Below are 288,358 nucleotides of genomic sequence, written 5' to 3'. Positions count from 1 at the left end.
TTCACTATTATTCTACAATGTAGAAAATAGCCAAAATAAAGAAAAACCCTTGAAAGAGTAGGTGTGTCCAAACTTTCAATCACAGTTTTGACGGTACAAAACTGAACTTCTCACTCCTCATGAGTCCTATCAGAAGCGCATGGGCATCAACCACACAATTACTGACCACACAACTACTGACCTCAACTACCGACCAAACCTACTAACCACAACTACTGACTTCAACTACTAAACACAACTACTGACCACAACCACACAAGTACTGACCACAACTAATGACCACAATTACTGACCACAACCACACACCTACTGACCAAAACTACTCACCACAACTACTGACCACAACCACTAAACTACTTACCACAACTACTGAACCACACAATTACTGAACCACACCCACACAATTACTGACCACAACTACTGACATAACCTACTGACTACAACCACTCAACTACTGACCAAAACTACTGAACCACACAACTACTGAATCACTCAACTACTGATCATAACCACACAACTACTGACCACAACTACTGACCACACAACTACTGAACACACAAATACTGAACACAACTCCTGACCACAACTACTGACCACAACCACACAACTACTGTCCACAACTACTGACCACAACCACACAACTACTGACCACAACCACACAACTACTGACCACTGCTGACCACAACTACTTAACACAACTACTTACCTTAACTTACCACAACTACTGACCAAAACTACTGACCACACAACTACTGACCACAACCACACAACTACTGACCACAACTACTGACCACTCTCGATGATATGAAAGTATATTTTCCAACAACATAATGTGTGAGCAGCATTAGCTGAAGTTGGATGATAAATGGCATCATTAGGTTAATATGAATTAAAGCAAGCACCACAAGTTTACTTGTAAAGTTACCATCTAGTTATTATTATTATTAGGAACGCAACCTCTCTTTCACTGTTTCAGCTAGAAACACTGTTCAAACTTTAAAACGTGTAGACTGGTCTGGATGGAGTTGCTTGGGTATATATATTTTATACTTCTTAAACTATTCAACTTTTGTCTTCCTTTTTGTTCTCCATCTACTTTCATAGCATTTCCTCAACATTCTAAAAGCCCTATTGTGACGTCATCACTTCCAACACTCCATTCACTGTAAATGCAACAGTGCAAACTTTTGACACAAATCGAGTACTTCGACCATTTTGCCAGCACCTGGCTAACCCCTGATCAACACCGATGCTGTCAACCAATGACAGGATCTTGGAACTCCTCACAGCTCTGGTTCCTTCATCAGCACTGTGGGCCAGTTCAGAGCTATGGGCCGCCCACTCCTGCATTGGCACTGCTTCTCAGCCGTCACGGCTTGACCCTTAAGATTATAGGCCATAATCCTCTACTGCCGATGATGTTACACTCTGAGAGTGTGGAGCCTACGTGAGTTCTGGCAGTAATTGCTAATATGATCATGATTGTGTCAGCCCTATGGTCCAGTAACTATATTGCTTCTGTTCTGCATCAGTATATAACACTGTTAGCTCAGGTGGTTGGCTAACACCAGGCGGTGCATCTGTTTTGCAGGTGGTTGGCTGGGCTCATAGGTAGAATATTCTCATGTACCAAGATGAAAGCTCAGCAAGGCCACCCAGCAGTGCATCTATATTGCAGATGGTTGCTGTTGTCACGAATTCAGCCGAGGCTGCTCCTCCTCCTTGCTCGGGCAGGCTTCGGCGTTCGTCGTCACCGGAGTAGTAGCTGCCACCGATCTATGTTTCTGTGTTCTACTTGTTTTGTCTTTATTGCACACACCTGGTTCCAATTATGATAATTTGTTTCCCTATTTTACCCTCTGGTTCCCTCATGGTGTTGTGCGTGATTGTTCGTTGTTTTGTTGTCCCTGCGTGGAAGATATGTTTATTTACTTGTGATAAGTAAAGTACGTCGTTGACTAAGTTCTGTGTCCTGCGCCTTACTCCGTCCTACCGCTACACACTGACGCATGACAGCTGTGTTCATAGTTAGAATATCCTCATGATCCAAGATGACAGCTAATCTTGCCTAACGCCAAACCATGCATTGTTATCTTTTCTAATAAATGGTTAAACGTACACATGCTGTGTTTTCTTTCTGAAATTAAGCATAGCCAGTTAAGAAGGGAAACCCAAGTGTGATTGCATCAGCTGATATCCAACCAATTGGATTCACACTTTAATTACATGCGGTCTATTTAGTTGAGCAGTTCTACACATGCTTCCTCAATGCTGGATGTCACGCACTCGCATGCGCTGGTTTCTCTTTCTGCCGTGCTTCTGTAACTAGCTGTTACACTCTCTATGCTTGCTGTTTCTGATATCCCACCATCACCCCAGCCTCCACCTTTATGGGTTCTGTGTTCCTTCCTTCGGGGGATTTGATATAGCATATCGTGCTCACTGCCTGTAGCTATATTATCATCTTCGTATGACTCTTCGCTCTGGCAGTGAGCTACCCTGAAGGAGCAGAGCACTAACGCCAAACCATTCATTGTTATCTTTTCTAATAAATAGTTAAACGTACACGTGGTGTTTTCTTTCAGAACTTCCATTACCACAAAAATAGCATATTTTACAGTGGCACTGTGTCTGTGGATCATTGGCTACGAAGGAGGCATGCATCAACGTGGGAAAATGTTCTAACCCTGATTATCAAATCAAATTGTATATGTCACATGCGCCGAATACAACAGGTGTAGACCTTACCGTGAAATGTTTACTTACAAGCCCTTAACCAACAACAGTTAAGAAAATAGAGTTAAGAAAATATTTACCAAAAAATATATAGTTAAAAAAATAAGAAAGTTACACAATAAAATAACACTAATGAGGCTATATACATGGAGTACCGGTACCGCGTCAATGTGCGTGGGTACAGGTTAGTCGAGGTAATTTGTACATGTAGGTAGGGGTAAAGTGACTGTGCATAGATAATAAACAGTGAGTAGCAGCAGTGTAAAAACAGGCGGTGAGCAACCGGTCAGGATGCTCTCAATGGTGCAGCTGTATAACTTTTTGAGGATCTGGGGACCCATGCCAAATCTTTCAGTCTCCTGAGGGAGAAAAGGAGTTGTCGTGCCCTCTTCACGACATTCTTGGTCTGTTTGGATCATGATAGTTTGTTGGTGATGTGGACAACAAGGAACTTGAAACTCTAGACCCGCTTCACTACAGCCCCGTTGATGTGAATGGGGGCGTGTTCGGCCCTCCTTTTCCTGTAGTCCATGATCATCTTCTTTGTCTTGATCACGTTGAGGGAGAGTATCCTGGCCCAACACTGCCAGGTCTCTGACCTCCTCCCTATAGGCTGTCTCATTGTTGTTGGTGATAAGGCCTACCACCGTTGTGTCGTCAGCAAACTTAATGATGGTGTTGGAGTCGTGCTTGGCCACACAGTCGTGGGTGAACAGGGAGTACAGGAGGGGACTAAGCACGCATCACTGAGGGGCCCCAGTGTTGAGGATCAGCGTGGCAGATGTGTTGTTGCCTACCCTTACCACCTGGGGGCGGCCCGTCAGGAAGTCCAGGATCCAGTTGCAGAGGGAGGTGTTTAGTCCCAGGATCCTTAGCTTAGTGATGAGCTTTATGGGCACTATGGTGTTGAACGCTGAGCTGTAGTCAATGAATAGCATTCTCACATAGGTGTTCCTTTTGTCCAGGTGGGAAAGGGCAGTGTGGAGTGCGATTGAGATTGCGTCATCTGTGGATCTGTTGGGGCGGTATGCGAATTGGAGTGGGTCTAGGGTTTCTGGGATGTTGGTGTGAGCCATGACCAGCCATTCAAAGCACTTCATGGCTACCGACGTGAGTGCTACAGGGCGGTAGTCATTTAGGCAGGTTACCTTCACTTTCTTGGGCACAGGGACTATGGTGGTCTGCTTGAAACATGTAGGTATTACAGACTCGGTCAGGGAGCGGTTGAAAATGTCAGTGAAGACACTTGCCAGTTGTTCTGCGCATGCTCTGAGTACACGTCCTGGTAATACATCGGGCCCCACGGCCTTGTGAATGTTGACCTATTTAAAGGTTTTGCTCACATAAGCTCCGGAAAGCGTGATCACAAAGTCGTCTGGAAGTCGTGCTCTCATGCATGCTTCAGTGTGCTTGCCTCGAAGCGAGCATAAAAGGCATTTAGCTCGTCTGGTAGGCTCGCGTCACTGGGGCAGCTTGCGGCTGAGTTTCCCTTTGTACAATTGGCCCAGCGTCGTCCAGGGTAGGGGAGGGAATGGCCGGCAGGGATGTAGCTCGGTTGGTAGAGCATGGCGTTTGCAACGCCATGGTTGTGGGTTCGATTCCCACGGGGTCCATTATGAAAAAAAAAGAAAAAAAAAGTATGCACTCACTAACTGTAAGTCGCTCTGGATAAGAGCGTCCGCTAAATGACTTAAATGTAAATGTTGTCCCTAATAGTTTGCAAGCCCTGCCACAACTGACGAGCATCAGAGCCGGTGTAGTAGGATTCAATCTTAGTCCTGTATTGACGCTTTGCCTGTTTGATTATAAGGCCATTTTACTGGTTCCCTCAAACTGTAACCAATCACTTGGCTTGGCAGTGGGTTGTACGGTCAACTGTTGCAGTTTGTACATAGAATCTACTGTAAAAAATATATATATATTGTGTCACTGTAAATTACTGTATAATCAACAGTAACATACTGTATGAACTTAATACAGTAGATTACCGTAATTTACATTGAATTGTGGAAAAAATACAATGGCCGGGAAATATTTGATGTATTTTGAACATTACCATAAAAAATGCTAAATTACTGTCTTTTTGAATATTCCAAATAGAATGCTACACAAGAAGCACAACGGCAACACATTCAAAGCACATCATATGAAGCAAGAGGATTATTATATTTTCTTCTTAGTTAATTGGTACCTGTTTTGATATTTTATATGCATTGCTTTGTTTGTGGCCTTGCTGTTTTAGAATTTAAAAAAAAGACTATCAGAAAGGCACAACATACAAAAAAATAATTTTCCATTGCTAAAATAAACCAAGAACAAACTAATAGGAGCTACATGTAAAACGTAGGTCCCTTGTGGAAATTAGGCGAACTGCAACATCACTTAGACTGAGTTCAAACTACTCTCTCCCACCCCTGCCCCAACCCTTACAATAGTTTACAATACCAATAATGGTACCGTCAATAAATAAACAGCATTTGTACAGTAAAACTGTTTTGTTTACGGTAACTTACTGGCAGCCAGTTACTGTAAAACAACGGTAGTCATCACTGATCATATTTCCAAGCATGCTCTACTGCAGGTTAATTGTTTAGAATTGTTTTTAATATCTGTGTTTTTGCATGTACTGCACATTGATTGATTGACTAATCTTATGCTTCACAAAGATACATTACATACATGTTTCTAAACTAATCCAATCAGTTAGATTTTTTTGTACCTGTTACTGAAATGGTTGTTCCAGTTTAAAAGGCTTAGGTCACGTGTCAAACTCATTCCACCGAGGGCCGAGTGTCTGCGGGTTTTCGCTCCACCCTTGTACTTGATTGATGAATTAAGGTCACTAATTAGTAAGGAACTTAATTGGAAGGAAAAACCTGCAGACACTCGGTCCTCCGTGGACTGAGTTTGACACTCCTGGCTTAGGTTGTCACCTTACAATGTTCCTAACTCTGACAGTTATTCTCAATGCAGGTTGCGTGTGAATTATTTCCAACTGTTGGATATCCTAACTTTGGCTGGATTCCAATAGGAATTACACATCACTTTGCAAGCCAGCATAATGTGACTTACAGGTAGGGCGGAACAATTCTGGTAACTTTCCCAAAAAGTGAATAGTTATGCACGCTCAATTTTTCTGTTTTTTTGTCTTATTTCTTGTTTGTTTCACAATAAAAAATATTTTGCATCTTCAAAGGGGTAGGCATGTTGTGTAAATCAAATGATACAAACCCCCAAAAAACCCATTTGAATTCCAGGTTGTAAGGCAACAAAATAGGAAAAATGCCAAGGGGGGTGAATACTTTCGCAGGCCATGGGTGATAGCTCTACAATTCATTTGAAAGGCAAGGCCATCTGGGGAATATGCAAAGAAGGCTTTGCAGTAAGAGTATGGTACTGTAAAATGACTACTGTAGCATTATTGGTACTGTAAATAAATTACAGTAACAGTATTGGATACCGTAAAATACGGCACGGTCACATACTGTTCCTTTTTTTACAGTAACTTACAGGTAACTGGGTGATAGTGTCTGTAAAAACAACATGATTTTTTCTACAGTGTACCATATAGAATTAATTATATATGCGATAGTCAGAAATACAGTATGTGTGTGAATTCAGCCATATATGCATACTTTATAGTTTTTACATTGCTGAATGTGTCTGTGTATGGGCATGCATGTACATTCCAGTACAGTATGGGCTTGTCTGATGATCATGTCACCCCCAGTCTCACTTCCACTCGCTCTCCCAGCCAGTCATCAAAAACGGCATTCATAAAGAAAAACTGATAAAGAAGCAGTCTATTCTCCAGCGCACTAACTCTCTAACAGCCCCGGTTTGTTCACACCACTGTAACAGCTCCACTCCTCCAGACTCCCAGGCTGGGCCCCAGGAGAGCAGGGAGGTGTCTGGCCTGATAACCCCACTCCATCATCCCAGACTGGGGCAACAGGAGAGCACAGTGAAGGCCCATATGGAAAGAACCTCAACACAGCATAAGGGTCACCTCTCTCTGAGTGAGGGAGAGGAGGGCTGGGGGTATGTGTGTGAGAGAGAGAGAGAGAGCGAGACAGAGACAGACACACAGAGAAAGAGAGAGTGCGAGGGAGAGAGAGAGATGTAGTGAGAGAGAATGAATGATAGGGGTTGAGGAGGAGGGAGGTGGCGTAATCTGTTTAGTCTGAGAATGTTTGACAGTCACTCTCTCTTCCCCTAGCTCCACCACGTGAAACCAGCGGTCCTGTGGTGCCAAGGCGTTATCGGGCCTACAGGGGCCTGCAGGGGCCTGTCCTGCTGGGTCTGTGTGTGTCTATGATCATGGGGTTATCAAAGACGACCAGTACTGCATACCTTTATGCTGGGCTGAGGTCAGCGAAGAGAGCAAGGGTACAGTATATACTGTACCTCACATGGTTAGATTAGAAAAGGTGCTTCTTAGGAAAGAATGTGGTCATTTTTATAATATAATAATATAATATACGCCATTTAGCAGTTTGTTTTTCAGTTAGATACAATGCAGGTACAATACTACAGTAATTGTCAAATGTTTTGTCATTATCCTTGTGGTCATTTAACTTTATTTTTTGATTCATGTTGGAAAGGGTCTTTACATAATTGCTTTTTATGCGCAAAAAAGAAATGGAATGATCATTACTGTATAACAATGCTGAAATCCCAGCACAAAAATACCCCCTCCCTCCCCAGCACCCCCATCCCTCTAATAGCCCAGCACCCTGACCCCGAGGCCACATCTCATGCCTTGGACTATATTTATATAGCTAGTTACTTCAGCCTTCATATCAGCCTTCACCTACCAAATCAACCACCACACAGACCCAGGAATACCTGTAATGAGAAGCAGCCATGTGCTCGCACAGCTGCACTGACCGCCATAGACTAAGCTTTACAACCCTTGACAACAATAGCCAGCTACACCACCTAATAGCTAACAATTCGATGGTGTGGGTGGAGGCATTTCAAGCTAAGGAATTAAGTTGTAGCATGTGAAGAATAAATAAGTATGATGTGACATCATCTATCTATAATCTACACTAATATGAATCTTTATTATTAAATGCTTACTGAGGTAAACCCTTGGTAACACAATGTGTTGCTGTCTTATTTATAGCAACCCAAGAGCAACTCTTCAAGCTGAGACTAGTAAACCATTGTAGTGAAATGTGCTTGTCTTGCACAGTGCAACGTTTACACAAGGAGTTGAGCAAGGCTCCTGAAAAATGAAAGGTCTCTTGAAATGATCCGTCTGCTTTAGGAGCTAATTGATGTCACAATTTGTTTGATGATGTGGCTCTAAACCTAGCCTTATAGAGGCTTGGACCTATAAGGAGGAACTGTCCCATTCTGTGTGTATATTACTAAAACCTCTATTGCACAAGAGAGACTTTTGACAACTGTGTACATAGTGAGTGAATGTGTGTATGTGTGTACCTGCATGTGAGTGTTTATTACGTGTGTGGTTGAGTGAGTGTGTGTGTGTTTGTGTGTGTGTGTACAGTGCACAGAGATATGAAAAGACTGAGGTCTGTCCATCAGTTGTGTAGTGGGGGCTATGCGCAGTTGCCTTATACCCTTTTTTCAGTGGCCATTGTGTATACTCAATTCTTAATCCTCACTGATGTGTATCAAAGTACTATAGTGAAGGTATACGCCGTATCAATTATGTAGTACAATAGGGAAATCATGCACAAGGTAGCCTACACAATCACAAAGCACATTAAGTATATTTACATGCGTGCTGCACACATAGCTAGTTACAGCAGAATATCAGGCAGCAAGAGCGCACCATTGAATGTCATCGGTAGCCAGGAAAGGCATTTCAACTTATGATATCTACCCGTACATTTTAACTAAGGTAACAATGGGTATGCAAACCAGGTATGGAAAAAGTTTGGTCTGAGGTCTTGGTTGAATCTTTGCGATGCGCAATTCAGTCATCATTCTATATTTTTTTACAATTTAAAATACATAAAGAAGCCACACCAGGCAACCAATACATGTACCAAAATTGGAGAGGTTTACGTACACAAAAAATCTGACTTGTTTCCATTGTGGTCCTCTATTGGTAGGCAAGTGGCTGAAAGGAAAAAGAAAGTGACAAGGGCACTCTGTGCCATACATTCAATCATACACAATGTGCACGTATTTAGATATATACAAAAACAAGCTAATATACACATCTAACAAATCACTCCAGTGGCTGTACACTTGGCTAGGAGGCTATCTCATCATTAACCAAACAGTGCAGGAGTGTTTGAACCTAAGACTGGCAGAAACTGTTTTTATCTCAGCCGGGAGTTTGTTTCACTCTACCACTGCCGTATATAAAAACGTGTTCTGGCCAGTACCGCTCCTGAATCGACATGGCACAAAATCTGTGGAACTGCCTCTCGTGGCATAGGAATGAGTGTCTCTAACAGTAGTAAAATAGTTATTTAAATACTGGAGGACTGTACCATACCCGATATTATGGGCCAATCCCAACTTCAGCTGAATGACCCTTTCATCAACAGATAGCCACTGTAGTTCACTGAGCTGAGAAGGGCCAATATGAACCCAAAGGCTAAGATTCAGAATGGCCCTTGACATTTTATTCTGAGCTGTCTGTAGCTTGTTCTTGATGAACTACTCTACCAGGTAGTGCATGCATAGTCAAAGTGATGCTGCACTAACGCTGCTTTCAAGGTCCCTTTATCTAGAAATGTGGCTTTTCTGGACAGACATTTTACTTTCTGGTTGACCTTGGCAATTACTTTCTGCCCCATGCTCTCCCCTGTCAGGAACCTGTCTAGTTCACAGCCTAAGTATTTAACACAGTTCTTGGCTGTAACTGCTGTGTCACCAACCGTGACTATAAAGCCTGGTGATCTACCTAGCCTAATCTTAGAGGCAAATGAAGAGACGGCTTGTTGTCTGACAGCCAGTTACTGATACTCGGTAGTTCTGCACGAAGTTGGCTCTCAACCATACTCTTGTCTTTGTGAGAGACCAAAAGAGCTGAAACGTCTGCAAATCAAAAAAGTTGATGGGAAAAAGCTGATTTCATATCATTGATATACACTGAGTGTAAAAAAACAGAATGAACATCTAGGGCCGTTGCAGTGACTGTATTACCGCCATACCGGCAGTCATGAGTCATGACCGCAGTAAAACTCTACGTGACCGTTGAGTCACGGTAATCTCCTCTTATGCTCTCTGGACATGCGTTGGTAGTACCCAACTCGCTAATGACCATCAGGTCCTCAGTGCTCTATTGTCCCTCTAATCACCGACATCAATGCAAATGCACTTATCATCAATAAAATCTCCCAATTTCTTCCCAAACTGACATTACTTTCTTTGGTTTTGAGCCATTTGCTGTGTGTATTGGGATTGTTTCTGTGTTCTTCGAATTTGTCATGGAAGTAGGACCTCTTTGCTCACTAAGCATCTCTTAATTTCTTGAAAATAATACAATCAGACTGATCTGTAGACTTCCTAAATTCTAGAAAAACTTGACTTCTCTTGTTGATAGAATCCAAAATGTCATTAACCATCCATGGTTCAGACCTCTGCTTAACTCTTAACAGTTTTCATGGGTGCAACAAAGTCAACAACGTTTAAAAACATCCCTTTAAAAAGTTTCCAGGTATGCAAGATGAAGATGAATGTGTAATATCAACGTGATGTCCATAGCCGAAATGTTTGTAACTTATCTGGTCAAGTGCATAAAAACTAGGCACATTTTCTTCATTACCCTCTACTTGAAATTGTTGTGTAGAGGGAATCACGCGTGACTGAAACAAAGTTGTTACAAGTGAAAATGCATACAGAGCGCCCAGTACACCTGTCCCGCCCGCCGCCATCTTGACACCTTCAGTAGAGACACACACACACACCGCACTGTTTGAATGAACATTTTGAAAGGCTTTCCCAACAGAACCTTCCAAATTAAATGTTAACCGCAAAGTAGGCCTTTGTATCAAATTGTATCAAAGGGCATTTGTTTAGAAAACTCTGCCACCACATGTAGCCTTCACTGTAGGCCTTGATTGTACAGAACAGAAACACCGCTAGCCAAACGGTCTCTTGCTAGGTGCGCAATTGAATTAAAGGGCAGTTACACAACCCCAAAAAATATGTATTTAAAAAATAAAAATCCAGACCTCAAAAATGGTCTCCTGATGTGATGTAAGCATTGTTGTGGATTTACGATAGGAAAACTAATAAAAAACTATAAGAAAACATTGTTTTTCACATATGGCGCCTTCCCTTTTTCGGGCCATTTGGGAATTTGGTAATATTCGAGTATATCCACTTCTCCAGGCACCAGTACACTACTGCTGTCCATTGACCAGCTGTTTGCAGATGGATAATGCATCGCATGCACTGGCATCTCTTCCTATCCATGTGGTGGGCTACAGAAAAGTCTCAATTCAAGATGACGAGCGGGAACGGATTCAATGCGATTTTAGATTAAACAAGTCTTTTTTTTTCTCAGACTAAATGTGCTTCCCATTGCAAATACACAGCCTATTAATCAAAGGTAAAGTAAATAGGACATGAAAGGGGCACTGCAATGGTCTCCATGTATCCTGGTATAAGGCTCAGTCAGTCTGTGAGTGAGAGAAAGACGATAGTAGGGAGAAACACACACAAAGATGCATGCATGAATGCCCACATGAAAAAAGACTATACTTTGGTATAAATAGTATAGTATTCACTTTAGTGTTTTTCCAGACTTTACTGTAGTATATGTAGTATTTACAGTTAGCTATAGTATAATTACTGTAGTAAAATTAAACTGTTCTGGATACAGCCCTTAGCCGTGGTATATTGGCCATAAACCACAAACCCCTGAGGTGCCTTATTGCTATTATAAACCGGTTACCAACATAATTAGAGCAGTAAAAATAAATGTTTTGTCAAACCCGTGGTATACCACGGCTATCAGCCAATCAGCATTCAGGGTCCTAACCACCCAGTTTATAATGTAGTATTTACTGTAGTGTTTTTGCAGACTGTAGTATACTGTAGTATTTAGTATAATGTTTTATTATCTTTTACATAGAAGTGTAGGCTTTCTCCTTGAGGAAACCTACTGGAGAAATACAAAAATAAATGTTTTTCCATAACCTGTAGGTAGATAGAACTGGGGTTTGAACGGATAGTTCAGAGAATCTGCTATTTTCTGAAAACACAATTTATGATGTATACTTGGCATGTAGGTTTCCAACTTATGGGTGGCACAAATTGGGATATGGGGGAGGGGAATGGGTAGGGTACATGCAAATTAAATACTGTAGTATTTACTGTAATTCAAAATAAAAAATTGCAGACTGTAGTGTTTTTGCGGACATTAATGAAGTATTTACTACAGTGTGTTTTTTGCGGATAATACTGTATTATTTACTAAAGTATTCTACAGTGTACTACAACATTCTATCGTAACTACTACACATGATCGAGGGATACAGTGTGTAGTATATTATTCTACATTATACTACAGTTTACTAAACAATTCTATATTAAGTACTGTAGTATTCTATAGTATTTTATCATGTGCGTGGGCACACACATCTACTCTCTCTCTCTCACACACACACACACACACACACACACACACACACACACAGCCATGCTCAGACAAAGACCCTCTGGAGCCTTGGTCATGACCACATCCCATGGACTCACTGCTAGAAAGGCCTGCCGCCCTTCTTCCTTATCAGTGGGGAGACTGGTGGTGGCTAATGCTTTCTATGACTTTGAAATCCCCATTGTGTCAGAGCACCTCTGACATGGTTAGATTGATGTGTTTTTATACAAAGCAAAAAAGTGTTGTTTTAGCTCCTGCTCCACACGTCAGTGTGGTGTGTGTATTTGAAACCCACCCCAGTAAGAGAGTGAGTGATCAGCTCTGAGGAATGCATAAATATTTGATATTCTCAAGCCAGGCCACACCAAAACCAAGGCAGAGCAAAAATAAATAAAAGCAAAGTCTAAATACAGAAAATATATACAGTACCAGTCAAGTTTGGACACACCTACTCATTCAAGGGTTTTCCTTTATTGTTACATTGTAGAATAATAGTGAAGACATCAAAACTATGAAATAACACACATGGAATCATGGAGTAACCAAAAAAGTGTTAAACAAATCAAAATCTACCATTCCTGTGGCGGTCCTCATGAAAGCTAGTTTCATCATAGAGCTTGATGGTTTTTGCGACTGCACTTGAAGAAACTTTCAATGTTCTTGAAATATTCCGTATTGACTGACCTTCATGTCTTAAAGTAATGATGGACTATCGTTTCTCTTTGCTTATTTGAGCTGTTCTTGCCATAATATGGACTTGGTCTTTTACCAAATAGGGCTATCTTCTGTATCCCCCCTACCTTGTCACACATTAAGAAGGAAAGACATTCCACAAATTAACTTTTAACAAGGCACACCTGTTAATTGAAACGCATTCCAGGTGACTACCTCATGAAGCTGGTTGAGAGAATGCCAAGAGTGTGCAAATCTGTCATCAAAGCAAGGGGTGGCTATTTGAAGAATCTCACATATAAAATATATTTTAATTTGTTTAACACTTTTTTGGTTACTGCATGATTCCATATGTGCCATTTCATAGTTTTGATGTCTTTACTATTATTCTACAATGTAGAACATTGTAAAAATAAAGAAAAACCCTTGAATGATGGAATCTGTACCCTTACTGATATCATGGACAGTAATGGTTTGAGAACATTCCAAGATTTGAAAGATACATACACACTACCAGGAAACTCATGTTTTCTATGTTTACAACTTACAGTGCATTCGGAAAGTATTCAGACCCCTTCACTTTTTCCACATTTTGTTACGTTACAGCCTTATTCTAAAATGTATCAAATTATTTTCCCCCCTCATCAATCTACACACAATACCCCATAACTTTTCCCCCAAATGTATTTAAAATAAAAAATGGAAATATCACATTTACATAAGTATTCAGACCCTTTACTCAGTACTTTGTTGAAGCACCTTTGGCAGCGATTAATGCCTCATGTCTTCTTGGGTATGACGCTTCAAGCTTGGCACACCTGTATTTGGGGAGTTTATCCCATTCTTCTCCGCAGATCCTCTCAAGCTCTGCCAGGTTGGAAGGGGAGCGTCGCTGCACAGCTATTTTCAGGTATCTCCAGAGATGTTCGATTGGGTTCAAGTCCGGGCTTTGGCTGGGCCACTCAAGGACATTCAAAGACTTGTCCTGAAGCCACTACTGTGTTGTCTTTGCTGTGTGCTTAGGGTTGTTTTCCTTCGCCCCAGTCTGAGGTCCAGAGTGCTCTGGAGCAGGTGTTCATCAATGATCTCTCTGTACTTTGCACCGTTCATCTTTCCCTCGATCCTGACTAGTCTACCAGTCTCTGCCGCTGAAAAACATTCCCACAGCATTATGCTGCCCCCACCATTCTTCACCATAGGGATGGTGCCAGGTTTCCTCCAGATGTGATGCTTGGCATTCAGGCAAAATAGTTCAATCTTGGTTTCATCAGAACAGAGAATCTTGTTTATCATGGTCTTAGAGTCCTTTAGGTGCCTTTTGGCAAAGTTCAAGCGGGCTGTCATGTGCCTTTTACTGAGGAGTGGCTTCCGTCTGGCCACTCTACCATAAAGGCCTGTTTGGTGGAGTGGTACAGAGATGGTTCTCATTCTGGAAGGTTCTCCCATCTCACAGAGGAACTCTGGAGCTCTGACAGAGTGACCAAGGCCCTTCTCCCCCGATTGCTCAGTTTGGCCAGGCGACCAGATATAAGAAGAGTCTTGGTGGTTCCAAACTTCTTCCATTTAAGAATGATGGAGGCCGGGCCTGAGTGGCGCAGTGCTAGCTGTGGCACTAGAGATCCTGGTTCGAGTCCAGGCTCTGTCACAGCCAGCCACGACCGGGAGACCAATGGGGCTGCGCACAATTTGCCCAGCATCGTCCAGGGTAGGGGAGGGTTTGGCCGGCAGGGATGTTCTTGTCCCATCGCGCACTAGCGACTCCTGTGGCAGGCCGGGCGCAGTGCACGCTGACTCGGTCAGCAGGTGTACAGTGTTTCCTCCGACACATTGGTGCGGCTGGCTTCCCGGTTAAGCGGGCACTGTGTCAAGCAGCAGTGCGGCTCGGTTGGGTTGTGTTTCGGAGGACGCACGATGCAAGACTCTCGACCTTCGCCTCTCCTGTGTCCGTACAGGAGTTGCAGCGATGAGACAAGACTGTAACTACCAATTGGATACCATGAAAAAGGGGTAAAATACCAACAACAAAAAAAGAATGATGGAGGACACTGTGTTCTTGGGGACCTTCAATGCTGCAGAATTGTTTTGGTACCCTTCCCCACATCTGTGCCTCGACACAATCCTGTCTCGGAGCTCTACAGACAATTCCTTCGACCTCATGGCTTGGTTTTTGCTCTGACATGCACTGTCAACTGTGGGACCTTATATCGCAGGTGTGTGCCTTTCCAAATCATGTCCATTCAATTGAATTTACCACAGGTGGACTCCAATCAAGTTGTAGAAACATCTCAAGGATGATCAATGGAAACAAGATGCACCTGAGCTCAATTTCGAGTCTCATAGCAAAGGGTCTGAATACTTATGTAAATAAGGTATTTCTGTTTAAAAAAGGGGTCTGAATACGAATGCACTGTATATTTAACTTTGATTACAGTATATTTCACCGCTTGACTTAAAGGCCAAATCCACGTAAAAAATATTTGTTAGTATTGTTTTCATTAGTCTACTGTTAAAGCGGCAATATGTAACTTTTTGGGCGACCTGACCAAATTGACATAGAAAATGTATGTTATAGATCTGTCATTCTCATTGAAAGCAAGTCTAAGAAGCTGTAGATCTGTTCTATGTGCGTTATTTCCCGGTTTTAAGTTTAGTTTTTGTACACCAGCTTCAAACAGCTGAAAATACAATATTTTTGGTTCTGGAAAATATATTTCATAGCTGTTTCGATGGTACAATGTTTTTCTAAACTATACATTTACATTTACATTTTAGTCATTTAGCAGACGCTCTTATCCAGTGCATGCATGTTTATTTTTTTTCATACTTACTTGTTTTGTCACATAAACTGAAATTAGGCAAACCATTCGAATTTTATCAACCAGGAAATAGCAGAGCGATTTCTGCTTAGTGCATCTTTAATACAGTCCGAACATGTTTTCAAGATATTGGACTTTCAAGAAGCAAAGTGTCACTTGCCACATCATCGTGATGATGCAAAATACATAATATGATGCAAAATGCTTCATCGTGATGATGTGGCAAGTGACACTTTGCAAAATACGTTCAAAGAGCTGAAGCAAGTCACAAAAATGTTCTTCATGGATAATTACCATCTAGTTTTAAATTGACAGTTTAGTGTGAACAGTTGAAGCATTGTTTAACTATGAACATTTTAGGAACTCACCCATGAATGCCCCCACTTTGTATATCATTGCCAAATGTACATGTGAGTGTGTGCATTGCTAATGTTGCGTGTGTGTCAACATGTATATGTCTATGTGTGTATGAGGGCGGGGCGTCAATTTTTTTTGTCATTTGTCAATGACTGTGTCTTTGTCTACATGTCTCAATGTCTTTCATGCGGTCTGTCTGTCTGTCTAGCTTGTGAATCGGTGGTCTGTAGATGCTTCTAATCAGACCTTGCTTTGGCTGAAGACTGCATTACGTTTAGGCTCTCTCCCTTTCTCTGCCTCTCCATCAAAAACATTCCCACTCTTTCTCCTTCACCTGTTGCACTAAGGAGCAAGTGATGACTAGCTCCCCATAGTGGTGGGGACTCCATACCACGTAAAAGTGTGAAAGCCATACATAGAATTCTCTCTGTATATATTTCTCTCTGTATATCCTACTGTTTTCTACTGTCCCACAGCATTCTACTACTGCAGTGCGATGTTTGCGCAGTACAGTTTGTTTGAATCCCGGCCATAGTCACATGTTCATTATGTCTCTCCCATAGGGGTTTGTTTCATGATTAACAACTCATGGTATGATTGTGGTAACGTACAGGAACTCAAGACCTTTTGTTTTCCCCATCTGAAATACCTCACCACCAAATACCGACCGCATTACCTCTAGAGATAATTTTATTCGGTCATCGTCACTGCCGTGTATATTCCCCCCCCCCCAAGCCGACACCGCGACGGCTCTCAAGGAGCTACACTGGACTATGTGCAAACTGGAAACCGCATATCCTGAGACCACATTTATTGTAGCTGGGGCCTTTAATAAAGAAAATCTGAGGAAACCGCTACCGAAATTCTATAAACACATCTCCTGTGCTACATGTGCAACACAGAACCTGGAACATTGCTACGCTCCCTTCCGGGATGACTACAAGGCCCTCCCTGCCCTCCCTTCAGCAAATCAGATCACACCTTCATTCTGCTCCTCCCCACCTATAGGCAGAAACTTAAACAGGAAGCTCCCGTGGTAAGGACTGTTCAACGTTGGTCTGACCAATCGGAATCTATGTTTCAAGATTGTTTTGATCACTCAGACTGGGAAATGTTCTGAGTCACCTCTGAGAATAGTATCGATGTATACACTGACTCGGTGACGTGGTTAATCGGGAAGTGCATAGAGGATGATATTCCCACTGTGACAATTAGCGCGAACCACCGCATTTAACCATGGCAAGATGACTGGAAACATTGACATGTACAAACAGACCAGCTACGACCTCCGTAAGGCAATAAAAGAGGCAAAACGACAGTACAGGGACAAAGTGGAGTCTCAATTCAATGGTTCAGACATGAGATGTATGTGGCAGGGACTCCAGACAATCACGGATTATAAAGGGAAAGTCAGCCGGGACACCGACGCCTCACTCCCGGACGAGCTAAACACCTTATTCGTCCGCTTCGAGGAAAACAACATAGAGTCACCAAAGCGGCCCGATGCTTACAAGGACCGTGTGCTCTTGTTCTTCGTGGCCGATGTAAGACATTTAAGCATATTAACCTCATGGAAGGCTGCCGGCACAGACGGCATTCCTAGCTGCGTCCTCAGAGCATGTGCAGAGCAGCTGGCTGGAGTGTTAATGGACATATTCAATCTCTCCATATCCCAGTCTGTTGTCCCCACTTGCTTCAAGATGTCCACCATTGTTCCTGTACCCAATAAATTGAAGGTGGACTGAACTAAATGACTATCTCCCCGTAGCACTCACTTCTGTCACCATAAAGTCCTTTGAGAGGCTAGTTAATGACCATTTCACCTCAACCTTACCCGACACCCTAGACCCACTACAATTCGCATATCCCCCCAATAGATCCATGGACAACGCAATCACCATTGCACTGCACACTGCCCTATCCCACCTTGACAAGAGAAATACCTACAGTGCTTTCAGAAAGTATTCATACCCCTTGACTTATTCCACATTTTGTTGTGTTACAGCCTGAATTCAAAATGGATTAAATATATTTTTTCTCTCACCCATCTACCCTATAATTACAAAGTGAAAACAAGTTTTTTTGAAGTTTTAGCAAATTTATTGAAAATGCAAAACAGAAATAATATATTTACATAAGTATTCACACTCCTAAGTCAATACTTTGTAGAAGCACCTTTGGCAGCGATTAAAGCTTTGAGTCGTCTTGGGTATGTCTGTATCAGCTTTGCACATTTGGATTTTGAGATTTTCTCCCATTCTTCATTACAGATTTTCTCATGCTCTTCTAAGTAAGATGGAGAGCGGCGGTGAACAGCAATCTTAAAGTCTTTCCACAGATTTTCAATGGGATTCAAGTCTGGGCTTTGGCTGGGCCACTCAAGGACTTTCACATCCATGTTCTGAAGCCATTTCAGCATTGCTTTGGCTGTATGCTTGGGGTCATTGTCCTGTTGGAACGTAAATCTTTGCTTGCACTCTGAAGCAGGTTCTCATCAAGGATTTGCCTGTATTTGGCTCCATTCATTGTTCCCTCTATCCTTACCAGTTTCTCAGTCCTTGCTGCTGAAGAGCATCCCCATAGCATGATTCTGCCACCAGAATGTTTTATTTTTATTGCTAGGTATTACTGCACTGTTGGAGCTGGAAACACAATAATTTCGCTACACCTGCGATAATATCTGCAAATCTGTGTACGCGACCAATACAATTAAATTTGATTGTTGTTATCTGGCTGTATAGTATGTATGTATGTATGTATGTATGTACAGTATGTACGTCTGACCGTTACTATCTCTCTCTCCCTATCTCTTGCTCCACCTCCCCTTCCTTCCCTTTTTTCCCAGATGAGCTAGAATAAGTGACAGTTGGAGTGACAGGCTCATTAAGGGTTCATTACATGGATGTCTGGAGAAGAGGGGGGGGATGAGGGGAAGAGATAGAGAGGAGAGGTGGGGAGAGGCCCAGATTGGTGCTCATGGAGCTGAGTGACCCCGCTGGGATGAACCCTGGGGGCCCTCAACACACTGGCTCACTGTTGCCCCGAGGGGAGCACACCTGGGCAAGGTGAGGATTGGGGGCACTAGGTTCAAGTTCACCCAGAGTGGGTGGATTCCATGCATTCAGCCCAGGAGCCAACCCCCAGGGGCCCCACCTCACACTCATCACTGGCCCTGTCTCCACATAAACACACATACAGTATGTGAACGTACGCACACACACATGCACACACAGGCACATATGCACACACACACACACACACACACACACACAACACACACATCCCTTGACGATACAGTGTTTGTGATTTGTCATTTTTATGTTGCTGAACTGTCAATCCAACAATGTGGCCTGGATTCATTTGGGGCGGCTAAATTACTTTTGACCATAACAATTTAATGGAATTTGAGAGGCTGTGCCCAGTATGTGAGTAAAATATAAATGTATCATCCAGAACTGAGATGATTCAGATGTTCAAGAACCATTAAGTACTTAAATTAAGTGGGTAAATTGAGACCAGGTTGCTTTTGTCAAAGTTGTTTTCATTTTCTTAAAATGTCTGTGAGTGTGTGTGTTTGTTTGTGTGCAAGACAAAGAGAGAAACAGAAAGATAAAAAATATATAGAGGAAACATGTTTATGCCTCATTTTATGTAACTCTCCTCTCCTCGGAATCTAAGACCAGTAGTGGGATGTTCACTTTGCTGGGACTGTATTATTTCAGAGCATTTTTATTGGAGAAAGACTATTGTAAGTCATAGAATCATAACTGTACTATGTAACTATTTGATAGCATTTATATTGGAAAACATGTCAAGTAAGTTATAGAAACCTAACTGTACAATTTAAGTATTTGATAGCATTTGTAAGAATATTCTAAGATAAATATACACAACGCAGAGGACTAGTGGTCAAGAGGACTAGTGGTCAATAGAGGACTAGAGGTCAAGAGGGAATTAACGATCAATGGAAATAGTTGTTTTGATTCATAGCTACATGGCAAGTTTTCATTGGTCCAAATGGTCTATACATTGAGCCTGAAACAGGATACTTGGGGGTTTGGCCAGTAGCCCAATTTTATTGTAAGGAATTCTAATTGGTCAGCCACATGCTAGGCTTGAGGCTATAAACTACATCTGTCTCTTTGTTCAGTGGAGAAACATTGAGAACAGGGAAGAATGAACATACTTTCCAGCATAACAACTATGATTTGTTCTCTTTGAATAAATATATTTTTCTCCCCCTGATTTGCTTTGGGGTCTGTGTTATTGAAGAATAACATCAACTGCTAACACATTTTTATTGGAAAAAAGGCAATATAAGTTATCACAGAAACCTAACTGTAGACCAACAATGAGTTGGAGTTTTGTGTCAAAACAGAGGGAAGTTTCTATAGCTGGTTTCAGCACCTGCCCTAAGCTCCAACATGATATCATTAATAAGCATCAATCTGGAATGATTATGCAAAAATATTGCCTTTAAGGAACATGAAGGGGGGGGGGGATTAGCATCACACTATGGATGCCTGGAGAAAGGACTCACGGACATGATCCCTAAGTGAACACATTATATTCACTAGGGGATAGATTAGTGTCTCACTATGGATGCCTGGAGAAAGGCTTTACGGACATGATTTATAAGTGAATAAATTGCATTCAATGGGGGGTGATTAGTGTCACTCTATGGATGCCTAGAGAAATGCATCGCGAAGACGATGTCTCAACAATCAGTCTGTGACACTTTAGCAGAAGGTTATATTGATCATGTGGCATGATGCATAAGGCAATACATTGCATTCTAGGCAAAAAAGTTGGTGATAAATCTGGGGAAAGACAGACTGAAAGAGATGTCTATCAGTTTGTATAGCTGTTCTCTCTCTCTCTCGCTATCTCTCTCTCTCTCTCTCCCACCACCTTCTTTCACCCCCTCTACACTTCCCCCCTCTCTCTCCCTCCCTCTCTCTCCCTCCCTCCTCCTTCTCTCTCTCTCTCTCCCCTTGTGCGTCTCTCCCACGCCCTCCTTCACCCTTTCCCCTCTCTCCCCCTCCCTCACTCTCCCCCTTCTCGCACTCTCCTTCCTCCCCCCTCCATTCTCTATCCCTGATTCTTTCCCTCCCTCCCCCTCCTGTCATCTCTCTCTCTCCTTACTCTTTCTCCCTCCTGTCTCCCACCTCTGCAGATAGGATATTGAACCATAAGTCAATACATTGCATTCAAGATGTTGGTGATAAATCTGCAATCAGTAAATTGGTGAAAGACAGGCAGACAGACAGACAGGCAAGCAGGCAGACTAACCTCAACCCTAACCCTAACCCTAGCATCATGTCCACATCCCGGCTCAACCCTAACATTAGCGTAGGGTAAGGGTTAATGTTGGCTTTAGGGTTGAGCCGGGATGTGGACAAGAAGTTAGGGTTAGTGTTATGCCTAGGGTTGAGCCAAGATGTGCCGATGAAGCGTGGGTTAGGGTAATCTCGTTCCCACACACTTCCGCTTAAATGTGCAAAGTGTCTTGTGGACCAATGTGTCAAACTGGGCCTTCGTTAGCAAATAGAAAGACCAGGAGACTTCCCAACACATAGGCATTGGATTAATTGGCTTAATCTCCCAACCAATAATCTCCCATACCTTCCCCCTAACCCTCCCCGTACGTGTCTTCCATACGTGTCTTGCTTCCATTTGGAGCCATGCCTCACAGTCGTGTGATTCGATAAAATGTAATGATGACAAATACTTTACTCAGTAAGGTCATCCCATATAATTATATTGTCACTCCCACTAAGGCCAACAGAAGCATTAATATTCCAGGCTTATATGTACTGTACACAATAGCCTGGGGATGAAGTTTGGGTTAAGGTGGAGCCGGGAGTGGACATGGGGTTAGGGTTAGGGTTAGGGTTAGGGTTGAGGCTAGGGTTAGGGTTAGGGTTGAGTCTTCGGTGAGGTTTGCGCCAGAATGTGGGCATGAAGCTAGAGTTAAGGTTAGGGTCTCCCCCCAGTGTTTTGTTGGAGACCACCTAAAGCGAGACCGATTCAAGACCAAGACCGGAGGGGGGGTGAGACCGAGTCAAGACCGAGACCGGGAGGGAGACGAAGAGTCTGAGACCAAGTCAAGACTGAGACCAGAACAATGTGAGTCCAATTCAAGACCATGATTGTAATTTTGGCAAATCGCAGCCATAGTAAGAGTTCAAAGTGTCCAGTATTTGGATTTAGACATTCAGAATGGTGAAGAAATACTTGCAGCGGCTGCAGCTGGTGTTATCGAAGAGGATGTTGTTGCTAATTTATTAGCTTGTCCCTTTTCAAGAATAACTTTCAACAAGAAGTTAAGTTTCAAATGATCATCATCTGGTGAGTGTAACTGTGCTTTTTATTGCCACTCGCATGCTGTTAGCCATCTCTTTGTAAATCACTTGTGTGTGAAACATTGTTGCATTTAAACTTCAGATCACCGGTTACTTTGTGTGGTGAATGTGAAATGTTTTTGCAATGGGAAGTAATAGTTGTACATTTCAATTCGTAAATGCTTAGCCTAATGGTTGTGTTTTTGTATTCTTATGATTGGGACCTACTGGCTTATTTTGTCAGAGTGAATGAACTGCTGTCTTTTCATCTGCCCTATGCAATGGTGTAGTGGTGCTAAATACTGTTACAATTTCCCCGTCTCCCCTTACTAACAGTGAGCGTGCAACTTTCCAACAATTTCCCCCACTCTTCCCTACCAGCGAGTCAAGGAAATTGAGGATATTTTTCTATGAATGTAAAGGACAGTAATGTTACGAGTAAAGTAGGATTCCTAGGTTCCAATAGGCGATAAGATATTAATGTTTCAAGAAAGGAGTGTATATATTTGGCCTGGTTACGAGGTTTTATGCGCTGACTGAATGGAAGCTGATAATTATGAGTTTATTCCGCTGGTCTCGGCTCGTCTAGGGAAGAAATTACGAGTCCTCACTGTCTGAGACCAAGTCAAGGCTGAGTAAAAATGTATCCGACACAGAGACAACACCGAAACACTCAATATGTGGTCGCGAGACTGGACTCGAGACAGTACTACAGCACTGCTCACCCCACTACATCGCAAAAAGGTAGGCTTAACTTGGAGCCTGACCTAGAGTTAATGTGCTTTTGAGTAAAATCGGCAGAACTGTTGAGGCTAGAAACACAATTCACATATTCACATATTGGATCTTTCAGCAATGAATGCAAACCTACACCTGACCATGTGAAATGTACTCTTCACAGTGAAAACTTGGTCCAACAGACAACAAGGCCTTTCTTCCATAGAACAGCATTACCTACAGCCATTACATAACTCTGTGGACTCAATTGAGCTAGCTAACCGTCCTTCTACAAAACCCATCGTGACCTTATAGGAATGCCCTGTGTTGAGGTTCAGCTTCCTGTGGCAATAGGACGTGTCTTAATTCATCCTCAACATGGTCCTTCAATCTTTCCTTGCAGTTTCACAAAAACAGTGCCTTCCATCCTCTGTAGAATTCTTAACGAGTGTCCCCAAGAGACTGTACGTTGAATTTCAGCTCGCTGCGATTACAGGAAGTGACTTAATTGGGGGTCATAGGGGTGGTTTTGAAGGTTTGATATTTGTGACCGGGCGACCGTCATGACCCGGCATATTAAATTTGATGTCAATCGGCCTAAAAGCATTTTTGACCTCCATTGGACACAATGGTCTTTCAGTTCAAGAAACTAAGAGCCTTGTTAGAATTAATTCTGAAGAGGATATTGGTCAATTTTGGGGGGAATGACTTGAAACTTAAAACTGTCTGTCTGTTTACCCATTGCAGTTTTAAATAATATGCCATTTAGCAGACGCTTTTATCCAAAGCAACTTACGGTCATGTGTGCATACATTTTTACGTACGGGTGGTCCCGGGGATCAAACCCACTACCCTGGCATTACAAGCGCCATGCTCTACCAATTGAGCTACAGAGGACCAATTTTTAACACCAACTTTTCTGGCTTGAATGCAATGTATATCGATGTAGGCACCATTTCCAGGTGTCAGAAATTGCATATACATTTGCAACACTTGGGGTCAATTCAACACAACCCATGAATTGAAATTCTAATTTGAATTGGCCACATCCCACAGGAAGCAGAATTTGAATTGAATTTGAATTGAGGCAAGACTAATTTAATTCAAACCAATTCAATGAAATTCAACTGAGACATGAAACAGTACCAATGAAAAATTTGGACACACTTACTCATTCTAGGGATTTTCTTTAATTTTACTATTTTCTACATTGTAGAGTAATAGTGAAGACATCAAAACTATGAAATAACACATATGGAATCATGTAGTAACCAAAAAGGTGTTAAACAAATCAAGATATATTTTATATTTGAGATTCTTCAAATAGCCACCCTTTGCCTTTATGACAGCTTTGAACACTCTTGGCATTCTCTCAACCAGCTTCATGAGGTAGTCACCTGGAATGATTTCAATTAACAGGTGTGCCTTCTTAAAAGTTAATTTGTGGAATTTCTTTCCTTCTTAATGCGTTTGAGCCAATCAGTTGTGTTGTGACAAGATAGGGGGTTATACAGAAGATAGCCCTATTTGGTAAAAGACCAAGTCCATATTATGGCAAGAACAGCTCAAATAAGCAAAGAGAGATGACAGCCCATCTTTACTTTAAGACATGAAGGTCAGTCTATACGGAAAACTTCAAGAATTTTGAAAGTTTCTTCAAATGCAGTCGCAAAAACCATCAAGCACTATGATGAAACTGGCTCTCATGAGGACCGCCACAATAATGGAAGACCCAGAGTTACCTCTGCTGCAGAGGATATGTTCATTAGAGTTACCAGCCTCAGAAATTGCAGCCCAAATAAATGCTTCACAGAGTTCAAGTAACAGACACATCTCAACATCAACTGTTCAGAGGAGACTGTGTGAATCAGGCCTTCATGGTCAAATTGCTGCAAAGAAACCAGTACTAAATGACACCAATAAGAAGAGGAGACCTGCTTGGGCCAAGAAACACAAGCAATGGACATTAGACCGGTGGAAATGTGTCCTTTGGTCTGGAGTCCAAATTGGAGATTTTTGGTTCCAACCGCCGTGTTTTTTTGAGACGTGGTGTGGGTGAACGGATGATCTCTGCATGTGTATTTACCACCGTAAAGCATGGTGGAGGAGGTGTTGTGGTGTGGGGGTGCTTTGTTGGTGACACTGTCTGTGATTTATTAACCACATGGCTACCACAGCATTCTGCAGCGATACGCCATCCCATCTGGTTTGGGCTTAGTGGGACTATCGTTTTGTTTTTCAACAAGACAATGACCCAACACACCTCCAGGGTTTGTAAGGGCTATTTTACCAAGAGTGATGGAGTGCTGCATCAGATGACCTGGCCTCCACCATCCCTCGACCTCAACCCAAATTGAGATGGTTTGGGATGAGTCGGACAGCATAGTGAAGGAAAAGCAGCCAACAAGTAATCAGCATATGTTGGAACTCCTTCAAGACTGTTGGAAAAGCATTCCAGGTGAAGCTGGTTGAGAGAAGGCCAAGAGTGTGCAAAGCTGTCATCAAGGCAAAGGGTGGCTAATTGAAGAATCTGAAATATAAAATATGTTTTGATTTGTTTAACACTTTTTTTGTTACTACATGATTCCATATGTGTTATTTCATAGTTTTGATGTCTTCACTATTATTCTACAATGTGAAAAATAGTAAAAAATAAAGAAAAACCCTTGAATGAGTAGGTGTGTCCAAACGTTTGACTGGTAGTGTAATTCTCAAACATTTTCCCAAAAGCATCTGCTACTTATGCAAAGAATACAGATAACATTTAAAATATGTGACATGCCAGCCAAACGAGGGCGGACAAAGCTAGTTCCTACTTCACAGTAGGGCCGTAAAAAATGTAAAGAATGTTTTTGTTACAGAAATGTCTTCTTGAACACGTGAACGTTCACATGCCTTAAAATCTTTCAAGGGCATTTTCTCATAAGTGGGAAAACAAGTTGATCAACTTTTAAAGCAGCATAACTTTCCCATGCTTCCTCCAATCCCAGTGAATGAAATACCATTTTGGAGCTCTAAATCCGAACTTTTGTCTGTAAGAACAAGCATTTTGGATGTTTTGACATCAGCCCCCATTTGGGAAGGGATATCACATATAAGCTTGATTATAATTAAAAGATGTCAAACTGTATTATGTTTGTATTTTTGCCATGATATGTTAAGCTGCTACCTTCCATTCTGGAGTGTTTGATCTAATGCATTCTGAGAAATATATTTTTTCCCTAATATTTAATAACATGTAAGTGAATTTTTTATTATTACAGGCAACCTACAAAACGATCTTAGAATATTTCCAAACTTTTTTTAAAACATATTATTGGTAACCATACATGATGTAAAAATTAACCATACATGATGTCAAAATGTATGGAATAAATGATCCATCTGAATTTCAATGAATTTCATATAATTGAATTATACTCATTTAATTAATTCAAATTCTGTTTCCTGTGGGGTGTGGCCAATTCAAATTAAATTAAAGAATTGAATTGGATTTAAAAACTAATTTGCAATTCAATTCAGAATTGGGAATTAATGCTGCTGCAATCGTGCTCTGTGAAATGCATTGAGTGTGTGTGTGTGTGTGTGTTATGCTTTAAACTTTCTAGAAGATTTGTTTTCTATCCCCAAAGAAATGTAAGCTCCTTGAGGGCCGGGAATCCTTCCTGGCTCTGACCCCTAGATAACCTTTTAACTTCAAATCCTTGACCTCCAACCTCTTGACCGCAGCCATCACCAGTTATTTCCCAGTGATCATAAGACCATATTGGTCCTGCTTTAAATGCAGCTTAGAAAAGGCTTCATAAAGCCTACAAAAACATTACATAAAAGTGTTACAAATCCTCTATAACCATATGTCATGCTTTATAAAGGGTTCATAAATGTGGCATAACTGTGTGACATAACCACCAATGTAAAATGTGACATAACCCACTATGTCAAATACAACAAACCTGTGCTTTATAAAGGGTGGCATAAGCACTGCTTAATAAAGGCCTGCTCTTCTCTGTGTCACGGAGGCTCTCCGCACTGCTAAAGCTAACTCTCTCTCCTCTGCTCTCATCCTTCTAGACCTATCTGCTGCCTTTGATACTGTGAACCATCAGATCCTCCTCTCCACCCTCTCCGAGTTGGGAATCTTCGGCGCGGCTCACCAGGTGGCGTGGCTCCTACCAGGTGGCGTGGCGTGAATCAGTCTCCGCACCACGTGCTCTCACCACTGGTGTCCCCCAGGGCTCAGATCTAGGCCCTCTCCTATTCACTCTATACACCAAGTCACTTGGCTCTGTCATATCCTCACATGGTCTTTCCTATCATTGCTACGCAGACGACACACAATTAATCTTCTCCTTTCCCCCTTGTGATAACCAGGTGGCGAATTGCAACTCTGCATGTCTGGCAGACATATCAGTGTGGATTACGGATCACCACCTCAAGCTGAACCTCGGCAAGACGGAGCTGCTCTTCCTCCCGGGGAAGGACTGCCCTCTCCACGATCTTGCCATCACGGTTGACAACTCCTTTGTGTCCTCCTCCCAGAGTGCAAAGAACCTTGGCGTGACCCTGGACAACACCCTGTCGTTCTCCGCTAACATCAAAGCGGTGACCCGATCCTGTAGGTTCATGCTCTACAACATTCGCAGAGTACGACCCTATCTTACACAGGAAGCGGCACAGGTCCTAATCCAGGCACTTGTCATCTCCCGTCTGGATTACTGCAACTCGCTGTTGGCTGGGCTCCCTGCCTGTGCCATTAAACCCCTACAACTCATCCAGAACGCTGCAGCCCGTCTGGTGTTCAACATTCCCAAGTTCATTCACGTCACCCCGCTCGTCCGCACATTCCACTGGCTTCCAGTTGAAGCCCGCATCTGCTACAAGACCATGGTGCTTGCCTACAGAGCTGTGAGGGGAACGGCACGTCCGTACCTTCAGGCTCTGATCAGTCCCTACACCCAAACGAGGGCATTGCGTTCATCCACCTCTGGCCTGCTGGCCACCCTACCTCTGCGGAAGCACAGTTCCCACTCAGCCCAGTCAAAACTGTTCGCTGCTCTGGCACCCCAATGGTGGAACAAGCTCCGTCACGATGCCAGGACAGCGGAATCAGTCACCACCTTCTGGAGACACTTGAAACCCCACCTCTTTAAGGAATACCTGGGATAGGATAAAAGTAATCCTTCTACCCTCCCCCTATCCCCCCCCCCCCCCCCCCCCCCCAAAAAAAAAAAAAAAGTGGTTGTAAAGTGGTTATACATAAGGTGAATGCACCAATTTGTAAGTCGCTCTGGATAAGAGTGTCTGCTAAATGACGAAAATGTAATGTAAATGTAAATGTTATAAATCATAATAAATTGAGGCTTCAAAAAGCATTTATTACCCTATCATGCATCTTGGTAGAGCATTGCAACGCTAGGATAGTGGGTTCGATTGCCGGGACCACCCATACATAAAAATGTATTCACGCATGACTGTAAGTCACTTTGGATAAAACTGTCTGCTAAATTTGATGTATTAAATTACTCTAAAACATTTCTAAGATAGCCCAACTTGGGTGCATAGTCAATATTGGACTTGACCTCAACTTTCCCCAAAATACTGTGGTGCAGGATGACACACACTCTAAAGTGCACAGCAAAACACTTTGGTGAGGCCTTTTAAAATCAGTCCAAATTTTGTTAATTTTTTCTCAGATTTTTTTCTCTCCAGGTTTTGGATTTCCCCGATTTTGTCAGGTTTTCCCCTGTTTTTTTCTCACTTTTTTAATAGAAAAACAACAACATTTGCTTGTCAGTGTTCACAACAATTCTTAAACCGCATCAGAAGATGAATTTTGAGGTCTGTGAAAAATCTAAGAAACTTAAATTGTTGAGTGTAGTTGCCCTTTAATTAAGTGCAGATGCCCTGCACTGTTGTTTGGTTAGAGGGATTTCTGTAGTGCAGTATTCACACGTGATAATTATGTATTCCATATACAGTGATTCGCATTGTGGCCACTAATGGAATGGGTGGAGTAAAAGGCCAGTAACACTCCATATTATTCAGAGCCCCATGAAATGACATCATATATACTGTACATTCTACAGACCCTACTGAGTACTCCCTACAATACTTTTACTGTGGCACCCAGAATAGTTTTTGCTCTATAAGCCAATATGTATTCCATATAAAGTGATTCGCATTGTGGGCATTTATATGTTTTAAAACCCAAATGTAATGCAAATACCACTTAAATATGAACAAATATGAATCATTGTTAATGTTTAGACAATTATTTTCCTATATCATTAATAAATACAGGTTGTTGACACTTTTTACTATTACGTGGGGGACTTTGTTTTGAAAATTTGAAAAGTTCAGGTGACCCGGAAGTACTTTTTTAGTGTTGCTGACAAGACAATGTTCATGTGATGAGTTTGCAAATCAATTGCCCAATTGTGGTGCCTCCGGACAGCAAAAAATTAAGTAAGTACACCTTTATTTATTGTAATTTTAATTAGTTTGTAGTACTTAAGTGTTGACTTAGATTACATAGTATAGCTACCTCAGTCGTTATTTCAAATAATTTAGCTGGCTTCACAGCAATTGCTTTCTAGCCGAAATTTAGCTAGCTAGCAGGCTCAGCTAAATAGAAATCCCCTTAGATACATCCACGTCTCGTAGTCAGTCATGAGATTTGTAAATAAAAGGGGAATATAATAATACGAATCGAATGGAGTTTACCATCTCCCCATTTAGAGTTTCTGGCGCAGCACAGAAATGCCCTTATCCAGATGGTGTGACAAAGGTATTTCCTAACAGACCTGATAACTTTCTTTGTTGTTACTTTTAAGGTTGGAACCAACATGCAGTACCTCTAGCAGGCAGAGAGCAAAGAACCATTCCTCTGCCAGTTCAGGGACAAGATACACTATTCACAGTCATGTGTAATGTTCATTGTAATTGCATTGCTGGACTTTATGAAACGTATTTGTATTGTTTAAAACAAATTACAAATAAAAGGAAATGTATGGTTTAAACATGTCTAATTTTTGTTTGTTTTAGCTGTTAGTGATAATTCCCTAAGTGTTAATACATTTGTGTTTATTTCATTTAGCCTTTATGTATCTGTCATGAATGACCAAAGGTGTCTGACTTTAAATTAAGTACAGTGTCATGCGATATAGAGTCTTTATGGATGTGTTATGAATGACCGAAGGTGTCTCACTTCAAACAGGACACTACATATTACAGAACACTACATAAAGTGTCAATAAATAGGTTATTAACGTTCTGCTGATTTATGAAGTTACTCATGATCCATAGGTTACTGTAGGGTGTGAGAGGTATTTAGAATGGGTTGATGGAGCTTGTGTATGTGTCAGAGCCAAGATGATTTGAAGTAGTCCAACCTGAGACGACAGCACCAGGTATTCCTCTTCTGTTCCCCTGCTGGAGACAAGGGCTTGATTACAACCTGTTTCAATGGTGCCAACCTTTTGTGGCTGATCTTTCAGCGGGGGAGTAGATGAATGTGTCGTGATGGGCCCAACAGTACACGGTATGGCTGATTTTTTGTTTGTGTACTGAGGAACATGTATCTTTCTTCCAGAAGAAAGCCACTTTCAATTTCTTTAGGTTGGGGGCTTTCATCAATGTAAGTGTTTCTTAGTATAACGTTGTCCCCAGGCTATTGCACACACAGCACATATAAGCCTGGCATGTCAACCATTCAAAGTTGGCCTTAGTGGGAGTGAGTCACTCCGAGTGACCATAGAACTCTATAGGAGTGACCTTACTGTGTAAAGTATTTCTCATCGTCACTAGTTAAAACAGTAAAAAAGTAGTAATTATGGCTAAACCCTGCCCATTTCCACAATTTATCTTCTTCAAATTGTATCTTAAACCTAACCCTAACTAATGAAGGCCAAGTTTGATGCTTTGGTCCACCAGACCTTCCGCACATTTGGGAGGAAGTGTCTGGGAACGAGATTAGGTGTAATGTGACTAACATGACTTCACTTCAGAGCATATTCCAATCGTTCGACCCAACATGTCACCCTTTATAAAGCACATGTTTATATCATATTCGACATAGTGGGTTATGTCACATTTGAAATAGGTGCTTATGTTACACAGTTATGCCACATTTATGAACCCTTTATAAAACATGACATACGGTTATAGATGCTTTGTAACACATTTATGTAGTGCTTATGAAGGAATTATGAAGGCTTTATGAAGCCTTTATAAGCTGAACGTAATTTAAAGCGGGAACAAACTGGGTCTTGGGATATTTGCCTATTGGCCGACACTGGGGAAGTGATTATGTCTACAGTAAATGTGGAGTTGGACTTGGCTCAGGGAGAATGACTTTACATACTACAGGAAAAAGGAAACATGAACATGGGTGCACCATTTCTTTACCTCCGCCTAGAAGCCCCTCTCAGTCTTCACAACTGCTACTTCTCATATCAGAGTGAATACCTGAACAGCCTCCCTACGTGTGTTTTGCTTTATCCCTTTCTCTTCCTCTCTTTTTTCTTTCCTCTTTTCCATTTTTCTGCTGCAGTCCTCCAGCTCCTTCTCAGATGTGACCTTTGAACTCTGGTGGTACGAGTGGCAGGTACTTTCCTCGCTCTCTAAAGCCACACCCAAAGGGAGTGTTACCAATGAACTTTGGTTATGGATCACCTCTTGACTATCACCCAGAATGGAGAAAGATTGATCTTCTGTTTTTTGGGAGGGATGGTAAGAGTCTACAGTGCCTTCAGAACGTATTCAGATCCCTTGACTTTTCAACAAGTTACAGCATAACTCTAAAATTGATTCAATTGTTTTTTTCCCCTCATCAATCTACACACAATACCCCATAATGACAAAGCAAAAACAGGTTTTTAGGCCCTTTACTCAGTACTTTGTTGAAGCACCTTTGGCAGAGATTACAGCCTCGAGTCTTCTTGGGTATGACGACACTCAAGGACATTCAGAGACTTGTCCTGAAGCCACTCCTGTGTTGCCTTGGCTGTGTGCTTAGGGTCGTTGTCCTGTTGGAAGGTGAACCTTCGCCCCAGTCTGCGGTCCTGAGCGCTCTGGAGCAGGTTTTCATCAAAGATCTCTCTGTACTTTGCTCCGTTCATCTTTGCCTCGATCTTGACTAGTCTCCCGGTCCCTGCCGCTGAAAAACATCTCCACACCATGATGCTGCCACCACCATGCTTCACTGTAGGGATGGTGACAGGTTTCCACCAGACGTGACGCTTGGCATTCAGGCCAAAGATTTCAATCTTGGTTTCATCAGACCAGAGCATGTTGTTTCTCATGGTCTGAGAGTCTTTAGGTGCGTTTTGGCAAATTTAAAGCGGGCTGTCATGTGCCCTTTACTGAGGAGTGGCTTCCATCTGGCCACTCTACCATAAATGCCTGATTGGTGGAGTGCTGCAGAGATGGTTGTACTTCTGGAAGGTTCTCCCATCTCCACAGAGGAACTCTAGAATTCTGTCAGAGTGACCATCGGGTTCTTGGTCACCTCCCTGACCAAGGCCCTTCTCCCTTGACTGCTCAGTTTGCCCGGGCGGCCAGCTCTAGGAGGAGTCTTGGTTGTTCCAAACTTCTTCCATTTAAGAATGATGGAGGCCACTGTGCTCTGCAGACGTTTTTTGGCAAACTTCCCCAGATCTGTGCCTCGACACAATCCTGTCTCGGAGCTCTATGGCCAATTCCTTTGACCTCATGGCTTGGTTTTTGCTCTGACATGCACTGTCAACAGTGGGACCTTATATAGGCAGGTGTGTGCCTTTCCAAATCATGTCCAATAAATTGAATTTACCACAGGTGGACTCCAATCACGTTTTAGAAACATCCCAAGGATGACCAATGGAAACAGGATGTACCTGAGCTCAATTTCAAGTGTCATAGCAAAGCGTCTGAATACTTATGTAAATAAGGTATTTCTGTTTTATATAATAGTAGTGCTTACCACAACAGAAACTTCTGGGGTTTCTGCACTGCCATGCCAAACCACAGAACTTACACAACCCAGATGACAACATTACATGAGGGGAGGAAGCGCGAGAGAGACAACAAAGGGAGAGAGAGAGAGGAAAAGAGTGGGGTACAGTACAAGGCCCAAAAGACTTGGCTCGGTTGTATGATACTTTAGATGTACAGTATGCATTTCAATGACTTTGGTGTACGTTGTCTGACTTGCAATCTAAGATAAAAGCAGCATAACTGATTACAGAGGGTTTACTGTAGGCCTATATCATTCCTGATATGTGATCGGCCCTGTTATTAGTAATACCTGCTTTATTTATGCTTTATTGATGAGCTGCTTTTACATCATCTGTTTGTCTGTCTGAAGAAGCCCCGTTTGTACCCGTTTTTTAAAATGCGTCCTTTGTCATGATCTTGTTCACATTCTGATTTTGCCCACATGTTTAGATAGGTGTTAGTGCTGAGCAATTAACCAATATTTCGGTTATTTTTCATTTTTTAAACAACTAATTGACCTCTGTGCACATTGCACAGTTTCTCTAGCGAGAAATCAGATCCAGCCTGAACTGTGCGATGTAGTAGGGAGTTGTAGTTTCCGACAGGCCAATATTTTACATACACTATATATGCACAAAAGTATGGTTTGGGCTAGGCACCTTAGTTCCAGTGAAGGGAAATGTTAATGCTGCAGCATACAATTACATTCTAGACGATTCTGTGCTTCCAGCTTTGTGGCAACAGTTTGGGGAAGGCCCATTCCTGTTTCAGCATGACAATGCCCCCGTGCACAAAGCAATGTCCATACAGAAATGGTTTGTCGAGATTGGTGTGGAAGAACTTGACTGGCCTGCACAGAGCCATGACCTTAACCCAATCGAACACCTTTGGGATGAATTGGAATGCCGACTGCGAGCCAGGCCTAAACGCCCAACATCAGTGCCCATCAGTGCAAGTCCCCGCATCAATGTTCCAACATCTAGTGGAAAGCCTTCCCAGAAGAGTGTAGGCTGTTATAGCAAAGGGGGGACCAACTCCATATTAATGCCCATGATTTTGGAATGAGAAGTTCGACAAGCCGGTGTCCACATACTTCTGGTCATGTAGTGTTGTGCATAAATGTGGGAATTAACTACAATGACCATAATCCATTGCAAATCTACTTGTCCAGCCTGTGTTTCTTTTACGCCTGCTAAGGAAGAGACAAGAATGCACGATCGTGAGGGGATAGAGAGCAGCTGCTTTGCAATGTATCTCTACCTTAAAATACATTATTTACATTTTTGTCATTTAGCAGACACTCTTATCCAGAGCAACTTACAGGTGAAATTAGGGTTAAGTGCCTTGCTCAAGGGCACATCGACAGATTTTTCACCTAGTCGGCTCGGGGATTAGAACCAGCGACCTTTCAGTAACTGGCACAACGCTCTTAACCACTAAGCTACCTGCCGCCTGATCAAAGTGATTGACAGTTGCTATTCAGCAGTCATAAAAGTATGCCTTATTTACATTTTAGCAGACACTCTTATCCAGAGCGACTTACAGTAAGTGAGTGCATACATTTTCATACTGGCCCCCCGTGGGAAACGAACCCACAACCCTGGCGTTGCAAGAGCCATGCTCTACCAACTGAGCTACAGGGGACCATTTACTTTGAAGAACTTCAAAATAGTGATTTTGTCACCCAGCATAAGCAGCAGCTCTATAGGGATGAGATGATGACTGGTAATGAAATAATAAAGTCATAAAATAAAACAAATGTAATATACACAACAACTTAAATATTTTAGTAAAGTAAAGTAATGTGAATAAATAATGGTTAGCAGTAACGGGCAGTCACTACCCTCATGGGACTTTTATTAATTGTTTTATTCTGTATTGCTACAGCATTCAACTCAAATCATCGAAACCGAAATCAGTGATAATTTCTTTATAATCAAACCGATACGACCTCAAAAAGCACTAATCGTTCAGCACTAATAGGTTTTGATTGACCATTGCATGTTATATTTACTTTTTCCCTGTTCTCTTTTCTCCGTCAACCCTCCATATTCCCTAATGAAAATGTGCACACCAGCGGAAAACACCATTCCCTAAATAGTCACCAAATGGCGCGGCGATCCGCTCGCTCGTTATCTTGCAGGATGAAGGGATTAAATAGTAGCATTCCTAATGCACGATTTTTCAGATGAGCTTTAAGAAATTCTGAAAAATTGTTAACAGTGACACTGGAATCACAGAAAAATATTAATTATGACCAAAGGTGTTGATGTGATTAAAACTAATCTTCTAGTTTTTATTTTCTCAGTCAAAATGTATGTTTGCTAGCTCAGGATTGGTATTAACATGGGAAAATGGCAAATGCTAACATCTTTGTTGAAGGAGTGGTATTAAAGATATATAAGCTAATAAAATAAATATTTGTCACATGCACCAAATACAACAGGTGTACACTTTTCCGTGAAATGCTTACTTTCGAGCACTTTCCCAACAATGCAGAATTAAAGAGTAAGAAAATTAGTCCTGAATGAATCATGAATAATGATGAGTGAGATGGTTACAGACCCCCAAGACATGCTAACCTCTCAACAAAACAATAACAGGGTAGGTTCGCATTTTTTGGGGGGGTATGATATTTTGTTTTCGCTCTAACTAACAGGATTTAGCTTATCAACCAGCTAATTATTAGAATCAGGTGCACTAGATTAGGGTTGGAGCAAAAACCTTCAAGACGGTAGCTCTCTAGGAACAGGGACATTGCAACATGCTGCTGGACAAGGGGACATGCAGGGGGGCTTTGCTCTGGGTCTTTCTGACCTCCCTGGAACTATCAGGCTGGCTGGGGGGCAGGAGGGGGCTGGGGCAAGGGATGTGAAGAAGCAAGGGGCGCCTCCTTTTCAACTCTCCCCACATCTAGAATCCAAGCCAACAAATTTAAGTTAATTCATTAAATCAACTACAAGGCAGACCTGGTGAGTTTAAACACGAATAAGCTAGCTAGCTATTATGCTCATCAAGGCATATTTGAAATAGGAAGTCAACTCAGCTGATTACAGCTAACGTTAACATAGCTAAGACAACTAGCTAGGATTCTTACAAGCTGAATGTCTCTCTGGTTGATAACGGTGGCCAGCTCAGTCAAAGCAATGTATAGCTAGTTAGCTAAGTCAAAAATAGCTAAATAACTGGTTAGGTACAACTTTAGCAAGACTACAGTTGTTAATGGTGTACGTGTTACGCTAACCGATACACCACCATCTTTGCCGAAGGTCTCAAGGCTGTGTAGCTAGCTGGCCAGCTAACTTGGACATCAAAACTACGAAATAACACATATGGAATCATGTAGTAACCAAAAAAGTGTTAAACAAATCAAAATATATTTTATATTTGAGATTCTTCAAAGTAGCCACATTTTGCCTTGATGACAGCTATGCACACTCTTGACATTCTCTCAACCAGCTTCATGAGGTAGTCACCTGGAATGCGTTCCCAACAGTCTTGAAGGAGTTCCCACATATGCTGAGCACTTGTTGGCTGCTTTTCCTTCACTCTGCGATCCAACTCATCCCAAACTATCTCAATTGGGTTGAGGTCGGGTGATTGTGGAGGCCAGGTCATCTGATGCAGCACTCCATCACTCTCCTTATTGGTCAAATAGCTCTTACACAGCCTGGAGGTGTGTTTTGGGTCATTGTCCTGTTGACAAGAGCAAACCAGATGGGATGGTGTATCGCTGCAGAATGGTGTGGTAGACATGATGTTTAAGTGTGCCTTGAATTCTAAATAAATCACAGACAGTGTCACCAGCAAAGCATCACACCTCCTCCTCCATGCTTCACGGTGGGAACCACACATGCGGAGCTCATCAGTTCACCTACTCTGTGTCTCACAAAGACACGGCGGTTGGAACCAAAAATCTCAAATGTGGACTCATCAGACCAAAGGACAGATTTGCACCGGTCTAATGTCCATTGCTTGTGTTTCTTGGCCCAAGCAAGTCTCTTCTTATTATTGATGTCCTTTAGTAGTGGTTTCTTTGCAGCAATTTAGCAAATAGGGCTATCTTCTGTATACCAACCCTACCTTGTCACAACACAACTGATTGGCTCAAATACATTAAGATGGAAAGAAATTCCACAAATTAACTTTCTACAATGTAGAATTTTTTTTTTTAAAATAAAGAAAACCCCTGGAATGAGTAGGTGTGTCCAAACTTTTGTTAACGACCATTGAACAGATTCCCAGATGTGTGTCTTACGTGAAAATAATGGAAATACTTGAGTAAATGAGGGATACAAAGTATATTGAAAGTAGGTGCTTCCACACAGGTGTGGTTCCTGAGTTAATCTTTTTGTTTTCTCATGATTTGGTTGTGTCTAATTGTGTTGCTGTCCTGGAGCTCTGTGGGGTCTGTTTGTGTTAGTGAACAGAGCCCCAGGACCAGCTTGCTTAGGGGACTCTTCTCCAGGTTCATCTCTCTGTAGGTGATGGCTTTGTTATGGAAGGTTTGGGAATCGCTTCCTTTTAGGTGGTTGTAAAATTGAACGGCTCTTTTCTGGAGATGGTATCGGCCTAATTCTGCTCTGCATGCATTATTTGGTGTTTTACGTTGTACACTGAGGATATTTTGGTGTCTCAATTTGGTGTTTGTCCCATTTTGTGAATTCTTGGTTGGTGAGCGGACCCCCGACCTCACAGCCATAAAGGGCAATGGGTTCTATAACTGATTCAAGTATTTTTTGCCAGATCCTAATTGGTATGTCAAATGTTATGTTCCTTCCTTTTATTTTCCTTTCTTCTTGCCATTTACAGCTTTGTGGAAGTTACCTGTGGCGCTGATGTTTAGGCCGATGTATGTATAGATGGAATTTGTATTTGTGGTCCTGGCAACTGGACCTTGTTTGGAACACCATTATTTTTGTCTTACTGAGATTTACTGTCAGGGGCCAGGTCTGACAGAATCTGTGCAGAAGATCTAGGTGCTGCTGTAGGCCCTCCTTGGTTGGGGAGGGTCTCTCTCTTTCTCTCTCTCTCTCTCTCTCTCTCTCTCTCTCTCTCTCTCTCTCTCTCTCTCTCTCTCTCTCTCTCTCTCTCTCTCTCTCCTCTCTCTCGATTTCTATTTGCCATATATTTTTCAACTGTGCTGTAATGTTTCACAGAAGTTCTGAACCTATATACATTTTACGGACACAGTATATTTTAAAATGAGTTATTTATTTTTTATTTATTTTTTGTCCCACCCTTCAGCTCCCCTCAAACCCTCCCACTATCTCTGAACACTATCCAGTTTTGATTTCTATTTGCCATATATTTTCAACTGTGCTGTGATGTTTCACAAAAGTTCTGAACCTTTTTATTCTCATAGTTTCTACAGATAGTAAATTAAAGATAAACATTTTTGCTAAGATTATTATATTATTGATTGATTGACTATGCCTTTTCAGATCACCCAGCAGTGCTATTTGCAGAGTTAACTCCAGGTAAATATTACAATTCTTCAGTCATTCCCAGCAGTGCTATTTGCAGAATTAACTCCAGGTAAATGTTGCAATTCTTCAGCCATTCCTGAACCTGCGAACAAAAACCGTACCAAAACAAACGATCTAATGATTCTGTCTCTTCGCAGCAACATCTGCAGAGCTGGGATGGTTGTATCCCCCATATACAGTGGGGAGAACAAGTATTTGATACACTGCCGATTTTGCAGGTTTTCCTACTTACAAAGCAAATAGAGGTCTGTAATTTTTATCATAGGTACCAGTTCGGATTTAAGTATAGCTTTTGTATGACTTAGTGAGAGGTCTAATACTTTACTATTTAATCATTTCTGCCCTCTGAATTCATATTTTATAAATAGTATAAGTAGTCAAGATGACTAGCTTGATTGAGCCTCCACCATGGATATCTCACTAGGTCAGGATATTTAAGCCTCCATATATCCACTAGTTCCAATATATCCATGATATTCGTGATTTCCTTAAGTACATGAGGGTGATAGTTTGTAATGTGATTTCCTTTATGATCCATTGAGGTATTTAAAACCATATTATAATCTCCCACCATAATAATAGAGTCTTGTATGTAGGCTTGATCAATTATTATATATATTTTCAAAAAAGCATGGATCATCAAGCATTGATCATCAATATTTGTCCTTTTCCCACACAACATCTAAAATTGATGAATGAGTCTCCTGTAAACAATATTATATTCCTTCTCTTTTAGCCAGGTAAAAACGGATAAACTTTTCTTATTATCTGCTAAGCCATTACAATTATAACTGGCTATACTTATTTCACCATTTACCATAATGAGATACAAGTTTAAATTCTATTTATCATAATATATGTTTGTAAACTAACCATTAAAAAGTACCATGATAATTGAGTGTCCATATAGATATGCCATGATTGCACTGGTGCTGAGTTGGGTTGTCATCCCAGTGACTGGCAGACCACCCCTGTCCACCTGGATCGTAGGGCCTTTGAGAGATTGGGACCCATCCTTTAAAAAGACCACACAGTGCCACCTACAGAACAGAAGCAGATTAACAGCCAAAAGCATTTCCAAAGCCCTCACATCGATTGTATTGTATAATGTTATTTTAAAATATAATTTATATAAAAAAATCTTGCATATCTTAATTTATTTCCACAATTAACGAATAATATGTGTAATAATGTAGGCACTTCATATCAAGGATTGTTACCTATAAACAGGACTTGCATTGTTTTTTCAAACAATTATTATTTTGGGAAACAATTATTGTGATTCATCCTATACTCCCCCTAACATCATTACCTCTTAACAACAGATGTGGGATACATACACACGCTCTCCCCACCCTTCCCCCACAAGCAACCACAAGTTCAGATGTTCAACAGTTGTTCCATCCCCGAGCCCAACTCCAGAGAAGACTTGATGTGCAAATGCATATACAGTTGTAGTAACATTATCCCCACAAGCTGGCTACTAGATGACCAATAGAACAGTTGGTCCTAATTTGGAATTAATCTAAAACAATTATAGATAACTTACTAGCTAGTTGGCTTGGTAAGATATGTTTGTATTAACTGGCTTCTGCGTTTGGAGACGCTTTCTCTCCGTTGGGACAGACGCGAACTGGCTAAATCGATTCAGTAGCTAGCTTTACACTTAACTAGCTAACAGTAGCTACTAAGGGTAAGTTTAGAACCTACATTTATTTTTACATACTGGTAACCAGAGTCGTTCAAAAGGAATTCAAGACATGGGTGACTAGTTAACGTTAGCTTGGCTCTCTCTGTGTGTTTCATATCGTGGGAGGAGCGGTTGGTTCGTTGACAGAGAGCAATGGCTAGCTAATATGCTAACTATTCTAGCTAGCTAACTAACTGGCTGAATAAGTTGACGACGTACTCACTCAAACTGTCAAAACTAACCGCAAAGCTTTACACAACGTTAGACACGGACACAAATGATCTGTTTAGCGTGTTAACACACTATTGGTAGTTTGTTGTAACCAAGTATTGGTGCTAAACTGTGTGTTATTGGAAGCTAGCATGCTAGTTAACTATGGCGTCATAGGATACGGTGCCCTGGGCGGTTTTCACGGAAGAATACTGTACCAAGTTAGCTAGCTGAATAAACTAATTTAGAGTCTATTCCTAGAAGACATTGAACCGCTGTAGTTTACAACAATTAGAATTTCTAAAGTGCGAAGGTCTCCGGCAGCCTCTGGAACTGCCGTTCTGCGGCCAACAAGGCAGAGTTAATCTCAGCCTATGCTACCCTCCAGTCCCTCGACTTCTTGGCGCTGACGGAAACATGGATTACCACAGAAAACACTGTTACTCCTACTGCTCTTTCCTCATCTGATCATGTGTTCTCGCATACCCCGAGAGCATCTGATCAGCGCGGTGGTGGCACAGGAATCGTCATCTCTCCCAAGTGGACATTCTCTCTTTTCCCCCTGACCTATCTGTCTATCTCCTCATTTGAATTCCATGCTGTCACAGTCACTAGCCCATTCAAGCTTAACATCCTTAGCATGTATCACCCTCCAGGTTCCCTTGGAGAGTTCATCAATGAGCTTGATGCCTTGATAAGTTCCTTTCCTGAGGATGGCTCACCCCTCACAGTTCTGGGTGACTTTAACCTCCCTATGTCTGCCTTTGACTCATTTCTCTCTGCCTCCTTCTCTCCACTCCTTTCCTCTTTTGACCTCACCCTCTCACCGTCCCCCCCCCCCCCCTACTCACAAGGCAGGCAATACGCTTGACCTCATCTTTACTAGATGCTGTTCTTCTACTAATCTCACTGCAACTCCCCTCCAAGTCTCCGACCACTACTTTGTATCATTTTCTCTCTCGCTCTCCTCCAACACTACTCACTCTGCCCCTACTCAGATGGTAATGTGCCGTCGCAACCTTCGCTCTCTCTCTCTCCAGCTAGACTCCTTGCGGATCTGTCATCTTTTCACTCCCTCCTCTCTACATTCTCTTCCTCTGTTTCTGCTGCTAAAGCCACTTTCTACCACTCTACATTTCAAGCCTCTGCCTCTAATCCTAGGAAGCTCTTTTCCACCTTCTTCTCCCTGCTGAAGCCTACTCCTCCTCCTCCTCCCTCCTCCCTCTCTGTGGATGACTTCATCAACCATTTTGAAAAGAAAGTTGACGACATCCGATCCTCATTTATTAAGTCAAATGACACCACTGGTCCTGCTCACACTGCCCTACCCTATGCTTTGACTTCTTTCTCCCCTCTCTCTCCAGATAAAATCTTGCGACTTGTGACGGCCGGCCACCCAACAACCTGCCCGCTTGACCCTATCCCCTCCTCTCTTCTCCAGACACTCTCCTCTGCTCTTATCCTTCTAGACCTATCTGCTGCCTTTGATACTGTGAACCATCAGATCCTCCTCTCCACCCTCTCTGAGTTGGGCATCTCCGACGCTGCTCACTCTTGGATTGCGTCCTACCTGACAGGTCGCTCCTACCAGGTGGCGTGGCGAAAATCTGTCTCCGCACCATGTGCTCTCACCACTGGTATCCCCCAGGGCTCAGTTCTAGGCCCTCTCCTATTCTCTCTATACACCAAGTCACTTGGCTCTGTCATATCCTCACATGGTCTCTCCTATTATTGCTACACAGACGACACACAATTAATTTTCTCCTTTCCCCCTTCTGATAACCAGGTGGCGAATCGCATTTCTGCATGTCTGGCAGACATATCAGTGTGGATGTCGGATCACCACCTCAAGCTGAACTTCGGCAAGACGGAGCTGCTCTTCCTCCCGGGGAAGGACTGCCCACTCCATGATCTCGCCATCACGGTTGACAACTCCGTTGTGTCCTCCTCCCAGAGTGCAAAGAACCTTGGCGTGACCCTGGACCACACCCTGTCATTCTCCGCTAACATCAAAGCGGTGACCCAATCCTGCAGGTTCATGCTCTACAACATTCGCAGAGTACGACCCTACCTTACACAGAAAGCTGCACAGGTCCTAATCCAGGCACTTGTCATCTCCCGTCTGGATTATTGCAACTCGCTGTTGGCTGGGCTCCCTGCCTGTGCCATTAAACCCCTACAACTTATCCAGAACGCTGCAGCCCGTCTGGTGTTCAACCTTCCCAAGTTCTCTCATGTCACCCCGCTCCTCCGCACACTCCACTGGCTTCCAGTCGAAGCTCGCATCTACTACAAAACCATGGTGCTTGCCTACAGAGCTGTGAGGGGTAATCCTTCTACTCCCCCCCCTCTTCCACCCCCCCAAATAATAAATAAATGGGGTGGTTGTCCCACTGGCTATCATAAGTTGAATGCACCAATTTGTAAGTCGCTCTGGATAAGAGCGTCTGCTAAATGACGTAAATGTAAAACGTAAATGTAGCTGTTTTAGAAGGCATGCAAAATTGAGCAAGAATATGGAGATTTGATTAACCAATGTCAAGTCCTAGCTGATGGAGCTCAGATACACCACTTTCCCCTGAAACACACACGCTGGTCCCCCGTTGTGACCATTTTCCCAAGCATCTCTGAGCAGTCAGACCTTTTGATAATTTTGTGGCGCCAGGGCCACAATAATTTGCCCCCTCTCTGATTGTCCGAGTGTGACCCCCTCCCCATGGGTTACTGCAGCCAGTGTTGCCAGCACTGCCACTACCTGGATGGTGGTCTCCACCGGAATTCCCACTGGCTAGGTACAAGGTCGTTAATGTTCTCATTAGCAGTATTGAGAAATTCCTTGTAAATTATGCTCACCCACCCGGGGGCTTTGGCTTTGTTAGGCTAACCCTGCCAGGCAGGCTCAGACCCTTTAGTGAATCTCTGACCACTTTCATCTTTCTGTCTTGGCTGCGTATAGGCTACTTACAGACTTCTCCTTAGTGTGTGGGTAGCTCAGGGGGTTGTCTAGGGTATAGGAGTGGGGACCGTTCCATCATGATAGGACAATAAATAAATAAACTATATTTGTAATTTATAAAAAAAATGTATATCCCATATCTGCACAAAATTGAAAACTCTCTCTGTCACAACTCCTGCTCGCAGACACACATGGGCTCTGGCATTTGCAACCATTTTCCTTTTTAACTCACCACACTTTTTCAATCACAAAACACACACCCCATCTTCCATCACAACCACACTCCCCCCACATATACACCTGCACATACCCACATATTGTGCCTTCAATGTCCTCTGTTTGCTGTGTTTTTATCTCCACCATGTTGATTCCTACCTAATGTTGGGCTTTTGAGTACTTTTATGTTCCAGTTCCTTATATTTAAAGATGTATTATTTCAATAATTGTCCTTTCTTCTAATGCTGTCTTTTATCTATTTATAAATACTATACATCTAATGTAGAATACTAATTATTTTACAACATTATAGTGTATTTGTAGTTTATTTCTTTATCAATTGTTGTATTTGATTGTTTTCCTGTTATTTATTACATTTATTAATGTGTTTTATTATTACAATCCCTACCATGGATAGTATTGGGTGTCCCATTTTCCCACTCCTCTATGGGAACTTGGTATTATTTAGAATACCATGGAGTAGTCTTAGTGTCTCGGAACAGTTGGTTATCAATGTACAGTCTATCGACTACGAGACCTACACGTTTCCCTTTTAGTCTATTAACTTTGAAAAGTGGGTACAGAGCTTTGCGTCGTTCTGCAATTTCCTTCGGGAACTGATCATTCATGCCTATTTTCGTGCCAGCGAATCTTTTGCCCAGCCTTTTAACCATTATTTTATCCTTAAAGAATGCAAATTTGGCAACGATTGGGTGCTCGTATTGCTGTCCTCTCTGTCCGAAATCATGTACACGTTCAAGTTTGATTTTGTTGACAGTATCGCCTGGGATCTGTAGCACTTTAACCAAGAAATCTTTCACCACTCTCTGGATCTTCACCCACATTCTCTTTAATACCGGTAAGTACCCGTTTTTTTGCATAGATCTAATCTATATTTCAGGTAAGGCTTCTCTCAGAAACATCTTCTCTTTTTAAGTTCTTTAACGTCTGTTTCAATAGTATTGACTGTACCTTTTAGCTTGTTTGTTTCTTTCTCCATTGCCGTGGCTTTTTTGTCACTCATCTCAAGGCTCGCCTTCAACTCCTTTATGTCTTTACTGACTAGTATGCCCAATTGATAATTTATCTACTTTAGCAAGTCGGTTTCTACACTTACCGTTCCAGGTGGTGAAAAGCATAAATTGTCTGTGTAAGTCGAGGAGACTCGTTTTCTTTTGGAAATTGGTTCTCCATACTTACTCTCCGACATGTTTTGGTGTTGACTGTGTTGGTAATATTGGTCGATACATTTCTCTAGCCTTATAATTGATTTTGTGTTGTTATCCAGATTGAAGGTTATTGCCGATGAGTATACAAGTATGTGGAGTGAAGTGCTAATATTTAGTCAGATTTACAGATATTTAATATTACGTTTTTATCTTGAGGCATTCTGCTCCGCTGTCTTCAGTCCGCCATTGTCCCTCCCTACACTCTGTCCTAGGAAGGAATTAGCTGTTGTATCTGAAACGGTCTCATGTGCATGGAGTTTCCACTGAGCCATTGGGCCCGCCCTGCAACCTCATTGGATAACTCTGGGCAGGCCTGGGCCAGCCTTCTTCTTTCACTGTGCAACCTCATTGGACCTGATCATGTGATTGTGCCTTCTCTGAGGGAAAACATTTCATGCACTTAGCTCTCTCTCTCTCTCTCTCTCTCTCTCTCTCTCTCTCTCTCTCTCTCTCTCTCTCTCTCTCTCTCTCTCTCTCTCTCTCTCTCTCTCTCTCTCTCTCTCTCACTCTCTCACTCACTCATTCACTCACTCACTCACTCAGTCACTCAAGCCAGCCATAGAGGAAGGTTGCTCCAGCCATAATTGTACTAAAAATGTAGCTAGGATGCTATTGAATATTGATTAGAAAAATTTTTATATAGCAGATGATTTTCCGAGATGGCCTCAAGGAAAAGAGGCACTGTTGCCTCATCCAGTGTTGGACATCCATAAAAGTAATCTTCGGATTAGAAACCATGTTAATATTTTCTTCAGTGAGAAGCCTATTTTGAGTGTTTGTGTAAAGAGGACCGGATCTGTGTTAGCTAGGCTAGCCAACAGTAGGGGTGAACAACTCCAGGATTTTTGGAGTCGACTCCGCACACGTACACGGCTGTGCACATGTACACAAAAAACATATGTATTCACCCCCTTTGCTATGAAGCCCCTAAATAAGATCTGGTGCAACCAATTACCTTCAGGAGTCACATAATTAGTTAAATAAAGTATATATGCACCTGTTCTGAAAGGCCCCAGAGTCTGCAACACCACTAAGCAAGGGGCACCACCAAGCAAGCGGCACCATGAAGACCAAGGAGCTCTCCAAACAGGTCAGGGACAAAGTTGTGGAGAAGTACAGATCAGGGTTGGTTTATAAAAAAATATCAGAAACTTTGAACATCCCACGGAGCACCATTGAATGCATTATTAAAAAATTGAAAGAATATGGCACCACAACAAACCTGCCAAGAGAAGGCTGCCCACCAAAACTCACGGACCAGGCAAGGAGGGCATTAATCAGAGAGGCAACAAAGAGACCAAAGATAACCTTGAAGGAGCTGCAAAGCTCCACAGCAGAGATTGAAGTATCTGTCCAAAGGACCACTTTAAGCCATACACTCCACAGAGCTGGGCTTTATGGAAGAGTGGCCAGAAAAAAAGACATTGCTTAAAGAAAGAAATGTGGGAGACTCCCCAAACATATGGAAGGTACTCTGGTCAGATGAGACTAAAATTGAGCTTTTTGGCCATCAAGGAAAACGCTATGTCTGGTGCAAACCCAACCCGAGAACACCATCCCCACAGTGAAGCATGGTGGTGGCAGCATCATGCTGTGGGGATGTTTTTCATCTGCAGGGACTGGGAAACTGGTCAGAATTGAAGAAACGATGGATGGCGCTAAATACAGGGAAATTCTTGAGGGAAACCTCTTTCAGTCTTCCAGAGATTTGAGACTGGGACGGAGGTTCACCTTCCAGCAGGACAATGACCCTAAGCATACTGCTAAAGCAACACTCTAGTGGTTTAAGGGGAAACATTGAAATGTCTTGGAATGGCCTAGTCAAAGCCCAAACCTCAATCCAATTGAGAATCTGTGGTATGACTTAAAGATTGCTGTACACCAGCGGAACCCATCCAACTTGAAGGAGCTGGAGCAGTTTTGTCTTGAAGAATGGGCAAAAATCCCAGTGGCTAGATGTGCCAAGCTTATAGAAACATACCACAAGAGACTTGGAGCTGTAATTACTGCAAAAGGTGGCTCTACAAAGTATTGACATTGGGGGGGGGGGGGGGGGGGGGGAGTTATGCACGCTCAAGTTTTCTGTTTTTTTGTCTTATTTCTTGTTTGTTTCACAATAAAAAATATTTTGCATCTTCAAAGTGGTAGGCATGTCGTGTAAATCAAATTATACAAACCCCCAGAAAATCCATTTTAATTCCAGGTTGTAAGGCAACAAAATTGGAAAAATGCCAAGGGGTTTGAATACTTTCGCAAGCCACTGTAGATATTCCATTTAAAAATCTGCAGTTTCCAGCTACAATAGCCATTTACTACATTAACAATGTCTACACTGTATTTCTGATCAATTTGGTGTTATTTTAATGGACAAAAACAAGGACATTTCCAAACTTTTGAACGGTAGTGTTTGTGAAAATATATACTGTCAAACATATAGTTCTGTGTTATGGAGGTGTATGATTGTGGCCTACTTCACATAAGACGTAGTCTACTTATGTTAGTTACTTGAGGAGTTTCTCATATAAGAATCCTTTTGCTTCATAGAGACCCTTTTGAAAGTTCCTTACGTGGCACATTTACAGTGCCTTCAGAAAGTATTCACTTCCCTTGACTTTTTCCACATTTTGTTGTGTTACAGCCTGCATTTAAAATTGATTAAATTGAGATTTTGTGTCATTGGCCTACAGACAATATCCCATAATGTCAAAGTGGAATTATGTTTTTAAAACATTTAAAAACATTTATTAAAAATGAAAAGCTGAATTGTCTTGAGTCAATAAGTATTCAACCCCTTTGTTATGGCAAGCCTAAATAAGTTCAGTAGTAAAAATGTGCATAAAAAGTCACATAATACGTTGCATGGACTCTGTGTGCAATAACAGTGTTTAACATGATTTTTGACAACTACCTCATCTCCGTACCCCACACATACAATTATCTGTAAGGTCCCTCAGTCGAGCAGTGAATTTCTAACACATATTTAACCACAAAGACCAGGGAGGTTTTCCAATGCCTCGGAAAAAAAGGGCGCCTATTGGTAGATGGGTAAAAAAAAAAAGCAGACAATGAATATCCCTTTGAGTAATTACACTTTGGATTGTGTAAGATTATTTAATGGTTTCTTGGCAATGAAATGAAAAATACAGATGATCTACTTTTTTTCTCCCTTTGATCATGGTGAAGTTATTAATTACACTTTGGATGGTGTAAGATTATTTAATGGTTTCTTGGTTGTTGTTTTTTTTTATACAGATTATGTACATTAAATAATTAATTACACTTTGGATGGTGAAAATGTTGGCACAATCAAAATGTGGGCGAGATCAGGACACAGGATGCATGTTAGATCCATGTATAAACGGGGCTATATACTGTCCCAGCCAGTCTATAGTGACTGACATGCTAGAAGAACAAGGTATGAAAAAATAAAAATTATGCACTCAGTAACTGTAAGTCGCTCTGGATAAGAGCGTCTGCTAAATGACTAAAATGTAAAATGTCAGAAACACCAAATGCTACAAACCTACTGTGAACCATCTCCTAGGTATGATGTACCAGAGGCTAACACACATCCATATTATAAGACAAAACTACTGCTGCAAGAAAGAAAAGAGCTGCTATCTTGACCAGGTCTCTCACAAAATAGATTTGATCTCAATGAGATTAACCTTGTAATAAATAGAGGTTAAATGAAAATAAAAAGAAGGGGAGGCCCTCTCCCTGGTCCTGCAGCCTATGTGTCCAGTCATTCCTCTGTCTCTGGCTAGTGTCACTGGCTAGTGTTCTGGTTTTCCAGGATTCTCCAGGAATGCTCCATGTTCCCGGGCCTGTCAGGGAATGACTCTCAACAGCACCGGGGGAGATGAGGTGGAGTGTGACACACAAAACAAGTGAGATTAATGCTCTTCCACTTCATCAACACCTCTCTGATTTATATCGCACCTAATCTCCATCGCCTGGAGAGACACTGTGCTCACTGACATTTTATGAGATGGGAAGACTATCATTTCGAAACTCCTTTGTTAAAAAGCTTTATGAGATTTAATATTTTCTTGGATCAATTAAATAAATAAAAGAAGTAATGTCCGTAACTATGTAATGCTCCCGAGTGATTCATTCAAGACGCACAAACAGACAACATTTCGATCCCACTGCACAGGATCTTCATCAGGTCAACTTAAGACAGTGTACACCTGTTTAAATAAACTCATGAAAAGTACCATATCCACAGAAAATTGTCTTCGACAGAGAGATCGCAAGCAAATTAGTCTGCACCATTCATGTGATTTTTTTTTTTACAGAAAAACTCTCACTTTCACTCTTTCTCCCTATTAGGTGGGTATGGGATCAGGAAATAGGCATTGAAGGTTGAGAAGGGGAGAGTACTCTCAGCTGATGTTAGAAACTGTCATTGAGCAAAATTCTACACTGTCCTCATAGCATAACCCTTTTTGGTTCCAGGTAGAACTCTTCTGGTTTTCATGTAGAACCCTCTGTAGAAAGGGTTCTACATGGAACCCAAAAGGGTTTTACCTGGGGAAAAAATGGTTCTACCTGGAACCAAAAGGGGTTCTTGAAAGGGTTCTCCTGTGGGGACAGCCGAATAACACTTTTTGGTTCTAGTAGCAACTTTTTTTGTAAGAGTGTAGCAATGACTAGATGAATTAGGCTTTTTGAGAAATTGAAAATAAGTGAAAGTTTCAGATGGAGTGTGTGTGTTTAGGTAACCCATGACGGGGTCGTGTTCAGGTTTGTGTCAGCGTTTCCAGCGGCGGTGGTAATGGCGGGGGGTGCTTCGTCACCACAAAGATGGTGAGGCCCTGGCCAGGGCGGCTGACGTGCTGCGCAGTGAACCCTCAGAGGGAAACACAATGGAGGTATATGTGTGTGTGTGTGTGTCTGCATGTGTGCCATGCATTCACATGTGTGAGCTTGCGTGCATGTCTGTATATGTGTGTGTGGTGAATCCTAAGCCAGGGGTGCCCCCCTCTATGCTACCCCCGGGGCTTGGTAACAGTGTGAACAGCAGGTCAGGGCCAGCCTCTGCTTTTTCTCACCCATACTGGCTGTGCTAGGCCTGGCTTTGGCTCTGGCTCCACACAGAGCCCAACGCTCTGCCTTTTCTCACCCACACTGTGGCAAACAGGGTCAGGCTGCCTCACCTCTGAGAAACTGACTCACAGAGAATGGGTATTGGTGGTGTAGGCAGTGCACAGGATTCTTATAAAACTATGACAACATACTGTAAGAAAATATTTTGTCAATATCTGTTTTCTAAGTGGCACTGCAGTCATAGCGACACTTTCCATATTGACTATCATCATATCACAGGTATGTATTGTAATACAGTATCTATCAACATTGCACTTTTAAAAAAGAGTTGACGTCATATTGTGACTTGTCCAGCAATACCACCCCCCTCCCTCCCCAACACACACACACACACACACACACACACACACACACACATCCAACCAGCCATGTCTGGGAATGAGCACACTGCACAGTGGTCTTGTGATTATTGTTGAATTCTTAACTCCCCTGATGGCCTCCCTGCCTGAACAGCACAGGAACCAGAGAAGCCGTACAGTGGCCCGCTGCTGCCAGGCAAGAACCGCTCACTCCAAGAGGGAGCAAACTCCAAATTGGCCCAAATGGGTGCAATCAGAACCAATAAGTGATAAGAGCTGGATTGTTCCCCAGATCGGATAGCGATAGCATTCTGCATGGGGCGACCAGGAGAAAGATTGCACTATTGACCAAACAGAGCAGGTGTGCAAACGCTCTTAATCGCTCTCCTTTACCCAGGTGTATGTACTTCTCATGACATGAACCTACGGCCCACTCCACTTCACGGCTGGCGTCACCTCGCCCTGAGCAAACACGCCTGGATGGCTGGATGGATGTACTCTTTATGCTTCATTATGCTTTTATATACCTGAGGAAGTAATCTGTCTGTCTGTGGTCAGCTCATTTCTTGCCGGTTGGTTGGAGTGTATCTGTAGGGGACTGCAATCTTGGATATGGAAATTCAAAAACAAGTGGCGGGCGGGGCTGTCGTTTTGCTGAAATCCCAGAATGTAGCTTTAATGAATGCTTTAACCTTTTGAGATGTAGGAACACATGGGTGTGATCATTATACAGTGGTCCCTGTAGCATACGCTCAAACCGGTGTGATTAGCTAGAACACTTAATTGGAACGTCTAGTTACGATTGTCGCAACAGTCAGCGTTTGCGCTGGCCACACTGTTATTTTCACAGAAACATTTTGCATAAACACGTTATGTCCTCAATGTGAGCAGTTTATTTTTGGATGCAATGTTCAGACATTCACAGAAGTAGCAACAGCATAACACAATTGTCATCCAAATCTGAAAATGTAGGCTACATTAGTCTTGGCGCTAACTGAGTAACAAGTGAGCTAACACAAGCGGCCATATTTAGCCAGCTCTCAGCTGATAGAATATGAATTAGCTAATAGAAATTACTATTTACAATACATCACATCACGAGTGTGCTCACTAGTGATCGAAATAATTGAGTAAAATACTTTCGAAAGGTGGAAAGCAATCAGACGGTAGGTAGTTTGTGAGTGCTGCCATGTTCGTTTTTTTGCGTCAACCAAAGATAAGAAGAGGTGACAAGATGACTTGGGGCTGTTTGCAGTATACATGTTGAAGACAAAGGGGGTGTGTCATCTACCCTCATTCACATCCCATCATACACTTCCGGAAGTTTACTCGAAAGACGAGTGAACCGTCCCATCACCTCATTTTAATATAACATCTTTGGTCTGACAGACATTTACGTGACACCCAGAATGCATTGAATGCTGTCAACAAACATGGCTCCACACATAGCCGGCAAATAGCTCAGCATTAGCTCATCATAATCAGTACAACCTTAAAAAAAGTTTTTTACACACATCATATGTATCTATTACAATCTATGCAAGAATTGGAATGCATAATTTGTCACCAGTACTTGAAAACGTGAATAAAAGAGTAAATAAAGAAATGATTACACATCTCCTTCACATAGAGTTAATCAGGCTGTTGATTGTGACCTGTGGAATGTTGGCCCACTCTTCTTCAATGGCTGTGCGAAGTTACTGGATATTGGTGAGAACTGGAACACGCTGTCGTACGCGTCGATCCAGAGCATCCCAAACATACTCAATGGGTGACATGTCTGGTGAGTATGCAGGCCATGGAAGAACTGGGACATTTTCAGCTTCCAGGAATTGTGTACAGATCCTTATGACATGGGGCCGTGCATTGTCATGCTGAAACATGAGATGATGGCGGCAGATGAATGGCACAATAATGGGCCTCAGGATCTCATCACGGTATCTCTGTGCATTCAAATTGCCATCGATAAAATGTAAGTGTTAGTTGTCCGTAGCTTATGCCTGCCATTAGTATAACCCCACCGCCACCATGGGGCACTCTGTTCACAACTTTGACATCAGCAAACCACTCGCCCACACGATGCTGTACACGTGGTCTGCGGTTGTGAGGCCGGATGGACGTACTGAAACATTATATGATTTTTGTGCATATGGAAAATGTCTGGTATCTTTTGTTTCAGCTCATTAAACATGGTACCAGCACTTTATGTGTTGTGTTTATATTTTTGTTCAGTGTATTTTAAATAACTTGTAGGAAATACACCGATTTCTGCATAGTGCATCTTTAAATTCATTATACTTTTAGTATACTATAAATATACTATCATCAATCTTCAATAAACGTGTTAAAAGTGTACTTTAAATTAATAGTTTTTCAGTCCTTAAGTACACTATATGTTCACAATCATTAAACTTAAACACACATTAAAACTGTACTTCAATTTCAAACGCCTTACTTGTAATTTAGCATATTCATTCAAAATAGACTTGGAGTTGTTTTTAAATTGAAGCGATGATTTTTTGGTTAATGAGTAGACGTACCATTTTAGTATATTTCTAATTGATGAGAAATATACATAAAATGTACTTAAGGTGTATTCAAAGTTAATTTATTTTGTTCTTTATCTAATATAATTAGAATATACTTACAGTACAAGTCAACATTTTGGACACACCTACTCATTCCAGGGTTTTCCTTTATTTGTACTATTTTCTACATTGTAGAAAAGTCCTGAAGACATCAAAACTATGAAATAACACATATGGGATCATGTATTAACCAAAAAAGTGTTAAACAAATCTTAATATATTTTATTTTTCAGATTCTTCAAAGTAACCACCCTTTGCCTTGATGAAAGCTTTGCACACTCTTGGCATTCTCTCAACCAGCTTCATGAGGTAGTCACCTAGAATGCATTCAATTAACAGGTGTGCCTTGTTAAAAGTTAATTTGTGGAATTTATTTCCTTCTTAATGCATTTGAGCCAATCAGTTGTGTTGTGACAAGGTAGGGGTGGTATACAGAAGATAGCCCTATTTGGTAAAAGACCAGCTCAAATAAGCAAAGAGAAACGACAGTCCATCATTACTTTAAGACATGAAGGTCAGTCAATCCGGAAAATGTCAAGAACTTTGAGTTTCTTCAAGTGCAGTCGCAAAAACCATCAAGCGCTATGATGAAACTGGCTCTCATGAGGACCGCCAAAGGAAAGGAAGACCCAGAGTTACCTCTGCTGCAGAGGATGAGTTCATTAGAGTTCACAGAAACATCTCAACATCAACTGTTCAGAGGACACTGCGTGAATCAGGCCTTCATGGTCGAATTGCTGCAAAGAAACCACTACTAAAGGACACCAATAATAAGAAGAGACTTGCTTGGGCCAAGAAACATGAGCAATGGACATTAGACCAGTGGAAATCTGTCCTTTGGTCTGATGAGTCCAAATGTGAGATTTTTGGGTCCAACCGCCTTGTCTTTGTGAGACGCAGAGTAGGTGAACGGATAATCTCTGCATGTGTGGTTCCCACCGTGAAACATGGTGGAGGAGGTGTGATGGTGCTTTGCTGGTGACACTGTCAGTGATTTATTTAGAATTCAAGGCACATTTAACCAGCATGTCTGCCACAGCATTCTGCAGCGATACACCATCCCATCTGTTTTGCGCTTAATGGGACTATCATTTGTTTTTCAATAGGACAATGACCCAACACACCTCCAGGCTGTAGTATTTCGTAGTTTTGATGTCTTCACTACTATTATACAATGTAGAAAATAGTACAAATAAATAAAAACCCTTGACTGAGTAGGTGTGTCCATAGTTTTGACTGGTACTGTATGTACAAATAAAGTGTCCCAATTTAGATAATTTTGAATGTATTTAATATACTTAAATGCTAATATACAAATAAAATTGACATTAAATGCATGAAATGTATCTAAAATTGTTCCAATTATAAATATATTATAAATATGTTAATGAAGTATGATTTAAGTATATTTACAATTATTATTTTTTCCGCTTGGGTTATATGTGCTGTGTGTGCAATAGCCTGGGGACGACTTTACACCAATAAACACTTACCTTGATGAAAGCCGCCAACCTAAATGAATTGAAAGTAGCTTTCTTCTGGAACGATGTTCCTCAGTACACAAACACCAACAAAAATGAGCCATAAACGCGTTTCTGGGCCCAGTCAGGTCTTTGACACATTCACCCACTCCCCCGCTGAAAGATCAGCCACAAAATGTTGGCACCATTTGAACAGATTGTAACCAAGCCCTGGTCTCCAGCATTGGAACAGAAGAGGAATACCTGGTGCGGTAGTCTCAGGTTGGACTACTCCAAATCATCTCGGTTCTGACACACACACACACACACACACACACACACACACACACACACACACACACACACACACACACACAAACAAACAAAAGCTTTGCAGGTCCATCAACCCATTTAAATACCTCTCACACCCTACAGTAACTTGTGGATCATGAGAGAACCTTCATAAATCAGCAGAACGTTAAAAACCTGTTTATTGACACTTTATGTAGTGTCCTGTAATACTTAGTTTGAAGTGAGACACCTTCGGTCATTCATAACACATCCATAAAGACTCTATATCGCATGACGCTGTACTTAATTTAAAGTCAGACACCTTTGGTCATTCATAACACGTACATAAAGACTTAATGATGAAAACACAAATCTATTAACAATTAGGAAATTATCACTAACAGCTAAAACAAATAACCATTAAAGACATGTTTAAACCATACATTTCCTTTTATTTGTACATTTTTAAAACAATACAAGTACATGAATTTTTTGAAAGTCTAGCAATGCAATTACATTGAACATTACATAGGGCTGTGAATAGTGTAACTTGTCCCTGAGCTGACGGACGAATGGTTCTTTGCTTCTCTTCCTGCTGGAGGTACTGCATGTTTGTTCCAACCTTAAAGTAACAAAGTTAGCAGGTCTGTTAGGAAATGCCTTTGTCACACCATCTGGATAAGGGCATTACTGTGCTGCGCCAGAAACTCTAAATGGGAAGATATGAAACTCCATTCAATTCATATTATTATATTCCTCTTTCATTTACAAATCTCATGATGTGACTATGAGAAATTACTGTATCTAGGGGGATTTTTACTGAGCTGAGCCTGCTAGCTAGCTACATTTCAGCTAGCTAGCAATTGCTGTGAAGTCACTGAAATTATTTGAAATAATCATTGCGGCAGCTACAGTATGTACTCTAACTCAACACTTAACTACTACAAACTAATTTAAATTACAATAAATAAAGGTTAACTTACTTGTTTTTCGCTGTCCAGTGGCAGCACAAGTGGGGCATTTGATTTGCGAACTCTTCACATGATCAGCGTCTCGTCAGCAGCACAAAAAATTTACTTCCAGGTCACGGAATTTCTGAAATGTTCAAAATAAAATTCCCCCAAGTAATAGTAGAAAGGTGTCAATAACCATTCATGCAGGGACGGCCTGTTCAATAGGGCGATATGGGCGACGCACTGCCAAACGGGAAAAGGAAGGGATTTTTTTTCTAATCAATTATATCACGGCAACAGTAGTTATCAGTGTTCACGTCTGATCTGCCAGCCACTAAATGTCAAATCAGGCTAAAGTCGTGCTTCAAATGGCCCCTCCCGTTTTTGGGGCGATTTCAGTCAGGTTGAAAATCGCCCAGAAGTCTCTCATAGCCTGTCATGTAAAATCTATTTTTTTCAAATTTCAAAGCTTTCAATACATTCTCTATGGGTGTCTGTGGGCTTGCACTTACGCGCTTTCGTCATACGTGACGTAACCATGAACGTAACTAAGACAATAGCGGCTAGCAGCGTCTCTGTTGCGACCTGCAGTGTGGCGTTATTTTATGTTTTTAATTTGTAGACTTAGTTTACAAACATTCTGCCAACCATGGATTTCCTGTGGTGGATTTTGGACTGATCTTGTTGATCGTGTACATACCCGCTACGAACGGACTAAATAATGAAAACGCTGCTGGCAGCGGAATCCAATACAGCTGGGAGACTTGGCTGGATGACAGAGTCCCGGACAGAGAAGTGGAGCCGGCCGGCTTCACCCTGGTCAGAGCGGACCGCGATCCTGGTAAGAGAGCGACTCTGTACCCCGACATTGAACTGCTTTCTGTGTCATTGCGACCTTACTATCTGCCCCGTGAGTTCCCCCAATTGTTTGTTACCGTTGTGTACTGTTGATAATCACAAGTTTACTGGAGAACTGAGACCAAGTAGAGACTTTGGACAGGGTGGATATGGTATAATAAAGGCAGTTTATTCAGAGGTAAAGATATCTGGAATCGCGTGCACGGACTCGTTCGTCAAACTCTTAGGGAGAAGAGAGCCCCGAAAACATTGTGTGCAGACATTTTATACAATAAATGATGTAGGTTGAATCTAGTAGTTCTGATCTTCTGATTGGTCCTGATGAGTTGGGCGAGGTCCCCTCCACTGTTGCATTGGCTCTGAGTCGGGTTCTCTGTCTTCAAATGTTCAGCCTAAAGAGAGGGGATTTTTGTGTGTGTGTGTGTGTGTGTTTAACAGTGATGATGTGTGTGTGTGTGTGTGTTATCAGTGATGATGTGTGTGTGTGTGTGTGTGTGTGTGTGTGTGTCCTCAGAGCAAGAACTCGTGAGTTGGAAGAACTGAGAGACCTATGGCGTGGGTGTTGTCCTTGGCCACCTGCTGACAAGGCTGACAAGATAGGACTCTTTTGTCCATTGTTATAGGATAGGAACAGCATTGATTGAAAACAAACGCCCAACACAAAATGGGTCATGCACAAGATTTTAGTCAGACCAAGCTATAACATTATATATTTACTACGACAGTACATTCAACCAAAAGCTAATATAACAAAGGCATCAGAGATTATTTATAATCTGTCACAGAAACTGGAATCCATCTCCCCAGATCAGTCAATAAATGCTTCTGGTATTGACTTATATGCTGCCCCTGTCTTCATGTTGTTGCTGGACATATCTTTTTTAAAATGTGTGTAGGTCACCTAAATCATCAGAAAAATTGCCCCTCCTGAGAATTTTTTCAGGAGCCGCCACTGCATTCATGATATATGAAAAATAATTGTCTAAACATTAACAATTATCCATATTTGTTCATATTTAAGCGACATTTGGATTAAATGTAGGTTTTAAAACATGTTCCACGGTCAAATAAACGCCTCCAATGCGAATCACTCTATATGGAATACATATTGGCTTAGAGCAAGAACTATTCTGGATGCCGCAGTAAAAGTATTGTAGGGAATACTCAGTATTGAATGTATATATGGTGTCATTTCATGGGGCTCTGGCCTTTTCACCGATTCCATTGGTGGCCGAATCACATCACATGTGCGCTTACTGCACTACAGAAAACCAGCAAACCAGGGCAATTAATGTTTCTTAGATTTTCCCAGACCTCAAAAGTTATCCCCTGATGTGGTTTTTAAAGCATTGTTGTGAACACAGAAAATCCCATTTTGTTGTTTCCTATGAAGAAAGTGATTTAAAAAAATGGGAGAAATAATAAACCAAGAAAACGGAATTTGGGAAAAAACAGAAATAGGCTAAATATAAAAACTGATTTTAAAAGGCCCTACCAACGTTTTTTGATGTGCATAACTGCACTTTAGAGTGTGTGTCATCCTGCAAGACAGCAATTTGGGGGAAGTTGAGGTCAGATCCAATATTGACTATGCACCCAAGAGGGAAAGCGGTTGGGCCATCCTAGAAATGTTTTAGTGAAATATAATATAATATATCAAATTGAGCAGATACATTTATCCAAAGCGACTTACAGTCATGCGTGAATACATTTTTACGTATGGGTGGTCCAGGGAATCGAACCCAATATCCTGGCGTTGCAGTGATCTACCAAGATGCATGACAGCGTTATAAATGCTTTGTGAAGCTTCAATTTAATATGCTTTATAAGGCCTTTATCAAGCGGTGCTTATGCCACCCTGTATAAAGCAAAGGTTTATGTCATATTTGTCATAGTGGGTTATGTCACATTTGACATTTGTGGTTATGTCACACAGTTATGCCACATTTATGAACCCTTTATAAAGCATGACATACGGTTATAGATGATTTGTAACACATCTATGTAGTGTCATTCAAAGCGTGACCAAAACAGGTTTGAAAATAATTTGAAATTGACAAGTTGAAACATAGCCTTGGTTTGAGGGTAACTGTCCTGTTGTGTAACAATAACATTTTGGAACACTAGCTAGGTTTCCATCCAATTTGCGACAGATTTTCATGAGAATATTATAAAATCTGCATAAAGAAAATATGTGCAGTTTCCCACCAGTGGTGTGTTTCCACCAAATGGACTTGTTGCAGATAAAAGTGAGTGCGTGATGACGTAATGCACACAAAATGTACTTTTTTCACCTACATTTTCATGTACCAAATAAAAATCTAAAGTTAAATGTTTCCATCACATTTTCAACTCTGCTGATAGTTTTGTCACAAAAACTGTTGCGTTAAATAGCAAATGTGCCTACTCTGGTCTTGGCACGTGCTCTAGCCAACAGCTCGCAGATATTGTGCAAATAGGCTAGTCTACATTATTAAATTACTATGGATAAGACTGACAATGTTTTTATTTGTCAAGCATCGATCATGTCACCAGAATAAGACCCTCGATATTTATTGGAAAGGAGCATCAAGATCACCTTGCACGTCCACCACCCTGTGAAGTTCATCATAACTTATTTAATCTGTATCCTAATAAACTGCATGGTTTCCCGGGTCACAGTGGGAGGACCACACACCATATCATTGTGTGACTCCAAGTTTAATTCGATATGATGGTTATTATATAAATATTTGCGCATAAAGGCGTTTCCACCACAGTTTCTAGCACAATGAATTTTACAGACACAAAAATATCCCACCATGTCAAATGAACAAATTATCTGTCGGCATTTATAGAATTGTACCGAAACTACCTGCTTCCATCACAGCTGTCATGATTATTTTTTTTTTTTATCCGGTATGACTTTCCAACTGTGGATGGAAACGTGGTTATTGAGTGCATTCTGATATCTCGCGCATAAAAAAACGACATAGTAGTGCAATGTAGGCTAGCATTGCTCCATTGATTTGAGTGATATGAGGCTGGTGGTGTATGGAGGTAGTTTGTTGTTGGTGAGATAATGGGGTGCATGTACTGTTCCCTACTAATAGGGAGATTGTTTGGTTAAATCACAATATGGCGGATGGCTAACTGCCTTGCCTTCCCCCAGAGACTGTGCTGGATATTAATTGCACACCCCCTGCCCCATATCTGATACAATTATTTATATTTCACAAACAATATATACTGTAAATGTTTGGCTCCAGATGGCCCTCTTTGTTTTGATAAAGAGTGTATATAAATATGCCTATAACCCTCTTGGCAAGCAGCCACTCTAAGAAATACTTTCCAGAAGGCAGAGGACCAATAGAAGAATGTTAACAAATTCACATTTAGCATTGTAAACAGGAAGAATAAGGAAAATAAAAAGCAGAATGATCTAAAAACAGCATGAGCAGAGAAAGAAAGTACTGCGTACATTCATTATTTTCGCTCTTTGTATAATTTTCCCTTTTGACTTCTTTGTTCTACCACTTCATGTATGTTCAATACATCTACAGCTTGTGTACCTACTGATGTAAATGGTGAATTAATCATTCATTTGGAGATTGCGTTTCTACAGAGAACAGAGTGACTACTATAAAAGTGTGGGAAAAGCATGAACGGAGGAAAACTGTAGAAACAGACTGTAAAATAGAGGAGTATTTGTGTGTGCGTCCGTGCGTGCATGTGTGTGTGTCCTTACACCTTGTATTTAAGTCCACAATCCACATTAGAGTGAGTGAGGAAGTGTAAATTTTTTCAAGCTTTTCGATAACAGAGAGAAATTAAGAGAAGAGGGGGGGATAATATCCACATCCTGTTCCCGAGCTCTGCACACTGTTTCCAAACTCTTTCTGAAGTGAGGGGTGCACTGAAGACCTGGGTTCAAATACTATTTGAAATAATTGCCAATACTTTAGCTGGGCTTGATTGATCTTGCCTGGCACAATGAAATCAATAGAATAGTCACAAAACTGCAAACCCTGCCCATCTAGCACCACAGCCAGGCTAAAGCAAACGCTAAAAGTATTTGAAAGATATCTAATAGTATTTGAACCCAGGTCTGGTGCACTGTGCTGGGCTAGGGGATAATGAGGGAGGGGATCAGTATTGGGGGGTGAAGGCATTCTGGGATAAGCCACAGCTAATGACCAGTAAATCAGACCTCAGTCTTTGATCTGCCAGGGCCGTTTGCTGTATCGAAGAGCCGCCTAATCTTCTTAGGGATACGCTTAACATTCCTATAGTCCACATTTGGGGACCCGAAGAAAGAAAGAAAATATATCTTGCTTTCAGGGTCTAATATAAAACAGTTTCCAGTTTTGAGGCCACGGTGGTGGAGCCTGATCACCAGCAACAATGAGACAGCTTACAGGGAGAAACCTGGTAATGTGGTGCCAGGTCAACAACCTCTGGGTCATTCTACAGATTCGGTGACATTTCAGTATTGTCAGTGTCCCAAGATGTACTAGTGTTATAACTTGTCAGAACATTTATCAAACTACACTTAAATTACAACATTTCAAAGTTTTACATGTTTTTAATATGGAGTAGAGAATATGATTTTAAACAGAGTTGAATTTCAATACTTATATGTTTGCTTTTCTTAGGAGTATTAAGAATTTCGCCTGTCCCTATTGACCATCATGCAAATGGCGTGACTCATTTTGAGTACACAGTGTTAAATAATAATGCTTTTTTTTTTGTTAAATTAATTGTATATGCCCCCTTATTATGCATAATCCATTTTCTCAGCATAAGACATTTTATTTTCTGAGAAATTCAGGCTTTTACCCCTGTCCTTGTATTTCTTTCAACCCCGTAACGCAACAATACCCCCACTCACAATTAAATAATGGTTTGATCCTGTGGACATCATTTATGAGGAAGTGACATCATACAAGTCTTCAGAGAAGCCTGGTGTGACAAGTGGTAAGCTGCTCTCTCACTTTTTATAAATATTTCATGTTTTTTAAGCACATATGGGCTTTGTCAATCTCAGGTATTCAACTCTGTTGGGGGGAGGGAATTCATAGTTAAGATTTTACCAATAATTGTTTTTATAGCTATGAAGTATAACAATGTATTTTGTTGAATAAGGCCATGTGGCACACTGCTAGCTGCTAGCATCCCGAATTAGCAACAGATTAGCACAAAATCTTCAACCCTGTCACATTCAACCCCATCACATTTTTCAATGTTACGGGGTTGAATGGCTGTTACAGGGTTGAATAGCTGTTAAATCTTAGCAAGATTTAATGTATATTGCTTAATACTAATCATATTTTCTTGTTGAATGTTTGTTGTTTACGGTTTTACAGTATCAACTAAAAGTACGAGGAATTTTTGAAAATAATAACTTAAAAAAAGTGACAATTAATTTGTTCTCTCTCCTATATACATTGACATATTTAGGAGTATTATCTGCAAGTTCATGTTCATTTTACTACATAGTGATTAAAAGGATACAATATTTAGTCTTGAAGAGTAAGCAGGTCATTGACTTGACCTTGACCTACAATTTCAGATTCAACAATGGAAAAAACAGCAGCAGAAAGGAAACACACATAGAGAGGAAGGTGAGGGACATCCGCGCGCCGGTGGTCAGGTAATTCTCCTGGACATGGGAAGGGAGCACCAGATGGTGTTGGTGCAACCCTAAAAAGAACCGCAGACAGGCTGATAAGTCAAGGATGTGACATCCCAAATGCTCATACTCTGTACAGGGTCTTAGAGGAGAACAACACTGCCATCAAGCTTTACTTCATTGAAGACGAGGCCATCGAGAAAGCCGTCCAAGGTATGCCAGCCAATTTGCCAGTAGTTCCATCCACAATGCGGATCCACCAAGTTGTTTGTGTGGCTGCAAGGCAACTGTATGTGCACAGTCCACAACAAGAAACTGGAATGCCAGTGTTTCAATACACAACATTTCACATTTACCCCTAAAGTTACATCAGTCGTGTCACAGAGGGAGGTTGATTGGGCAAATCCAGACATATGCGGGAAATGGTGCGTGGCCAAATATGATGACGATTTCTATCCCGGAATAATTCTAGCCACAGATGAATCCCATGTGCAGGTCAAATGCATGTGCTGTGCTGGACCAAATAGGTACTTCTGGCCACTTCTTGATGATATCCTGTGGTATCCATTTGAGGACATCTTGGAACACATTGAACCCCCTAAACCGGTGACTTCTAGGCACATGGAAATACAGAAGGAAGTGTGGGCTAGGCTCTCTCAGTAAAAATGGTGAACAAACTGTAGGCTTACCTATAGGTTATTAATGTTAAGATGTTTGCTTAATGTTCAAACAACACAGACATTCCTGCCATTACTCTGGATATTTCTATGAAATCAATGAAAATGTTGTAACTGTTGTTAGTTTATTAATGTGTTTTACTCTGTCTAGCTTTCATCTAGATTCTTTAGATTTTAAAAGCTATGTTGACAGTAGGTTTAAAAATGTTAAAAATGTTTAAAAAATGGCAACATGTTAGTGATCTCAAAAGATAAAACATATGACACGTGATGCTTTTCACTCAACCCTGTTACATGATTTTCAACCCTGTTGCGGTGCATTCATCCCTGTTACGAGATTATTTTTTTACATTTTTGTATTAAATACACAAAATATAACATCAATAGTGTTTTTATTGTGTGTATTAAATCATGGTAAATAAGGCTATTTCAATTTTGTCAGGAATTACGCAGCATTCTTGCACATTTCTTGCGAAAATGTGGAGTTAGATTAGACATTTCTTCATCGTAAACTGGAAAGGATGGTGCTGGTCAGTTTTTCTTGATTTTCTCTTTAATTACAATATGCCATTATTTACAAGGGACATCTAAACTGTGAGATTATGCCAGAAGCTGATCTCAAGCTTATTGGAAAAATGAATAGTTGAATAACAAAATGACTGTGACGGGGTTGAATTAAATTGGGACTTGTTTGAGAAAATAATACAGAATAATAACTTAATACTCTACATTGAGATGGGAAAAGGTATTTTCTATCAAGTACACACATTACTTTGTCACATCAAATAAAAAAAAGCTTAAGATTTTAATGTTCATTGTTTCATCCTCCTCAATCACAAAAGGCACCGAATCTGTAGAATGACCCCTCTACCTCAACGTCAGTAAAACCAAAGAGGTGATCGTGGACTACAGGAAGCAGAGGAGGGAGCACGTCACCATCCACATCATCAGGGCTGCAGTGGAGAGGGTCAAGAACTTCAAGTTCCTTGATGTACACATCAGAGAGGACTTAACATGGACCCATCACACCGGCACTGTCGTGAAGAGGGTGCAGCAGTGCCTCTTCTCCCTCAGGGGGCTGAAGAGATTTGGCATGGCCCCTCCGATCCTCAGGAACTTCCACAGATGCACTATTGAGAGCATTCTGTCTTGCTACATCACCGCCTGGTACGGCAACTGCACCGCCCTCGACCGTAAGGCTCTACAGAGAGTGGTGCGGATGGCCTAGTACATCACCGGAGGCGAGTGCCTGAGGAAGGGACGGAAAATTGTCAAAGACTTCAGTCACCCCAGCCATGGACTGTTCTGCCCATTACGGTCTGGCAAAGGGGTACCTGAGCATCAGGTCTCGGACCAACAGGCACCGAGAGATTCTACCTCCATGCAATAAGACTGATGAACAGCTAATCAATCACCCATGGACTATTTGCACTGACTATTCCTACACACACTCATATGACTCTGTCCACACACCACACACACACACTGTTGCACCCTCCCCACACAAACGCACACAAGCACACTCACACCCTGAAGCTCACACACTAACACATTACATGCACTCACACACTACACACACACACACACACATATACACACAACCACACATATACACACACACACAATTGCCATACAATTGAAAAATGGATTGTGTATGTGTGCCATTCAGAGGGTGAATGGGCAAGACAAAAGATTGAAGTGCCTTTTGAACGGGTTATGGTAGTAGGTGCCAGGCACACAGGTTTGTGTCAACAACTGCAACGCTGCTGGGTTTTTCACACTCAACAGTTTCCTGTGTGTATCAAGAATTGTCCACCACCCAAAGGATATCCAGCCAATAAAGCACCTCGGGGGTTTGCGATGCGTCGTGCCTAAGAATAGCCCTTAGCCGTGGTATATTGGCCATTTACCACACCCCCTCGTGCCTTATTGCTTAAATAGCTTATCTCAACTGTCACCAGTACCCCTGACATTGATATTGGTACTATACCTTGTGTATATTCTCGTGTGTATTTCTTCTATTCTCACTTATTTCTTGTGTGTATTTATTTTATATGATTTAGTATTAGCGCATTGTTGAGGAGTTTGCAAGTAAGCATTTCACTGTACTGTTTACACCTGCTGTATCCTGTGCACATTACAAACAAACTTTGATTTGATTTCAGTCAGTGTGACAGTGTCTTGTTTTTGGTTTTGAGAGAGGGTGTTAGAGTGTTTTGGATGGTAGATTCTGACAGTGGTTTTGGTTTGTGACACAAAAGGCTGTCTTCTTTTGGCACTGTCTGGGATCCAAAGGCTTGAATATGTTTGCGTGTGTTTGGAGGATGAGGAAGTGTTTTTCAGCAAACTACTTGCAATTTTGCAATCAATTACAACCTTGTTGGAGGGTGTGAGAAGTTCATCCATTTACAAATATCAGTTTGAGACTGTTTCAGTTTATTGTAAGAGACCTGATTAAATGCATCAAAAGGACAGCAATTCTTCCTCTTTTACATCAATTTATTTTCTCTCATTCTTCAGTCAACAGGAGATTTCCCCCCTAAAATGACAGATTATTGGCCCCTGAAATGACAGATTAATGCTGTGCAGTGGTCTCAGCATATTTATAGATGTGATATTTCCAATTAGCCGTACTGGGCCTCAGAGCTCTATGACATTAAGGACTATTCTCAGGAGTGTTTTGAGAAAGGAGGGCTGGAAATTACCATGTCAATGCCAGCCTGGTGCCTCTGCGCCAGTCCAGTGAGAGGAGAACCAAAAGGGCAGGAGATAAAAGGATGGGAAATGTGGACCATTCCTTCTCTTTCTGGATGAAAAATGTATGCACTCACTAACTGTAAGTCGCTCTGGATAAGAGCGTCTGTTAAATTACTAAAATGTAAAATGTAAAATGGATGGACTTCCACTGCGTCTGCAACTACTTCTTCAATTGTGTGACTTTTAGGGTGCAGAATTTCTCCTTACTCCCTGTCTCTTGCTCTCTCATTACACTTTCTCTTGCACTACACATTCCCTCTCACTTTTTATTTCTTTCTTTCTTTCTACCCCCCCCCCCCCCTCTCTCTCTCTATCTCTGTCTCTCTCTCTCCAGCTCCCTTTCTCTCTTACACTTCATTTTCTCTCTATACAGTCAGATTATGCCAATTAGCTCATGCTTCCAATTGGTGTTATGGTTATGTCTTGCTACTCCGGTATACTAAGATGGATCAGGAATCAGAGAAAATAGACAGTAACACCCCAGCCAGCCACTCAGGCAGGAGTCAGTCAGGGGGCTCTGCAGCCACATCCGCTGCAGATGGAGGAGGCCCCAGGTCTTAGGGAGCCGTAGCCAGCCAAGGCATGCGTGCCTGCGGGGGCTTAGGCCTGCCTCCATTCCCCGGCTGCGCAAAAGCCCTCTCCCCTCCCAGGCACAAAGAGAGGAAAGAACCCCCACCCTCTTCTCCCCACTATGGGAGCCCCTCATGGAAATCAACCAAGACCCCAACCCTTCTTTAGCCTTTTTGGCCTCTTGTCTTTTTTCCTCCTTTTTACCTCTCCTCTGTCTCTCCGCTCTCTTCTCTTCTCTTCTCTTCTCTTCTCTTCTCTTCTCTTCTCTTCTCTTCTCTTCTCTTCTCTTCTCTTCTCTTCTCTTCTCTTCTCTTCTCTTCTCTTCTCTTCTCTTCTCTTCTCTTCTCTTCTCTTCTCTTCTCTTCTCTTCTCTTCTCTTCTCTTCTCTTTCTCTTTCTCTTTCTCTTTCTCTCTCTCTCTCTCTTCTCTTCTCTTCTCTTCTCTTCTCTTCTCTTCTCTTCTCTTCTCTTTCTCTTTCTCTCTCTCTCTCTCTCTCTTCTCTCTTCTCTTCTCTTCTCTTCTCTTCTCTTCTCTTCTCTCTCTCTCTCTCTCTCTCTCTCTCTCTCTCTCTCTCTCTCTCTCTCTCTCTCTCTCTCTCTCTCTCTCTCTCTCTCTCTCTCTCTCTCACCCTTCCTTTCTCTTTTCCCTCACTCTACATCTTGTTCCTTTGTGTGAGGCTTGTTTGCAGTGGTAGTGTACACAGTGTGGCATATACAATATCAGCTGGAACTCAGAGTTAGGACTGTGCTGTGTTGGCCCAGACCAAGCCAAATTGGGGCCCCAGATAAGGGGAGCCTTCAAGGCAGCTGCGAGGGCCTGAGAGCACAAACATTATGCCACTGAGTAAACGCACCCTGGGGCCCTACTGGAGAGCAACCATTGTTATTGCTGCTCTCACTAAGCGGGGTCACAGCACTGCACTGATAGGGAACGTAGCTCATATGACCAGCTTATCGCTGGGATCCAAGCCCGGAACCTCACGGCAACGAACAGCCTATTCTTGGAATTAGGAGCATGTTAGTGCAAGCTTTGTTATTTCTTTCCTCTTTTTCCTTTTTTCGGGTTAACACAGAGCTATTTGGATGTGTGTCGCTCATATGAAACTTAAGGGCACTTTAGGTTATAGTCACTGCGAGACAGATGATATCAGGGAATATGTTTGTTTAGTTGCGGTACACAAGATCAATCATTTATTTTGAATGTTTGCTTGCCACACTCATTTTAAATTAAAAAGGAAATACTGCCTTTTTTCAAATCAGCCTTAATCTAAGAGATACATTGGTTAACTTGCACCAGTGTGGGAAAGTTTAATGTCTCTGTTCAGAACTGATACAGATGCCCTTGAACCCACCTACAACAACAAAGACAGTTTTTCCCCCTCGGACATCATTGCATGCGCAATAGAACAGCAGAATATGTAACGCAACTTTTTTTTAACATGATGCTGGATGCTCCTCTCCTCAGTTTCATCAACAAAACTAAAAACAATAACAAAGGCCCTGGGGTGAACAGTGGCGCTGTTTCCCCCTTTACGGATTTCAGCTTTAAGTATAGGTGTACTTCCTGAGCTTTTATAGTATAAGTATTTCTTATACTAAAAGCTCAAGAATTTATATGTAACTTTTATTTAGTGAAATTATTAATCTGGACCATTTAAAAAAAGGATGTACATAAAAATATGCCCCTCGTGTAATTTGTTATTTTTTTCATAGGAGCACTAGAGTCACTCCAGTGATTATGTTAATGTAAACTCTAGTGTTATTTTTGGGAAGTGTGTTTCCATCACCTAGAGTCACTCTTAGGACATGGAAAGAGAAGAGTCAACAACCTCTGCATAATCAAAACAATTGTTTGTAAGAAGGTGTTAACCGTGGAGAGTTTTTCCGAGTCAAGTGATGCGGTCTGGAAAAACTCAAGGCAGTATTCATCATTACTGTTTTTTGCTCCTTAGAAATAGAAGAAGTCATTCTATTCTAATTCTATTTATATGAATTGTACCTCTTAGCACCACCTAGTGACAGAGCCCATTGGCTGTTCCTTCTGTCTGTAGTGCTGTATCTATGTGGCTCTGTTTGTCTCCCTGGTGTTTTCTCATTTGGGCAAAAGTCCGTCCTCCGTCCTCTCTCCTCCGTCCTCTGTCCTCTGTGACCTGTAAACCGATAAGTGGTCGAAGAGTGTGTCAATTCGTTAGTAGGCAAACGGAAGAGTGTCCTCAACCTCCTCGATAGCCACCTTTCATTAAGGACACTCGTGGTGTCCATCGCGGACACAGGAGGTGAGCAAAACTAATTGATAAAAGGCCCTGTTTCCAGTACTCAACTCAGCTCCACACACACACAAACACACACACATACATACACACACACACACACACACACTCAACTCATGGGGTAGTGGAGGTGAAGAATAATTAGAGGAAGGGGATGGCGGGATGAAGTGAGTTATAGACAGGAAATGGACAAGTCGTTTAAGAGATGTCTAAACTAAACACTGTCAACGTCCGTGTTCCTGGGGTTTTACTGAGCGGAATCCCTCTGTCACTGTGTGTCATGGAGCCTGTCTCTGATGTGACATTAGAGGCTCTGGCTCTTGTCTCTGGGTGAGTCCCAAATGGTTCCCTACTCTCTACATAGTGCGCTACTTTTGACCAGAGCCCTATGGTCCCTGGTCAAAAGCAGTGGTGTAAAGTACTTAAGTAAAAATACTTTAAAGTACTTAAGTAGTTTTTTTGTGTATCTATACTTTACTTTGCTATTTATATTTTTGACAACTTTTATTTTTACTTCACTACATTTCTAAAAATATATATGTACTTTTTACTACATACATTTTCCCTGGCACCCAAAAGTACTCGTTACATTTTAGTGCTTAGCAGGACAGGAAAATGGTCAAATTCACGCACTTATCAAGAGAACATCCCTGATCATCCCTACTGCCTCTGATCTGGCAGACTCACTGAACACAAATGCTTAGTTTTTTAAATTATGTCTGAGTGCTGGAGTGTGCCCCTAGCTATCGATAAATAAAAGAACAAGAAAATCGTGCTGTCTGGTTTGCTTAATACAAGGATTTGAAATAATTTATACTTTAACTTTTGATACTAAAATATATTTTAACAATTACATTTACTTTTGATACTTACTCTATGTATATTTAAAACCAAATACTTTTAGACTTTTACTCAAGTAGTATTTTACCGGGTGACTCTTTTACTTGAGTCATTTTCCATTAAGGTATCTTTACTTTTACTCAAGTATGACAATTGGGTACTTTTTCCGCCACTGGTCAAAAGTAGTGCACTATATAGGGAGTAGGGTGCCATTTGGTACGCAGCCTTGGGTTCTCTGGTCCTGGCATTGGCTCTGGACCATCTCCATGCAGCCCACTGTCAGGGGGGAAGTGGTGTGGACACAGGGTGGAAGACCTCAGTTACTGTGCATGTGGGCGTGCATGTACATGTGCACACACCAGGGCTGTGCCCAGACCTTATAGTAAGGTTGAGTTTTTTAGATGTACAACCAGGGACGGCCTGTTCAATAGGGCGATATGGGCGACGCACTGCCAAACGGGAAAAGGAAGGGATTTTTTTTCTAATCAATTATATCACGGCAACAGTAGTTATCAGTGTTCACGTCTGATCTGCCAGCCACTAAATGTCAAATCAGGCTAAAGTCGTGCTTCAAATGGCCCCGCCCGTTTTTGGGGCGATTTCAGTCAAGTTGAAAATCGCCCAGAAGTCTCTCATAGCCTGTCATGTAAAATCTATTTTTTTCAAATTTCAAAGCTTTCAATACATTCTCTATGGGTGTCTGTGGGCTTGCACTTACGCGCTTTCGTCATACGTGACGTAACCATGAACGTAACTAAGACAATAGCGGCTAGCAGCGTCTCTGTTGCGACCTGCAGTGTGGCGTTATTTTATGTTTTTAATTTGTAGACTTAGTTTACAAACATTCTGCCAACCATGGATTTCCAGTGGTTGGTTTTGGACTGATCTTGTTGATCGTGTACATACCCGCTACGAACGGACTAAATAATGAAAACGCTGCTGGCAGCGGAATCCCAATACAGCTGGGAGACTTGGCTGGATGACAGAGTCCCGGACAGAGAAGTGGAGCCGGCCGGCTTCACCCTGGTCAGAGCGGACCGCGATCCTGGTAAGAGAGCGACTCTGTACCCCGACATTGAACTGCTTTCTGTGTCATTGCGACCTTACTATCTGCCCCGTGAGTTCCCCCAATTGTTTGTTACCGTTGTGTACTGTTGATAATCACAAGTTTACTGGAGAACTGAGACCAAGTAGAGACTTTGGACAGGGTGGATATGGTATAATAAAGGCAGTTTATTCAGAGGTAAAGATATCTGGAATCGCGTGCACGGACTCGTTCGTCAAACTCTTAGGGAGAAGAGAGCCCCGAAAACATTGTGTGCAGACATTTTATACAATAAATGATGTAGGTTGAATCTAGTAGTTCTGATCTTCTGATTGGTCCTGATGAGTTGGGCGAGGTCCCCTCCACTGTTGCATTGGCTCTGAGTCGGGTTCTCTGTCTTCAAATGTTCAGCCTAAAGAGAGGGGATTTTTGTGTGTGTGTGTGTGTGTGTTTAACAGTGATGATGTGTGTGTGTGTGTGTGTTATCAGTGATGATGTGTGTGTGTGTGTGTGTGTGTGTGTGTGTGTGTGTCCTCAGAGCAAGAACTCGTGAGTTGGAAGAACTGAGAGACCTATGGCGTGGGTGTTGTCCTTGGCCACCTGCTGACAAGGCTGACAAGATAGGACTCTTTTGTCCATTGTTATAGGATAGGAACAGCATTGATTGAAAACAAACGCCCAACACAAAATGGGTCATGCACAAGATTTTAGTCAGACCAAGCTATAACATTATATATTTACTACGACAGTACATTCAACCAAAAGCTAATATAACAAAGGCATCAGAGATTATTTATAATCTGTCACAGAAACTGGAATCCATCTCCCCAGATCAGTCAATAAATGCTTCTGGTATTGACTTATATGCTGCCCCTGTCTTCATGTTGTTGCTGGACATATCTTTTTTAAAATGTGTGTAGGTCACCTAAATCATCAGAAAAATTGCCCCTCCTGAGAATTTTTTCAGGAGCCGCCACTGTGTACAACTATGGTAGCTGAGAGTCCATCTAAATAAATAAACAAATAATTAAATCAATCAATCAATCATGTGAAATCGTGTGATTAATGTCTTTGTGAGGAGGGAGGGAGCGTCACGGTCAGTCACAGCCAGGTGAAAGCCTCAGGTGTCTTGGTCAGGGACAGGGTCAGACTCAGAGCAATGATGACTGTGGTCAACAGCGCAACTGGTCTATCTCTGTTGCCGGTAGCTAGCCAGCTACTCCTTGACCACCACCAACATGCAGCATTAGGAAGGATTACCTACACATACTGACCAGTTCATGTTATAGAGAGAAGCATGCGACATGACAGACCAATCCGAACTCATTTCTCTGGATGTCCAGCCCACTCATTATCTCAGCCAATCATGGCTAGAGGGAAAGTTGCTGTCTTTTTCTGTAGCTACATTTACATTTTAGTCATTTAGCAGACGCTCTTATCCAGAGCGACTTACAGGAGCAATTAGGGTTAAGTGCCTTGCTCAAGGGCACATTTACGTCATTTAGCAGACGCTCTTATCCAGAGCGACTACAAATTGGTGCATTCACCCTATAGCCAGTGGGATAACCACTTTACAATAGCTAAACCAACTAGGCTCATAATTTAACAATTGTATTCCTATTTACAGATGGCATATACGTTTGTTATTAAGGCACATGAAAGTTGTGAGTTTAAGGGCTAAAATGTTCCTTAAAGTGACAGTTTAGGATTTAATTCATGAGTCTCAGTTATGGCCAGCAGACCTGTGTTCAAATTCTATTTGAAATATTTCAACTACTTTTCCTGCCTAAGGAGCCAGATGTGTGGAGTTAGCAGTTTTGAGACTATGCTATTGGTTCAATTAAGACAGACAAGCATAATCAAGCATAGACAAAGTATTTTAATTTTAAAAATAATTTGGTCTGATGGGCCACTTTACCTTTCCTGTCCTCACAACTCCCCCTCTTAATTCCTCCTCTGAAAACACAACCTATTTTCTTTCTGTTTTGGAGGAATCTGAAAAATCCTAGCCACCTGATCCCTGTGAATGGATTCTCATAAAGAAGGAGATAGTGACGATAATTTGCAGTGAAAGGTTTTCCCAAGCTGTCTTGTCTGGGTACAGCAGATTAACTAACTCTGACTCCGGCTCCGGGCACGCACTGCGTCCTCCAATACAGACCTGGGTTCAAATACTATTTGAAATAATTTCAAATGGTTTACCTGTGCTTTATTTAGCTTGCCTGGCTTAGTAGATCAATGGAATAGTACCACAACTGCTCTCTTCACCCACCCTGCAAGGTGTTGCCCTGGCACACCTTCCCTACTGCTTGAGGTGAATCGGTGCAGTGTTTGTGTGCCTGAGGGGGGTGACATCCCTGCACAGGCTCTAGCGGTGCCACCCCGAGCACCAGCGCACAGAAGCTTAGTGACTGACAGCTTTTTAAGCCACAGGGCCTGGAGCTGGACCAGGTGTGTTAATCGTGAATCACCCCGTGGCTTATTCTGTACCTGCTTTCTCTGGATTTAAGAGCTGTCTTTCAAGTCAACAAACTGATAATAGATCAAAACATTGTTTCATTTGCACTGAATACGATTAGTCCACGTAAATCCTCTCTTCCAAAACACAGATTATTTCTCGGCTCCATATGTGAGTAGCCGAGAAGCTTGGGCCCTGAGGCTACGGTAGATCAAGGCCCCTGACTTGGCATGACTTCCTGTCAACAGCAGCATTAGGAAATGGATGGAAGCAAAGTGGTATGAATCGACTACTACAGACCGAGGCAGGCATCTGTTTAGCCGCCACAGCTGAGTGTGTTTTGGCATTTGTCGGGAGCACTGAAAAACATTCTGCATGATGCATATTCACATACCCTCTGTCACATGCGCTCATGTTAGACTCTGTGGCGCTGTGGAGCCATGTACTAGTCATTGAGATATTTCTTATGGCATTGTTTCATTTGGCGCTGCAAGTTCAGTTAGTCAGATGTGAGTCTTTTTGATGCCCTTGGGTTCACATCATGTTTACTCTTGCCAAACTTTTTTATCAACCTGCTCAACAGAACTCTGTGACCCCACCTTGTTCCTTCATGCCTTGTTTTGAACAGACCTGTCAAACTAATCCAGGTAACCTGGGGTAACAGCTGTGGCGGCGTGCGAACAGAAGGTCAAAGGTCGCACCTCAATTAAGGGTTTGATTAAGCAATTTAGTGCTTAGCCGGGAAGAGAAGTACCCGATGAGGCTGGGACGCAATCATCCAGAAAACAAACTGAATAAATCAAAGCTACGTACACTACTTTACCAAAAGTATGTGAACACCTACTAGTCGAATATCTCATTCCAAAATCATGGACATTAATATGGAGTTGGCCCCCCCTTTTCTGCTATAACAGCCTCCAATCTTCTGGGAAGGCTTTCTACTAGATGTTGGAACATTGCTGCGGGGACTTGTTTCCATTCAGCCACAAGAGCATTAGTGAGGTCGGGCACTGATGTTAGGCAATTAGGCCTGGCTCGTAGTCAGCATTCCAATTCATCCTAAAGGTGTTCAATGGGGTTGAGGTCAGGGCTCTGTGCAGGCCAGTCAAGTTCTTCCACACCGATCTCGACAAACCATTTCTGTATGGACCTCGCTTTGTGCACGGGAAACAGGAAAGTTTGGCCTTCCCCAAACTGTTGCCACAAAGTTGGAAACACAGAATTGTCTAGAATGTCATTGTATGCTGTAGCGGGCCTAGCACGAACCATGAAAAACAACCCCAGACCATTATTCCTCCTCCACCAAACTTTACAGTTGGCACTATGTATTGGGGCTGGTAGCGTTCTCTTGGCATCCACCAAACCCAGATTCGTCCGTCGGACTGCCAGATGGCTCACTCCAGAGAACGCGTTTCCACTGCTCCAGAGTCCAATGGCGGCGAGATTTAAATCACTCCAGCCGACGCTTCATTTCATGAAGCTCCCGATTAACAGTTATTATGCCAACGTTGCTTCCAGAGGCAATTTGGAACTCGGTAGTGAGTGTTGCAACCGAGGACAGACAATTTTTACGCTCTACACGCTTCAGCATTTGGCGGTCCCGTTCTGTGAGCTTGTTTGGCCTACCACTTCGCGGCTAAGCCATTGTTGCCCCTAGACGTTTCCACTTCACAATAATAGCACTTACAGTTGATCGGGTCAGCTCTAGCAGGGCAGAAATCTGACGAACTGACTCGTTGGAAAGGTGGCATCCTATGACGGTGCCACATTGAAAGTCACTGAGCTCTTCAGTGTGGGCCATTCTACTGCCAATGTTTGTCTCTGGAGATTGCATGGCTGTGTGCTCGATTTTTTTTACACCTGTCAGCAACATGTGTGGCTGAAATAGTCGAAACCACTTATTTGAAGGGGTGTCCACATACTTTTGTCCATGTAATGTACCTTAATAGAAAATGACTCAAGTTAAAGTGCAAGTCACCCAGTAAAATTGTAAAACCAAAAGTCTAAAAGCATTTGGTTTTAAATATACTTAAATATCAAAAGTAAAAGTACAAATCATTTCAAATCCTTATACAGTTGAAGTCTGCATTAGCCAAATACATTTAAATTCAGTTTTTCACAATTCCTGACATTTAATCCAAGTAAAAATTCCCTGTCAAAGGTTAGTTAGGATCACCACTTTATTTTAAGAATGTGAAATGTCAGAATAATAGTAGAGAAAATTATTTATTTCCGCTTTTATTTCTTTCATCACATTCCCAGTGGGTCAGAAGTTTACATACACTCAATTAGTATTTGGTAGCATTGCCTTTAAATTGTTTGATTGGGTCAAACGTTACAGGTAGCCGGTTTTGGAGCAGTGGCTTCTTCTCGAGTGGCGCAGTGCTAGCTGTGCCACTAGAGATCCTGGTTCGAATCCAGGCTCTGTCGTAGCCGGCCGCCACTGGGAGACCCATGGGGCGGCGCACAATTGGCCCAGCGTCGTCCAGGGTAGGGGAGGGAATAGCCGGCAGGGATGTAGCTCAGTTGGTAGAGCATGGCGTTTGCAACGCCAGGGTTGTGGGTTCGATTCCCACGGGGGCCGGTATGAAAAAATAAAATAATAATAATAATAATAATGTATGCACTCACTAACTGTAAGTCGCTCTGGATAAGAGCGTCTGCTAAATGACAAAAATGTTTCCACATTTCATATGTGTGAGTTATAAGGCCAGCATTTCAGAAACTTCACTGTAGAAAAGGTGATATGTTGATATGCTTCAGTTTGCTGTCTTGTGACTGGTTTCACACATCTCCAGTGATCGTAAGGTAAAATAGATATAAAACAATTGTAATTCATATTTACAATCCCCTTATCCAAACAGCTTACTCATTTACCTACAGTGAGGGAAAAAACGTATTTGATCCCCTGCTGATTTTGTACGTTTGCCCACTGACAAAGACATGATCAGTCTATAATTTTAATGGTATGTTTATTTGAACAGTGAGAGATAGAATAACAACAAAAAAATCCAGAAAAACGCATATCAAAAATTTTATAAATTGATTTGCATTTTAATGAGGGAAATAAGGATATGACCCCTCTGCAAAACATGACTTAGTACTTGGTGGCAAAACCCTTGTTGGCAATCACAGAGGTAAAACGTTTCTTGTAGTTGGCCACCAGGTTTGCACACATCTCAGGAGGGATTTTGTCCCACTCCTCTTTGCAGATCTTCTCCAAGTCATTAAGGTCTGCAGGATTTCAGTCCTTCACGGCGTAGTGTGTTACCAATTGTTTTCTTGGTGACTATGGTCCCAACTGCCTTGAGAACATTGACAAGATCCTCCCGTGTAGTTCTGGGCTGATTCCTCACCGTTCTCATGATCATTGCAACTCCACGAGGTGAGATCTTGCATGGAGCCCCAGGCCGAGGGAGATTGACAGTTATTTTGTGTTTCTTCCATTTGCGAATAATCGCACCAACTGTTGTCACCTTCTCACCAAGCTGCTTGGCGATGGTCTTGTAGCCCATTCCAGCCTTGTGTAGGTCTACAATCTTGTCCCTGACATCCTTGGAGAGCTCTTTGGTCTTGGCCATGGTGGAGAGTTTGGAATCTGATTGATTGATTGCTTCTGTGGACAGGTGTCTTTTTATACAGGTAACAAACTGAGATTAGGAGCACTCCCTTTAAGAGTGTGCTCCTAATCTCAGCTCGTTACCTGTATAAAAGACACCTGGGAGCCAGAAATCTTTCTGATTGAGAGGGGGTCAAATACTTATTTCCCTCATTAAAATGCAAATCAATTTATAACATTGTTGACATGCGTTTTTCTGGATTTTTTTGTTCTTATTCTGTCTCTCACTGTTCAAATAAACCTACCATTAAAATTATAGTCTGATCATTTCTTTGTCAGTGGGCAAACGTACAAAATCAGCAGGGGATCAAATACTTTTTTCCCTCACTGTAGGTCTTATCAATAGCTCTTATCAATTTCTAAATTACAGTGCATGAAGAATGGTGTTATTTCTATCAAAATAAATTAAGTAAATGTTGTTCCACTTGGAAGTGACAGGTTGCTCAACCTTATTCATCAGGTGGTGGAATTATGAGGGAATTAATTAAGTCAAGGTCAGACACACCTTCATTTATTTTATCTCTACCCAAAACAAATAGCAGGTGAATAGCAGGCTATTCTCAGGCTTAAGTTCATGGTCAGAGAAAAAGGCATAGAAAAAGGGAATTACGTTCCATTTACACTCGCTTAACTAGGGTCATAATCGGCACCTATTTAAACAAACAAGCTAAAATAAACCGTTAGAAATGTGCATACAAAAGTTGTTTTTTCATGTTGAAATGTTGCCTAACTCTAGGGACATAGGGGGCTTTGGCTGTACAATACATTTTCCATAGGCAGAGTTTCTAGTAAGAGTTATGAATCTGTCACCATCTCAAATACAGTTCATTTTGGGTTTGACAAGGGAAAAAAAAGTTTGACATTTACACATAATACATGCAGCTAAAATATTTCCACTAGAAATTCAAATCTGCAACCTTGGGTATAACATGTTTTTCATGTAATTATGTTATTATGAAGATGCAACTTTTTTTGGTAAGAATGTGTAGTAGCATGTTTACAACTGCTTAAGCCATTCCTTACATTTCAAACCATAATGAAAGTCAATCAAGTACTTAGTTGAGTACCCCCCCTCTCTTTTTTATTCACGCTGCGCTGAAATGTGTCTGGGAATGCTCACATTCTATCACCAACTACCCCTCAGCAGCAATATTATTGTGCTAAACAAAAATAGTCGGGTCCATCCTGAACAAACCACAGTTTTACTACTAACCTGAGGATCAGTTCAGAGTGTGCTCCTCTGCCTTCTCTGTCAGCAGACTGTGTCTACCGGCCACAGGTAAGCTACACAAGTGCCTTGCAAAAGTATTAATCCCCCTTGGTATTTTTCCTATTTTGTTGCATTACAACCTGTAATTGAAATGGATTTTTATTTGGATTTAATGTAATGGACATACACAAAATATTCCAAATTGGTGAAGTGAAATGAAAAAAATTACTTGTTTCAAAGAATTCAAAAAAATATATATAACGGAAAAGTGGTGCGTGCATACAGTGGGGAAAACAGTATTTGATCCCCTGCTGATTTTGTACGTTTGCCCACTGACAAAGAAATGATCAATCTATAATTTTAATGGTAGTTTTATTTGAACAGTGAGAGACAGAATAACAACAAAGAAATCCAGAAAAATGCATGTCAAAAATGTTATAAATTGATTTGCATTTTAATGAGGGAAATAAGTATTTGACCCCCTCTCAATCAGAAGGATTTCTGGCTCACAGGTGTCTTTTATACAGGTAACGAGCTGAGATTAGGAGCACACTCTTAAAGGGATCTCAGTTTGTTACCTGTATAAAAGACACCTGTCCACAGAAGCAATCAATCAATCAGATTCCAAACTCTCCACCATGGCCAAGACCAAAGAGCTCTCCAAGGATGTCAGGGACAAGATTGTAGACCTACACAAGGCTGGAATGGGCTACAAGACCATCGCCAAGCAGCTTGGTGAGAAGCTTCGCAAATTTGCGATTATTCGCAAATGGAAGAAACACAAAATAACTGTCAATCTCCCTCGGCCTGGGGCTCCATGCAAGATCTCACCTCGTGGAGTTGCAATGATCATGAGAACGGTGAGGAATCAGCCCAGAACCACATGGGAGGATTTTGTCAATGATCTCAAGGCAGCTGGGACCATAGTCACCAAGAAAACAATTGGTAACACACTACGCCGTGAAGGACTGAAATCCTGCAGCGCCCGCAATGTCCCCCTGCTCAAGAAAGCACATATACAGGCCCGTCTGAAGTTTGCCAATGAACATCTGAATGATTCAGAGGAGAACTGGGTGAAAGTGTTGTGGTCAGATGAGACCAAAATCGAGCTCTTTGGCATCAACTCAACTCGCCGTGTTTGGAGGAGGAGGAATGCTGCCTATGTAGTCCCCTGTAGCTCAGTTGGTAGAGCATGGCGCTTGCAATGCCAGGGTTGTGGGTTCGTTTCCCATGGTGGGGCCAGTATGAAAATGTATGCACTCACTGTCTGTAAGTCGCTCTGGATAAGAGTGTCTGCTAAAATGACTAAAATGTATGACCCCAAGAACACCATCAAACATGGAGGTGGAAACATTATGCTTTGGGGGTGTTTTTCTGCTAAGAGGACAGGACAACTTCACTGCATCAAAGGGACGATGGACGGGGCCATGTACCGTCAAATCTTGGGTGAGAACCTCCTTCCCTCAGCCAGGGCATTGAAAATGGGTTGTGATGGGTATTCCAGCATGACAATGACCCAAAACACACGGCCAAGGCAACAAAGGAGTGGCTCAAGAAGAAACACATTAACGTCCTTTTTTCCCTCACTGTATGTCTTCACCCCCTTTGCTATGAAGCCCCTAAATAAGATCTGGTGCAACCAATTACCTCCAGAAGTCACATGAAGCGACACCATGAAGACCAAAGAGCTCTCCAAACAGGTCAGGGACAAAGTTGTGGAGAAGTACAGATCAGGGTTGGGTTATGAAAAAATATTAGAATCTTTGAACATCCCACAGAGCACCATTAAATCCATTATTAAAAAATGGAAAGAATATGCACCACAACAAACCTGGGGTTTGAGTATTCCCAGCAATCATCCAGGATTGACTTCCCCATGTGAGTGGAGGCGTGTCCTTTTAGTGCTGGCCTGTAAGAAATAGAGAGTTTTTGTCGTCGTATTCTCAAGGGCATCCCATCCATTTCCACTTGTAGGGATGGGGGATGATTTAAATGCGCCACAGTTTAATCTTAGGGCGGCGGCTTGGATAATGTCCAACTTTTGTAATAGATCTAGAATCGGCTTCCTATTTCGCAAACAAAGCCTCCTTCACTCATGCTGCCAAACATGCCCTCGTAAAACCGCTGAGCCGTAGGGCATACATCCATAATAAAATTTAGATCCGATGAGAGCGAAATATACATTCATAAGTGATGATCGGGATGCCTCCCATGAGTACCCGGTTAGACATCTCATTGCATTTAGAGCTTTTATGACGATAGTATTATTTCTTCTAGATAAGACCAGTTGCAATTATGAGAAATAACCTTTATTATGCTGAAACGTTAGCATAGGCTATTCGGCAAGCTTTGCTTCCTCTCATGCACAGGTTGACATTATGACCGGTTTGTTTGAGATTATCAACTTTTATTTTCTCCTCAGTTTGAGGCATTGGGAGAAATTAGTGCCATTGAGCAATATAGATGGTGTTGTCATTAGTTTACGTACATTGCAGAGAATTTTGAGTTCTCTAAGGCTCTACAGACAGAAAAAACTATCAGACCTCCTTGACATAGCGTTATTCCTTCTTGATCAACTGGGCCGACATGTGAAGCTTCATGGATACAAAATAATGGATATGTGGTGACCCAAAACAGTCAGGCGTTTACTTTATATTCTAGACCCCATGGAGTGCCCATTTGGGCGGAAGTCTCTGGGAAAGAGATTAGTTAGCTAGCTAACGTTACCCTCACGACCAAGAAGACATAGAGGAACAGCTTAGGTAAGTGCCCTTTAAGTCTTGTAATTTCACATTTGGAAGGTGCATTGAAACAATTAGCTCAATATATTGTCAATGAGTGCTGATTTCATCAAAAGTGCATTACAGTGGCTTGGAAATACAATGACATTGCAAAAGGAGGCAAATAATTGTCATCATTTTGATGTCGCCAGATTGACTTTAGATGCAGTATAACGTAAACTAGCTAAGATTGTGGGGAGACCACTGGATTATAGCTAGCTAACAGTTAACGTTAGCATTGTTAGCTAGCTATTTTTGACAAACTTTGCTAGCTAATGACTACATTGCCATCCATTTAACGACATGATAATGATGACAAAGTTGTTTCCTACTGAACATTTTCCTACTTTAGCAATGTCATATTTCCAGGTCACTATAGTGTTATTCAGACGAAACAGTCGTTAACCCTACATCTATCATGACTTTTGGGCACCACTATGGCACCGCCAGCAGAGGGCGGCTTGAGAATGTATGACACTACCCAGTGACAGACGTGCAACCTATGAATAGCAACATTTGTTTTGCATTTGTCTATTTTGACCATCTCTCAGACTGTGTGTGTGTCTGCCTGCCAGACTTTTTGGCTGTCTGTCTGTCTTGGAGTTCCAGATGTGGCTGGAGGAGTGGTGGTGGCAACTGGAAGGAACAACAGTTTGAATTGAGGTGTGTTCCGCCTCCTCATCAATTCACAAAGAAGTAGCCCATTTCACTGTCATTGACAATTTATGTTTGAGGCTTTACTGAGCCAGACAAACTTCTCCAAGCACTTCCCCAGTGTATGCAGACATTTGCGCAGTCTTGCACAAACTTTTCCCCCCTGGCACATTTTCTGGCTGGCGCTCGCATTGTCTTCATTGCTGTTTTCCTTACAAATAATAACTTTGGACATGTGTGCGTTCCTATCAAAGTAAGTGCCTTATTTTCTGTATATCGTGTTGTCGTTTCTACTGTAGCATACTCTATGTATGTATGTATGTATGTATGCATGTATGTATGGAGCATAATGTATTTACAGTTTTATTCACGTTTTCAAGTACTGGTGACAAATAATGTATTCCGATTATTGCATAGATTGCAATGGATAATGTGTATAAAATACTTTTTTGAAGGTTGTACTGATAATGATTACCTAATGCTAAGCTATTTGCCAGCTATGTGTGGCGCCATGTTTGTTTACATTAAACTTCCGGAAATGAATGAAGGGAAGTGAATGATGGTAGATGACGGACCCCCTTCTACATGCATACAGCAAACAGGCCAAACTCATCTTGTCTCTTCTTATCTTTGGTTGATGTGAAGAAAAAAAACATGGCGGCACTCACAAACTATCCATCGTCGCATTACTTTCGATTTTTTGAAAATGTTTTACTCAATTATTTCAATCAATGGTGAGCTCACCTGTGATATGATGAATTGTAAATAGTAATTGCCATTAGCTCATTCATATTATGGTTTCTGTCGCGGCGTGTGTTACATCAATCTTTCCTCAGTTAGCGCTAGGACTAATGTACCCTACATTTTCCGGTTTGGATGATTGTGTTATGCTGTCCCTACTTCTGTGAATGTCTGAATATTGCATCCAAAAATAAACTAGTCACATTCAGGACATAACATTGTAAGGACTGTGTTTGTGCAAAATGTTTCTGTGAAAAAACTGTGTGGCCAGCTGAAACGCTGACTGTTGCATCAATCGAAACTGGACATTCTAAATTAGCTTTCTAATCACACCGGTTTGAGCGTACGCTGCTGGGACCACTGTAGAATGATCTCTTGGGAGGTAATACGGTCGGCATTTGATTGTGAGGTATTCTAGGTCGGGTGAACAAAAGGACTTGAGTTTCTGTATCTTATCACAATCACACCATATCCCGAGAGAGCCATGTTTCCGTGATAACAGAGTATGTTACAATCCCTGTCTCTCTGGAAGGAGATTATCGCCCTGAGCTCGTCTACTTTATTATCCAGAGACGGAAGTAATATTCTCGGAAGCGGTGGATGGTGTGCGCGCCTCCTGAGTTGGACTAGAAGTCCACTCCGGATACCTCTTCTCCGCCGGCGGTGTTTTTGATCAATCTCTGGAATCAGTTAAATTGCCCTGGGAGGTACGAACAAAGGATCCAATTCGGGAAAGTCGTATTCCTGTTTGTAATGCTGGTAAGTTACCGCCACTCTGATATCCCAAAATTATTTCCGGCTGTATGTAATAACAAAACAAAAATTCTGGGCTAATAATGTAAGAAATAACACACAAAAAAAAAAATAATACTGCAAAGTTGCTTAGGAGCTAGAAGCAGAGCTGCTATATCTGTCGGCGTCATCTTACTTTGTGATGATACTGAAGATTATACCATAGATTATACCAGATTATACCATAGGCTTCTGCGTCTTAGAAGCCTAATACAGCAAGTAATACTAAGTATTACTTATTGTGTTTGACCTCTGAGACGCAGAGGCCTACAGGCTGCCCTGTAGATAATCATAGTGGATGATCCATGCAAACAGGCTGTTCTGCATCTTCTGGTGACCTACTGCATCTTCTGGTGAACTATTGAAAACAGTACAACAATGATATAGCAAATTAAGATGTGTGATGTATGCCTTTTGTTTTGATGACAAAACAAAGTAGCCAACACACCTGTGGAAGTTTGTCACTTTTTGGGTCCAACTCCAGTTCCAACTGACAGGTTGAATACCATGTGGCTTTTTTTGTTAAAGGGGTAAGGGGGTGGGCTCTATACTTTCTATCAGCCAATCAGGGCTGTATGTAAATATATTACAATTTGTATCCCCATGCCCACTCAGTTGGACTGAGCATTTCAGTGGCCCAAGGAGGCTAAGGGAAATCAATTTATTAGACATAAAGTGATGATTTAAAAAATACAATTAAAAAGACTGCATGGGGGCTTTAAGGTTCAGAGAAAGAGAGTTAGATCAACTTTATTATTTTTGAAATGTTAGAGAAATTTGGGCCCCTCCGGATACTCCGGAGTTGATCAAGCTGACATTTGGCGTCAGAAACTGATCTCAGATCTGTTTGGACTGGAGACACTTATGTTCACCTCATCATGTTTTCACAGCGCGCTCACAAACCTGCCTGACCTGAACTGACCTGTTAACCACACGCTAAGTCTATCTGAACTAGCTTATTACTCTCCAACTCTGTAACCTTGGACAACTCCTGCATGCTGATAATTGAACATTATATACGTCAGCAACCACTGCTAGTGATTTCACTAGCTGTGGTTGCTGACGTATATAATGTTCAATTATCAGCATACATAGACACACATGCTTTGTTTAACGCTAGCGGTAGATCATTAGTAAAAATAGAGAACAGTAAAGGGCCAAGACAGCTGACATGCGGAATACCACACTTTACATGTTTTACATTAGAGAAGCTTCCATTCAAGAAAACCCTCTGTTCTATTGGGTAAATAGCTCTCAACCCATGATATGGCAGAGGATGTAAACCCATAACACATACGTTTTTCCAAGAAACATATGGTCAATAATATCAAAGGATACACTGAAGTCTAACAATACAGCCCCCACAATCTTCTTATTATCAATTTCTTTCAGCCAATCATCAGTCATTTGTGTCAGTGCAGTACATGTGGAGTGCCCTTCTCTATAAGCATGCTGAAAGAGGAGCAGAGCAGGAGGAAAGAGAATAATTACTGAATAGCAGAGGGAGAAAATAGATAGCTACAGCAGAGAGGGGGAAACCGAGAGAAGGGAAAGAAAAGGAAGGGTGAAAAGAGGGGAAGAAAAGAGAGGGGGAAGGAGAAGGAGGGAGAGGAAGCTCAGGGGAGCATGCATTGGTCACAAAGTAGCTCTAACCCCAGCAGTGACCAGCATAGGGAGAGACTTCTCAACACACACACACACACACACACACACACACAGCCAGCACAGGGGAGACTTCTCAACAGCAGGTGACTAATGGGGACAGTTGGGTCAGCCAGGTGAGACTGATGAAACGTTACACTGTAGACATGTCATTTGCCCATCTCCTATTCTCTCTGAGGGTCTCTCACAGGCTTTGTTGCAATGACTGTATATATGAATGGACAAAGCCATCGATCACGTGACACCATCCATTACTATGGAACAATTCTACAAACAATTCCTGCAGTTCTGCGGTCGGCCTTGAACTTCGTGGCTTCAATGAGAGGGGGCAGTCGTTCTCCCCTGGTTTGTCCCTTTCTGTGTGTGTGTGTGTGTGTGTGTGTGTGTGTGTGTGTGTGTGTGTGTGTGTGTGTGTGTGTGTGTGTGGGTGTTTGTGTGTGTGTTTTAGTAGTAGTAGAAGTAGTAGTATTAGTGCTTTGGAACCTGCCCTGGTTCCACAGTCGTGTGCTGCTGTCATCACACCGTCATAAAGGAGATGCCTGCTGTCCTTCAGTGACGCTAGCCGTCTCAGAGAGAGTCAAACTTAACGTTGATACATTTGGAAACTACCCTCAAAGTAATCATAATACTTTGCTCACGAACCACCGTCCGTTTGGGTAAGAAGTCATGAATGTATTTACGTGTAGATGTCTTTGTTCGTCGTCTCTCCGTTGAAACCAATCAATCCTTCTATGGGGAAGGGGTCGGCTGGTGTCCCGTTTCGGTGTAAGGCTCTGCTTGTCCACCAGAGGTCACAATGTCCTTCTTAGTTGTCCTGGCTTGTAGTGGAGTGTTTTCAGAGCAGATACTCAGCAGTGTGGTTAATCAGAGTTTGAGCCACTTTACCTGCACAGCTGCAGACTGGTAATGTTCAGGTCTAGTCTGGTGAGTTGATCTTCTTCACCCCAGGCTGAGGTTCAAAGTTCAAACTATTTCAAACATGTGGACTACCGTCTTCACGCTTTCTGGTCTAATGTACATTTTGTTACCAAGGCTTTTTATGCACTCTGGTAAAAGGGGCGTTCCTACTTGCTGGCACGGTCTATGAGCTCACTGTGCATAGCTTATATGAAAACCTATGATGTCGTTAGAAAACTAAAATCACATTCCTATCTTAACAAAAATACTCTAGTAATTCTCCATATTATATACACAACATATTGGATTGGATGTAAACTTGACAGATAAAGTGTGTATACTTTCCAAATTATAATATTTTCGTTTTTTTAGTGACATCACAAAATAATAAACAATATGACATGATTAGTCTTTAGATCCCCATTGACCATTCCAAACATTCGGATGTTAGGAATACTGTTCCAGTGTTTACTTTTTGGACGTTATAGTTTTGGTGGCAAAAGTCTTCTGGGGGACAAATAACATTCCTTTCACCATACTAGAGGGACAGAGATAGATTCGCCTCCTCTCTAATTTATGGCAGAGTGTTAAGGTGTCAAGACCGGCACAGCCCCTCCCCCTCTCCCCTCTTCTGTGGGTAAGAGGGTCTGGTTGTTGTCAGCCATTTGCCAAGCTGATCTGAGGCCTTTGATCCTCACCCAGGAGAGTCATGACATAAGCTAACGACACTGCAACATCCTCAGTGTGTTTTGACATGGTGTATTATTTAATAAAGCACGGTAAGGCATTCTGCGGCGTATCAATATTTCAATTATACACAATGATAAACGTACGTCTGCCCTAGTCACAGCAGGGGCTCTAACCTATAGCTTGAATAAGATATTGCCAAGCTGATATGCTCCCGGGTCTGGTGTCAGTAACATATGAAACGTGTTGCATGTCCATGTTTCCATCCAACCATTTTTATTCAAGTAATGTAACTGTCAGATAAAAAACTCAAGACAGGCCTGATGGAAACAAGAAATTGTCGGTAAAACTTTCCTAAATGTCAACAAAACAAAATATGTTTGCAAGAGGTGGATAATTTTTGCGAAAATGGCAGTGAAAACACTTTTTTTGCGCAGTTGTTGATAGAATAACCGTACTGTTGAAATAAATAGCAGAAACAAAATGCTATGTTGTGTGGTCCTCCCACTAGGATATGGAAAAGCATGCAGTTTATTAGGCTACAGATGAAACAAGTTATGATGAACTTCAAAGGGTAGTGAGATTGCACGGATGAGCTTGATGCAATTTGTATGGGGGTAACATGACGATTGGTGCTTGGCTGCCAATTGACAAATTAAAAAAATCTCACTTTTATCCATAATCTCATCATGCACTGTATTTGCGAGTCGTTGGCTAGAGTGCATATGCCAAGACCAGAGTGGGCCAATTTGCTGTTTATCACAATACTTTTTGTGGCAAAACCATCAACAGAGTTAAAAATAGGATGGACACCAAATATATTATAATCGGTGAATGAAAGGTAATATGAAAAAGTGTTTTTTATGTACACTACCTCATCACAAGCCAGTTTGATGAAAACACACTCTGCCAGTATAATGCGCTTATCTTTTTGTGCAAATAATAAAATATTCGATAGAAAATCTTTTGACAAATGGATGGAAACCTAGCTATTGGGAAAGAGAGAGTATGTGTTCTCTTTCTGTGAACTGGCTGGTTAAGCGTCAAATAAAATGTAATCGTCAAATGCTTCGTAAACAACAGTTTCCGAAGCATGTGGAGTCTTGTTACCATCATACCTAGACACTGGCAGGCCCTGCAGCCCTTCTCTCTCTCCTTCTCTATCCTCTCCACTTCTCTCTCTCTTGCCTCTCTAAAAGACGCTCCGGGACATAATTATACATAATAAATAATACAGTGTTGAAAACGCTTCAGTCAAGTAGTTATTCTTAGCAGCGTGCCATAACTTGTCAAAGCTACTGTGCCATCTCAGGAGTTAATGTGCAGGAGCTACTGTTGAGTGCTAATCTCCTCTGTCTGCCTTCCAACAAGCCAGAACAGCTCTGGAAGGTGCAGGTTCATTGCGGGAGGGGGGCATGGGGTATGAAAGGTATGAGGTAATGTGAGACAGGAAATCAATGAAATGGCATCAAAGTTACACAACTTATCTCAGCTATTACAAAATGTACTGTACTGGTTTACACAACATACTTATGTCATAAACTGTAAGAAGATGAAATAGAAAAGCAGTACCTGTGCCGTACATGCTGTTCAAATGTTGCTATTATTACAATTAGTCAACCACCTTTGTGTTTGACAGCAATTTGGTAGTCAGTAGATAAAATAAAATTTACACTAAACAGACAGAAACATATTACAGCATGGTGATTTTTGACCATTGCTGATCAATCACAAAATCTTTAAAAACAATATGAATATTTACCTTAGATTTCACCTGCCATTGTTTGACTTGAGTTATACTGTATATAAATCTTCTCCGGTCCTAACTCATAACTCAATCATAACTCGTGGCTGATGTTTCAGGTGACGGGAACTGTAGCTCCACTTGGGCGAGCTCCCACTGACACCTTCCTCCACAACTCCCTCCCCACTCCACCCACACATCGCTCCCCTTCCCTACTCCTTCTACACCTCCCTCCACTCACATCAACCTGCCAGTAGTCCATAATGGCACCCACTGTCTCTCTTGTCTGTTATTATCATCAGTGTGGTGATATGCCTTTGAGCGGTTTGCGGATGAGAGAGGAATATACAGTACCAGTCAAAAGTTTGGACACACCTACTCATTCCAGGGTTTTTCTTTATTTTTACTATTTTCTACATTGTAGAATAATAGTGAAGACATCAAAACGATGAAATAACACATATGGAATCATGTAGTAACCAATAAAGTGTTAAATAAGTCAAAATATATTTGATATTTGATATTCTTCAAAGTAGCCATCCTTTGGCTTGATGACAGCTTTGCACACTCTTGGCATTCTCTCAACCAGCTTCATGAGGTAGTCACCTGGAATGCATTTCAATTAACAGGTGTGCCTTGTTAAAAGTTAATTTGTGGAATTTCTTTCCTTCTTAATGCATTTGAGTCAATCAGTTGTGTTGTGACAAGGTAGGGGTGGTATACAGAAGATAGCTCTATTTGGTAAAAGACCAAGTCCATATTATGGTAAGAACAGCTCAAATAAGCAAAGAGAAACGACAGTCCATCATTACTTTAAGACATGAAGGTCAGTCAATCCGGAAAATGTCAAGAACTTTAAAAGTTTATTCAACTGCAGTCGCAAAAGCCATCAAGCACTATGATGAAACTGGCTCTCATGAGGAGCACCACAGGAATGGAAGACCCAGAGTTACATCTGCTTCAGAGGATAAGTTCATTAGAGTTAACTGCACCTCAGATTGCAGCCCAAATAAATGCTTCACAGAGTTCAAGTAACAGACACATCTCAACATCAACTGTTCAGAGGAGACTGCGTGAATCATGCCTTCATGGTCGAATTGCTGCAAAGAAACCACTACTAAAGGACACCAATAAGAGGAGACTTGCTTGGCCAAGAAATACGAGCAATGGACATTAGACTGGTGGAAATCTGTCCTTTGGTCTGATGAGTTCAAATTTGAGATTTTTGGATCCAACTGCCGTGTCTTTGTGAGACTCACAGCAGGTGAACGGATGATCTCCGCATGTGTGGTTCCCACCGTGAAGCATGGAGAAGGAGGTGTGATGGTGTGGGGGTGCTTTGCTGGTGACACTGTCAGTGATTTATTTAGAATTCAAGGCACACTTAACCAGCATGGCTACCACAACATTCTGCAGTGATATGCCATCGCATCTGGTTTGCGCTTAGTGGGAATATCATTTGTTTTTCAACAGGACAATGACCCAACCCACCTCCAGGCTGTGTAAGGGCTATTTGACCAAGAAGGAGAGTGATGGAGTGCTGCATCAGATGACCTGGCCTCCTCAATCACCCGACCTCAACCCAATTGAGATGGTTTGGGATGAGTTGGACCGCAGAATGAAGGAAAAGCAGCCAACAAGTGCTCAGCATATGTGGGAACATCAAGACTGTTGGAAAAGCATTCCAGGTGAAGCTGGTTGAGAGAATGCCAAGAGTGTGCATAGCTGTCATCAAGGCAAAGGGTGGCTATTTTGAAGAATCTCAAATATACAATATATTTGGATTTGATTAACACTTTTTGGGTTACTACATGATTTCATAGTTGTGATGTCTTCACTGTTATTCTACAATGTAGAAAATAGTAAAAATAAAGAAAAACCCTTGAATGAGTATGTGTGTCCAAACTTTTGACTGCTACTGTACATATACATGCACATACCTGTCATCACTGTCATCACATAAAGTTACATGAGCATGTACAGGGCAGTAACCAGGGTTTGAGTTTAGTGAGGTCCGGAAGTGGCTGGGGGGTAGGTACTCTGTTGTTTATGATATTGTTGTCATGGAGGACTGATTGGGCTCATTGCTTCGAGTTGACAAAGAAATCCTGCTCTCGTTGAATGGCATGCTTTGAGCACTACCGAAAAGTGCTATTTGTATGTGAAAAATCTATGCCATGTGCTACATTTGCTATAGGCCGTTTGTTAGCATTTTTTTTTGGTGACACTTTGATATCTAGATCATTCGCAGCTGTTTAAGTCTATCAAAAGTCTGCGAGTTTGAGCATGTGTCCAATAGGCCTATGGACATTTTTGGGGAATCAATTAGATTGAGCAATAAAAGCCCCACTCATGGTCTTCTAAAATGAAAAATGAAACTCATTTTTGACAGTATGGGCTGGAGCACAATTCCCTGGAAGAGTTTCGAAGGGAGGATTTTTCACTACCTGTCCACTGGTCGCAAAAACAATGATTGATAGGCATCTTACATTTCTTTGATTCAACCATTGTATTTTATATGTGTAAAATACACATACAGCACATGAGAGTATTCAGACCCCTTGTCTTTTTCCACATTTTGTTATGGTACAGCCTTATTCTAAAAATGGATTAAATGAAACATTTTCCTCATCAATCTACACACAACAATCCATAATGACTAAGCGAAAAGGAGTGGCTTCGGGACAAGTCTCTGAATGTTAATGAGTGGCCCAGCCAGAGCAGGGACTTGAACCCGATCTAACATCTCTGGAGAGACCTGAAAATAGCTGTGCAGCGACGCGCCCCATCCAACCTGACAGTGCTTGAAACTCCCCAAATACAGTTCTGCCAAGCTTGTAGCGTCATACCCAAGAAGACTCGAGGCTGTAATCGCTGCCAAAGTTGCTTCAACAAAGTACTGACTAAAGGGTCTGGATACTTATGTAAATGTGATATTTAATTATTATTCTTTATATAAAGTATAATTATTATTTTTTTTACTGCTTTTGCTTTGTTATTATTGGGTATTGTGTGTAGATTGATGAGGGGAAAAAACGATTTAATCAATTTTAGAATAAGGCTGTAACGTAACAAAATGTGGAAAAAGTCAAGGGGTCTGAATACTTTCCGAATGCACTGTATACATTTATAGAATACACATATACAGCCATCCACAACAACCACAATCCGTAAAGTGCAAATAGCTAAATGAGAGTGCAGCAGTGTGATATCCGGATCGTCCATAGGCTACACCACTGCTGTCGTCCTTACCTCCAAATGTTTATTCAAGTTGGATAATCTTTGGATGCCGACAGCAGTCGCACCATTGGAAGACATATATTAGACCAGTGGAGGCTGGTGGGAGGAGCTATAGGAGGACGGGCTCATGGCTGGAATGGAATTAATGGAACGGAGTCCAACGTGGTTTCCATATCTTTGATACCGTTCCATTTATTACATTCCAGCCATTACAATAAGCCCGTCCTCCTATAGCTCCACCCACCAGCCTCCACTGGCTTAGTAGCCTCAGTCTATTCCTGTTTTTTTTTTGTTTTTTTTGTTTTTTTTGTTTTTTTTAGCAGACGCTTTTATCCAGAGCAACTTACAGGAGCAATTAGGGTTAAGTGCCTTGCTCAAGGGCACATCGACAGATTTTTCACCTAGTCGGCTCTGGGATTAGAACCAGCGACCTTTCGGTTACTGGCACAACGCTCTTAACCACTAAGCTACCTGCCGCTCTTGACCTGCATTTGGTGTGTCATCATAGTGGTCTCTGACTTGTGGTCAGACTCACTCAGGCGGAACAAACTTAAAGGGATACTTTGGGATTTTGACAATGAGGCCCTTTATCTACTTCCACAGAGTCAGATGAACTTGTGGATACCATTTTTATGTCTCTATGCCCAGTGTAAAGTAAGAGGTAGTTTCGCGAGCCAATACTAACTAGCATTAGCGCAATGACTGGAAGTCTATGGGTATCTGCTAGCATGACCTCGGTATCCTCATAGTTAAGGACCTGAGTGTGTACTGTACGGTATTGTAGGCCTATGTGTTAAATGTGTCCAATGGTCATCCACATCGATATGCTCTATGATGTCTGTGTCAGAGCCCTGCCTGCAGCCGTATGTGCTAATGTTCCGCTGGCTCTGATCATTGGCCAGTTTGGCTTCCAGGATACATGTTCAAGTGTTGTAAGACAAGACAATACAATACAGCTGGGGCCAACTGTTTAGCAACACAGACCACCATTTATCATCTCGAAAACTATCTTGGTTTTTCATTTCGAGTTTCTCTCTCTCTCTCGCTTCTCTTTTCTCTTTTCTCTCTCTCTCTCTCTCGCTCTCTCTCTCTCTCTTTCTCTCTCTCTCTCCCCCACTCTCTGTCTCTCTCACTCTTTTTGGAGGGTCACAGAGGGATAAATCCTAAAATCTTTGAGATGCATATGTGTAAGAGAACTCTCCCATTGAGACCCATGCATGCGAGGTTCACACACATTTCCCAAGTTTTGGATTTGACCCAGAGAGAGAGAGAGCATTGGGGAATATCATCCATGCTTATAAATAATGCTGTTATCAAATCATTTCATTGGCGGAGTTACCCTGACAGACCCCTTAGGCATAAATCACAGCTTGAATATGTGAGAAAGGATGCATGTGTTTTGTGTGATCAATAAAATGTAATGGCCAGTATGAGGCTTTGAGCATACCTGGGTTGAAATACTATTCCAAAAAAAATTATAATGCTTTTAGCGTTTGCTTTAGTCTGCCTGGAGTGCCAGATAGGCTGGGTTTGCACTTTTGCGACTATTCTATTTGTTCTATTACATCAGGCAAGCTCAATCAAGCCCAGATAAAGTACTTGAAATTATTTCAAATAGTTTTTGAACCCAGGTCTTGTTTTGAGTATAGGCCTCTCCCCTTCATTCACTAAAGTTCCTGATGCAACGCTTGTTATCAAATGAGACACTTCCGCACAGAGCTAACTGAAAACAGTTGTTAGTGCTGGTCTGGGGAAGACACGGAAAGCTGAATTATGAGGAAGACAACAAAAACATGGCTGTATGAATTCAGGGTATTTTCAGGAGACTGAGAAGGCAGGCAGGGAAGTGAAGTAAACAAAGCTTCACTCCAATCAGGCTATTGTTAATTTAACTTAACCATATCCCCTACAAAGATGCAGAAGATCTGGTTTCTGTGTGCTTACCTTGACCTTTCCTTGTTCCCCTGACCTCTCAACTCCTTCAAATCTTTTAACCCCTCTCTGCCCAACAAGCCTGTTGTTCTCCTCTGCTCCAGTTGGCTCCCACACTAGGGCACAGACACAGCTCTCTGAAATCCAGGTGGGTGTCACACGTTGGTGGATGAGGTGAGTTTCCCCCTTACTATGTAAAGTGATTTTAACTCTGGAAAATCGCTATATAAATCCAATCTATTAATACGAACACGTTACATGTTAATCTCTTTCTTTCTTTCTTTGTCTTTGTTTCTTTCTTTCTTGAGTCATCTTTGTTATTGTGCTTTACTATTCCCAGAGGAAACCGGGGCAACCGTGGGACAATGCTGGGACAACCAGCACCGCACTGAGGAACACTAAAAAGGAATACACAGTGGGGCACAGTGTCAACACCATGATACACACAATCAGCCCCTCGCTAACCCAGGGAAGCCACGCCAACACATCACAGCACCACCATCACACTGGTGACGAAGCTTTACCCCACATCCAACCACAACAGGAACTGAGTTACACTTCTTGTGCTGAATTAATCGCTAATTAAAGAACAATAAAAAAACTGGTAATCTACAGGTGGCACTGGCTGGAGAGCAGGTATTAGCGTTTTAGACTAAATAAAATAAATGTGTGTGTGATTTCACGGCATGAAATAATGGGGCAGGAAAACTAGGAATCGAAATGAAAACACAAAAATGGATTAAGTAAAAAATATATACAATTCAGGGAGCCATAGAGGGACTAGCAGTCAACAAAGTTGGGCATGACTGAATTACTAAAACACACTAGGGAAGGTGACACACACACAGCCTTCTGCTCCTTTGCCCCTAGCCTATGGAATGTTCTCCCTGACCATCTGAGAGGCGCTCCATCAATCGGAACTTTTCAAACGGACCTTAAAACATATTTCTACAGACTGTCTTTCTTATAGTCTTAATCTGGAAAGTCCCTTTAGGACTTATTCTTGCTATTTTCTGCCTTGATTCTAAATGTGATGTTTATATTGTATTGTCTGGAGGAAACCTGGCACCTCCCTACGGTGAAGCATTGTGGTGGCAGCATCATGCTGTGGGAATGTTTTTCAGCGGCAGGGACTGGGAGACTAGTCAGGATCTAGGGAAAGATGAACGGAGCAAGGAACAGAGAGGTCCTTGATGAAAACCTGCTCAGGACCTCAGACTGGGTGAAGGTTCACCTTCCAACAGTACAACGACCCTAAGCACACAGTCCCTGCCGCTGAAAAACATTCCCACAGCATGATGCTGCCACCACCATGCTTCACCGTAGGGAGGTGCCAGGTTTCCTCCAGACGTGACGCTTGGCATTCAGGCCAAAGAGTTCCATCTTGGGTTCATCAGACCAGAGAATTTTGTTTCAACGCAGGAGTGTCTTTCGGGACAAGTCTCTGAATGTCCTTGAGAGGCACAGCCAGAGCCCGGACTTGAACCTGATCGAACATCTCTGGAGAGACCTGAAAATAGCTGTGCAGTGACGCTCCCCATCCAACCTGACAGCGCTTGAGAGGATCTGCAGAGAAGAATGGGAGAAACTCCCCAAATACAGGTGTGCCAAGCTTGTAGTGTCATACCCAGGAAGACTCAAGGCTGTAGTCGCTGCCAAAGGTGCTTCAACAAAGTACTGAGTAAAGGGTCTGAATACTTATGTAAATGTGATATTTCAGTTTTTTGTTTTTAATACATTTGCAAAAAATTCTAAAAGCGTGTTTTTGCTTTGTCATTATGGGGTATTGTGTGGAAAAGGTGAAGGGGTCTGAATACTTTCCGAATGCACTGTATGACTTAAACTTGTGCTTTATAAAGGGTTGCATACACACTGCTTAATAAAGGCCTTATAAATATTAAATTGATGCTTCACAAACCATTTTTAATAACCCTGTCATGCATCATGGTAGAGCATTGCAATGCCAGGATATTGGGTTTGATTCCCGGGACCACCCATACGTAAAAATGTATTCACGCCCAACCTCTTTCCCTCTTGGGTTCATAGTCAATATTGGATCTGACCTCAACTTCCCCCAAAATGCTGTGCAATGCAAAAAAACAGTGTTAGGGCCTTTTAAAATCAATATATATTTTTACTTCAGTTTTTTTCCCCAAAAAATTTTTTCTTGGTTTTGTTTTTCCAGGTATTTTCTGGTTTACCCCAGTTTTTTTAAACACTTTTTTAATAGAAAAAAAAACACAAAAATGCTTAGCTACATCAGGGGATGACTTTTGAGGTCTGGGATGTGTTTATTTTTTATTTTACCTTTATTTAACTAGGCAAGTCAGTTAAGAACAAATTCTTATTTACAATGACAGCCTACACCGGCCAAACCCGGACGACGCTGGGCCAATTGTGCGCCGCCCTATGGGACTCCCAATCACGGCTGGTTTTGATACAGCCTGGAATCGAACCAGGGGGTCTGTAGTGACACCTCAAGCACTGAGATGCAGTACGACTGGGGTTTATATATAAATGCCTGGAGCATTTCAATTTTGGAAAATCTCTTATAAAATGGGTTGAAATCATGTATAGTAACCCTAGGTGTAAAATAGTAAATAATGGCTATTTCTCTGAATGTTTTAAACTGTCAAGAGGAGTGAAACAAGGTTGTCCACTATCGGCATATCTATGTATTATGGCAATCGAAATGTTAGCTATTAAAATCAGATCCAACAATAATATCAAGGGATTAGAAACCCAGGGCTTAAAAATAAAGGTGTCATTGTATGCTGATGATTCATGTTTTCTTTTAAATCCACACCTTTAATCCCTCCACAGCCTCATAGAGGATCTAGATACATTTTCTAATCTCTCTGGATTGAACCAAATTATAATAAATGTACTATATTATGTATTGGATCATAAAAAAATAAAAAATTTACATTACCATGTAGTTTACCAATAACATGGTCTGATGGTGATGTGGATATACTCAGAATACATATCGCAAATGAAATAAATGATCTCACTCCAATCCATTTTAATAGAAAGTTAGAAAAAATAGATAAGATCTTGCTACCATGGAAAGGTAAAATACCTGTCAATTTGTGGAAAAATCATCCTGATTAACTCTTTAGTATTATCCCAGTTTACCTATTTGCTTATGGTCTTGCCTACGCCTAGTGAACAGTTTTTTAAATTCTATGAGAAAAAAATATTCCATTTTATTTTGAACGCAAGCCAGACAAAATTAAACGGGCCTATTTATATAATGAATATAAATTCGGAGGACAGAAATTATTAAATATTAAAGCATTAGACCTATCACTAAAAGCTTCAGTCATACAAAAGTTATACTTAAATCCGAACTGGTTCTCTCGCAAATTAGTAAGATTGTCTCACCCAATGTTCAAGAATGGCCTTTTCCCCTTTATTCAGATTACAACCTCCCACTATCAGTTATTTGAAAAGGAAATAATCTCCCAAATATCACTATTTCTAAAACAAGCCATGGAAAGTTGGTTGCAATTTCAATTTAATCCTCCAGAAACGACAGAACAAATAATGCAACAAATATTGTGGTTAAACTCAAATATACTAATTGATTAAAACCATTATATTTCGAATAATAAAAAAAAAAGGTATAATCTTTGTAAATGATATCATAGGTGGGACTGGTGGAGTTATGTCACACATGCAGTTAACAAAAACATATATGGAATTGTCTGCTCTACCCAAAATTACAACCAAATTATTGCAGCATTACCACAAAAATGGAAGAGGAAAGTGGAAGTGAGAAAAGGTAAGGAACTTGTCTGTTGGCCCTGCATTAAAGCACATAATAAGTTAAAGAAAATTGTGATAAATAAAAAAGTATACCAGTTTCATTTCAGGACCAAAGCAAAGTAGTTGGGAAGAGGTTTTTGACATACCGATTCCATGGAATAGTGTTTATTAACTGATACGCAAACCGACGCCAGATTCAAAACTTTGACATTTTCAATTTAAATGAGTATACAAAATTCTTGCTACCAATAGAATGTTATTTATATGGGGGATACAATCTTCCCAGCTCTGCAGATTTTGCTGCAAAGAGACAGAATCATTAGATCATTTGTTTTGGTACTGTCCATTTGTAGTTTGTTTCTGGTCACAGGTCCAGGAATGGCTGAAGGATTGCAATATTTACCTGGAGCTAACCCTGCAGATAGCACTACTGGGTGATGTGAAAAGTCATAGTCAATTGATCAATAATATAATAATACTTTTAGCAATAATGTTTATTTTCAATTTACAATCTGTAGAAACAATGAGAATAGAAGGGTTCAGAACTTTTGTGAAACATCACAGTACAGTTGAAAAATATATGGCAAATAGAAATCCAAAATGGATGGTGTTAAGAGATAGATGGGAGGTGTTGAATGGAGCTGAAGGATGGGACTAATAACAACTAACAACAACTAATAACAACAAGATAACTCATGTAAAGCATACTGTGTCCATAATAAGTACAGTGGGGAGAACAAGTATTTGATACACTGCCGATTTTGCAGGTTTTCCTACTTACAAAGCATGTAGAGGTCTGTAATTTTTATCATAGGTACACTTCAACTGTGAGAGACGGAATCTAAAACAAACATAAGTATTTGATCACCTACCAACCAGTAAGAATTCCGGCTCTCACAGACCTGTTAGTTTTTCTTTAAGAAGCCCTCCTGTTCTCCACTCATTACCTGTATTAACTGCACCTGTTTGAACTCGTTACCTGTATAAAAAACACCTGTCCACACATTCAATCAAACAGACTCCAACCTCTCCACAATGGCCAAGACCAGAGAGCTGAGTAAGGACATCAGGGATAAAATTGTAGACCTGCACAAGGCTGGGATGGGCTACAGGACAATAGGCAAGCAGCTTGGTGAGAAGGCAACAACTGTTGGCTCAATTATTAGAAAATGGAAGAAGTTCAAGATGACGGTCAATCACCCTCAGTCTTGGGCTCCATGCAAGATCTCACCTCGTGGGGCATCAATGATCATGAGGAAGGTGAGGGATCAGCCCAGAACTACACGGCAGGACCTGGTCAATGACCTGAAGAGAGCTGGGACCACAGTCTCAAAGTAAACCATTAGTAACACACTACGCCGTCATGGATTAAAATCCTGCAGCGCATGCAAGGTCCCCCTGCTCAAGCCAGCGCATGTCCAGGCCCATCTGAAGTTTTCCAATGACCATCTGGATGATCCAGAGGAGGAATGGGAGAAGGTCATGTGGTCTGATGAGACAAAAATAGAGCTTTTTGGTCTAAACTCTACTCGTCGTGTTTGGAGGAAGAAGAAGGATGAGTACAACCCCAAGAACACCATCCCAACTGTGAAGCAGGGAGGTGGAAACATCATTCTTTGGGGATGCTTTTCTGCAAAGGGGACAGGACGACTGCACCGTATTGAGGGGCTGATGGATGGGGCCATGTATCGCAAGATCTTGGCCAACAACCTCCTTCCCTCAGTAAGAGCATTGAAGATGGGTCGTGGCTGGGTCTTCCAGCATGACAACGACCCAAAACACACAGCCAGGGAAACTAAGGAGTGGCTCCGTAAGAAGCATCTCAAGGTCCTGGAGTGGCCTAGCCAGTCTCCAGACCTGAACCCAATAGAAAATCTTTGGAGGGAGCTGAAAGTCCGTATTGCCCAGCGACAGCCCCGAAACCTGAAGGACCTGGAGAAGGTCTGTATGGAGGAGTGGGCCAAAATCCCTGCTGCAGTGTGTGCAAACCTGGTCAAGACCTACAGGAAACGTATGATCTCTGTAATTGCAAACAAAGGTTTCTGTTCCAAATATTAAGTTCTGCTTTTCTGATGTATCAAATACTTATGTCATGCAATAAAATGCAAATTAATTACTTACAAATCATACAATGTGATTTTCTGGATTTTTGTTTTAGATTTCGTCTCTCACAGTTGAAGTGTACCTATGATAAAAAATTACAGACCTCTACATGCTTTGTAAGTAGGAAAACCTGCAAAATCGGCAGTGTATCAAATACTTGTTCTCCCCACTGTATATATATATATGTATGTGTATGTATGTGCATATGTATGTATATATATATGTGTGTGTGTGTGTGTGTGTGTGTGTGTGTATATATATATATGCGAGAAGAAAAACATATGGGGGATTGGAAGTGATGCAGACAATTACATTGATGGAAGTTACAATCTATCTGCAGTATTAAAGCTGATCTATCCCCTGAAAAAAAAAAAAGAACCTGCATAAGCACACGGCCATCGGAATCTTTTCAAAGTGATTATTGTGCAATCGTGGGCGTAAGGGACACAAAAATCCCTACATTTCTCCCCAGGCTAACTGCCAGTCTTTTAGGGCACTGAGAAAACAAATGTTCCATGCTGACGAGAAAATGCAAATCAAGCTTTTATTATGAATAACCCGATCAAATTTTGGAAAACCATTCAATCTATGCATTCAAACATGAGCTCGTCTGCCATATCACTGGAATTCATAGGATAAAGTGGAATTGCTAAATGTATTTTCTCTGACAGAACCCAGTGTGTGGGACAGGTGGGCATGAAATCAGAGCTTCGACAGCTTATGAAAGGAGTCCCTCAAGGGTCCTGACCCTTGATATTGGTGAAAATGTTAACTCTACAAAACTCCACCTGTGTGCTAATGACACAATTATCTACTCCTGTGCTTCTGAAATTTAGAAGGCTTTTCAGGATTTGCAACTGGCTTTTGAGGACATTCAGAAACTGAAGAGTTTCATTCCAAAATACTGTATATCCATTTTCAGATATGTTGGTAAATTTGCTTTTATGGTTAAATGAATTTAAGAAGCCTTCTAAAGGCCATTTTCCAGAGATTGGTGTGTTTTTTTCACTATATATCTGCAGCCATACACATTAACAACCATTGTTTAATATAGATAACAACACAAAACAGCCTAGTGGAGACCAATATCTATGACATACAAATGTCTAGTGTATGCTACAAATGAACTACAAATTGAGTTCAATCGGGGCCTGGGATGGTTTACCTTCAGCACACACATATACAGTGCATTCAAAAAGTGTTCAGACCCCTTGACTTTTTCCAGAGTTTGTTACATTACAGCCTTATTCTAAAATTTATTAAATAGCTTTTTTCCATCATCAATCTACACACAATACCCCACAATGTCAAAGCAAAAACACGTTTTTTGAAATGTTTACAAATGAATTCAAAAAAATATATAATGAAATATCACATTTACATAAGTGTTCAGACCCTTTACTCAGTACTTTGTTGAAGCACCTTTGGCAGAGATTGAGTCTTCTTCGGTATGATGCTACAAGCTTGGCACACCTGTATTTGGGGAGTTTCTCCCATTCTTCTCTGCAGATCCTCTCAAGCTTTGTCACGTTGGATGGGGAGTGTCACTGCACAGCTATTTTCAGGTCTCTCCAGAGATGTTCGATCAGGTTCAAGTCCGGGCTCTGGCTGGGCCACTCAAGGACATTCAGAGAATTGTCCCGAAGCCACTCCTGCATTGTCTTGGCTGTGTGCTTAGGGTTGTAGTCCTGTTGGAAGGTGAACCGTCACCCCAGTCTGAGGTCCTGAGCGCTCTGGAGCAGGTCTTCATCAAGGATCTCTCTGTACACTGCTCCGTTCATCTTTCCCTCAATCCTGACTAGTCTCCCAGTCCCTGCCGCTGAAAAACATCCCCACAGCATGATGCTGCCACCACCATGCTTCACCGTAGGGATGGTACTTGGTTTCTTTCAGATGTGACGCTTGGCATTCAGGCCAAAAGGTTCAATCTTGGTTTTATCATACCAGAGAATCTTGTTTCTCATGGTCTGAGAGTCCTTTCGGTGCCTTTTGGAAAACTCCAATCGGGCTGTCATGTGCCTTTTACTGAGGAGTGACTTCCGTCTGGCCACTCTACAATAAAGACCTGATTGGTGGAGTGCTGCAGAGATGGTTGTCCTTCTGGAAGGTTCTCCCATCTCCACAGAGGAACTCTGTCAGAGGGAAGGTTGTGTTCTTGGTCACCTCCCTGACCAAGGCCCTTCTCCCCCGATTGCTCAGTTTGGCCGGGCGGCCATCTCTATGAAGGGTCTTGGTGGTTCCAAACTTCTTCCATTTAAGTATGATGGAGGCCACTGTGTTCTTGGGGACCTTCAATGTTGCAGAAATGTTTTGTTACCCTTCTCCAGATCTGTGCCTCGACACAATCCTTTCTCACGCTCTATGGACAATGGCTTGGTTTTTGCTCTGACATGCACTTCTTCTTCTTCTTTTTCTTCTTCTTTGGTATAATGGCGTTCACAACAATTATATGTGCATTCCATCACCTACTGCACAGTTGGATAATAAGGATCCAAAAAGGAAGAAATGCGGGGGGGGGGGGGGATAACAAAAAAATCCACACAAACTATCAGTAACAAAATGTTAATTAAACTAAATCAGCCTGCTTTTCTGTTTTAATTACATTTTACATTTTAGTAATTTAGCAGAGATAGATGGGAGGGGTTATCTGGAGAGGACCTGCCTTACAACAGGCCTACAAGCCCTCAGTCCAGCCTCTCTCAGCCTATTGCGGACAGTCTGAGCACTAATGGAGGGATTGTGCGTTGCTGGTGTAACTCAGGCAGTTGTTGTTGCCATCCTGTACCTGTCCCGAAGGTGTGATGTTCGGATGTACCGATCCTGTGCAGATGATGTTACACGTGGTCTGCCACTGCGAGGACGATCAGCTGTCCGTCCTGTCTCCCTGTAGCGCTGTCTTAGGCGTCTCACAGTACGGACATTGCAATTTATTGCCCTGGCCACGTCTGCAGTCCTCATGCCTCCTTGCAGCATGCCTAAGACACATTCACGCAGATGAGCAGGGACCCTGGACATCTTTCTTTTGGTGTTTTTCAGAGTCAGTAGAAAGGCCTCTTTAGTGTCCTAAGTTTTCATAACTGTGACCTTAATTGCCTACCGTCTGTAAGCTGTTAGTGTCTTAATGACCGTTCCACAGATGCATGTTCATTAATTGTTTATGGTTCATTGAAAAAGCATGGGAAACAGTGTTTAAACCCTTTACAATGAAGATCTGGGAAGTTATTAGGATTTTAAAGAATTATCTTTGAAAGACAGGGTCCGTAAAAAGGGACGTTTCTTTTTTTGCTGAGTTTATATACGTTTTACGGACACAGTATATTTTACAATAGTTACCTTTTGTTTGTTTTTAGTCCCATCCTTTAGCTACCCTCAACCCCTCCCATCTATCTCTGTAGACCATACAGTTGATTTCTGTTTGCCATATATTTTTCAACTGTGCTGTGATGTTCCACAAAAGTTTTGAACCTTTATCTTCTCACAGTTTCTACAGATTGTATATTAAAGATAAACACTTTTGCTAAGAGTATTAATATATTATTGATCGACTGACTATGACTTTTCAAATCACCCAGCAGTGCTATTGCAGAGTTAGCTCCAGGTAAATGTTGCAATTCTTCAGCCATTCCTGAACCTGTGACCTAAAACAAGCTACATATGGACAGTACCAAAACAAATTATCTAATGATTATGTCTCTTTGCAGCAAAATCTGCAGCGCTGGGACAGTTGTATCCACCATATATTTAACATTATATTGGTTGCAAAAAATAAATATAATGATTTTAATTTAAAAACTATACGTTTTGAATCCGGTGTTGTTTTGTGTATCAGTTCATAAACCATGTGCCATGGAATCGGTACATCGAAAATTTCTTCCCAAATATTTTGCAATCCAAATGGCACAGCTGTACATTTTTTGGTCCTTACAGTACATGTCAAAAGCGCACCAAAACTGAGAACCTCAACTCTGAGAACTCCTTTTCAAATACACAAACAAAATGGCCAACTTTAAAAGTGGAATAAAAAAAATCCTTATTATATATTTTCTCTGCTCACATCTCAGCAATTGAAACCCATGCACATCCGGTTTGAGCACCACAATACATTTCCCAATAAACCACTAATAAGCCATTGGTTAACAAACATCATGATTTACCCTTTATTTAAACGTTGGTTGTTATGTAATTAATCCATGACAACCTTTTGATAATCCTTTTGATAAATGTACCAGAAAATATGTCCTCATTCACACAGTCCAAAATGGCTAATGCTAATGTATTGACATTTTGGCTACGCATAAATCGATTTCTGGGGAAATGCGCAAATATTCTGCGCAGCACCTATGTACATTCGGTTTCTACAGTCTTTGACCTTTCTGTAAGTCACTCTGGATAACAGCGTCTACTAAATGACTAAAATGTAAATGTAAAAATGTACAGTATCTGTACAGCCCCTTTAATGTGACATGAACCCAGGCTATCTGTATTCCCCTTGCCTGACTTTTGTTCTGTATTTGTTGAGTGTCTGTTTGAGTAAAACTGGAAGAAATGGGCTGTGGGCCTGTGTTAAGAACTGCTACCAATAAATATATTTGATTGGTTTTTGGAGAATGGATTTGCCTGACCTGTGCATTGACACCTCTCCACTAGATGGAGTGATGAACTTGTTGTTGCTTATATAGGTTGATGTGTTCAAGGGGTCACAGAGTGCCAAGCCTCCTCACTGCTGATGGGTCAGTTCAGTGGAGCGAGATCCTTATCTCTGCTTCTGGACTGATGGCTGTTGGAGAGGGGAAAGGGTTGTTGAGTGAGCTGGGGCCTTTTATGCCCTGCCTCTGGGAGCCTGTCAGCTTGTGAAATTATGAGAGAGAGAGGGCCAAGCTGTAAGATATTTTGTGAATAGCACTTTAAACAAACAGTGCCTTGCAAAAGTATTCATCCCCCTTGGCATTTTTCCTATTTTGTTGCATTCCAACCTGTAATTTAAATGGATTTTTATTTGGATTTAATGTAATGGACATACACAAAATAGTCCAAATTGGTGAAGTGAAATTAAAAAAATAACTTGTTTCAAATAATTCTAAAAAATAAATAACGGAAAAGTGGTGCGTGCGTATGTATTCACCCCCTTTGCTATTAAGCCTCTAAATAAGATCTGTTGCAATCAATTACCTTCAGAAGTCACATAATTAGTTAAATAAAGTCCACCTGTGTGCAATCTAAGTGTCACATGATCTGTCACATGATCTCTGTATATATACACCTGTTCTGAAAGGCCCCAGAGTCTGCAACACCACTAAGCAAGGGGCACCACCAAGCAAGCGGCACCACGAAGAACAAGGAGCTCTCCAAACAGGTCAGGGACAAAGTTGTGGAGAAGTACAGATCAGAGTTGGGTTATAAAAAAATATCCAAAACTTTGAACATCCCACAGAGCACCATTAAATCCATTATTAAAAAATGGAAAGAATATGGCACCACAACAAACCTGCCAAGAGAGGGCTGCCCACCAAAACTCACGGACCAGGCAAGGAGGGCATTAATCAGAGAGGCAACAAAGAGACCAAAGATAACCCTGAAGGAGCTGCAAAGCTCCACAGCGGAGATTGGAGTATCTGTCCATAGGACCACTTTAAGCCGTACACTCCACAGAGCTGGGCTTTACGGAAGAGTGGCCAGAAAAAAGCCCTTGCTTAAATAAAAATATAAGCAAACACGTTTGGTGTTCACCAAAAGACATGTGGGAGACTCCCCAAACATATGGAAGAAGGTACTCTGGTCAGATGAGACTAAAATTGAGCTTTTTGGCCATCAAGGAAAACAGTATGTCTGGCGCAAACCCAACACCTCTCATCACCCCGAGAACACCATCCCCACAGTGAAGCGTGGTGGTGGCAGCATCATGCTGTGGGCATGTTTTTCATCGGCAGGGACTGGGAAACAGGTCAGAATTGAAGGAATGATGGATGGCGCTAAATACAGGGAAATTCTTGAGGGAAACCTGTTTCAGTCTTCCAAAGATTTGAGACTGGGATGGAGGTTCACCTTCCAGCAGGACAATGACCCTAAGCATACTGCTAAAGCAACACTTGAGTGGTTTAAGGGGAAACATTTAAATGTCTTGGAATGGCCTAGTCAAAGCCCAGACCTCAATCCAATTGAGAATCTGTGGTATGACTTAAAGATTGCTGTACATCAGCGGAACCCATCCAACTTGAAGGAACTGGAGCAGTTTTGCCTTGAAGAATGGGCAAAAATCCCAGTGGCTAGATGTGCCAAGTTTATAGAGACATACCCTAAGAGACTTGCAGCTGTAATTGCTGCAAAAGGTGGCTCTACAAAGTATTGACATTGGGGGTGGGGGGGGGGGGATGGGTGAATAGTTATGCAAGTTTTCTGGTTTTTTGTCTTATTTCTTGTTTGTTTCACAATAAGAAATATTTTGCATTTTCAAAGTGTTAGGCATGTTGTGTAAATCAAATTATACAAACCCCCCAAAAATCCATTTTAATTCCAGGTTGTAAGGCAGTATGTTCAACCGGCCTCACATGCGCAGACCGCGTGGATCCACGCCAGCCAAGGACCTCCACATCCGGCTTCTTCACCTGCAGGATCGTCTGAGACCAGCCACCCGGACAGCTGATGACACTGAGGAGTATTTATGTCTGTAATAAAGCCCTTTTGTGGGGAAAAACCCCTTCTGATTGGCTGGGCCTGGCTCCCCAGTGGGTGGGCCTATGCCCTCCCAGGCCCACCCATGGCTTCGCCTCTGCCAAGTCATGTGAAATCCATAGATTAGGGCCTAATGAATCGTGGCATTGAACGCTTTAGCAGGAATCTGGTTCTTCACAACTGGCTACATGATTATTGCAGCTCAATGGCTGTAACTTTTGTTGACAATTTGAATACGTTTTGGAAACAAAACACGTTTTATAAGGAGGATGGGATCCACCCAAATCATTTGGGTTCCTGGATCCTTTCACAGCATTTTAAGGCTGCGTTGAGACAATGACTTAGCAATGACCCAAGCCCAGCTCAGCTAATCCCTGCCATTTTTACGCTTCAGCAAATGTACATTACACCAGGGGCGTCGGTAGACACAATATAAGTAACCTAATTTATGTCCCTCTAACTGCCCTGAATGCCTCTGCTGATCCTACAGCTATTGTATGCAGTAATCATGTGCCTATGAAACATATTTATACTGTTAGCACTGAGCTGGTGTGCACGAGGAGGAAGGCCACTGTGTGCAGCTCACCCTGCACTAACATAAAGAACATGAGCACATCTACTGCTGCTAAGCTTCCCAGTAAAGCAATAAAAACAAGTAAGCATCCCAGAAGAAAAGTGCTCAAAATAGCCCACGGTAACATATGTAGTTTACGAAACAAGGTTCATAAAATCAATAATTTGCTAGTAACAGATTACATTCATATTCTGACTATCTCTGAAACTCACTTAGATAATACCTTTGATGATACAGTGGTAGCAATACAAGGTTATAACATTTACATCCAGAACCACATTCCTGTGAAGATTAGAGAGGATCTCATGTTAAATACTGGTGAAGTAATATGGCTACAGGTTAATCTGCCTCACTGTCACGCCCTGGCCTATAGAACTCTAGCTAGTTTGGTCAGGGTGTGAATATATTCTAGGTTTTGTATTTCTATGTTTGGCTGGGTGTGGTTCCCAATCAGAGGCAGCTGTCGCTCATTGTCTCTGATTGGGGATCATACTTAGGCAGACAGTTTTCCTGCCTGCGTTGTGGGATTTTGTTATGTTCATGTTTAGGCTTGTGTGTTAGCCTTTGGACCGTCACGGTTAAGTTTGTTGTTTTGGTTACTGTTTCGTGTGTTTGTTAGTTAATAAACATGTTCGCCGTTCACGCTGCACCTTGGTCCATCCCATTCCTTAACGTACGTGACACTCACCTAAAGCCCATTCTGGTGGGAAGCTGCTATAGACCACCAAGTGTTAACAGTCAGTATCTGGATAACGTGTGAAATGCTTGATAATGTATGTGATATCAATAGAGAGGTAAATATTGACTGGCTTTCATCAGGCTGCCCACTCAAGAGAAAGCTTCAAACTGTAACCAGTGCCTGCAACCTGGTTCAGGTTATCAGTCAACCTACCAGGGTAGTTACAAACAGTACAGGAATTAAATCATCAACATGTGTTGATCATATCTTTACTAATGCTGCAGAGATTTGTTTGAAAGCAGTATCCAAATCCATTGGGCGTAATGATCTGTAAGTCGCTTTGGATAAAAGTGTCTGCTAAATGGCATATTATTATTATTATTATCACAATATAGTAGCCATATCTAGGAAAACCAAAGTTCCAAAGGCTGGGCCTAATATTGTGTAAAAGAGGTCATACAATACGTTTTGTAATGATTCCTATGTTTATTTCATGTAAAGCATATGTTGGTCCGTAGTGTGTAATGAGGAGCAAACAGACACTGCACTTCACACATTTATGAAATTGCTTATTCCAGTTACTAATAAGCATGCACCCATTAAGAAAATGACTGTAAAAATGGTTAATCCCTGTGGATTGATGAGTAATTGAAAAATGGTATGGTTGAGAGGGATGAGGCAAAAGGAATGGCAAATAAGTCTGGCTGCACAACCGATTGGCAAACAAATTGCAAATAGAGAAATTATGTGACTAAACTGAATAAAAAGAAGAAGAAACTACACTATGAAACAAGATAAATGACATAAAGAATGATGGTAAAAAGCTTTGGAGCACCTTAAATGAAATTTTGGGGAAAAAGGCAAACTCAGCTCCATCATTCATTGAATCAGATGGCTCATTCATCACAAAACCAACTGATATTGCCAACTACTTTAATGATTTTCTCATTGGCAAGATTAGCAAACTTAGGCATGACATGCAAGCAACAATTGCTGACACTACACATCCAAGTATATCTGACCAAATTATGAAAGACAAGCATTGTAATTTTGAATTCTGTAAAGTGAGTGTGGAAGAGGTGAACATATTATTGTTGTCTATCAACATTGACAAGCCACCGGGGTCTGACAACTTAGATGGAAATTTACTGAGGATAATAACGAACGACATTGCCACTCCTATTTGCCATATTTTCAATTTAAGCCTACTAGAATGTGTGTGCCCACAGGCTTGGAGGGAAGCAAAAGTCATTCCATAACCTAAAAATAGTAAAGCCCCCTTTACTGGCTCAAATAGCCGACCAATTAGCCTGTTACCAACCCTTAGTAAACTTCTGGAAAAAATTGTGTTTGACCAGATACAATGCTATTTTACAGTAAACAAATTGACAACAAACTTTCAGCATGCTTATAGAGTAGGACATTCAACAAGCACAGCACTTACACTAATGACTGATGATTGGCTGAGAGAAATTGATGATAAAAATATTGTGTGGGCTGTTTTGTTAGACTTCAGTGCGGCTGTTGACATTATCGATCACAGTCTGCTGCTGGAAAAACGTATGTGTTATGGCTTTACTCCACCTGCTATATTGTGGATACAGAGTTACCTGTCTAATAGAACACAGAGGGTGTTCTTTAATGGAAGCCTCTCCAACATAATCCAGGTAGAATCAGGAATTCACTTGAGTAAAGCCAGAGTGTCTATGTATGCGGCTGACTCAACACTATACATGTCAGCTACTACAGCGACTGAAATGACTGCAACACTTAACAAAGAGTTGCAGTTAGTTTCAGAGTGGATGGCAAGGAATAAATTAGTCCTTAATATCTCTAAAACTAAAAGCATTGTATTTGGGACAAATCATTCACTAAACCCTAAACCTCAACTAAATCTTGTAATAAATAATGTGGAAATTGAGCAAGTTGAGGTGACTAAACTGCTTGGAGAAACCCTGGATTGTAAACTGTCATGGTCAAAACATATTGATACAACGGTAGCTAAGATGGGGAGAAGTATGTCCATAATAAAGCGCTGCTCTACCTTCTTAACAGCACTATCAACAAGGCAGGTCCTACAGGCCCTAGTTTTGTCACACCTGGACTACTGTTCAGTTGTGTGGTCAGGTGCCACAAAAAAGGACAATTGGCTCAGAACAGGGCAGCACGGCTGGACATTGGATGTACACAGAGAGCTAATATTAATAATATGCATGTCGATCTCTCCTGGCTCAAAGTGGAGGAGAAATTGACTTCATCACTGCTTGTGTTTATGAGAGGTGTTGACATGTTGGGTTCACCGAACAGTTGGGTCTGTTTGAGCTACTGGCACACAGCTCGGTCAACCATGCATACCCCACAAGACATGCCACCAGAGGTCTCTTCACAGTCCCCAAGTCCAGAACAGACTATGGGAGGCGCACAGTACTACATAGAGCCGTGACTACATTGAACTCTATTCCACATCAAGTAACTGATGCAAGTAGTAAAATTAGATTTTTAAAAACAGATAAAAAACACCTTATGGAACAGCGGGGACTGTGAAGCAACACAAACATAGGCACAGACACATGCATACACACACACGATAACATACGCACTATACACACACGTACACATGGATTTTTGTACTGTAGATATGTGGTAGTGGTGGAGTAGGGGCCTGAGGGCACACAGTGTGTTGTGAAATCTGTTAATGTATTGTAATGTTTTTAAAATTGTATGAACTGCGTTAATTTTGCTGGAACCCAGGAAGAGTAGCTGCTGCCTTGGCAGCAGCTAATGGGGATCCATAATAGATACAAATACAAACTCAGTAAAATCGTTGAAATTGTTGCATGTTGCTTTTATATTTTTGTTCAGTATACTAAATAATATCTGTGTGAAATTTGTTTTGGACCATTATAATGCACCTGTCTAGAAAAAGCGTCAGGGGAAAAAATACATGTCATCTTTGCACTTAAATAGTGAATGGAGGACGCTTTTCCCGTGGTTCATTTTCATGCCAGCCAGGTAGGCTATACTCCTGTTGTAAAGAGAAGCAATGTGCTTAATGTTAGGAAAGTTGAGAAATAAATATACATTGGCTTGCGAAAGTATTCACCCCCATTGGCATTTTTCCTATTTTGTTGCCTTACAACCTGGAATTAAAATTTCACCCCCATTGGCATTTTTGGGTGCTTTGTATCATTTGATTTACACAACATGCCTACCACTTTGAAGATGCAAAATATATTTTTTTTGTGAAACGAACTAGAAATAATACAAGAAAACAGAAAACTTGAGAATGCATAACTATTCACCCCCCCAAAGTCAATACTTTGTAGAGCCACCTTTTGCAGCAATTACAGCTGCAAGTATATTGGGGTATGTCTCTATAAGCTTGGCACATCTAGCCACTGGGATTTTTGCCCATTCTTCAAGGCAAAACTGCTCCAGCTCCTTCAAGTTGGATGGGTTCCGCTGGTGTACAGCAATCTTTAAGCCATACCACAGATTCTCAATTGGATTGAGGTCTGGGCTTTGACTAGGCCATTCCAAGACATTTAAATGTTTCCCCTTAAACCACTCAAGTGTTGCTTTAGCAGTATGCTTAGCGTCATTGTCCTGCTGGAAGTTGAACCTCCGTCCCAGTCTCAAATCTTTGGAAGACTGAAAAAGGTTTCCGTCAAGAATTTCCATGTATTTAGTGCCATCCATCATTCCTTCAATTCTGACCTGTTTCCCAGTCCCTGCCGATGAAAAACATCCCCACAGCATGATGCTGCCACCACCATGCTTCACTGTGGGGATGGTGTTCTCGGGGGGTGATGAGAGGTGTTGGGTTTGCGCCAGACATTGCGTTTTCCTTGATGGCCAAAAAGCTACATTTTAGTCTCATCTGACCAGAGTACCTTCTTCTATATGTTTGGGGAGTCTACCACATGCCTTTTGGCGAACACCAAACGTGTTTGCTTATTATTTTCTGGCCACTCTTCCATAAAGCCCAGCTCTGTGGAGTGTACGGCTTAAAGTGGTCCTATGGACAGATACTCCAATCTCCGCTGTGGAGCTTTGCAGCTCCTTCAGGGTTATCTTTGGTCTCTTTGTTGCCTCTCTGATTAATGCCCTCTTTGCCTGGTCCGTGTGTTTTGGTGGGCGGCCCTTTCTTGTGGTGCCATATTCTTTCCATTTTTTTATAATGGATTTAATGGTGCTCCGTGGAATGTTCAAAGTTTTGGATATTTTTTTATAACTCAACCCTGATCTGTACTTCTCCACAACTATGTCCCTGACCTGTTTGGACAGCTCCTTGGTCTTCATGGTGCCCCTTGCTTAGTGGTGTTGCAGACTCTGGGGCCTTTCAGAACAGGTGTATATATACTGAGATCATGTGACAGATCATGTGACACTTAGATTGCACACAGGTGGACTTTATTTAACTGATTATGTGACTTCTGAAGGTAATTGGTTGCACCAGATCTTATTTAGGGGCTTCATAGCAAAGGGGGTGAATACATACACACACATCACTTTTCCGTTATTTATTTTTTAGAATTATTTGAAACAAGTTATTTTTTTCATTTCACTTCACCAATTTGGACTATTTTGTGTATGTCCATTACATGAAATCTAAATAAAAATCAATTTAAATTACAGGTTGTAATGCAACAAAATAGTTTAAAACGCCAAGGGGGATGAATACTTTTGCAAGGCACTGTACTCAGCTATTGAGATGAGAAGGGTCCCTCCGCTGCCATGCAGGTAGGCGGGTCCGTATTTCTAAAAATCTCCCAAAAGCAATTCTCCATCCCAGTATTGATAACCGTGAAGGGGGTTACAAAGTATGTAGAGGGCTTGATAGATTCGGGAGCAGCAGGTAGTTTTATCGATCACCAGCTAGCCTGTCACCCCTCCCTTAAGGATTAACACCCTGGACGGGCAGCCTTTGGGCACGGGCTTCATTACGCACCTGACACAGAGCGTTACCCTCCAGATTGGAGTCTTCCACACCGAAACCATTCAACTCATGGAACTCTCATCCCCCAAACAGCCACTCATCTTCGGACACCCCTGGCTTTGTCGTCACCACCCTGCCATCTCGTGGCGACAAGGTGAACTACTGTCCTGGTCTTCTACCTGCTTCACCAATTGTCTGAGCCTACCCTGCAGAGCCACCACCATTGAGGACTCTGCCTCTGCAGTGCCATCCACCATACCATCTGAATACACCAAGTACAGCATTGTCTTCAGCAAAATCAAGGGCTCCACTCTGCCACCACATCGCCCAGGGGACTGTGCTATTGACTTACTCCCTGGACTGTCCCCACCGAAGGGCCGTATTTACCCCCTATCTATCCCGGAAAATGAGGCAATGGAGAACTACATTGATGAAGCACTCGAAAACGGTTTCATTCATCCTTCTTCTTCCCTGGCTGCGTCCAGCTTCTTCTTCGTTGGAAAAAAGGACGCTGGACTTCGTCCATGTATTGATTACTGTTTCCTGAATGACATTACGGTCAAGAACCGTTTCCCTCTTCCTCTGATCCCAGCGACCCTTGAACAAGTGGGCCACGCCAACATCTATACAAAACTCGACCTGCGGAGTGCTTATAACCTTAACCGTATACGTGAAGGTGACGAATGGAAGACGGCCTTTATCACCGCACGAGGGCACTACGAATACCTGGTCATGCCCTACGGCCTTACTAATGCCCCCGCCGTCTTCCAATCCTTTATGAACAAGGTTTTCCAGGATATGATCAACCGCTTTCTCATCGTCTACATTGATGACATCCTGATTTATTTGCACTCCCTGAAGGAACACATACAGCATGTACAAAGGGTTCTTCAACGGCTCCTTGACCATAACCTTTATGTGAAGACTGAAAAGAGCACCTTCCATGTAACCTCAGTAAACTTCCTCAGTTTCGTACTGACACCTGGAGGGGTCAGCATGGATGAGAACAAAGTCACCGCCGTCAGTAACTGGCCCAAACCCACCACCGTTAAGGAACTCCAACGTTTCATTGGGTTCTCCAACTTCTATCACCGGCTCATTCGGAACTTCAGTTCTACTGCCGCTGCCCTCACTTCCCTTACCAGCCAAAAGACCCGGACCCTTCAATGGACTGATACCGCACTGACTGCTTTCAACACCTTGAAACGTCTCTTCACCTCAGCTCCTGTCCTTCGCCAACCTGATCCGACCCTTCCTTTCACCCTGGATGTGGATGCCTCCGAAGTAGGAGTAGGAGCCATACTCTCTCAGCGGGTGGGAACACCTCCAAAATCACATCCTTGTGCCTTCTTCTCCAATAAGTTATCCCCCGCTGAGAGGAATTACGATGTGGGGAACAGAGAACTCCTCGCCATCAAGCTGAACCTCGAGGAGTGGCGCCACTGGTTGGAGGGCTCACAACATCCCTTTCTCGTTCTAACAGATCATCGTAATCTGGAATATATCAGAGGGGCAAGAGGTTAAACTCCAGACAAGCCCGCTGGGCTCGCTTCTTCACACGATTCCATTTTCATGTTACTTACATCCTTGGAAAGAAAAACGTAAAAGCATATGCTCTCTCCCGCCAGTTTGACCTTCCGACCAGTAACTCAGACATTACACCCATTTTTCCTTACTCTTGCATTATGGGACCGGTACAGTGGGTACTAACCTCAGACCCCGCTCCTCCTGAGACACCAGCTGGGAAGAGTTATGTACCAGCAGCTGTTAGACCCCAACTGATGCAATGGTGTCACACGTCCTTGGGGTCAGGACATCCGTGCATTACACAAACCACCGAACTTCTAGCCAGAAGTTCTGGTGGTCCTCACTAGCATCCGACATCAGGGATTACGTACTCTCCTGTCCAGTCTGCGCCCAAACCAAAAGCTCTCGTCATCTCCCTTCCGGTAAGCTTCAACCTTTGCCAATCCCTCATAGACCCTGTTCCCACATAGCTGTTGACTTCATTACAGACCTTCCTGAATCCTCTGGTAACACCACCATCCTTGTCATAGTAGACCGTTTTTCAAAGATGTGTCGTCTGGTTCCTCTACCTCATTTACCTAACGCCATGGAATTGGCTGAATATATGTTCCAACAGGTGTTCCGTCTGTATGGGATTCCGGAGGACATCGTCTCTGACGTGGGCCCCAGTTTGTCTCCTGGGTGTGGCATGCCTTCTGTGACCGACTGGGGGTCGCCCTCAGCCTCTCCTCCAGGTACCATCCCCAGACCAACAGGCAGACGGAACGCCTGAACCAAGAAATAGGGAAGTACCTCCGCCAACAATGTTCTGCCTCTCCACACGACTGGAGTCGGTAAATGGCCTGGGCCGAATACACTCAGAACTCACTCATGCATTCATCCCTCCGCCTTACTCTGTTTCAGTGTGTCCTTGGTTACCAACCCCCCATGTTTCCCTGGGAGGCGGAGCCTGGTACTGTCCCAGCTGTCGACGACTGGTTTCGGCATAGTGAGCGAGTATGGGAGACCGCTCACCGGCATCTGCAGGAAGCCTCTAATACCCAGAAACGCTTTGCCGACAGACGCCGCTGACCGACGCCACTCGTACAGCGTGTGTGGCTCTCTACCTGAGACATCCGGCTCCGCCTCCCCTGCAAAAAGTTCTGTCCTCGCTTCATTGGTCCCTTCGCATCAACCCTGTCACGTACCGCCTCCAGTTACCCCGTCAGTATAAGATCTCCTCGTCCTTCCATGTGTCTCGGTTTAAATCGGTCACCTACAGTCCTCTTCATCCTCCAGTCTCAACCCGCAGTGCGCCCCCACCGTTGGACGTCGGAGGGGAACCTGCCTACGCCATTCAGGCCATCCTTGATTCCAAACGCCTGAGAGGTTGCTTCCACTATCTAGTGGATTGGGAAGGTTATGGGCCTGAAGACCAGTCCTGGGTCCCCGACCAGGACATCCTCAACCCAGAGATGATTCAGGCATTCCACCGTAACCGTCCGGGGGGGTAGCTGTTCTTGTACGTAGCTCTGTTTCTTTGTGTTCTTGAACGTAGCCCTGTCTTTCATTTTTGTTCATTTATTTAACCTGTGTTAGTTACTCACCTGGTCTCATCAGCTCCTTATTTAGTTCAGTTCTTTCTGTTTGTGTCTTGTGAGGTATTGTTCATTTTGACTCTACTAAGCCTTTTCCTAGCTCGTTTGTTAGAACCTGTTTTAGCCTTCAGTCCTAGTTTTGTTTCACCTGCCTGTTTGCCTACCTGTGTATGACCATTGCCTGCCTGTGACCACGATTCCTGCCTTCTGCGAAAGCGTAATAAACACCTGCCGCACTATGTGCGTGAATCTACACCTTTTTCTCCCTAAGTATTCATTACACTTACAAGCAAAAACTAAAGCAGGAAGCACCAGTGACTCGGTTAATAAGAAAGTAGTCAGATGACGCAGATGCTAAGCTACAGGACTGTTTTGCTAGCACAGACTGGAATATGTTCCGGGATTCTTCCGATGGCATTGAGGAGTAGACCACATCAGTCACTGGCTTCATCAAAAAGTGCATCGATGACGTTGTCCCCACAGTGACCGTACATACTTACCCCAACCAGAAGCCATGGATTACAGGCAACTTCCGCACTGAGCTAAAGGGTAGAGCTGCCGCTTTCAAGGAGCGGGCCTCTAACCCGGACGCTTATAAGAAATCCTGCTATGCCCTCCGACAAACCATCAAACAGGCAAAGAGTCACTACAGGACTAAGATTGAATCGTACTACACCGGCTCGCAAACTATTACAGACTACAAAGGGAAGCACAGCCGTGAGCTGCCCATTGACACAAGCCTACCAGACGAGCTAAATCACTTCTATGCTCGCTTCGAGGCAAGTAACACTGAAGCATGCATGAGATCATCAGCTGTTCCGGATGACTATGTGATCAAGCTCTCTGTAGCCGATGTGAGTAAGACTTTTAAGCAGGTCAACATTCACAAGACCGCAGGGCCAGACGGATTACCAGGACGTATACTCCGAGCATGCGCTGACCAACTGGCAAGTGTCTTCACTGACATTTTCAACATGTCCCTGACTGAGTCTTTAATACCAACATGTTTCAAGCAGACCACCATAGTCCCTGTGCCCAAGAACACTAAGATAACCTGCCTAAATTACTACAGAAAGTAGCACTCACATCTGTAGCCATGAAGTGCTTTGAAAGGCTGGTCATGGCTCACATCAACACCATTATCCCAGACACCCTAGACCCACTTCAATGTGCATGCCGCCCCAACAGATACACAGATGATGGAATCTCTATTTCACTCCACACTGCCCTTTCCCACTTGGACAAGAGGAACACCTATGTGAGAATGCTGTTCATTGACTACAGCTCAGTGTTCAACACCATAGTGCCCTCAAAGCTCATCACTAAGCTAAGGACCCTGGGACTAAACACCTCCCTCTGCAACTGGATCCTGGACTTCCTGACGGGCCGCCCCCAGGTAGTAAGGGTAGGTAACAACACATCTGCCATGCTGATCCTCAACACGGGGGCCCCTCAGGGGTGTGTGCTCAGTCCCCTCCTGTACTCCCTGTTCACCCATGACTGCATGAACAGGCACGATCCCAACACCATCATTAAGTTTGCCGACAACACAACAGTGGTAGGACTGATCACCGACAATGATGAGACAGCCTATAGGGAGGAGGTTAGAGACCTGGCCGTGTGGTGCCAGGATAACAACCTCTCCCTCAATGTGAACAACACAAAGGAGATGATTGTGGACTACAGGAAAAAAAAGAGGTCTGAGCACGCCCCCATTCTCATCGACGGGGCTGTAGTGGAACAGGTTGAGAGCTTCACGTTCCTTGGTGTCCACATCACCAACAAACTATCATGGTCCAAACACACCAAGACAGTCGTGAAGAGGGCACAACAAAGCCTATTCACCCTCAGGAGACTGAAAAGATTTGGCATGGGTCCTCAGATCCTCAAAAGGTTATACAGCTGCACCATCGAGAGCATCCTGACTGGTTGCATCACCGCCTGGTATGGCAACTGCTCGGCAACCGACCGCAAGGTGCTACAGAGGGTAGTGCGTACGGCCCAGTACATCACTGGGGCCAAGCTTCCTGCCACTATACCAGGCGGTGTCAGAGGAAGGCCCTAAAAATTGTCAAAGACTCCAGCCACCCTAGTCATAGACTGTTCTCTTTGATACCGCACAGCAAGCGGTACCGGAGCGCCAAGTCTATGTCCAAAAGGCTTCTTAACAGCTTCTACCCCCAAGCCATAAGACTCCTGAACAGCTAATCATGGCTACCCGGACTATTTGCATTGTCCCCCCACCCCACCCCCTCTTTTACGCTGCTGCTACTCTCTGTTTATTATCTATGCATAGTCACTTTAACTCTACCCACATGTACATATTACCTCAATTACCTCGACTAACCTGTGCCCCCGCATATTGACTCTGTACCGGTATATCCTGTATATAGCCTCCCTACTGTTATTTTATTTTACTGCTGCTCTTTAATTATTTTTAATTTATCTTTTTATTGAACACTTATTTTTTTCTTAAAACTGCATTGTTGGTTTAGGGCTTGTAAGTAAGCATTTCACTCTAAGGTATACACCTGTTGTATTCGTCGCATGTGATAAATACAATTTGATTTGATTTAGCTACCTGCAGATTCGTTATGAGTTGGGATTATGGTTAATTGTTTAGCTAGCTAGCTAGCTATCTACATGTCTAAACAGAAGACTCTACTATGCAAGTAACCATTTCAATAGAATGTTCATGATGTCACTGCGACAACTGTCAATAGACGTAGCTGGTAAATTCGCTCTGGCTATCTACTCCAATTTCAGAGCACTCTCGTCTGAGTGTGCCAGAGCGGAGAATAACTGAAACATTTACGAATGCTCAACACCCGTTGTATATGGCCGGTGTCAGTAAACATTGGCAAAAAAGCGTTATTAAATTGTTGCCAGCAGCACAGTTGCAGTCAACAACGCTCTGGATAACATAAAAACAGCCTAACCAGCTCTGCTAGGGCGAGTAAAATGGTCAGAGTGAACAGTTCTCTCATTTGTGTCTGGATATACAGTGAGGGAAAAAAGTATTTGATCCCCTGCTGATTTTGTACGTTTGCCCACTGACAAAGAAATGATCAGTCTATCATTTTAATGGTAGGTTTATTTGAACAGTGAGAGACAGAATAACAACAAAAAAATCCAGAATCCACTCCTTTGTTGCCTTGGCCGTGTGTTTTGTGTCATTGTCATGCTGGAATACCCATCCACGACCCATTTTCAATGCCCTGGCTGAGGGAAGGAGGTTCTCACCCTAGATTTGACAGTACATGGCCCCGTCCATCGTCCCTTTGATGCAGTGAAGTTGTCCTGTCCCCTTAGCAGAAAAACACCCCAAAGCATAATGTTTCCACCTCCATGTTTGACGGTGGGGATGGTGTTCTGGGATCATAGGCAGCATTCCTCCTCCTCCAAACACAGCGAGTTGAGTTGATGCCAAAGACCTCCATTTTGGTCTCCTCTGACCACAACACTTTCACCCAGTTCTCCTCTGAATCATTCAGATGTTCATTGGCAAACTTCAGACGGGCATGTATATGTGCTTTCTTGAGCAGGGGGACCTTGCGGGCGCTGCAGGATTTCAGTCCTTCACGACGTAGTGTGTTACCAATTGTTTTCTTGGTGACTATGGTCCCAGCTGCCTTGAGATCATTGACAAGATCCTCCCATGTAGTTCTGGGCTGATTCCTCACCGTTCTCATGATCATTGCAACTCCACGAGGTGAGATCTTGCATGGAGCCCCAGGCCGAGGGAGGTTGACAGTTATTTTGTGTTTCTTCCATTTGCGAATAATCGCACCAACTGTTGTCACCTTCTCACCAAGCTGCTTGGCGATGGTCTTGTAGCCCATTCCAGCCTTGTGTGGGTCTACAATCTTGTCCCTGACATCCTTGGAGAGCTCTTTGGTCTTGGCCATGGTGGAGAGTTTGGAATCTGATTGATTGATTGCTTCTGTGGACAGGTGTCTTTTATACAGGTAACAAGCTGAGATTATGAGCACTCCCTTTAAGAGTGTGCTCCTAATCTCAGCTCGTTACCTGTATAATAGACACCTGGGAGCCAGAAATCTTTCTGATTGAGAGGGGGTCAAATACTTATTTCCCTCATTAAAATGCAAATCAATTTATAAAATTTTTGACATGCGTTTTTCTGGATTTTTTTGTTGTTATTCTGTCTCTCACTGTTCAAATAAACCTACCATTAAAATGATAGACTGATCATTTCTTTGTCAGTGGGCAAACATACAAAATCACCAGGGGATCAAATACTTTTTTCCCTCACTGTAGCTAGCAAGCTAGACAACGTTAGCCCATTAGCTTGGGTGCTTGACTGCTGTTGTTAGGGCAGAACGCTCAAATCAACCCTATTCCTCAGCCAGAGCGTCCAGTGTGTGCTCTGAATACTCAGAGAGCGAAACGCTCTGAATTTACGAATGGACAATCTGACAACGCCCTGAGTTTACGAACGCCCAGAAAACACTCTGGCACTCCAGATTAAATTTACGAACACACCCGTAGTATAAACCAGCCTTTAGTCTTCAAATCTTTGGTTGTTTAGTACATGGCCTCACATCTGAATCCTTAAAGAGATGGGTGGGGCTAAAGCTTAAGAGGGTGTGAACGATGCTGAATGGGTGTAGACAAAGAAGAGCTCTCCAGTATGTGTACCAAAACATTCAAAGGCCATTTCCTCAAAAGTGATTTTACAAGTTTATCAACTTTCAAAGCAGAATTACTTTTCCATTGTTCCTCAACTGTAGTGTATGATATACCATTTTCTAGCTCTGAGTCTCTACTTTTGTAAAAAAAACACCATTTCAAATTTTGCTACATAATGTCGGTCACATATGTTGAGCAAGGTGGAAGTGCAGGGAAAATGCTTGTTTGGCAAATTAAGAAAGATGAGGAGTAACATATCATCTACAGCATTAAAATCCCAGATGGTAGCATAACAATGGATTCTTCTGAAATTAACTCAGTCTTTAAATCATTTTATCACAAACTGTATCAATCCGAAAACAAAAGTTCAAAGAAAGATAGACAAATTCCTTAATAAGGCCAATTTACCAATTATAAGTGAACCATAGAAAATACAAATGGATAGAAACATTTCCCTAGGTGAGCTGGTGGAGGCCATTAATTGTCTACAAAATGGAAAATATCCCGGTAATGATGGATTCCTAGTGGAATTTTACAGACACTTTCATCCCAAATTACTAAAGCCTATGTTACTTATGCTCACAGCAGCTCTAGAGAAAAATGAACTTTTCCAATCACTGTGTTTGGCTACAATCAGCCTACTGAAAAAGATAGATAAGGATCCATTGTCATGCGGATCTTTCCACCCAATATCAATATTGAATGTGGATTATAAAATTATTGCAAAGGTATTGGCTTTCCGCATTGAAATAGTAAGATAAAAGTTGATTCACTTAGATCAAACAGGGTTAGAACGGAATAGGATGTTTCACACAATCTCAGCCGATTTTTCAATATAATTGTCACGACTTCCGCCGAGGCTGCCCCCCCCTCCTGGTTTCGGCAGGCTTCGGCGTTCGTCGTCACCGGAGTACTAGCTACTGCCGATCCCATTCTCATCACTCCATTTGTCATGTCTTGTCAATCACACACACCTGCTCATTCCCCTAATTAGTATGTGTACAAGTGTTCCCTCTGTTCCTCTTGTCTTTGTGAGTGATTGTTTGTTGTGAGAGCGTGTAGCTCGGTTGAGCTACTATTCATTGTGTTTATGCCAAGGTGGATGCTTTCCCTTGTATAGTTTCATTTGACGCTTGGAGCGTTTGATTTATGTTAACGGAATAAACTCCGGACTTCTGTATTTTACCTCCTGCGCCTGATTCCTTCATTCACACCTCGTCACAATTATCCATCTTACTAAGAACTTGAACATTCCAAAAGTGGCAGTATCATTGGATGCTGAAAAAGTGTTCGATGTAGTGGAATGGGCATATTTGGTGGCTCTCTTAAAAAAGTTTGGTTATTGTATAAATCCCCCAAAGCAGCTATAAGAACAAATGGACAAATCTCTGATCAATTTAAGTTATCAAGAGGGACAAGACAGGGATGCCCTCTGTCCAGTTATTTATTTGCTTTAGCCACGGAACCCCTAGCATCAACAATCAGAACCCATGGCTCAATCCGGGGAATAGAGATTGGCGGAGATGACATTTTACCGTATTTATCAGAACCAGAACATTCTCTGTCATTTATTTTGCAACTGTTGGACACATATGGTGCTGTATCAAGATTCAAAGTGAATTGGGACAAAATTAGAAATGGGCATTGTTTCAGTTGTAACTTTTCAAGCTTGGAAATCAGATTTCAGTGGAAATGGACAAAGACACATGAAATACCTGGGTGTATTGATATCATGCAATTTGGAGGAGGCCTATAAAATCAACTATTCTCCTTTGCTATATAAGATTGAATCTGATGTTCAGAGATGCAGAACTCTCCCTATTTCTATGTTAGGTAGGGTCAACATAATATATTACCAAGGTTGCTGTATTCATTCCAAGCCTTACCAGTTTAAATTCCATCCAACTTCTTTAAGAAAATAAGTGGCCTACTCTCCAGCTTTATTTGGAATGGAAAGACCTCAAATCAAATTGAATTATAAAGCTGGAGATCTTGGACTACCTCATATCAAAATGTATTACTGGGCCGCACAACTGCGTTCATTTAAACAATGAACAGCAGACCATCCTTGTGCTTGGAGGATTATTGATGCCATAAATGTAATACCCAATTATTTAAAATATATTCACTACTTTGGGTCCAAGGCTTTAACCCTTTAACTGGCACACCAAGAAATACATATCAACAAATGTACAGAACAAACAGAAATCCACAGGTTGTGGGATACCCTATGCCACCCCACTTCTTGTGTAGTGTTTTCACTTAGAACAAAAACAATAGGGTTGAGCCCTGAGCCGCCTTGGGCTGGCCTTCTGGGCTAGGTGTTTCTTTGTGCTAATCCCGCATACTCAAATGACCCTACCCCGTTCAATCAGTAATTCAGTTCAAATTTCAAAGTTTCAGGTTCCAACACATACAAAAAAAGTAATAGTGTAGTAACTGCATTCGACTGTGGTACTCTATATATACAAAAGTATGTGGACACCCTTTCAAATGAGTGGATTCGGCTTTTTCAGCCATACCCATTGCTGAGAGGTGTATAAAATCGAGCACACAGCTATGCAATCTCCATAGACAAACATTGGCAGTAGAGTGGCCTTACTGAAGAGCTCAGTGACTTTCAACGTGGCACCGTCATAGGATGCCACCTTTCCAACAAGTCAGTTCGTAAAATTTCTGCCTTGCTAGAGCTGCACTGGTCAACTGTAAGTGCTGTTATTGTGAAGTGAAAACATCTAGGAGCAACAACAGCTCAGCCGCGAAGTGGTAGGTCACACAAGCTCACAGAACGGGACCGCCAAGTGCTGAAGCGCATAGTGCGTAAAAATCCTCGGTTGCAACACTCACTATTGAGTTCCAAACTCCCTCTGGATGCAACGTCAGCAAAATAACTATTGATCGGGAGCTTCATGAAATGGGTTTCCATGGCTGAGCAGCCGCACACAAGCCTAAGATCAACATGCGCAATGCCAAGCGTTGGCTGGAGTGGTGTAAAGATTGCAGCCATTGGACTCTGGAGCAGTGGAAATGCGTTCTCTGGAGTGATGAAACACGCTTCAACATCTGGCAGTCCGACGGACAAATCTGTGTTTGGCGGATGCCAGGAGAACGCTACCTGCCCCAATGCATAGGCCAACTGTAAAGTTTGGTGGAGGAGGAATAATGGTCTGGGCTGTTTTTCATGGTTCGGGCTAGTCCCCTTAGTTCCAGTGAAGGGAAATCATAACGCTGCAGCATACAATTACATTCTAGACTTTGTGGCAACAGTTTGGGGAAGGCCCTTTCCTGTTTCAGCATGACAATGCCCCCTGCAGAAAGCGAGGTCCATGCAGAAATGGTTTGTTGAGATCGGTGTGGAAGAACTTGACTGGCCTGCACAGAGCCCTGACCTCAACCCCATCGAACACCTTTGGTATTAATTGGAACGCCGATTGTGAGCCAGGCGTAATCACCCAACATCAGTGCCCGAACTCACTAATGCTCTTGTGGCTGAATGGAATCAAGTCCCCACAGCAATGTTCCAACATCTAGTGGAAAGCCTTCCCAGAAGAGTGGAGGCTGTTATAGCAACAAAGGGGGGACCAACTCCATACTAATGCCCATGATTTTGGAATGAGATGTTCGACGTGCAGGTGTCCACATACTTTTGCTCATGTAGTGCAGTTTGGAGGCACTACTGCAGTTATACTGCACTGTAACTGCAGTTACACTGCAAAATTACTGCAGTAAAAAAAAACTGTGTACTGCAGTTATATTGCACTCTGACTGCAATCTATTTTCCGTAAGGGAAAGTTTCTTTGCATTCCAAAATTTGTTCATCAAAAACATAGCAAACAATTTTAAGATTTCAACTTTATGAACAGACCCCGTTGGCAGTCACGACGTGATGTGACAGTTTCATTACATGCGGAGCTTGTCCGTCCATTCAGTTGCATGCATGGGATGCACCATTCAAAGCACAGCAGAGCGGTAGAGTGGAAGAATGGGAAGGAAGCGCACACTGGCGCAGCACCACATTCAAAAGCTCAGAGATCTCCGTAACTCCACAAACAAATGTCACTTGTCTTCGTCTTTCCAATAACACAGTCCAAAGTTTCACAGGGAAAGTATAAAAAGCAGTTCATCAGACAATCTTCATGGCAATTCCATAATTTCAACGTTTCAATATGGAACGTTGCGCATTCAACATGTAGCCACTCTTCAAGGTGATTACACAGTGACAGTAGTTTTAACTAGCTCTTGTATTCCGCCACGCTAGCTTCACCCTCATGATAGTGCTAGCAAAGTAGCAAGAAAGATAGGTAGTGCTAGGTATCAACAACCAATCCAGTAGGGCAGGGATCATCAACTAGATTCAGCCGCGGGCCGATTTTTTGTTGAGCGGATGGCAAGGACATAATTATAAATAATTTGTGGACTGCAAATTGACCACAAGAATCCCAAACATATGTAATGTTTGACTAAAACATAATCATTTTAAACCTTGCTTACATTTGTATAGGATCACGTGTCTCTCTATTATACTTGGGAACATATTTTTTTAATTAAAATCCCTTGGAGCTGATTTCCTGGTGTTTTTACAGTATTTTGTCCAACAATTAAGAAAAAAAATTTTTATATCTTTATTTATTTTTTGCTTCGAAAACTTGTGGGGCCAAATGAAACTTGGCCCGCTGGCCGCCAGTTGGGGAACCCTGGAGTAACGGCTGGAAGCTACACTTAGAATTAGTGGTGACTCGAGGAACCCTGGAGATCCACAAGGTACCCATGGAGTTCCTCAAGGAGCCATTGCTAGTCAATGGTTCATATTTGCACCTTCGGTTAGTTGAGGGGTTCTTGGAGGAACCTTTAATCATTCAATGTAGCAACTGATTCCTGGAGGAAACCTGGAGTGGAGTTGTTGCTTAGTAGAGGCGTGACTTTAAGATATTTTTTTTGGGGGGGCCACCCGTTAGAGTAAATGTAATTCCTGTTCATCTGTTCTGTTGTATTATCATCATATGTTAAGATTGAACACTGATAGTTTTTTGGGGGCCACCCGTTAGAGTAAATGTAATTCCTGTTAATCTCTTCTGTTGTATTATCATCATATGTTAAGATTGAAAACTGATAGTTTTGTAGGTTCAATGAGGCCAACAGAGGTGCATGAGTTCCTCAAGAACCTATGCAAATCCCAAAGTTGGAATAGTTAACACTTTATTACTGTATGTAATCAGCAATGTTGATATGATCAATATTATATTAGAATACGTAATATGTGACTGAACGGCTCGATTTGGTCCTATGTAGCAAATCTTAAATTGTGTTTTTAACATTAGATAAAAGTAGAGACTCAGAGCTATACAATTGTATATAATACACTGCAATTGAGAAACAATGAGAAGTAATTCTGCTTTGAAAGTTGATAAACTTCTAACCCCACTTTAGAGAAAATAGCCCTTAAATGTTTTGGTACACCTACTGGGGAGCTCTTGTCTACTCCCGTTCACACCCTCTTAAGCCTTAGCCCCAGCCATCTCTTTAAGGATTCACATGTGAGGCCATGTGCTAAACAGAGTGAGTAAGGTATTGTAGTAAACAACCAAAGATTAAGACTAAAAGTGGTTAAAGTAGTAGCAAAAATATGCGTTATCTAGTCCTTGGCCTATATCCTAATCTGACTTTGGTGCAGGTCATGTTGTTCTTCACATTATATCAAATAAAAATATAATTTGTCACATGCACATGATACAGAAGGTGTAAATGGTACAGTGAAATGGTTAGTTGCATATTTGCATAGTAGCAATATCAAAAATAGAAAGTGTCCAGATAAATATTGTATAAATATGTTATAATTATTAGATGATTCTTACCCAGACACACTTTAAATTGATGGGTCATGTGAAAGAAATGCTATAACCACCCCCCAGCCACATCTAGCTAAGTGGATGGGTCACTCTTGTCTAGACATGTACACATGTTCATGAAATACAATAGATGACTGTAATCATCCCCAGACACACCTGGCTAACTTGATAGGCCATGTAATCATCTGGCGAAGTGGAGTGTTTTGTTTAGACATGTAGCTAGCTAGCTAAACAATGAACCTAGTGGTGCTTTCAAGACAACTGGAAACTTGGAAAAATACGAGGTCAAATCATGATGTCAGTGATCTTCAGGTCGGAAAGTCGGGGCTCTAGAAAGAAGCCAGAGTTCTCGAGTTGGAATTGTGAGTTGGATGACCGTTCAAAACTATTTTTCCCAGTTGGAGCTTGTTTTTTTCCCAGTTGTCTTGAAAGCACTGAAGTCGGAAGTCTGAGATTTCCGAGTTCCAAGTTCCCAGTTGTTTTGAATGCCATGCTGATTGTCATAGCCAGCCACCATGCATGAATCTGCAGGTAGCTAAAGCTAACCAACTAGTTTCAATGTTAGCTAGCTAGCTAACATTAGGCTATAACTAGGAATGCAAATGGCTTTCTGAGATACTAATAATCTTACTACAGAGATCATACATGTAACATTAGCTATCGAGCCAGCCAGCTAATGAAAACAACTTTCTGACAAAATATGAAATGTATAATATCTGAAAATGTAGTTAGCTAGACTCTTACCCGTATACATCGATGAACGCTTCTCCCTCTCTGTCACGGATGCCATGGTTGTCCTTAGTTTGAAGATGTAATCCGGAGACAGGTGTTTTATACAACAGTGTTCTCTTTTCGACTCCCTCCGCATATTTGCAATCAAACGCCAGAATTATTTCTATCATACTCTGCTTCTACTGGGCATTCCACTGATTTCACAACTTCTTCCGTGACAACACTGTTGATCGCCGTTTCTTCCCCATCACTGTTATCAGAAGACTCTACAATGTCTGGTTCCACAAAAATGTTTTTACCTAAATCAGGGATTTCCTCATTGTCTGATTTATTTTCAGAGTCAGAGAGAGTCAGCATGGCACGATCATCCTCCAGAAAGTGTAGAGCAGTAGCAACACTTTTGTAGTTCTTCATGACATCTTTTTAAAAAGCCATAATAAAAAGGATTATCTCATGTTATGGACTGAAGTATGCTACATGGCTGACCAATCCGAACTCATCTCTCGGCATGTCCAGCCCATCTATTATATCAGCCATTCATGGCTAGCGGGAAGGTTACTGTCTTTTTCCGTGGCTAAACTAACTACAGTATGCTCGTAATTTAACAATTTTATTCGTATTTACAGATGGCATACACGTTTTTTTATTAAGGCACATGAAAGCTAACATGCTCCAGAAGGCATTTCTGTCAGAAAACACATTTTCATAAAAAATTAATGTTCAAATGCCTCTCTGTGAAGTTGTGACGTGCGACATATGCCTAGATTCCTGAAACAAGTCACATAGGAAACTAGGCGTATGTTTTATGTCACTACTTCACAGGAGCAGCATTTGAACGTAAACATTTATTTTTTATCAAAACAATTTTTTTTGGCAGAAATGCCTTCTGGAACATGTGAACTTTCATGTGCCTTAATAACAAACTTGTATTCCATCCATAAATACGAAAAAAATTGTTAAATTACGAGCCTAGTTGATTTAGCCATGGAAAAAGAGAGGAACCTTCACACTAGCCATGATTGGCTGAGATAATGTATGGGCTGGACATGCCGAGAGATGAGTTTGGATTTGTCTGCCACGTAGCACGCTTCTTTCCATAACGTGAGCTGTTCAGTATGTGTTGACAGTCCTTTCTACCACGCCATTTTGAAAGATATAACTTTAGCCATCGAGAACTACAAAAGTTTTGCTACTTTTCTCAACAACATTGATGCCCTGAATTTAGCAGGCACTATCGACAGATCAGTAGGAAAAAGTGATGGGCTACTTTCTGCACACGCCACGGTCAGTGTGAACCGGAGTGACTTGACACGAAGCTGGCCAAACAAGATGTTGCTACAAACAAAACGCAGTTAAATGGTTCCAGTCTGCCATAAATCGTTCATCCATGTATACGGGTAATAGTCTAGCTACATTTTCCAGATACACGTTTCTAACTTTGTCAGAAAGTCATTGTTCTTGCAAGCTAAAGCATACTGGTAATTAGCTAGCAAACATTAGCTTGCTGGATCGCAGGCTAACGTTATGTGTTTGATCTGTGTAGTAATATTATTCGAATCAGAAATCCATTTGCGTTGCTAGTTATAGCCTAATGTTAGCTAGTTAACATTGAACCTAGTTTGTTAGCTTTAGCTTCCTGCAAATTCATACTACAGCAGTGACAATGTTTGTATTGGTAGTAGTATGAGTTGGGGTTATGCCGGTTCATTGTTTAGCTAGCTAGCTACAGTTGAAGTCGGAAGTTTACATACACTTAGGTTGGAGTCATTAAAACTTGTTTTTCAACCACTCCACACATTTCTTGTTAACAAACTATAGTTTTGGCAAGTTGGTTAGGACATCTACTTTGTGCATGACACAAGTAATTTTTCCAACAATTGTTTACAGACAGATTATTTCACTTATAATTCACTGTATCACAATTCCAGTGTGTCAGAAGTTTACATACACTAAGTTGACTGTGCCTTTAAACAGCTTGGAAAATTCCAGAAAATGATGTCATTGCTTTAGAAGCTTCTGATAGGCTAATTGACATCATTTGAGTCAATTGGAGGTGTACCTATGGATGTATTTCAAGGCCTACCTTCAAACTCAGTGCCTGTTTGCTTGACATCATGGGAAAATCAAAATAAATCAACCAAGACCACAGAAAAAAAGATTGTAGACCTCCACATGTCTGGTTCATCCTTGGGAGCAATTTCCAAACGCCTGAAGGTACCACGTTCATCTGTACAAACAATAGTACGCAAGTATAAACACCATGGGACCACGCAGCCGTTATACCGCTCAGGAAGGAGACGCTTTCTGTCTCCTAGAGATGAACGTACTTTGGTGCGAAAAGTGCAAATCAATCCCAGAACAACAGCAAAGGACCTTGTGAAGATGCTGGAGGAAACAGGTAAAAACATATCTATAGCCACAGTAAAACAAGTCCTATATCGACTTAAACTGAAACGCCGCTCAGCAAGGAAGAAGCCACTGCTCCAAAACCGCTATAAAAAAGACAGACTACAGTTTGCAACTGAACATGGGGACAAAGATCGTATCTTTTGGAGAAACTGTTTGGCCATAATGACCATCGTTATGTTTGGAGGAAAAAGGTGGTACTTGCAAACCGAAGAACACCATCCCAACCGTGAAGCACGGGGGTGGCAGCATCATGCTGTGGGGGTGCTTTACTGCAGGGACTGGTGCAATTCACAAAATAGATGGCATCATGAGGAAGGAAAATTATGTGGATATATTGAAGCAACATCTCAAGACATCAGTCAAGAAGTTAAAGCTTGGTCGCAAATGGGTCTTCCAAATGGACAATAACCCCAAGCATACTTCCAAAGATGTGGCAAAATTGCTTAAGGACAACAAAGTCAAGGAATTGGAGTGGCCATCACAAAGCCCTGACCTCAATCCTGTAGAAAATGTGTGGGCAGAACTGAAAAAGCATGTGCGAGCAAGGAGGCCTACAAACCTGACTCAGTTACACCAGCTCTGTCAGGAGGAATGGGCCAAAATTCACCCAACTTATTGTGAGAAGCTTGTGGAAGGCTACCCGAAATGTTTGACCCAAGTTAAACAATTTAAAGGCAATGCTACCAAATACTAATTGAGTTTATGTAAACCTCTGACCCTCTGGGAATGTGATGAAATAAATAAAAGCTGAAATAAATCTTTCTCTCTACTATTATTCTGACATTTCACATTCTTAAAATAAAGTGGTGATCCTAACTGACCTATGACAGCGAATTTTTACTTGAATTAAATGTCAGCAATTGTGAAAAACTGAGTTTAAATGTATTTGGCTAAGGTGTATGTAAACTTTAGACTTCAGCTGTATCCCTGGCATATTACATTTACATTTACATTTTAGTCATTTAGCAGACGCTCTTATCCAGAGCGACTTACAGGAGCAATTAGGGTTAAGTGCCTTGCTCAAGGGCACATTTACGTCATTTAGCAGACGCTCTTATCCAGAGCAACTTACAAATTGGTGCATTCACCCTATAGCCAGTGGGATAACCACTTTACAATTTTTTATTTTTTTATTTTATTTTATTTATTTTTTTTGGGGGGGGGGGGGTAGAAGGATTAATTTATCCTATCCCAGGTATTCCTTAAAGAGGTGGGGTTTCAAATGTCTCCGGAAGGTGGTGAGTGACTCCGCTGTCCTGGCGTCGTGAGGGAGCCCGTTCCACCATTGGGGTGCCAGAGCAGCGAACAGCCTTGACTGGGCTGAGCAGGAACCACGCTTCCGCAGAGGAAGGGGAGCCAGCAGGCCAGAGGTGGACGAACGCAATGCCCTCGCCTGGGTGTAGGGACTGATCAGAGCCTGAAGGTACGGAGGTGCCGTTCCCCTCACTGCTCCATAGGCAAGCACCATGGTCTTGTAACGGATGCGAGCTTCAACTGGAAGCCAGTGGAGTGTGCGGAGGAGGGGGGTGACGTGAGAGAACTTGGGAAGGTTGAACACCAGACGGGCTGCGGCATTCTGGATGAGTTGTAGGGGTTTAATGGCACAGGCAGGGAGGCCAGCCAACAGCGAGTTGCAGTAATCCAGACGGGAGATGACAAGTGCCTGGATTAGGACCTGTGCCGCTTCCTGTGTAAGGCAGGGTCGTACTCTCCGAATGTTGTAGAGCATGAACCTGCAGGATCGGGTCACCGCCTTGATGTTAGCGGAGAACGACAGGGTGTTGTCCAGGGTCACGCCAAGGCTCTTCGCACTCTGGGAGGAGGACACAACGGAGTTGTCAACCGTGATGGCGAGATCATGGAACGGGCAGTCCTTCCCCGGGAGGAAGAGCAGCTCCGTCTTGCCAGGGTTCAGCTTGAGGTGGTGATCCGTCATCCATACTGATATGTCTGCCAGACATGCAGAGATGCGATTCGCCACCTGGTTATCAGAAGGGGGAAAGGAGAAGATTAGTTGTGTATCGTCAGCGTAGCAATGATAGGAGAGGCCATGTGAGGATATGACAGAGCCAAGTGACTTGGTGTATAGCGAGAATAGGAGAGGGCCTAGAACTGAGCCCTGGGGGACACCAGTGGTGAGAGCACGTGGTGCGGAGACAGCTTCTCGCCACGCCACTTGGTAGGAGCGACCGGTCAGGTAGGACGCAATCCAGGAGTGAGCCGCGCCGGAGATGCCCAGCTCGGAGAGGGTGGAGAGGAGGATCTGATGGTTCACAGTATCAAAGGCAGCAGACAGGTCTAGAAGGACAAGAGCAGAGGAGAGAGAGTTAGCTTTAGCAGTGCGGAGAGCCTCTGTGACACAGAGAAGAGCAGTCTCAGTTGAATGACCAGTCCTGAAACCTGACTGGTTTGGATCAAGATGGTCATTCTGAGAGAGATAGCAAGAGAGTTGGCTAAAGACGGCACGCTCAATAGTTTTGGAAAGAAAAGAAAGAAGGGATACTGGTCTGTAGTTGTTGACATCAGTGTTGTTTTTTTGAGAAGGGGTGCAACTCTCGCTCTCTTGAAGACGGAAGGGACATAGCCAGCGGTCAAGGATGAGTTGATCAGCGAGGTGAGGTAGGGGAGAAGGTCACCGGAGATGGTCTGGAGAAGAGAGGAGGGGATGGGGTCAAGCGGGCAGGTTGTTGGGCGGCCTGCAGTCACAAGTCGCAGGATTTTATCTGGAGAGAGAGGGGAGAAAGAAGTCAAAGCATAGGGTAGGGCAGTGTGAGTAGGACCAGCTGTGTCATTAGACTTAACAAACAAGGATCGGATGTCGTCAACCTTCTTTTCAAAGTGGTTGACGAAGTCATCCACAGAGAGAGAGGAGGGGGGGGGAGGGGGGGGGAGGATTCAGCAGGGAGGAGAATGTGGCAAAGAGCTTCCTAGGGTTAGAGGCAGATGCTTGGAATTTAGAGTGGTAGAAAGTGGCCTTAGCAGCAGAAACAGATGAAGAAAATGTAGAGAGGAGGGAGTGAAAAGATGCCAGGTCGGCAGGGAGTTTAGTTTTCTTCCATTTCCGCTCCGCTGCCCGGAGCTCTGTTCTGTGAGCTCGCAATGAGTCATCAAGCCACGGAGCTGGAGGGGAGGACCGAGCCGGCCGGGAGGATATGGGACACAGAGAGTCAAAGGATGCAGAAAGGGAGGAGAGGAGGGTTGAGGAGGCAGAATCAGGAGATTGGAGGGAGAAGGATTGAGCAGAGGGAAGAGATGATAGGATGGAAGAGGAGAGAGTAGTGGGAGAGAGAGAGCGAAGGTTGCGGCGGCGCATTACCATCTGTGTAGGGGCAGAGTGAGTAGTGTTGGAGGAGAGCGAGAGAGAAAAGGAAACAAAGTAGTGGTCGGAGACATGGAGGGGAGTTGCAGTGAGATTAGTAGAAGAGCAGCATCTAGTAAAGATGAGGTCAAGCGTATTGCCTGCCTTGTGAGTAGGGGGGGACGGTGAGAGGGTGAGGTCAAAAGAGGAGAGGAGTGGAAAGAAGGAGGCAGAGAGAAATGAGTCAAAGGTAGACGTAGGGAGGTTGAAATCCCCCAAAACTGTGAGGGGTGAGCCATCCTCAGGAAAGGAACTTATCAAGGCGTCAAGCTCATTGATGAACTCTCCAAGGGAACCTGGAGGGCGATAGATGACAAGGATATTAAGCTTAAATGGGCTAGTGACTGTGACAGCATGGAATTCAAATGAGGAGATAGACAGATGGGTTAGGGGAAAAATTGAGAATGTCCACTTGGGAGAGATGAGGATTCCTGTGCCACCACCCCTCTGACCAGATGCGAGAACACATGGTCAGATGAGGAGAGAGCAGTAGGAGTAGCAGTGTTTTCAGTGGTAATCCATGTTTCCGTCAGCGCCAGGAAGTCGAGGGACTGGAGGTTAGCATAGGCTGGGATGAAGTCAGCTTTGTTGGCAGCAGAACGGCAGTTCCAGAGGCTGCCTGAGACCTGGAACTCCAGGTGTGGGGTGCGTGCAGGGACCACCAGGTTAGAGAGGCAGCAGCCACGCGGTGTGAGGCGTTTGTGTAGCCTATGCGGAGAGGAGAGAACAGGGATAGGCAGAGGCATAGTTGACAGGCTGCAGCAAATGGCTACAATAATGCAGAGGAGATCGGAATGAAATGAACTAAACATCTGGGAAAGGAGAGAGTAGGGCCTCCCTCACCAAAACTTCCACCTCATTTATGCAGCAGCATACAATACATTTTTGGACTCACCTTGTTGTGCTGTGCTCACTTGAACAGGAAGGTGGCGCAGCGGTCCTTCGTGGGCAAATTTTGTCATCAAAGTCTGGCATTCTCTGGATTTATGGTGGTTTCAAGACAACTGGGAACTTGGAAAAAAACAAGGTCGAATCATGATGACGTCATTGATCTTCAAGTCGTAGCTCTAGAAAGAGGCCTGAGTTCCGGATTTCCAATTCCGAGTTGGATGACCGTTCAAAACGTATTTTCACAGTCGGAGCTCGTTTTTTCCCCGACTTCCCAGTTGTCTTGAACTCACTGAAGTCAAGTTTTCGCAGTTCCGAGTTAACAGTTGTTTTGAGCACGCCACAAATCATGCTTCATTGACAGCATAGCCAATGTTGAATGTTTATCATTTTAAACTTGGAAAATAGACCCTTAATCCCAGATTAGGGACCACACAGCCACTCCACTGAATAGCAGGCTAGTGATTGCTTTGCAATGCTAGCAGTTAGCCACTGTCACTAATTCCTTCCAAACCCCTCATTGTTGAATTTGCGATTTCCAACTTGTTGTGTAATGTTGATGTCCAATGACCGATGAGCACCGATACGTTTTATCTATAATTTATCTTCATTATTTCTCTTCACATGACAAGGATTTAAAAGGATTTGCCAGTAGATTGTCGAGTTGATACATGATGATGACTGCTAGCTAAGATTTTGAAAGTATGACATGATCAGTCCAATCAAAATAACTGTAGATATAATGTGATTTGACGTAATTGTATCTGTGGCCAATGACCTTGAGCCTTCTTGGATGGGCACTTCTAATGTAACTCTAGGGCAGCATCCAAGGGGCTTGAATTTTCGAGCTCTACCCTTAGACTTGGCGGTGACGTACTGTCCCTACGAGTGACAGAACACTGAGCTAATCATGGCGCATCTAGAGAACATTACCAACTCCTACGCTCCGTATTTTCCGCTGGCTGCCCCACCACCACAGAAAGCACTGAGCTAGGCTGAAACACCTGCAATTTGGAGTTGCCTTACACAAGAAAGCAAAAAAGAGACCATGTTTGTATGCGGCCTTATTAACTCAATGATTTTTTTAATTTTTTTACATTGTTTGCAAACTGATATATGACACGTATTAATGCCAAAATAACATGCAAAATAGGCAAGCCCCCCCCAAAAAAAGATATACAGTTGAAGTCGGAAGTTTACATACACCTTAGCCAAATACATTTCAACAATTCCTGACATTTAATCCTAGTAAAAATTCCCTGTCTTAGGTCAGTTAGGATCACCACTTTATTTTAAGAATGTGAAATGTTAGAATAATAGTAGAGAGAATGATTTATTTCAGCTTGTATTTATTTCATCACATTCCCAGAGGGTCAGAAGTTTACATACACTAAATTAGTATTTGGTAGCATTGCCTTTAAATTGTTTAACTTGGGTCAAACGTTACGGGTAGCCTTGCACAAGCTTCCCACAATAAGTTGGGTGAATTTTGGCCCATTCCTCCTGACAGAGCTGGTGTAACTGAGTCAGGTTTGTAGGCCTCCTTGCTCGCACACGCTTTTTCAGTTCTGCCCACACATTTTCTATAGGATTGAGGTCAAGGCTTCTGGCAGATCCCGCTAGCTGAGGAGTCAGTTAAGCTAACAACCTTCATATTATCTTATATTTTCTATTATTATCTGTATTATTATTATTATTATTATAACTGCATTGTTGGGAAAGAGCTCTCACGGTAAGAATTTCTCTGTACTGTTTTACACCTGTTGTGTCCTGTGCACATGGCGAATATACTTTGAAACAAGAAACTTGAAACAAGAACAAAAGACTGAGCTCTATGTACATTTTATGTGAAAAAAATTGAAAACAGTTGTGAAGTTGTCACAGTTCTAATTTACCTGTGTGGTAGATTTGTGTTAAAAGAAATGAGAAATGCATTTTGGTTAAAGTTGACAGAAAATACTTTATGTTCATGACTATGTTGAAATGTTCCAGAAGAACTAGTCAGGAACAGACCTTCCAACATAAGGGCAGAATAATCCCTTGAGGTCTGTCGAGAAAAAGTCAGTCTACCCTTTGTTCCGTGAAAAGGGGAGACGTGGTGTTATTTGCATATTTCATCCTGATTGGCCATATGCTAATGAGGGCCTGTGGGAACTTGGGGTTCACGAGGAAAGCATCTCTCTCTCTCGCATTTTGCTTGTAATGTGAAGCCACATTAAGTTGTTAGCAATAATGCCTTTATAAAGAGACACCGTTCGTAGTTATTGTACGCACCATTGAAGGTCAGTGCCGTTTAAGATGAGGGAGGACAAAACATTTTTTTCAGGAGCATGGCCTTATTTCTATTACAGCATATTAGATGACTGTCATTCATATTCCATTCACCCAGTTCAATGTGACATCGATAGGTTTAGGCTACTACATGATAATCGAATTTTCCCTATACCCATCATTAGGTTGCTACAACCTAGCCTATGAATGAAACATCACAACGTAGGTGCACACAGGTCGAGAGAAAATGTTGAGGTGACAGACAGTGACACATTCAATACCGCCTTGCACACTCTTACCTGCATCTAGCTAATCTAGGGTGTAATCATTAGTCCAAACGAGTTGCAAACGAGAGTTTCTATTGGACAAATTCAGGTATGTTTATACCCGTTTTAGTTCCATTTGCTTCCGTTTAAGAAACGTTTTTCAACAGAATCGGCGGAATGTACACACCCCTGGTCACACGTACCACAGTTCACATTCATAGCAGCCACGTTGTATTCCTTCTCGCATCAATGCGCTCTCCCTCTCTCACCTTTTCCCTTTGCTTGTGGACTTCAATGCACAACACATCAGCTGTATGTGACCAGGCGAAAAAACCTTTCCAAGCCAAACCATATCATAACTGCTATACACAGCCTACATCGTTGTCACCATATTAGCTAAAGTAATGTCATAGTCAACATAGCTAATAGAACTAACGCGTTAGTAAACGCGCTACAATCATGCAGTAACTTTACAGTGTATAGTCAGTAAGCAGTTTAGCAGTTACACCAGCGGGCCCCGGTGGCAATAAATTTGTAAAACCAAAAGCTTACCTTGACTTGGAAGAGTTCCAGCGTTGTGTTGGATAGTCATAGCCAGCTAGCTAACATAGCATCCCTCTGTTTGAGCAGGGTGTTTGAGTAGGATAAACTAGCTAGCTGCATTTGCTAGCTAAGTAAGTGAAATTGAAAGTTTTAAAAAATGACCGAATTTCTCTCTCTATCTCTCTCTTGCTTCTCCTTAATAATAATTTGTTCAAAACTGTTCAACTATTGTCTTTCTCTCCCTTTAAATCAACTACTCACCACATGTTATGCACTGCAGTGCTAGCTAGCTGTAGCTTATGCTTTCAGTAATTGATTCATTCTCTGATCCTTTGATTGGGTAGACAACATGTCAGTTCATGTTCCAAGAGCTCTGATAGGTTGGAGGACGTCCTCCAGAAGTTGTCATAGTTACTGTGTAAGCCTATGGAAGGGGGTGAGAACCATGAGCCTCCTAGGTTTTGTATTGGAGTCAATGTACCCAGAGGAGGACGGAAGTTAGCTGTCCTCCAGCTACACCATGGTGCTACCCTACAGAGCGCTGTTGAGGTTACTGTAGACCTTCATTGCAAAACAATGTGTTTTAATCAATTATTTGGTGACGTGAATATATTTAGTATAGTTTTATCTAAAAAGTATAACTTTAGAATAGTTTCACATCTGCTAACCCGCCCATTTGGCACTTCAGGTAGACTAAAGCAAACGCTAAATGTATTTGAACGATTTTGAATGGTATTGGAACAAGGTCTGTGGCAGAGTGAGAGGAGAGGGGAGATGGCGTCTCCCTGTCTCTGTTGTTTTACTTAATAGTCCTGTTGTGCATCCCAAATTGTACCCTATTCCCTATATAGTACACTACTTTTGACCAGAGCCATATGGGCCCTGGTCAAAAGTAGTGCACTATATAAGGAATAGGGTGCCATTTGGGATGCACCCTAATTGTGATTGTATCTTTTTTTCTCGACCAAGTGGTGCACAGATCATTGAGCTCCTCAGCTCGCCTCCACTGTTGACAGCCAAGATAAACATCATAAATCACATTTGATGATATTGACTCTTCCAACTTGCTATTTTCTTTTGTACGTTTCTAGCGGCAGGCAGCCAAATGCAACCTAAGTTGGAATGAGTCACCGAACCAGAGGTGGCACCACAGGTTCAAATGTGGTGTGGCAAAGTGTATTTTCTGGGGCCTGGAGTTTTTCCTGATCTCATGACCTTGTCAGGTAAAACTCTGGGTCCTATTCATAGGCTATGACAGGGTCCAACGTAAACTTATTTTTCTCACTGGCCCAACTGGGCAAAAATCTACTGGTCCGAACAGAATTTCTACTGGCCCAGATGTGTAGTTTTTAAATGCATTGGGGTCATGCAGGGCCTGTAGTTTGGATGCAACTATTAATAGGCTATATTTGGTTATTATGATATGTATTAAAAAGCTGTTTAATATAATTTAGCAATGTAAGTCACTACTCTATTCTTTACAATTGCGTAATTTTTGTTTTTAAAGTATGTCATTTTGAGAAGATTTCTTTTTTTACATCTCAAAATAGGACACTTATGGTGTTTGTGGTGCTTGAATGAACGGCCAATCATACTACTCAAATACAAATAGCACAACTTTTCTGCGTGTAGTCTTCAATGGTTTTCAATGGTAGACAGCGACACAGCAGGTTTTTGTTGAACTGGAATGCAAAAATGCACTAAGAAGTTATTGGTCTAGTCGGTGCTGCTGCTTTGAAAGTGGTGTGATTGCACCACACCAGATTGAAAAGTACTGGAGCAAATGCTGTCTCCCCACACGTTTTCCGGCTGTTTTGCACCGAACGTAATCATTGCCATGTCATATTGTGAGTTTTTTTTTTCTTACGTATCTTACCGTTACAATATCCACACTAGCATACTATTCAGAATGCAGGTCCAATACATTGCTACATTCTAAGTAGTGAACTAGTAGCCTATGACCATTGTCACATTTACTTAGAATGTATGACCAATATATTCCATGGAACATAGCCTATGTATGGTTACAGAAATAAAATGAATTCATTATAATTCTGTGTGTATGGGTCAGGTTCTGGTGTGCTGCTGCAGAAGCTCAGCCACATTCAAATTCTGCGTGGGACATTCTGGAAGTCTGGAACTCTCCCACGGGAATGGAGGATTGGAGGGTGTTTTTCCGCGGTGTGGATGGCCCAGCTTAGCCCAGGCCGGAACCAGCACGGAGTAACTCAGGGAGGGCCAACCCGTCACCTCCTCTGCACAGATGGTGGCTCCGCCAGTGCCAGCGAAGAGGGTCTGAGCATCTGGCTGCTGCCCTAGAACTACAACCTCTGACGGAGCTGAGCTGGTCCAGCCTCTGTCCACTCTAGCCCAACACAAAGCACCTTTTCAAGAAAATAAAATGGATCTGATTATATAAAGTGATCTATAACAGTGCTTTGGTCCGCAATACTTTATGCTAGAAACAAAATAAACTAAAACTGAACATACAGTACTTCATGATGGTTTTTATTTCATTTTAGTTCGTTTTTGAGTCAAAGATAATAGTTTCAGTATAGTTACAGTTTTTCAAATGGGATTGTTAATAATTTTATTTCAGTTTACTAAATGCTTTTTTCAAGATTTTGTTTTAGTTTCAGTTTTAGTTTACTATAATAACCTTGACACACACACACACACACACCTTTGAGACAAATATGTCAATATGTAGTCATGAGAAGATGGTTCTTATTAATAACCTGTAAATTAACTTTCAGGCTCTCTAGGCATACAGTAGCTTCCAGCGCCGCTTGCACTGTTTGCTCTTTAACATGATCTCTCACCACCCTTTATTGTCTATGATTTTTAAAAAGTATCAATCCACAAAGTTACACATCTTGGCTCTTGGCAAGAGAGAGAAAGGAGAGAGAGAGGAGAGGAGAGAGAGGGAGAGGGGAGAGGAGAGGAGTTCAAGTGGAGTGAGAGTGAGAGCGATTGAAGTGGAGTGAGAGAGAGAGAATGAAGAGCGAAAGAAAGAAAGAAAGAAAAATAAAATTAAATGGAGGTAAAGAGCTTGAAGGTGAGCGATTAAGTCAGGAACTGTAATTGCACTGCCTTTCCTGGGCAGAACAGAGCAGGTTCCTGTTGGAGCAGGGCAGGCAGGTGGGCAGGCGGGCAGGTGCAGAAAGGCGCGCTGAGAGAACAATTTTCTTTAATTACCTCCCTCCCTACTGTAGAGAGCAGGCTACATCCCAAATGGCACCCTATTCCCTATATAGTGCACTACTTTTGACCAGGGCCCATAGGCAAAGCCATAGGGCTCTGGTCAAAAGTAGTGCACTATACAGGGAATAGGGTGTGATTTGGAACTCAATCTAAGACATTCCACAGCACTCAAAGAGGCATTCTCTCTTTACCTGCTTGCCTGCCCTCAAAGAATCAGCAACACACAATTACCCCGGGGGGAAAAAAAAGTACCCAGGCTTTCAGGTTAAATGGAGAGAGGGAGGGGGTTGAGAGGGGGAAAAAGAGGGTCAAAGAGAGAGTGAGGGAGAGAAGGAGCAGGAGAGTGAGAGACAAACAGAGGGAGAAAGAAGGCAGACAAAACTTAAAAAGCATATTTGAAATTGACAAATTGACTGGGAGAAAGAGCTAGGTGACCTGTTTGGTGTGACGGCTGACGTGCCCTGTATGTATGCCTGTGTTAAATGAGCAGCCATAGTATTCAGAGAAACACTGGGCTCCTTCTTAGCTTGGAAAGAGTGATGTAGGTTGGAGGAGGAGGGTTATACACTGTGATCTATATCCCACGTCTGTCACCATGCCATGGTCATGGCAATCATCAATCATTTGGATTATATACACCGTCAACCTGACAAAGGTCGGGGTGAATCCATACGCAAAATGAAGCATGTGAGCATGTGCAAACACCTCACTGCTGATCCACTCTTGCTTGTTTCTATAGAATATCTCTGTTTCATTCTGTTCTATTTTAAACTTGCCTTACATCATTCCTTTGTCTTCCTATAGTCATGTGTTTACATAATTTCACTGTTCACTTCATTTCAAATAATTGGTCATAGTCTACACTCAGTTTAACAGTGTTTACAGTTTGTTGACATGACATAGCTCAACACTAATGTAAAGATTCAACACAAACGTAAACGCTATCCCGAAATTAGAAAGGTGTATTATCAGTGTTTGAGTATTACATTTACCCTCCACTGCATTCCTGGGTGTCACACTGTTGTGACAAATCCATTGTACATTGGTTGTTCAACCCAAGTGTAAACAAAACCATACATAGGTAGCCTACACTGGGCTTGTGGTGTTGCCAAAGAATGGCCGCTGGCTCATGATATTAATTTGTCTTGCTATGAATTATGTCTGCATAACTACTTGATACGTGTTCATTCACATATTCATGTCATAGTTACAGTGAGAGAAGAAGGAGAAACTTTGACTTTCTTTACATTCACTGCCATTCCTTTCTTCCCCTGTCACAAAACAATGTATGTTTTCGTCATATGTTAGGAAAAAAGGGAGGATATAGATGGGTTCAATTGGCAGTGGAACAGAGTTTGATTACCTTTGAATTAGGAGATTCCATGCAGTTATTATTGAATAAGTTTCTCTGAAAATGGGCATGGAAAAGCAACCGATTTACTGACACATTTTGTTTTCAAGTCTTCATGATGCTATTTTTCCTCTAGAAAAATGGTAGCTGTCATACAGACATCTCATATCACTTAGGTGCTGGGCGAATTAAATTTCATTATATTTTTCTTACCATAAAATGCTGGTGTTTTCTTAACTGTGTGTGTTGGGTTTGCTTGAATATTTGCTACGTTGCGGAACGGTTTTTACTGAAAGACACATTTCCCCAAAATGTTCTTGAACAGACTTTGAGGTATGTTTGCTCCCGTTTGGTGGGTGTGGCAAGGTGTGGCGTATTTAAAGGGCAGTGGCCATGCTGACAGCGTTCCCCAACCCACAACCCACAACCCAACCCCTTCCAGTTTTTCAACTGGTCATTTAGTACAGCACCATTTCCGTTCAAATGAAAGTTCCAGAACGTAAAAACATACTGAACACAGCCTTGGTGTAACTGGGCTTCTCGGGTATGAGGGAATGATGCCACGTTCTTTGCAGGTCAAAACTCTGAAATGTCCTACTTGCTAACTGGTTGAACGCGGCACGTGTTTAACTACAAGTCGGAAATTAGTTCTGACTACCACGTGAACGCGTCATGAGTCATAGGTCTACCACCTCTGATGTCACTGCTGACATCATCAGTGAGTAACAAGAGACAGAGGAACAATGCCACTTTCAAGACATCTCGGAACTCGGAAACACTGACATTTCCGACTTGGAAACTCATTGTAGAAAAATGAACTCAGAGTTTACCACTTGGAAAATATAAAAATCGACCAATAGGAAGCACTACGCAAGAAACATATGGAAATTATAACTCTCAGGCTCCAAGTTTCTGAGTTGTCTTGAAAGCACCATAAGCTGTGGTTGAAGTGATTGGCATCAGTGAGAAGTGACATGTTTTATATTATTTTTAATAAAGGGATTGCAATATATTTCAATAGCTGTCAGATGATAATGTCAATACATTTATTCTTTCACTTCAAAATGTTTTATTCTACGCTTACATCTTGTGTTTCCGTTTGAGTTTTCTAAGTGGTCACAAGTGATACAAAAAACCACATGTAAAGTCTGCAACTGATGAAAATGGTAGACCTTTTAGTCAAATCATCTGAATTACAACCGCACCGTCACAATTGCGCCATTAGCAAATGTTTGGAGGACCCCATAGGGCAACAACCACACACATGCACCCAGGTTACTATAGTTATATATTTCTATTTCTATTAGTTTTTTTCTAATATCAGTTTACCACATCTATGTTAGGTATTTTATGTATCAGTTTACCACATCTATGTTAGGTATTTTACGTATCAGTTTACCACATCTATGTTAGGTATTTTATGTATCAGTTTACCACATCTAAGTTAGGTATTTTACGTATCAGTTTACCACATCTATGTTAGGTATTTTATGTATCAGTTTACCACATCTATGTTAGGTATTTTATGTATCAGTTTACCACATCTATGTTAGGTAGAATTGGTGCTAAACCGTGTTGTTGGAGTCCGGCATGCTAGCTGGCTGTGGCGTCTTATGACTAGGTGCCCTGGACGATTTTCACGGAAGAATACTGTACCAAGTTAGCTAGCTGAATAAACTAAGTTAGTCTATTCCTAGAAAACATTGAACCGCTGTAGTTTACAACAATTATAGTTTCTGAGGTGGAAGTTGGGAGAGTTATATTTGGGTGTTGTGGTGAGGGAGGCCCCGCTCTCTCAGATGTTTAGTTCATTTCATTCCGATCTCCTTTGCATTATTGTAGCCATTTTCTGTAGCCTGTCAACTATGCCTCTGTCTATCCCTGTTCTCTCCTCTCCGCACAGGCTATACAAACGCCTCACACCGCGTGGCTGCTGCCTCTCTAACCTGGCGGTCCCTGCACGCACCACCCACGTGGAGTTCCAGGTCTCAGGCAGCCTCTGGAACTGCTGTTCTGCTGCCAACAAGGCAGAGTTCATCTCAGCCTATGCTACCCTCCAGTCTCTCGACTTCTTGGCGCTGACGGAAACATGGATTAACACTGAAAACACTGCTACTCCTACTGCTCTCTCCTCGTCTGACCATGTGTTCTCGCATACCCAGAGAGCATCTGGTCAGCGGGGTGGTGCCACAGGAATCCTCATCTCTCCCAAGTGGACATTCTTTATTTTTCCCCTGACCCATCTGTCTATCTCCTCATTTGAATTCCATGCTGTCACAGTCACTAGCCCATTTAAGCTTAACATCCTTGTCATTTATCGCCCTCCAGGTTCCCTTGGAGAGTTCATCAATGAGCTTGACGCCTTGATAAGTTCCTTTCCTGAGGATGGCTCACCCCTCACAGTTCTGGGGGACTTCAACCTCCCTACGTCTACCTTTGACTCATTTCTCTCTGCCTCCTTCTTTCCACTCCTCTCCTCTTTTGACCTCACCCTCTCACCGTCCCCCCCTACTCACAAGGCAGGCAATACGCTTGACCTCATCTTTACTAGATGCTGTTCTTCTACTAATCTCACTGCAACTCCCCTCCATGTCTCCGACCACTACTTTGTATCCTATTCTCTCTCGCTCTCCTCCAACACTACTCACTCTGCCCCTACTCAGATGGTAATGCGCCGTCGCAACCTTCGCTCTCTCTCTCCTGCTACTCTCTCCTCTTCCATCCTATCATCTCTTCCCTCTGTTCAATCCTTCTCCCTCCAATCTCCTGATTCTGCCTCCTCAACCCTCCTCTCCTCCCTTTCTGCATCCTTTGACTCTCTATGTCCCCTATCCTCCCGGCCGGCTCGGTCCTCCCCTCCAGCTCCGTGGCTTGATGACTCATTGCGAGCTCACAGAACAGGGCTCCGGGCAGCCGAGCGGAAATGGAGGAAAACTAGACTCCCTGCGGACCTGGCATCTTTTCACTCCTACTCTCTACATTTTCTTCATCTGTTTCTGCTGCTAAGGCCACTTTCTACCACTCTAAATTCCAAGCATCTGCCTCTAACCCTAGGAAGCTCTTTGCCACCTTCTCCTCCCTGCTGAATCCCCCCCCCCCCCCTCTCTGTTGATGACTTCGTCAACCATTTTGAAAAGAAGGTTGACGACATCCGATCCTCGTTTGTTAAGTCAAATGACACTGCTGGTCCTGCTCACACTGCCCTACCCTATGCTTTGACTTCTTTCTCCCCTCTCTCTCCAGATAAAATCTTGCTTTTGTGACGGCCGTCCGCCCAACAACCTGCCCGCTTGACCCTATCCCCTCCTCTCTTCTCCAGACCATCTCCGGTGACCTTCTCCCTTACCTCACCTCGCTGATCAACTCATCCTTGACCGCTGGCTATGTCCCTTCCGTCTTCAAGAGAGCGAGAGTTGCACCCCTTCTCAAAAAACCAACACTCGATCGCTCTGATGTCAACAACTACAGACCAGTATCCCTTCTTTCTTTTCTCTCCAAAACTATTGAGCGTGCCGTCTTTAGCCAACTCTCTTGCTATCTCTCTCAGAATGATCTTCTTGATCCAAACCAGTCAGGTTTGAAGACTGGTCATTCAACTGAGACTGCTCTTCTCTGTGTCACGGAGGCTCTCAGCACTGCTAAAGCTAACTCTCTCTCCTCTGCTCCTGTCCTTCTAGACCTGTCTGCTGCCTTTGATACTGTGAACCATCATATCCTCCTCTCCACCCTCTCTGAGCTGGGCATCTCCGGCGCGGCTCACTCTTGGATTGCGTCCTACCTGACCGGTCGCTCCTACCAAGTGGCGTGGCGAGAAGCTGTCTCCGCACCACGTGCTCTCACCACTGGTGTCCCCCAGGGCTCAGTTCTAGGCCCTCTCCTATTCTCGCTATACACCAAGTCACTTGGCTCTGTCATATCCTCACATGGCCTCTCCTATCATTGCTACGCAGACGACACACAACTAATCTTCTCCTTTCCCCCTTCTGATAACCAGGTGGCGAATCGCATCTCTGCATGTCTGGCAGACATATCAGTATGGATGACGGATCACCACCTCAAGCTGAACCTTGGCAAGACAGAGCTGCTCTTCCTCCCGGGGAAGGACTGCCTGTTCCATGATCTCGCCATCACGGTTGACAACTCCGTTGTGTCCTCCTCCCAGAGTGCAAAGAGCCTTGGCATGACCCTGGACAACACCCTGTCGTTCTCCGCTAACATCAAGGCGGTGACCTGATCCTGTAGGTTCATGCTCTACAACATTCGGAGAGTACGACCCTGCCTTACACAGGAAGTGGCACAGGTCCTAATCCAGGCACTTGTCATCTCCCGTCTGGATTACTGCAACTCGCTGTTGGCTGGGCTCCCTGCCTGTGCCATTAAACCCCTACAACTCATCCAGAATGCCGCAGCCCGTCTGGTGTTCAACCTTCCCAAGTTCTCTCACGTCACCCCACTCCTCCGCACACTCCACTGGCTTCCAGTTGAAGCTCGCTTCTGCTACAAGACCATGGTGCTTGCCTACGGAGCTGTGAGGGGAACGGCACCTCCGTACCTTCAGGCTCTGATCAGTCCCTACACCCAAACGAGGGCATTGCGTTCATCCACCTCTGGCCTGCTGGCTCCCCTACCTCTGCGGAAGCACAGTTCCCACTCAGCCCAGTCAAAACTGTTCGCTGCTCTGGCACCCCAATGGTGGAACAATCTCCCTCACGACGCCAGGACAGCAGAGTCACTCACCACCTTCCGGAGACATTTGAAACCCCACCTCTTTAAGGAATACCTGGGATAGGATAAAGTAATCCTTCTACACCCCCTTACCCCCCCCCCCCCCCCCCCCCCCAAAAAAAAACATTGTAAAGTGGTTATCCCACTGGCTATAAGGTGAATGCACCAATTTGTAAGTCGCTCTGGATGAGAGCGTCTGCTAAAGGACGTAAATGTAAATGTAAATGTAAATGTAAATGTAAATGTACTTTATGTATCAGTTTACCACATCTATGTTAGGTATTTTATGTATCAGTTTACCACATCTATGTTAGGTATTTTACGTATCAGTTTACCACATCTATGTTAGGTATTTTATGTATCAGTTTACCACATCTATGTTAGGTATTTTATGTATCAGTTTACCACATCTATGTTAGGTATTTTATGTATCAGTTTACCACATCTATGTTATAGTAATCTGGTGCCCGACGGCACAGTCGATGATGCTGCACCAAAACCTTGAAAACACCATTACAAACCCCATTAGATTTTTGCCCAAAGCTTAATTCAAGATGGTTTTTATTTTATTTGTGCTATTTTTGGAGTCAAATATAATAGTTTCACTATAGTTGTAGCTTTTCAAACAGGTCTGTTAATTATTTTATTTCAGTTTACAAAAACAAAATGTTATGATTAGTTTTCGTATTAGTTTCAATTTTAGTTTACTATAATAACCTTGACATGCACTCACTCACTCACTCACTCACCCACCCACAAACACACACTCTCACACACACTCGTTTTGTTTATCCTTCCATGAAGAACCAGACACGGTGCCTCGCAAACCCTTATTCAAATACAAGTAGAGCCCTCCCTCCTATAGCCATTGACCCAGCGATGAACCAGCGGGGGGGGGGGGGGGGGGGGGGGGGGGGGGGTAGAGATTACGTGTAGGGAGGGTAAAAATATATCAATTAAAGTCCCCTAAGTTGGTCTCCCCCATGGCCCCCTGCCAAGTGCTTGGTTGGTAGGGTCTTATCTTGTGTCCCCAGGGCCCAGTGAATGTGGGCTCCTCAGGCTTCACACAAAGCCTATGTTGACATTCCAAAGGACCAAGCCTTGTGCAAACACACCAGGACCAGGCAGCCCCCTGGCAGATGGCTAGGCTGGGTGGTGGTGGTGATGTCAGGGGTCTCCAGGGGGCTGAGCGCAGAACAGAACATGGATGGAATGGAGCAATAGTCCAGGATCGTGTTCATTAGGACAACATTTTGCAACAGAAAATGCAAATGAGTGTTTCTTATTGGACAAATCCAGGTAGTCCCTTTACGTATCAGTATACCACATCTATGTTATAGCAATCTGGTGCCTGACAGCACAGTCGATGACGCAGCATGCAACCATTGGTTGATGCATGCAACGTCTGTGCAGGGGAATTTATTTTTGCTAGTTTTGGAGTCAAAGATAATAGTTTCACTATAGTTGTAGTTTTTCAAACTGGTCTGTTAATTATTTTATTTCAGTTTACAAAAAAAAAAAAAAAGATTCGTTTTCGTATTAGTTTTAGTTTACTATAATAACCTTGACATGCACTCACCCACCCACACACACACAAACACACGCTCTCTCACACACACATTCGTTTTGTTTATCCTTCCAGGAAGAACCAGACACAGTGCCTTGCAAACCCTTATTCAATTCCACCACCCCTTACGCCCGAGGAAACCACGAGGTCTAGCGAAACTACCAGTTCGAAGTGGAAAAAGTATCTACTTAATTTATTCCGATAGAAATAACACCATTCTCCATGCACTGTAATTTACATCTTGATAAGAGATATTGATAAGAGTTAGGTAAATGAGTAATCCGTTTGGATAAGGGAATTGTAAATATAAATGACATTTGTTTTAAATCTATTTTACCTTATAAACGCTGGAGACAAATGTGAAACCAGTTAAATGGCAGCAAACTGAAGCATATCAACATTTCCGTTTTTCCACAGTAAAGTTTATGAAATGCTGTGCCATTGAAATTGTACGGCCTTTTAACTTGCACGGATGGGCACATTCGAATATCTTAATTATAACCTACCCCGACTTTCTATGTTTCCTATTTCTATCATGTTAAATATTAGACACTATCAGTATCGACCTTTAGTAGGCCAAATAACCACAAATATTCAACTGCCAATTTACTGTTAGTTCCCTTCAGTTGGTATAGACTACATTATTATTCCATTTAATTACATTGTTTCGTTTACCTTCATTTGCTTGCTCTGTAAATGCTGTCACGTCAGTATGGTTATTACTGAGGATGATTAGTAACAGTTGATAATGTTTTTTTATTTATTATTACATGTAGGCTAATTAAATCATTATGGAGCGGTGCGCAGACCAAGCCGTAACAGTTTGAACCGATGGTTATTGCAGGCAAGTGCAGTCAATAGACAAGGGTATCGCCTACTAGTGTACACTATTCTTTCTATTATAATTCGATGTACACTAATCTTCCAACATTACCATGGGTTGAAGAACTGAATATGGCAACTTTCAGGATGAATCAAACCAATTTATTTTGTATTCATCAATATATTTTGTGCGTAAAGGCTCTCCAAAATGGATTTTTATGATTCATAAACACTTTCCTAACCCTAAATAATCTACCAGATCAGAGTATTTTTTTAATCTACCAATTGGTGCTGAAATGGCTATGAATATGCATATATTTAGATGGCTTACTTTCATTGATCCCTAATATTCTCCTCTTGATATATTCTGTAAACAAAATTCTGATTTAAAGGTACACAGTATTTAAAGGGATGGCTTAAAGATGCACTATGCAGAAATCACTCCACCATTTCCTGGTTGCTAAAATTCTAATAGTTCTATAACCAAAAATATTGTACTTTCAGCAGTTTGAAGCTGGTGTACAAAACCGAAGGTAAAAGATACAAAAACTAAACTTAAGAACTGGAAGCATAGCAATAGCGCACATATAACAGATCCACCGCTTCTTGGACTTGCTTTCAATGAGAATGACAGATCTATAACACATTTCTATGTGAATTTGGAAGGGTCACCCAAAAAGTTACATATTGCAGCTTTAATAAGGATCAGACTCTTTTTTTAAATTTTCGCCTAAAATGACATACCCAAATCTAACTGCCTGTAGCTCAGGACCTGAAGCAAGGATATGTATATTCTTGATACCATTTGAAAGGAAACAACTTTGAAGTTTGTGGGAATGTGATATTAATGTAGGAGAATATAACACAGAGGGTGGAGCCAGAGACGGCAGGGGGTCAAACTGTAGAACCCAGTTCTTACATTTGAATATAAAAATTGATTTTATCAAACAAAACTATGTTACCTTGTATCTCTGGGAGCCTCAGGATGACAAATCAGAGCAAGATTACTGAATGTAAATACATTATTTACCTTCAGAGATGAATGTATCAAACCAGTTGCCGTGACAAAAGTGTTTTGTTGTTGTGCACTATCCTCAAACAATAGCAAGGTATTTTTTAGCTGTAATAGCTACTGTAAATTAGACACTGCAGTTAGATTAACAAGAATTTAAGCTTGCTGCCCATATAAGATATGTCTATGTCTCGGAAAGTTGGCTGTTGTTTACAACGCCATTCTAGTCACATATCGCATATTGAGCAGCAACTGTCCCGGTATAGGGACACCGGTCATGTAGAGGGTTATGATCAATGTACTGAAAAACCTATTGAATGAAAACTCCACGAGAAAATCTGTTGGTCAGCAAGTGGGAGGGTTTTCAGTGGTTTAATGACATTTATTCAGAGAGCGCAAGGTAGCCACACCTGCAGTGCGCGTTACGCAACAATAAGTTACATCTGAATACAAAATACTGAGAAGTGCGTTGGAAAGGCTTGTGTAGGAAAGGTGTGCGTAGGAAAGGTGTACATTTCCTAAGTCTGAAACGGCCCCTTATAGCCTATAGGTTGCCAACGTCTGCCGCCCTGTCTCCGTAGAAATTAGCCAAGGCCCTGATTTCAGGTCTTAGGGGTTAAGCCTGAGAATGTTTGTGAAAACTAAAAGTAAGCCCCCTCTATGGGAAAGCCAACACTTTGTCTGTGTGTGGTGGTCAGGGTTTAAAAGGGTTTACAACATCTCTAAGTCCTATCTTGCAATCATCCCTGGGGTGCAGTTTAATAAAACAATATATGAATACCTCAGCAAGATAATAAATATATGATATCAATAAATTCACTGAATGAATGTCAGAATTCGGTGAGAGTGATTAGCTGAAATTATTTTAGAAATACGAAACTAGACTACTAAAAAGTTTGACATCAGATGAGCGATGTTTTTTCCACAATAATATGATAAAGTAGCTACAGTTTCAGAATTGTGTTTTTCGAAAGGTACATCTGGTCTCGTTTGCCAGACTCATGGCGCTCTATACAGAGGCTGTGGGAAGAGACTAAAGGTACAGTAACTTCGTAGTTTATATGTTGAAAGGAATCTCAGGTGAATGAAGCAGAATATATCGGGCATGTCTATGACTGTATGTGCTGTATCAGTGTTTGTGGCCTAAAATAACAACTTCCTTTAATCTGTCACTCTTTTCTGGAAATGTTTTTTTCATTGCAATAGTGGTTGCTGCGAACTTGTCATAATCAGTGACTGTTTGCCTAAACTTGCCTCAGCATCGGAGGAAAACAGAGCATATAGGTCAAGATGTTGCACCTTTTACCCTCTCCAGTCTCCATATGCAACCTCCTTGGAGTGTGTTCACCCCACCCTGGCCTCTTCAGGAGTGTGTATAGCCAACCCACAGGTGCTGATTACAGTGAGCTATAGCCAGTGTGGATATCCGGCCGCCACAACCAACTTTCTTTCTCTCTCCTCCCTATAATGACGGGTGTATGTGGTTAAACTCTGCCACTCTTTCTGTTCTCCAATCCTCCAGGGCTCTTCTTGGCCTTTTCTTTTCTTCCCTCTTTTCAGTGGAAATATATCAATGTTTCCCCCCACTTTTCCCTGCAAGCCCTCTCAGGCTCCGGGGGCATGACAGAACACGTTGAGCGCCATCAAGTCACAGGGGTGGGGGTGCACTGCACTCAGGGATTCTCCGAGCAAGACAGGTCAACGCCTGATAATTGAGGGTGAGGGAATCAAGATTTACTCGAAAGAATGGAAATGTCTACTCTTATCATCTCCGGCCTTAAACTTGACTTATTTGACTTGGGGCTCTATTCAATCTGTATTGCTGAAGCGTTACAGGTTGTGCAATAGAAATGTAAAGGTCATTTCCGATTGAGCCGACATATGCAGCATTTACCGTGAATGCAGTCTCCGCTAACGTGGGAAAATTGCCTTTAAATTGAATATAGTCCTTATTATTTTTAGCTCCTAGTGGAGCAAAGGGCCTCAAAAGTGCATCTCCAGCGAACCATGTTCTGGGCAGTTTTCCTAACTTTATTCCAGGCCCTACCAGTAGACACATCATTCCGCCACCCCTCCTATAGACTGACTGGCAAATACAACATCCATTTTAATTCAAGCTCTAAGCCATGCTATCATCTGGTACAATTAATTTGGCTATACTTTCATCAACTCTAATGTATTCTTTATGAAATGCCATTGTCTTGCTGTATGTTGCTATTAATGTTATTGCTTTGCTTATATGAATAAAGCACCATTAACTACTATGAACACAGCCTTTATCAATCACAATTGATGATAAATGAACACTGATTACCTAATCAGCCAACACCACTAATCAGCCAACACCAACAGAAAACGGATAATTGACTGATATTCTAATATAGCCAGTCTCAGACCTCTCTCAAGGACATGAAAAGATAACAGAAACCAGAAACCAGTCATTTTTGAGTGAATAGTCAACACAGACACTTGTTTTTCCATCTTTTATTTTTCAAATGTGACAAGAACACTTGCAAAAAACATCTTAAAGAAGAAGAAAACACGAATGATTTAATACTTTTGTTTTTCAGCTTTGAATCCTCTGGTGTGAATTTGGAGTCTATCTTTAAGTCTAAATGAAGTAACACATTGCTAGTGGGTAGTTTTCAATCATATACAGGGCATTCAGAAAGTATTTAGACCCCTTCACTTTCCACATTTTATTACGTTACAGCCTTATTTTAAAATTGATTCAATCGTTTTTTCCCCCTCAGCAATGTACACACAATACCCCATAATGACAAAGCAAAAACAAGTTTTTAGAAATTTTTGCAAATGTATAAAATAAAAAAAAACGGAAATATGACATTTACATAAGTATTCAGACCCTTTACTCAGTACTTTGTTGAAGCATCTTTAGCAGCGATTACAGCCTTTTCTTCTTTAGTATGACGCCACAAGCTTGGCACACCTGTATTTTGGGAGTTTCTCCCATTGTTCTCTGCAGATCCTCTCAAGCTCTGTCAGGTTGGTTGGGGAGCGTCGCTGCACAGCTATTTTCAGGTCTCTCCAGAGATGTTAGATCGGGTTCAAGTCCGGGCTCTGACTGGGCCACTCAAGGACATTCAGAGACTTGTCCCGAAGTCACTCCTGCATTGTATTGGCTGTGTACTTAGGGTCATTGAAAACCTTCGCCCTAGTCTGAGGTCCTGAGCACTCTGGAGCAGGTTTTCATCAAGGATCTCTCTGTACTTTGCTCCGTTCATCTTTCCCCCGATCCTGACTAGTCTCCCAGTCCCTGCCGCTGAAAAACAACCCCAGTGTGGGTGTGGGTGTACAGTGGGGAGAACAAGTATTTGATACACTGCCGATTTTGCAGGTTTTCCTACTTGCAAAGCATGTAGAGGTCTGTAATTTTTATCATAGGTACACTTCAACTGTGAGAGACGGAATCTAAAACAAAAATCCAGAAAATAACATTGTATGATTTTTAAGTTATTAATTTGCATTTTATTGCATGACATAAGTATTTGATCACCTACCAACCAGTAAGAATTCCGGCTCTCACAGAACTGTTAGTTTTTCTTTAAGAAGCCCTCCTGTTCTCCACTCATTACCTGTATTAACGGCACCTGTTTGAACTCGTTACCTGTAAAAAGACACCTGTCCACACACTCAATCAAACAGACTCCAACCTCTCCACAATGGCCAAGACCAGAGAGCTGTGTAAGGACATCAGGGATAAAATTGTAGACCTGCACAAGGCTGGGATGGGATACAGGACAATAGGCAAGCAGCTTGGTGAGAAGGCAACAACTGTTGGCGCAATTATTAGAAAATGGAAGAAGTTCAAGATGAAGGTCAATCACCCTCGGTCTGGGGCTCCATGCAAGATCTCACCTCGTGGGGCATCAATGATCATGAGGAAGGTGAGGGATCAGCCCAGAACTACACGGCAGGACCTGGTCAATTACCTGAAGAGAGCTGGGACCACAGTCTCAAAGAAAACCATTAGTAACACACTACGCCATCATGGATTAAAATCCTGCAGCGCACGCAAGGTCCCCCTGCTCAAGCCAGCGCATGTCCAGGCCCGTCTGAAGTTTGCCAATGACCATCTGGATGATCCAGAGGAGGAATGGGAGAAGGTCATGTGGTCTGATGAGACAAAAATATAGCTTTTTGGTGTAAACTCCACTCGCCGTGTTTGGAGGAAGAAGAAGGATGAGTACAACCCCAAGAACACCATCCCAACCGTGAAGCATGGAGGTGGAAACATCATTCTTTGGGGATGCTTTTCTGCAAATGGGACAGGATGACTGCACCGTATTGAGGGGAGGATGGATGGGGCCATGTATCGCAAGATTTTGGTCAACAACCTCCTTCCCTCAGTAAGAGCATTGAAGATGGGTCGTGGCTGGGTCTTCCAGCATGACAACGACCCGAAACACACAGCCAGGGCAACTAAGGAGTGGCTCCGTAAGAAGCATCTCAAGGTCCTGGAGTGGCCTAGCCAGTCTCCAGACCTGAACCCAATTGAAAATCTTTGGAGGGAGCTGAAAGTCCGTATTGCCCAGCGACAGTCCCGAAACCTGAAGGATCTGGAGAAGGTCTGTATGGAGGAGTGGGCCAAAATCACTGCTGCAGTGTGTGCAAACCTGGTCAAGACCTACAGGAAACGTATGATCTCTGTAATTGCAAACAAAGGTTTCTGTACCAAATATTAAGTTCTGCTTTTCTGATGTATCAAATATTTATGTCATGCAATAAAATGCAAATTAATTACTTAAAAATCATACAATGTGATTTTCTGGATTTTTGTTTTAGATTCCGTCTCTCACAGTTGAAGTGTACCTATGATAAAAATTACAGACCTCTACATGCTTTGTAAGTAGGAAAACCTGCAAAATCGGCAGTGTATCAAATACTTGTTCTCCCCACTGTATGTGCTTCACCGTAGGAAGGTGGCAGGTTTCCTCCAGACGTGATGCTTAGCATTCAGGCCAAAGAGTTCAATCTTGGTTTCATCAGACCAGATAATCTTGTTTCTCATGGTCTGAGAGTCCTTTAGGTGCCTTTTGGCAAACTCCAAGCGGGCTGTTATGTGCCTTTTACTGAGGAGTGGCTTCTGTCTGGCCACTCTACCATAAAGGCCTGATTGGTGGAGTGCTGCAGAGATGGTTGTCCTTCTGATCATACGTTCTCCACAGAGGAACTCTGGAGCTCTGTTAGAGTGACAATCGGGTTCTTGGTCACCTCCCTGACCAAGGCCCTTCTCCCCCGATTGCTCAGTTTGGCCGGGTGGCCAGCTCTAGGAAGAGTCTTGGTGGTTCCAAACTTCTTCCATTTAAGAATGAAGGAGGCCACTGTGTTCTTGGGGACCTTCAATGCTGCACAAATGTTTTGGTACCCTTCCCCAGATCTCGACAAAATGCTATCTCGGAGCTCTACGGACAATTCCTTCAACTCATGGCTTGGTTTTTGCTCTGACATGCACTGTCAACTGTGGGACCTTATATAGACAGGTGTGTGCCTTTCCAAATCATGTCCAATCAATTACATTTACCACAGGTGGACTCCAATCAAGTTGTAGAAACATCTCAAGGATGATCAATGGAAACAGGATGCACCTGAGCTCAATTTCAAGTCTCATAGCAAAGGGTCTGAATACTTATGTCAATAAGGTATTTCTGTTTTTTATTTTTAATACATTTGCAAAAATGTCCAAAAACCTGTTTTCACTTCGTCATTATGGGGTATTGTGTGTAGACTGATGAGGAAAATGTTTTATTTAATCCATTTAGAATAAGGCTGTAACGTAACAAAATGTGGAAAAAGTGAAGAGGTCTGAATACTTTCTGAATGCACTGTAAATATCCAGAAATCTCATTTCAAATGCAAACCTAAGAAAGAGTAAAATGACGGGATAGAAACTGCATCATCTACATAAGAAAGGGATTAGCAGACTATAAAATGTACAGTATTTAAATTGTAACTTAATATTCACATTTATATCTAAAATGTACGAAACCAGGATCTTTTAAACACCCACTACATTTCTGTTACCTCTGAAAGATCATTTAAAATGACGATAATCAAAATAATGGATTATTTATTCTTTGTTATCAGCATCATTAATAGCATTAATTCTTTCTTACTATTTTTGTTCTTTTTTCAACTTTTTGATTTCATAAAAAAAGTAAATAAATTAACATGCTATCTCTTTCCCTGAAAGCCAATACTCCACCGTGTCATTGAGTGAGAGCGAAACAGGTGTTTGTGTGTGTGGGTGCGTGTGCATGCTTGTATTTGTGTGTTTAAAAGAACACAAGAGAACAGAAACATAACCTGGGTGATGACACACCTGTCTCAAACCCAAAGAGGGAGGACGGGAGAGGAGAGGGGGGAATTATTCTGGAGTCCATACAAAAAATAATTCACTGTAAATATATACTATTTATATATTTATACATATTTGAATATATTTACAAATTTACTCAGCACTATATTTATGCATTATATTTCGCCATAATAATAATATGTGTGTGGGATTATCAAGAGAAGGTAAAAAGAAACAAGACAATATTACAAAATATAAACAAGAGGCAATGTCTGTATGCGCTCTTCTCCTATTCATCTGTTTTTGTTAGTTGATGCTTCCTTTCAGTCCCTTCCTATTTTGCTGTCCTCTTTTTGAGTCCCTTGTTTTTTCAGTTCATTATGGTCCATATTTTCCCTCTGGGAACAAACTAAAGTCTTAGAATGCCAGCCAACGGAATGGAATCATGGAATGCACAAATTGTAAATTCCAAACTCTTGTGGAAAACAACCAAACAAAAAAAAAAAAACGGCAAGGTCTCCTTAAGACCTTGAACATGTGTATGAACGTGGGTGAGTGTGGGTGTATGTGTTCTAACAGCAGCGCTGCCACCAGCCCAGTCCCATCCGGTCCATTAGTCCATTGGGAGCCAGAGGGGGGTTGGGGGGGCAGGAGGTTTGTGGTTTGAGGGGGTTGGTTGTGGTGGTATATCTCAGTTTCTCTTTATGGAAGTGTCTCTTTGTGGGGGGGGGGGGGGGGGGTTGTAAGGGTGAGGGGCAGGTCAGGCTGGATGGGGGGATTGAGGAGGGGAGGGGAGGCCTCATGTTTTGACGCCCCCATTGATGTGCTGGTACTTTGGGAGGCAGGGCTCCTCTGGTAAGGGGTCATGGGAGAACACGGAGTCATCACCGGAGGAACAGGAACTGCGTGTGTCCTGGAAGCTGGGAGAATACTGCTCCGCTGGGGCACACAGGTCCAGATACTCCTAAACATAGACAGGGTAAGAGGGAAGAAGGGGGTGAGACAACTATAACACTCACAGGTTTAGAGAGGAGAGATAGAGAGTAAGAGAAAAGAGCAAGAGAGATGGAAAATACCAAAATAGAGACAGGCATTTCAGGAGGACAGTGATGGACATATGGAGTATCATCTTCATTAATTTATTTATGTAAACTATAAACTATTCCTAAATCACGCTTGACAGATTTATGAAAAATGTTGGCGGCGCCAAGAGAGAAAATAATCTTAAATCGGATCCGTATAAAAATATTTGTACGAATAATACTTAATAAATGGTGCGTGCTGGAGCGAGGGGAACTTTCCAGCACGGTTCACATAGACCAATGCTGACCTGGTTGCTGTTAGTCTCAGTATAAAGTGGTTCAATGTGTCTGGGCGGGCAAGGGAGAGCACACAGAGAGAGAGAAAGAACAAGAGAGCAAGAGAGAACAAGAGAGAGAGGGAGGGAGGGAGAGAGAGAGAGAGCGAGGGTGGGGGGACCAGTGAGAGAGAGAAAAAGAGATACCAGAGAGAAAGAGGTAGAGGGTGGCGAGCCCAGAGAGAAAGAGAAACCAGAGAGAGAGAGAGACCAGAGAGAGGGAGAGAGAGAAAGAGACCAGAGAGAGAGCGTTCAAACGAGAGGGGGGGGGGGGGGAACCCAGAGGGAGAGAGAGAGAGACTGTTCAAACTAAAAGAGAGGGGCACCCAACCCTGGGCTACATCCATACCGCTCCGCTTAATGTCACTACCCAGCACAGTCCAAACAAACCTGACATCTGAAATTGGAACGTGGCTGAACATAGTCTGGCAACCTTCAGTGCTCACCCAAATATATTTTGTATTAATATTGGGGCTTTTTCAACTTGAACCAGTGTTTAGCGTTTTTTTAATCTCCTTTTTTATTTATCCCTGCACCCTCCTCTCTCCTTAGAAGCGTTCTTGGGGTTTGAGCGTTCTTCTTAAAAAGAGTGCTGGCTTCCATTTTCTCAGCTCAACACAAGGCAGCTCACATTACTAAAGAGCTCCACATATGCCAGTGGTTTGGAGAAGGGAAAAAGGGGCGCTTTATTACATTTCAAAAGTTCAAACTCTGAAACCTTGAAGTTGGGGCTTTTGGCATTATCTATGGAGTCCCAGTCTGAGGCCAGATGAGCCCTGACAGATTTCCATCCACAGCCTCTCCTCAGGCCTGTGCACGGATATCACACATGACAGAAGCAGAACGGAAAGAAACACAAGCCATTATTCCGAGGCGAGGAATAGCTTGGAGTAGCTCTCTATGATTGGGCAACATCAGTGGGCCATGGCCACAGCTCTGGGGCCTGCCATTTTCTGGTCACTGTAAAGGTCATGTGTCAGCCAATGCAGGTTCCTTCTAATGCTTTTTGAACATTATTGTTAAAAAAAGGTGTTGTTCAACTTTGCTTGCCCCCAATTGGAGTGTCCGTGAGCCTGTATCATGTTTACCTTTTTCCAAGCTTTTGGAGAAGCGAGACATGCTTTTATGTCATACTTCTCAGTGACCGAGCACTTCCACGGATACGAGGTCAGCAGACTTGGGGTCGCCATTTAAATTCAGTCAATTCAGGAGGTAAACTGAAATTCCAATTCTATTTTTTCCTCAATGCTAATCAACTGGGAATTATTTTTGGTTGGAATTTCAGTTTACTACTAAAGGGAATTGACCCCAAAATTGGAAAGTATTCAGACCCCTTGACTTTTTCCACATTTTGTTACATTACAGCCTTATTCTAAAATTGATTAAATTGTTTTTTTTCCCCCCTCATCAATCTCCACATAATAGCCCATAATGACAAAGCAAAAACTGTTTTTTTGAATTTTTGCTAATTTATTTAAAATAAAAAACTGAAATAACACATTTACATAAGTATTCAGACCCTTTACTCAGTACTTTGTTGAAATACCTTTGGCAGTGATTACATAATCGAGTCTTCTTGGGTATGACACTACAAGCTTGGCACACCTGTATTTGGGGAGTTTAGGGATGGTGCCAGGTTTCCTCCAGACGTGACGCTTGGCATTCAGGTCAAAGAGTTCATTCTTAGTTTCATCAGACCAGAGAATCTTGTTTCTCATGGTCTGAGAGTCTTTAGGAGCCTTTTGGCAAACTCCAAGCGGGCTGTCATGTGCCTTTTACTGAGGAGTGGCTTCCGTCTGGCCACTCTACCATAAAGGCCTGATTGGTGGAGTGCTGCAGAGATGGTTGTCCTTCTGGAAGGTTTCCCATCACCACAGAGGAACTCTTTAGCTCTGTCAGAGTGACCATCGGGTTCTTGGTCACCTCCCTGACCAAGGCCCTTCTCCCCCGATTGCTCAGTTTGGCCGGGTGGCCAGCTCTAGGAAGAGTCTTGGTGGTTCCTAACTTCTTCCATGATGGAAGCCACTGTGTTCTTGGGGACCTACAATGCTGCAGAAATTCTTTGGTACCCTTCCCCAGATCTGTGCCTCGACACAATCCTGTCTCAGAGCTCTAAAGACAATTTTCAACCTCTCCCTGTCTGAGTCTGTAATACCAACATGTTTCAATCAGACCACCATAGTGCCTGTGCCCAATAACACTAAGGTAACCTGCCTAAATGACTACTGTCCTGTAGCACTAACGTCTGTAGCCATGAAGTGTTTTGAAAGGCTGGTCATGGCTCACATTATCCCAGAAACCCTAGACCCACTCCAATTCGCATACCGCCCCAACAGATCCACAGATGATGCAATCTCTATTGCGCTCCACACTGCCCTTTCACACCTGGACAAAGGGAACACCTATGTGAGAATGCTGTTCATTGACTACAGCTCAGCGTTCAACACCATAGTGCCCTCAAAGCTCATCACTAAGATAAGGACCCTGGAACTAAACACCTCCCTCTGAAACTGGATCCTGGACTTCCTGACGGGCCGCCCCCAAGTGGTAACGGTAGGTAACAACACATCCGCCACGCTGATCCTCAACACGGGGGCCCCTCAGGGGTGCGTGCTCAGTCCCCTCCTGTACTCCCTGTTCACTCATGACTGCATGGCCAGGCACGACTCCAACACCATCATTAAGTTTGCCGATGACACAACAGTGGTAGGCCTGATCACCGACAACGACGAGACGACAACGACGAGACAGCCTATAGGGAGGAGGTCAGAGACCTGGCCGTGTGGTGCCAGGACACAACCTCTCCCTCAACGTGATCAAGATAAAGGAGATGATTGTAGACTACAGGAAAAAGTAGAGGACCGAGCACGTCCCCATTTTCATCGACGGGGCTGTAGTGCAGCAGGTTGAGAGCTTCAAGTTCTTTGGTGTCCACATCACCAACAAACTAACATGGTCCAAGCACACCAAGACAGTCGTGAAGAGGGAACGACAAAACCTATTCCACCTAAGAAGACTGAAAAGATTTGGCATAGGTCCTCAGATCCTCAAAAGGTTCTACAGCTGCACCATCGAGAGCATCCTGACTGGTTGCATCACTGCCTGGTATGGCAACTGCTCGGCCTCCGACCGCAAGGCACTACAGAGGGTAGTGCGTACGGCCCAGTACATGACTGGGGCCAAGCTTCCTGCCATCCAGGACCTCTATACCAGGCGGTGTCAGAGGAAGGCCCTAAAAATTGCCAAAGACTCCAGCCACTCTAGTCATAGATTGTTCTCTCTGTTACCGCATGGCAAGCGGTACCGGAGCGCCAAGTCTAGGTCCAAGTGGCTTCTAAACAGCTTCTACCCCCAAGCCATAAGACTCCTGAACATCTAATCAAATGGCTACCCAGACTATTTGCATTGCCCCCACCCCCTCTTTTATGCTGCTGCTACTCTCTGTTTATTATCTATGCATAGTCACTTTAATAACTCAATTACCTCAATAACATATTACCTCAATTACCTCGACTAACTGGTGCCCCCGCACATTGACTCGGTACCGGTACAACTTGTATATAGCCTCGCTATTGTTATTTTTACTGCTGCTCTTTAATTATTTGTTACTTTTATTTCTTATTATTTTATATTGTATTTTTTGTGATTTTTCTTGGTATTCTTTCTTAAAACTGCATTGTTGGTTAAGGGCTTGTAAGTAAGCATTTCACTGTAAGGTCTACACCTGTTGTTTTCGGCGCATGTGACAAAGAAAATTTGATTTGAATTCCTTTGACCTCATGGCTTGGTTTTTTCTCTGACATGCAAGTTCGAGTCTCATAGCAAAGGGTCTGAATACTTATGTAAATAAGGTATTTCTGTTTTTGATTTTTTATAAATGTGCAAACATTTCTAAAAACCCGTTTTTGCTTAATCATTATGGGGTATTGTGTGTAGATTGCTGAGGATTTGTTTTTATTTAATCAATTTTAGAATAAGGCTGTAACGTAACAAAATATGGAAAAGGTCAAGGGGTCTGAATACTTTCCGAAGGCACTGTAAGTCACTTGCTCTGACTTCAGATTGTAGGTGAGTGTGAACTAGGGCTGTTACAGTGACCGCATTACCGCCACACCGGTAGTCACGAGTCATGACAGCAGTCAAATTCCACTTGACGGTCACGGTAACTAGACTTCTCCAAAACTGCTCTCTGATGGTCATTAGTAGCCTATCAAACTTGCTAACGGTCAGTCGCTAATGGTCGGTACTCAGCACTCTATTGTCCCACTAATCACTCTGACATCAATGCAAATGCATTAGAAAATCTAATCAAACACTTCATGAGAGCTCTGGCATTCAGAGTTTGAGCAAAACAGGATCACATGTTGCGCAGTGAGAGCCAGCTCCTCATAGCTGGTTGATGCATGGAATGAAATAAGTGTTTCTATAAGCCCATGTTGCGCAACATTTCTATATGTCATGCTAAGCAATTGCGTGAGAAAATAGTTTTGATGGCCTCTATTAAAAAGAGGATGATCCCATCAGGTTTCTATAGGCTAGGCCTAATATATTTATTTCTCAACTTTTCTAAAATTAAGCACATTGCTTCGCTTTACAACTGGAGTAGCCTACCTGGCAGGTAGGAAAATTAACCGCGGGAAAAGCGTCCTCCATTCGCTATTCAAGTGCATAGGATGACAGGTATTTTTTTTACCCTGCCCCTGTTCCGACAGCTGCATGATAATGGACCATTCTAAATCAAATGCTTGTCAGACTGAATGAGAGACTGATGAAGTGTGTGTGTGATAGTGTAGGCTATATTAAATGGATTTATTAGACTTTTAAAAAAATGTAGATGTTCCAAAGGTCCACATCAGTGGCTTGTAGGCTATGCGTGGAAACCGGAGATGCTAAACGTGTATATGTTAATTAACGGTCAATTACCGTCAGACCGGCAGTTATTTGTATGTCAATCACCGGCTGACAGAATTTCATGACCGCCACAGCCCTAGTGTGAACAGGTGTGACTCTGGTTTGTGCCCTCACCTCATTGGTGACCAGGGTGAGGATGCGGTCTAGATCCTCCACCAGCTGCTTGAAGGTGGGCCGATGGGAGGAAATGGCATGCCAACAGTCTTTCATCATCATGTACCTGAGAGAGAGAGAGAGGTTAACAAAAGTATTATATTATATATTTCCAAAGTACATGCCTTGTCACCCATTAAACAGACTGCTGCTCTTCTCTAAAACACTGTCAAAGTGGGTGAGATGATTAAGACTAATTTCTCTGAGCCTAGGTGTCCAGGTATGAACCAGACAATCCAAACACCAAGCTATGCAGGTTCTATTTCTCTGTACTCTCTAACGTTCAAGGCTGATGGACGCCAATGCCAATCCTATCCTAGGTCTGTCTGTCTGTCTCCACTGTGGGCTTCACTGTTTCCATTACAGTGTGAGAATATTAGGCCCTACATTCACGGTGCAGGCCATGACACTGTTTTCTGTGTGACTGGAGAGGGCCCATTGTGAATGAGGACATTGATACAGACCCAGGCCAGCTGTGTAGGGTCATGGATCTGATGTTTATGTTTATGTGTGTGTGTGTGCACATTTGTGTGCGTGTGTGTGTGTGCCTGCCTGCGTGCATGCGTATGTGTGTGAGATAAAAATACAATCATACAGCTCGTTGGTGCAGTTGCCAGGCTTGTCCATGCGATGGCCCTCTTTCAGCAGCTTGAAGAGCTCCTCTACGGGGATGCCGGGGTACGGAGAACCCCCCAGGGTGAAGATCTCCCACATTAGCACCCCAAATGACCAGCTGGGAAGAAAAACATACACACTAGAGTTCTCAATTTCGGGTTCGGGGCCTGTGTTTTCAAGAATTGTTTAATGGCCGGGACATGCCGTGCCATGTATTTATATATATTTTTTACAGTGCCTGTGTGAATGGCACACTTTATCTCTCTCTCCTCCCTGTCAGCTGCAGGCACAGGCTGTCGTGTGCATTGCGCTATCCGGGGTGCTGAAGCTGCTATCTAATTAGTTATTCATTTGTTTCTTACTTGTTTCTCTGACTGAAAAGTTACCGAAATCCCTCATTTCTTGAGACTGCAAAAACATTCCCTATTCGCTAAATGTGCTATGCTCTGTTCACGTGACACATGCATGCACCTGTTAGGCCATTGGCCGGCCTATAGCTAATAATATCCAGAACATTTATATAATTATTCAAGACTCCATTTGTTATTTTATTGACGTGTTCTTCTGTTGTGTTCTGTTCTGTTGTATTAATATAATACTCAGGCCATAGCCAAATTAGCCAGAACATTTAATTTGTTAGTTCATTTTCAAAATAAAAAGCTTGTACTTAATAATAATAACGATACAAATAATCTTAAGAAGAAGAAGAAGGAGAAAGTGGGTAAACTGAGCGCTGTGTGTGTGCCACTGCCAAACAGGTGTTAGATTAAACAGTGTAAACAACACCTAACAAATTATAAGAAATCCCAGAGATTGTTCTAATGAAAAAAAAAATGTATTAGCCTACAAAGATTAAACACAGTCGCATTCCTACAATTGCTGTCATGTTGCGGTTTATCTGTTTAATTATCTGCATCAGCTACTCTTCCTGGGGTCCAGCAAAATTAAAGCAGTTATACAATTTAAAAAACATTACAATACATTCACAGATTTCACAACACACTGTGTGCCCTCAGGCCCCTACTCCACCACTAGCACATATCTACAATACAAAATCCATGTGTACGTGTGTGTATAGTGCGTATGTTATCGTGTGTGTGTATGCATGTGTCTGTGCCTATGTTTGTGTTGCTTCACAGTCCCCGCTGTTCCATAAGGTGTATTTTTATCTGTTTTTTAAATCTATTTTTACTGCTTGCATCATTTACTTGATGTGGAATAGAGTTCCATGTAGTCATGGCTCTATGTAGTACTGTGCGGCTCCCATAGTCTGTTCTGTACTTGGGGACTGTGAAGAGACCTCTGGTGGCATGTCTTGTGGGGTATGCATGGGTGTCCGAGCTGTGCGCCAGTAGTTCAAACAGACAGCTCATTGCATTCAACATGTCAATTCCTCTTTGAGCCAGGAGAGATTGACATGCATATTATTAATGTTAGCTCTCCAGGGGCCAGCCATGCTGCCCTATTCTGAGCCATTTGCAATTTTCCTATGTCCCTTTTTGTGGCACCTGACCACACGACTTAACAGTAGTCCAGGTGCGACAAAACTAGAGCCTGTAGGACCTGCCTTGTTGATAGTGCTGTGAAGAAGGTAGAGCAGCGCTTTATTATGGACAGACTTCTCCCCATTTTAGCTACTGTTGTATCAATATGTTTTGACCATGACAGTTTACAATCCAGGGTTACTCCAAGCAATTTAGTCACCTAAACTTGCTCAATTTCCACATTATTTTTTACAAAATTTAGTTGAGGTTTAGGGTTCAGTGAATGATTTGCCCCAAATACAATGCTTTTCGTTTTTATCAATATTTAGGACTAACTTATTCCTTACCACCCACTCTGAAACTAACTTCAGCTCTTTGTTAAGCGTTGCAGTCATTTCAGTCGCTGTAGTAGCTGACGTGTATAGTGTTGAGTCATCCGCATACATAGACACACTGGCCAGTGGCATGTCATTAGTAAAGATTGAAAAAAGTAAGGGGCCTAGACAGCTGCCCTGGGGAAATTCTGATTCTACCTGGATTATGTTGTAGAGGCTTCCATTAAAGAACACCCTCTGTGTTCTGTTAGACAGGTAACTTTTTGCGTTCTTTCTTTTTAAGAATGTACCAAATAGTTGATTAGGCCACACCTAATGTTTTTGCTATCTCTCTGATGGGTTTGTTTTGATTTTCAGCCTGCTTCACTGGCAGGGACAGCTCTTTAGACTTCATATTGAGGGTTAACAGCAACAGATTCCAAATGCAAATGCCACACTTGAAATCAACTCTAGACCTTTTATCTGCTTCCTTGTAAATGAACTAATGAGGGAATAACACACACCTGGCCATGGAACAGCTGAGCAGCCAATTGTCCAATTACTTTTGGTCCCTTAAAACAGGGGGGACCACATATAAAAAGTGCTGTAATTCCTACACCGTTCATTCTTTAATTTCAACTCCAATATGCTGTGGTAGACAACTAAAATAATAATAACTTGGTCAATGTCCAAATATTTATGGACCTGACTGTACTTTTGCTTCCCTCCAGGCCTGAGGCACACACTTTCTATTAGGCTTAAATTGAAAATATGGCAAATAGGAGTGGCAATATCGTCCGCTATTATCCTCAGTAATTTTCCATACAAGTTGTCAGACCCCGGTGGCTTGTCATTGTTGATAGACAACAATCATTTGTTCACCTCTTCCACACTCACTTTACGGAATTCAAAATTACAATGCTTGTCTTTCAGAATTTGGTCAGATATACTTGGATGTGTAATGTCAGCATTTGTTGCTGGCATGTCATGCCTAAATTTGCTAATCTTGCCAATGAAAAAAATAATTGAAGTCAGTTTTGTGATGAATGATCTGATTCAATGAATGATGGAGCTGAGTTTGCCTTTTTCCTCTTTATGTCATTTATCTTTGTTTCATAGTGTAGTTTCTTCTTCTTTTTATTCAGTTTAGTCACATCATTTCTCAATTTGCAATACGTTTGCCAATCGGTTGTGCAGCTAGACTTATTTGCCATTCCTTTTGCCTCATCCCTCTCAACCATACCATTTTAAAATTCCTAATCAATCCACTGGGATTTAACAGTTTTTACAGTCATTTTCTTAATGGGTGCATGCTTATTAGTAACTGGAATAAGCAATTTCATAAATGTGTCAAGTGCAGTGTCTGTTTGCTCCTCATTACACACCACGGACAAACAAATATTCTTTACATCAACAACATAGGAATCACTACAAAACTTATTGTATCTCTTATAAACTATATTAAGCCCAGCCTTTGGAACTTTGGTTTTCCTAGATATGGCTACTATATTGTGATCACTACATCCGATGGATCTGGATACTGCTTTCAAGCTAATTTCTGCAGCATTAGCAAAGATGTGATCAATACATGTTGATGATTTCATTCCTGTGCTGTTTGTAACTACCCTGGAAGGTTGACTGATACCCTGAACCAGGTTGCAGGCACTGGTTACAGTTTGAAGCTTTTTCTTGAGTGGGCAGCTTGATGAAAGCCAGTCAATATTTAAATCAACCAGAAAATATACCTCTCTGTTGATATCACATTCATTATCAAGCATTTCACACGTTATCCAGATACTGACTGTTAGCACTCGGTGGTCTATAGCAGCTTCCCACCAGAATGGGCTTTAGGTGAGGCAGATGAACCTGTAGCCATATTACTTCAACAGTATTTAACATGACATCCTCTCTAAGCTTTACAGGAATGTGGTTCTGAATATAAACAGCAACACCTCCACCTTAGGCATTTCTGTACTTTCTGTAAATGTTATAACCTTGTATTGCTACCACTGTATCATCAAAGGTATTATCTAAGTGAGTTTCAGAGATAGTCAGAATATGAATGTCGTCTGTTACTAGAACATTTTTGATTTCATGAACCTTGTTTCTTAAGCTACATATGTTAACGTGGGCTATTTTTAACACTTTTCTTCTGGGATGCTTACTTGTTTTCCTTGCTTTACTGGGAAGTTTAGCAGAAGTAAATATTATCATGTTATTTATGTTAGTGCAGGTTTAGCTACACACAGTGGACTTCCTACTAGGGCACACCGCCTTGGTGCTAACAGTATAAATCTGGTTCATAGGCACATGATTACTGCATACAATAGCTGTAGGAGCAGCAGAGGCATTCAGGACAGTTAGAGGGACATAAATTAGGTTACTTACATTGTGTCTACCAACGCCCCTGGTATAATGTACATTTGCTGAAGCATTATGACAACTTAGCGTCACAATGGTAGGGATTAACTGAGCTGGGCTTGGGTCATTGATAAGTCATTGTCTCAATGCAGCCTTATTATACTGTGAAAGGATCCAGGAACCCAAATGATTTGGGTGGATCCCATCCTCCTTATAAGAAGTGTTTTATTTCCAAAAAGTAGCGAAATTGTCAACAAAAGTTACACCCATTGAGCTGCAATAATCACGTAGCCAGTTGTGAAGAGAGAGAATCCTGCTAAAGCGTTCAATGCCACGATTCAGAGAGGGCACAGGGCCAGATAAGATGGGTCTTTTATTAGTGTCTAGTAGAGAGTCAATCAGCTCTTTAAAATCCAGTTTCAACTGTTCAGAGCTGCTCTTCATAATGTCATTATAACCCACATGGACTATGATAGAATCGATCGCCATGTCCTGATGTACTACATTCAGGAGCAGCTTAGTAATGTCATTTACTCGAGCTCCGGGATAGGACATTGTTTTTGCACCAGGAACGGTCACATTTCTTACCATGGAGCTGCCCAAAATCACAGTTGAGGAAATCCGCCCACTCCCACGCTTCACAGGATTCAGAGAACCCTTTATGGATGGGCGAGAGGCAGGATAACTTGAGCCTGTTGCTCCCGGCACAGGCCTCCGACAGATGGAGAAGCCCTGCTCGATCCAGAGCAGGGACGGAAGGTTGCCGACGTCGACTTCGAAATCGTAGGAGTAGGCACTGCGGCTGCAAACACAGGTACCCCCAGCGACGAAGGTGCAGGAAGATCAGGCTACAGGATGGCGAAACTATTCGTTGTTTGTATCCGCTCCGGGCCTCTCGTTGGGAGTGTTAACTGCTTTGCGGGAGGCCGCTGTCTTTGGCTTCCACCGCTCGTGACATGCGACCATCGTTGATTGCCATGCTCCTCTTGCTGTGCTCCTTCGACTCCGCTATCATATGGGGGAGCTCCAGGCAACACCGGCCATTCGGATAACGACAAACGACAAGGCGGAGATGCATCCAACAAGCACGAATGCCGTCCAGCCACCGGCGTAGAAAATGTAAACTTTTCACTCTGCATTTTCCCCAGTTTCTTACGTAGGCTGGCGACCTGCGTAATCAAGGCTGCCACCTCAAGCCTTAATCCTCAGCAAGCAAACAATTGCAGCATTGGAACTCTGAGTGATCCGGTTTGTCCCGAAAGAAAGCATAGTAGATACAGCTCCTACAGCGCTGGAACCGTTCCTTTATTTCTCCAGACAAAGAGGGCTCCATTGCATAACTAATCTGGGACTAACTTTGTTAGCTTGATGGCTAGCAGTTTAGCGGCTCTGTCAAGCAGGCTGTTAAGCTGGATTCCGGGACAAGAAATAGCGGTCCTAGCTGTTAAAAGCTAACCACGTCACGGAATCCATGCAAAAACAAGTTCGGTATTTATATTTAACAAATATTGGTTATGTTTTAGTCAAAAATAACAACCAAGTTTTTCCAGCATACAGTGTTCAGCTGCGCACTCTGATGATGTCACTGTGTGATGACGCGGCCAAGCAACTTGTCATGTGCCTTTTACTGAGGAGTTGCTTCCGTCTGGCCACTCTACCATAAAGGCCTGATTGGTGGAGTGCTGCAGAGATGGTTGTCCTTCTGGAAGGTTTTCCCATCTCCACAGAGGAACTCTAGAGCTCTGTCAGAGTGACCATCGGGTTCTTGGTCATCTCCCTAACCAAGGCCCTTCTCTCCCTCCAAACTTCTTCCATTTAAAAATGATGGAGGCCACTGTGTTCCTGGGGACCTTCAAGGCTGCAGAATTGTTTTGGTACCCTTCCCAAGATCTGTGCCTCGACACAATCCTGTCTCGGAGCTCTACGGACAATTCCTTCGACCTCATGGCTTGGTTTTTGCACTGTCAACTGTGGGACCTTATATAGACAGGTGTGTGCCTTTCCAAATGTCCAATCAATTGAATTTACCACAGGTGGACTCCAATCAAGTTGTAGAAACATCTCAAGGATGATCAATAGAAACAGGATGCACCTGAGCTCAATTTCGAGTCTCATAGCAAAACGTCTGAATACTTATGTAAATAAGGTTTAAATATATATATATTTCATTTTTGTATTTGCTTCAACAGAGTACTGACAAAAGGGTCTGAATACTTATGTAAATGTGATATTTAAGTTTTATATTTTTTATGCATTTGCAAACATTTCTAAAAAACTGTTTTCACTTTGTCATTATGGGGTATTGATTAAAATAATTTTATCCATTTTAGAATAAGGCTGTAAAGTAACAGAATTTGGAAAAACGGAAGGGGTCTGAATACTTTCCGAATGCACTGTATGTATGTGAGTGTGTATAGAGTCAGTGCAAGATAGGGTCAATGCAGATAGTCCGGGTAACCATTGAATTAACTATTTAACAGTGTTATGGCTTGGGGGTAGAAGCTGTCTCGGAGCCTGTTGATCCGAGAACCGATGCTCCGGTACCACTTGCCGGACGGTAGCAGAATGAACAGTCTATGGCTTGGGTGGCTGAAGTCTTAGGCAATTTTTCGGGCATTCCTCTGACATCGCCTCAAAATGTCCTGGATGGCAGGGAGCTCGGCCACAGTGATGTACTGGGCCGTCGGCACCACACTCTGTAGAGCTTTGCGGTCGAGAGCGGTGCATTTGCCATACCAAGCAATGGCGTAGATGTAGAACTTTTTAAGGATCGAAGGGCCCATTTACAATCTTTTCAGCCTCCTGAGGGGGAAGAGGCGCTGTTGTGCCCTCTTCACGACTGTGCGGGTGTGTGTGGACCATTTTAAGTCCTTAGTGATGTAAAGAGGCGCTGTTGTGCCCTCTTCACGACTATGCGGGTGTGTGTGGACCATTGCCGTCGGTGATCAGGCCTACCACTTTCGTGTAGTCAGCTAACTTGGTGGTGTTGGGAGTAGTGCGTGGGCACGCAGTCATGGTTGAACAGGGAGTACGGGGGGGACTAAAGGTGTCAGCATGTTCGTATACCCCTCAAAAGACCTTCGCTTGAACAACGAGAAAAAAGCTGAAGGGGCTTAGACTTCGACTCCGAACTTTGGCTTGCCTCCAGAAAAAAATGTGTTTGCCCGAACAGCTGGAAAAAAACCTCAACGAAGTCCAAGACTAACAAAAACGTCCTAAAATGTCGTCATAATATATGCACAAACTCTTCCGAACTGTTTCGGCTGGGAAGCATGCGGACGCCTTAAGCACACACCCCTGAGGGGCCCCGGTGTTGAGGGTCAGCGTGGCGGAGGTGTTGTTGCCTACCCTCACCAACTGGGGCGGCCCGTCAGGAAGTCCAGGATCCAGTTGCAGAGAGAGGTTTTGGTGATGAGCTTGGGTGAGCTGTAGCAGGGTGTAACTATCAATGCCCTCGTTCTGCCCTCCCTCTGGTAGCCCGCACAACCCCGCGGCACCGACCCACTCCTACAGCTGGTGGGCAGTGCCAAGCTGGCCCTGCTGGCATCAAAGACGCCATTTGTCCTGATACTGGACAGTCACAGTGTCACACTGGCCCCCATTGTCCAGTCACCAGTCAGAGTGACACACCAAAACAAACAGTGAACTGGACCACCCACTCAGAGATAACAAGGCTAACAGTATATATTACTATTATGTAACGGATGACTGTATTAATAGCTAGTTCACTTCTACTGTACATTGTCACTGTACTGTACAGTGTCCGGTCATTATTACATCGCTCATTTAAAGCATCAATAATACCCTGATATTGACATTCATCAATAGCATGTTGTATCGACACAAGATACACAAGATCAATGTTTCCCCTAAATGAATTTAGCAGCAGAATAAATCCTAGGGGAAAGATACACTGAAAACAGTCAACACTTCCATGGAATGGCATATCTCAACAAAAAAATCAATGAATCATCATGGCAGTGTGTGTGTTGGGAGCAACAAAGAGTGTATTATAGCACACGCAGGGAAAGGCGGTACACAAACACACACACACACACAGAGCTACACGCCTATGTTAGTGACCCAAAGAGGCCACGGCATGACACAAAGACTGTGGGTATCTCTCCATCCATGTGTTGACATAACCGCCCTGAATTAGTTCTCTCCTATCTCTCTCCACATCTCTCCGTTTGTTTACATACGCCTCTGCTCCATTCAATGGCACTTTGTGTCCATCGCTCACCTCGCATCCATTGGCCCATGTAGATATACACAAACTAACAGATTATCTCTCTCACACACACACACACACACACACACACACACACACACACACACACACACACACACACAAACACACACACACACACAGCAAGTGACCTGATATCCAACCATGCCATAGCTAGTGTTTATACAAAGGCTGCATCGTAGTGAAAGGCCAAAACCAACCAAAACACACAAAGGTAGTTTACAACAGGGGAATGGGGGGGTGAGGCTGATCTGTTAACTAGCCTAAATGGCTCAAATCAGTGCTCACTATTAGATGGTTGGGCATTTTCCTCTGTAACATTCTTGTCTGAGCGTCAATCTGACTCATATTACACTTATATTTTAAGCACTTACATACAGCGCATACATACTGTATTTATGGTATTGACAAACAACAATTTGTATATGAATTGTAAAAAGGAGATCATACATCAGACCATGAATCAAAATATCACCATAAACCAGTCAGTCTAAAAGGGCTGGAGTCTGGAGCTAAAAGGTTGTACACTCGGGGGGGTATTACGTAATCCAAATGAGACATCCTCAACCCTCCACACACACACGCACGCACACACGCACACCACCCAGCCCCACCACCCACACTGCCGTAGCATAGCCTACCCATGGTGCCCTTTTCCTAGGTTAGTGGACCAACTCTGTGGCCAACTGGCAGATAAACAGGTTACCTTTCCCCTATCTCAGCCTGCCTCCTAAACCTACACTACCTACAGTCCCCTGGGTCCATTTGTCAAAACAACATATATATATATATTCATTGAATCTGATGTCATGTTATGGATCGGTTTTTGCCCAAGGTGTGATTCCGAATCGGGGAATTGGCTACTCTTTTTGTTCTTCTGTTTCCTTTTTTAGAGCAAGTACTACTTGAAAGAGATGAGGAAAGGAGGAAAGATGGGTCTGCTGCCATTCACATACGAGATGAATAAAAACGGAGAGGGGGAAAATGGGGATTATTTTGTTAACGGAAAAGGCCCCCGAAAAAGATGACCCACATGTTCAAAGAATGAAGACTCAAGACTGAGAGACGAGTGTGTGCAGAATGGGGGGAAGGTGAGAGAGGAGAAAAAGGAGGCCTAATTTGGAGGTTGGGGGCGCGGTGGTATTGTTGCGTTCAGATATGTGTGAAGGACTTGAAGGAGGCCTAGGGGAGACTTCCGTGCAGGGCAGGGGGAGGTGGACTCTGGCCCCTTTCCAGAGGCTTTGAAGACAGGCAGATTAGTAACACAGCATTGGCTGCAAGTCTAGCGTGAAACTTTCATTTTCGCCACAGACCGGCCGGTACACAACCCACCCGCCAAAAAATACCCCCGCACCCCCTAACTCTACCACAATCAAAACACCTCACTGACCTCCTGTACCCGTTCCCCCACCACCATCCCACCCTCTTACCCCCTCGGTCTCGCTGCAAAACAATTTGCATCACAGAGCTACAGACAGTTTGTAGGCCAGGGTCGTGTTAATTAGGGCACACAATGGCAAGTGTTTTGCAACTGAAAACGAATATAAATATAAATGTAATAAAAGTTTGTTATTGTACAAGTCTAGCTATTCCCTCCCTGTTTTAATCGGTTTTCTTGCGTTTGGTGCCTAATGAACACAGTCTAGGCTGAGTTCCTGCTTTTAATGAAATTACGTTAACCCAATGTGGAATAGACGTTGACTTGACAACTGTGCCCAGTGGGCTGTATGTGTGTGAGAGAGAGTAAAAACAAGGTACAGTACTTACACATCGCTCTGGTGAGTGTACACACGGTCGAAGAGCGCCTCAGGAGCCATCCACTTCACCGGGAGACGACCCTGAGGACAAACCCACACAGGTCAGAGGTCAATAGGTCACAGGGTTGAAAAAGTTACAGTTAGATATCTATGCACAAACAGACATCCTCTGGGGTATTTCATGACCAATATTTCTTCGCCAATCGTGCACTCTTCCAGGTTCCTGGTATTCCCAGGAATCTCATTAGATCTGGGAATTGGATTATAATTTTTATTAGGATACCCATTTGCTGATGCCATAATGTCAGCTAATCTTCCTGGGGTTCAACACAGAACTAAAAAGTCATTACAAACAATTACATTTTACATTAAGACATTACAAACATTTAACAAGTAGATATTACAGACAATGAAAATACCTTACAGGTAATACATTTAACATTCAGTGGGATTAGTATCTGTCCAGTCATATGGTCGATCACATTAGATGTTATTTTATTGTTTTCTTGAAGTTGGATTTACTTTTTGCCTGAGAAATGTGATTTGGTAAAGAATTCCATTCAGTGATGGCTCTGTATATTACTCTAGATTTTAGGAAATTTGTCCTTGGTCTGGGGGGTATAAGATTAATTTGCCTGTCTGGTTTGGTGGTTATGTTCGTTACTTGTATACACTAGTCAGACAAAAAAATACTTTGGTTTCTTGAAAATTACTACATTCCCCCAAATAAATCTTTCAACGGGAAGCCATGAGAGATTAAGATGCATTCGGTTGACATTCATACGGTTAGAGCAATGAAGAGCTAATCTGGCAGCACTGTTTTGAGCAAGTTTTTTTTGCAGCAGATGACCATATGACTGGACAGTACTCTAGGTGTGATAGAATCAAAGCTTGAATTCCCTGATTAAGAGTACTGGATGTTACATACTCAGAACATTTTCTTGTTATAGCAATGCCCCTTCCCATTTGAATTACAAATGTTATCTATATGTTCAGACCAGGAGAGAACTGTGTCCAATGTGACATCAAGTAGTTTGGTCTTATTAACTTGTTCCACAGGCAACCCATCCATCGACAAGTTTAACTGAGGGTCACCAGCAAGCATATATCTTGGACCAAATACAATGCATTTTGTTTTAGAAATAGTCAACACCAATTTGTTTATGTTAACCCTCTCAGACACTTTTCTTAGTTCTTTGTTCAGTACATTTGTTAACTCATTATATGCTGATGCAGCGCTATACAGTGTAGAGTCATCAGCATACATAACCACTCTTGCTTTATTCATTACTGAGGGTACAGTAAATCATTAGTAAAGAAGTGGGCCTAGGCAGCTAACTTGAGGAACACCACAGTGTAAATATTTACTGTTACCATTTACTGTTACTGTTACCGAAAAGCTACCATTAAATAACACTTTTTGACTTCTCTTGGATAGATCTCTTGGATAGATCTCTTGGATAGAGCAGCAGACATAAAACCATAACATTTGAGTTTACCTAGCAACAGTTCATGATGAATTACATAAAAAGCAGCACTAAAGTCTAACAACACTGCACCCACTAACTTCCTGTCATCCTGTCATCTGTCATAGCCCCCCCCCACTCACTGCAGCGTTAGCTAGAACTTTGTGGAATAACACAAATCTACGAAAAATATAAACGTTCTGTCACAGAAAAAATACTAAATTCGGGAAGTCCAATCTATTGTGAGGTTCACAATTGTACCTTTTCTGAGATCTCTGCCAAGCAAGGAGGAAAGGAGCCAACCTAATCCCACCTCCCAGTCCCATTTTTACCTTGCAACCCCATTGGACATAATTTCACCTGCCAATCAACATTGTCCATCTTCCCTCTCTGACTGTAGGCTACATCCCTCGTTGCATGTTGTCAGATCATTACGGCAAAATATATCTACTAAAATGAGAGGGAAAGACTAGTGAGTGTGCAACATAATGTCCACTTCATAGGATGACACATATGGGCTAAAAGGCACATTTATATAACAAATGTTTAATTAAATTGTAACTTTCCTACAGTAGCCAGCTGACAGCGAACATATCCATGTAAATTAATTTCTGTTGCTGATATCATCAGCCTAGGTACTGATGCATGCATCTATTGAAATGTGATTTATGCTCATTGTCCAAGTTTTCATTGGGGTAGATCAAATATGCTATTATTACATTTATTATTAGCCTACATTTACATTTTCAAATCGGTAGAATAATGACAATAATTTACAAAAGTATGCAGGGGATTTCGTTTGCAAGGTCAAATTGCCTTCCTCGAGTGAGCAAGAGAAAGTGATAATGTAGGCTAGATCTGTCTGCTGCCTTTTTGGCGTCATTACGCTGAACCATCAGATTTCTCAGCTCATCATCAATCCATGGGGCACTGTTTGACTTTACAGTGGGTTTTCTTAATGGGGCATGCTCATCAACAATATGCATAAATAATTTCATAAACACACTTAATTCCATTTCAGGATCATCTTCAGTATACACTTTTAGCCATTGAACATCCTTAATCTCATCCACAAATTAATCCTGATTGAACCCCTTGTAGGTCCTTCGGTAGACTACCTTAGGGCAAGCCTTGGGTATTTAGTTTTTTCTTGTAAGTGCAACCAAGTTATGATCACTATAACCCAGTGCCACTGATATAGCTTTTGAGCAATGCTCAGCAGTAAACATATGATCAATTCAGGTCGATGATGTGGTACCAGACCTATTTGTGAACGTTGTGGTTGGTAGTGTCATAACTTGGGTCAAGTTGCCACAAAATAAGAAGCTTTTTCCTCAGAGGACAGGTGGTAGTAAACCAGTCAATCTTCAAATCACCTAAAACATATATTTTCCTGTTTTCATCAGATACTTTATCCAGCATTTCACAAATTACATCAAGCTATACCTGTAACCACAGAGCCTCTATTTCACTCAGCGTTAAGTCATTGCGTCTCTCCCTGTAGGCTTTACAGACGCTCCCCACCCCTTGGCTGCAACCCTTCTAATTTAGTGTACCCTGCACGCTCAACCCATGTGAAATTCCGGGTCTCTGGCAGCGTTTGGAACTGCCAATCTGCGGTCAAGAACGCTGAGTTCATCTCAGCCTATGCTGCCCTTCAGTCCCTCGACTTTTTGGCCCTGACGGAGACATGGATCACCCCAGAGAACACTGCTACTCCAGCTGCTTTTTCTTCATCTGACTATGTTTTCCCTCATAGTCCGAGAGCATCTGGTCGTCGTGGTGGTGGCACAGGTCTACTCATTTCTCCTAAGTGGAGATTTTCTCTTTTCTCCCTCTCTCACCTGTCCATCTCCTCATTTGAATTCCATGCTGTCACTTGTCCACTCAAGCTTAACATTATTGTAATCTATCGCCCACCAGGTGCCCTTGGAGAGTTCCTCAATGAGAATGACACCTTGATAAACTAATTTCCTGACAATGGCTCACCGCTCTTCGTACTTGGCGACTTCAACCTCCCGACGCCTTCTTTCCAACTCTCTCTTTCCCCTCCTTGCCTCTTTTGACCTCACCCTTTCCCAATCCCCTCCAACTCACAAGGCAGGCAATACGCTTGACCTCATCTTTACTAGAGGCTGCTCGCCGACTAATCTCACTGCAACACCCCTACAGGTCTCTGATCACCACTTTGTTTCCTTTTCTGTCTTCCAACTCTAATCACTCAGCCCCTACCCAGATGGTCATGCACCGTCACAATCTTTGCTCTCTCTCTCCCACTACTCTCTCTTCTTCTATCCTATCATCTCTCCCTTCTGCTAAATCCTTCTCCCTCCTGTCTCCTGAGTCTGCCTCTTCGACCCTACTCTCCTCCCTTTCCACATCCTATGACTCACACTGTCCCCTTTCCTCCCGGCCGGCTTTGCCCTACCCTCCTGCTCCGTGGCTGAGTGACACATTGCGAGCTTACAGAACAGGGCTGCGGGAAGCTGAGTGAAAACAGAGGAAAACTAAACTTCCGGAGGACCTATCATCCTTTCACTCCCTCCTTTCTACCTTCTCTTCCACTGTATCCATTGCTAAAGCCACTTTCTATCACTCTAAATTTCAAGCTTCTGCCTAACCTTAGGAAACTCTTTTCCACTTTCTCCTCCCTCCTCCAACCTCCTCCCCCTCCCTCTCTACACACCAAGTCATTCAGCTCCATCATATCCTCACATGGTCTCTCCTATCATTGCTATGTGGATGACACTACTTTTCTCCTTCCCCCTTCTGACACCCAGGTGGCGACACACATCTCTGCGTGTCTGGCAGATATCTCAACCCTGGATGACGGCCCACCACCTCAACCTCAACCTCGACAAGATGGAACTGCTCTTCCTCCCGGGGAAGGCCTGCCCGCTCAAAGACCTCTCCATCACGGTTGACAACTCCACAGTGTCGCCTTTCCAGAGTGCAAAGAACCTTGGCATGACCCTGGACAACACCTTGTCGTTCTCTGCAAACATCAAAGCAGTAACCCACTCCTGCAGGTTCATGCTCTACAACATCCGTAGAGTACGACCCTCACACAGGAAGTGGCGCTGGTCCTAATCCAGGCACTTGTCCTCTCCCGTCTGGACTACTGCAACTCGCTGTTGGCTGGGCTCCCTGCTTGTGCCATCAAACCCCTGCAACTTATCCAGAATGCTGCAGCCTCGCCTGGTTTTCAACCTTCCCAAGTTCTCTCATGTCACCCCGCTCCTCCGCACACTCCACTGGCTTCCAGTCGAAGCTCGCATCCACTTCAAGGCCATGGCGCTTACCTACAGAACAGCAACAGCTTTCTTATGATGAATGCACGTTCCAGCTCAACCTTTCTGTGGTCCAGTTGTAGATTTTCCAAAAGCAACTTACGAACTTTGTCTCTGATTCGGCCCATGTTTTGGCTTGACTTTCCTGGATACCATCTATTACAAGATTATTTCGCCTTGATTGACCCGCCAGGTAATCAGCTTTCCCAGGTGGGAGGCTCTCACAGACGGTGCTGATATCCGTCTTCATAGCAGAACCGTCATGATGATGATTAACATTAGATCTGCCCCTACCTTTTTAATATGCCTTCTGAAATAAAAGACTCCTTTCTCTTAGACTACATCCTCATTATCACCACCATCACCCCCATTGTCTATGGCCCATGCTGTTGTGGGTGGTTGTTTTCAACTAGGTTAGATTCTCAGAATTATAGTACGTGTAATGAAAAAGCAGCCATGCGTACTAAACGAGGATGGGCAGGCTGTGCTGTGCACTACAGTGGGAATGGGATGAATGCTACTGGGGATCTACTATGGAGATGACAAGCACTCTGTTGCTCTCCGTCTCTTTCAGTATCTTTCTCTCTTGGGCTGTTTGGACAAGTGGCTAGGGAAGTGAAGGAACAAGAGAGGAGGCACAGAGCCACTCTATAAGCACTGCATTTACTGATGGCCTGGGAACCTCCAGTCTCTGCCAAGATTGAGAAGGAAGGAGGGAGGGTGGTGTTAACTCCAAATGACACAACTAGGTTCCAGTTTAACAACGTTTACTTTGGTGTTGCACGGTATACCGAAACTTCGGTACTTATTAAATACTAGAACACAAATAATGGTTCGGTACTAGAAGTTTTGGTACTTTTGGTACTTTGGTCAAATGTGTCTCACGTCATTGATGGATTGAGTCTGTCTAGTAATTTGTCTGAATCTTCTCAAGGGGGCAGTAGTAAGCTAGCCATGTTTGCGCTTGCAGCTGACACAGTGCGAGCCACTTTTGAGAAGCAAGCGAGAGGAGAGAGAAAATGCCATGGCTACTTCTAAAGAAAATATCATACTGTACATCCATGCCCGCAGCTTGTTGACAAAACTGGCTCCAGAAGCGAACTATAGGAATAATTTGCTTACAGAGCAAATGAGGGCCAGCCCACTGAAACAACTAAGCAAAGGTGTTACAAAGCAGTGCAAGGGAGGTTTAGTTCCAAAACAATGTAGCATTGTAACATTCTACTAGCAACTAAATTTGAATTATTTGTAAGTGTCAATGACATGAACATATTAATACAAAACTGTTTTAAGTGAACCATTAGCTTTTGTCTGAAGCCGAAAAATACAGGAAATTCTCAATCTAATTTGCAATCTGTGATTGCTTCATTCATTTTTTGACGATTAAATTATTTACACACACCCATTGATTCTTAAAGAATATAACTTACAGTGCATTCCGAAATTATTCAGACCCCTTCCCCTTTCCACATTTTGTACGTTAAAGCCTCATTCTAAAATGGATTAAATAAAATTAAAATAAAAACATGACACCATTTGTCATTATGGGGTATTGTGTGTAGATTGATGAGGGAAAAAAACGATTTAATCTATTTTAGAATAAGGCTGTAATGTAACAAAATGTGGAAAAAGTCAAGGGGTCTGAATACTTTACGAATGCACTGTATATAATAAATGCCATCGTGAGCTTAGTCCAATTGTCATACCCCATCAGAACCCCAAATATATGCTTGTTCTACTCAATTGTTTTTAAACAATGTAATTTTAAACAAATACTGTTTAACTTCTGAATATGGTTAAACATATTTTTTTCTTTCATAGCTCTACCGATTTAATTTGAGTGGTTACATTTCACCATCCCCAACTCATCAGCTTTTTACCAAAACAGTGGTCCCATTCTAAATCTTCGTCATACTTCCTATTAGGTGGGACTTGCGATGCAAAAGTCCCGAGTTTAAATCTTCATCATACTTCCAGGGTGGGGGGGTTCTACTAAGCTACATGGAATTGTTTTAAGAAGTTCATATCAAGGATAATTTTGCTATTTGATTTTGAATTGGAAGACCCCTTGAAGTATAAAAAAATAATTTGATGAAAAAAAAAGTGGCCTTACTGCTATTAGCCCATACAAACGCATTGAATAACAGATTCACTGAGAGATATAAGAAAGATCAGGAAACATATATTTTTTACATGTATTTAACCCCTTATTTTTTAAACAAAATATCTAATTCTGATAAAAAGTGACAGCTGTTTAATTAACCGCAACAACATTTTCTGTAACTTTTTTTATAAACAACTGAAATGTTGAACACTTCTTCAACAAGTTAGACAAAAAGTTAGAGAGTATGACATCTTCGCCTCCTTCTCTGCTATTCAAATCTGTTCGCAGAACAAAAATATCCGCTACGGATCTAATGACACAGCTGTTTCAGTACCTGCATTACCACATTTCCCCCCCTCTGTTTCCAAACAACTGCTGTTTTGACCACTCCCGCAGACAAAAACAGTGCGTATGAAATCTCTCTACTTCTTCGCTTTTCAAAACTGAAAAAATAGTAAGAATAGCTTCTACCAATCAATAGATAGTGCTGTTTTAGTAACCCATCAACTGCTCTCTTTCTAGATGCAGTAAGTCATGTCAGAAGCTAGCAGATTCATTATTTACCAACAACAGCTGTTAATTCCAATAAAACGACATTACGTTTTGAAGTTCACTTTCCTTGCTTTGTCTAACAACACTATAATGAATTTAGCAAATACGTTTTGTGGGTCAGATTTAGAGCCGTGGCGGTCATGACATTGTGTCAGCCGGTTATTGTCATGCAAAAGAATGCGGTCTCACGGTAATTGACCGTTAATTAACATAAACACGTTTAGCATCTCCAGGCCTCCACGCAAACAAGCTGCTGATGCACGCCTTTGGAACATCTACATTAAAAAAAGTATAATAAATCAATTTAATATACACCATCACAATAAATCCATTATATTTTAGGCAGGTCTAAAGAAACATTATGATATGAAGAAAATGTATTTCAGAAGAACAGAATATGAGTTGGCCTACTGTATGTTATCTGGCTATGCGCCATGCCATTGGCTGTAGGCTTGTTCAAGTCCAATGCCATTATTTTACATTATATAGAAAGGATATTTTTCACATTCCGGAGCGAGTGGGCATATGAAGTGGCTATGTTGAGTGTAAAAGTGATCATTTGAAACAGGTCCTATACGCTGAATTTAGAGTTATTTGCCAACTTTAGTTGTGAATGATACAAACCTTAGAATGTCGTAGAAATCAAAACATATATGGGCTGCATGATAAGACTATAGGCTATTGATGATTTGAGAAAGTCGCAAAAAACGTGCGCCCTGTTCCTTGCCTCCGGCTACACACGCTGTTCTCTCATCAAGTGATCATATTTTCCCCCATCAGACTATTCTCAATTGAATCCTTTCTTTATTAATATGTAAAAATAGTTTTGATTTAGAATGGCCCATTATCAAATGGGCAGGGGGAAAAAGACATGTCATCCGTATGCACTCGAATAGCGAATGGAGGCCGCTTTTCCGCCGGTTCGTATTTCAATCATGCGGGTAGGCTACTCTGGTTATTTCACTCCATGCATCAACCACTGAGGAGCATGCAGCCTCTTGCCCAAACTCTGTATGCTATGGGCTCTCCAACCCTGTCCCTGCTGCTACCCAGTTCTTAATCTGGGAAACCAAGTGAAATCTGTTCGGGAACATCAATAGTATCATGTTTTCACAATAAAACATATTTAATTAAACCGTTGACAGCCCCTATCTCTGTGCGCACAGGAAAGGAATGAAGGAAAGAGGAGGAGGAGATGGAAACGCACAGTGGTGAGATATTCTGTAGTGAAAGGTAATGTGTCAAATACAAATTGTAGGCTAACTCTGTAAACCGCCCTGCACACTCAATGAACCAACAGCATCACCTAGGCCTATACATCGTCTCCCAGACTCATTGATAGAACGTTTGGAGCGTAGCATAAGGTAACCAGTCCATCAAGTATGCATAATAATACAGTCCACACTCAAATGCGATTACTAGAATTAATAGAACCAATTATGAACCAAAGACCTCTTAAATCAGTTTATTTTTCTGCTGTGCGTAACATGCGGTAGGCTATGTATTGTATAACCGCACAACCATTATTTTAATTCAGGGTATTTTCCGGGCTTGGGCTCATATATAGGCCTATGGGTATGCTTAAGCTCTAATATGCGTATGGGTGTTTTGACTTAATCATCACCCTAGAAAGCGCTGTCCATTTCGTTGTGTTAAGCTTTGAAACAACATCCACAAAGACCATGTTTTCCACTCAGTTTCAACCTGTTGTTGAACTTCTTTCTTCAAATTGATTTTAAAAGCAAGATACTGTATTTTCTTTTTTTTTACCCCCTTTGTCTCCCCACGCCAAAATCATTGTCATGTGGTTAATCAAAATTCTATGCAAATCTAAATGAAAATAATACAAACCTAAAAAGTAACTTCTATTGCCAATGCCAACTACATAAAAATTGCCTACATAAAGCCAACGAATAAAAATATCCTGATAAAAAGAAGTATCCTATAAATCACATTGGCTACACATGGCCTGTCTGCAATGAACTTGAAACATTGTGTCAACTATTAACTTGGGACCGGCCTGACGCTTGCGCTAGCTTACTTGCAACATTGTATAAAATATTCTGGGCCCTCAGAGTTTCCCGCGCCAGTGAGCTCAGGAAAGACACAGCTGTAGGCTATTTGCACAAGGGATAAGAAGCAGTGCTTGATTTGGGCAGGAGCTCACCGTGGGCTGAGTACCGGCACCTCACATTTTCTACTGCTTGAGCTCCTGTTCCTCTTATAGAATATTAGCGCAAAAGTATTGTGGAGCTCCTGCACCTAAATATAAACAGTACCAGCACCCAAAATGAGTATCGGAACCTATTTCAGTCCAAGTCAAGCACTGATAAGAAGTAAGTAGGCCTATTTTATGACGTTTTCCACTGGATCAGAGCATGACATTTTTCACTTTCACGCCGAGTGGTTATCGAAAGGGAGAGAGCTGGTAAGATTTTTCTAATACATTGAGGAACTATTGTATATTTCAATGGATGTAAAAACAGACTTTGTTTGCTTGCTGTTTGTGTTGAAGAAAACATTACTTTGAGAAGCTCCACAGGTCATTAGTGGTGGTGCGTTAAGCCAATCAGAAATTCTATCAGATCCCCAAATGAGCACATTTATAGGCCTACATTGTACATGTGCAGGCCAGGTAGCCTATAGGCCTACTTCTATGAGTGTGCGTCCTTACTCAAACAAAAGATAATGACTAAAATGGATTGAAATAAACCGAAACGTGTTTCTCACAAGTGTAGCATAAGAATTAACAGTAAATGTACTACTAGTGATATACTGGATATAATGGAGAATTGATATACGCAAACTATTCGCACAATGAAGTTTAGAAACAATGAATGTGCATTGTGCATCTGGGCACATGGTCACTCCAACAACTGCATTGGCCATGCAGCATTTACGGTGATATAGCCTCAGCAAAAGTCAGGGCATTCATGCGTCTTGCGCTTCGCGGAGCAGTGCAGAGCTGTTGTCAAGGAAGTGAGTTTGTGTTTCTACAGGATGTACTGCCCCCACCTACCATCAACCAATCATGCCAATGCGGAGCTATACAGAGCCTTCCATAATGTTACAACATTTGGGAGGCGCATGGCGATGCGGTACAGAGCTCGATTTGGCCTCTGCATGCCTCTGGAGGCGCCGCAATTGCGTCACACCCTCCATATGGAGCCTCCGACCACATTTTCAGATCAAGCATAAATTGGCTTTTAGTCTAGGCCTCCGCAATGGATTAGTTTACTGAGATGGGCACAAATATATATATATTTGTTACTGCTCGACTAAAACAATCTCAGTCAACCAACAGCCTAAGGACCAAACAATAGACCAGTCGACTAATTGGGGTCAGCCCTAAAGAATACATTAGCATAACATCCCCAAACCAACTTTCTCATCTTCAGGCTATCCTAAATAAAAAAATATTTAAAACTTTTAGCAACTATAATGATAGATATTTGCATACATTTGCATAGAATAACTCACCAACAGTAACAATTTAACCGTTCAAGCTAGAGGCAACAAACCAACTTTCATTCTCAGGCTATCCTAACTTCAAATTCTTAAACTTTGATAAACTATAACGATACAAATGTACATACATTTGCATAAATAACCCACCAACAGTAACTCTTGAACCGTTCAAGCTAGAGACACATTTTACATTTTAGTCATTTAGCAGACGCTCTTATCCAGAGCGACTTACAGTTAGTGAGTGCATACATATATTTTTTTTAATTTTTCATACCCCCCGTGGGAATCGAACCCACAACCCCATGCTCTACCAACTGAGCTACATCCCTGCCGGCCATTCCCTCCCTTACCCTGGACAACAATGGGCCAATTGTGTGCCGCTCCAAGTGTCAGACACCAAATCAACGTTCACATGTTCAGGCTATCCTAACTTCAAAATCTTAAAACTTTTATGAACTATAATTATATACATTTGCATTACATAATTTAAAAAAAATTATAATAATCCCACTTTATAACACAACAAAATGTGGAAAAAGTCAAGGGGTGTGAATATTTCCTGAAGGCACTGTAGCAAAATAAGTGAGCTAGATTTTGTTTGTGTACTGCCATATGTCGATAACATAGCTATGTTTGTCACTGGTATGGGCTAGTAGAATCCTAGCCAGCTAGATGGCAAGCTAAAACCGGGGAGTGGGGAGAGAGAATTCACTTTCTGTTTCATCTGCTGCTGGCTTGCAAATGTTCACTCAAATTTGTATTTCCACATTTAATTAGATTTTTATTCTATAAAGATTGTAATTTTGTCAATATATTATATTGTAGAAAAATCCTCACAGTCGTTGTTCAGAGTAAAAAGTGAAGTGCCACTTACAGCTTACCCTGTACAGTACGCTACAGGCAATACATGTATGTTCCTCCACCGTGTGAGTCATAGAAATTACAATCTTACGTTCGGGGCTTTCCGGCAGTCTTCGTGGATTTCATATGCAGAGAGCATACATTGTACAATTGTCAACTAAGAAATAATCTTTCACATTAGAACCCAGTATATGAGTTCATATACAGCACCAACTACATACATTTCTGTTAGGGTCCATTATCTGCTACCTGAATTTAACTGGAATTGACCCGAAACTCTGTCACATACACCCCCTCACAACACCACAGAACACTAACTAACACACAGCATAACATTTGCCCCCCCCCCAAGGACTCACGTTAGTTGTCTTTTTATAGTAATCAATGTTGTGGACATCCCTGGCCAGGCCAAAGTCTGCAATCTTCATGAAGTTGCTCTCTGTGACCAGGACGTTCCTCGCTGCTAGATCTCTATGTATACACTGGATGGAGAGAAGGAGATACAATAGGAGAAGAAGGGGAGAAAAATAGGAAAAATGTGAAGAAGAAGACAGTGGTAATTGTGAAAGGGCAGGGGTGGATGGAGAGAAGGAGATAAAAATATATGGAAAAAGGAGAGAAAAACAGAAAAGAGGGGAAAAAGAGAAGAAAACATTAGAAAGATTGGGAAAAGGAGAAGAGAACATGATAATACTGTGCAAATAGACACATTCAAAATACAAAAATAGATACAAGCTATGCTAATAAATGCTTTTATACTGATAAGTGTAATGACCCAAAAACACACATTTAACTAAAGTAACACACGCTACCTAATATACCATGACGACATTGCACATGCATGAGAAACAAGCCTGAATCTGAAAATGATTTCTGACCCTTTGTTATACATGGTAGAAGTTGTTTGTGTGCCTAGGTGTGCATGTGTGTCTGTGCATGTGTGTCTCTGTGCATGACTGTGTGCCAGAGTGTGTGTGTGTGTGTGTATGCGTGTGTGTGTACTGTGTGATTGTATGCTTTAGCCTCTGTCAGATTCCTCTGGTGAGAGGGAGCGTGATGGAGTGTTTGGCTAACGTGCCCATTCCCCGTTGTGAAAATTATATTCTTCAGTTGTCTGCACAGAGAGGCTTTGTGTGATCGAGAGAGACAATGCTGGGATTTGGACAGTGGGCTAGAGATGTGTTTTTAGGAGACAATATTCCCACAATGATAAACACACACTTTTTTACACAACCACCCTGGTTAAAGCCCTATCACAAAGGCCCAGTGCAATGTCACGGAAGTCTGTCTACCTAGCAGAATGGTGAGAATGAACATGGTGAGAATGAACACAAGAAATTTGATCATATTACTCCAGTGCTAGCTTCCCTACACTGGCTTCCTGTTAAGGCAAGGGCTGATTTCAAGGTTTTACTGTTAACCTATAAAGCGTTACATGGGCTTGCTCCTACCTATCTTTCCGAGTTGGTCCTGCCGTACATACCAATACGTACGCTACGGTCACAAGACGCAGGCCTCCTAATTGTCCCTAGAATTTCTAAGCAAACAGCGGGAGGCAGGGCTTTCTCCTATAGATCTCCATTTTTATGGAACAGTCTGCCTACCCATGTGAGAGACGCAGACTCGGTCTCAACCTTTAAGTCTTTACTGAAGACTTATCTCTTCAGTAGGTCATATGATTGAGTGTAGTCTGGCCCAGGAGTGTGAAGGTGAACGGAAAGGCTGGAGCAACGAACAGCCCTTGCTGTCTCTGCCAGGCCGGTTCCCCTCTCCACTGGGGTTCTCTGCCTCTAACCCTGTTGCAGGGGCTGAGTCACTGGCCTGCTGGTGCTCTTTCATGCCGTCCCTGGGAGGGGTGCGTCACTTGAGTGGGTTGAGTTACTGACGTGATCTTCCTGTCTGGGTTGGCGCCCCCCCCCCCCTTGGTTTGTGCTGTGGTGGAGACCTCTGTGGGCTATACTCGGCCTTGTCTCAGGATTGTAAGTTGGTGGTTGGGGATATCCCTCTAGTGGTGCGGGGGCTGTGCTTTGGCGGAGTGGGTGGGGTTATATCCTTCCTGTTTGGCCCTGTCCGGGGGTTTCTTCGGATGGGGCCACAGTGTCTCCGGACCGCTCCTGTCTCAGCCTCCAGTATTTATGCTGCAGTAGTTTATGTGTCGGGGGGCTGGGGTTAGTTGGTTATACCTGGAGTACTTCTCCTGTCTTATCCAGTGTCCTGTGTGAATTTAAGTATGCTCTCTCTAATTCTCTCGTTCTCTCTTTCTCTCTGAGAACCTGAGCCCTAGGACCATACGTCAGGACTACCGGGCATGATGACACCCTGCTGCCCCCAGTCCGCCTGGCCTTGCTGCTATTCCAGTTTCAACTGTTCTGCCTGCGGCTACGAAACCCCTACCTGTCCCAGACCTGCTGTTTTCAACTCTAAATGATCGGCTATGAAAAGCCAACTGAGAGACCTGAGCCCTAGGACCATACGTCGGGACTACCGGCCGTGGTGACTCCTTGCTATCCCCAGTCCGCCTGGCCTTGCTGCTATTCCAGTTTAAACTGTTCTGCCTGCGGTTATGGAACCCCTACCTGTCCCAGACCTGCTGTTTTAAACTCTAATGATCGGCTATGAAAAGCCAACTGAGATTTATTCCTGATTATTATTTGACCATGCTTGTCACTTATGAACATTTTTGAACATCTTGGCATGGTTCTGTTATAATCTCCACCCGGCACAGCCAGAAGAGGACTGGCCACCCCTCATAGCCTGGTTCCTCTCTAGGTTTCTTCCTAGGTTTTGCCTTTCTAGGGAGTTTTTCCTAGCCACCGTGCTTCTACACCTGCATTACTAGCTGTTTGGGGTTTTAGGCTGGGTTTCTGTACAGCACTTCGAGATATTAGCTGATGTAAGAAGGGCTATATAAAATAAAATTGATTGATTGATTGATTGTGTGTGTGCGCGTGTGCACCTTCTGTGAGGCCAGATATTCCATGCCCCGTGCCACCTGGTAGGTACAGGAGACCAGATCCTTGAAGGCGAGCTGTTCGTCTGAGCAGCGGTTAATATCGTAGGAGTACTCCATGCCAGGGGGCCTGCGAGTGCGTAGGTACTCCCTCAGGTTCCCTTTAGAGGCATACTCCACTATCACGTACAGAGGGCCTGTCACACACACACAGAGAAAGAGTGAGAGAGAGAGATATTTAGGACTCAACCACACTGACTGATTACTGCTTTCCAAATTGGGGAAGAGAGAAGGAACCGAGTCTAGCAGGGATTTTGTGCATCAGGATTGAATGTTGACTTAAACCATTTGTGGGTGACAGTGGCAAACATGGACTAATGACAAATATATGGGGAGGGGAAAAGTTTTTTTTGTGTGGATAAAATACTCCTTTAAATTCAGTTCTGTTGTTCAACACCATATTCATAGTAGATGTGTGTGAGAGAGCTTAGGAACTCTACTCTAGCAATACATTTTTGTGTGCGAGTATGTGCGTGCTTTCTCGTTAATCGTTTCACCACAATGGAACCAAAGGACATATATGGGTGTTTTGGGAGCCTTGTTCATGTTTATTCATGGCCACCAAATGATTTGATATTGAGATAAAAACAGCTGCATTGGACCGTTAAAGGAGTAGTTCACTTCCTCATTGTTCGTTCTGCAGTATGGGGTCCATTGATAAACATGAACAAAGGCTCCAAAAACACCCAAATACATCCTTTTAGAAACGGCAAAGCTCTCAGTATAGTGATACAGGTCTTTCGATGTTGTACACATGAAACTGTGTAATTCCAAATGTTATGCATGCACGTGCTTTCTCGTTCCAATTGTGGGGATACAATTAACGAGAAACCGCAGAACGAGAAATTAGGAAGTCTATTGCGGGTGGGGTACGTTTTTCAAAACTAAGTGAAATCGGCCCCAAAAAAGTCTGGAACTTCCTATAACATGCCATTTACAGTTGAAGTCGGAAGTTTACATACACTTAGGTTGGAGTCATTAAAACTTGTTTTTCAACTACTCCACACATTTCTTGTTAACAAACTATAGTTTTGGCAAGTTGGTTAGGTCATCTACTTTGTGCATGACACAAGTAATTTTTCCAACAATTGTTTACAGACAGATTATTTCACTTATAATTCACTGTATCGCAATTCCAGTGGGTCAGAAGTTTACATACACTAAGTTGACTGTGCCTTTAAACAGCTTGGAAAATTCCAGAAAATGATGTAATGGCTTTAGAAGCTTCTGATAGGCTAATTGACATAATTTGAGTCAATTGGAGGTGTACCTGTGGATGTATTTCAAGGCCTACGTTCAAACTCAATGCCTCTTTGCTTGACATCATGGGAAAATGAAAATAAATCAGCCAAGACTTCAGTTACACCAGCTCTGTCAGGAGGAATGGGCCAAAATTCACCCAATTTATTGTGGGAAGCATGTGGAAGGCTACCCGAAACGTTTGACCCAAGTTAAACAATTTAAAGGCTATGCTACCAAATACTAATTGAGTGTATGTAAACTTCTGACACACTGGGAATGTGATGAAAGAAATAAAACCCGAAATAAATCATTCTCTCTACTATTACTCTGACATTTCACATTCTTAAAATAAAGTGGTGATCCTAACTGACCTAAGACAGGGAATTTTTACTAGGATTAAATGTCAGGAATTGTGAAGAACTGAGTTTAAATGTATTTGGCTAAGGTGTATGTAAACTTCCGACTTCAACTATACATACAAAAAGTGAACCAGTCCTTTAAAGGGACAATCATTATTTGGTGAAAGCCTATGTTCTATCAGTGGGTAAAATAAAAATTTCCCCCATTATTTAACTTCTAAGTGGTCCGTCTGTGAAATCAGGAAATCGTGTAGGAACGCGTCATAGCTACATGGTTCTCATCTGTGGAGATAGGGATAACACACTATCACATTTCATAATACTTTAAAAACAATTATCTGCATTCCAGATAGCCAAATCAGCCAATAGATGGTATGGGCATACTTGTCTAGAACACATCCATCTGTTTATATTGTCATGACAAAGTATATATTTTGCTTAAATGTGCTCAATCTAAACAGTGTACCAAATTATTCAACTCAGTTTCTCCTTCAAGTTCCATCTTGCAACGACCCTGTGTGATTGTGGGAAATGCGGGAAAGGGCCGTTGTTGACATAGCAACATACTCTGCACTCACTCTGGGGCAGAGACAAACTGTAAGTTGAACTCGGTTAGATAGACTCCTACCCTTACAAAAATGTACCATGGTAGTACAATGAAGAAAAAAAAGATCATGGTATTTGCACCAATACCATTGTATTTTCCTGCCATGTTAGTGACCACAAAAACATTACCGTAATTTTCGGACTATAAGCCGCGCCTTTTTTCCCATTTTTCGACCCTGCGGCTTATATAACGGTGCGGCTAATCTATGGATTTTTACAGCTAAAGGCCACTAGAAGACCTCCTAAATCTATGGATTTTACAGGTTACAGTCCACCAACTTTAACTCTATGGGCTCTATGACCGGTCCGCGCCCCCCACCTTTAAGCGGCGGGCTCCAGCAGGAAAAGCTGGAGGCCGGAAAAGAGTGAGACAGGTAGCGCGCAAAAGTAAAAGTGGAACCGAGAGTGGTACGAGAGACAGAACGAGAGACAGAACGAGAGCAAGACAGACAGACAGACATTACGAGAGCGAGACAGTTTGTGCAAAGGAAGTTTTCATGCACAAACCCTCATTATGGAAAACAAACGTAGAAATGCATATGATGCAGCTTTTAAGTTAAAGACCAGTCAATCTGGCTGTCAAAACATCCACGATCATTAACGGGTTCCGAAAGGCTGGACTGCTGCGTGATGAAGAGGAGGACGCCGCCACAGCTGAGGCCCTTCAGAGGCTGTTCGATTCCGACAGTGACGAAGAGGAGTTCGTTGGTTTTGAGAGCGACAACGAAGGAGAGAGGAGAGTGGCTGACGAAGCCACCCTGAGCCTGTTCGTTTCCGACACTGAAGATGAGGACTTTGGTGGTTTTAGTACGCAGGAAGAAGACGGAGATGAGGATTAATGACTTGACTTTTCTGGTTACAGCCGTGTACTGCACCTTTGCCTAAAAGATGAAGATGATGATTAATGACTTTTCTGGTAGGCTGATTACCGTATATTTTAAGCAGCCGTGTTGCTGCAACTTTAGGCTTACGCGCTTACTGTCGTGTTACAGGCACTTTATTTTGCACTTTCAAAAAAACACATTTAATTTAGCCATTGATATTGCCTCGTCAAGCGCTGTAAGCTTTGTTTTTTGTTATGGTACTACTGTAGGCTATAATGTAGATAAATATTCAAAGATGTGCACACTTTTTCAAGGTTTTTCAAAAATAACCAAAGTTAAGGGGTTAAATGATTGTGACGCTATTAACTAATTTTGCTGGGGAACCCCTAGCACTCCCTCAAGGACCACTGGTTGAAAACCACTGCTGTAGATCACTGCCGGTATGTGCGCTGGGAGCGCACCGTTTAAGTTTGAAAGTTGAAAAGTTTGTGTGTCTGAAACGCTATGTGATACAGTACAGTTTACACAGCACAGTATATGTTCTGTAGCTACTATTGCACTAAATGGTAACACTTGAATACGTTATGCAAATATGCAACTTGTTTGTTGAAATGTTAATAAATGGGAGCTTCCTCAAGCAGCCATCTCTTTCCCGACAATCCCCTCTGTGCACGAACCCTTACATATGGTAATTAAACATTAAAACAACTGCGGCTTATAGTCCAGTGCGGCTTATATATGTACACATCATTCAATATCATTCAATTTAGCTGCTGCGGCTTATACTCCGGTGCGCCATATAGTGCGGAAAATACGGTATATACTTTTCATTGTACTAGCTACCATAGTACAAAAATGACCCATGGTAGTACAATGAAAATAATACCATGGTTTTGTAATAGCAGCATGTAGTGAAACATGAAAACATGGTAGTTGTTTACAATGTACTGTGTCCCACTGTTTTTCGGGTTAAGTGATCAGAAACATTCAAATGCAACATTGACTACTCACTCACAGAGTAGGCCTAGTACCCTCTTAAACCCCTTTAGCTCATAGTGAAAAACCACAACACAATTCTTTATTTTTATGTAGCAGACGCTCTTATCCAGAGCGACTTACAGGAGCAATTAGGGTTAAGTGCCTTGCTCAAGGGCACATTGACAGATTTCTCACCTAGTCGGCTCGGGGATTAGAACCAGCGACCTTTCGTTTACTGGCACAACACTCTTAACCACTAAGCTACCTGCCGCTGGTAGTGTAGTGTACCCTCTTAAACATTGGGACCTGGATAAGGTATGGTGAGAAGAATGAAGGGTCTGAAACCTTACATTTTTTTAATAGTTAGTTTATCTGGTGCTTCTCTTTTCAATACAGTTTTAAGTTGGCTCTCCATTCAACTGACTTGACTTTTCTTATACAATTCTAAATAGCCAACATATTTAAAAAATGTATTAATTATCATCTTATCGCACAGATACATTTTCATCATGTAATTCTCAACATATCCCTAAAAACAGTAAGTTACAATGTTTCCCTTTGTTTACACGTTTGTTGATGCTGTCGCCATGACTACGACAGGCTAGCTTGACTGGAGCTAACTTTAGTCGACATTACCTTCTATGCTAATGGTCTTTTATAAATTAATTAAACTATCAAAACATCATAAATAAATAACAATTATTATGTCATTACACTCGCTTAATTACACACTCTTAACTTGGTGTTTCATATCCTATGCTTTATAACACGCTAACCGTAATGATAACGTTTACAATATTTAGTTTATATGGTGCTTCTCTCTTCAGTTGGCTCTCTCATTCAATTGACTCACTGACTAGGCAGGTTAGTGCGAGAGTGAGAGCGTGTGAAGCAACCACTAGAGCGAGCGGCTCCCTCTGCGGGCCGAAACAAGCGCAACACCTCTTGCCTATAAATACTGTAAATGATTACAAAATGCCAAACATTAGGCTACCATATATCTTACATTATTCCACATTTCAGGTTGGTAACACAGGGAACCCAAACATGAGCAAAAAACAGTACTATTAATACAGAAAGTACTACCCCTTTTCACAGTAACTATTTCACTTTTATGTTATAGACAAACTAGGACCAACAATAGTAGCCTGCCTCTGACTTTATCAGAAACTTGCCTTACTGGTATATAAATAAATCAATATAATACCAACCAAACTCTTTTGACCTTGGGGGGTTTATTTATTTAATGCATTATACCGCCATTGTGCTATGGTAACGCACAATTAATAAATATGGTACCATATGATAATTATTGGTACCATTTATCATAATTGTGCGTTACCATGGTTGAATGTATAATGCAGGTTAAAACCATGGTATTTCCATGATCCACATCTACCATGGTATAAATGATGCAATACCATGGTATTATTTATGTGCATGGCAGTACCATCATACTTCAAATCTAAAACCATGGTACATTTCCATGATTCAGATTCATACCATCGTAATATTTAGCTACAATGGCAGTACCATGGTAGTACCATCATACTTCAAAGCTATAACCATGGTACATTTCCATGATTCAGACTATACCATGGTATAAGTGGAAGTATCATAGTAGTACCATGGTATGAATGAAAGTACCATAGTAGTACCATGGTACATTTTTGTAAGGGTAAATTGATAGTGCAGTTTGTTTAGGCGATTTTACAGCTAGCTAGCTACTTCAAATGCTGACATTTACTTTGGTATTATTGTGTGTAGCTACATTTGCTAGCTAGCTAGCTACCTAGCTAGCTAGCCAGCCGGCCCAGAGAGAGCATTGCATTGCGGGTTTTGTAGTCGACTTGAGCTGGAACAGATTTCCACAATGATTTTCACATTTTGCTAACAACCTTGTTATAACGACAAAATGAAAGATTTGTTCACAAAAAATATTGTTTTCACACTGTTAATGATAGGAAATTGTGGTTTTGGGTGGATTGTCTCTTTAAGGTACAGCCCTTCGTACTCACCTTGTTGTGTACAGGCCCCTAGTAGGTTGATGATGTTCTTGTGTTTCCCAATCATCTTCATCATCTCCATCTCTGACACCAGATCAGACAGGTCTTTCTCTGTAGCATCGTCTGGAGGGGGGCAGGAGGAGGGAGGAACAAGGCGTCAATATACAGTAGAGGACAAAACAGACACACATAAAAAAATCACACACACACACAAACGTATTCATGCATAACAGACAAGTGCCTACACACTACCCGCTCCTCTTTCCCCATAACCCAGGACCCCCTAACCCGTCTGTCCTACAGTCCAAGCAGACAAGCTTAATCTGTGCTGTTATTAAGCATGCTTCACTGACAGTGGTGGTCTAGATTACATTATAGCAGTATGACCACCAAACAGACCAAACATAGGCCTCTATTCTTTCAGCAGCCAGGGAATTAAAATACATTCGGTCAATCTGATGTTATTATCTCCAGCAGCACGAGTCTCTGTTTTCATGGGTCTGATTGAGACGACCAGTCAGTCAGACACAATGGCATAGGATTCATTCCATTGTCAGCACCATTACCTCCATTGTCAGGGCTATTCTCTCCTCCTTTTTTAATAGAGTGGTCCTTCTATCCTTCCCTCCTTGTGACTACGCGTTCTTTGTGTGGGTGCCAAGTAAGGCCTGGGCAGCTGGTGCTGTGGGGGTCAGGTATGTGACCCCGCCCCATGACCCCGCCCCTACAGCTGTCAATCAGCAACAAGGAATAAGGACCTCGACAACCCCTACATACAGGTACACACACGTATGCACATATAGCCAGTGTATGTAGTGTATATAAGACATACATAAGTAAACACACCCACGTACACACCCCAGCCACAACATACACCCCAACCCAGAGCTGGTGGCGGTGGCCCAGCCCGGGGCTTACAGCTAGCAGGGCAGTATGTCTCAGGGCTAGGGTTACACTGTGGCAATCCTGAGATAGTGAGATCCCGCAGGCTACTGTGGGAGGGACAATCACACACATACAAACTGAGGGACACACTCACATGTACCTTTCAGCATCTTCACGGCCACTGTGATGGCCTCCTTGGGCTTGTCCTTATCGATGCCTAGCGCTTCAGCCATCACCACCTGGCCAAAGCAGCCCTCGCCCAGCGGCTTGCCCAGAGTCAACCTGTAGAGGAGAAAAAGGGAAACGTTAGAGAAACAGTTAATGTTCAAACACCTGAGTCATATTCATTAGGGCACACTCACTGTTTAAGTCTGTTTTCTTCTGTTTGGTGCCTATTAAATACATCCCTAGCCAAATCAAAATGGATACACACGCACAGACTAAAACAATTTAGTGCCTTTATATGCAACAGTTAGCAACTGGAACACAAACACCTATTGAGAACCCACTTAACTCTCTTATCTCTCTCATCACCTTGCTCTCTGTAGGACACATACATGAACAGATTTGTAAGGAGCAAGAGAATGAGAGCGACAGAGAGAGAACAAGAGAGCGAGAAAGAGAGGTAAACAGAGAGCGAACAGGCAGTAGGCCATCGTTTTCCACGCTTCACAATCACAAGGCCACGGAACCAGACAGAATATCAGCATGCGCTGACCTGCTGGCAAGTGTCTTCACTGACATTTTCAACCTATCTCTGACCCGGTCAGTAATACCAACTTGTTTCAAGCATACCACCATAGTCCCTGTGCCCAAGAACGCCAAGGTAACCTGCCTTAATGACTATCGACCCGTAGCACTCACATCTATAGCCAAGAAATGCTTTGAAAGGCTGGTCATGGCTCACATCAACACCATAATCCCAGACACCCTGGACCCACTCCAATTCGCATACCGCCCCAACAGATCCACAGATGATGCAATCTCTATTTCACTCCACGCTGCCCTCTCACACATGGACAAAAGGAATACCTATATAATAATGCTGTTCATTGACTACAGCTCAGCATTCAACACCATAGTCCCCTCCAAACTCATCACCAAGCTCAGATCCCTGGGACTGAACACCTCCCTCTGCAACTGAATCCTCGACACGCTGACCATCAACACGGGGGCCCCTCAGGGGTGTGTGCTTAGCCCCCTCCTCTACTCCCTGTTCACCCACGACTTTGTGGCCGCGCACGACTCCAACACCATCATCAAGTTTGCTGACGACACAACGGTGGTAGGACTGATCACCGATGACAATGAGGCAGCCTATAGGTAGGAGGTCAGAGACCTGACGGTGTGCCAGGACAACAATTTATCCCTCAACGTCAGCAAGACAAAGGAGCTGATCGTGGACTACAGGAAACGGAGGGGCGACCACGCCCCCATCCACAGATGGAGCGGATCAAGAGCTTCAAGTTGATTTAAAACAATACACAGCTTTTTTAAGAAGCTAAGGATCCTCCAAATAATGCTTTCTGGTGGAGTACCCTATTTTAAATGATTTTATATATTTCTGTACAGACAGGAGTAGGCTAATTAGGCGTAATAATTGTTGCAATTTAATTAAACTTACTAGCTTTATGGACACGAAGCCTATGTGACTCTTTCTGTTGAATAATTAATGAATTGTCTGACACAATCTTTTTTAAGAAGAGACATTTATTTATTTAACATAAAGCAATAAAAAAAGTCCACACAGAAAATGATTTTGAAGGCTAGTGCTTCTACAATAAATTACCACTAACAGCAGAAACATAAATAGGTCAGAGCAAATATTAACAGTGGATCTATAAGGCCTATAATAAAACAAAAATAATTAACTATTTTATAGCAAACGGCGACGGCTGGTAAAATGCAAACTACGCATCATCTTCTATCTCCAGCTCCAGGTTCCGTGCCAGGAACATGAGCATATTGACTTTGTCTGGCTTGAGGCACGAGCGGACAGGGGTGCTCTGATGCGGTGCTCGTGGCACAAATACACATGTATCTGCGTGCCAGCTTCGACATCAATGTATCAGGTGTTCATGGTCAAGCTGTTCCTGCAGGTAGCGAGTCAGTTCGGTGTCTGCATGGACTCTGAGGGGTACAGGGGCAGGGGTTTGTGCCCTTCACTTCTGGAGAAGATCCCATAAATTCATTTTCTTGGCAGGCGGTGCACTCGCTCCATCGTTCGAGTCATCATCTCCCCAAGTCGCAGTAGCACCTCCAACCCCGCCTCCGACGCCCCCTCACCATTTCTTTCAGGAGTGCTTCTCTCATCTCATTCAAATCATCCAGGAGGGAAGACTTGGACAAAAGGTATTCTGTTGTCGGTAGGCTGTACTTGTCCTCGAACACACTGGACATGTTCCTTTTGAGGCTTTCTGTTAGGTCGGTGTCGTTGGTGAGGTCGGGCTTTAGATCTCCCGTCAGTAACTGGAGCACAGACTTCACTGACGAGACGGTGATGTAACTCTCATCCGAGAAAACATCAGTTAAGTCAGCCACAGGTTTCAGTGCTGCTTGGAGTGATGACAAGATGTCTTTGTCCTGCCATTTGAGGATGAGGTGATTATGTTTACGATCCGAGACCAGGATTTGTTCGATGGCTGGTGCTTGCTCCAAAACCCTCTCTAACATTTTCTGTTTGGTTCCCCACCGTGTTACGCAATCCTGTGGAATAAAACATAGTTCATACATCAATTCCTCATCCATATATCATAAAATGTAACATGTAGATATCCTGGAATATTTTCAATATTATTATTATTCAATTATAATCAGTGGTTTAATTAGAGTATGATTGGCAAAATAAAACAAACAAAACAGGCTAATTTCAGTGTGAAAAAAATATAGGCCTATGGTAATGCAACATTGAATGATTCAAAGAAATTAGTCTATTCTGTTTGTTTATTTGCTAGGGCATCTGAATAACATAATTATACATGAACAATTAGTTCACATAGCATAGCTTATTCTTTTAACATTGAATAGGCTATAAATAAATGGCTATGATTATAGCTGATCAAACTTCATTTCTCACCAGAATGAGGCTGTGATTTGGGAGGTTCAGCTCCGTCTGGGCCTTCACTAGCTCCCTCTGTTTTCACCAGCTCTGCAAAAAAGTGCCCACCAGAGTTCTACAAAGGCCTAGAGCCCAGCCTGTGCATGTGCTCTTGCTGTTCACGCCGTTGGTGACGGCGAGATGGAGATTGTGGCCAAAACAATTTAGCCAAGGCCAGTTCAGTTGCCTCACTGCAGCCACAATGTTGGCCCCGTTGTCTGTGGTGATACAGGTTAGTTTATTTTCGGCAAGGGCCCAGTCAAGCAATCCCAAACACAGGGCTTTGGCCATGTTGTCGGCTGTGTGGGATTCCGACATGTAGGTTGTTTCCAAACAGTGGGATTTCAGTGTCCAGTCTTTCGTGAGATAGTGCACGGTCAGGCTCATGTTAGGAGTCATATTTACACTTGACCACATGTCCGTGGTCAGTGCCAAAAAATTTACATCCTTTAGCTCTGTCTGAACCTCCCCCTTCACCTTGTTGAACAAGGTAGGGACCGCTGTTTGAAATAAATACTTTCTCCCCGGTAACGAGTATAGTTTGTCAAATTTACAGAGCATTTCTTTGAAGGTGGGTTTCTCCACCATTTTGAAGGGCACATTCCTATAGCTAAATAACAAGTTACACTGTCTGTCAGTGCTCACCATTTGTATTTTGTGCCTCGGGCAAAGGCTTGCGCCACACTGAGCTGCCGCTGGCTAGATGTGGATGGCGAGGCAGCATTAGCAGCCGTGGTGGCTAACCCAAGTTGGGCATAGGCCATAGGGTGGTTAATCCTCAGGTGGTTCCGAAGATTTGTGGTGATGGAATTCTTAGTAGGTATGGTTTTTGCGTATATTCTGAAAACAGGCTGGTCCAAGTCATCTGGTTCTACATTGTCATTAGGTTTGAAACCAAAATGTGCCCAAATAGGCACTACGAGAGCCTTCTTTTTCACCTCACTCCTCCGATCTACCGTAACTATGAAAACGGCCAGAGGTGAAGGGCAGAAGCTACCCATCCACCCCAACCTGATAGGCTATAGGATCGATAGGTACTATATGTACCCCCGGTCCCCACTTTTCACCCCACCCCTCCCCTCTTCAGTGAACTGAATTGACCTTCAAAAGATTCACTCCTAGCCGCACCCCTCCCCGGCGCATATGTCGGATTTGCTGATTGCAGCGCATCAGAAGATAGTTAGAAAGAGGATATGTATACATTTTAATAAATGGATGGACTAAGTTAGCAAAACAAAGCCATATAAACTCCCACTATGGGTAAAGTATATCTACATTAAAATAAAGTTGATAAAACATTGTATTAAAAAATATATAAAACAAAATGTAATGGTTTTGACAGTTTTCTATTTTCATGATGGTCTTCATCCAAAACCGTCAATGTCCCAGTTATCCAATTACCATCACAGCCCTAGTCCACACACACCCACACAGGTGTGAAGAGGGCACGTCAGCGCCTCTTCCCCCTCAGGAGGCTGAAAAGATTTGGCATTGGCCTTCAGATCCTCAAAAAGTTACATTGCTGCAACATTGAGAGCATCTTGACTGGCTGCATCACCGCTTGGTACGGCAATTGCAATGCACCTGACCGCAAGGCGCTACAAAGGGTGGTGAGTACGGCCCCGTACATCATCTCCCTGCCATCCAGGACCTCTACACCAGGCGGTCAGAGGAAGCCCAAAAAATGGTCAAAGACTCCAGCCATCCAAGCCATAGTCTGTTCTCTCTGCTACTGCACAGCAAGCGGTACCAGTGCACCAAGTCTGGAACCAACAGGACCCTGAACAGCTTCTACCCCCAAGCCATTAGACTGCTAAATAGCTAATGAAATGGCTACCTGGACTACCTGCATTGACCATTTCTTGCACTAACTCTCTTGCACTGACTCACACTGTACTCTACCCACACACTCACACATACTTACACTGCCCTCTCAATACACACACTACACGCGCACACATGCATACAGACGCCACAAACTCACACACACATTCACACTAAACACATACGCTGCTGCTACTGTCTATTATCTATCCCGACGCCTAGTCACTGTACCCCTACCTACAGTGGGGAAAAAAAATATTTAGTCAGCCACCAATTGTGCAGGTTCTCCCACTTAAAAAGATGAGAGAGGCCTGTAATTTTCATCATAGGTACACGTCAACTATGACAGACAAAATGAGGAAAAAAATCCAGAAAATCACATTGTAGGATTTTTAATGAATGTATTTGCAAATTATGGTGGAAAATAAGTATTTGGTCAATAACAAACAAGCAAGATTTCTCAATACTTTGTTATATACCCTTTGTTGTCAATGACACAGGTCAAACGTTTTCTGTAAGTCTTCACAAGGTTTTCACACACTGTTGCTGGTATTTTGGCCCATTCCTCCATGCAGATCTCCTCTAGAGCAGTGATGTTTTAGGGCTGTCGCTGGGCAACACGGACTTTCAACTCCCTCCAAAAATTTTCTATGGGGTTGAGATCTGGAGACTCCAGGACCTTGAAATGCTTCTTACGAAGCCACTCCTTCGATGCCCGGGTGGTGTGTTTGGGATCATTGTCATGCTGAAAGACCCAGCCACGTTTCATCTTCAATGCCCTTGCTGATGGAAGGAGGTTTTCACTCAAAATCTCACGATACATGGCCCCATTCATTCTTTCCTTTACACGGATCAGTCGTCCTGGTCCCTTTGCAGAAAAACAGCCCCAAAGTATGATGTTTTCACTCCCATGCTTCACAGTAGGTATGGTGTTCTTTGGATGCAACTCAGCATTCTTTGTCCTCCAAACACGACGAGTTGAGTTTTTACCAAAAAGTTATATTTTGGTTTCATCTGACCATATGACATTCTCCCAATCCTCTTCTGGATGCACTCTAGCAAACTTCAGACGGGCCTGGACATGTACTGGCTTAAGCAGGGGGACACGTCTAGCACTGCAGGATTTGAGTCCCTGGCGGCGTAGTGTGTTACTGATGGTAGGCTTTGTTACTTTGGTCCCAGCTCTCTGCAGGTCATTCACTAGGTCCCCCCGTGTGGTTCTGGGATTTTTGCTCACCGTTCTTGTGATCATTTTGACCCCACGGGGTGAGATCTTGCGTGGAGCCCCAGATCGAGGGAGATTATCAGTGGTCTTGTATGTCTTCCATTTCCTAATAATTGCTCCCACAGTTGATTTCTTCAAACCAAGCTGCTTACCTATTGCAGATTCAGTCATCCCAGCCTGGTGCAGGTCTACAATTTTGTTTCTGGTGTCCTTTGACAGCTCTTTGGTCTTGGCCATAGTGGAGTTTGGAGTGTGACTGTTTGAGGTTGTGGACAGGTGTCTTTTATACTGATAACAAGTTCAAACAGGTGCCATTAATACAGGTAACGAGTGGAGGACAGAGGAGCCTCTTAAATAAGAAGTTACAGGTCTGTGAGAGCCAGAAATCTTGCTTGTTTGTTGGTGACCAAATACTTATTTTCCACCATAATTTGCAAATAAATTCATTAAAAATCCTACAATGTGATTTTCTGGATTTTCTTTTCTCAATTTGTCTGTGATAGTTGACGTGTACCTATGATGAAAATTACAGGCCTCTCTCATCTTTTTAAGTTGGAGAACTTGCACAATTGGTGGCTGACTAAATACTTTTTTTCCCCACTGTATATGTACAGTGCCTTGCAAAAGTATTCATCCCCCTTGGCGTTTTTCCTATTTTGTTGCATTACTACCTGTAATTTAAATTGATTTTTATTTGGATTTCATGTAATAATAGTCCAAATTAGTGAAGTGAAATGAAAAAAATTACTTGTTTCAAAAAATTCTAAAAAATAAATAACGGAAAAGTGGTGCGTGCATATGTATTCACCCCCTTTGCTCTGAATCCCCTAAATAAGATCTGGTGACACCAATTACCGCCAGAAGTCTCATAATTAGTTAAATAAAGTCCACCTTTGTGCAATCTCAGTGTCACATGATCTCAGTATATATACACCTGTTCTGAGAGGCCCCAGAGTCTGCAACACCACTAAGCAAGGGGCACCACTAAGCAAGCGGCACCATGAAGACCAAGGAGCTCTCCAAACAGGTCAGGGACAAAGTTGTGGAGATGTACAGATCAGGGTTGGGTTTTTGAAAAATATCCAAAACTTTGAACATCCCACAGAGCACCATTAAATCCATTATAAAAAAATGGAAAGAATATGGCACCACAGCAAACCTGCCAAGAGAGGGCTGCCCACCAAAACTCACAGACCAGGCAAGGAGGGCATTAATCAGAGCGGCAACAAAGAGACCAAAGATAACCCGGAAAGACCTGCAAAGCTCCACAGCTTAGGACCACTTTAAGCCATACACGCCACAGAGCTGGGCTTTACGGAAGAGTGGCCAGAAAAAAGCCATTGCTTAAATAAGAAAATAAGCAAACACGTTTGGTGTTCACCAAAAGGCATGTGGGAGACTCCTCAAACATATGGAAGAAGGCACTCTGGTCAGATGAGACTAAAATTGAGCTTTTTGGCCATCAAGGAAAACACTATGTCTGGCGCAAACCCAACACCTCTCATCAACCTGAGAACACCATGTTTTTCATCGGCAGGGAATGGGAAACTGGTCAGAATTGAAGGAATGATGGATGGCGCTAAATACAGGGAAATTCTTGAGGGAAACCTGTTTCAGTCTTCCAGAGATTTGAGACTGGGATGGAGGTTCACCTTCCAGCAGGACAATGACCATAAGCATACTGCTAAAGCAACACTTGAGTGGTTTAAGGGGAAACATTTAAATGTCTTGGAATGGCCTAGTCAAAGCCCAGACCTCAATCCAATTGAGAATCTGTTATATGACTAAAAGATTGCTGTACACCAGCGGAACCCATCCGACTTGAAAGAGCTGGAGCAGTTATACAGTGAATAGTTATGCACGCTCAAGTTTTCTGTTTTTTTGTCTTATTTCTTGTTTGTTTCACAATAAAAAATATGTTGCATCTTCAAAGTGGTAGGCATGTTGTGTAAATCAAATGATACAAACCCCCCAAAAATGCATTTTAATTCCAGGTAGTAAGGCAACAAAATAGGAAAAATGGGGGGTGAATACTTTCGCAAGCCACTCTACATAGCTACCTCAATTAGTTTGTACCAATGCACATCGACTCGGTACTGGTACTCCCAGTATATTGCCATGTTATTTTTACTTGTTATTGTTATTTGTTATTCCTTGTGTCTCTATTTCTCTATTTTATTATTTTTTTATCTTTATCTTACCTCTGCGTTGTTGGAAAAGTACACTTAAGTAAGCATTTCACTGTTAGTCTACACCTGTTGTTTTACGAAACGTGACAAATCAAATTTGATCTTACTACTTCTGACCAGTGCACTTAGTAGGGAATAGGGTGCCATTTGGGCCGCTGAAAAAACACTTATTTCTCTCCACTGTTTACCTTGCCCTGAACCTGCTCAGTTTACAACTCATTACACCGCTTAACACTTGACGCTTTAACCCCTAAGAGAGAGAGAGCAGAAAACTGTGGTTTAACGTAGGCTAACACTGTGAGGTTACCTTAAAGGTGTGACAACATTACCTGAATGGAAATGTAATCTACACACCTATTTATGGTAATGTGCAGCAATATAAATCTAAATAAGTCACTCTCACTGTCACTCAGTTTGCATAAAATTCTGGCACGCTTTGTAATGGAAAGGTCTGTATAGCTACACATAGAATTTCTAATAGCTCTCTTTTATACACACTCACACAGGCATGTGCAGGTACGCACGCAGGAACACACACACACACACACACACACACACACACACACACACACACACACCTAGACTAAGCCCCAAACACTCCACACCACTATTACTCATGGTCACAACACCTCCCTGACCTCTGACTCTTTGGTCCCCGCCCCTGCAGCTCAGTCTTGCGGCTGTCTAAACATTCACACTGGCTCAGGGGCCTGAGGCCAGCATCCCATCACAGAAACACAATCCCTAGTCTGTCCACATACATACTTCCCAACTACCCTACCCCTAGCTCAATGGCACCCATTCTGCCCCGGCCCACCACACATAATCAATGTTATTTTTCCTTCCACGCCACCACAAACATTAGCATTCCAGAATGTTACGCATTTCCACCACGGCCCCTGAGGCACTTGGGAATGACAGAGGAGGAGCGGAGGGGCACAGAGATTAACAAAAGAAAGAGAGAGAGAGAGAGAGAGAGAGAGAGAGAGAGAGAGAGAGAGAGAGAGAGAGAGAGAGAGAGAGAGAGAGAGAGAGAGAGAGAGAGAGAGAGTAGGAGACAGAGAGAGAGACAGAGAGAGAGAGTAGGAGACAGAGAGAGAGAGAGAGAGAGAGAGAGAGAGAGAGAGAGAGAGAGAGAGAGAGAGAAAAGAGAAAAAGAGAGAGAGACACACACACAGACAGAGAGCGAGAGAGAGGGCTCAATCAAGCATGATAAGGAGAACATTTAGAATTTTCTCAAAACGTTTGTATTCCACCCATAACTCACACAACACAAACAGTTCCTCTCATTGGCACATCAACTAAATTTGCTATAACTGACTTGGTCACTTTTTATTGCCATGCAACTTAAATTCTACTCTTGCGCAAACAGACAATCCTGAGTACATAAAATAACACATCAGAAATTATTTTCAGAGATAAGGGAATTATTTCCCGATATTTTTTTGGAATGCTTTTGATCCCCTACTGTTAAATCTTCACACAAACATGGCATGGCCTTACACCACAGGCGAAGGCATGTTAATAACCCAAGAGCCAGTGTGTGCTTTACTGCCTGGGGTTTCCCCATTGCTTAACAACAAAAGACCTCACTGCAGCTAAATCACTACAGTGCATTAGGAAAGAATTCAGACCAATTCCCTTTTCCACATTTTATTACGTTACAGCCTTATTCTAAAATAGATTCACTATTCATTTTTGTATCAATCTACACACAATACCCCGTAATGACAAAGCAAAAACAGGTTTTTATTATTTTTCGAATTTTTATTATAAAATAAAAAACAGAAACACCTTATTTACATAAGTATTCAGACCCTTTGCTATGAGACTCGAAATTGAGCTCAGGTGCATCCTGTTTCCATTGATCATCCTTGAGATGTTTCTACAACTTGATTGGAGTCCACCTGTGGTAAATTCCATTGACTGGACATGATTTGGAAAGGCACACACCTGTCTATATAAGGTCCCACAGTTGACAGTGCACGTCAGAGCAGAAACCAAGCCGTGAGGTTGAAGGAATTGTCCGTAGAGCTCCGAGACAGGATTGTGTCGAGGCACAGCTCTGGGGAAGGGTACCAAAAAATGTCTGCAGCATTGAAGGTCCCCCAGAACACACTGGCCTCCATCATTTTTAAGTGGAAGAAGTTTGTAACCACCAAGACTATTCCTAGAGCTGGCCGCCCAGCCAAACTGAGCAATCAGGGGAGGAGGGCCTTGGTCAGGGAGGTGACCAAGAACCCAATGGTTACTCTGACAGAGCTCCAGAGTTCCTCTGTGGAGATGGGAGAACCTTCCAGAAGGACAACCATCTCTGCAGAACTCCACCAATCAGGCCTTTATGGTGGAGTGGCCAGACGGAAGCCACTCCTCAGTAAAAGGCACATGACAGCCCACTTGGAGTATGCTCAGACCATGAGAAACAAGATTATCTGGTCTGATGAAACCAAGATTGAACACTTTGGCCTGAATGCCAAGCGTCACGTCTGGAAGAAACCTGGCACCATCCCTACAGTGAAGCATGGTGGTGGCAGCATCATGCTGTGGGGATGTTTTTCAGCGGCAGGGACTGGGAGACTAGTCAGGATCGAGGGAAAGATGAACGGAGCATAGTACAGAGAGATCCTTGATGAAAACCTGCTCCAGAGCGCTCAGGACCTCAGACTGGGGCGAAGGTTCACCTTCCAACAGGACAGCGACCCTAAACACACAGCCAAGACAACGCAGGAGTGGCTTCAGGACAAGTCTCTGAATGTCCTTGAGTGGCCCAGCCAGAGTCCGGACTTGAACCCGATCAAACATCTCTGGAGAGACCTGAAAATAGCTGTGCAGCAACGCTCCCCATTCAACCTGACAGAGTTTGAGAGGATCTGCAGAGAAGAATAGGAGAAACTCCCCAAATACAGGTGTGCCAAGCTTGTAGCATCATACCCAAGAAGACTCAAGGCTGTAATCGCTGCCAAAGGTGCTTCAACAAAGTACTGAGTACATTTTTTGTTTTTTACATTGATAAAAACCTGTTTTTGCTTTGTCATTATGGGGTATTGTGTGTAGATTGATGAGGGGGGTGAAAAACAATTTAATCCATTTTAGAATAAGGCTGTAACGTAACAAAATGTGGAAAAAGTCAAGGGGTCTAAATACTTCCCGAATGCACTGTGTGAAACTTTCCACTGAAGCTGGCTGAGGCCATTAGTTCAACTCGCAGGGACTAACTGTTCTGGTATGAGGCAAAGCAAACATTCACAGCACACAGATTATAGCCATGTCACACACACACACTAGTGATGTGACACATGGACAGTTTTTCTTAACGTTTAAACAGCTACTTTTTATCAGTTTTCCGTTAAAACAATGAGAACAATTCATAAAATTCCATGTGAATTCACAATGCAGATGGTCTACATTGCGCTTCTTGAGGAGAGAGAGAGAAAATTGTATAATTTATGCTGCTGCTGCTCTTGCTTTTCAGCTAGCATCTCTCGGTTTGATGCAGTCAAGACAGGTACTATGTTTTCAGATGAGATGATAAATACCAAGCAATAAGTAAGTCTACCAGCACGAGTCGACTTGGTTGATCTAACTCCCTGCTCCCCTCGCCACTCACTGACGCACACCGCACGGCCCCTCCCTCACTCCCTGCTTGAGCTTCTCTCTCCCTCCTGCATTACATCGCTGGTTAATAAACTAGCTAAACAAAAAAATATCCTCCTACTACCGTTACAGCATTGTTGTTTTAGGTATTTGTTTAATTTGTATTTTTCCCTTTATGATGAGGATTGGGACCTGTTAGTGGTAGTTTTGTGATAACTGCAACAACTAACTTTGTTTTTCTGGGAGAAAAAAGAATTACGATCCCAATTTCGTTTAAAACATTTTAAACACAGGGTCCTGATCATTAGGCTGAACATTTTATAACATTTTGCAATGTAAAACAAAAATGAGGGTTTCTTATTGGACAACTCCATGTTGTCCCTTCCTCTTTCAGTCCCTTTTTCTTCTGTTTTGTGCCTAATAAACACTACCCTGGTACAGTGTAGTACTCAGAAATGACTCATTGTTCTTTATCACAGTCACAGCCATTACTCACTGGTTAATCATTACAGATAACAAACCATGTTCAATGGTACTTAATGGTATATTACACCAGACAACACTAGTGCCTCATGTAACATCCTGCTGATACAATCAGTTAGGTAATTGTCAGCTTAAATTGCCATTATTCTACCATGATGAGGGAGTAATCTGCTACTATAATGCATATAGTTAGGAGACAATAAAGTAATCAGCAACTTTCACTTTAAAGTGTGAAATCACTGCCTCAAACTCTTACAAATGGGACCCTGCACTGGATTCATTTCTGTAAAAAGAAAAAAAGTTCGGTAGAAATACTGTACATTCCAACTGAGCAAAAACCTCACTGACTGCAGCCAGCCTTGGGCCTCACCGATTCTCAGAGAAATACCTGAGGATAAAGCCACTGTAGGCCACATTCCAGGGGGTCTGTGAAGCAGTTAAGCAACACAAATTAACCAATGATTGAAAGACACATTTCCTATGTTGCAGTCTGGCATTGAGTCAGGTAGTGATGTAGTTACTGACATGGTAAACACTTATCCAGGCATTGTGGGGTTTGCTGAGCCACTGCTATGTAGGCAGCCTGAAATGCGGCCATTCTGATGAGGAGGCATATGACACCCATGTACCCTGTCCCGTCCCTGCCACACCCTGTACCTCCCCCCTCCCTATTCCTACCCCGGTTCCCATCCCTGTACCTCACCTGTCTCTGGAGAACTCCCAGCGTGGGTCTTCGGGGAGGTCATACTCTGGGATGGGGTCGTCGTGGCCAGCCGAGCTGCGTCGCGTGGTGATGCGGACCAATGGGGTGCTGGAGTTCATCGAGGAGCTGGAGTCATTTGACACCTGTAGGAGGAGACGGATTGGCTGATCACCGGTCTAGATACACAGGTCAGATAAAAATTTTACTATACTAGTGAGGACCAAGGAGTGTAAGTGTGTGTGTGTGTGTGTGTGTGTGTGTGTGTGTGTGTGTGTGTGTGTGTGTGTGTGTGTGTGTGTGTGTGTATGATGGAAAGACATCTCCATAACTAAAGATCAAATGATACTGATATTGATTGATATTGTGCAAATCAACATATTTTCCTTCCCTTTTTAAAAACGAGTGAATGCACGTCAGTAATCATTAGAGCTGAGCACCAACTCAGCGCTAGAGAGTAACGTTCAGTCTGATTAATGTGTCCATTTATCATGCTGTTGTCATTGTCCTCAGGGCTCCTATCTCCTTTCCGCTCCAACCTCACCTTGACACTGGAACCACCCATCTCTCGCAGGAATGTAATCCAACACTTTTTGTACCTCTTGGAGTTTGTGTTTTTCCCCTTGAGGGGAAAGCATCACTCACATAGAAGTAGAGAAGCTAGAGCAGGAGCTAGAGGTGATGGATAACAGTGCTAACATGCTCAGATGCCATGCACTGTAGCTAGCTGTCTTTCAGTGGAGTTAACTGGGGCTTAGCACCTCAAGCAGTGCGATGTATTAGTTACAGTATTGTTATACTGTTGGGGGCGGCAGGTAGCTTAGTGGTTAAGAGCGTTGTGCCAGTAACCGAAAGGTCGCTGGTTCTAATCCCAGAGCCAACTAGGTGAAAAATCTGTCGGTGTGCCCTTGAGCAAGGCACTTAACCCTAATTGCTCCTGTAAGTCGCTCTGGATAAGAGCGTCTGCTAAATGACTAAAAATGTAAAGAATTTATGAAAATCCACTTCCCATGAACAGCTACATTTCGTGGGCTCTCAAATTAGAGTACCAGTAACCCAAATGCGTAAGATCAAATTAGAGTACCAGTAACCCAAATGCGTAAGATCTATGTCAGGAGTAGAAATTTGGTGGAACTTTGCTTTGTGTTTTCCGCTCTTGGTAGGTAAACTTTGGACTATTTTATTAGGGCTTTTCACACTGCTGAACCTGAACCGAGCCGAGCCAAACCTGGTTACACATCCACCATAGTAGCTGAAACCATGAATATAAAACATCCTAGTCAGTACAGTTTGGTTCGGGTCGGCATGGTAGCGTGAAAAAAGAATTATGTATGAATGCATGTGTGTGTGGAGTTTGTGTTTCTACGGGTGTTAAAGGCCTTGGAAACCCCTTATCTACTTTCTGTTACCTGGCGGCGCAGAGGTATCTGCTTGCTGAGTTTGTGGACCGCCGGCTGATTCCCTAAGTCAGGCTTCTTAGCCGTATTCCTCATCCGGCACACCACCACGATGACCACCATACAGGCGATCAAGAACACCCCGATGCAGTAGATGGCTATCTCCACGTAGTCAGGTGACATCAGACCCGTCACCGTCTCTTCGTTACTGGCTGATTGGGGAGCAGGGGGAGGGGAGAGGGTCAGGGGGGAATAGAAAGTGGAACGTAGAGGCACATACTGACTCTTGACACACACACGCGGACAGACACACGGACACTTAAACAAACAGACATGGGCACGCTACATCTGATAGACACACATGTATAAACAGAACACACGCCATGGAAACGACACACACACACGTCATCGCTAGATAGACAAACAAAACATAAATAATGAGAAAGACACACACACAATGTTGTTTTTAGTTCCCTTCCCCCTCCTTCCCACTTCATCAAACAACCCATCTAGGACAGACAGGAAATGGAATTGATCTGAGAAGAGGGGGTAAATCATAGAAATCATTCTACTCTATTCTGATTCTACTTTTACGGGGCAAACACAGTCTGTTTGAGAGTACATCTTGAATGAGCTCAAGCAGGAGGCTGTACTACGCTCCTACATTCGGGGCTACTTGACACACCACGCACGCACGCATGCACACACTCTCTCTCTCTCTCTCTCTCTCTCTCTCTCTCTCTCTCTCTCTCTCTCTCTCTCGCCACACAGACACACACTTCAGACGGCAAACAAGTGAGTGGTGCCCTTTGTGGTCGTATATGGCCTGAGCTTCCTGTCTGAAAGAAACGGGTCTGGGTCTTTCTCTGAGTGGCTATAGGACCATAGGCCGTTCCATAATGCATGACATCCACCCACAGCTACAAACAAGGCCCTTGTAATGTGCAGTCAGGGCGAAATAATAACATGTAGGAAACTTTCTCCTGTCAGCATTGTATCCCCTGGTCCAAAAACCACAACATAGACAGCAGGCAGAGCCATGCAGGCGCCACCAGAGCAGATACGTGGAACTAGGGCAATAAGTTATAGATATTATTCCTCAAGGAATTACTATTTGGCTCCCTGTGATAATTTTGTTTTGTTAGAGACAAAACAAGGCTATTATCTGCGAGGACATTGAGGCAGTGTTTTCCACAAGCGCCGTTGGCTGTCGGCTAAACAGCCGATAACAGATACTTTTTCCACTTCATAAATGAACTAGGCTTTTTTTCATTTAAAAGTTTAAATTCGCTAGTCAGTAAAGTCCGTATAGCTTTCTCCCGCTAGAATGAACGATATGCATCTTCTAGTGATCTACCGTCAGTCACAAAGCGAGCGATGACAGGGAAACACTGTTGGTTTGTCAGTCTGCTGTCTGTCACACCTCTCGGTACCTGTGTTATTATTGTGGCTGTGGTTGGCTTCAGTCTAATTTCAATTCACGGAGGAGGGAGAGCCTGAGGCTTCTTCATCGTCTCCTGTGAGTGAATGTACACTTCCCATGTAATATACAGTGCATTCGGAAAGTATTCAGACCCCTTCACTTTTTCCACATTTTGTTAGAGTACGTTACAGCCTTATTCTAAAATGGATTACATAGTTTTTTTCCCTACACACAATACCCCATAATGACAAATATTTTTTTTGTGCAAAATTATAAAAATAAAAATAAACTGAAATATCATATCTACATAAGTATTCAGACCCTTTACTCAGTACTTTGTTGAAGCACCTTTGGCAGCGATTACAGCCTCGAGTCTTCTTGGTTATGACGCTACAAGCTTTGCACACCTGTATTTGGGGAGTTTCTCCCATTCTTCTCTGCAGATCCTCTCAAGCTCTGTCAGGTTGGATGGGGAGCGTCGCTGCACAGCTATTTTCAGGTCTCTCTAGAGATGTTTGATTGGGTTCAAGTCTGGGCTCTGACTGGGCCACCCAAGGACATTCAGAGACTTGTCCTGAAGCCACTCCTGCGTTGTCTTGGCTGTGTGCTTAGGGTCGTTGTCCTGTTGGAAGGTGAACCTTCGCCCCAGTCTGAGGTCCTGAGCACTCTGGAGCAGGTTTTCATCAAGGATCTCTCTGTACTTTGCTCGTCCCACGATCCTGTCTAGTCTCCCAGTCCCTGCCACTGAAAAACATCCCCACAGCATGATGCTGCCACCACCATGCTTCACCGTAGGGATGGTGCCAGGTTTCCTCCAGACGTGACGCTTGGCATTCAGGCCAAATAGTTCAATCTTGGTTTCATCAGACCAGAGAATCTTGTTTCTCATAGTCTGAGAGTCTTTAGGTGCCTTTTGGCAAACTCCAAGCAGGCTTTTACTGAGGAGTGGCTTCCATAAAGGCCTGGTTGGTAGAGTGCTGCAGAGATGATTGTCCTTCTGGAAGGTTCTCCCATATCCACAGAGGAACTCTGGAGCTCTGTCAGAGTGACCATGGGTGCTTGGTCATCACCCTGACTAAGGCTCTTCTCCCCAATTTCTCAGTTTGGCCGGGCGGCCAGCTCTAGGAAGAGTCTTGGTGATTCCAAACTTCTTCCATTTAAGAATGATGGAGGCCACTGTGTTCTGGGGGACCTTCAATGCTGCAGACATTTTGTGGTACCCTTCCTTAGATCTGTGCCTCGACACAATCCTGTCTTGGAGCTCTATGGACAATTCCTTCGACCTCATGGCTTGGTTTCTGGTCTGACATGCACTGTCAACTGTGGGACCTTATATAGACAGGTGTGTGCCTTTCTAAATCATGTCCAATCAATTGAATTTACCACAGGTGGATTCCAATCAAGTTGTAGAAACATCTCAAGGATGATCAATGGAAACAGGATGCACCTGAGCTCAATTTCGAGTCTCATAGCAAACGGTCTGAATACTTATGTAAATAAGATATTTCTGTTTTTCTAAAAACCTGTTTTTCCTTTGTCATTATGGGGTATTGTGTGTAGATTGATGAGGATTTGTATTTATTTAATCCATTTTAGAATAAGGCTGTAACGTAACAAAATGTGGAAAAGGTCAAGGGGTCTGAATACTTTCCGAATGCACTGTAAGTGGTAACGATGAGTTGAAATCCACTTATTATTGTTTTGTGATTGCGTGTTTCATAGGCCTATAGCCAGCCATGGAGTTGGGGCACATAGGTGATTTACTGTTCTTTGATCGATGACCGAACATCTTGCGTTGACTAGTTTATAAAAAGTTTGTTCCCCATGGGGGGCCAGTATGAAAATGTATGCACTCACTAACTGTAAGTCGCTCTGGATAAGAGCGTCTGCTAAATGACTAAAATGTAAATGTAATGTGTCGAATATAAGGAATAAAGTCAATTTCCTATATCCCTTTCCTATTCATAAATCATACAATGTAGTTAAATGTCAGGGTTTCCGTTAGGAAAGTGTGGCGCCGGACATTTGACCGGCAGCATTTTAATTTACCGGACATTTGAGAAATTTACCGGACCCATATGCATTGGGTGGTTACCTGACTAAGGCGTCCATCCACGGTGCTCCAGAATGATAGAAATTACATTTAGATTATGGTCATTCATATTAACAGAACATGCAAGTCGAGGGTGCAACGATGTGCGGACCTTCTTACCGAATTCTGATGTTTGAATAACTGTCCATATGTACTTTTCCTCAGCCAACAAGACGAGTAACGAACAGCAAAATCACTAGCCTATGTCAATCTACTATCCCCCATAGTAGAAAGGTTAAGCTATTCTATTGCCTATTCCAAACAGACTCTGGGACAGTTGTGGGACGAAAGATCCCCAAATTCATACAACCAGTAGGCCTAGGCTCCATAATTATTACTTTTTTAAAAAAGTAATGAGTCTGATGCAACGGATCAGAACGTTTAGTTTAAAACGTTGATAAACTATTATTTCTTCACATTATAAACACAGCAATGAGCACAAGGCAGTAGACTACATGTGAATGTTCGTTCCATAACGCAATTAGCAGGAAAACACTGTTGTCAAAAGCGCACCGCACAGAGATGAAAATATCCGTTAGAAATGTTAAAATAGGGGAGATCTAATATGCAACAACTAGCATGGGTTGCTAATACGATTATGATTGTGCCTTTGGCTACTGGACAATGAAAGAAAGTTGATATAAAATAATTGCCTCCATGGATAAGGTCTGATTTTGGCTAAGCTAATTTGAAGCAAGGGAAGACATGCCTCATAATATGTAGTAAAACGAATACGTTTTCAAAATGCATGCTGCCTCCAGCTCATGGCAAAGTGGTGTGTGACGCGCTGATGAAGCCTGCTTTCCGTTGCATTTGCTGTTTGAGATGCTGTAGCAGCAGCTATTAGTCTGACAGATTTTCTGCTCAAAGACTCTGTATCTGTATGCTGTACGCATTTGATAAATAAGATACATAACGAATACGCTGTTAACACACGCCAATTGAATTCCACTAAATTATGCAAATTTACCTACAGACCGATAAGCATGACCAGTCAAATGTATTTCCATCGACTGGTATTTCCATCAATGAATAGGCTAAAAAGCATTATTTCACAATGGGATGTATTCTTATCTCCCAGACAATTGGCCAGCGGCAATTTTATTTATCGGGTTTTATTTATTTATTTGGCCAAAAGTTGGCTATTACCGGCTAACGGAAACCCTGTTCTATGTCTATGGTATCGCATCGGGACAAGTAAACCAAATATCTTGTTTGTATTTTCCTAGGATTCAAAGCCCATGTCGAGACTTGCCAGTGACCTCTAAAGTGACTCATCAGTGTATCCTACAATGTAAAAATAGAAAGTCTCAAAACACCATGACTGTGTAATGAATGTAAACCCAATTTAAGTGTTTTAACACACAGAATGTTTAATACACATAATTAAGTACTCTGAAACACCCAAAGTGGTTCATCAACCTGAAAATTGTTAATTTTAAGAAAGTGTTGTAAAAACACTTTGGGATGTTTCAGTGAATGTAAAAGGCATCAAAACACAAAAACTGGGTTTCTCAAACAATCAATGGTTTAGAAATGCAAATGTTTTATAGCCTAATAATTGATTGATGATAATATTTTTTTACACCTTTATTTTTTCAATGCTTTATTTAGACGGATTAGAAACAGGAGGGGCATTATGATGGTATATTTAATCTGAATTTTACCCACTCAACCACACAGCCACACTGTAATAAATTATTCTAGGATTAATTGAAATTGACACAAAAAAGTAATTATATACTTCATAAAAATAAATGCAAAGCCAGTTGTCTAGCGGTAACACTTCCGGTTTAGACACGTCACCCCTCTCCCCACCGAAGACCGGGGCTAAATTCCCCGCTCCAACCCTTCAATCTGTTTCTCCTACCTATCTGTTTCCCCTTTTTTCTTTTCTTTTTCTTTTTTTTACATGTACAGTGAGGGAAAAAAGTATTTGATCCCCTCTCAATCAGAAAGATTTCTGGCTCCCAGGTGTCTTTTATACAGGTAACGAGCTGAGATTAGGAGCACACTCTGAAGGGGAGTGCACCTAATCTCAGCTTGTTACCTGTATAAAAGACACCTGTCCACAGAAGCAATCAATCAATCAGATTCCAACTCTCCACCATGGCCAAGACCAAAGAGCTCTCCAAGGATGTCAGGGTTAAGATTGTAGACCTACACAAGGCTGGAATGGGCTACAAGATCATCGCCAAGCAGCTTGGTGAGAAGGTGACAACAGTTGGTGCGATTATTCGCAAATGGAAGAAACAAAAAAGACTGTCAATCTCCCTCGGCCTGGGGCTCCATGCAAGATCTCACCTCGTGGAGTTGCAATGATCATGAGAACGGTGAGGAATCAGCCCAGAACTACACGGGAGGATCTTGTCAATGATCTCAAGGCAGCTGGGACCATAGTCACCAAGAAAACAATTGGTAACACACTACGCCGTGAAGGACTGAAATCCTGCAGCGCCCGCAAGGTCCCCCTGCTCAAGAAAGCACATATACAGGCCCGTCTGAAGTTTGCCAATGAACATCTGAATGATTCAGAGGAGAACTGGGTGAAAGTGTTGTGGTCAGATGAGACCAAAATCGAGCTCTTTGGCATCAACTCAACTCGCCGTGTTTGGAGGAGGAGGAATGCTGCATATGACCCCAAGAACACCATCCCCACCGTCAAACATGAAGGTGGAAACATTATGCTTTGGGGGTGTTTTCTGCTAAGGGGACAGGACAACTTCACCGCATCAAAGGGACGATGAACGGGGCCATGTACCGTCAAATCTTGGGTGAGAACCTCCTTCCCTCAGCCAGGGCATTGAAAATGGGTCGTAGATGGGTATTCCAGCATGACAATGACCCAAAACACACGGCCAAGGCAACAAAGGAGTGGCTCAAGAAGAAGCACATTAAGGTCCTGGAGTGGCCTAGCCAGTCTCCAGACCTTAATCCCATAGAAAATCTGTGGAGGGAGCTGAAGGTTCGAGTTGCCAAACGTCAGCCTCGAAACCTTAATGACTTTGAGAAGATCTGCAAAGAGGAGTGGGACAAAATCCCTCCTGAGATGTGTGCAAACCTGGTGGCCAACTACAAGAAACGTCTGACCTCTGTGATTGCCAACAAGGGTTTTGCCACCAAGTACTAAGTCATGTTTTTCAGAGGGGTCAAATACTTATTTCCCTCATTAAAATGCAAATCAATTTATAACATTTTTGACATGCGTTTTTCTGGAATTTTTTGTTGTTATTCTGTCTCTCACTGTTCAACTAAACCTACCATTAAAATTATAGACTGATCATGTCTTTGTCAGTGGGCAAACGTACAAAATCAGCAGGGGATCAAATACTTTTTTCCCTCACTGTATTTAACCCCTTATTTTTGGCACTAAACAGTCTCCAGATATACTGTACTTCCATTAATTTTTTCAACTGGTACCAGGGGACTTTCAGACGAGTCTTGTGAGGCCTGTGGGCGTCCTAGAGCAAAACATATTAGTGTGTAGCCCAAACTGTTCGGACGCAGAAGTTGGCAGATCGGCTGTACTGACTTCAGACGAGTCCCAAGACGGAGAACACCATCGTGTTCATGAGAGTCTCATCTTTCCATAGAGGGGTCATAACAGTTTGTGGGCCAAACCGTTTGGACACTACATATGATTTTGTGAGAACACCAATTTTCTGGATGTCTCATGGTCTGACAAACTCCGTTCTAGCTCTGTCTCCTTTCACCGCAGATGTGGAAGTGCGACATAGGCGGACGCGGTGGATTGATTCGCATCCAATGCAAAAAAAACTGATATCTCTAGCTTAAACTGTCAGATTTCTGGGGGATTTATTTTATTATGCAAATTAGATTTGGACATTGACCTTAGGCGGTTAAGAAGTGTTACAACAGACATGTAATGATTCAAAATATCTCAGGATGATGTGTTTCAATATTCCAGCATAGTTAAGATTTTATCTCCTTTGAGTTGGTGGCAGCTCAGTTGCCACTAGTTTTGGTTTAACAACGCGATGGTTTGTTCGCGAACAAATGGCTCTTTTTGAACTGATCTTTTAGGTGAACAGAACCAAGTCGCATCTGTGAGAGATCCGTTCATTTGGCTCCCTAATTTGCATACTGGTAGGCTACTACTGCTTATTGGCGATAATCTGCAGATAAATTCAGAAAACATTTGATGAAGATGTTGAATCCTCACTGCAGGAACAATAGGTAGTGAAGAGAGAGCCTCATCTCATTCTGGTCCAAAATATGATAAAAGAAAACGGATTGAAGGTTATAAAAACTAATGTCATGATACTTGGCATTGTTAAAGATATTGATATTGGACTACTGATTTGATTAAAGTGTCGACAATGGAGTAGTCAACTGCTGCTTACTGTGTAGCAAAGCCCATGTTTAACACCTGCTTCATTCTTCAATAATACCTATACGTTTATTAATGGGCGCCTGACTTTGTATAAAAGTGGGGCTGCACAATCTGGCGGGTGGTCTGGGGTTCCTCCCCCTGAAAAGTTGTGCAATTCTATATTGTTTCTCAACAGGGAATCCATGTTTACTTGACAGAATACAACTTTTTTCTTAGGTTTTTGCCACAATAAATTCAATTGAAAGAGTAGACTAGACTAGTTTTTCTGACTACATTACTAATCTACAGCCTTCCCTTAAAGTCCCACCCACAGTGATTGACAGGTCTTAAACCCTACCAACTCTGTGACTCACAAACATTCTGCCCCCCTCTCTTGACAATCCCACCAACAGTGATTGATTGACAGGCCTAACTGTTAAAGGGATAGTTCACCCAAATTACAAAATGACACATTGGTTTCCTTACCCTCAGTGTCCACAGTAGAAGAGCCAATAAAACACATAATTCGAAGGACAACCCTCATTGTGGCAATTAATATCTTGCAGTAAAACTGTAAATATGACTTTAATCTCAAGAGAAGGTTTAATGTTAAAAAAGGTTATCTTACTTAGAAAATAGTCCTGATCATTTAGGCCTAGGCCTAGACGATATCCAAAACAACTAACACCACACTGAATCCATACATTTTCAGTAATATTTATTGTAAAGTCATGTCTTTCTACTCAATACCACAATTCATTTTACCAATCTGGGAGGTAAAGTCATTTAAGCATTCAATAATTTAGCTGTGTATTTCAGATGGAATCAAGGCATTAGAATGTACTATAGGCCCCCAAAATAAAGCTTGCTCTGCAAAAACAAATCACGGTGGCATGCCCCCCCGGAACCCACCAGCCCAGAACTTCCTGGATGGCTACTTTTTCTATTTGGCTAGCTACTCCATGTACTTACGGAAAAAAACTGCATTGAGGTTTTTTTTGTACCCGCTGTCTGTTTAAGTTGTGGATTACAGGTGATTACGTGCTGTCATCCATCTCATTTAATGTCCAGAGTCCAGACATCTCATCCACCCTACATGAATGTAGATGTATTAATGTTGGCTGACTCTGTTGCCATAAGTGAATCTCTAACCAAGGAATGAACATAAGTGTTGACATGGAGTCTATCTGATGTTTTTCAGTGTAGACATAAGGGACACAGACACACAAGCACTTGCGCAGACACAAAGAGAAACACACACACATTTAAACACACACACCCACTCGCGCAGACACAGGGAGACACACATACATTTAAACACACACACAATACCAAATACATTGAAAAAATTGATATTCGAGAAAGTCAAGTCGTAAGTATTGAGGCTGTTACTTTCTTTTTTCTTTTGTATTATCTCAAGGAGAAATAATAAAAAGGCAATAAATGATCAGACCCAGGAAAGAAGTGGAGCCATGAGGGAGTTGGCATCCAATCGCAAGGCACCCACTAACACCGACAGACAGACAATATCATCAACACAGACAGACACCCTGCTTTTGTAAAAACATGCAGTACGAGCCAAAATGTCCCCACTTTCCCCGAGAACCAGAAGAGAGAAAGAGATACGATGTGAAAAAGAGAAAGAACGAGGGAGGGAGGAAGGGGAGGGGAGAGAGGCAAAACCCCTCTTGAGTAAGGAGATACAGTGCATTCGGAAAGTATTAAGACCCCTTGACTTTTTCAAAATTTTTTACGTTACAGCGTTATTCTAAAATGGATTAAATAGTTTTTTTCCCTCATCAATATACACACACAATACCCCATAAAGACAAGCAAAAACAGGTTTTTAGATTTTTTAGCAAATTTATAAAATATAAATAAAAAAAATGAAATATCTCAGTACTTTGTTGAAGCACCTTTGGCAGCGATTACAGCCTCGTGTCTTCTCTGGCTGGGCAACTCAAGGACATTCAGAGACTTGTCCCGAAGCAACTCCTGCATTGTCTTGGCTGTGTGATTAGGGTAGTTGTCCTGTTGGAAGATGAACCTTCGCCCCAGTCTGAGGTCCTGAACAATCTGGAGCAAGTTTTCATCAAGGATCTCTCTGTACTTTGCTCCGTTCATCTTTCCCCTCGATCCCGACTAGTCTACCAGTCCGTGCCGCTGAAAAACATTCCCACAGCATGATGCTGCCACCACCATGTTTCACTGTAGGGATAGTGCCAGGTCTCCTCCAGATGTTACGCTTGGCATTCAGGCCAAAGAGTTCAATCTTGGTTTCATCAGACCAGAGAATCTTGTTTCTCATGGTCTGAGAGTCATTTCGGTGCCTTTTGGCAAACTCCAAGCAGGCTGTCATGTGCCTTTTACTGAGGAGTGGCGTCCGTCTGGCCACTCTACCATAAAGGCCTGATTGGTGATGTGCTGCAGTGATGATTGTCTTTCTGGAAGGTTCTCCCATCTCCACAGAGGAACTCTGGAGCTCTGTCAGAGTGACCATCGGGTTCTTGGTCACCTCCCTGACCAAGACCCTTCTCCCCCGATTGCTCAGTTTGGCCCGGCGGCCAGCTCAAGGAAGTGTCTTGGCGGTTCCAAACTTCTTCCATTTAAGAATGATGGAGGCCACTGTGTTCTTGGGGACCTTCAATGCTGCAAAACATTTTTGTTACCCTTCCCCAGATCTGTGCCTCGACACAATCCTGTCTTGGAGCTCTATGGACAATTCCTTCGACCTCATGGCTTGGTTTTTGCTCTGTCATGTACTGTCAACTGTGGGACCTTATATAGACAGGTGTGTGCCTTTCCAAATCATGTCCAATCAATTGAATTTACCACAGGTGGACTCCAATTAAGTTTTAGAAACATCTCAAGGACGATCAATGGAAACAGGATGCACCTGAGCTCAATTTCGAGTCTAATAGCAAAGGGTCTGAATACTTATGTAAATAAGGTATTTATGGGGTATTGTGTGTAGATTGATGAGGGCAAAAAAATATTTCATCCATTTTAGAATAAGGCTGTAACGTAACAAAATGTGGAAAAAGTGAAGGGATCTGAATACTTTCCGAATGCACTGTAAAATATTTTATATATTTTCCTTTATTATTTTCCCCTAACCCTACCATCCCTCCCCTAATTTGAGTAAACTAATGGACAACACTTAGGCTTCTACTTCCACCTTATACATCCTATATACATTTTACAATAGTTATCTTTTGTTTGTTTTTAGTCCCATCCTTCAGCTCCCCTGAACCCCTCCCATCTATCTCTGAACACCATCCAGTTTTGATTTCTATTTGCCATATATTTTTCAACTGTGCTGTGATGTTTCACAAAAGTTCTGAACCTTTCTATTCTCATAGATTCTACTGATTAAAGATAAAAAATGTTGCTAAGAGTATTATTATATTATTGCTCGACTGACTATAGCTGTGTTTGAATACCCATACTAACATACTGTATACTACATACTTAATGAGTATATACTGTACTACATACTATATACTACTAGTTAATTTTAGTATACTGTAAACGAACGGTATCCTTTCAGTTGAGTGTACTAGCACTACGCCTGTCTACCGGAAGTTGATACTGTTGCTATGCAACCTCTTGCTAGCTTGTTAGCATAACAGATTACTAGCTAGACATGTTACGATTTCGGGTGTGTTCGTAAATTCAATCTGGAGTGCCAGAGTGTGCTCAGAGTGCCCTCTGTGCGTTCGTAAATTCAGAGCGTTCTCAAATTGTCTGTTCGTATATTCAGAGCATTTCGCTCTCGGAGCGTTCAGAGCGTGCACTGGACGCTCTGGCCAAGAAGTAGGGTTAATCCGAGCGTTCTGACCTGACAACGGCAGTCAAGCACCCAAGCTAACTGGCTAACGTTGGCTAGCTACTTCCAGACACAAATGAGAGAACACCTCACTCTTACCATTTTACTTGCCCTAGCATAGCTGGTTAGGCCGTTGGTGACTGTAACTGTGCTGCTGGCAACAATTTAACTTTGCTTTTTTTGCAGACGCTTACTGACACCGGCCATATTCAACGGATGTTAAGCATTAGTAAATTCATCAGTTATTCTGCACACATGACTATACCACTTTGCAAAGAATGACGTGAATAATCAAGTCAATAAACATTGGGTAGTTAGTTAGATAGCATTTAGATAATATACTGGCAAGTTCGATGTATTAGTAGCCAACTAACGTTAGGTAGCATATTACATACTCAATTTACGTCACAAATAGTACGGTTAGTGCCGTTAGTATGACTATTTGAACACCCAGCAGTCCTATTTGCAGAGTTAGCTCCAGGTAAATGTTGCAATTCTTCAGCCATTCCTGAACCCTAGACCAAAAACAAGCTACATATGGACAGTACCAAAACAAATTATCAAATGATTCTGACTCTTCACAGCAAAATCTGCGGAGCTGGGGTGGTTGTATCCCCCCTACATATAACATTCTATTGGTTGCAAGAATTTTGTAAAATAATTTAAATGGAACAATTTTGAAGATAGTTGTTTTGTGTATCAGTTCATAAACCATGTGCCATGGAATCATTACATCAAAAATATCTTCCCAACTATTTTGCAATCTATATGGCACAGCTGTAAATGTTTTGGTCCTTAAATTAAACTGGTATACTGTTTTATTTATCACAATATTCTTTAGCCAATTTTGGTCTTTAATGCAGGGCCGACAGACAATTTCCTTACTTTCTCCCACTTCCACTTGCCTCTTCCATTTTTGCGGTAATGCTGCAATTTTCTGGTTGTAATTTTGAGTAGAGTAGACATTTCCATATATTTTTGTTAGCTGCATGTGTGACATAACTCCACCAGTCCTATTTATATTCATTTTTTATCAATTAGTATATTTGAGTTTAACCATAATATTTGTTCTGTCTTTTCTGGTGGATTAAACTGAAATTGCAAGCAACTTTCTATGGCTTGTTTTAAAAATAGCAATATTTTGGATATTATTTCATTTTCAAATAACCAAAAGTGAGAGGTTGTAATCTGAATAAAGGGGAAAAGGCCATTATTGAACATGGGGTGAGACATTCTTACTAATCTTCTAGAGAATTAGTTTGGATTTAAGTATTACTTTTGTATGACTGAAGCCTTTAGTGAGAGGTCTAATGCTTTAATATTTAATAATTTCTGCCCTCCAAATTCATATTCATTATATAAATAGGCCCGTTTAATTTTGTCTAGCTTGCCGTTCCAAATAAAATGGAATATTTTCTGCTCATATAATTTTAAAAACAAGTCGCTAGGTGTAGGCAGGGCCATAAGCAATTAGGTAAATTGGGATATGACTAAAGAGTTAATCAGGGTGATTTTCCCACAAATAGACAGGTATTTTCCTTTCCACTGTAGCAAGATCTTATCTATTTTTGCCAACTTTCTATTCAAATGTATTGTAGTGAGATCATTTATTTCGTTTAGGATATGAATACAGAGTATGTCCACTTTACCGTCAGACCATATTATTGGTAAACTACACAGTAATGTAAAAGTGGTATTTTTCTGTGATCCAATATGTAATATAGTATACTTCTCATAATTTGGTTGTAATCCAGAGAGGTTAGAAAAAGTATCTGGAAAAAGTCAAGGGGTCTGAATACTTTCCGAATGCACTGTACTTGAGCCATTCGGGGAAGTCGACTTCCGCTCTAGAGTTATAAGCCTTGAGCAAATGCCCCTTTATTAGGCTTTCAACACGTCACCAATCAAGATAACAGAATATATGGAATACATATTCCTGCTCTAGACCCTGCACAGATGCGCGCGACTCTTAGCGGCAGTAAGAAAGCCATCGCCATCTGCGCCCATTAAACATAGCCTAGATTTACGTTTTATTTACTTCTAAACAAAATTACTTTTTGTGGTTCTCATTCGCTTACATTGATGTTTTGATTCTTGCTTGAACAGTCGCTAAGATTATATTTGGTTGTGATCTTTGCCAAATAACTAATTTGGATAGAGCAGTTGTTAGCTAGAATGCTAATGCTCATTGATATAGGCTGTAGCAAAAGCTAGCCAACGAGTATAATACAGTTGATTTGTGATGATGACACAAACATTATATTAACCAGGACATTCACACGAGCCATAAAATCCTATTATAATCCAAAAGTAGTGTGAAATGTACTCATAAGCAACATGTAAATAAGAACTCCCCCTTGTTCTGCCACCAACTTACGCACATCACGGCCATGTTAAACACAGAAAGGGGTCTATTACACTGAGTTAGACGTTGAGTTGTTGACTGTGTAAATTCATCATAGTAATCTGATATTTTGTTATTTCGTTGAGTTAGGGTTAGGTTGTCTTTCACTCCAGAGGGACTTTTCACTTCTCCGTTCTTCCTCCCATAGAAATTATCGAAATAACTTTATTGACTGAACATTGAACTGTTAGTGGACAACATTGACAGAGAAAGGGGGGAAAGGGAGCACAGTATATGAGTGTATATACCTGGAAGCACCGTCAACCAAGCAGTGTGATAGGAGATCCCAATAGAATTGCCCGCCAAGCACGTATACTCCCCAGCATCCTCGTAAGTGACATTGGGGAGGTAGAGGACTTCAATCTCCTTGTCCGTGGTGTTAACACCTGCGGTCTGGGAGAGGGAGAGGAGGAGGGGTGGAGGACGATGAAGAAGAGGAAAGGAAGAGCAAGGGAAGGGGGATGGAGGATGGGACAGGAGGGGTGGAAGAAGAAGAGGAGGAAGACAAAGGGAGGGAGGATGCAGGAAAAAGAGGAAAGGAGGGAAGATGGAGGATGGATATTTGAGGATAGAGGGGGTTGAAATGGAAGAAAGTAAGATAAAGGGAAAGGAGTCGGAGTAAGAATAGAGGGGAGGAAAGAAGAGAGCAGGAGGAAGCAGAGGTAATAATTAAATCCACAACACCAAGAGAGAGGAGCAGCTGGATGGCGTCCATCACTGGGAGGAGAACTGTTGTCCCATATATAGAGATAGAGTAGATGGGAGGAGCTTTCAGGGAATGGAAGGATCTTCCCGGGGGGGGAGAGAGCACCTTGTACCACAGGAAAAAATAGGAAACACAATACACAAAAACACTGTCAAAAAAGTCCCTTCACCCACAACACCAGAGCCCAATAGTAAGTCCACACCAGGCCTGGGCATGCATAGTACACACAACCACAGAAGGAGAAGATATGGAGATCACCCCACTGCAGCACCCAACACTAGCCTGTACCCTGACACATCACACCTTTCGAGAGAGAGAGACAGAGAGAGAGAGAGAGAGAGAGAGAGAGAGAGAGAGAGAGAGAGAGAGAGAGAGAGAGAGAGAGAGAGAGAGAGAGAGAGAGAGAGAGAGAGAGAGAGAGAGAGAGAGAGAGAGAGAGAGAGAGAGAGAGAGAGAGAGAGAGAGAGAGAGAGAGAGAGAGAGAGAGAGAGAGAGAGAGAGAGAACGTGATGGATATGGCAGGTTAGTGCATGGGTGTGCAGGTCCAGTGGGCATTTCCATGGCTGTACAGTCAGACACAGTACAGTAGAGTAGCTGGGAGTAAAACAGTAGAACACTGAGAGAGGGTCAGTCAGTCCACAACCCAGTAGGAACCAAGACCAGCACACCACCAAACCACACCGAACCGGGTCAGTAACAGTCCCAAAGAGACCATACGGGAGGGGGTCAACAGAGGTCAGGTGTCAGTGGTTACCTGGGATGACGGTCAGCCAGCCCGACTGGTTGACCGCACCTATATAATTGGAGACTTTACAGGTATACTCTCCGGCATCCTCTTCGGTCACGTTGGTGAGCGTGAGCACCTCCACGTCCGAGCTATTGATGCCTGAGCGCTGGAGTGTGTGAGCCACACACACATACAAAAACACGCACGTGCACGCACACACACGGCAGCAAGGGGACAAAACACAGGAAAGCCTGTTAACTGTCACATCTGCAACCTAAATGCAGGGAGAGGAGAGTCAAGGAGCCGCCACACAGACAGGAGCACAGCTTGAGTATTCCAGTAGTATTTATTATTCTTCGCAAAGGGGGAAAATTTTAAGTTTCACTCTCTTCTAAGAAGACAAACTGGACACTAACAAAAAGCTTTTACAAATGGCAAAAAGGTCACCTGAAAACAAAATCATTATTAGCCTACATTTTGAAGAAAAAATATATATGAAAAGCTACGAGAGGTAATCAGGTGTCAATTTTCACCGCTCAGGTCAGAACAGCCAATGAGGGGCCAGGGAGGGCTGGAATGTACCTTTAGGACGCGGACGTAGGGGTGTCCGTCTGGGCCAGTGCGACTACCATTCTTCTGGATGTGCTGCAGCCACTGGATGTGGGGCTGAGCATCGCTGTACACCTTACACACGAAGCGTGCGTCCTCCCCCACTTGCACACTGGTGTTGGCCGGCAGCCCTGCTTGGAGAATGGGCGGATGAGGGGACCGTTCTAAGATGGAGAGAGAAAAGGGGTGTTATGTTAGTTTGTGCATTGAGACATCACCATGGCCATTCCAAACCCCAACCTTGCACTGTACACCCTAAGGCAATAGACAGGTTTGTATTACTAATGTCAATGACAGACAATTGATCAACTAAGCTAGATCACCACTCAGTACCTTGAGACTAAGCATTAGGACACAGACACTTTATGTGTAAGGAACTGACAACGAGCACAGAATACTACCCAAAAGCCTGATGCACAGGCTTGGGACAGTATGGTAAAAAACTGTTTTTACTTTATGCTTGTGTTTTTGAAGTTTTGAGGCTGTGAAGGGGGTCTGGATGTTTAGGGGAACAGTGGACACGGGTGAATATTCCACAACCGGGAGACAAGCAGAGTCACGACAAGAAAACTGCCTATCTCTTATCACCACACTGCGTAGATTATTCACACAAAACAAAGAGGAGTTATCTCTACTGATAAGGACTAAACACACCTGTAGTAAGAGTTTAATCTAAAAACTCACTTCAATCACATTCTGAGCCGATGCTATTTCAAAATGCCTTTTATTGCAAAACTTTGGCAACTATATGAAGTAACTAAACATTAGCTGACACTGTGGCCTAGTAAGGGTTACATTATACAGCCACGCTCCGCAGAGAAACACCTTCATTTTCCCTCACTAAAAACGATCTGCGTTCTTTTGCAAGCAAACATTTGGCCTGCAAATCCAAACAGAGCAAGACCTGCCGAACAATACCCCCTTTCACACACTACCCTACCACTGCCTACCCTTCACTACCCTGCACAACCCTGTGTGTCTGTGTTAGTCTGTCTGTTTGTTTGTATGTCAGACGTTTGCCAATACACCTCTGCGCTCTCTGTCTGTCAGTCAGTAGGCCAAAGTGCTACTCTCTCTCTCTCCGTCAGATCAGATGATTCCCACCCCTCCCTCGTCTCTCTCTCTGTCTTTTCCCCTCCTCCTTATGCATTCCTTTGGCTCAGCGTGCTTATTGTCTCCCTCCCTCCCTCCCTCCCTCCCCTCCTCCTTCCATCCATCTCGCTCACATGCATGCCTCTCTCTGTCTGTCAATCACTCTCTCTCTGTCTCTCACACACACAAACACACACACACATATTAACATGGAGAGAATGAAGTACCCTACACCACAAACAGATGCAAACACATTACTCCCTCTCTGTGCCCACTTCTCCCTCACTTGTCTTTACACACAAACAATAATATGCCATTTAGCCATTTAGCAAACAACTCAGGAGCATGATAACTAGCAAGCTATCCAATACAATATATTTGTTTACAGCTAGTCAACGTAGCACAGATAATATTTAGTAGCCCTTTCTTGCAGTCAATTGACCAAATCGCCCTCTAGTGGCCTCATGGGTGGAATGTTATTAGCATTTTTCATAATTTCATAATTCATAAACATTCTTTTTTTTTTAAACCACCGTATCGTTCTCCGCCAACATCAAGGCGGTGACCCGCTCCTGCAGGTTCATGCTCTACAACATTCGGAGAGTGCGACCCTGCCTTACACAGGAAGCGGCGCAGGTCCTGGTCCAGGCACTTGTCATCTCCCATCTGGACTACTGCAACTCGCTGTTGGCTGGCCTCCCTGCCTGTGCCATTAAACCCCTACAACTCATCCAGAATGCCGCAGCCCGTCTGGTGTTCAACCTTCCCAAGTTCTCTCACGTCACCCCCCTCCTCCGCACACTCCACTGGCTTCCAATTGAAGCTCGCATCCGCTACAAGACCATGGTGCTTGCCTATGGAGCAGTGAGGGGAACGGCACCTCTGTACCTTCAGGCTCTGATCAGTCCCTACACCCAAACGAGGGCATTGCGTTCATCCACCTCTGGCCTGCTGGCTCCCCTTCCTCTGCGGAAGCATAGCTCCCGCTCAGCCCAGTCAAAACTGTTCGCTGCTCTGGCACCCCAATGGTGGAACAAGCTCCCTCACGACGCCAGGACAGCGGAGTCACTCACCACCTTCCGGAGACATTTGAAACCCCACCTCTTTAAGGAATACCTGGGATAGGATAAAGCTAAAACAAGGCACGCATGGCTAGGACCTAGGGGAGCATGCTTTGGTCAAGTCCTGTGGAACCTGACCGGGTTCATCATGTAGTCGTGATGGCTGCATAGCGCTGCTACTTTTGACTTATAGCCACACTGTGGCTCTAGACCAGGGCTGCCCAACCCTCTTCCTGGAGATCTACCGTCCTGTGGGTTTTCAGTCCAACCCTAAGGAACTCCCCTCTATTCTTACTCCGGATCTCCAGGAAGAGGGTTGGGCAGCCCTGCCCTAGTATGTTCGTGACTTGAGTGTTTCTGTGAAATATACGCTTGTTTGCATGTATAGTATGTGTCAGGTGTAGGTCTCTCCATAAATGCATGGATAGCATGGTGACTATGACACATACCAAAGGTCAGTGCAAAGGGGTTGAGTGAGTTGGGTTTGAACTTGCTGTGTCCCCTTGTAATACTGCTAAGCCATTGGTTCTGTTTGCTCCCAGAGAGAAGCTCAGCAGCATGCCACTCCCACTGTCCCTCTCCAGCTCCTCTGACAGTCACATCCCTGGTCCTTATGTCCACTTGACAGTTGCCTGATTCACACTGTAGGGCCAACCCGAACCGTACTGTCCTGGCTTGGATATTTTCTTTTCACATTGTCCTTTCCGGCAAAGTTCCAGCAAATGTGGTTGATACGTAACCAGGAAAGCCCAGTATAGTTTGGCTTGGTTTGGTGTGAATCAGGCTATTGTGACTAAGGAGCAATGGCCAGGGCGCTGCCTAAATACAGTACATGAATCAAAACTGCCCATAGAAACAGACCTGGCACACCTAGGCAGCATTCCTTCTCCGCACCTGCATAAAGTATAGTAGCATGCACCTGGGGGATCAAACAGCCAGCATTAACCCCCCAACCCCCTCCATCAGAACCCCTAATGCTGGCCCAAACTGGTAACATTTAGGTGTGGGTGGCAGGTAGCCTCGAGGTTAGCACATTAGGCCAGTAACCAAAAGGTTTGAATCCCGGAGCCAACAGCATGACCAATTTGTCAGTGTACCCCAAATGCTCCAGGGACACTGGTAAATAGCTGACCCTGACTCTGACCCCAACTCCCCACGGGTGTCTTGCAGATATTATAATTAACACCCAATCCCTCCATCCCCTCATCCCTCCCTCCATCCCAGGCAGGCCCAGTGCAGTACTCACCCACTACATCCAGGGTGTAGGTGTGGTTGATGGCGCCATATGAGTTCTCCACCAGGCAAGTGTAGTTGCCCTTGTCTGACGGCACCACACTCTCCATGATCAGGGTCCAGTGCTGGTGACGCACCTGAGAGGGAAAACAATGCATACTGTAGATGGATGGAAGGCCGCAGACCAAAATGGACAATTGTAGAGTACTATATAAGATTGAGAGAGTGAGTGAGGAGGCTCGGTGAGTGACGACGGTCAGGTCTGTTCTCACTAGTGCACCATGGTGAAAAACAATATTACAGGTGGTGACAGACTGGTCCAAGGTGAGCTGCTACCCCTACCCAAGGAAGTTCACTGTTTTGCTGGGACTGTGGAGTGGAGCGTTTCTAAAGCTACCGCTTACCCTTCTACTCCTTGGAACAGTGGTTCCAAAATGTTTTACTCGGGCCCCCCTCCCATCATTTTCACTCGTGAACATGCGCGCGCCACATCTATTTCTATGGGCACAAGCACTGTCCATGACACAAACTGTTCACACCTCTCTTGTTGGCAGAGAGAACATTTTGCAGGTCTAAAGATTATTTCCTGGCGCAGGAGGGGATGGATGCAGTTTATGGACTCTTAACCAACCGTGCTATTTTGTGTGTTTTTCCGCATTGTTTGTAACTTATTTTGTACATAATGTTGCTGCTACTGTCTCTTATAACCGAAAAGAGCTTCTGGACATCAGAACAGCGATTACTCACCTTGAACTAGACTAAGAATTTTTCTTTAATGAGTCGGACGAGAGGGATTTGCTCCAGACACCCGACAGGGCCCTCATCCCCGTCATTCGCAGTAGAAAGAACCCTGATTGTACCACTTGTTGTTCTCTTAATTTGTGTCACTTTCTACTTGCTTACTGTCTATGTGACCTAAAGTTTTACTGTATGTTTGGGTTTTCTAATTGGGGGAGTTGAGAGACATTTAAAGCTGGGGGAGAGAGAGTGAGTATAATGTCCCATCGAGAGCACACACACGGATGTCTGAGTCCAATTTCAAACCAGCAACCCTGCCCTCCTCTCCTCTCCTCTGTCTCCAGTGATGGCGTAGAGGGGGTGGGTGACAGACAAATGTGATTAGCGGATTTTAAGAGCCAAAATGGAAGGGCAACAGTCTGCATCAAGATCAAGCCGCCAAAAATAGCATTGGAAGAGTAAATCCTTTCTAAACAACAGTCACAAATGTAAACTCAAATGAAACATTTAACTTCATAGACTCATTCCAAGGCACTAGTCGTGAGAAAATCCTTGCATGCTGCAGCGCAGGGTTCTCGCGTACCTTATACCCGCCCATGCGGTCCTCCTGTCGGAATGGTCGGCTGTTCTTCAGCCAGCGCATCTTAGGACGTGGGTTGCCCCCGGCAGCACAGCGGAACTTGACTGTGTTGGCAGCAGGCACCGCGTGCAGCCTCTTCTCCATCTTCTCCAACATCGTCCAATAGGGCGCCCCTAAAGAAAAGATACAACCAATCAGGTCAGATTCTGTCCATTCTAAACCCAATAACAGAATTATAGCAATACATGAACATGTAACATATTATATTTGGTAAGTACCAAAAAGGATCCATTGTTACCACATAGTGAATTAGTTATTACCATGTAAATATCAGCTTAAACCGGATTGTAAAATAAAGCTTTACTGATATTTGTGAGAGTTACTCTGCTCATTTTATCTCTACTCTCAACAGAAAAACTGTATGAGAAATATGGCGAAGCAGCAGAGCTCCCTTGAGTAAAGTTTTCAGTCCAAAGCCTGAACAACATGCACTACTACAGCTAGCATTAGCATTAGACTAGTAGTGAGGTAGTGAGAAAGAGTGGGGCCCCGGCTAGTGGAGGATAGTGGAGGAGTGGGGCCCCGGCTCGGTCACAAGAAGGTGTGACCGAGGGGGCAAGCCCTTAACTGTTATTCACACTCCCCTGGCACCCTTCACAACACAGGGCTGTCTGGATAATACAACTCAGCCATTGATTCACAGGCTACGGCCCAAATGGAACCCTATTCCCTATAAAGTGCACTAAATAGGGAATAGGGACGTGCCTACAATTCACACTGGACAAACACTTAAAACAAACAAATCTGGTCTCTTTAGTGCGTTACAGGATCAGCTATAATATTGCAGTAATGTAAATGTATTGTGGCTCCATCAATGTAATTGTCTGCATCATTTCCAATCCCCTATATATTGTTTTGTAAATACAGTGCATTCGGAAAGTATTCAGACCCATTCACTTTTTCCACATTTTGTTACGTTACAGCCTTATCCAAAATGGATTAAATAGTTGTATTTCCTCATCAATCTACACACAGTACCTCATAATGACAAAGCAAAAACAGGTTTTTAAAATTTTTTTGCAAATGTATTAAAAATAAAATACTGAAATATTGGAAAAGCACACAACTGTCTATATAAGGTCCCACAGTTGACAGTGCATGTCAGAGCAAAAACCAAGCCATGAAGTCGAAGGAATTGTCCGTAGAGCTCCAAGACAGGATTGTGTCGAGGCACAGATCTGGGGAAGGGTACCAAAAAATGTCTGCAGCATTGAAGGTCCCCAAGAACACAGTGGCCTCCATCATTCGTAAATGGAAGAAGTTTGGAATCACCAAGACTCTTCCTAGAGCTGGCCACCCGGCCAAACTGAGCAATCGGGGAGAAGAGCCTTAGTCAGGGTGATGACCAAGCACCCATGGTCACTCTGACAGAGCTACAGAGTTCCTCTGTGGATATGGGAGAACCTTCCAGAAGGACAATCATCTCTGCAGCACTCAACCAATCAGGCCTTTATGGTAGAGTGGCCAGACGGAAGCCACTCCTCAGTAAAAGCCCGCTTGGAGTTTGCCAAAAGGCACCTAAAGACTCTCACACCATGAGAAACAAGATTCTCTGGTCTGATGAAACCAAGATTGAACTCTTTAGCCTGAATGTCAAGAGTTACATCTAGAGGAAACCTGGCACCGTCCCTACGGTGAAGCATGGTGGTGGCAGTATCATCCTGTGGGAATGTTTTTCAGTGGCAGGGACTGGGAGACTAATCAGGATCGAGTGAAAGATGAACGGAGCAAAGTACAGAGAGATCCTTGATGAAAACTTGCTCCAGAGTGTTCAGGACCTCAGACTGGGTTAAAGGTTCATCTTCCAACAGGACAGCGATCCTAAGCACTCAGCCAAGACAACGCAGGAGTGGCTTCGGGACAAGTCTCTGAATGTCCTTGAGTGGCCCAGCCAGAGCCCGGACTTGAACCCGATCTAACATCTCTGGATAGACCTGAAAATAGCTGTGCAACTACGCTCCCCATCCGACCTGACAGAGCTTGAGACAATCTGCAGAGAAGAATGGGAGAAACTCCCCAAATACAGGTGTGCAAAGCTTGTAGCGTCTTACCCAAGAAGACTCAAGGCTGTAATCGCTGCCAAAGGCGTTTCAACAAAGTACTGAGTAAAGGGTCTGAATACTTATGTAAATGTATTATTTGAGGATTTTTTTTTAAATAAATTTGCACAAAATTCTAATGCTTTGTCATAAGTGGTTATCCCACTGGCTATAGGGTGAATGCACCAATTTGTAAGTCGCTCTGGATAAGAGCGTCTGCTAAATGACGTAAATGTGCCCTTGAGCAAGGCACTTAACCCTAATTGCTCCTGTAAGTCGCTCTGGATAAGAGCGTCTGCTAAATGACTAAAATGTAATGTAAATGATTATGGGGTATTGTGTGTAGATTGATGAGGGAAACATTTTTTTTAATCAATATTAGAATAAGGCTGTAACGTAGCAAAATGTAGAAAAGTCAAGGGGTCTGAATACTTTCCGAATGCACTGTACATGCATATAAAATATTGTTGAAACAATAGATTTTTAGGACAAACTCTTAAAATGAATGTTCAAGGAAAACAAAACCTGTATGTGAATATTCTAAGATATTATATTTAATTAATCACTTACATTTGGTTAAATTTCCCAGAATGCATTAGTTTAACCCTCAAGTTGACCCTGAGGCAGTGTTACTTTTGGCTCTCTTTTTTAGATTTAGTCGAGTCTTAGTCAATTTAGTAAACTAAATTCCCTTTCATTTTAGTCACATTTTAGTCACATCACATTTGCATTGCCTCATTAACCTATAGTAAACATAAATCACTGACTTCCATATGCACAAACATACATACAGTGAGGGGGAAAAGTATTTGATCCCCTGCTGATTTTGTACGTTTGCCCACTGACAAAGAAATGATCAGTCTATAATTTTAATGGTAGGTTTATTTAAACAGTGAGAGACAGAATAACAACAAAAAAACGCATGTCAAAAATGTTATAAATTGATTTGCATTTTAATGAGGGAAATAAGTATTTGACCCCCTCTCAATCAGTAAGATTTCTGGCTCCCAGGTGTCTTTTATACAGGTAACGAGCTGAGATTAGGAGCACACTCTTAAAGGGAGTGCTCCTAATCTCAGCTTGTTACCTGCATAAAAGACACCTGTCCACAGAAGCAATCAATCAATCAGATTCCAAACTCTCCACCATGGCCAAGACCAAAGAGCTCTCCAAGGATGTCAGGGACAAGATTGTAGACCTACACAAGGCTGGAATAGGCTACAAGACCATCGCCAAGCAGCTTGGTGAGAAGGTGACAACAGTTGGTGCGATTATTCGCAAATGGAAGAAACACAAAATACTTGTCAATCTCCCTCAGCCTGGGGCTCCATGCAAGATCTCACCTCGTGGAGTTGCAATGATCATGAGAACGGTGAGGAATCAGCCCAGAACTACACGGGAGGATCTTGTCAATGATCTCAAGGCAGCTGGGATCATAGTCACCAAGAAAACAATTGGTAACACACTACGCATTGAAGGACTGAAATCCTGCAGTGCCCCAAGGTCCCCCTGCTCAAGAAAGCACATATACAGGCCCGTCTGAAGTTTGCCAATGAACATCTGAATGATTCAGAGGAGAACTGGGTGAAAGTGTTGTGGTCAGATGAGACCAAAATCGAGCTCTTTGGCATCAACTCAACTCGCCGTGTTTGGAGGAGGAGGAATGCTGCCTATGACTCCAAGAACACCATCCCCACCGTCAAACATGGAGGTGGAAACATTATGTTTTGGGGGTGTTTTTCTGCTAAGGGGACAGGACAACTTCACCACATCAAAGGGACGATGGACGGGGCCATGTCCGTCAAATCTTGGGTGAGAACCTCCTTCCCTCAGCCAGGGCATTGAAAATGGGTCGTGGATGGGTATTCCAGCCAAATTAGTGGCTCAAGAAGAGCACATTAAGGTCCTGGAGTGGCCTAGCCAGTCTCCGGACCTTAATCCCATAGAAAATCTGTGGAGGGAGCTGAAGGTTCGAGTTGCCAAACGTCAGCCTCGAAACCTTAAGGACTTGGAGAAGATCTGCAAAGAGGAGTGGGACAAAATCCCTCCTGAGATGTGTGCAAACCTGGTGGCCAACTACAAGAAACGTCTGACCTCTGTGATTGCCAACAAGGGTTTTGCCACCAAGTACTAAATCATGTTTTTCAGAGGGGTCAAATACTTATTTCCCTCATTAAAATGCAAATCAATTTATAACATTTTTGACATGCGTTTTTCTGGATTTTTTTGTTGTTATTCTGTCTCTCACTGTTCAAATAAACCTACCATTAAAATTATAGACTGATCATGTCTTTGTCAGTGGGCAAATGTACAAAATCAGCAGGGAATCAAATACTTTTTTCCCTCACCGTAGCCTTGTCTTAGCATATATATTTAAATTGATTTTTATTTGGATTTCATGTAATGGACATACACAAACTAGTCCAAATTGGTGAAGTGAAATGAAAAAAATAACTTGTTTAAAAAAAGTCAAATAAATAAATAAAAAGTGGTGCGTGCATATGTACTCCTTCATATGCATTCACTCCCTTTGCTATGAAGCCCCTAAATAAGATCTGGTGACACCAATTACCTTCAGAAGTCACATAATTAGTTAAATAAAGTCCACTTGTATGCAAGCTAAGTGTCACATGATCGCTCACATGATCTCAGTATATATACACCTGTCCTGAAAGGCCCCAGAGTCTGCAACACCACTAAACAAGGGGCACCACCAAGCAAGCTGCACCATGAAGTCCAAGGAGCTCTCCAAACAGCTCTGGGACAAAGTTGTGGAGAAGTAGAGATCAGGGTTGGGTTATAAAAAAATATCTGACACTTTGAACATCCTACGGAGCACCACAAAATACATTATTAAAAGATAGAAAGAATTTGGCACCACAACAAACCTGCCAAGAGAAGGCCGCCCAGCAAAACTCACGGACCAGGCAAGGAGGGCATTAATCAGAGAAGCAACAAAGAGACCAAAGATAACCCTGAAGGAGCTGCAAAGCTCCACAGTGGAGATTGGAATATCTGTCCATAGGACCACTTTAAGCCGTACACTCCACAGAGCTGGGCTTTACGGAAGAGTAGCCAGAAAAAAAGGCATTGCTTAAAGAAAAAAAATAAGCAAACACGTTTGAAGAAGGTACTCTGGTCAGAAGAGACTAAAATTGAGCTTTTTGGGCATCAAGGAAAACGCTATGTCTGGCGCTAACCCAACACCTCTCATCACCCCGAGAACACCATGTTTTTCATCGGCAGGGACTGGGAAACTGGTCAGAATTGAAGGAATGATGGATGGCGCTAAATACAAGGACATTTCTTCCAGAGATTTGAGACTGGGACAGATGTTCACCTTCCAGCAGGACAATGACCCTAAGCAAACTGCTAAAGCAACACTCGAGTGGTTTAAGGGGAAACATTTAAATGTCTTGGAATGGCCTAGTCAAAGCCCAGACCTCAATTCAATTGAGAATCTGTGGTCTGACTTAAAGATTTCTGTACACCAGCGAAACCCATCCAACTTGAAGGAGCTGGATCAGTTTTGCCTTGAAGAATGGGCAAAAATCCCAGTGGCTAGATGTGCCAAGCTTATAGAGACATACCCTGTAATTGCTGCAAAAGGTGGCTCTACAAAGTATTGACTTTGGGGGGGGTGAATAGTTATGCACGCTCAAGTTTTCAGTTTTTTTGTCTTATTTCTTGTTTGTTTGCCAAGAGTGTGCAATGCTGTCATCAAGGCAAAGAGTGGCTATTTGAAGAATCTCAAATATAAAATATATTTTGATTTCTTTAACACTTTTTTGGTTACTACATGATCCCATATGTGTTATTTCATAGTTTTGATGTCTTCACTATTATTCTACAATGTAGAAAATAGTAAAAATAAAGAAAAACCCTGGAATGAGTAGGTGTTCTAAAACTTTTGACCGGTAGTGTAACTGGAAAATTCGCTCTGGCTATCTACTCTGATTTCAGAGCACTCTCGTCTGAGTGTGCCAGAGCACAGAATAACTGACAAATTTACAAATGCTCAACACCCATTGAATATGGCTGGTGTCAGTAAACGTTGGCAAAAAAGCATTATTAAATTGTTGCCAGCAGCACATTTGCAGTCACCAATGCTCTGGATAACGTAAAAAAGGCTTTATAAATACATTTGATTGATTGATTGATTGATTGAATCTGACCATTTAACTCGCCCTAGCAGAGCTGGTTAGGCTGTTTTTATATCAGCAGATGTCACAAAGTGCTATATACAGAAACCCAGCCTAAAACTCCAAACAGCTGTTCTCTCATTTGTTTCAGGAAGTAGCTAGCAAGCTAGCCAAAGTTAGCCAGTTAGCTTGGGTGCTTGGGTGCTTGACTGCTGTTGTTAGGGCAGAACACTCAAATCAACCCTATTCCTCAGCCAGAGCGTCCAGTGTGTGCTCTGAATACTCAGAGAGCGAAACGCTCTGAATTTACGAATGGACAATCTGACAACGCCCTGAGTTTACGAACGCCCAGAAAACACTCTGGCACTCCAGATTAAATTTACGAACACACCCGTAGTATAAACCAGCCTTTAGTCTTCAAATCTTTGGTTGTTTAGTACATGGCCTCACATGTGAATCCTTAATCCAGGCTCTGTCATAGCCGGCCGCGACCCGGAGACCCATGGGCCGGCGCACAATTGGCCCAGCGTCCTCCATGGTAGGGGAGGGAATGGCCGGCAGGGACGTAGCTCAGTTGGTAGAGCATGGCGTTTGCAACGCCAGGGTTGTGGGTTCGATTCCCACGGGGGGCCAGTATGAAAAATTTAATAAAAATAATGTATGCACTCACTAACTGTAAGTCGCTCTGAAAGAGTGTCTGCTAAATGACAAAAATTTAAATGTTAAAGAGATGGGTGGGACTAAAGCTTAAGAGGGTGTGAACGATGCTGAATGGGTGTAGACAAAGAAGAGCTCTCCAGTATGTGTACCAAAACATTCAAGGGCCATTTGATCAACTTTCAAAGCAGAATTACTATCCCATTGTTCCTCAACTGTAGTGTATGATATACCATTTTCTAGCTCTGAGTCTCTACTTTTATCCAATGTAAAAAACACAATTTCAAATGTTGCTACATAAGACTGAATCCAGCCAGTCGGTCACATATAGGAAGTTAGGAACACCCCTCTTCTGTAACTGCAGCTCTCTCCACCCCTCCCTCCCTTTCTTTCCCCCACTTCCCCTCCCTGTCTCTCAGTCAGCTGTAGTTCCCTGCAGCCCTCTTCTCTTCTCTTTATCTCCCTCTCCCTCTCTCAAACACACACACAGTTTCTCTCTCTCTCTCTCTGCACCTGGGAGAGTGATTGCATAAGCAGATGGACTCAGTGAGGAAGAGAAACGTGGAGCAAAAAACAACAAGACAACCAACGTCCTCCCCACCATCACTTCCTATATCTCTAGGACAGGAGCAGGGGGAACATGGGGAACACTCCAGGGTTACTCTGGCTTTGAGACACTACTGTCCTTGATTCAATCAGTTTGACCACTGAGGGAATGGACAGGAGTTTATCCTTCTTGTTCTTGGGCTTCCCTTTCCACCCCTCGCTCTCTCTTCCCACTCCTCTCTCCCTTTCCCGTCCACCAGAGTGCAATCGGAACACTATTGGAGTCAATCACCTCCCATCATTGTCTCTGGCATGCAAACTGAACATTACACACATACTTTGATATAGGAGGAGTAAACCATGCTCTTCCTTCTGGGATGAACTAACGCACTATAATTAGGCTAGTTAGGCTCTCTTAAGCCGCTTTCCTTCACTCTCATGATCTCTACCTCTCTTCCTCTACCTCCTCCTTCTATTCCTCCCCATATTCTCTCTCTTTCAACATTTATTTTCTGTACAGCCAGTCTTCCTTCACTCTCATCATCTTCACCTCTCTTCCTCTCTCCATCTTCTTCTCTTTTTCAACACTTCGCCGTACAAACAGTCAGACAGATTAAGGTGGCGTATGCCCCCGTTGGGAGCTCGTCTCTCTCAGGTGAACTATGACCCTTAAGCCCTATGGATCCGGACAGCTCCTCTCACTGTTTACTCTGTGGCAGTCTGGGGTTAGCTCAGGTAACTCCAGAACAAGAATGTACTGTATGTTCAATATGAGAAGTGAGGCACAAACATAAGTGGCAAATTATAGTACTACTTGCTTAAAGTTGTAACTTGAGGGCATCAAATCCACAAATTTGCCCAATACTGTACACTTTCATTTAAAAGTACAGTACTAGAGCTACATATATACGTAGAACAATCATAACAAAGCAGCAAATTCTAAGACATTTATAAGCTTGTAAATTGTGGCATCAAATCCACAAATTCTACACCAACTGTAAGGTCTAGGTACCCTACAGATGTGTCAAACGAAGACAAACGGGAGCAATTAAGGTTGATCTCTTTAACAGGCCAGAGAATGAGTTAGAACAACAGAACCAAGTAGACTGGAACCCCACAGCCACTCTGACCTTCCCCCGAAAAACAAACCTTTTACCATGATCCTTCCGCAGGGCCTTGCTTGTCTCCTCCAATCACAGTCAACCTCCTGATGCTGGGCAGTGGGTAGCTCGTAACTTTCTCCCTGTGTTTTTTGGGGGGGCCGGGTTGTGATTGTGTTGTTGTTCTATCTCTTTTTTAGAAAGTGGAATCAAAGTGTTCAGAGTAGGAGCTGAGGCAGAAACTGAAACCCAGCTCCTTCCTTTCCCCCTCCATACCTCCACACCCCCCCTCCAGAAGTGGGCCAGGGGGACAGAGCTCCACAGTGTACACAGAGAAGTGCTGGTGCTGATCCAAACCAGAACGCTGTAGTTAAAAGGTCTGAACCTTCCCTTTTTTTCCCCTTTTCTCTTCCCCCACTCTTTTTTTATATTCCGGGTTTTGAATTCATAGAAAAGACACCAGGAGAAAATGTAACCGAGCTGCCAGAACAGCTGTTACTTTGTTTTCAAACAGCTTATTACCACCATAATTTATTGTTTTCCCTCTCCATTTCCCTCTCCTTGCAGAGTTCCTATCCGCCGTATTTAATGGATTTCAGGTAATTACAGTCTGCCCAAAGGGGGGGAGTTGAGCCCACAGTGAGGCAGGGTGCCTATGGAAAAATTTAACAAGATGTGGAAGGCCTCATCTTCACTTCAGCCCTGTGACACACACACACACACACACACACACACACACACACACACACATACATACATACATTGTACTCTGAAAGTATTCAGACCCCTTCACCTTTTCCACATTTTGTTATGTTACAGCCTTATTCTAAAATGAATTAAATTGTTTTTTCCCCCCTCATTAATCTACACACAATACCCCATAATGACAAAGCAAAAACAGGTTTTTAGAAATGTGCTTAGGGTCATTGTCCTGTTGGAAGGTGAACCTTCACCCCAGTCTGAAGTCCTGAGCGCTCTGGAGCAGGTTTTCATCATGGATCTCTCTGTACTTTGCTCCATTCATCTTTCCCTCAATCCTAACTAGTCTCCCAGTCCCTGCCACTGAAAAACATCCCCTCAGCATTATGCTGCCACCACCATGCTTCACTGTAGGGATGGTGCCTGGTTTCCTCCAGACGTGACGCTTGGCATTCAGGCCAAAGAGTTCAATCTTGGTTTCATCAGACCAGAGAATCTTGTTTCCCTTGGTCTGAGAGTCCTTTAGGTGCCTTTTGTCAAACTCCAAGCAGGCTGTCATGTGCCTTTTACTGAGGAGTGGCTTCCATCTGGCAACTCTACCATAAAGGCCTGATTGGTGGAGTGCCGCAGAGATTGTTGTCCTTCTGGAAGGTTCTCCCATCTCCACAGAGGAACTCTAGAGCTCTGTCAGATTGACCATTGGGTTCTTGGTCACCTCCCTGACCAAGGCCCTTCTCCCCCGATTGCTCAGTTTGGCCCAGCGGCCAGCTCTAGGAAGAGTTTTGGTGGTTCCAAACTTCTTCCATTTAAGAATGATGGAGGCCACTGAGTTCTTGGGGACCTTCAATCTTGCAGACATTTTTTGGTACCCTTCTCCAGATCTGTGCCTCGACACAATCCTGTCTCGGAGCGCTACGGACAATTCCTTCGACCTCACGGCTTGGTTTTTGCTCTGACATGCACTGTCAACTGTGGGACCTTATATAGACAGGTGTGTGCCTTTCCAAATCATGTCCAATCAATTGAATTTACCACAGGTGGACTCCAATCAAGTTGTAGAAACATCTCAAGGATGATCAATGGAAACAGGATGCACCTGAGCTCAATATCGAGCCTCATAGCAAAGGGTCTGAATACTTATATAAATTAGGTATTTCAGTTTTTTATTTTGTATACATTTGCAAAAATGTATAAAAATCCTGTTTTCGCTTTGTCATTATAGGGTATTGTGTGTAGATTGATGAGATTTTTATTTTATTTAATCAATTTTAGAATAAGACTAACGTAACAAAATGTGGAAAAACTGAAGGGGTCTGAATACTTTTCCGAATGCACTGTACACACTCACACACATACTTACACACACACTTACACAAAGCCCATCCCCCATCAGGTCCCTAACCTAGTCCAGATGGGAGCTTCCATAATAGATTAGTCCAGCTGACTGGCTCCTTGGGGCCTGACAACCTGAGAAACTCGGGCTACAGAAGGAATGTTAGGAATTCTTCTTCCCTAGAGCGCCTAGAAGGTCTGGTAGAGATACGGCCGGCCTGGCTACCCCAGGTGCTCCCCACATAAAAGCATACTATAGTATACTGTGGTATAAATACTATAGTATTCACTGTAGTGTTTTGCTGACTTTACTGTAGTATGCATTGTAGCGTTTTTGCAGACTGTAGTATTTACAATTAACTATAACATAAATACTGTAGTAAAAGAAAACTCTAGTATATACTATAGTAATTCAGGTAGTGTTTTTGTAGATTGTAGTATACTGTAGTACTTACTGGTGTTTTTGCGGACTGTACTATACTGTAGTATTTACTGTAGTGCTTTTGCGGAGTGTAGTACACTGTAGTATTTAGTGTAGTGTTTTTGCGGACATTAATGTAGTATTTACTATACTGTCTTTGTTTTATTATCTTTAAAATAGAAGAGGTTTCCTTCAGGAAACCTACTGGAGAAATACTAAAAGAGCAAATTTTCCATAACCTGTAGGTACAGTGCCTTCAGAAAGCATTCATACCCCTTGACTTATTCAACAGTTTGTGGAATGGATTACGTTGTTTTTTTTTCACCCATCTACACACAATACCAAGTGAAAACATGTTTTTAGAAATGTTTGCTATTTATTGAAAATGAAACATATTAACATTTAATTTACATAAGTATTCACACCCCTGAGTCAATACTTTATAGAAGCACCTTAGGCAGCGATTACAGCTGTGAGTATTTCTGGGTAAGTCTCTAAGAGAATTCCACACCTGGATTGCGCAACATTTGCCCATTATTCTTCAAACTTTTTCAAGCTCTGTCAAATTGGTTGTTGATCATTGCTAGACAACCATTTTCAGGTCTTGCCATAGCATTTCAAGTAGTATTTAAGTCAAAACTGTAACTCAGCCACTCAGGAATATTCTCTGTCTTCTTGGTAAGCAACTCCAGTGTATATTTGGCCTTGTGTTTTAGGTTATTGTCCTGCTGAAAGGTGAATTAATCTCCCAGTGTCTGGTGGAAAGATGACTGAACCAGGTTTTCCTCTAGGATTTTGCCTGTGCTTAGCTCCATTCCGTTTATTTTTTATCCTGAAAAACGACCCTGTCCTTAACTATTACAAGCATACCCATAACATAATGCAGCCACCACTATGCTTGAAAATATGGAGAGTGGTACTCAGTAATGAGTTGTATTGGATTTGCTCTAAACATAGCACTTTGTATTCATTAAAAAGTTAATTGCTTTTGCATTACTTTAGTGCCTTGTTGCAAACAGGATGCATGTTTTGGAATATTGTTATTCTGTACAGACTTCCTTCTTTTCACTCTGTCAATTAGGTCAGTATTGTGGAGTAACTACAATGTTGTTGATCCATCCTCAGTTTTCTCCTATCACAGCCATTAAACTATTTTAAAGTCACCATTGGCCTCATGGTGAAATCCCTGAGTGGTTTCCTTCCTCTCCGGCAAATGAGTTAGGAAGGGCCCCTTTATCTTTGTAGTGTCTGACACAGGAGGTTGGTGGTACCTTAATTGTGGAGGACGGGCTAGTGGTAATGACTGGAGCAGAATTAGTGGAATGGTATCAAATACATAAAACACATGGTTTGATGCCATTCCATTGGCACCTTTCCAGCCATCAGTATAAACCGTCCTCCCCTCAGCATCCTCTACTGGTGTCTGAGTATATTGATACACCATCCAAAGTGTGATTCTTTTATTTTTACCAATCTACCAATAGGTGCCCTTTGTGAGGTATTGGAAAACCTCCATAGTCTTTGTGGTTGAATCTGTGTTTGAAATTCACTGCTTGACTGAGGGATCTTACAGATAATTGTATGTGTGCGGTACAGAGATGAGGTAGCCATAAAAGTCAAGAGCTTTGGTCATGATGACATTTGACCTCATGGTCGATAGTCCAATCAATTGCCCTAAGTTCTACATCAGTGTTATCATTTAACAATGAGGGTAAAAACAACCAAAAAAACTACAACCTTTTTGCTGAGTTCACATATTGCCCACAGGCCCCCACTACAGAAGACAATAGTCATGGCCTCTGGTGCCCACACTGTCCCCACAATACTATGCCCATACTCACTTATCTGCTCTCCGTCCGCCCCCACGTCCTCCGATCGCTCTGTGTCGTCCTCATCGTCCCCAGACGAGATGGCATCTGTAGAGATGACCACTGTTACTTACTGCCATCTCTGCCACCTCTCAGGACAGCTGCAGCCATACACATACACTCACACTGCTAGGCACACACACGCACTTTCACGCACACCACTACAACACACACACGCTCACTGCAGCACATGCTCATACGTGCACTGATGTGTTGAGGATCAGGTGATGTAATATTGACGTTTACATGAGTCACTAACCTATGTAAGAAAAGCTCAATAACTATAAATTAACTAAATGAGCCATAAAAACAAAACACCCAGTCCACAGCCCTTCCATGGCCATTTCCCAACTACACCATTACAAAGGCAGCACCACCTCTCAAGAACAGGGATGTAGGTGCAACTCGGACCCTCACAGGTAAAGTAGCTGAAGCCACATTGCAGTCCAGCGACTATCCACTCTGCCTACACTGACTGTACTCTCCACAACACGGCATATGTGTATACCAGAGCCATATAAAAGCATACTATTAAACCTACACCATTGCCAACTCTGCCTGTGTCGGCCCCTGTCCTGCCCAGACAGGCTGGCCGGCTGACTATCTGGTTGCTCTCTGTCCTGCCTCCTTCATGGCACCCTGACTCACCTGTGACATTCACTATAAAGCAGAGCGTGTCGCTGCCCTGAGGACCCACAGTGCTGCAAGCGTACAGCCCCGAGTCCTTGGGAGTGGCGTCGCGGATCTGCAGAACCTCCTGCTCTATCAGGGTGCGGTTGTTGGCCCCCAGAGAGGAACCATCCTTAGTCCAGGTGATGGCCCCAGCCTCCCCGGCCAGAAGGCAACTGAGCTTCAGCAGTTCCCCCGGGTGCACCGAGCACACGGTGGGCTTAGAGATTTGGTATTTGGTCGGAGGCTCTGCAGAGCGAAGGAAGGGGAGGAGGAAGGTGAGGAGGGTTGTGCACAGAAAGGAGGGAGGAAAGTCAGGGAAAAAGGTGGAAGAAGAAATAAGCAAGTGTAAAAAAAAAACACACATAACCCCATGGATGCACTTAAATCAATGTTATGCCAAGAGGAGCGATACAGTGAGAGAGAAGAAGCCCAAATTGTTTAATCTTAAAACCATACATTAGGATGACAACCCCATAACCCCTTGTGGATCCCTCAGTCAGCCACACTCTAAACATTATCTTGTGTTGGGTTGTATTTTCATGTGTAAAGCATGCAGTTATGTCCCAAAGCAGAGGGTGGAGAGTGGACAGTGGTGTGGAGGTGGAGTCTGTAAGAATAACAACCAATCACTGTGCCCAGACAGATACACAGATAGACAGACCCCCTCCCTTTTAGCAGAAATACCAGGCAGCCAATGTGAAACAGCAGGGAAAACCGGATACCTCCAAAATGAAAATATATATATATTTTTTAATCTCCTACATCCATCAGAGAGTAAAGCCTGACAGGAAAGGGTCTAAGCGTGAAAGCTGTTTTAGAGGGGAGCTCTCGTTACGTTTTTTTCTTCCTTTCCTTGTTTTAGGACAGTGAGTCTTCGACAGAGGAGAAAACCTTTAACTACTATGTTTTTCTGCCCTCTCTCTTTCTCTTTCTCTCTCTACAACCATGGTAAATCTAGTCTCAAACCTCTGCCTGCACAAAATCTACAGGCCAAGGAAGGCAAAAACATTTAAACCCCAAAGAGCATAATATAAAACTGTTTCTGGGATAAGCTCCAAATCCCACAGTAAGTGGTTCTGTGTTCTCTGCCTTGTAAGTTACTGTGGAGAAGCATGTCTAGGTCCACTAGAGGTGAATACATTTTAAATAAACCAACTCTAAAGCCCACACTGAGGCTGCGGCACCGTATTCCCTATATAGTGTATTACTTTTGACAAGAGCCATTTGGGACCAGAGCCCTACTTTTGACCTATGTGCCCTGGTCAAAAATAGTGCACTATATAGGAAGTAGGGTGCCATTTGAGATGCTTCCTAGACGTTGACACAGGAGTGAAAATTAATTCCTGTCCCGTCTTGTCCTGTCAATTTTTTTCCAGTACTGTCCTGATCCTGCAACTGTTCTATAAACCCAGAACTTTCCTGTCCTATCCCGATAAAAATCACTCCTATCCCGTCCCGTGCTAATTTTTACACGCAGAACAAATGAATGACTTCCTGCTTTAGTTGCTCGTCTGTCTGTCCCCTGCTCTGCATGTGTGTAGCCATAGTAACTGCTCCGTTTGGCTGCTGCACGGCGCTCACGAGACAATTGCCTGCACTCACAGCTGATAACAACCACATTACGTGATTTTGGCAATGAAGGCAGGCCTTCTACTTACCCAGAGTCGGATGAACTCATGGATATGGAACTTTGGGTCACAATTTCGAAACCTTTGGCCTCAACAAGATTAAATGGCGCACATATCTGACAACCTACCGGTCATCCTACTGTTTACCTCAGATGGCTCGGGTTTAGTTAAATACGTAAACGACTGGTAACGTTGTTGGTAGTAAAGCAGCTTTGCCACTTTTTTACAAGCCGTGTACTCTGTTCCCTCGTTGTCAAATACCACTATCAAATGTTCCTTTTCCTTTTAATGGCTCTAATGTTAGTGATGGGTCCTTGGCTGCAAAGAGACGTTGCAATTCATCGTTCACTGACATACGTTGGCATCTGAGGTAAAGTAGTGACTGGCAGTGGCTACAACTGGAGAGAGGCGCGAGAGTGAGCCGACGGAAGGGGAGGGGGAAATGACCATTTCTTTTTTTTATAGATTTTTATTAAGTAAACTATATTATGCCTACACACAGTTTTTTTAATGAAATGCTCCATACATTACACATTCTTAACCCCCCCCCTCCTGTACTGCCCGTTCCTGTGGACTGTTGATCCTGTCCCAAACTTGACTCTAGAACTTCACTTCCTGTTCCTGTGTCAACCTCTAATGCAGCCTCTCTGCGATGCCACTGCTGCATGGATTCAATCCACCTCTCTGGACGCATTATGAGTGAGCATGGACACTAATATGATGCCAATGTAAATTGATTATTGCAATGTATATTGAATCCAGGCCCAGTCACCCTCAGGCTCTCCCACACATTCTGACATAATGCCTACACAAGCACACACACAAGTGTTTCCCCTAGGAAAGAGTTAGCTGGGGGGAGTGGGTGAATGCGGGGGTCTTCCTGCGGGGGGATACATCTATACATCACCCCAAAAAATTGCAGTGGCGGCCACGATTTAGCAGCGACGGTGCTTTACCCCTCTGCTAGACCCCCCACACACAGAGAGAGAGAGAGAGAGGATTCTCTGGATCGACACATAGTTTACAGATCTCAACACTCAGTAAAACCCTTCATTATAAAAAATAAAAAAACTTGGCAGAGGTGCAAGATTTTTGGATTGTTTATTGATGAGCAAAACGTGTGTGTGTGCGTGCGTGCATGTGCACGTCTGTGCATGTGTGTTCTTTCTCAGGAAAGGGGCTGAGCTGGGAAAGATTAAAAGGTTTTGAGGGGAAAATAAACTCCCAACAACAATGAAAACATTTATTAAAAACTCCTGTTCTGTGTCTGTCTGACGTGTCTTTTGGCTGACTGTCTACATTTGGCTAATTGTACACTAATAATTAGAGGCATAGTTTATTAAAATTACTTTATTGGTCAGTTGTACACAAGGACATTTTAGTTCTGCGTTTAACCCAACCCCTCCGAAAGACACACTTACAGTTGAAGTCGGAAGTTTACATACACCTTAGCCAAATACATTTAAACTCAGTTTTTCACAAATCCTGACATTTAATCCTAGTAACAATTCCCTGTCTTAGGTCAGTTAGGATCACCACTTTATTTTAAGAATGTGACATGTCAGAATAATTGTAGACAGAATGATTTATTTCAGCTTTTATTTCTTTCATCACATTCCCAGTGGGTCAGAAGTTTACATACACTCAATTAGTATTTGGTAGCATTGCCTTTAAATTGTTTAACTTGGGTCAAATGTTTAGGGTAGCCTTCCACAAGCTTCCCACAATAAGTTGGGTGAATTTTGGCCCATTCCTCCTGACAGAGCTGGTGAAACTGAGTCAGGATTGTAGGCCTCCTTGCTCGCACACGCTCTTTCAGTTCTGCCCACAAATTTTCTATAGGATTGAGGTCAGGTCTTTGTGATGGCCACTCCAATACCTTGACTTTGTTGTCCTTAAGCCATTTTGCCACAACTTTGGAAGTATGCTTGGGGTCATTGTCCATTTGGAAGACCAATTTGCGACCAAGCTTTAACTTCCTGACTAATGTCTTGAGATGTTGCTTCAATATATCCACATAATTTTCCTTCCTCATGATGCCATCTATTTTGTGATGTGCACCAGTCCCTCCTGCAGCAAAGCACCCTCACTGCATGATGCTGCCACCCCGTGCTTCACGATTGGGATGGTGTTCTTCGGCTTGCAAGTTCCCCCTTTTTCCTCCAAACATAACGATGGTCATTATGGCCAAACAGTTATATTTTTGTTTCATCAGACCAGAGGACATTTCTCCAAAAAGTACGATCTTTGTCCCCATGTGCAGTTGCAAACCATATTCTGGCTTTTTTATGGCGGTTTTGGAGCAGTGGCTTCTTCCTTGCTGAGCAGCCTTTCAGGTTATGTCGATATAGGACTCGTTTTACTGTGGATATAGATACTTTTGTACCTGATTCCTCCAGCATCTTCACAAGGTCCTTTACTGTTGTTCTGGGATTGATTTGCACTTTTCGCACCAAAGTACGTTAATCTCTAGGAGACAGAACGCGTCTCCTTCCTGAGCGGTATGACGGCTGTGTGGTCCCATGGTGTTTATACTTGCGTACTATTGTTTGTACAGATGAATGTGGTACTTTCAGGCGTTTCAAAATTGCTCCCAAGGATGAACCAGAAGGTCTACAATTTCTTTTCTGAGGTCTTGGCTGATTTCTTTTGATTTTCCCATGATGTCAAGCAAAGGCACTAAGTTTGAAGGTAGGCCTTGAAATACATCCACAGATACACCTCCAATTGACTCAAATGATGTCAATTAGCCTATCAGAAGCTTCTAACAGCATGACATAATTTTCCTGAATTTTCCAAGCTGTTTAAAGGCACAGTCAACTTAGTGTATGTAAACTTCTGACCCACTGGAATTGTGATACAGTGAATTATAAGTGAAATAATCTGTCTGTAAACAATTGTTGGAAAAATTAATTGTGTCATGCACAAAATAGATGTCCTAACCGACTTGCCAAAACTATAGTTTGTTAACAAGAAATTTGTGGTGGTTGAAAAACGAGTTTTAATGACTCCAATCTAAGTGTATGTAAACTTCCGACTTCAACTGTACATACAGTATACCGATTTTTGGAGAGGTTCAGGGGCTGCCACACTGGGCGCCCAAGGAGCTGTTGTTGTGGGAGGTTAAGTGCCTTGCTCAAGGGCACAACGGCAGGCAATAGCATCTAGGATTTGATACCCTACGATTGCCAGCTAATTTCCCGACAGATTTTTCCAGCCGGACCCAGGATTCAATGCAGCAACCCTCTGGTTGCTGGCTTTCCTCTCTAACCGCTAGGCTACCTGCCGCCCCAGGTACAGAGGCCTTCCCAACCGTTCCTGTACCTCAGCACACCTCCCTAAATACATTCCACCCTCATTGTGTGTGCTACATTATCCCCCTCCCCCGCCACCCCCATCCTAGGCAGGAAGAGAAAGTGAATTCCACTCGCAGGCAACCGGCCGGGCCAGAACGTGTGCGCAAGGCTCTAAACGCTCCCCCCGGGGCACATTGTCCCACACAGGTATAGTTTCGGTACTGTCATATTTTTCTCTTTCCTTCACTCCGGAAATAATGTACCTTTCCCTCTCCACCCACCACCACCACCACTCAGTGTGTGTGGTCTGGGGAGGAGTGTGTGTTGATTGATGGGGGCTATATTCCCCACCTTAGTATTCCATAGTACCGGGGGCTGTACTTTCATTTCATAGTTATTGAATCTGTGTTTCCCTCTATTGTGTGATCAAAGCCTTTGGAAAGAGCTGTTGTGTTAGCCTGTTGCCTGATTCGGCCTCAGTTAGGGAGCTAGGCCTCTCTGTCTGTCTGTTAACACAGAAGAGAGAGAAGGGGTGTACAGAAAGCCGATATGCACAGAACTGAGAGGGGATGGTCATATACTATGACAGGGACCATGCATCACACACACCCAGAATGGGGGGTGGGGAAAGACGTGGTAAAAAAAGACATGTTGGGAAAACGAAAGGAGAGATGGAGGGTAAACTAAGAGGAACTGGGATGGGCTCCCTCACTCCAAATGGTGGCACTTCGAAAGGCATGCTTAAGTGTTACTTTGAGGTGTTCTATATCTCTTCTCCACTGTGTGTGCATCTGTCCCTCTCCATGAATCCCTCTCCCTCATTCCTCTCTTTCACCTCATCTTCCCCTCCTCCTCTCCTTTTCCTCCCCCCATGACACTGTTGACCTGACCCTGATCCCATCCCTAAACCTGATGACACCTTCAGGATTCCCAATCATTCATGGGAACCATGGGGACCTCCACATCACACCTCGAAACACACACACCAGGGTTTCCGTGAGGAAAATGTGCCGCCCCACAAATGACTGGGAAGATTTTCATTTATCGGACATTTGAGAAATGTACCGTTCATCCATATGCATTGGGTGCGTAACCCAAGCAGCCAGCACCATTAACAAACTAGGGATATTGGCCAAATGAGCCACATTTACAGTACGTGTCCTTAAAAAAACAGCCTATAACATATTACAAAAACCGTGTAGCAAATGCAAAACATTAAAGCCTATTGTTTTATTGGTTTTTACTTTCCTAAAACAATAATTGTCCACCTCACGGTTCAGCTGTCGGAGATTTGAGCCCTAAATGCATCAGGGCATTGCATGCATAGGCCTATGGGCTTAGGTGATATAATATGTATAAAGGAAGAGAAGCTTAGGTCTAGCCCCAGAGAGCGAGAGATAGAGATATGCCGGCTGCATGCTACGACACCGACATGCATTTCTTTATCCTTGTCAGATAGGCTACTGCATCTGCTATACAGATATAGGCGTACAGGAGGAGGCTAATTTGTAAATTTTCTGTCAGAATATTTTTGGTAAAGAAAACATTCTATTGTTAGATTATAGGAGTAACTCTGGTAGGCCTAAAACATTCTTCCTCACCTCAAGTTCAACTGTCAGAGTCAGTTGGAGTACCGGTGCGCACTGCCTTCATATCATAGGCCTGCAGTATAATAGGATAATAGCCACACCATACCAAACCTTCACAAACGTTTCTAAACTTTATTAGGGTAATATCAATAGTAAGTCAAGCCATTGTTTATAGGGAAAATACGAGCAGGATATTACCCAATATTATAGTACAATATTACAATATTTACTTTATCGGCCAAAAGCTGGCAATTACTGGCTAACGGAAACCCTGACACACACACAAATTCCCTAACCCACACTCCAAATTCCCTCCCTTATCACAGCAGCCTATATTCCCTAACTTCATCCACATAGAAACACACTGACTCTAGTGGAGAAGTGGCCACAGACTTTGTTTTATAATGCAGCATCCCAGTCGAGGGCTGAGTTAGGGCTTAAAACCCACCACTGCAGACTTTTCAGCTCATCCTCTTCCTCCTGTACCACAGGGGGGATGTGTTATGATATGAACTCATCTCACTCCTAGACAGCTCTCTCCATTTCTATCAGACAGCTCTCCCTCCCTCCTATCTCTCTTTATTTCTGTTACTTTATATCTCCACCTCCCTACACTCTCTCTCTCTCTCTCTCTCTCTCTCTCTCTCTCTCTCTCTCTCTCTCTCTCTCTCTCTCTCTCTCTCTCTCTCTCTCTCTCTCTCTCTCTCTCTCTCTCTCTCTCTCTCTCTCTCTCTCTCTCTCTCTCTCTCTCTCTCTCTCTCTCTCTCTGTGTGTGTGTGTGACAGTTATTATCAGCATGACTATCAAGTGTGACAGACTGGAACTGTCTCACTCCTCTCTTCATTCACACTATCCTGACAAGAAGTAATCATGCTCCCTGAGTGACTACGGCAGAAGGGCTGCAACCAATTCGCACACCAGAATACACTATCTATCTGTCTTTCTCACTCCATCTGTCCAACTGTCTGTCATATCTGTGAGCAGACTAAGCACCAACAGTACCAGTATCCAAGGAGCATGTGTTACGTACAGTGAGGGAAAAAAGTATTTGATCCCCTGCTGATTTTGTACGTTTGCCCACTGACAAAGACATGATCAGTCTATAATTTTAATGGTAGGTTTATTTGAACAGTGAGAGACAGAATAACAACAACAAAAATCCAGAAAAACGCATGTCAAAAATGTTATAAATTGATTTGCATTTTAATGAGGGAAATAACTATTTGACCCCTCTGCAAAACATGACTTAGTACTTGGTGGCAAAACCTTTGTTGGCAATCACAGAGGTCAGACGTTTCTTGTAGTTGGCCACTAGGTTTGCACACATCTCAGGAGGGATTTTGTCCCACTCCTCTTTGCAGATCTTCTCCAAGTCATTAAGGTTTCGAGTCTGACGTTTGGCAACTCAAACCTTCAGCTCCCTCCACAGATTTTCTATGGGATTAAGGTCTGGAGACTGGCTAGGCTACTCCAGGACCTTAATGTGCTTCTTCTTGAGCCACTACTTTGTTGCCTTGGCCGTGTGTTTTGGGTCATTGTCATGCTGGAATACCCATCCACGACCCATTTTCAATGCCCTGGCTGAGGGAAGGAGGTTCTCACCCAAGATTTGACGGTACATGGCCCCGTCCATCGTCCCTTTGATGCGGTGAAGTTGTCCTGTCCCCTTAGCAGAAAAACACCCCCAAAGCATAATGTTTCCACCTCCATGTTTGACGGTGGGGATGGTGTTCTTGGGGTCATAGGCAGCATTCCTCCTCCTCCAAACACGGCGAGTTGAGTTGATGCCAAAGAGCTCGATTTTGGTCTCATCTGACCACAACACTTTCACCCAGTTCTCCTCTGAATCATTCAGATGTTCATTGGCAAACTTCAGACGGGCCTGTATATGTGCTTTCTAGAGCAGGGGGACCTTGCGGGAGCTGCAGGATTTCAGTCCTTCACGGCGTAGTGTGTTACCAATTGTTTTCTTGGTGACTATGGTCCCAGCTGCCTTGAGATCATTGACAAGATCCTCCCGTGTAGTTCTGGGCTGATTCCTCACCGTTCTCATGATCATTGCAACTCCACGAGGTGAGATCTTGCATGGAGCCCCAGGCCGAGGGAGATTGACATTTATTTTGTGTTTCTTCCATTTGCGGATAATCGCACCAACTGTTATCACCTTCTCACCAAGCTGCTTGGCGATGGTCTTGCAGCCCATTCCAGCCTTGTGTAGGTCTACAATCTTGTCCCTGACATCCTTGGAGAGCTCTTTGGTCTTGGCCATGGTGGAGAGTTTGGAATCTGATTGATTGATTGCTTCTGTGGACAGGTGTCTTTTATACAGGTAACAATCTGAGATTAGGAGCACTCCCTTTAAGAGTGTGCTCCTAATCTCAGCTCATTACCTGTATAAAAGACACCTGGGAGCCAGAAATCTTTCTGATTGAGAGGGGGTCAAATACTTATTTCCCTCATTAAAATGCAAATCAATTTATAACATTTTTGACATGCGTTTTTCTGGATTTTTTTGTTGTTATTCTGTCTATCACTGTTCAAATAAACCTACCATTAAAATTATAGACTGATAATTTCTTTGTCAGTGGGCAAACGTACAATATCAGCAGGGGATCAAATACTTTTTTCCCTCACTGTATATAGAGAGCAGTGTGATTTTCTAAGAGGTGTGTGATCATAAAACAGACACCGCTGTAAACTAGCTAGCTCTTCTTGCCCAACTCTCTCGCCTGTAGTTTAGTGGATAACGGGATGGTAAGACTGAAAGTCATAACAAAGTGTACACAAACACATGCATAAGCATGCACACACACACACTTTGACACACACACCTCATAAACTATGCTATAGCCTGCATACTCTCCCCTTTTTCTGTGTCCTCTCTCTGTCCTTTGACTTCACTCTTTCCTTTACACACAGTTAAATCCCAGGACTCTTATTATTTCCCTCTCTTCACTCTAATTAGGGGCTCAGGGATATGCTGTGAATAACTATTGTTATTTTCGCCATAATTTTTTGGGGGGGACTTGGTCAAATAACTGAAGCATAGATTGGTAACTTTTTTTCTAATTTGGCACAGAAACTAGAGGCCATGAGTAAATTGGTCTAAAATAATGGCACTGTCTATGGGGTGCGCTGTTTTAAGCAGTCTCACGTAAACCCTTATATCCATTGCCCCGTTTGACCTAGAAACGTGGTATGTAGGTGTATTTCCTCATGCTGAACAGATTTGCCACAAGGACCCATAAGGTCCGGCAGGATAGATTTTCCTCCATCTTGGAAATGTTGGAAAACCGTTGATGAACCATGGTACATCTCTTAACTTAGTTTGAGAAATCGGTTAACTCAGCCGAGTTATTGCTAAATCAGAAAATAAATCAGAAAACTCCACATCAATTTACAATGCAGAATAATGGTCCTATTACGTATGTATGACCGCAAGGGCCGGGCAATGAAGTTATATCTACCGCAACACTGCAGCTACAGTAACATGTCAATAGTGACAATTGATAAGACAATTTAAAAAAGTGCTGCATCAGGTCTATAGCTTTTCAGACAGTAGAATTCTGCTCCAGTGTAAAATGTTCTGTATTTTTTCACTGACCACAATAAATGTCGCTGACTGATGTGTTGCTGTGTTGTTTTTTATGCATTTATTTATGGTATGGTAGCTTTTATTTCTACTAAATGTCTTGGTAAATCACGGTTTTTAACAAACTTTAAGGTACTTTTTAGGAGAGAGTGGTTTGTGCGCAGGCAGCAGGCTGGGTGCAGCAGCTCAAGATTATTTGATTGACAGTTCTGGTTGCCTAGTGATAGTCCCTTCAGAAGAGGCATTCCTTTTTTTAAACGTCCGTTCATATCACCAGAGAAGGTTTCGTGTCAGCATTTGTTTTTTAAACGTAGTGTGGCCTACCCTAACAGACAAACAAACAGGCTGTAGCCGAGGTGCTTTCAAGGGGCCACATTCCATTGCGTCTGAAAAGCATAATTGATACAGGCTACCTGTAGCCTATTGTAATTTAATATGAGGCAAAAATGAAGAGTAGGCTACCCTGTGCTTGCAAGACTGGCCCGAAGACATCGGTGTCATGAATAGGCTAGGATATTCTTCACGCAACAGACCGAAGATTGAACACACACTTGCATCATTAGCGAAGAGACCGAGCAGGCAAGTGTGCTCATATGGTTTGGTAATCTGCATCTCGCAATGTCTTGCATGCAAATTCACCAATAGCCTAAAGTTTGCCTCTTCCTCTCTGGTTTTATTTTAATTACACAACTTCCCCAGGCCTTTATAGCCTATCGGCTATAACACGGAAAATAATATGTTTTGTGATAGCTGAACTATGATTTTAATTAAGTGGTGGAAAAAACAAAAAAACATAATTTTTCAGCGTTAAGGATCCCAACTTCGTTTCAACGTTTTAACGCTAGTATGTACTATGTAGGCACGTGAACTGAGCCATAAGGGAGACTAGCCATCCACCACCCCACTACCACTATCAGATTAGCCTATGTTTTTGGTTCTAACATCACCATCACCCACTAATTAGCCTGTCATTTTTCCAGATTAAGTGTTTGAGCTAGTAATGTATGAATATTTATCATTTATATATTAGCTATGACATAGCCAATTAATATATTATCTTATTTTCTCCTCTCGCTTCGGACATGCAGTGCGCCTCTCAAAAGTGATTGCTGTCCTTGTTATGAAATTATCAACTTTACCCTGTATATAAAAAAATTACACTGCTTGTTTAAAGCAAAACTACCAAAACTATTGCTCATGGAGAACCTGAAAAATCGAAATAATATCTATTGTAAGCCCTGTTCAGCAGGTGTAGCCAGTAGCTTATTTTTATTCCGGTAAAACACAATTTTCAACCACGCATAGATAACAATAATCTAGCAAATTACATAGGTTGTCACTCAACTATTAAAGCCTAATATCAAGCATGCCATTTTAGCATTTGAATGATGAAGGTGCCGCGCAGATGTGCAAGATCAGGAACAGGTCGCCTAACTCCCGTTGGTCAGTGCGGTATTTTCGGAAGGTAAAAGCAAAAAAGCAAAAGAATATTGTGATTCGTAACGTTTGAATCGATTTTCTGACCGATGAATGCGGTTTGGGGTCCGTGGACCAATGCACTTGTATCTTAAGCATTTGAATCAGAGACCGATGCGTTTCAGTGAATCGTTACAGCCCTACAATAGTCCCTAAAGAGTTTGAGAAAATAACGTTCATGCACTCGCTGATTGCCACACTATACCAGTTAATACATATTAGCACACGCTAATATAATCAAATATGCTAAAACTACTTCAAAAATCTTCTTCTCATGAACCATAGGACCAAATGACACCAAATTGAATGTAGGCCCATGGTACATGTCTTAACTTAGTTTGGGAAAAGCTAAGGGTAGGGCTGCACGATATCGGCAAAACATTTACAAAATATTGCGATTGCAATTTTACTTGCAATTATAGATAAAATCATGTGGGTAAAATGTTGGAATCATAGAAATAGAATGATCATTCACATTTTTTGGTTGGAATACAGAGGGCACTTGGAATGCAGTTTTGTTTGGCATGACAATGAAAGAAAAAGTAAGGTTGGAGATGGTTGTGACAGAGTAGGGACCAAAGTGTTGGTCAGTGTTTCCCATGGGACCCGAATTAGATTTAAATAGATAGATACATTCAGACAAAGATTTTAGAATATTCTTCGCATTTTCATCTCTGATTAAGAACAAGCTGTTGCACAAACAATGCTGATATACTCCACCACTGGTACCGGCATGTATTAGAGCAAAAGTTTACTAGCAATATTTGCCCTATCTCAGTGGATTTAGCTTGCCAGCTAGCTAGCTAGCTAGCAATAGACATTAGGGGCTAACACAATTTATTTTGGCACATTTGCAGCATGCTAACACCAACTAACTAGCGTTTTGCAGAGAGCAAGTTACACAAACAAATAGTGTAATGTAGAAAACACGTGGCTTTATATTAAGAAGCAAAGTGGAAAGCTGCGTAATTGTTTGGCAAAATCTGTTGACTGCATGCTGTTGTTTGGTCAATGCATGCAGAGTGAATCTCCAGGACGAGGAACTGCCTGCTTGAGTGAAAAGGGGCTTGGTGTGTGTGGGACTGGGAAGTGGCCAAAAGAGGAGAGACGTAGAGAGAACTCAAGCAATAAATCAAAAGTTTACAAAAAATGGCCATTACAGACGGCTAAGTGGAGTTTAAAATATCACAGCCTCGAGATATGGATATTGCGCATATCAAAATCACAATTTCGATTACAATTTGATTAATTGTGCAGCCCTAGCTAAGGGACTGATGAAAATTTGGCTGAGTTATTGACAAATGAAAAATCTGATTTTACGTGTCCATTTAAACTGCTGTAAATCCACTCCACAGTGGCCTATCAAAATGAAACTTGTCATCGCTATCATGGATATCCCTAAGATGAGCCACATTGAATTTGGTATTGATATCTTAAAAAACAAGGAAACTTTTAACAACTAAATGTCAGCCATGCTACACCACTAGATGGCACACTTTCACACCAGGGCTATAAGAACTGAGCCGATGGACATGGGGCCATGAAATTTGGTATGTAAACATTATGTATAGTGCATTCAGAAAGTATTCAGACCCCTTGACTTTTTCCACATTGTGTTATGTTACAGCCTTATTCTAAAATTGATTAAATTGTGTTTTCCCCTCATCCATCTACACAATATACCCCATAATGACAAAGCGAAAACAGGTTTTAGACATTTCTTCAAATGTATGATTTTTTCCCCCCTGAAATATGACATTTACATAAGTATTCAGACCCTTTAAAAAAATAATCTAAAATCCTGTTTTTGCTTTGTCATTATGTGGTATTGTGTGTAGATTGATGAGGGGGGAAAAATGATTTAATCCATTTTAGAATAAGGCTGTAATGCAACAAAATGTGGAAAACGTCAAGGGGTATAAATACTTTCCGAATGCACTGTATATGTCCTTAGAAGCTGTGTGAATATAAAGTCACTGTAACCTTAGATGGCTGCACCAGACCAGTTGATACCAAAACGATACCATGACAAAAAAAAAGAAAGTGGGTAGAGGACTGAGATTTCCCCCAGTTTTTCAGGTTTTCGCTCTCAAAACATTCACACTCTCAAAACTCTCACACTTTTTTAATAGAAAAACAACAAAATTGGATGTTCTTAGTCCACAACAATGCTTAAACTATTGGCATGAATGAAAAGAATACTGGCCCGGGTCAAGATGGCAATGGCATTATACATTGACATTATTTTTTACATTTAAAAATATGTCTGAATAATGTGGGCATTGCCTGACTAAATAGACAGCATGCTCTCGACACAAACACATGAATGAAGTCTGTCCATGTGGTAGCTAGTCATTCTCGCCATTTGAGATGTTGAAGAGTTATTGAGGGGTTACTGTATCTTGTTTTACAATGAGAAAGTGACAAGTTGAATAATTATATTGCAAATCAAATCAAAGTTTATTGGTTGCGTACACAGATTTGCAGATATTATCGCAGGTGCAGCGAAATGCTTGTAGAACTTCTAAATCGGCTACCATAACTTCAATTACTTTTCAAGGACCTAAGAGCCTAGACAAAATTATTTTCAAGGTAGGCTATTCTATGATGACTGAATTGTGCATCGCAAATATTCAACCAAGACTTTGAACTTTTTAAATACCTGGTTTGCATACCCATTCTTGCCTTAGCATTTACAGGTAGATATCATAGCTTGGAACATCTTTCCTACCGCTACCGCTGTCGGTCTTCTCTCCATGCAACAACCAGCTGTTTGAGAGCTGCGTGCTCTCTCTGCCCGACAGATTATCTATAGGCTATATGTGTGTAGCGCGCGTGTGATAAATAATCAACATAGCAAACGAACAGCTTCGGTAATCTATCTGTTTTTTTTAAAATAAATGATATAGCCTAGATTAAAAATTGCATTATTGAAATATTTTTTTCACTGGTCCAAGTGGGCCACTGACGGGGATGATCGACTGGCCCGGAGGGTTTCAAAAACCTCACCTCTATGTCAAGTCCTGACACACACAGACAGGGGCATTCCCGTGCCTTTGTTGCCTGTTCAGAAAGTTGGTTTATTTTTGGTCATTTGCACATTACTGTTTGAATAAATCATAATGGAGGGGAAAAAAGCAAATTGTGAAGCAAAAACTAACGTAACCAGGCAACAAAAAAAAATCTGCCAAGTCAAACGGTCGCAAATGCGACTGTTTTGGTCACAGTATCGAACCCTGCCCCCGCTCTTTCATGGAGGCTCAGGCTGCAATTTCCAGCCACTAACAACCCACTCTGCTCTGGAGTTCATTCCTGTCCCAGTCATGCCTAGACTGGGCCCAGATCTGTTTGAGCTGATCATTGCCCATGGCAAACACACAAGGAAGGGAGACTGTGTTGTGGTCAACTTGTGGCATCCCTTGGTCACAGCCTGGCACAGGCACTCGCTCAGTTCTATCACCCTCTTATCAGACAGGTGTGAGGTAGTGGAGGAGTGACAACAAGGCGTTTTCTGCTGTATCGGCCAAGGCAAACAACAGTCCATATAACGCCAATACACCTCCACACTAACTATGCCTAACGGCAGACAAGTAGGGGCCTATAAAAGTCAATTGTATAGAAGAAGCTATCAGGCTAACTGCCTGGCCACACTGACAGTTTAGTAAGAGAGTTCAGCTCCACTGCCACTGGGATATACACACATACAATAAGCACGCTCACCCACACAAGTACACACACACCAAACACACACACAGTAAGCATGCTCACGCAAGCACACACACGTCATTAACAGGCCAGGTGCAGGCAGACAGGCTGACACTTTTACACTTTTACAACCTGGATCCTACTGTTATTTAGATATCACTATGTTTGCGGTAAGTCATATGACCTCTATCTGTTCTCGACCACCCACATGCAAACAAACATGCAATCAAATTGGGTTCTTCTTATTCAAATTGAACTGGCTATAACTATGCATGTATCATGTTAGGAAAACCTGAACAGAGATTTTAAAGAGCAGTGGCCATATAGATAGACATATAATTACTAGATTGTAGGGCTGGGAGGAACGATACCAGTATCACAGCATGTTTTCCATGGCAAAAAAGAAAACATGCAGCAGACCTAACTCTTTGGTACTTTAAAAACCTGCTGTATGTAAAATATTGTGTGCTATAGCTTGGAAAATAAATAAATGTGACTATGGATGACAACATAATGATGTTTGTTTCCAATATTTGGGCTGTTTCCTAAAGAAGTGAATTCCGCTTCGTGTTTTGTTTCCTTGTCATGATACTAACAAGTATCGCAATACTGGTATCGTCCCAGCCCTACTAAATTGTATTTTAATGGCAGTAGCAGCCTCTTCCTGCTCCATACAAGATGAGGGACAGAAGTGTAGCACAGTATGTATCAGCATGTTCCTCCTTGCTATACTAGCCTTACAGGTTGGAGTTCTACTGTATATCACTAGCTGACAAGTCGTTTTGCTAACATAATGAGGAGCAATCAATCAAAACGAATCACAATGATGTGACTTCCATGACAACGGGTTGTCACGCCCATGCATATTTACATTGATTTCGCCTGACTATCCTTCAGTCCACTTAACCTACTACCACAAGCATAGTAAGAGTGAGGACCATATAAATTGACTGAATAGATTGTATTTTTATGGCGAGGATAGCTAGGTTTACCTTCTAGAACACCTGTACTTTTGTCAGTTCCATCAACGTATAGACTACACACACGCACACACAGTGCCACATTCATTCATTCAACACAAGTGTCTAAACAGGCCCCAGAGCCAAGCAGCATAAATGCCATTGTAAAGGGACACACACCAGCGTTTGTAACCCGTTTCCATATCATTGTTATTCCGGTCCACAAATTTAGCCTAGCTTCTGGACAAGGCAAACAGTTCCATAGATACCGAACGACCGGGGTGACTGACGACAACAACAATGCCAGTACTGTATAGCCTTTTCACAACCAAGCTCGCTCTACGTCTTCAGTTCCCTCATACAGAGGTAAACAAACTTGATAAGGAAAAAGGTAATGGGTCCACACACAAAAAGATGACGCATAAAGAGTGAGATGGAGAACATTCCTCAACAGTCCATGCTTAAGTAAAACTAAGCCAAGGGAGAGCATACACATACATTTCAGTTTAACAGCCTTCTTCAGTGGGTAGGAAAACAAACTAGCAACAGAGCTATCATGGGTTCATTCCTTGTTCAAAGCAAGCAGTAACACTGATATGCAATCTATGACAATACCCCTCCCCTTCCAGAGAGGCATAGAAAGACAGTGGTGCATGCACTTGTGGCCCCGGGCGCTCTAGTGTTCAGAGGGGGTGGGGCCAGGGGCCATTACTGTCAAGACAACCTCTGGGGGGTAATTAAGAGAGGGAGAGAGGGACAGTCTAGTCTGTCTCTTTTCACCTCTTTTCACATTCCTCTCTTTCAGTCAGTACAGATGGGACACCGCCGCAACCACAACCAATCAGAGCGAGAGAGATTAAAGATTCACTCTCATATGAGCCCAATGGAAATAGGTTGTAAAACTGTTTGGTGCATCTTTGGTGGTTTAAAATGTAGTGTATCCACTTGTGTGTGGCTGGATTGGATTGTGTTTTTAAATAACCAAATAAATCCTATGAAAAACACACAAATATATTTTAAACTCACTGGTTCACACAAAACACACACACATAAACTTCACTGTCGTGGAATACAACCCCTATGTGCTTGACCAGGGTCAGCTAATAAAAACTGAACGGGAATCAGATATTGGGGCTTTCTAAACAAGCTTCAGAAACCTGCCCTGTTGATCTGTCATCATGTGAGCCCCAGGTTCAGCCCCGTCATATGACTTCCCGACTTTTCCTCCTTCTCCGTAATCTCTCCTATCTGAAGGAAAAGTCAGGAAAAGTCAACTATGCACAAATCCTCTTAAAAAATGTTGCTATCTGCACATATTGGATTACAAGGGGAAAAATTCCAGTCTCTTACAACATGCGCATTTAGCATGTCCAATAAATCTGTTTTTCAAATGGAGCTGATAGGAGCTAAGAGGAGTCTCTTTCTGTAAACAACAAAAACAAGAGTGAAAACCTGAGGTAGTGAGGTAACCCTTGTCTGGGCAAGTGTAGGCAACTCCCGACCTCTAGGCCAAAGGGCAAGAGAGCAGGGGCTGAGTGTGTGTGTAAACTGCGAAGGGGGATTATAAAGTCATGCAGCGTTGGCCCAACTTATCAAGTTGATTAGAGCCTTGGAAAGACTTACTGACTGACTAGCCAACACAACAACTCTAATTAGGCTAGGCCTACTTCTCTGAATGTCCAGGCTCCTTGGAGGCTAGAGACAAAATACATAGTACCCTCAAACACAAACACTGCCTGTACTACAAACCATCTTTCAAAATGTCTTTCAAGAAGTGACAGTTTCTAAAAGAAAATGCTAAAATGTCAGGCACCATTTCAGTAGCCCAAAAATATGTTTTAAAAATGGCCATGGAAGGTACTTTAGCTAGAGACAAGCTAGAGCGACTTTAGACATGGGGTTGTTTTTAAAAGACAAACCACATCCTCTGGTCTAAGGAACCAAAAAACTGTGTAAATTTAAGGAAAGTATATCCTTTCACATTCACACTGTTAACCAAAAACAAGTATTTTCTTCCCAAACAAACAAGGCTGCTTGGTGGAAAATAGGCTACACATAGACTAACGGGCTAAAGTGTGTGATCCTCACTCCTCCCCTCAGAAGAGGCAGAGAGAGACTGACAGAGAGGGAAAAAAGAGCAAGAAAGAACAAAAAAAACGCAGTAGAAAAGGAGCAAAAAAGTGTGCTTCACTCAGCAACACCTTGAAAAGTGTTGTGTATGGTGGGAAGCAGCCTACAGCAGTGCGAGTAGAGGATGAATAGAGAGTTCTCTCTCTTTCCTTCTCTCTCTCTCACTCTGGGGCAGCGGGGCACCCGAGAGGTGTCAGTAAAAACACTGTCCCACCCATCTTCACACTCATCCCTCATCCTCTCATACTAGGTCACGGACCAGTATTTCACACACGCTAGGCTTTGTCCATGGCAATTTAAAGCACCACCGCCTGATACGCTTTTCTTGACAGTATTTCTCTTTAGGTGACACAAATAGTGTCTTGAGACTGAAAATTCCCAACAACAGGCAATGAAAAAGTGACTATGGGAAAGAAGTAAGAACCAAAGTTATGTGCCATGTAGTAAATATCTCATGGTGTGGCAAACATCACACATGCCAAGGTTAGTTGGTTTCCACCTTTTATAGTTTTCCTTATTACGTGCCCCAATTTCTCAATGCCACATGTTTTATTTCTAATTAATCCATAATACTGTGGATATTTGGTATTGTTAGGGTGAGGGCATGTTTTAGGGAAAATAAATAGGGGAGTACAACTCAAAAGTGCCAGCCCTCCTCCTCCCCAACCCGAACCACAATTACCCCCCTTACAGTTGTACAATGAGGGGTACAAGACAAGAACTAAGGGGCCAAGTAGAGTCTTACAACAACATTACCTCCTTCTCTCTATCACACCATTATATAACACGCTCCAGGTGCCCATTGCCCTTAGGCACAGATCTAGGATCAGCTTACCTTTCCCAAATCCTAACCTTCACCATTGAAGGGGGAAACCTCTAAACTGACCTTAGATCAGTATCTAGGGGCAACAAAGTATATAATAAAGCCAATGAGGAGCCAGTATCTTACCTTCAGGTTCTAGCGTAGCCTCCTCTTCCTCGGCGGCAGTGTATGGCGGCCTTGCCAAAGTAGCCGTTGCTAGGGACAGCAGGACGGCGGTGAGCAACCAGGCCCACGAGGCCATCCCGTTAGTGGAGGGTGAGTCTCCCCCCCATCCCCTCCTCCTCAGGCTCTGCCTCCCCCTGGACACTGATCCCATCTGAGGGGCTCCACCCAACCATCAACTGCAGGCTGTCCGGCCTGTCACTCACTGTGAATTCCCCCAATATCCTGGGCTGAGGAAAGGCTGTGGGAGGAGCAAGAAAGTTGGAAAAATGGTGGTAAATAGGTGAGGATGGAGGGAAAAAGGTAGGTAGGGATAAACATTTAAAATAATGTGGGGAGAAAGGATGCGAGGGAGAAAATAAGACGTAGAAAACCAAAAGATAAAAATGAAGCCAATTCTGCATTTATAATAATATGCCATTTAGCAGACGCTTTTATCCAAAGCGACTTACAGTCATGTGTGCATACATTTTTACATATGGGTGGTCGCGGGGATCGAACCCACTACCCTGGCTTTACAAGCGCCATGCTCTACCAATTGAGCTACATTTATAATATACTATAGTCATATTCTCACCTATTCTAATTTGTTCACTGACTTATTTATTTCAGTTACAATAGCACCTATTGAAAGAGCGAGTGAGAGCGAGAGTGTGTCACAAAATGCTGTCAAACAAGCCTTGCCAGATATACCGAAGCTCTGATGCCCCTCAGCTCAGCTACCTTTAAGTCCGACCCATTGTCACAAATCCTCACGTTCCCTTTTACAATACTACCTTCTAAGTATGTAGCATTTATATTAAGTGGACTTGACGGTTGCATTTCTAGGCTAGAATCATCTTTATAAAAGATGTACATTTATAAAACAGAAACTGCATTGAATAGGCATTGTTAGATATGAAAAACATAACTTTATTACTAGGCTATCTATATGTACTGTATAATACCATTTCACTAATGAAATGATTAGCCTATTGATATTATTATAATTGCTATTATTACTGAAATTGTGGAATATCAAATTCCACCAAATATCACCCTCTTCTGATCAGAGAGTAGGTTACAATGAATAAGTAAATCATCCAATACTGAATAGCCTATATGAGTTGTATCCTAGATGCTCCAAACCTGTTTCTTTCCATTTGTGGTTGGTTTATTAGTGAATATGCATACTTTTCTGTTGCAAAATAAATGCACTTAATTCATTGTAGCCCTATGATAATGCGATTTATAATTTAAATGGAATACACTAGGACACATCAATCTAAAGGCCATTGCCAGACATCTGCGGTGCAATCTGTTTTAACAGTCTATGGAGGTTTGGAGCGGCTGCAAAGAGCCCCTAGTCACGCTTCCTCATGCGCCTTCTGCTCCAGCTGCGATGTATTGATTGGTTTACCCAGGAAGATGCATGTAATTTGGCATGTAGGCCTAAACAGCAACTTTGAAAGGTGTCGAGAGATTCTGCTTCATATCTAATGACTGGAGAGGGGAGAGCACGCGCGGACCGCAAGCAAACGTCTATGCGCACCACGCGCATTACATCATGGGATGCTGCCTGGATGCATCCCGCACGTGCAACGTAATGGGACTAGACTAGAGTGGGCAGGCTACCTTGGTTTAGGATTATGGTTTATTTACAAATCAAAATTCGTCTATTTTCTTTCTCAATAGTCTATTCCCTGATGGGAACACGTTTGTTAAGCAAAATGTACACTTTAAACCGGCACAGCAAGGTAACCGAGAATTCATGGACAATGTTTTAGGTTCGACAATTCGCCTAGGTCTAGCCTTCTTATGGTGATTTTGCTGTGGTAAATCTAACTACCCTATGTATAGCCTACAGCTTTGGAAAAACCTTTATGAGTTGCTGCCGTCAACAACATGACATCCAATAAGTTTGGACACCAGGGCTTTTCCTCATATGCATATCCACAGGTTTCCCTGACCCCCATTTAAACCAAATCTTCCGAATTAAATTTCTTAGCGCTGATTGAAATCCTATTGACATTCAAATCAGTTGGCTTTTGCACTCAGTGCTCAGTGAGTGCACGCAGTAAAAACACAAAGTGCGGTCACGGGGTAGTTGGCACCATCAATGCGATGTAGAAAATTAAGCAAAGTAATAAATAACCAGAACATTGTTGTTAATGAACATGCATGGGTGCTGCAACCACTGCTTAGATTTGATTTCCTAATTGAGGTGAAAACATGGTAAACATCGCCTTATAGGCTGTTGTTGTTGAATGGAAAACAATATATTTCACAAATAACAAAACACGAGCTCTTGCTTCGTAGTAGAAACGGGGTAGGCTACATTATATTGGCAATTTATTATGATTTGACTGTCAGATCAACTTAGCATTTCAATTAGCCTATGGATAAGATTAGTCATTTCGCAACTCCTTAGAATAACAAATTAGGCTAAAACAACAGGTCTTACCAACATTAAAAATGAGCTATGCTAGTTCAGATGCGTAAAGCCCACATCAGGAATCGATTCTATTCAATTCTATTCTCCGATGTTCGAGGACGAATAGAACAATAACTATTTGAGATCTATGGCCGCACACAATACGGCCAAAACACTTACCACGAATAACTACCTAAAGTCTGGAAGACCTCCGATTCGCATGCACGGACGAGGCAGGAGGCGAGTGCATGGGCCGAATCGAGAGGAATGTGTAGCCTAGTCCCGATGGAGCGAATTCACCCCACTGCACCAAAAATGCCAAGCAGCGATTTTTTTACTATCCCCAAATTGGACGAGCAACAAATACAATCACTAAAAATATATTATTAAATCACGAAATCATTGGTGTTCCATTGCACTTAAAAAAAATCAGAATTGAAATCCATATCCTTGAAAAATAACTAGAAAAACATAGCTACGTCCCTGAAACTTCTTCACCAAGTTGCTAGTCAACTCAAGTGTTCCAGAGCGAGCGCACTCTTCATCCAAACGAAAGGCTTGCAATTTATGATGAACTAATGGGTAAAAAAAAAGAACATCAACTCTCCAAAAACATAGAATCCATCAATATATGATCCCTCGCGGCAGAGCGTCTTCTTCCCAAACAATCCTAGTACTGTTCTCAGACGCTTTGTCAGGTTGACTACATTTTTTCTCCTCCTTACGTTCCACACACAATCTCCCCCCCCCCCCCTGAAATTCGACCCGTTTCCTGCCCACAGTGTTTCTGGCTCTGCCTTCCTCCGCCAATCAAATCTCAGTGGCCCCCTCTCTTTCTAAGCTTTTGCCTCGAAAGAAACGACAAGTCTTTCTTGCTCTGTGCGCCCGAGGAGAGAGTGCTCAATTTACGGAGCTCACTACAAACTTCCTCCCATACAGGGGTCTTCCGCCCTTCGTTGGCTTGGCTCAACTCGCAATAACTACGCCCCCGTGCGGACAAAACACATGATGCGCACAAGTCAAATACAGTGCATTCGGAAAGTATTCAGACCCCTTAACTTTATCCACATTCTGTTACGTTACAGCCTTATTCTAAACTATATTAAATATAAATATTTCCTCATCAATCTACACACAATACCGCATAATGACATCCTGTTTCCATTGATCAACCTTGAGATGTTTCTACAACCTCATTGAAGTCCACCTGTGGTAAATTCAATTGATTGGACATGATTTGGAAAGGCACACACCTGTCTATCTAAGGTCCACCAGTTCACAGTGCATGTCAGAGCAAAAACCAAGTCATGAGGTCGAAGGAATTGTCCGTAGAGCTCCGAGACAGGATTGTGTCGAGGCACAGATCTGGGGAAGGGTACCTAAAAATGTCCGCAGCATTGAAGATCCCCAAGAACACAGTGGCCTCCTTCATTCTTAAATGGAAGAAGTTTGGAACCACCATGATTCTTCCTAGAGCTGGCCGCCGGGGGGCCAATCGGGGGAGAAGGGCCTTGGTCAGGGAGGTGACCAAGAACCCGTTGGTCACTCTGACAGAGCTCCAGAGTTCCTTTGTGGAGATGGGAGAACCTTCCAGAAAGACAACCGTCTCTGCAGCATTCCACCAATCAGGCCTTTATGGTAGAGTGGCCAGACGGAAGCCACTCCTCAGTAAAAGGCACATGACAGCCCGCTTGGAGTTTGCCAAAAGACACCTAAAGACTCTCAGACCATGAGAAACAAGATTCTCTGGTCTGGTGAAACCAAGATTGAACTCTTTGGCCTGAATGCCAAGCGTCACGTCTGGAGGAAACCTGGCACCATCCCTACAGTGAAGCATGGTGGTGGCAGCCTCATGTTGTGGGGGTAGTTTTCAACGGCAGGGACTGCGAGACTAGTCAGAATCGCGGGAAAGATGAACAGAGCAAAGTACAGAGAGATCCTTGATGGAAACCTGCTCCAGAGCGCTCAGGACCTCAGACTGGGGTGAAGATTCACCTTCCAACAGGACAACAACCCTAATCACACAGCCAAGACAACGCAGGAGTGGCTTTGGGACAAGTCTCTGAACGACCTTGAGTGGCCCAGCCAGAGCCTGGACCTGGAGAGACCTGAAAATAGCTGTGCAGCAACGCTCCCCATCCAACATGACAGAGCTTGAGAGGATCTGCAGAGAAGAATGGGAGAAAGTCGCCAAATACAGGTGTGCAAACCATGTAGCGTCATACTCAAGAAGACTCAAGGCTGTAATCTCTGCCAAAGGTGCTTCAACAAAGAACTGAGTAAAGGGTCTGAATACTTATATAAATGTGATATTTAAGTTTTTTATTTTGAATACATTTGCAAACATTTCTAAAAACCGGTTTTTGATTTGTCATTATGGGGTATTGTGTATAGATTGATGAGGAAAAAATACAATTTAATCAGTTTTAGAATAAGGCTGTAACTTAACAAAATGTAAAAAAAAGTCAAGGGGTCTGAATACTTTTCAAATGCACTGTACATAATAGCAATAAGGCATTTCCATCGAAAAGGACCCATGAGCACCAACATATGAAGTTCATAGGAGCATATCAAATTGAGTGTCAAATGAAAGCTAAGAGTCTATATCTTTGGGAAATTAAAGCCATTTTCCATCTAAGAAATGTGGCATAAGTAAAGGCTTTCTGGATAAACAGATGGAAAAGGGATCTTAGAAAACATCTACCAGAAAAAGTTGTAAAAGGCATAAAAAATACATCAAAACACAATAATGTTGATGAAAAGACCCCTGCCAACTAATATCAACACTTATATTTAGTTTTGGAATTGTTTACCTTCTATAAATTCAATTGCCTTGTGCCTTGTAATCCAAAAAAATCTGTAACGGATTTACTGCAATTGAATTGGCTACAATGGGAAATCATAATAGTCACAAACCACAGTTGGGTCACCTGCTACTGTCCTCCCTTCCACTGGCATACTGTTATATTCACCTCATAACTCTTTTCTTTCACTGTCTGTCGTCTGGTGGTCAAACCAGTCTGGACAACCCATCTCTCTTTCTCCCTCTCTCTCTCTCACTCTCCAGTTAATGTCACCTCTCCCAGCTCTTATTGACACCTACCCACAATGCCCCTCTCTTTCCATTTACTGTAACCAGCATCCTCCCCCACTGAGCACCGACCTACACCTGACATCCATGGAAGTTGAAAAGTAGTTGAAATTTGATCAGCCCACCCTGGCCTTGATGTTGAAGGTCCAATGCAGCCGTTTTAATCTCAATATCAAATCATTTATGGATAACAGTTAAGTACCTTACTGTGATTGCTTTTAATTAAAATGTAAAAAATAAATAAAAAATAGCCTCTTAGCAAAGAGCAAGTTCTCATGCTAGAATTTTGGTAGGACTGTCTGGGAGTGGTCTGTGTGAGGGGCCTGAATGGATGAGCCTAATGGGAGCTGTTATTGGCAGAAAGGTTTAAAACTCTCTTTGTTATTGGTCTATTTACTTATACCGTCTGGTGATGTCGCCAGGCAGGCCAAAACTCCATCCCACCAAAACAGGCTGAAATTTCAAGCGATCTTTTCAAAACTGGTGCACCTACTACCATGCCCCGTTCAAAGGCACTTACATATTTTGTCTTACCCATTCACCCTCTGAATGGCACTCATACAAAATCCATGTCTCAATTGTCTCAAGGCTTAAAAATCCTTCTTTAATCTGTCTCCTCCCCTTCATCTACACTGATTTAAGTGGATTTAACAGGTGACATCAATATGGGATCATAGCCTTCAACTGGATTCACCTGGTCAGTCTTTGTCATGGAAAGAGCAGGTATTCTTAATGTTTTGTATGGTATTAGAGCCTTGATAAAACAAGATTGTTCCTACTGTTGTTCAAATGTACAAAAATGTATCTGAAATATAGACGTACACGTCAACAACCGTTGTTTTATATAATAAGACAAGAAAGATATGCGCCCCACTAATGACATACACTATTTTGCTCACAAGAAAGCACACGATGTTGAAGAGAAGCCCCACGAAGACAGGTAGCCCAAGATGCGCTCATTAAAGCAGCACACACCGTAACCATCGATTCAGGACCATGGACAGAAGGCTACCGCCATTCAGCAGCGCTGCCATTTCCAGCAACACCGAAGTGGACAGCCAGGATAATATCAGCACCGCACCAGGGCTCAGCTCAGAGCACAACCAATAGGCTACATTGGTCATTGTCCCTATACTCATAAAATAACACAAAGCTGTATATCTAGCAATAGCAATTAGACCCGCAAAAGCAAGCAATGACATTAAGAATGACAGATAAATCTAACATGCACTGAAGTAAAAAGCAAAGGCCTAAAGCAACTATACATTACATTTAAAAAATCAGTCAAACAACCAGGCTTACATGAGGGAAAACCAATGAATTAATAATTCTGGCACGGCAGGCCAGGGCCATAAAGGTTGTGGCTTACCATTTAGAAGACTCGGGATCCATGGTAGAGTTTACCAGTTTACTATTTCCTTTGCTAAATTGTGATGACATTTCCCCCAGCACGGCATCCAAAGTGCTGAAAAAGTTGTTTACACTCGCTCTCGTTTCCATCATAATGCTGACCCACTGTGCCTTCAACTACATACTCTTGCAGAGTTTTACTCATTAGTCTCCGTCGGTTGATTGGACCTGGTGGGCACTTGCCCTCCGTCCTGGCATGCCTCGCAAAGCTTTTCGAATTCAGCATCACATCGCAGTTTTTCAACACACCCATACGTACTGCGGACAAGTTAGACACCGGTGTGCAGATCTGTAGCTTCATACTTCAGTAACGTGTTAGGAGGGTCAAGGAGCCCCAGGATTATAATAATAATAATAATAAAATGCCATTTAGCAGACGCTTTTATCCAAAGCGACTTACAGTCGTGTGTGCATACATTTTTACGTAGGGTGGTCCCGGGGATCGAACCCACTACCCTGGTGTTACAAGCGCCATGCTCTACCAATTGAGCTACAGAGGACCACATTATGTGACACATGTTGGCAATAAATGTAAAGCTTGGCTCTGACACTGCTTTCAATAAGCCTATGGCCTTAAATCTCACATCTGTGCCATATGCGCAAGTAGATTCGATTTCATTGAGCATCTCTGTGATGTCACTTGATTTCAAAATGACTGACACCGTGGCGAGGTGGCCAATCCATCTCTGATCAAGAAGTATTTTCAGTTTTTCCCCAGTGTATTGTGCATCTACTGTGGGTTTCCTAAAGAAATTGTACAGGGTGCTACACACATTGAAAAAGTCCTCTATCGCCTCCGACATAGCGTGCACCACAACCAAATGCAGACCTTGAACCAGGCACTACAAAAGGCCCGCTTTCTTCCACTGGAAATGCAGCTCGGGTAAGTCCCAAGACAAACCTGCGTTGGCTCCTCATCACCGAGGTCGTCGGGTGCTAGTGGCTGGGGTAACAGAGGTGCAGGTGCTTGTTGTGATGTTACCCTTGTGCTGCTGGTGCTAGGCCATGGCTGTTCTCGGTCTTGTTGGTCAGTAGGCGGTGTGGGGGATGGGCGGGTATTGCATTTACTGCTAGGCTCCTCAACTTCGGTGGTCGGGCTAGCAGGCTGCTCGGTGAGCTCGGCATCGGTCTCGACATGGTGGTCCTCAGTTTCTTTGCTCTTGGCAGTGCTCAGCCATTTTCGGATATCCCCATGCTGATCAAAGCTTAGCCAACTAGCTATAATTATTCAGTGCACCACTACCAAAATTTTACGAAGCTAGCTGTAGCTTTCTGTAAAAGTGAACAACCTTTTTTTTTGCATTTCTGTGTAGTACAGATCAGGGGCCCATGATGTAATTATGTTACCGGGTGTAAATCCACTTCACTTACTGTAGTTCAATAACCAAAATATATTTTTTCAAACTCAAGGTGCCATGTCATAGCTGACACCTCATTCTTTCTGCAAACATCTTTGAATCTTAATTCTGAGCAAATATTTAAGAGTTTTTGGTAATTCCGTTACCAAAGTTTGCATCTGCGAAGTTCTTCCATGAAATTATGTAGTTTTTGTACATTTTTCTGTGGAAATTGTTAAAAGTAGTCCTTGTGCATAGAGTTGTATGGTTTGTTAAACGTTGAAATCAATGGTTTGTTTGGCATACATTTTAAAGTGAAAAAAACTTTGTCAAAGCATAATTCCGTTACCATGGAATTGCCATATAGCAATAGGGAATATATTTAATGTGTTATTACCATGATGTGTATAATGAATAATGTTTACATAAGAGAAATGTTTACATAAGAGAGCAGTAGGAGTCTGAGCTATTGCCTATCATTCTCGCAGGGTTCATACTGTATTTCTACATCAAACTGGTCTCTTGCATATCAAAGCACATACACTGAGGGGCCAAAAGCATGATGTGAGTAACCCTCCGTTGGGTGTGTAAATTGTACATTTATCAGGGCTCTATGCTGACTTTTTTTCTTTTTACAAGGAGCACAAGTTGATGATAAGAATTGCCAGCAGTATGCCTCCCTATAGATCAGGGTTCCCCAACCTGTATTTTCACCCCAGCCCAGGCAAAAACTTTTGGAAATCTGTTCCAAAGTATTCCCACGCATAAGAGAGAGATATATGTGATCCAGTGGAGGCACCTCAGAGGAGAAAGGGGAGGACCATCCTCCTCAGTGAATTTCATTAAAAAAAAAAAGTAAAACATTACAAAGGTTATCCTTTTTAGATAAAACTATACTAAATATATTCACGTCACCAAATAATTGATACAAATTTGCAATGAAAGTCTACAGTAGCCTCAACAGAACTCTGTACGGTAGCACCATGGTAGGCTGGACACATGACATTTTTAACAATGCTTTTTTCTGATAAAAACTAGTTAATTGCATCCGCCGTGGAGCCCAGTTTCATAATATTACCATACTTCCCAGCTGCTTGCCGTAGTTTTGAAGTAATCACGAAAAAACGGGCCTTATTTTAGGGCATTTTTCACCCTGCCAGCTCCTATTAGTTCTATTGAGCACTGTGGCATCAAATTGCCTTCCGAACGTTCTATTCCCAGCCTATTGTTCAACGTCTCAATGCCTGCTTCGCTATTGTTGGCAATGAGACCTGCCCACGTTGAACCAATTGCTGGTAGTTAAAACGTCAACAGCAAAAAAAAAATACTCTGAGATCATCCCATTTTTTCCTATAGGGGAAATATAGGTCTGTCTATTTCACCAAATATCTCACAATGTGAATATTAGATTTTCTCAAGTCGGACACCATTTTAATCATGAGAATTTCCTCTTTCTAATTATGTAAGTCTGGGCTCCATCCTAATGCATCACTCCAGTCAGAAGAGGCTCTGCGAACGTTAGATTCAATTAATTTGCTATGGGCTCACACTAGTGTTCTAGCTTAGCCATTGTTCTATTGCTGTTTTTCAGCCTTGGGTGAATTTTGACTCGTTCTATTGTCCAGCCTAACCATGGTGTAGCCGGAGGACAGCTAGCGTTCATCCTCCTCTGTGTACATTGACTTCAATACAAAATCTAGGAGGCTCATGGTTCTCACCCCCTTCCATAGGCTTACACAGCAATTATGACAACTTCTGGAGGACGTCCTCCAGCCTATCAGAGCTCTTGTAGCATGAACTGATATGTTGTCCATTCAATCAGATAATTAATCTAGTACTGAAAGCATGAGCTACAGCTAGCTAGCACTGTGTTGTATAAAATGTGGTGAGTAGTTGTCTCAAAGAGAGAGAAAGACAATAGTTGAACAGTTTTGAACAAATTAATTTATTCAGAAATGAAAGAGAAGCAAGAGAGAGAGAGAGAGATGTCATAATTTTTTTTCACTTTCAGTTTCACTTACTTAGCTAGCAAATGCAGCTAGCTAGTTTAGCCTGCTCAAACAGAGGGATGCTATGTTAGCTAGCTGGCTATGACTATCCAATACAACACTGGAACTCTTTCAAGTCAAGGTAAGCTTTTCGTTATACAAATGTATTGCCACCGGGGCCCGCCGGTGTTACTGCTGTAACATTACTGCATGATTGTAGAGGGTTTACTAATGCGTTAGTTCTATTAGCTATGTTGACTATGACATTACTTTAGCTGATATGGTGACAACGATGTAGGCTGTGTGTAGCGGTTATAATATGGTTTGTCTTGGAAAGGTTTTTTCGCCTGGTCACATACAGCTGACATGTTGTGCATTGTCCACAAACGAAGGGAAAAGGTGAGAGGGGGAGAGAGCGCTTAGATGCGAGAAGGAATACAATGTGGCTGCTATGAAAGTGAACTGTGTTTACGCGTGATCAGGGGTGTATTCATTCCGCCGATTCTGTTGAAAAACGTTTCTTAAACAGAACCAAAACTGTTGGACTAATGATTGCACCCTTGATCAGCTAGTTGCAGGCAAGAGTGTGCAAGGGTGTATTGAATGTGTCACTGTCTGTCATCTCAAATTCTTCTCTCGACCTGTGTGCACCTATGTTGTAAACTTTAATTCATAGGCAAGGTTGTAGCAACCTCATGATGGGTATAGGGAAAATTAGAGTATCATGTAGTAGCCTAAACCTATCGATGTTGCATTGAACTGGGTGAATGGAATATGAATGACAGTCATCCAATATGCTATAATAGAAATAAGGCCATGCTCATGAAGAAAAAAATCATCCTCCCTCATCTTAAATGGGATCGACCGCCACTGATGTGATCGTATACAAATGTAAGCAAGGTTTGAAATGATTATGTTTTAGACAAATATTATATCTATTTGAGTTTCTTGTGGTCAATTTGCAGTCTACACATTTTTTGCAATTAGGTTCCGGCCCCCTGATCATCCGCTCAATAAAAAATCAGCCCACGGCTGAATCTAGTTGATGATTCCTATTATATACTGAACAAAAATATAAACGCAACATGCAACAATTTCAACGATTTTACTGAGTTACAGTTCATATAATGAAATCAGTCAATTGAAATAAATTCATTAGGCCCTAATCTATGGATGTCACATGACTGGGCAGGGGTGCAGCAATGGGTGGGCCTTGGAGGGCATAGGCCCACCCACTTGGCAGCCAGGCCCACCCACTGGGGAGCCAGGCCCAGCCAATCAGAATGAGTTTTTCCCCACAAAAGTGCTTTATTACTCTTCAGCACGATCCGCAGGTGAAGAAGCCGGCTGTGGAGGTCCTGGGCTGGCGTGGTTACACGTGGTCTGCGGTTGTGAGGCCAGTTGGACGCACTGCCAAATTCTCTAAAACGACGTTGGAGGCAGCTTATGGTAGAGAAATGAACATTAGATTCTCTGGCAACAGCTCGGGTGGACATTCCTTCAGTCAGCATGCCAATTGCACGCTCCTTCAAAACTTGAGACATCTGTGGCATTGTGTTGTGTGACAAAACTGCACATTTTAAAGTGGCCTTTTGTTGTCCCCAGCATCTGTGTAATGATCATGCTGTTTAATCAGCTTCTTGATATGCCACACCTGTCAGGTGGATGGATTATCTTGGCAAAGGAGAAAAGCTCACTAACAGGGATGTAAACAACTTTGTGCACAACATTTGAGAGAAATAAGTGTCACGGATTCAGCCGAGGCTGCTCCTCCTCCTTGCTCGGGCAGGCTTCGGCGTTCGTCGTCCCCGGAGTACTAGCTACTGCCGATCAATGTTTCGGTGTTTGTCTTGTTTGGTCTTTATTGTTTACACCTGTTTCCCATTATGTTGGATTTTATTCCCTATATTACCCCCTGTCTCTCATTGGTTATTTTGTGTGTGATTGTTTTTTGTCATTTTGGCAGTTGCTTTGTATTACGGGTATTTGTGTTTTCCTCCCTGTTTGGAGGTTTGTTGTTTTGAACGTTTATTACTGTGTTCAGTAAAGTACGTTGCCAGCCGCTCTGTGTCCTGCGTTTGACTTCGCTGACCGCATACACGTCGCGTGACAGAATCACACACCAAGACATGGAGTCAGAAGGAGCGGCGGTGCCAGCTGGATCAATGGAGGAGCGCGTAACACAACAAGCGGCCATGATCCAGGCTCTCGGCACCGCCATGGAACGGGTGATGAACACCTTGGAGCGATGGGAAAGAGGAGGTTTGCCCACACCTCCTCCGACGATACCACCACCATCAGCTATACTCATCGCTTCACCTCCGGGGTCAGGGCTCTTGCTCCCGAGGGCTTATGATGGCACCACGGCCGGGTGTCAGGGTTTCCTGCTCCAAGTGGAACTCTACCTGGCAACCATCCACCCGGTGCCCTCGGGATACGAGAGCGTGTCCGCCCTCATCTCCTGTCTGTCCGGCAAGGCACTGGAGTGAGCCAACGCCGAGTGGGGGGGAATAGACGCCGCTACAGTCAACTATGCGGAGTTCACCCGCCGCTTCAGGGCGGTGTTCGATCATCCCCCAGAGGGGAAGGCGGCGGGTGAGCGTCTGTTCCACCTTAGACAGGGGAAGAGGAGCGCGCAGGAGTTCGCACTGGACTTCCGGACTCTGGCTGCCAATGCGGGATGGAATGAGAGGGCCCTCATCGACCACTACAGGTGCAGCCTGAGGGAGGACGTGCATCGGGAATTGGCCTGCAGGGACACCAACCTAAGCTTCGATCAGCTGGTGGACATGTCGATTCGCCTAGATACCCTGTTGGCTACCCGCGGACGTCCGGAGTCGGGCCGTCCATTCCATCCCCCAGCACTTCCGAGCCGAGCCCTATGGAGCTCGGGGGTGCTGGTGCTAGGGAGACTAGGAGAGAGACCAGGAGAGAGGCCGTCCCCTGCACCAACTGTGGCCGCAGAGGACACACTGCGGGTCGGTGCTGGGGAGGGTCTCCTAGGAATCGAGGCAGTAGGCAGCGCACTGATGAGTCATTCCAGGTGAGTAAGCACCCAACTCACCCAGAGCTCTCTGTTGTACATATGTGTATTAAAGTTGTGTTTCCCGAGGTTTCTCCTCACTCCCAGCATAAGGCGCTAGTAGAGGAAGGCCCTCGAAATTGTCAAAGACTCCAGCCACCCTAGTCATAGACTGTTCTCTCTGCTACCGCACGGCAAGCGGTACCGGAGTGCCAAGTCTAGGTCCAAAAGACTTCTCAACAGCTTCTACCCCCAAGCCATAAGACTCCTGAACAGCTAATCATGGCTACCCGGACTATTTGCACTGCCCCCCCACCCCATCCTTTTTACGCTGCTGCTACTCTGTTAAGTATTTATGCATAGTCACTTTAACTCTACCCACATGTACATATTACCTCAACTACCTCAACTAGCCGGTGCCCCCGCACATTGACTCTGCAACGGTACCCCTCTGGATATATAGCCTCCCTACTGTCACTTTATTTTACTTCTGCTCTTTTTTTCTCAACACTTTTTTTGTTGTTGTTTTATTCTTACTTTTTTTGTTGAAAATAAATGCACTGTTGGTTAAGGGCTGTAAGTAAGCATTTCACTGTAATGTCTGCACCTGTTGTATTCTGCGCATGTGACCAATAAAATTTGATTTGATTTGATTCAGGCGCAGCTGGGGATTTTATAGATCACCGGTTCACGTATAAGTTAGGGATTCCTATTGTACCAGTTGATGTGCCCTTCCCCATCCATGCCCTAGATAGTCACCCTTTGGGGTCGGGATTGATTAGGGAGGTCACAGCGCCACTTAAGATGAAGACGCAGGAGGGCCATGAGGAGATTATACGGTTATATTTGATTGACTCTCCTGCATTTCCCTTGGTGTTGGGGCTTCCCTGGTTAACATCTCATGACCCCAACATTTCATGGCAACAGAGGGCTCTCAAGGGATGGTCTGATCAGTGTGTCGGGCGGTGTGTAGGTGTTTCCGTAGGGGCAACGACGGTGGAAAGTCCGAACCAAATGTGCGATAGACCTCCAGGTAGGCGCTGCGCTTCCTCGTAGTCATGTGTATCCTCTGTCTCAGGAGGAGATGGCGGCTATGGAGACATACGTCACCGAAGCTCTGAGACAGGGATACATACGATCGTCCACTTCCCCTGCGTCCTCGAGTTTCTTTTTTGTGAAGAAGAAGGATGGGGGTTTACGCCCGTGTATTGATTACCGTGGTCTCAATCAGATTACAATCAAATACAGCTATCCTCTCCCTCTGATTGCTAGTATGACGGAGTCATTACACGGGGCGCGATTCTTCACAAAATTGGATCTCAGGAGCGCGTACAACCTGGTGCGCATTAGGGAGGGAGATGAGTGGAAGACAGCATTCAGTACCACCTCGGGTCACTATGAGTACCTCGTCATGCCAAACGGTTTAATGAATGCTCCTTCAGTCTTCCAATCGTTTGTGGACGAGAATTTCCGGGATTTGCATGGACAGGGTGTAGTGGTATATATTGATGACATTCTAATATACTCCGCTACACGAGCCGAGCATGTGTCCCTGGTGCGTCGGGTGCTTGGTAGACTGTTGGAGCATGGCCTGTATGCGAAGGCGGAGAAATGTCTGTTCTTCCAGGAGTCCATCTCCTTCCTGGGACATCGGTTGTCCGCGTCAGGGGTGGAGATGGAGATTGACCACATTTCAGCCGTGCGTAATTGGCAGACTTCCACCACGGTGAAGGAGGTACAGCGGTTTTTGGGTTTTGCCAATTACTACCGGAGGTTTATCCGGGGCTTTGGACAGGTAGCAGCTCCCATCACCTCCCTGCTACAGGGGGGCCCGGTGCGTTTGCAGTGGTCGGCTGAGGCGGACAGGGCATTTAGACATCTGAAGGACCTGTTCACCTCGGCTCCGGTGCTGGCACTTCCGGATCCCTCTTTGGCGTTCCAAGTTGAGGTGGATGCGTCCGAGGCGGGGATCGGTGCTATACTGCCTGAGCACTCGGGCAAGCCTCCAAAATTCCGCCCCTGTGCTTTCTATTCTAAGAAGCTCAGTCCGGCGGAGCGCAATTATGACGTGGGGGACAGGGAGCTGCTAGCGGTGGTTCAAGCCCTGAAGGTGTGGAGGCATTGGCTTGAGGGGGCTAAACACCCTTTTCTCATTCTGACTGACCATCGTAACCTGGAGTACATCCGGGCAGCGAGGAGACTGAACCCTCGTCAGGCTAGGTGGGCCATGTTTCTTACCCGATTTGTATTTAAGCTCACTTATAGACCAGGGTCACAGAACGCTAAGGCAGACGCCCTGTCCCGACGATATGACACAGAGGAGAGGTTCATTGAGCCCACTCCCATACTTCCGGAGTCTTGTCTGGTGGCACCGGTGGTGTGGGAGGTCGATGCGGACATCGAGCGGGCGTTACGTGCCGACCCTACTCCCCCACAGTGTCCAGAGGGACGGAAGTACGTGCCGCTCGAGGTCCGTGATCGACTGATATATTGGGCTCACACGTCACCCTCCTCTGGTCATCCTGGTATTGGTCGGACAGTGCACTGCCTTAGTGGGAAGTACTGGTGGCCCACCTTAGTTAGGGACGTGATTGTTTACGTTTCTTCCTGCTCGGTGTGCACCCAGTGTAAGGCGCCTAGACACCTGCCCAGAGGGAAGTTACAACCCCTACCCGTTCCACAACGGCCGTGGTCTCACCTATCGGTGGATTTTGTCACGGACCTTCCCCCCTCCCAGGGGAACACCACGATCTTGGTCGTTGTGGATCGGTTTTCTAAGGCCTGCCGTCTCATTCCTATGCCAGGTCTCCCTACAGCCCTACAAACGGCCGACGCCCTGTTTACTCACGTCTTCCGGCACTACGGGGTGCCTGAGGATATAGTGTCTGATCGGGGTCCCCAGTTCACCTCTAGAGTCTGGAGGGCGTTTATGGAACGTCTGGGGGTCTCGATTAGCCTTACCTCGGGTTATCACCCTGAGAGTAATGGGCAGGTGGAGAGAGTAAACCAGGATGTGGGTAGGTTTCTGAGGTCCTATTGCCAGGATCGGCAGGAGGAGTGGTCGGGGTATATCCCCTGGGCAGAGATAGCCCAAAACATTTAAAGTCCTGAGGAGATTGAACGAGGTATGTTATAGGTTACAACTGCCCATTAATTACCGCATTAACCCCTCGTTCCATGTGTCTCTCCTCAGGCCGGTGGTAGCTGGTCCACTCCAGGAGAATGAGGTACGAGAGGCTCCTCCGCCCCCACTAGACATCGAGGGGGCTCCGGCGTACTCAGTCCGTTCAATCGTGGATTCGAGGCGTCGGATGGGGGGTCTGCAGTATCTCGTGGAGTGGGAGGGGTACGGTCCGGAGGAACGGTGCTGGGTCCCTAGGAGGGACATCCTAGATCCCTCCCTGTTGAGGGATTTCCACCGGAGTCATCCGACTCGCCCTGCTCCGCGTCCTCCTGGCCGTCCCCGAGGCCGGGGTCGGCGCACAGTTGGGGCCGCGCGTCAAGGGGGGGGTACTGTCACGGATTCAGCCGAGGCTGCTCCTCCTCCTTGCTCGGGCAGGCTTCGGCGTTCGTCGTCCCCGGAGTACTAGCTACTGCCGATCGATGTTTCGGTGTTTGTCTTGTTTGGTCTTTATTGTTTACACCTGTTTCCCATTATGTTGGATTATATTCCCTATATTACCCCCTGTCTCTCATTGGTTATTTTGTGTGTGATTGTTCTTTGTCATTTCAGCAGTTTGTATTACAGGTATTTGTGTGTTTCCTCCCTGTTTGGAGGTTTGTTGTTTTGAACGTTTATTACTGTGTTCATTAAAGTACGTTGCCAGCCGCTCTGTGTCCTTATTGTCGCGTGACAATAAGCTTTTTGTGCATATGGAAAATGTCTAGGATCTTTTATTTCAGCTCATGAAACTTGGGACCAACACTTTACATGTTGCGTTTATATTTTTGTTCAGTGTAGATCTTCCCAGAAGCCCCTAACACACACCATAGGCTCACCTCATCAACTACCTCTGAGACACAGGATAGGCCCACCCTGTAGCTCCCCTCTCACTCTGCCTCAAGCGGTCTCCCTCATTGCTTCAGGCCTTTTCAATGGCCCTGAAAGAGAGAGTGGAGTGGAACAGAGGGAGGGATGGAGGGAGGAACGAGGGAGGGAGGCAGATGACTAGCTCTGTTTATAGAGGGAAAAACCTCCTATTCAGGATGAATAGAGCAGCTAATAAGGCTGTTACCAAAAGCGAGGGGCTGTACTGTGAATGGGGCGTTCTCGCTCTCTCCCCCATCTCTCGCTCTTGCAGTAAAGCAATCAGAGAGGTGAAGGTGACAGCTTGGTTTGAAACAAAGAGGGGGAGAGGGGAGAGGGAGAGTTCTGCTGCAGTTTTCTCCTAATACAAGAGCGACAAGGCAGTCATTCAAGCAAACTCCCCCGTTCCTTCACCTAACGCTATTTACAGCTTTCCATTTTCTCCACCTATTGAACATATAATTTATTTTCGAAAAAAAAACTTATCAAGTTTGGTTTCTTTAAGCTATTGACTTGGATGGACCCATTTCCCGAGAGCTGTGCTACTTGTCCTCTTCTCTCTAATGTCCCACTCTCCCTCATCCCTCTCCTCTCCCATTTCCTCCCCCATTTCTTCTGCCCCAACACTCAAAGCAATGTAGGAGAATAAACTGGTGGGACATAGACACACACAAACACACCGTATAAGCACTATCCTCTAAGCCAGTGGTTCTCCGCAACTAATACCAGGTAGAAAGTGTATATAAATTATAATAAACCTACATTAAAAAAAAATTATATATATATATATTCTCTGAAAACAATTTTTCTTCAATCACAGTATTTTCAATTTAGAGCTATTAGCAGCACTATTTAGCAGCTTTGGTTTATTTTGTGTTCTCTAACAAGTGAGCCTGCCAACATTTTACATCAAGAATATGAGCAATATGGAATTACTGACAATGAAAAAGGTGGGAGTGTTGTTCCCTTGTCTAATATAATTGCTACATTACTGTCAATATAGCATTAAAAATAGTTTTCCAGATTGGATTTTGGCAACAACAAAAAAAGTGATGTGAATATTGGGTCGCGACAAAGACAACCTGGTTCAATTTGGGTCCCGAGGCAAAACCAGTTGAGAACCACTGCTCTAAGCGATTTTCATCAACAACAAGAAAAGGACGTATCCTAGTAATTTGAAACAGCAATGCAATTTTTACCACCTCGGAAATACTGTATCTTGAAAAAGCCCTTGTTTAACCCCTGACCAACATGAGCTAGTTAATAGTCCTCTTTCTAACCCACTCTAGCGTCATTAGAGGGACACCCCTGCTGATATGCTAATGTAATGTTGTTGAAGTGTGGTAATGCTAATCAACAACTGGGTGTTACTCTTCTTTCTTTATAGGGGCCGACTAATTGATTCACATTAGGCCAGCCATAATTTGCTGGTCCTCATCATGGGATAGTGGTTTGATTATATTTTTTATCTGATGTTAGCTACAAACTGATAGCATCATTCTTAAGTTAAGATAAGTCATGTTAAGATCAAAGTAATGGACAAGGGACTTTTATCACAGTCGTTAACTTCGTCTAACTTTCTTTGAGGAGTAGTCGTTAAAGGTTTTTATTTTATTTTATTTTTTACCTTTATTTAACCAGGTAAGGTATTTAACTACGTTCAACTAAGCTAACATAAGGAATTGTTTTAAGATGGTCATGCCAAGGATCATTTAGCCATTTGATTTGAATTTAGGTTAAAAATATATATACAAAAATGATTTGATGAAACATTGAAATTGGCCTTACTGCTATTAGCCCATAGAAACTCATTGAATAACAGATTCATACATGGAAAAACAGATAGTCCAAACATTTATCAAAAGGAAGTTTGTTTTGAAGTGTCTGTCCTATATCTGAGAGATATAAGAAAGATCAGGAAATTATTATATATTTATACACATATTTAACCCCATTTTTAGGCACTAAACTACTTCCATATATACTTCCATACATTTTGTAAACTTGTACTGGGCTACCTTCAGACGAGTCTTGTGGGCATCCTAGAGTAAAACAACCGACATGTACGTGTTCGTGAGAGTATGTAGCCCAAACTGTTCGGACGCTACAGACATTTTCATGACAAGACCGATTGTCGGGATGTCTGCTGGTCTGACAAACACCGCTGTAGCTCTGCCACCTTTCACCACAGATGAGGAAGGCCGACATCGGCGGATGCGGTGGATATATTTTGTATTATGCTAATTCGATTTCCGCTGTGCTCGCGCACAGGGGGTTCATTAAGTGATAGTGTTAGCAGTGGTTGTGGTAGCGGAGTTTCTCTAGTTTCAATCAGCCATTATACAGTATATTGCTTTTTTTTTTTTTTTTTACTGGGATGGCACATAGACCATCCACTTCCTTGCCGTGAAGTTGAAACTTGGCAGGCACAGCTAAACTGAATGCAATTGAGTACCCAATAAGATATTCACACACAGATAATGGATGGTGACAAAAATACAGTTAAACGTGTTGGTAACACTTTACTTTAAAAGCCTGCTGTTATATTACTTTATCATAAGCATGTATGGGCCTTTATAATGTCTTACAATAAGGCTTATATTTTACATTTTAGTCATTTAGCAGACGCTCTTATCCAGAGCGACTTACAGGAGCAATTAGGGTTAAATGCCTTGCTCAAGGGCACATCGACAGATTTTTCACCTAGTCGGCTCAGGGATTAGAACCAGCGACCTTTCAGTTACTGGCACAATGCTCTTAACCACTATGCTACCTGTCTCTCTATGTAGCAACATTTCAATTGACAAAAAATGGTTGGTATTTAGTCCGAAGTTTTTTCTTTGCAATGTAAAAAAACTTTTTAGAATTAGTTGAATTTTTTGCGGTAAACCCATAGGGTGACACATTATTTGGACTGTGATTTAGGTTTGGATTCCATGTCTCACCAAAATTAAAACCTTGTTTCCCTTCCCTAGTGATATGAAAGGTATGTGTAACATTACTACTTCCTGCCCTAGGGCCCCTCCTCTCTTCTTATGCTCCGGATTTTTCTCTTGATATTTTTGTCATGTTATAATTAAAACATCAAAAGTGGGTGAGTCATATCCTGTATAGAATCTGAAACAAATGTGTGGCCAAGTGTGTGTACGTGTGTGTGTGTGTGTGTGTGTGTGTGTGTGTGTGTGTGTGTGTCGGACAGAGAGAGAAGGAAAAGCATGCCTCAGGGTTTAATTTGAACCATATAACTTTTACTTTGCAGCCATGTGGGATGGAAGGGGGAGGAGTCACTGCAGGAGGTGGGAGGATAGTGTTGGTGTAAGAGAAACAGTGAGTAGGCTATACAAATCAAGATCTGATATAGTTGCATGTTAAACTTAAGGAGACCAGTCTATTGGACATTCTGTACGAGGTGTGAGAGATGAATGTTATCGTATTGGGGTGGAGGGAGGGAGGGAGGTGTATTAGAAAGCATTGATACCATACCGCACCCATGACCAATATCACAGCCCTCCAGATAGGGTCAGCCAAGAGAACGTTCAGCGCTCTTCCCTTCCCTGATATCCCAAGGAATGTGGATTAGCAGTGTTTCTCTGCTTTCAGTACTGTAGACTCCAGAACACAGCCACATAACTACAACTGGGTTGTGTTCATTAGGGCACACCGTAAAACAAAACATTTAAAAATGTTGTGCAATTTAAAACGATAGCTAGTGTTTATTGTAGGGAAAAAATGAAGGGAAGCGCTGCTAGGGTACAAAATAGTAGATCTTTGTAGATAGAAGTTGCTCTTTGGCAAAGGGGTTAATTAGTCATCAAACAAATGAGGACCAAGGCAGTCTTCATATAGTGTAATTAAAATGCCTTTATTCTTACTTAAAAAGTCTGACGCGTTTCGGCAGCATGGCCTTTGTCAGGGAGTAACCATAAAAAAACTAAGAGGACCAAGGCACTCTTCATATAACTAAAATGCCTTTATTTTTACGGCATGTTCAATTGAACATGGAAGTTACTCCCTGACGAATGCCGTGCTGCCGAAACACATTTGAATCATATGATGAGTGCCTTGGTCCTCGTTGTTTTTTTGATAACTACTGTTTCTTATTGGACACATTCAGATAGTACATCGTTGTTTCACTCCATTTATAATAAATGCAATCCGTTTCATGCCTACTGTACATGATCCTGGATAGGATACTGAAGTACAGGTAGCTACCCCCTCTCAGCATCCCCATCCCCAGTATCTCTTAATAGCCCAATTAAGACACTTAAGACCCTCTACTGCCCAAACCCTCCTCACTCCCCTAACCGTCAGTCAGGTAAGAGACAGAGCAGGGATTCAGTGAGTGGGTGGTGGGTCAGTCATCCATATTCCTCACATGTTTCCGCCACAGTTCTTGGGAGTGTTTGGAACAGCTGGGATGCCTGGATGCTTGGCTTACAGTGGGGCGCAGCTGAAAGGGAGAGAGTCTCCAAAGTTGGTTTTACAACATGAGACTAGGAGTCCAGGCCTTTTGAGAAGAACCAATATATCAATGTTTTTCTATTTTAAGGTAAAGCAGATGGACATTCATTTGTCTTGTTGCTAATTAACTCAAACGTACAGAAATACCTGAGGATATCATGAGTTAGTTCAGGTTGGATGGTTTGCGATTTAGATGTTGGATTTAGGATTCGCTTCAGTAATGGCAAATTAGGGTTATTCTATTTTGGACTTTCAATTCAACAAACTGTATGTACCGTCAAAAGGCAATCATTACACACACACATACACCCAAACACACACGTATGTTTTTTTTTTCACACACACACACACACTTTTTCAACTGACAGTATGGCTCAATTTTGAGCTATTGGGTTTACATCAAACATACTAGGCCAGCCTGCAAACACACACACACACACACACACACACACACACACACACACACACACACACACACGTTTCAGATTCTATACAGGATATGACTCAACCAATTTTGAGATATTGGGTTTACAACAAACATGCTTGGCCAGACTGCAAACAAACACACACCCACACCTGACATTCTTACCTTCTGTAGAACAGACACACATAAACACACAAACACTCTCTCACACATTAGTGCTGATGCTGGTGATCCACACACTCGCTCTGTCTGGATCAACAGGAAGAAGAGTTAAACATTACTGTCTGAATGCGTCCCAAATGGCACCCAATTCCCTTTATAGTGTACTACTTTTGACCAGGGTCCATAGGGCTCTGGTCAAAAGTAGTGCACTATATAGGGATTAGTGTGCCATTTACGACCAATATTATGTACGTATAGGCTCCTAACAGTTCCCGAAACCCAGCACGGCTACTTACCTTAACCAACAATGCAGTTCAAGAAATAGAGTTTGAATGATGAGTCTTTGACAATTTTTTGGGCCTTCCTCTGCCTAATATATACAGTGGGGGAAAAAAGTATTTAGTCAGCCACCAATTGTGCAAGTTCTCCCACTTAAAAAGATGAGAGAGGCCTGTAATTTTCATCATAGGTACACATCAACTATGACAGACAAAATGAGATTTTTTTTCTCCAGAAAATCACATTGTAGGATTTTTAATGAATTTATTTGCAAATTATGGTGGAAAATAAGTATTTGGTCAATAACAAAAGTTTCTCAATACTTTGTTATATACCCTTTGTTGGCAATGACACAGGTCAAACGTTTTCTGTAAGTCTTCACAAGGTTTTCACACACTGTTGCTGGTATTTTGGCCCATTCCTCCATGCAGATCTCGTCTAGAGCAGTGATGTTTTGGGGCTGTCGTTGGGCAACACAAACTTTCAACTCCCTCCAAAGATTTTCTATGGGGTTGAGATCTGGAGACTGGCTAGGCCACTCCAGGACCTTGAAATGCTTCTTACGAAGCCACTCCCTCGTTGCCCGGGCGGTGTGTTTGGGATCATTGTCATGCTGAAAGACCCAGCCACGTTTCATCTTCAATGCCCTTGCTGATGGAAGGAGGTTTTCACTCAAAATCTCACGATACATGGCCCCATTCATTCTTTCCTTTACACGGATCAGTCATCCTGGTCCCTTTGCAGAAAAACAGCCCCAAAGCATGATGTTTCCACCCCCATGCTTCACAGTAGGTATTGTGTTCTTTGGATGCAACTCAGCATTATTTGTCCTCCAAACACGACGAGTTGAGTTTTTACCAAAAAGTTATATTTTGGTTTCATCTGACCATATGACATTCTCCCAATCCTCTTCTGGATCTCTAGCAAACTTCAGACGGGCCTGGACATGTACTGGCTTAAGCAGGGGGACACGTCTGGCACTGCAGGATTTGAGTCCCTGGCGGCGTAGTGTGTTACTGATGGTAGGCTTTGTTACTTTGATCCCAGCTCTCTGCAGGTCATTCACTAGGTCCCCACGTGTGGTTCTGGGATTTTTGCTCACCGTTCTTGTGATCATTTTGACCCCACAGGGTGAGATCTTGCGTGGAGCCCCAGATCGAGGGAGATTATCAGTGGTCTTGTATGTCTTCCATTTCCTAATAATTGCTCCCACAGTTGATTTCTTCAAACCAAGCTGCTTACCTATTGCAGATTCAGTCTTCCCAGCCTGGTGCAGGTCTACAATTTTGTTTCTGGTGTCCTTTGGCAGCTCTTTGGTCTTGTCCATAGTGGAGTTTGGAGTGTGACTGTTTGAGGTTGTGGACAGGTGTCTTTTATACTGATAACAAGTTCAAACAGGTGCCATTAATACAGGTAACGAGTGGAGGACAGAGGAGCCTCTTAAAGAAGAAGTTACAGGTCTGTGAGAGCCAGAAATCTTGCTTATTTGTAGTGACCAAATACTTATTTTCCACCATAATTTGCAAATAAATTCATAAAAAATCCTACAATGTGATTTTCTGGAGAAAAAAAAATCTCAATTTGTCTGTCATAGTTGACGTGTACCTATGATGAAAATTACAGGCCTCTCTCTTCTTTTAAGTGGGAGAACTTGTACAATTGGTGGCTGACTAAATACTTTTTTCCCCCACTGTAGTTCCTGGATGGCAGGAAGCTTGGCCCCAGTGATGTATTGAGCCGTACTCACTACCCTCTGTAGCGCCTTACGGTCGGATGCCGAGCAGTTGCCATACCAGGCAGTGATGCAACCAGTCAGGATGCTCTCGATGGTGCAGCAGTATAACTTTTTGAGGATCTGGGGACCCATGCCAAATATTTTCAGTCTCCTGAGGGGGAAAAGGTGTTGTTGTGCCCTCTTCACGACTGTCTTGGTGTTTTTGGACCTTGATAGTTTGTTGGTGATGTGGACACCAAGGAACTTGAAACTCTCAACAAGGCTCCACTACAGCCCCGTCGATGTGAATGGGGGCCTGTTCGGCCCTCCTTTTCCTGTAGTCCACGATCATCTTCTTGCTCACATTGAGGGAGAGGTTGTTGTCCTGGCACCACACTGCCAGGTCTCTGACCTCCTCTCTATAGGCTGTCTCATTGTTGTCGGTGATCAGGCCTACCACTGTTGTGTCGTCAGCAAACTTAATGATGGTGTTGGAGTCGTTCTTGGCCACGCAGTCGTGGGAGAACAGGGAGTGCAGGAGGGGACTAAGCATGCACCCCTGAGGGGCCCCAGTGTTGAGGATCAGCGTGGCAGATGTGTTGTTGTCTATCCTTACCACCTGGGGGCGGCCCGTCAGGAAGTCGAGGATCTAGTTGCAGAGGGAGGTGTTTAGTCCCAGGGTCCTTAGCTTAGTGATGAGCTTTGTGTTGAACGCTGAGCTGTAGTCATTGAACAGCATTCTCACATAGGTGTTCCTTTTGTCCAGGTGGGAAAGGGCAGTGTGGAGTGCGATTGAGATTGCGCCATCTGTGGATCTGTTGGGGCGGTATGCGAATTGTAGTGGGTCTAGAGTTTCCGGGATTATGGTGTTGATGTGAGCCATGACCATCCTTTCAAAGCACTTCATGGCTACCAACGTTAGTGCTACGGGGCGGTAGTCATTTTGGCAGGTTACCTTCACATTCTTGAGCACAAGGACTATGGTGGACTGCTTTAAACATGTGGGTATTACAGACTCGGTCAGGTTGGAAATGTCAGTGAAGACACTTGCCAGTTGGTCAGCGCATGCTCTGAGTACACACCCTGGTAATCCGTCTGGCCCCGCGGCCTTGTGAATGTTGACCTGTTTAAAGGTCTTGCTCACATTGGCTACGGAGATCATGATCACACAGTCGTCCAGAACAGCTGGTGCTCTCATGCATGCTTCAGTGTTGCTTGCCTCGAAGCAAGCATAAAAGGCATTTAGCTCGTCTGGTAGGCTCGCGTCACTGGGCAGCTCGCGGCTGGGTTTCCCTTTGTATTCCGTAATAGTTTGCAAGCCCTGCCACATCTGACGAGTGTCAGAGCCGGTGTAGTAGGATTCAATCTTAGTCCTGTATTGACGCTTTGCCTGTTTGATGGTTCGTCTGAGGGCATAGCGGGATTTCTTATAAGCGTCCAGATTAGTGTCCCGCTCCTTGAAAGCGGCAGCTCTAGCCTTTAGCTCGGTGTGGAAGTTTCCTGTAATCCATGGCTTCTGGTTGGGATATGTACGTAAAGTCACTGTGGGGACGACGTCGTCAATGCACTGATGAAGCCGGTGACTGAGGTGGTATACTCCTCAATGCCATTGGATGAGTTACGGAACATATTCCAGTCTGTGCTAGCAAAACAGTCCTGTAGCGTAGCATCCGCATCATCTGATCACTTCCGTATTGAGAGAGTCACTGGGACTTCCTGCTTTAGTTTTTGCTTGTAAGCAGGAATCAGGAGGATAGAATTATGGTCAGATTTGCCAAATGGAAGGTGAGGGAGAGCTTTGTATGCATCTCTGTGTGTGGAGTAAAGGTGGTCTAGAGTTTTTTTTCTTCTGGTTGCACATGTGACATGCTGGTAGAAATGAGGTAAAACGGATTTAAGTTTGCCTGCATTAAAGTCCCCGGCCACTAGGCGCGCCACTTCTGGATGAGCATTTTCTTGTTTGCTTATGGCCTTATACAGTGAGGGAAAAAAGTATTTGATCCCCTGCTGATTTTGTACGTTTGCCCACTGACAAAGAAATGATCAGTCTATAATTTCAATGGTAGGTTTATTTGAACAGTGAGAGACAGAATAACAACAACAAAATCCAGAAAAACGCATGTCAAAAATGTTATAAATTGATTTGCATTTTAATGAGGGAAATAAGTATTTGACCCCCTCTCAATCAGAAAGATTTCTGGCTCCCAGGTGTCTTTTATACAGGTAATGAGCTGAGATTAGGAGCACACTCTTAACGGTGAGGAATCAGCCCAGAACTACACAGGAGGATCTTGTCAATGATCTCAAGGCAGCTGGGACCATAGTCACCAAGAAAACAATTGGTAACACACTACGCCGTGAAGGACTGAAATCCTGCAGCGCCCGCAAGGTCCCCCTGC

General features: G+C 42.8%; 1 protein-coding gene across 7 annotated transcripts; it reads right to left on the bottom strand.

The window, feature by feature from the left end:
- Nucleotides 1-155,270: 155,270 nt before the first annotated feature.
- Nucleotides 155,271-264,933, bottom strand: LOC311110577 (fibroblast growth factor receptor 2-like). 7 transcript variants are annotated; one of them, XM_084153090.1, is made up of 18 exons: nt 264,225-264,933; nt 261,596-261,872; nt 242,248-242,517; nt 241,573-241,647; nt 228,739-228,908; nt 227,431-227,554; nt 224,005-224,195; nt 223,450-223,588; nt 207,921-208,120; nt 206,515-206,657; nt 193,554-193,681; nt 192,527-192,637; nt 186,446-186,636; nt 183,849-183,971; nt 171,759-171,829; nt 161,564-161,701; nt 160,930-161,035; nt 155,286-155,511 (listed from the first exon to the last, which is right to left on the bottom strand). In XM_084153090.1, the coding sequence occupies exons 2-18, from the start codon at nt 261,783-261,785 to the stop codon at nt 155,347-155,349; spliced, it is 2,535 nt and encodes an 844-aa protein (XP_084009216.1). In that variant the 5' UTR covers nt 261,786-261,872; nt 264,225-264,933; the 3' UTR covers nt 155,286-155,346. The 7 variants fall into 7 exon arrangements, with proteins under 7 accessions (XP_084009220.1, XP_084009216.1, XP_084009217.1 ...); XM_084153091.1 differs by having other exon boundaries at nt 193,560-193,681; XM_084153088.1 differs by lacking the exon at nt 223,450-223,588 and adding an exon at nt 222,238-222,382.
- Between the last annotated feature and the right edge of the window lie 23,425 nt (nt 264,934-288,358).

The sequence above is a fragment of the Coregonus lavaretus genome, assembly GCF_964263955.1.
Source record: "Coregonus lavaretus genome assembly, chromosome: 36".
NCBI classification, from domain to species: domain Eukaryota; kingdom Metazoa; phylum Chordata; class Actinopteri; order Salmoniformes; family Salmonidae; genus Coregonus; species Coregonus lavaretus.
This window is presented reverse-complemented; position numbering and strand designations above follow the sequence as displayed.

Coding starts and splice junctions, on each gene's coding strand:
- LOC311110577 (XM_084153088.1), bottom strand. CDS start 261,785: ATGGGATCAGTGTCCAGGGGGAGGCAGAGCCTGAGGAGGAGGGGATGG. Junction 183,972..186,445: donor AATATCTGGCCTCACAGAAG/GTGCACACGCGC, acceptor CTCTCCATCCAG/TGTATACATAGAGATCTAGC. Junction 161,702..171,758: donor TACACTCACCAGAGCGATGT/GTAAGTACTGTA, acceptor TTTTCTTCCCAG/CTGGTCATTTGGGGTGCTAA.